Consider the following 239,543-nt stretch of genomic DNA (forward strand, 5'->3'; position numbering starts at 1 on the left):
TGTGTATATTGATGTACCAGTCATTTATCATACAGGTGTCTAGAGCAAAACACATGAAAACCAAGGATTTTATTAGCATTTAATTTTTTTTTTTGTTATTAGATACGTTCTCATAATAGTCTTAACAACAAACTAGGGATTGTATAGGGAAGATGTTAATAATGTCTATATACCAATAACCAAATAAGACAATACAGGGTTGTCCTGATGGTTAATACAGAAGCAAAATATAAACTTCATAGGAGTCTTTGAATCAATTGCTTTTGTTTGGCGATGTGGAGGGGGGAGGTTGAATACTGCGTAATTTCCTTTCTGCAAAATATTTATTTAAATTGGCAAAATGGGCTTTAAAGGTGCAATTTCTGCTTTAAAGGTAGATTGTACATTATTTGGACCTAGAGCGTATACTGATTGTACACTAGTTGTACCTGGTTGTACGCTATTAGTGTGTTTCAAAGTGATTTCACGGTACTTTTTTTCCAGCCTACCATTATATAGGTATTCATTGTCTTGCATTTAAAACATTTGCATTTAAAACAGCCTTTGTTTAGTTATAATACTAAAAAATTTGGAATCGTGACTCTATGAAGTAGGAAATTTGTGATCTCACAGCTTAAATCCAAAGCTTTAAGAAGACTCTTTAGTACAGTTTATCACACTTCACCAGCATAATGACCTACAGAAAGCTAGATGAATTCAGTTTCATCTCTAGTAGAATATATTCTTGACACTTCTACAGATATTGATGCATTTGATCTGGAAGCAGCTGAAATTACTCTGTTGTTTTGACTGGTCTTGTTTACGAGAGGCCTACAAAATTAACAAAACATAAATAGTAAAAGCGATTTAAGCTGACTTTCAGTGGTATGTTGACGGAAACCCAAATTTTGGCAATAGTGCTGTTGAACCATATGTGGCTATATTGTTTCCCAGTCTGTGGAGGAGCTCACAGAGATGGGAGATGCATCATACTCTGCAGGGCACGTACACTCTTCGGTGTATCCTTTAGAGCTGCAGTGGTGCCTTCTGCTTCCTGTCACTTAACCTCAGAGGTCTGACTGAATTTCATTCTTTGGCTCAAGTAAGGCTGCATTTAAACTGACAAGAAAGGGGATGGTCCATGGGGTGGAACGTGTTTATTGCACTCCAGATCAGGGCTGTCTTCTGCAAGGAGTCTGTGGTTTTTGGTATCCAACCAAAAGGCAAGTAAGGAACACGAGCATTTGAAAGATTGATTCCATATTGAGAAAATAAATGGATTTCATATTGAAAATCAATTATTTTCCTTACAGCTGGGGGAGCAAGAAGTGGAATAAGCATTACAACAGGTACTGTGAACGCTCACCTAAGGGCTTCTGAAGGCCTAGCATCCCTGACTGGCTGTGTCAGACTTAGCAAGAAATTTATGTATAATAAGGAGCTTCAGCAATATATGATTTCCCTGTAGGAGTCAAAGGAAATACTTCGGGAATCCGTATAACTTAGTTGTGTGTTTCATTAAAATGCTGTGAAATTCAGCACTCTGCTAAGTGCTTTTGTGCCTTATTTTGCATAGCTTGAGCTAATAGAAAGCTTGAGTTAGTCAAGGTGTGGAAATACAGAGTGTATTTCAAGGAAAAGAGGAAAGGAATTTTGTAGGCAGTTGTGATTTGTTGTATTCTATCAGAAAATGCAGAAATGCCATACCTCAAGAATGTCACTTGTTTTTTCTGTTACATATCCTGCCTTTGGAAGAAGAGTGGTTCAGTTTATAACAAACCTTTCTTTTAGAGCTTCAATCCATTGTCTTTCACTGCTTTTATGAAGGAACTTGGTCACCTGCCTACTCATCAGAAGGAACCAAGAGATCATAGAAGAATCAAGAGGTCTTTTTGCCATCGAAGGGTACCTAAAGCGAACATTTTCCCTGGTTTACTCTGCACTTCACCTTTCAGGATAAAGTAGCATTAAAGCAAGAAAATTCCTTTGAAAAAGCAGTAATTATTCACATGTAATTTTTTTCAAAATTAGGAGGCTGGTAATTTTGATGGATTATATGGTTTTTACCATATTCTTCCATAGTGAACTTGCTGACCAAAAAAACATTAAAATTGATAACATCTCAGAACTTTCCATATCAAAAGTACTAATTTTGTCAGTGTTTTTAATGCTTTTTTCTTGTAGCTTTTTAGAATGTGGATTTCCTTTTAGATTTTAAAACTTCCTTTTTGCAAATACCTTTTCATGTACATTTTTTTTTCTCTTGTGGAAAAGAATTTTGCATATTAATTTAAGTGGGTTTGCATCTCAACTGTCACAGCTCAACACTGCCCTGATCTGAATTAATCCAAATTGAGTACTGTCTAAAATTGAAAGTAGATGTAATTTGGATTACAAAGTAGGATTTGGGGTTTAAAATTTTCATGAAGATGGCATAGATTTTTGTCCTAACATACACCTATTTTCTTTCACATATACATTGCAATTTTTAGAGTTCTGTATAAATACTTCTTGTATTAGCACTTGCTTAACTGTTAGACTGTATCTGTTCTAGTATTTTGGCTTGATGCTGCAATATTGCATTGATCAGGGTGATCAGATAATTTGCAAACTACTCATTCGTTCACTCTGGTCCCAGCCTCTCAATTCATGAGGAATTGTTATTGGTTATTTCATGTTCAGGTTTTTGTTGGCTTAATATGATTAAAGAGCTGTAAATTGGAGGTCTTATATAAATCTTAGTATTTCTAAATAGTGGAGAAATTATGGTATATCACAATGACTCATTTTTAAGATTCAAAATTTATATCTAACATTAACTACTAAAAACATATGGATTTATTTTGTTTTTACTTAGGGGAGAGAGATGTACAACTCTTGTGGACGTGTGCCACAAGTCTCTTTGTAAAGCTTTATTTCAGCAAAGTTTGGTGCTGATTCAGAAATCTATAATGTTTAGTCTCATTGCAGAATGAATCCTTCCCAAAGGAGCACTCCTTACTTTCTTTGACATGTTTCCTCCTTGGGTCTTCCTGTTGGCTTCTGCTACCAGATGAGTCCCTGGGACTGCAGGTGTGCTCCAGTGTGGCCAGCACAGCTGGGAGTGGCAAAGGACCTTTGCACCTCATGCCCCATCTTGCCAGGGACAAGCCTGGTACTGTCCCAGTCTCCCATCCCATCTACTGTAAAGCTCTGCCAGTGAGCCCTGCTACTTCCTGAGCAAAGACTCTCCTCCCTCACTGAGAAGGATGAATCCCATCTGATGCCAGCAGGCTGGTTCTGCATAGGCCATTGCATTGTCAAAACCCCAAAATTTCGGCAGTGACACCAGGCATTAAGCCATATATTAATACACTCAGCCCATCTGTTTATTCCAGTGTTGTTGTCCTTGAACTGGAAGTATAGAGGAAAATGTAACTTGTGTCCCAGATTCCCCACAGCGATGCAAGCAAAGAGCACCTTCTTCCAAACACCAAAACCCATTTATCAGTGTGAGTTTTTAAACAACAACACTGGCCTAAACTCACACTGGTAAATATATTGAACTTTTAATACACTTTAATCCCCATAAACAGCTCTTCAGGAAACAACAGAAAAGGAGCTCATTTTCTGCAGCGACTTAGATACTTTCATAATTACAAAAGACTTTCCACAAATACATTACTGTAGATTTTTCTTCTTTTTCTGCAGGAGCCTAGAACTGTGATTAGTTCATTACCCCATAAAAGAGTTCAGTATCTCAAAAGTCTTGCTACAAAATTTTCTTGTATGAATCCAGAAGTTAATAAGCGCCCGCCATTAATGGACTGTATCAAAGACACAAAGTTGTATCCAGGAGGAGGTAAGGGAAAAAGAATTCCTTAATTTCTCAATTATTTACAATTAATGCATTCTTTGTGACTTGTAATTGCCCATGGGTTTAAAGCGATTGAAGGAAAAGGGGCTAATTTTTGTATAATTCTAAACAGCTGCTTGAGAAAGGTATGTTCTTATTACTGTGTCTGTATCTGAAATTATATGTTCTGCCTTTGCATAAATTGCTACAGAAATGAGATCAAGACATCCAACACATTTGTAAGTGATTTGAAATGTGTTTGAAATAGTAAGCCTAAGCAGGTTGATGTCAAGAGCCCAAAAATGGGAAAGATCTGCCTCTAATACAGAATATTTGAACTCTGAGATTAAGTGTGCTTTGGGACGAGTGTGCATTACCATGCTGTGATACACTGCACTTGCTGGCAATAAGCTACTCGTAAGCAGAGAGCTCTGCTCCGGCATCCAAATGAGCTGCAAGAATACAATTTTGTTTGTGTAACTGCAGCTCTTCTAGGGACTTTCGCCACACCTGGTATGAGGCACAAAGCTAAAAGATAATACTTTTTTACTTGTTCAGAAGTCTGCCCAGAAACAAGGGCATAGTGCTGACGTGAGAAGGTTCTGTGCAGAAATGATAATTGCTCAATTATTCGTCAGAGATGTATATGAGGAGAACAAACACCAACCTTGGCTTCACTTTGTGAGAAGCTTGTCGTATTCTAGTTCTCTTCAGCTGACTTCAGCTCACAGGTATGTACCCAGCTACAGGCAGAAACTCCAAGGTACATTTACCAGCATGCAAAGTCCTAGAGAATCTTGGCAACAAAGGAGATAAATTGTATAAAGAACAAGAACAACCTGAGGGGACAACCACTGGTATCCCTACTGCTTTGTAAATCATGGAGATTTACATGACAGGTGAGGCAGGGAATTTGAGGCTGAATCTGTAAGCCAGAGCACTCAGTGCTGATTAAATGACCCTTCTGTCCCCAGCATGCTGCACTATCCAAAACTACATCTTGTGGCTGAAGGAGCTGCTCCTCCAAAGATGCCAAACAAAAGGAAGCTTCTGTTCCCTGGCCACACGCCCACTCTGGGCTGATGAAAAGCTTTGCGCTCACATAGAAGGATAAAGATTCAACTCCTTGTTCAGTAAGTGTAAAATCAGTGTGGAATCTGAATGTGTTACCTAAAATCTGAATATAAAATAAATCTAGAACCAAAGGCATGGTTTGATGGACCAAGATAGAAATTTTGGATCTAAAACCAGCCTGATTTTACACTAAACTAATACAGACACTTTTTTTCTCTGACTGTGCATAGAAAGATGATACCAGTTAATAGCAACATCAGAGTAACTACAAAATTGAATATCCTGGATTTATTGAACAGTAACTACCCAATTTTGGAATTTCACAATACTTAATTTATGTAGACTGCTAACATGCCAGTTTTAATCTGGTGACATTTTATTATTATGCATAGTAATGGAAAAATGTAAACTCTGCAAACATTCGGACAGTGCTAAAACTCATCTTCCTAACACAGCCAAACCAATAGCAGCTTCTGCAAATGAAACATCGTGTTTAAAACTTTATTAACAATAAATTAATCTGTGGCATCATCAATCAACAAAACACTAAAGTGAGCAGATTGTCTATGTAATACTCAGAAAGGCAACATTATCACTATCTTCACAAAAACTGGAGAAATGCCAATGAACTTATATACATACACCATTTGCAACCATATGAACACTAAGCAGAAGAAATATATTTCCAAGTTTCTCCAATTTTTCTGTTAAGTAAGGCAATAATAAAAAGCACAGCATCATAATTAACTACAACTCTAGGTACTGTGCCCTGACATAATGCAGTGCCCAAAGGAATGTGCAAAATAAACACCTGGATTTGCGCTTTGATTTTTTGTTGTGTAAAATTAAAAACAAACAACACAAAGTCACAACTCTTCTTGATTCCATTGTCTGGAAAAACAAAAGCAAATCTGGGAGAAACCAGATTGACAAAGATGTTCTCTGTCAGCCTGTAGTACCATTTGGAATATCTTGAGCATCTGCTAAATGTAGTTTTTGGCTGAAGTAAATCATTAAGGAGTAACACTTTCATGTACACATCCATGACATAAACAAGACAGCAGTGTTACATGAAACTCTGCTTACTCTGGGGTATGCACTAGTCCAGACAAACTCTGTTCTGGTGAACAGAGTTCCCCACCAGTAGATTAATATTTCTCAATGAGACTTGAGCATTACATACCTCCAGCATTAGCTTGTGGATCAAGTGCAATGGCAGATTATTATTATCACTATTACATATTATTATCACATTCCACTCATCCTCTTTATGAAGTCTGCTTTAAACAGCTTTCTTCAGCTATGAAGGGAATGTAGATACCAGTGCAGGATCTTAAGCCCCAAAACCTAGAGCTTCACCTCCTCAATGCATTCAACGCATGTAACAACAGAAATAACCAGAGTGCAGAGTAAACTGCGTGCTACACTCCTCCACTGTCATCCTGGCTTAGGAAAAGCACAGTGTAAAAGACAAGCTGAGACATTCAGCTTTATCTTCTCTAAGAGCACACATTTGTTCAGTTACCTAAGCTCTGCTGAAGTATCCGACCCTGGAAATAAAAAATTAGGTCAGTTCACTCTCCACGGTCAGTGATAAATGACCACATATAGTTCTAGAAAAAAGCCCAAAATAGAATTCACTTATCAGTGGGACAGATGTCTCTGAATACTGTTGAAGAAATATTACTATGGAAGTTTGTTCCAGAATGTCTCAATAATATGCATGAAGCAAGACCCTGCTGCTGATAGGCTTTGCCACTGACAGCACATTGTGGTACACAAGTGGTACATGGTAGCTAAATAAATCATTGGGTAAAAAAATAACCTGTAATTAGATGTGTTAAGATACAGTCACTTATGTATTAGAAGAACCTAAAAAATCAATGCTATATTGTAGCACTAATTTAAAAGCACAGCATCACAATTAATTACAACTCTAGGTACTGAGCCCTGACATAATGCAGTGCTCAGAGGAACATACAAAATAAAACACCTGGATTTGCGCTTTGGTTCCTTGTTGTACAAAATTAAAAAACAACACAAAGGCATTACTGAAGCAATTTGACTCTTGTAAAGACATCAGTTACTAGGGAAACACACTGCAATTTGACTACAGTTAGTAATTATAATGCAAAATAAACATTTTAGGAAAAGGATACATAGATGAATTTAGTTCTTCTAGCTGCAATATAAATGTAGAAATTATGAGAAATGGAACTTCTGTTAGTCAAAGAAATACAACAATTATGCTGGTATGCTGAAATAAATACATTAAAACAATGAGGGAAACTAACAGTTTGGGCTGAAATGTATGATTTATTACAAAAATCAAATCAAACCTACACTGAATTCCATATGATGAGCTAAGTTCCAGATTAAGTTTAAATCTGTTGATCTCAAGAAATTTAAAGAAATTTTAACAGTTCTGGTTTTTATGGAAATGCACGAGACAAAGTGTAGAATATTCAGATCTATATTCCTTGTTATGTGTCACCTTCCCCCGATGTAGGAGGATGGACTGCAGGGAAAGTGGTCCTAGTTCCCTAGTACATTGGGCTGTCCCTAAGCAGGCTGACATGCTCCCCTCCCCAAAGCAACCTGCAGCTGTAACAAATGAAAACAACTCCTGTGCTTTCTCAAAACCAAGAGGAGGGCAGGGCGCATCTTAGGCCATTAAAGAGCTACATCCTCTTCAACTGTAAATCACTCTGCACGCAGGAGCGGTGTTTTCCTGAACTGAGCTTTGCTGTGGGCTAAGTTCCATGATTTCTGCCTTCCCAGTACTTACATCTGACAGCAGTCTATCCAGGTTGGAATCACTGGCTAGTTTTCTTTTATCTTCAGGGAGTTCTTCCATCTCCCCATAGAGCTCCAGATTAAGGCGAGCAAGTTTCTCCTGCATACTCCGCACGTGCTCCATCTGCTCAATGGAACATTCATTTCCTAAAAGGATAAGAACAAACTTTACATAAAGAAACCCAAGAGAGAAAATGAAGGTGTGAAGATGCAGCTTTTTGCATCAGAGAATTAAAACATCAAATTTACAAGTAAATTTGCTTTCTTGATGATTTCTCACTGTTTCACTGTTGAAGTTTCTGTCATCCCTTTAGATGTTGTATTGTGTTGAATTTACAATGGCTATTCCATGTCCCAAGGGTTTTTTCTATACTCTTGAATTTTTCTGATTCAGAAAGGCCCTGTTTTTTAACTGAAAATACGATCCAAATAAACCTTCTTTCCAATTCTGATTTATCTGAGGGTTGCTTATAAACAGATGGTTTATATAATACAAACTTCTCAGGTTCTTTTGTGAAATCAGTGTGGACTTATCACTAAACTTGAAAAAGTACATTTGTATTTTTCTACTTAGTACAGGGGAGAAAAGAAACCAAAAATGTTTCTTCTAAAACCTCCATCAACTGTAAAGGCTAAAAACACTAAGAAGCTAAGACAGAAGAGTAACCTGGGTAAAATGCAGGTAGCATTGAATTTCATAAAAGTCGTTACCAATAATCTTAAATGTTCATATGCAACAAAACTGGATGCTAAATACAGTTACTTCTTCCTACGCTATCATGAGTAAGTGGCTTTAAACTTGGTATCTTAAGTGAAGGTGCTTCTGTGCTGGAAGGAATAATGAAATGGCATATAAATAATCTCACAACACAGCCTTACAACAGGACTGTAATTTAAAAATGCAGTAAGATGTTTTAATTATGTTGATTTCATGCGGCAGAGTCCAGCTGACAGCTGGCAGTCTGTCCATGCAGCACACTTGTTTGCAAATGTTACCACTGTACAGCTATAAAAAACAAGTGTTGTACACTTACAGTTCATGCACTTACCAAATGCTTGAAGTTTGCCAGAGTGGAAATCATTCAAGAGACTCAGAAGTCCCCTTTCCATTTCCTGGACATCTGATACATCTGTGAGAAAAGAATGCTGGATTGGTGCTGCCTGTGCCCCTTTTGCTTCACCTCCTGGAGGTTTGGCTTTCTCTTTGATCACACTAAAAACAAACCAAAAAATTGAACAAAACAAATATTACTTCCTGCTTTCCATTTCACTGTAAATTTGAAATGTAAGGAAGTGTACATCTGAGCTTTGAAAATTAAATGGTAAATATATAGTGCATGTTTCAGTCGCTGCTTTTAAGATAAACACTGGACCACCAGCTTGTTTTAAAAATAAAGAATATTGCTATCTCAACATTTGATACTGCAAAATTATGGGTTCCAACAATCTGCTTTCCTGCTAATAGCAGGAACCATCAATGGACCACACATCTGTGATGGCCATCTCAGTAATCTACAGTGGGCTAACATTACCCAGCAGTGACACGTAGGGCATTAGCACAGAACATTAACCCAGTACAGCCATGTTCACCACTAACCCACGTGCCCAAGTGCCACACTCACGTTTTTTTAACATTTCCAAGGATGGTGATTCCACCACTTCCCCAGGCAAACATTATCTATGTAAAATCACCTAAAAAGCATCTGCAGGCCAGAGACAAACCCCCTCAAAAATCATACTGTCCTCTTGTCACAAACGTCTGTAGACTGCAAACCATGTGGAAAAAAAGCTGGTTATAAGCTATGGAAGGTGACCTTACCTCCACATAAATTTTCCTAGAGCTCTTTCTTCCACCCCACAAATAAATCTCCCAATTTTGTAAATCTCACGATCAAAACCACTCTCCCACTACTCTAATATACCAAATTAAACTAGTCCATGCCCAAACATCAAATTGCTAAAAATCTTCTGCAGCCCTTCCTGCAAGAAAATCATCGAAATTCCTGGATCCCATACACTTCTCTAGACATGGCATTTATTCAGAGTGCCCACAGAAACTACAAGGATGAAAATTCATAACCATAATCCCCATGAACACACAACCAATATGGAAACTAAACAGCTACCAGTGAGAATCAGAATGTTCCATCTCTGACCCAGAGACAGACAGACAGGCTGCATCCTAATACAGTTTAGGTAGGAGGCTGTCCTGCAGCCTTATGATTAATCTGTTCAGAACCCAATCCAGTGAAAAAATCTGAGCCTAAAAAATTTAGAATACTATGGGATATTAAAAAAAAATAAATCATGGATTTAAAAAAGAGGCTTTATTTAATTAGTGAAGATAATTTGGTTTAAAGCATAGTAAGCCCTACAAGTCATAAATTCTCTCTTTCTTATGGGAAATAATAATTCTTTGTCCAGCCCAAGAGCTTTTGTAGTCTGTAAACATCATATAGACTACATGCTGCAGAAACAATCAGCAGTCCAACAACCACCATATCCAGTCCAACTCAGAGCAGGACATCTCAATTTAGGTTCTGCTTCAATTTCAGACTTAATGGTTTGTACAACGGACAGGTCATCCATTTTTTCCACCCTGATTCTGATGTTTAATAAAATATACTATTGGTCTTTGAAAACTTGCTTCATTGGATTCTTGCAGATGAAGTGAAAATTAACTTCACTTAGTAAAAATACTCTTACTCCATTATCACAACAGCAGTTCATCCTCACATTATTATGTCAATTACCTCTTCTGCTTGGAAAGTTCAAACAATTGTATTAGCACTGCTTGGTAAGTTTAACGATTGTGCAAGAATGGCCAGAACTTAAAGCAAAAAGGCCATTTCCTTCTCTAGACAATCTTGTGGCTTGCAAGAAATTAATTTCTAGTAAATCCCAGGAGAATGCTGAGACTTGAGTAGACTGTTCAGTCAACAGAACTAGTGCAGAAGCCACCAATTTATAGCACATTAGTATTTACTTATATTTCCCTCTAAGTATTAACACATTTTTCCTGAAAAATAATGTACAGACTTTACATTGCAGAAATTCATTATTCATCAGGCCAATACTGCATCTTTCAAACAGACTCTCTGTGCTGATGCTGACAGTTCTGTATTTAATCTTCAGCTAAAACTCAGGTCAGTAAATTCTGCTGCCTCTCTCCAGCTAACATTTCATTTTAAAATTCCTCTTCATTTATTTATGCTACCATGTCTGCCACAGCCAAGAAACACATTTTCTAACATGCAGGGAAATGAATGTTCTCAAACTGAAAGAGATGTGTCATCAACAAAACACAAAGTATTCTGACGTGGTCCTTTCTGAAGAACTGATTGTCCCTGCTCAAGACACCAACTGAGAGGTTCCAAATCACAAAACACCTGGAAATTCCAGTTCTAGCTCATCCTGTTCAATTTATGTCCTTCATTTCCTGCTGTATTTGTGAGTTCTGACATTGCAGTCATTTAATATTTTATTTGTTGCTCACAGGTGTACATCTGGGGCCCTACTATCTCCCATAAGATGCCCAAATCTGACCACCCAACTCATGTCTTTCACCAGTCACATCAGGCTATGCTCTAGTTCAGCTAAACTCCTGTCAGTATGAGTCTACAGCATTGTGTAACATTTCATTAAGCTTACAAGAAGAGTGTAAAACGTGTTCCTTTGCTGTAAAATAGCCATTGTACTGCATTAAACACAAATCACGTTACTATAAAAGACACATCATCAAAACTTTTCAGAATTCTGAAACTCTTCTGTCACAGCCAGTCTAAACAACCTTTAGACTATCTTAGCATTGCCAAGTTTCTAGCTCACACTTCCTCTAGGTCTGCAAATGTCACGAGCTTACCGTTTTAACTTTGGTTTTTGCACAGCAGGCTGTGGGGCAGGGTTGGAAAAGGCTGTACTTTTACTGACTGGCACTGAGCTTTTCTTGGAGTTAGCAACCTGAGTAGAGTGACTGGAAGATGATTTGGGGCTCCTCCTCTTGATCTTCCTTTCTTCCATTTCTTCCAATTTACTACATCTAGACTAATGTCTTGTCCTTCGTGGGGAAGAAAAGAAAGTGAGAAACATCCATTAAAACTGGCATTCACGATAAAAGCAAATGGAAAGACAGCTCGTGGAAATTAAACTTGCAGTTCCTTCAGAGATGACTGGTCACTCATTTCTGAAAACAAGAGAATCCTGTTTTTAGGAGAAGCTGCCTGGCCTGCTTCATCAGCAGAAAGGGCAGGAATTAAAACCTCCATCAGCCAAGAGGTACCTCCAAATGATCTCAAGCATTGTGTCCCGTGAATTACCGCTAGGGAACACCACGACCGCTCGGGCCCACGGCAGGCAAAACATCAAGTGCTGTGGCATGGGGATGCCACATCCGTGACCCATCCATGCCAAAGAACCACCTCTGCTGTGGGAACACTCAGCCGATGCCGGGTTGGTGTTGCTGTGACACAGTTGTTGTTACTGCCGCCCCCAGTTGTTATTACTCCTACAGCTGTTGGTGTTACACACTTGTTACTGCCGCCACACGCTTGTTGTTGCTGCCACAGCTACTGACGGGCCCTGCCCGGCTCTGCACACGCAGCCTCCGCTGTGTGCGGTTACCGGGCGCTCCCTGCTCGCCGGGGAAACGCCTCCGGCACCCGTTACAGCCCGGCCGTCACCCCCGGGCGCCATCGCGGACCCGCCGCCACCTCCCGGGATGAGGAGACCCCTGCGCGCAGCACGGGCAGCCCCAGCCGTGTGCCACTGCTGTATTACCGCGGAGGGTAGTAAATATACTATATAAATATTAGTCGGGAGGCGGGCTGTGGCCCGGGAGCGGCAGGAAGAGAACGGAGCCTCCCTGCCCGACCCCCGCCCCGGACCCGCGCCCCCCGCGCCCCCCGCGCGGTGAGGCACGCAGGCCCCGCCCCCTACCTGAGGGAAGCCCCGCCCCCGGAGCGCGCGCGCGGACCCCCGCGGAAGCGGCCGGCTCGTCCCGGCGCGCGGGTCACGTGACGGCGGGGCGGCCCGGCTGCGCCGCGAGGTGCATGCTGGGAGCCCCGCCCCAAGCCACCAGCTCCCCCGCGGGCGGACTACAGCTCCCAGAAGCCCTCGCGGGGCGGGGCCGGGCCCTGTGCCGCCGTTCGATGGCCGTCACGGCCGAGGGTTTGTCCCGAAATATCTGATCCAGGTCCGCACGTGTTAAAACACGCGGGAAAAAACACCGCACTGCCGACCTGGTCCTTTTCCCAAATGGCGCCGTGCGGTAGCGCTCTGCCTTCTCCCCTGCTCACTCCAATTCCTGGCTGCAATTGCATTTTAGCCACAAGCCGCTCGATACTGGACAGGCCTCAGCTGGTTTTGCTTTTTAGGGCTTCGCTGAGCATCGGGCACCTCAAATGAACGTTTTACACTGTATGGAAAATCACAGAGTCATTAGGGTTGGAAGGGACTTCTGGAGATCATCCAGTCCCAGCCCTGTGCCGAGGCAGGGTCATCTAGAGCAGGTGACACAGGAACGCGTCCAGGTGGGGTTTGAATGTCTCCAGAGAGACTCCACGGCCTCCCTGGGCAGCCTGTGCCAATGCTCTGCCACCCTCAGTGTAAGGAGGCTGTGCCTCGTGTCGAGGTGAAACTTCTTGCCTGACTTTGTGGGGCCCTAATCAGGGACCTGACTCACTTACAGCCTTTGTTAGCTGTGTTTATTAGCAAAAGTTTACAGCCAGTTGAACTATGCTTATGCAGGCGGCAACTGAGCCCGCCGGGAAATTATCCTCGGGTGTTGCAAAGCATCGCTATCTCCAGATAGGGTCGGCAGTAGGAATTCTCTCCAAGAGGACATGCTGGAAGAACTCAGTATATTCACATGGAGCTGTATGTGCTGGGAATGCTGCCAGTGGAACAGCAAGTTCCTGACGACAAGAGGACATATTATTAAGCTGAACCAGGGCAAGTTTAGCTTAGACATTAGGAGGAATTTCTTCCCAGGAAGGGTGACTAGGCATTGGAATGGACTACTCTGGAAGGCGGTGGAGTCACCATCCCCGGATGTTGCTGAGACTGGACAGGGCACTGAGTGTCACGGTCTAGTTGGCAAGGCAGTGTTCGGTCACAGGTTGAACTCGATGATCTCAGAGCTGTTTCCCAACCCGCTTGTTTCTGTCACCCCGTAGCCCTGGAGGGGGAAGGCTGGCAGGAGAGCAGAGCGGTCGGCAGCGCGGTCCGTGCCCGGGGCTCTCGGGGCCGCGTCGGTGTGACACGGGCGGGACGGCCCCGGCAGTGCCGGTCCCCGCCCGCAGGGGGCAGCGCCTCCCCGCGCTCCGGGGCTCCGCCGGCCGCTCCTTTCCCGGCTCCCCGGCTCTCCCTGCCCAGGCGCCGCGGGTCGGAACGGGTCTCATGGACAAGGAGACATCCTCACACACATCCTCATCCCCGGGATGTGCCCGGAACGGCTATGGTCCCAGCTAAACGAGGAACCCTGCTGCCACACTGAGTGGGATGCAGCTCTCAGTGTCATTTCCGACCTCGATTTCAGGCCTGAGTCGTTGGCTTGCAGGAACTCAATTTTCAAGTCAGGCAGTGTAATTAGCAGGGTGTGCCTACCTAGCCTGAGTAATTAATGAGTTCAGCCCCACCAAGTCTATTCCTGGTGCTGTCGCTATTGCATTTCTGGTCACGTCTCTCCTCAGTTCTCGCTGCCAGTCACGGCTTTGTGGAATTGAATGGTCGGCGCACCTTTCTTACCTATGGCTGGTAGCCTGAGCTGTTTTCCCCCATGGAGTTTGTGTCCTAGAGAAATTAACTTATCGACTACCTCTACAACTTTTTCAGCTTAAATTTTTTAAACCTGCAACGAGATCTTCTTTTTCACTTGAGAAGCATGTTGCTCATTATGGTATGTTTTGTGATGAGGATTCTCATTATTCACACACCAGCTGTGAGGGCTGGTATAATCCACACCACCCACAGTGAAAACATTGACCAGAAGCTTTACTGGTGTTTGCAAGTGTACGTCTCAGTATGAAGCTGTCTCATGACTTAACAGGTATGCAGCACCTAGAATGCATCCCTACCTCTCTCTGAACTGTCCATGATACCAAGAGAATGGTTCTCCAGTCGTACCTTGATACTGAACCTTCTTATGGACCTTGAATTAGACCTGAGGGGCTATTAAATATCTGTGTCTTGTTGAGACTTGGTTAGGATGTTACAGTTGTGAGACTCAGTGTCTGCTTTGAGACCCAAAAGGGAAGATTGTCTGTCAAAGGGAGATTGCGTTTAAAGTGACTCTCAGGTGAATGACAGGGACCAAATGTCCACTGAAGGTCATCCTACAGTCAAAGTAATTCCTTGCAGCTGGACACAGTTTGGTTCTGAGGAGCTGGATCACTTCTGGTACATTAAGACCAGTGTTGTTGCAAGAGGTGTGTGATAGACCAATGATACACTGACAGCTCACTTGTGGAAATAAACAACCTAAGGGTGTTTGCATGTAAGCAACTGAGAAGAAAGAAGTTAATCTCTGTAACGCTGGAGATGCATTACACAAAAAAGTGGTACAAGACTTCAGGGACAGGTAGAGAAGCTGAAACAGTTGATTCTGTAATACAAAGGGCTTCTGATATCTGGTTTGGCATGTGTTACAGGGAAACAAGAGCTAGCAAAAGTCAGGCTGTGAGCCAGATGCAAATTCTCAGTCACAGGCCTGCCCAAATAGAATCCTCATATGCATAAATATATAGGGGGCTACAAAAAGTGGACAAATTGAAACTTACAGGCCAATTTCTGCAGCCATTTGGGAAATTTGTATGATATAAATACTGCTTCTCCATGCTAACTTTGGAAATGTTTGTGTTCATTCAGCTCATTTCTCACATGCTATATGAGCAAGTAAATGTACCTGCCTTGCAGTTGGTATATAGAGGTGTGGTTTGTTTTTCCTCGTGTGATTAAAGGTGTTTTGTTTGACAGTTTGGATGGAAGGTGACCGGGTGTCCTTTGTTTCTACCAAGGCAGTTGAAATAGAATGACTGATGGTCTGTTTTTAAATAAAGGGGAAATGCTTCCATCACTAAGCAATTTTAAAATAAAATTACTTTCATATCCATGAAGCAGTTGGATTCCACAGTTAACCCTGCTTCAGTTTAGTGTCTCAGTAGGAGGGATCAAATACTACAGAAAAGACAGTCAATTTTAGTATGCAGGTGCCATTTTGCTCCAAGTGAATTTCTTACCCCGGCACACTACATCACATTAGAATTATTATTAAGGTGCCTCTGTTATTTTTATATATGATTTAGCAGAGCCTACAAGGGCAGATAATTGGAAAGCAGCAGACTTTATGTTTTCATAGAGAAAGTAATTTTATAATGAATAATTAATTTCTTTTAAAAGCTAATAGTAAGTTAAGAGCAGAGAATCAAAGGTAGTATGGTCTTGATTTGATACTAGAAATCCTATTGCAGATAACACTACTGCCTAGAATCAAATAAAGTTTGAGGGAGAAAAAACGCATGTTTTGGACCATCTCTAGCTGAGATTTTGCATAATTTTATATTGTGATAATGATTCACGGTCCAGGAAAGGCTTTTTTCTTCCTTTAAAAGGCTGTTTTTCTGACAACTCCACCATGCATTACAGTGGTAGCATTTGTATATACTTGTTGACTGAAATGCTCCAAGAGTAACAGTGTTTTAATGGCAACAATGTTATTGTTTAAGCAGCAAATTAAAAAGTTAATTGACTCTGATTTTATTTACATGTATATCTCCTTACAAACTAGAGGCCCACCTTTGAAGATGCTTTGAAGAAGAACTTCAAAGAAGCTAAGTCTGTACTTTGTATTGAGATATGCATGCAAATAAAATCAGATTCTTCTTTCTGAAAACCCTATTCAGTTAACATGAGATGGCAAGTCGGTTCTAAAGGCTTCCAAGACAGTGATGAATGCATTGGGTTCTTTAGCTTCTGTAATTAATTTCAGATGTATTTCACAGGTTGGCACCTTGTACTTGTGGAATCCTGACATTTGCTGTAGCATCACCTTCCAAAAAAAAGCATGGTCTGGGACATATCTGTTCATAGGAAGGAAAGTCCTTATTGCTGGGTTGTGAGGAGCAGCATAACAAGGTGTGTATGTGTCTATCAGCCAGATAAATGTGCAGAACAAAGCAGCAAAGTTGAAATTATATATAACTAATATAACTAATTATCACTAGATTAATATGGAAGTAGAATTGAGTGGGTTAGACATGTGTATTCTTTACAGATTGGTGGTGGATATGTCCTCAAGAAATGTGACTAAAAATGTGTCAACATGTATACTTACATTGCATCTCTCTCTCCCCATGCTATCATTATGCTAAGTGAAGGAATATGATCATATATAAGTATTTAGACTTAAGGATTATTACTGATCAGTTTCCACATCTCTAGCATGAATACTCCAGTGCTGTTACACAAAATCAAGCAGTTTAAAGCCCCCACCAGTATTGTGTGCTTATAAAGTGTTCTGATTGCAAAAAATCAATACTTGATTATCTACCAAGACATTAAATATATGACCTGTGTAAGAGCTGAACAAATCTTTTACCTGAATGTGGATGGAGAATAAACCACCTCCTTGGGCCAGCAGTTTGGTGAATCAGGCACTGAGGACATTGTGATGAGGGAGGAAGGAGGGAGAACAGAAGGGACTTGCTGAATCCCACCCCAGGAACTAGGCCTCTAGGACCCAAATGTGCCTGTACAGACCCACCTGTCCCCCACCCCACTGCCCAGGAGTCCAGGAGCCCCATTTCAGCTCAGCCCAGGAACTTCAATTCCTGCCTAAGCTAAGCATCTCCAACTCTCTCTTCAGCTTCTGGATGGGCACCTGGAAAATTATTTTTTAAGAATGTTATTAATATATCCACTAGTTAGTCTGGATTTCACAATCCCAGTGTCATGGAAATAATACTGGTTGGAAAGCACTTCTCAAGGTCATACCATCATGGGCTAACTCAGTTTATAGGAGACATCCTGAGGGTCAAGTCAGAGTAGGTCAACTGTGTGCATAGACCAGGTTCCCAGGTTTTATCCAGCCTCTCTTGAAAAACTTCCAGGATGAAATCTGCACCAATGTTCTCTAGCACAGCCTCCTCCTCAGAGCAGGGCTACTGCCACATCAGGTCAGCTGTGTCTTTGTCTGGCCAGGCCTTGCAACCTTCAAGAACAGAGACTCTACAACCCCTGCAGACAATTTGTTCCAGTAGTGCATTGCTATCCTAGTGAAGAAATTTTTCCTTATACAATTTTTAGTTGTTTAAAAACATGCAAATATTTTGCATGTGTACAGTAGATATAGAAGCTATTGGACAGTTAAATTTACTTTCCTCTAAATATTTAAATATTTGTAATATGCATTAAGATCCCCAATGAAAAAGTACTTTAGAGCTGTACACTTAAGTTGTTTTAGCAATCCCAATACTCAAGCTGGAAAAGAAAGAAGTCTGTCATTGGCTCTCCAGCACAACCAGTATTTCAGGAACAGTCCGAAACCTAATACAATTTTTCAGACTTTGTCAGGGATGCAAAATTAAGATTATCCATAAATGCAATGGTGGTTCCCTCATGCATAATGTATTCTCCTTTAGAATTATTTCAGAATTGTTTCCATGGTTTTAGGTGCTGGCATGTTGTAAAAAGAGTAGGGTTTTCTGAAGGATAAGGATGATAGCTGATTTCCACACCACCGTCTTGCTTGGACAATGCTTGTTTTCACATTAAAATACATTATAATCAAGTAATTTGATCTACATTATAATAAAATAATTCAATTTCACTAATTTTATGGTAAAAAAACCTTTCTCACAGGACTCAAACCATTGATAGACATGAGAAAAGGCTGGGATAATATGGCACCACTCCTGCATGCATGTTCAGTAGTTGACAACAATGAACCTCATATGAGCTTTTAAAATAAATTAAAATAAACCTTCAGCAAATTCTTCCCCCTTGGGCAGCCTGCTGAATTATTTTTGCAGGTACTCACTGGGCTACTCACTGTAAATTTAACAATGTTTACAATCACTCTAAGATTAGCATCATGGTATTTACAGAATTCTATGAAAATCAGCAAAACTGAGCCCTTGTAAACCAAAATGGGGAGTAAATCCTCTAAACAAGACCAGACCAGAAAACATGTGACAAAAGGTTTGTCTTCTCTACAGCTGGGGATGTGTTAGTGCAAAGTATGGTTTCTGATGTATATTATAGAAGTAATACATGGAAAGGATTCCTGGATTTTATTTAAACTAAAATTGGTAACACCTGTTCTCAGCAGGCACCTGCTCTTTTCCCCTTTTAAATATTTAATAATGTTTATTTTTCATTTAGTACAACAAGCTAGAACATGCAGATTATATCACAACCTTTGTTTTCTGTAGCCTGTTTTTTAAACTGTTCAGTAATTTATCACAAGAGGACCATAATGGAGTAAGACCTTGCAGGGGAAAAAAAACTCCAATAGTCTTAAGGTCACAATTGAAGTAAAATAGTTGCTCAGTTGTTTTAATAGTTTGGCTAAGCACCTACAAAAATGGGCTTATTTTCTTTGCCAGTGTTTACACTTCATGTCAGTATGGAGAAACTACGATTCATATTGTCTCTATGAGATGCCACTGAACAGTATTACTAGTACAGAGTAACCCAGGCAAGCCAGGGAAGGCTGAATAAATAAAGTTTAACTTTTCAAAGCAATTTCAGCCTCACCTCCACTGTGCACAACCATAGGCTTGAGGACATAATAAACTGTACACACCTCTGGATGTCATGGGCAAGAATCCCAATTGTGTGAGACTGTACAAACTCAGGGAGCAAATAAACACAATTCCTATCACACAAACCATAAACCAGATGAATACAACACAAAAGAGGAAAAAGGAAACAATTATATAAACTCTGTGTGCATGATCCACCATGTCAGAGGTTCTGCTGGCATCAAGGGCAATGATGAATTCATAGCTTACAGGAAAGAATTTGTAGGTGATTTTTTTTGATGGATCATTTGGTTTAAGAGAAAACTGGTCAAAGTTAAGATTTTCTTTTTAAGCCACACAATACAAAGCTATCTAACTATCTCAAGTATGCTTTTTAATTTTTTTCTTCTTTTTTTTTTTCTAACAGCAAACTCCATATCCAAAATGATAAGCCTCATTTGGAAACTTCAACTCAGAAAAATCCAGTGATTTTTCCAAGTGAGATCTGTGAAGAGTATGCCTGCAACCAACTGTTGCAGCTAGGTTTCCTTTATTGAATGTGCTAAGAATATGAAGTACAGCTCTCATAGTTACAGTTATAGAAATAAACTTATATTTTAAAAATATAACTCAGATTATTATCTTAATATCAAAGTAGAACTGTAAGTTATTTGCAGTCTGCAATTTTTCCTGGTCAGATTTGTAGTTGGCATCAAGTCATTTCTCTGTGTTGTTTGGAAAATTGAATTCCCCCTCTGTAGCTTGGTGGCTTAGTACAAATACAACTGCTTCGATGTTTTAAGAGCATCGAGTGGCTATTTTTTTTCAGGCTAGAAGATATACTGCAAAGAAGTTCCACTAACTAAATGTCTGTTCTCTGAAAACAGACATTGGAAAGCATGTTTGTCATTTCAGACTCGGTTTTGTTAGGCGTATACAAATGCAGAACTAAAAACAAACACAAATCCGTTCCCTAAAGAGAATAAGTGTACGCAGAAATATCTTTACAGAAAACTGTTTCCAAGCAATGCAGGCACTGAACAGTATTCTAAAGTTTTCTTTTTAATATTATTTTGCTCCAGTAAATGTAATTAGCAAAGGAAAAGTTAAGCATCGGAAACATTTTCCTTTGCATTGGAAATATTAAAGAGGAATAGCAAATAGAATTCTCAGCTCCAAACAGGACAATTGTGACAGTGGGCACCATATTGATGTAGACTAAAAAGGGCCTTTGGAGAAAATTGTTTAAGGCTTAAATATGAGCTTTTAAAATAAATTAATGATGGAATACAGTGGGCATGTGAGCAGCACTGTTGCACTAAAGGCAATAATATATAGACTAATAGTTAATTATAGTATAGTGCAGTAGATATTTGTCAGAAGAATTCTATTTTAAGGCTTCCTTAAATTAATAGAGAATAATGGGTTTAAATGATACCTCCTTTTAAAGGTATATTAATAAGCTCCCCAACTATTTAGAACACATGGTAAAGAGTTACAGACTTGAGTGGAAAATGAGTGACTATATGACTTCAGTGTTTTGGTTGTGGATCGCAGTGATTGTGTTAGTATTTAAAACTGCAGTTGCAGCTGTCTTTAAATGCAAAGCACTGAAAAACTGACACAGAAAAGAGACAAGTAGGAATCATTGTAACACCACTTCTTTGGTTTTGCTCGAGTTTTATTTCTTTTCTCCTTTGTATGTACAGTCAGGCATTAAATATTCAAACCTCTGGAAGGAGACCACAAGAGTGAGTCCTGGAAGGAAGCTAAATACAATCAACTTTTTTTTTTTCCTTCTAAAGAAGCTATTCCTGAAATACACTGAAGTTCTTTAAACTTTCTTTCACCTTATTTCTAAGAAAAACTAAACAGAACTTCTTTAGCTGGATTTCACTGTATTTCAAAGTTGATTCCTATGCTATTGAGCAAAGCATTAATAAATTTTTTTTCTTGAACTAAAAATTTAGTTTGCTAGAAATTATTTAAACTGAGCATGTTCATAGTCCTCTAAGGAGTGTGTACTCTGCCAAATCTGAAAATACTTGGAAGAGGAAGAAGGTCTGTCTTGCATACTGTGCTACATTTTTTTTTACTGATTTATGAACAAGACACTGATGCTTAGCTTGCACAGTTTGTTGGGTCCATGCAGTGAAATAAACACAGCTGCATTTATTACAGTGATTGCACAATCACATATTTGGTACTCCCAAACTGCTGGGAATATTCAAAGAGCAGTATGTGCTAAAAATTATATTTTTCTTTACTCTCTCTGTTACTCTCAATTTATTTTATATTTAATGTAAGGCTTTTGTTTGTATAAGATATTTTAATAGTAATGATTTTGCAACTACAGTAATTTAGATCATTTGCACCAGTTGTAAAGAGTGGTACTGCCATTGCATAGTCCATAGAAAATACAAAGGTGCCACTTGTCACTTTGAGTGATCCTCAGCTCAGCTACTCCATGTAGACTTTACTACTCAGTCTAATTTCTAGATAGCCATGACACCGTCCATCTTTCAAATGATTATTTTGGAATATGAATATATTTTATTCTATTTTATTAAGAACATGCCAGTCTTTGAGACTGACTTTATATATAAACAAAAACACCGAGCTTTGCAGCACAAACACATTGTATCTCATTACAAGCAGTCACTGGGTAGATTAAATTAAGCAAAGGAAAAGAAACAAGACAGCCAGAGATCTTTAATGATCTACCACAGTGACAAAGTCTTCCCAAATGAATATTTAAGAAGAAAAACAAAAATATTTTTTTCTGGTATCTTGTAAATATTCAGAACATGGATAGTATGTTAAATATATTTAGGAAATATTTTGTCTTTTTTTTTTAATCTGAAAGTAGAGAGGGGTGTTTAGACAGTGGTGGAGTCACAGATTTCTGCACACACACCCACTGTAATTTCATCAGTGACTGTTTCATTCATGGTGGAGGTCCCAGGGACAAACCGTGCTCACTTACAAGGAAAAGAATGGGGAGATCTGTGCTTGTTGATAGAGGGTTTATCATGCTCTACATTTTTTCGGTGACCAAACTCTGCATTTTATTTATGAGGCAGAAGCTGTTGCAACTATCAAAACTCATTCATGACTGACTGGCATACCATCCATTTGTATTCATAACTGAAATGAAACAGGGTGGCATCGTTTTTAAAAAATGTTATATGTATAGTTTAAAGAAGTACTTTGCTGTAGCTGTAGTCCCTGTTGGTGGGAAGCTAATACCTAAGGAGAAATTCATTTCTGCCTTTGGTGACCAGCACAGTCTGCGTGTTTGGGATGCAATTAAGAGGCTTTTGTCCATTTGATGTATTGTTTACCCTGAGTCCTGAGGCATTCATTTGAGAAGATAATCAGCTTTGTTAAAAGAATACAATTTCGTCTTGTCTGATGGAGTGGGGTTTTTTAATTGTTTTAGATTTTTTTATTACAATATTTAGTTAGTGAATCAAAATGTAAACTGTGTAATTGCTTCAAAGGAGACCAAATAGAATAAATTAGAGAAGACATAATGTGGTCAGTGTCCTAGATAAATAAAAATTATATACAGAACGTACACAAGCTTTTGACATGATCTGTTTTCATTAAAGCTAAGGACAGCAGCAAAAGACTTGGATCAGCATTTATGAAATCTCCATATGTTTCTTCTGATTTTCAACTGATAATTCCTGGAGCCTTTGTTTTTCCAGATGAAGGTTTTCTTGCACAAATAATGACATCTGTATTCCTGTTGTACAGTTTCTTGCTGTTTTCATACCTGTAGCTATGTAACTCAGTAATAATGAATAGTTATGCATGACTTAGATTAGATGTGAGGAAGAATTTTTACATGGTGAGGGTCCTGGGGCACTGGAATGGGAGCCCAGAGAAGCTGTGGATTCCATGTCCCTTGAAGTGGTGAAAGTCAAGGTGGATGGGGCTTTGAGGAACCTAGTCTAGTGGAAAGTGTTTCCACTTTATCAATGAAAAAATATATCAGACATTTTTCTGCTACAGAGGAAGTGGGAAGCACAGAATGCACTTTGTTAGGAGACACAGAAACACCTCAACCAAATGAAGAAAATTAGTATGGCAACTCAGGGAGTACTATTATTGACCCACTGAGAGAATTTCTCAGCAACTTGGTTTCTCTTTGGGGAGATATAGGTTGGGATTTTTTCCATTTTCCAAGAATTGGAGTCTTAAAGACAGGTTGCCTCTGAATTCCACACAAATATGGTGACTGGCAGTCTCTGTTTTTCCACTCCACTCAGTTGAATACCAGGTCCAAAAACCTCTGATGATCACTTGAATTATGAAGGGCCTGTTATGCTACAGTTGTATTTTCCTCAGCTCTATGATCTCTTGCACGTATTTCTAGTCACATCTCTGTTGCCTCCACTGTTCAGCTCCACTGAGAATGATCCAACATACTGCTGTGTCTCAAAGTGCAAAGAGTACATTTTCATGGAATTTTTTCACAGAATGTCAGCTGCCTCTTTTTATGCAGCAGAGCTGCAGCCGTTCTACACTGATGACTTCAGATGCTTGCAGAGCAAGCTTCAGATCATGCATCTGTGAGCAGGAATGGAAGGAAGGAAGCAGAGAGCTCCTCTTTTAGAGGCAAAGAGCTATTAGACATCCTTAGTGCGCAGCTGAATCATATCCCTAGGCAATCACAACTACTGCTTCCTCCACGGTGTCATTGCCAGTGCAGTTAGCTTTGATTGTTCCATTGCACCATTAGTAGCATGGCTTTTATCCAAAGACAGCTCTGTATAGATAGAAAAATGGGAAAGGGTTGGAGAGGTTATAGGCTGGCTGAACACAGCGTGCTGACTCTCACACTTGTGTAGATAAGCAGAGCACTGTAGCTCAGAAAAGCTTGTGCCAGCTAAGCAGAACAATCCAAGGTCTAAGCCACATGCTGGGCAGACTTGAAGAATAAATTCCAGCTTAATATTAGGACTGAGAAAAGAGAAAAGATCACTGGCACTGGTGCAACAAACCACTAACCTTTAAGAGAGTGCTCAAGAAAACACTGTACTCATCTACCTTGAAAGTGTGAATATATCTACTCAGTTCTTTGAATAACAGGCTTGAAGGTGTTGGAATTACATTACCGCCTTTGTTTAATGTTGACAATAACGTGGTGAAGAAAATCCGAAAAAAGTTCTGCAGCATGAAAAAGAAAATGCAGCTCAGTTCCAGGCTTCAAGTAGGTGTGTGATCCAGGGATATGCCAGACATGGAAAGCTTAGGGTTCACAAAAGTTAGAAATTATTAATGTTCAGGGAAACAGGATCTTGTAAGTAACCTGTGTCAGAGAGATGCCTGTCATCATCAGAGAAGTTCTGCTTAGTTTTAAAAGAATATCCACAAGATTCCTTTTCTGGACAGAGTTCTTTTGGGCCATGCTGGGTATGAACTCAAGCACACAAAAATACCAGTTCCTGATATTCGTAAGCTGGAAGAAAAGTAAGGATTGAAAGTTCTGCCGCATAGACGGGCAAAGGTGATCTGTGACCTAATGTAGTAGTGTTGCAGTTTAGAGAAACCCAGCAAAGCAGCTATAACGTTATTAGCAGTAAATTATTTTATAATTTGACATTTATAGAATGCACAAAAAGTATGTAGTCATGAGGGACAGAAAGAATTCTGGTGCTATTTGACTTTCTTGGGAGTCATATCTACTCCCATTTGTTGCCTATCTTATGCAAGTTTCCTTGAAGAAGATTTTCTACTAAGAGAAATTAACTATGTGATGATTAAAAGAGTCCAGTGACCCAGTAAGACTGAAAGCATCCACATACTTTTGGTTAACCAAGAAAGAATAAAATATCAGAACTTTTCTTGCAGAATTGTCTCTGTGTTAAGCTTACACCAAACTTCTACAGCACAACAGCTAAAGTAAGTCAAAAATATGTAAGCTGGCTATGTGTCCTGGACATAGAGCTTGCTTTCTGCACTACAAACAAGAGCTCATTAGAGCTGCTCTGAAAGTGACCAGGAAATTTCCTCCTCCACCCCTACAAGTTACACTGTTGTTATTTCTGCATATCCATTTTGGTTGGGTTTTCCTCACCAACACAAGCAAATATCTTCAATCTGTGGGCTAAAATACAATGGATAAGCTTGGTGATCCCAGCTGACTGCATCTAAACTACCCTCTTGGCACGAAAGTACAATTTCAGGAAGAGCTGCCTCATGTTACATGGTTGGCCATGTGGCTTTTGTACTACTGCTCACCACTTGCTTCTGAGAGCCCAAAAGGATTGAAGAGGGAAGAGCAGTGTTCATTCTGCAGTGGGTAATGAGTAAGTCCCACAAGACTTTTCTTCTGTTTCTTGAAGTAGAACATTAAAGTTATTAGGTCTTTAATTTGGTAGTTTTACTTGAGGCTTAAAATGCTGAAGGATGAAAGTGACAATTCAGACAAAACGAACTTTTCAGTGAACTTGAACTTTGATTAAAAATGCAATAAATATTGCCTTGAAACATTTAGTGGAGTCTCTGCTGTCCTTTTTTCTACCTTTCTCCTTTGTCTCTCATTTTTCTGTGCTCTGTTCCTCTTCTGAGAGTATCTCCCACTCCTGACTGAGGGTATTTGGAGGTCTGAGACCCGGAACACCAGAACTTGCCAGGCCTAGCTGTGCAAGTGGAAGTGACTGCTGCCCACTGAGCTCACAGACCTCCTTCTCCAGTGGATGTGGATACATGGAAAGCAGCCTCTTGCTCCCACCAGTTAGACATCAGAATTGCCAAAAAACTGCATTGTGTGAGTACACAGGGTCGGGATGAGCTCACCCAAGGGCAAGGATGGCTCACCTGAGGGCAGTGTCCTGCTGGACAGCAGGGACAGCACCAGGTGGTCACCGTCTGGCCACTGGTGCCTGCCTTGACTCAGTGTCCCCCTGGGCCTGCAGGAGTATTTAACAGGGTCAGGAGCATCCTCCCAGCTCTGCCAGAAAAGGAAACATTTTCCAGTTTTAATCTCTGGAAACAGACAATGTGCATGGCTACCTGAGGGAGATGGGGTGTCCCTAAGAAAGTCTGTACTTCTGCTGAATGTAGAAGTCTTAAATGCTTCCTTTCCAGCATGATGAATACTTTAAATCTCCAACTCTCTAAGTATTTAAGCTTCATTTTCTTTCCTATATCCCTTCCTTTAGCACAGAAAGAAACAAACTTTGAGACCACCCTTTACTGGTTTTAGTTAACCGATCTTCACCTTTCAGACCTTTTTTTTACATTTGTTTTCTTTTCTGAGTACTCCATGTGGTAACAACCCATCTCAGAAAAACAGACCATATAAATTAATGAGAAAAAATATATTGTTCTGGAATAAACACAGAGACTGAATATTTCAAGAACATCAGTGCATTTAAAATTCAGATTTATTTCTTAACTTGGTTTAACTGGCAGTCCTAAAAACACCTTATTTTTTATGATACATTATTCCCACCAGAAATATTCAAGCTGTCACAGTAGTTTATTTTACAGTTTGCAAACAAACTAACCAGTGAAATAGGTAAAGCAGACTTCATTGGCAGTGAAATCCCATTCACTCACAGCAGCTAAGGCTCTTTACTGCATTTAAGTGTTGTCTAAAGCTTTGATTTCTGGCTGTTATTCTCCCTGTGCTCACATCTGTTCTAAGTATCTTTTCCTACTTACAGAGAAGAACATGCAAAAATATTTGCAGTATCAGGATGTGATCTGCATTTTCAGTAAAAAAATTTAGACTGGTAAATGTACCTTTTTGACAGTACCTATTTCTAAACTTAAAAATTAGTAATTTCCAGTCAAACACACAGCCTTATGACATCTACCCTGGCAGATGTGTTGTTGTGTCAGCTGACACCTGGACTGACCTCTTTGCTCACTTTGTTCCTACTTTGTGTATTTTTTATTGAAGTCCACCTCATGCGTGGTACTCCTGCAGTTTAAACAAAATGTACAAAGAATCACTCCTCTCCATTCAAATGTGCCAATGAACAGGATGCATTTTTTATCAAATGACTACCACAAACAAACACGCCTAAGAATTAATGAAGACATTATGTCCTAAAATAAAACCAGGAGAGTTCAATACTGCAAGATGACTGCTTCCCATCCTCTAATAATCAATCCTGACAGCTTCCCCATCACAAAATGATTTCTTTGGATTCCTTATGTGCTTAAGCCCCTGATTAAACACCCTTTTGCCTGTTTTCACCATGTTGTTCTCATCAGTTTCTATAAATATTGCACATGTGCACTCAGTGGTACTGTCTGTAACACAAAACCAGTGGGAGCATTCCAACTTGCAAAGTTATCCATTGGTAACCTGTTTGGACAGAGGTGTTAAGAAAGGAGGCTTTGTTTATTTTTTTAACACTAGATGGCATTGCTTCCTCCCCCCGCCCCCCCCGGCCAGGGAAAACGAAGAAAACTTGCCTTGATTTATGTAAGAGAAGAATTTGTTACTTGCAAGTTTTCCTATGACTGTCACCCTTACAAGCACTTCCTGTAAATCTTAACTCTCGAGTGTGCCACCAAGCCTTTGGTTTGTATTCGTCTCTCTGCAGCTCCCATACTTCTCCATGCACCGAGGAATTTCTGAAGCACTGCTGGTGGAATGGTTTTCTTCAGGTTTCCTTTAAGTAAGGAACGCTGAAGCTACGGATGATACATACTATGTTGCAGAATATTTTGTTACATAAACTGTCTGTCCTCAAGATGCTAATGAATATGGATACATCCCTGGACCTTTCCCTCTCCAGCTGATTCTCTTTCTTTCATGACATATATCCAGCTGCAGCAGGAGCCAGAACAAGCTATAAGGCAGGAAGGAACTATACAACCACTTTTCCCCAGGGCCCTTTCCCACAAGGAGAGAGAGATTGGGTTCCTCTCTTTATCATATAGCAGGAGCCAGAGCCAGTAGAGTATTGTCCAATTAAAATTAAATAGCAGCTGTTGACAGTTGCTTGTGGGCTAAATTGGTTCTGTGGGGAATAGCTCATTAGAGCCGTCATCTCCATGAAGAGCTGATTGTGTCCTACGCGGGCAAAGCGCGGGGGCTTCTAAGGCTGGAACCTGCCTTGGGGCCACACCAGCATTACGTGCCACGTTCGGGGCTGCTACACTCGATGTCACGGGCCAGACTTTTCTTCCCCTACTTTAGTGCCAGTCTTACTAAAAATTAACCACAGAGAACCCGCCGTTCCCAGACAGGCTGCTCTTCTTCCCCTACCTTGGAGCAGCACCTCTGGCCCGACCCACAGCACGGCAGGGGAGAGGGCTGAGGCTTGACGCGCCCCCTCTCTCGCTTGGCTCCTTTCGGCGAGCAGAGGAGGCCGGACTAGGTGGCTTCTCCCTGGGGAGTCCGGCTGGACCCAGCGCCGCGGGGCCGACCCGGGAGCAGCTACCTTGGCTGGCCGGGAAGGGTGAGGCTCCAGTTCGGGGAGCCACAGGTAGGCGGCGGCCTCCTACTTTTCCCAGGTTCGCGGAGGCTTTTTTTTTCCCCCTCTCCCTTCCCTCCTCCTCTTTTTCCAGCTCTCGCTTTCCGGGTTGAGAGTTTGGTGCGTTCAGGAAAGTGCCTGCAACGGCGCGGGGTTCCCCAGGTGGAGCTGGTCCGGGCTTTCTCTCCCCTCCTCCTCTGGCTGGCTTTCCTCCTTTGTGGCCGCATCCAGGGCGCTTCAGTCCCCCTCCCACGCTTCCTCTTTCCCTCCCTCCCCGCCTCATCCTCACTTCGGGGAGAGAAAGCCGTGCTCTTTCCTGTCTCCCGGCCGGCCCGGGCTCTCACCGCGCCCGCCGTGCGGCGGTGCTGCGCCCCGCTCCGCTCCCCCTCCTCTCTCCTCCCATCCCATCCCCTCCCTCCTCCCGGGGCCGCTCCCGCCTCCGGGGGCCACTCCCGCACATGGGCGCCGCGCGGGGCTCCCCCTGCGCCGAGGCGCGGCTCCCCCCCAGCCCCGCAGCCTAGCCTAGCCCGGCCGCCCCGATTCATTTGTTGTTGTGCTGTTCTCTCTCTCCCTCTCCCTCTCCTCTCTCTGAACTTTTGTCACGGCGGCCGCTGCGCGGATGAAGACTTTTGGCTCCGGGGACGCCTAGCTCTCCCCGCCACCCCTGCCGCTGCCGTGCCCCGCGCTGCCCCCCGTCCCCGGCCGCGATGCCGTTCCCCCTGCGGACCCTGGAGCCGCTGAAGCTGTGCAGGTTGGAGGAGGCCGGCGGGGATGGCGCGGAGCGGGGCGGCCCGGCGCCGGGGGACCACGCCGGGGCGGCGGAGGGGGGCGGCGGGCGCCGCCGAGGCACGGTGCCGCTCTTCGGGACTCTGGAGCAGGTCAGCTCGTACGCGCTGGTGTCGCTGCTGATGCAGCTCTCCGACCTCTCCCGCTGCGCCGGCGACATCTTCGGCGGGATCCTCAGCGAGGCGGACTCCTTGTGCCACCGCAACGCCCGGCTCCAGCGCCGCCTCGGCGCCCTGGAGGAGCTCCTCGCCCGCCTGGACCACCGCAAAGTCAAGATCCGTGAGTACCACCCTCGCCCGCCGCTGCCAGCTCGCCCGGGACGGCGGCGGGGCGGCTCGGGGAGCGGGAGGAGCGGCGGTAGGGCGGCCGCCCGGTGGCGGGGCTGTTGGCGTGGCGGGCTGGGCTCCAGTTTGTGATTTATTTAAAACTAGAAAGGAAGGAGGGAAACTTAAGCATCCCCGTCTCTCTTTTCCCGTGATCAGGGGCGGCGGCCGCCCCCGGTCCCGCCGCGGCTCCTCCCGGGCCCCGGCGCTGCCCGTCCCCCTCCGGGACACCCCGGGCCCGGGCTCCGTGCCGGTGACTCCGGCCCTGGATGTCGCCGTCCCGTGCGGGAGGGGCGGTGTCAGCGTGCGGGACTGGGGGCTGCGGGTGTTCCCCGGTGCTCCTGCGCGGCGGAGCCCTCGCTCGGCGGGGAGAACGCGTCCGCAGGGCGGGCAGCGGGCTGGCCGGGGGCGGCGGACCGCCAGCACCGGGAGCTGAGAGCGCTGTGATCCCGGGGGAGTTTGTTTGCGTGTTTATGCCGGGTTTGCGCTAGACTTGGGATCAGCCGAGCTTCTGACAGTTCAGCCCACATGCCTGATTAGTTCTTTTGTATGTGCATGGGAAGACCTCAGTAAACAGAAACCTGGATGTATTTTGCAGCTGGCTTTGTGTCTCTCGGTCCTCTCGAGCTTCTGTTCTTTGTGCAGAGCTGATCTCAAACTTGAAATTTCAACTTCATACAGAGCCCAGGCAGCAAGATGCAGATTTGGCCTCAGATTCCTAAGTAGTGGCAGCATGGGGAGGCTGTTCTTAGGTTTCTTTCAGAGCCTGTTAAGTGGCCCTTAGAAGTGACTACTTGTACACCTACACAGAGCTATAGGAAAAGATGCATTTTATTTTGTTTTTCCTGAACTTGGTCCAACTTTGGAGAAAAGATCCAGTAAAAATTGTATCTGGTACATGAAGTTTTGTTTATGCGGGACCAAGCTCCCACAGACAATGTGGGAGATGGCTTGCAACATCAGCTTAGCTTTCTCAATGTGCTGGAAACATTCAGGAACCCAAAGAATTGTGTTGCAACTTTTGTGGCAGCTGTATAAGGTGTAAACCGAGCCTAAGCAGAATTGCTGCTCAGAGACCACTGACAGTTTTCTTTTGAATGGAAGTAGAAAGCTTGCTTTCTATATTACGTACTTATGAGCAAAATTGATAAGGAAGGCCTTTCAGAAATAAGATTTAAAGGGTATGAACCCTGTATGGATAACTTACCTGTTTCATTCCAGAATTATTCCTTATGGTATACTTGAGTATGTGATTTCTCTGAAGGAGGACACCTTTATCATCCTTACCAAGCCTTGTGGTTTTAAAGTGTGAGGCTAAAGTTTTGTGCTAACCAGTTTTACTTTATTGATGCTTTGTGATAAATGATAAACTGAAGGACCATTTCTTCCTCACCAAGACAAGTATAACCTTTTATGCCAGTATAGTTATATTAATTTGGTGTGGCATGGTGCTGTCACACTTGAAATGCATGTGTGTTATTACTGGGGATACTTGTAGTATAGTGGTACATTAAACTGATTGCCTGATAGGATGCAGTATTTATTAATCTCTGTTTAAATAGGACTCTAATGATTATCATACACTGATGCAATGTATATAAAGGCAATGCCGAAATAAGGCTACTGCTGCACTGTGCAAACCCTGAAATTCTATGCGTCAGACTCTTAGTGATTGTATTCTTTCTTAGTCATCCTTTTGCACAAATTATATATTCATGAATTTTTGTTGTTGTTATAACTCAGTTCTTTGGCCTAAGCCTGTTATTGCTTTTAATTTGATGGTCTTTGCTCTTGTCACAATGATGTCCAAAACTGGATGCAATTCTTTTGTTTGGCTTTCTCTGTTTGGCTTTAAATTCTTTGTGAAGTGGCATCTCTGCTGTTCAGTTTTGGTACTTGAAATCTCATTGTTGCTGCTGCTATATTCACATTTCAAAGATCTCATCCATTTAAGTCTACAAGAATTAATAATTATTTGATTCTGATTTGTTGTTGTTTTTTTGGGTTTTTTTGTTGTTGTTGTTTGTTGGTTTGTGTACTTTGTTTTGTTTCTAAAGGAAGGTTATTTTATTTATCTATTCAGTCACTAGGAATTGATGTGTAGTCTGTGTAAATGTGTAGAATATTGTCATGAAGTTGCACATGAAGCCATGACAATACTTACAGTCTTTCTAGATACTGCAGTCTGGTCAAGGCGATCAGGAAGGATGCTCAGTGGCACTCAGAGTCACAAACATCTCTGTAATACAAGCTGTCAAGGCTTGTCTGCAAATTTAACCCTGTTCCTGACATTAAAGGGAAGTATATGCAAAACAAAGAGAGTGGTTTAATAGTGCTGTCTTTATTTGGGAACATCAGCAAGGGGGATTCTTCCTTTCAAATATTGAAGCCTCATGGAGTAAGCTGTTTGCTGGTGCAGGACTGTAAGAACAACAAGGATTGTATAATTGTTTTCCCATTGACTAGATTTTTACTAATCATAAACCCTTTCTTGTGAGGCAGATGTTGTAAACTGTTGCACCTTTTGTGCTGCACAAGTACACACACGGGTTCAGCATGACATTGTGTCAGATGACTTAAGTAATTTGCTCTTGCATTCAGGCTGAGGGGATAGGACATTGTACACCTGCTTTTCAAACCACAGGTAATTTCTACTTGAATAAATGGCTTTTGTTCTCTTTATGGGGCCCAGGCAATAATTTCCTCTTGCAACTGAAGGTCTCAGAACAACTTTTGAGATCCCGGTGTGATGTTGTATGGGAAAGATCAGGACAGGACTAGAAAACTTAACTTAAAATCTGTGTTACAGCTGATTTTTGGGAAGTAGCTGCAGACTGGCAGCTGGTAGAAGATATGCTGTGTGTCTGTGGTGTTTGGAAAAGTACATACTCTGAAATTGTGTTTTTTTGATTTTTATTTCTGCACTATCATGATTTTTGCAATATCATAATTTTGTTTCAAAGTAAAGTTTACATGCAGTACCCTTCAGATAACAGGGGTCCATCAGTGTTTGTTCTTCGCTGAGCATGGGCAGGGGTGTGAGGGAGGGAAAGCAGGCAGAACAAAGCTCTTTGTCTCGTTAGTCACTCTCTGCAGTCATTGATTGTGCTTGCTGGTCTGTCTGTGCAGTGTCCTTGTAGGGATCCTATGTAGGATCCCTACGCTCCTAGATCTAGATATTAGACTATGAATAGGTAAAAGTGTCTCAGATGATCTCTGATATTACATACTCCCCAGTATTCTGTAGTGAATCATTAGTTCAAGAACATCCATTTGCTGCTCCACATGGGAGAGAGCTTTCCCATGTGGCAAACTGGTTATGGATGTGCTGTAGTGCAGTAGGTGCTATGTCTTAGCAACCCTTACTAGGGGTAAACTTCCCCATCTCTGGAATTCTGCCATGCCCTTCAGCTGGGAGACCTCCTGTCTGAGGGTTTTGTACTGGTGTGCCACACGTGTTTGGAGAGTTTAATTTCATGTCTGCTTCAAGACTTTGACGGTAGCTTTCAGATGTATGCAGTCTTGGCAATGGCTGAGTTTTCAGGGGTTCGCTAGAATGACTGTGCTTTCTCTGGTTTGGTTTAGCTCGCTTTAACTTTTTGTTTAGAGTGGTAGAGAAGTTTCTTGTTATATCCCCCAGCCGAGAAACTTGTGCTTGACTCAATTTCAATACAAGGCTATTTTTAAGGCCAATTAGTAAAATGCTTTCCTGACATGTATTTGAGCTTTGCATAATGAGCAGGGTGTTGTGCCCCAAGAAGGGACATCAAAATATGATGAGACATGGCCCTATGGGCTGATGACTGGTTTATAACTCATGGTGATGGGAGGCACTAATGGCTCAAGCTGGTTTATAAAATTTAGGTGTAGTATGCAGTACTTGTGACCTTAGTTGAGCTGCACTAGCCATGTCTAGAGAATTAATTAGATTCAGTACTTTTTTAACAGTCTTTCATCAGGATTTCATTAAGCTTATGTGTGTGTTGCTGTTTTGCATGATGTTTTGTCATATGTTTCCAGCATCCAGCTGCCATAATGTGTTTTACACCACGGGACTTGCCTAACAGCTTTTTGTTTTCTACCAGTGTGCATCTGTAGCTGTGACCTAGCATCAGGTGATGCAGTTTTTCCATCACTTTTGGCCCTTAAACATCAGGGTGGGTGAGGACAAGTTCCTCTTTGAAGTGATCAGAGCTCGTTAAAAGGCATATGATGGCTGTAGAGAAATCTTGCATGAATTACAAGGCCAGCTCTTGGGAAATGCTGTGGGGCCTTAAACAGTCATTGTTTTTGTAGGGCATGAAGAAGGACATTTTTTCCATTAATATTTGTCTTCTGCCATCTGCTGTTATTCATGCAAAAAATGTTATTGCTGTTCTTTTCTGTAAATCCCAATGGTTTGACAGACTGGAAGGCTATCCCTTCCATCTTCTCTGCTATTTATTTTAAGTTCTTTCTGAAGAGGTGATTTGAGAGAGATGCTGGGAGATTAACCTAATGACGACTTCTGGTTCAGTGTCTCCACTAGCAGGATGGGGTTTGGCCAGTTGCACCTCCCGTTTTAACAAGAACAAACTGATTCTGTGGGAGGGAGGAAATGCTACCTCCTAATTAGTGTTGCTTAAAATCCTTCAGTGTTTGATTTTAAAGGCACAGCATAATAATTTGATTTTGATGCACAATGCCTATACATATGTGTGTTTTTATTTTTTTCCCCCCCTCTGAGTTTAGGCACATTAATGCAAGAGAGCTGGGGGTGTGGGGAGTATGGCTTTCTATTTGTCTGCGTGATGGAAGGACAATCCAGTTTATACTTCATCTCCTGCTATTTTGTTTAGTAAGTATTTTCCACTCTTTGTGTGCAAGGCAGTACTGGAGCACACTTCCTGCTCTAGCTGAACAGGAAGCTTTATTCAGCTTATTCCTAGGGAAACCCCTCCTCCATCCCAAGCCACCAAAAGTGAGCATTATTTGAGACAGTATCAGCAGTAGGCAGGAGATGAAGGGGCTGGCTGGCTTTCTATAGTTTCTGGTGTAAGGACAGAGAATACCAGATATTCATCATCTTGCAGCAAGAAGAAGAAACCTTCTTTAGAAAAGGGTTTAGGGATAAAAAAAGTCAAACAACACACACCCCCACAAAAGAAGGCAAAACACACCACAACCAAAATCCCCAAACTAACCACCAAAACCACAGTGTGCTCATGAGAAAGGTTTGGTGAGAAAAGACAGGCTTTTAGGTGAAGAACTCTGTTTTAGCACTATGTGGGAACTACAGTTCATCCATGATTACAGATGCTTGAGGTGACTGCACTGTGATACTTCTCTCTGTTGCTGTGCAATACGAAGATTCAACAGCAAAGTTCAACCATGTTAAACAGTTAATTCCTAAGTTCCCCCTGGGAAAGAAAATAAGAATTTTTCTCTTTAACCCTGTTGTAATTATTCAGTTTGCTGCTCAGAAGCAATATAACTCTTGTTTTATTTAGCTAGTGCAAGACTAATTATCTGTGGAAATTCAACCTGATCCAAAGGAGATTTCGTTTGAAATAAGCAGGAAGAAAGTCTGAGTTAGAAAAAGATTTCCCATGGGGATGGTGGGCCAAGTCGTTGTCCTGCTGAGTGGCAAAGCTCCAGCTGAATTCAGTTTGATGAGGGTTTGGCTTGCTGTTCTGAAAACGGTTGACACTCTTTGGCTGAAATGTAGAGCTGCTTTGTACATTGCTCGGAACCTATTATACACCACCTACGAACATTTATTTCCGTAGAACTTATGACTGGCTTGATCCTTCAGGAAAACAGTTTTTTAGAGAGGTAGTTAATGAATTAAACATACTTGTATTTAGTTGTTTTCAATTAGGATCTATTTTGAAGGTTGCTAGATATTTTAGGATGCACTGAAATGTCCTCAGAAGTTTCTCTTCCTATTAGTATTGGCACAGTCTCATAGTGGTTGAGCGCAAGCTAGTAATCTAGGTCTTGCTGGCTTCACTCTAAACTAAGATGAGTCTCCTGCAGAAGAATAATTTTTTGGATGAGCCTATTAACAAACATAAAACAGCATGGTGGAAAGCCACTGAAATTCTTAAACCCTCTGTCCTGGAATTTAAAGCAGCCTCTAATCAACAGAAAGTGGGATCAGGCTTTCAAGGGGGGTTGGGAGCAGCTTATCCCACACATGTTTAGTGTGTCCTGCATCTTCCACTGAAGTGTTTGGTGCTGGCTGCCCTCAGCCATGCGGTACTTAATTTATTGTTGCCCAGGCCAGATTCTCTGTGGTAATTCCTGGCCTTTTCCTGTGTTTCTGGGTGAAGGAGCAACAATTTCCCTTTCCACATCTTCCTTTTTTTTGCCTGCATGCTCAAATAAATGATAAAATAAATGATGGCATGTTCTTTGCTTCCTGTTATCCAGAGCACTTGTGCAGCAGAAACAGAAAGGGGGATTGGGAAATAGAAGGAATTAAAAGACACACATTGAAAGCTTGGCAATTATGCAAAGCCCCAGTTTCTTTTGTAGTCCTAAACTAGCTATCAGCAGGCGAGATCAAAGCTGTCCACCCTAACAGTTAACAAGATCAATTAAACATGCTAATTAAATGTTGTTCTTGGCTGTAGGTTGGATAGGAAACCTGCTGGTTGGATGGCAGTCTCCAGAAAGCCTGGATGTCATGCCACTTAAGAGACTAGAAAAAAATAGTTTGCTACCTGTGGGTTTAGCACAGATTAATGTGGGTGGACTTTGCAAGATGTTTGTACTCATATCCTACCATATTTTAGTTGGGCAGGGCTGCTTCTGGCTTCAGGCTGTCATGGGTTTTTTCTCTTTGTCATTTGTAAATTACGGTGGTTTAAATTAAGTTGTTTTTATTTATTTATTTATTGGCCTCTTGTCCTTTAATCAGCTTTGTGCATATGAGATTTCATTGCCCTTAGAGAACTAGGAGTAGTTAGAATATAAATGTTTAAGGTCCAATGAATGTGATTGAGCTTAGGGCACTATGCAGTCTGGAGGCAGGGTAGTTACTCCTGCAGAGAACCAAGTAATTGCTTTGCTATCACTCTTCTCAGTAGTTACCCTGCTGAAGCCACTAGACTACACAGTTTTTAGGTTAAGACCTGATTAATTTTTTTTATTTACTTCCTCTTATTTTCTCCATTTTCTTTAGTAGTTTAGACTCCTCACTCACCTCAGGTGTGCTCTGAGCTGCCTCTCCCTGTTCTGAGGTGTGACAGTTTCAGTGTCTGCTCTGCACCTCACCACCCATGCCACTTGTTAAAACTCAGCATTTTGCCTTCCTCAAATACAACACCCTCTGGAAGCCTGATGGTTTGTTGGATTAGTGGGGAAGGAGGTGAGGAGACAGGAGGCAGAAGACAGGGAAGGGTAAAATTTGATTTAGCTTCTGGCTTTCTCCTCTCACCCCTCTATTTCATAACCCCTTGGTGTTAGCCCCAGTGTAAGGCCTTCCTGTCTGGGGTTGTGGCACAGTGGATAGCACCATAACAACTGAGTATGCCCCTTTCTTCATTTTTGTTGTTTCCTTTCAAACGTGTCCATTGCTTTGCTATAGGAGTACAAAGCAAGTGCAAAACCATTTACACTGTTACAGTGATGGAAGTGAGAATATCAAGGTATTACTTGAAATAAAAAAACCCTCAAAGGAGCTGACTTTAGTGTGTGTCTGTGGCTGAGTTCTTATAACTTTCAAACTTAGAGGACATTTTCACCTTCCAGTAAGTTTAATTTCCCTGATGTGAGCAGTGGCTCTTAATTTGAAATTTGACATCTTGATAACAATTAGATCTGTTAAGTTAGTTGATTGGACATTCCTTTGACTGTAATCAGGCTGTAGCCCAGCTAACCAAATTTTGATTAATCTAAGATTGTAATTTTTTAAATTAATTTAGCTCCTCCTTTTCAGAGATTAGGACTAAAACAGCTGCCTCCTGAAGTATATTGGAACTGTGGATGCTGTCTGAAGAACTGAGCCACTTCTTGAAAAAAAATGTGTTTTTTCTACTAGCACTAAATGCAAATGTTAATGATAATGGAAAAATGATAGTGATTTCAAGCATATTGAGTAATAATGACAATCGTGGGATTTTTTTCTTCCTGATTGAGCAACTAATTGGAAAATGAAAACAAGACACTTCTACAGTATGTTTTAAATGGTAATGTGTCGTACTTGAATGCTCTTCTTCTTGGTCCTCCCAAATTTATTTTTTTTTTAGTGTCAAAATTCTGGATCCAGAAGAGCTCTTTAAACTTTTAAGTGGTGGGATAAATATTGCCAGTCACTGGCTTATATACATTCTTTGTGTCTGGCTGTTACATTTGTAAAGTTTCTCAAAATCTTGGGTTTGAGTAAGAAAACAAGCCCAGTCTTTCTCCTTGCAAATGGGTATCTGTCTTTTGTTTTCTACTTTAGCAAGTTTTAACTTTTGGCAGCAGACAGGGTTTGCTTACAGGAAGCTCAGCAGGACCCATGAGTGCTTTGTGGGTTATCTCTAGTGGCACCTTTTGTTCCTGCTGTATGGAAGGGAAGAGCTCCCAAGCAAGTGGCTTTCCCTTCCTGTTCAGGATCTAGTTCATGGTGAGAAACTGCATCTGCCTGGAGCGACTGAGAAAGCAAGTGATGTTTGGCTAAGGCAGTATCACTAAAAGTTAAAAAGAAAATATCAAAATGTTGTTAGCCACATTGCCCTTAGAGGTGCTCACGACATTTTGAAGTAGAAAAAAGAACCCAAGTACCAGGAAATAAGAACACGTTCTTACAAAACTTTTCATTAACTGTGATAATTGATCTTCAATTTAGAAGAAAGATAGCTTGATTGGTAACACAGCAAAATCCATCACCCATTATTCTGGACAAGATGCAAATAAAATCCTTCCTATTCAAATTTTGATTTATTTTTCCTCTCTCCAATATATGTCTAAGACGCTGAAAAATATTCCTTTGTAGAAGTCCAAGAACCCAAGAATTTCTAAAAATGACCACTCTGTAAGATTGAATAATTGCATTATTGTTCATATGCACGTGAACATGTGATGTTCATGTGTACATGAACAATAATGCACATAAGTACATGGTTATAGCCTCCTTTACACTATTTTGATTTGCAGTGTTGGAAACATGGAGGCCTTCTTATGTGAACTCTAAGATTTTTAAATATGAGAAAGAAATAAATTTGTTCTAGATTTGTTATGAGGAAGAAGGAATGAAAATACAGTAATGTTCATAAATATGTATTGGTGTGTTGGTTTAGATACCAGTTGTCTAAAAAGTTGTTCGTTGAGCTAGTTCCTTGTTCTATTAAATAAATTGTTCTATTAAAATAAAGATAGGTAGTCACTATGTGGTTCCTCCTGCTAACTTTATTTTAATAATGTGCATGTGATAGAAGATCAAGTATTTTAAGGTATAAATATACTTACCATAAGCTCATTCTGCATGGCTGAATGCATGCCGTAGGGAATGGCTATGGTTGGAAACAGAAGGATGATAACGGGGTTAGAACTGAAAGGTTTTGTACCGGTTGCATTCGCGACCTCGTTGGAAGCCCAGATATGGGAAACTGGTATGGCAACTGATCTCGGTGGGGCCAACACCCTTCCTGCTATCTCTGGCTGCTGCCCTCGCAGCGGGGAGCATGTGCAGTCCTGTTGGGCAGGCTGGGGCAGCCTGAGTCCCGCAGGGAGCAGTCCCATGGAGGGGGGGCCCTGACCCCGCTGGGCTGCGGCTGGGCTCGGCCCCGCTTGTGCAACGCGAGCCAAAGTGGCTCTGCCTCTGCACTTCTGAAATCCCGGGTGGCGTCGCACGGGGTTTGCCTCGTCCTGGGGAGGCAGGCGTCATCATAACAAGGGTGGTTTCAATGTAAATACGTTATTGCAACTGATTTTAAAATTGCTGTTGCAGTTATAATTATACAATAATTATGAAATACGTAGAATTGCAATCTACAATCGTGATCTTTACCTTCAGGAAAGAGAGGGAAGTTGGAGAAAACGAGGTAAGTGTGAGTCAGTTCTCTTGCCTTACCTTGTCTTGATGGTCAGTGGAAGGCTGCCCTTCTCCAAATCTGTGTGGAGAGGAGGGAGGCTGTGCTTGCTTATCCTGAAGGAAGGTTAAACTGCAGCGTTGGCCTGTTGGCAATAGCAAATTTCCTTAAAACATTAGGAAGCACTTAGACGGCACAGCCACAATGCAGATTTAAGTGCGAGTTAGAAGGCTCTTTGCCCTGAGAGAGTCTAGTCATAACACATACGAGTGAATCCAGAAGATGGTAATTTAGTTAAGTGTGGCTTAAAAAGATCTGTTTTGAAGAACCCAAAGTTTCATAACAGTTACAGGCTTTTTTGAGGTCTAGAGGAAGAGCAGGTAATTAGAAATCCACAGAGTGTTTGCCTGAGGTGAAGAATACCACAAAAACAGAGCTCTTGGTGCTTTTTAGTTTGTCATGTTACAAAAGCCTCTGTTTGTCCATATCTGTTATAGAGACATTGTGTCTACTGGATGGTAATGAAGACTAAAACCATCTGCAGTGCTTATTATCTTGCCTGCTCCCACTCATTGCTGAGTTTGGCTTGAATTCTGTAATTTGTGATGTCCCCTCTGAAGAGTGTGGTATGTAACATGGGAGGGGAGTGCTCTTCAAGGCATGTTGTTTTGACCCTGTTGCTCAAACTGAGCATGTTTTCCTCTCCCACCCCTTTTCCCAATACATAAAATACAGTAGCTTTTTCTTTACATTTTTTCACTGTTAATAACCTTGCTGACAAATTGTGAAACTTGCTGCAGTCTGGAAATAGCTGCAGCTTGTAAAAGGTAGGATGAAGAGTGGGTAATTTAGCATTGTACACAGAGATAATGTGCTGCAGGTTAACGCATCAAATATTTAAATTATTTAAATGCATTGTGTAGTGCAACTGGTAGAAAAATGAATTGGGTCATGAAAGACAAAAGCTTGTCTTCATTTGAGCTCCTGTCAGCTTGGCATGTTTGTGCTCCACTGGTTTTAACACTAGTTATGTCTGTGCACATATGGTATTTTTGATTTACATTATTATTAGTGGCTTATAAAAATACACATTAAGTTAATCCCAAAGACAAATGAAAGCATGGGTACATCTCTAGTGGAACTTTGAATTTATTAGGGAGAACCCCAGAATATCTCAGCTTTTAACAGAAACAGCCAATTGGAAAAATGACTGACTGACAAGAGGCAGATAGCACCAAATAGCAAGTGTGGGTGCGAACTCAGTGTGTAAACACTGAAGTGAGCGGAGTCTTACTCGTTGTCAGCCTGAAAGTTCTGCATGGTCATGGTTAGCACAAGAGCACAGCCTCCACTCACAGGGTGTTATAAAAGATACTTTACCTGTGTACCACGTGTACCTTTTTCCCCCTGCCTTGGTGGATGTTGAAACTAGGACAGTGAGTTTGAATAGAATGAACCTTTTCAAGAAAAAGTTATTGAGGCTGCTTGAGTAGTCACCAAAGGTCCTGTCTTGAGAGCATTGCAGCAGAATGGGTAAACCTATAGTGTTCCCATGGGCCCACATGTTGAGCTTATCCAGATCCCTCTGGATGGTATCCTGTCCCTTGGGTGTGTCAACCACACCACTCAGCTTGGTATCATCTGCAAAGTTTCTGAGGGTGCGCTTGATCCCCTTATCTGTGTCACTGATGGCATTAAACAGAGCAGGTCCCAGTATGGACCCCTGAGGGGCCCTGCTTGTCACAGATCTCCATCTGCACATTGGGTTATTGGTCACCAGCTCCTGGCTGTGACCACTTAAGGCAAGCCCCTACTCAGGATAGCCTGAGTGGGAGCCAGGTGCTGAGGGCTGTATGCATTTGGGTTTTGAATCTCTCCAAGGATGCAGCAATCACAACCCTCATAGTAAAACTGTTTTCCCATGTGCTTAAATGGAGTTTTGTGTGTTACAGCTTGTTCTCATTGCCTCTTGTCAAAGCATTATAACCATGAGCAGGAATACACTCTCCTTACTGGAAGGCTGGCCAGGACAGGTACTAATGGGACCCAAGATGAACAGCTTGACCAGGAGAGCTGGGTTACTCTGTGGCCTTTGGTAAATGTCTGCCCTGGTTTTGGGGCCAGGACAGGGTAATTTTTAGATGGGAGGGTGTGTGGCCAGGACCCAGATGTTATTCTGTACCACCTCAGGCCATTGCTGCAGGCAGGGGAGAAAGAGACTTGCTCTTTCTCTCTCTCTCCCCTGGGGAGAAGGGTTTCTCCCAGTTAAAAAAAGATGGTAAGGGAAGCTGTCTGGTATTTGCTTATTGTCATGGGCTTTCTGTGTAAATAGTTTCTTTGTCATATACATTTTGTTATTAATATTGCTGCTGTTCTTTTTCCTATCTCATTGCTGTTTCCAGTAAACTGTTCTTATCTCCACCTGTGTCTCCAGTTGGAGTGAGGGGGGGGTGCGAGCAGTGGTGTGGTTTTAGCAGGAGTACTAAATTGGAAAATACCATTCCTAGACTGTGACTGTGTCTTAGCACATTTGTTTGAAAAAGGATGGGCAAGAGAAGGTGCTAGTTAATCAAGTTATAGAGCTGGGAGCCAAAAATCACATTCTAAAAATTAAAAATAATATTTTTTATTTTTACTTATTATTATTTACTTGAGGACTTCTGACCTTGCAGTGCTTCTTGGGAAGAGCTTTAATACTCTCCATAAATATACCTATTGTTTCTGTTGAAAGGCAAGGTAATGAACTTGATCTCAGAAAGATGGAAACTGTCTCCAGTGGAAAAAGTGGAAACTGTTTCCAGTGTCTCACCTTACAGATCCTGTTGGCAGTAATCTCTTGGGGAGTGAAAAGCATTCTCTGTTTGCAGGAGGAGTCCTGAACAACCCTTCCGCATGCTTAAGAATTTCAGCAGCGGCTTCTCTTTGAAATTCTGACAAAGATCCTTGGCTGGGTTTTTGGAAACTGTCTAGGATCTAGGTTACATTACTACAGTACCCTATTTTTTTGCTTGTTGATGGGAGCTTTATTAATGAGGATGGAAAACATACCATATAGTTCTGTTCCTCATCTTGCTTGGGGCAAGCAAGTGAACTCTGATGAGAATTACAGGAAACACCTTTTTGATCATCCACAGCAGCAGTTGATCAAATAAAGCAATTCCTCAGTACCCTGAGTTGCTGCTAATTAAACACATTTTCCTATCCTTCCCCTAAGTAAGCAACCCTTTACGTTGACTTTAATTGCCGGGACTTTGTGTGATGGTGCTTTAGAAGAAAGCTGTGATTTAAGGGCCAAATCAAAGCTATCGGGGAGAAATAGTTTTGTTTTAAAATGTTTTTGCTAGACTGCAGAATTATCATAACTTATAACTTACATGCATGGATGGCAAACTATCATTATACTTTTTTTTCCCAATGCAAGTTCATAAACTCTGGTTAAAATTGTCCAAATACTCATGGAGGAAGCCAAACTGGCATTCAATACAGCTATATTTAAAGCTCTTGGCAGGACTTTTCCCATATGAAAGATGTTATATGTAAGCTCTTGGAATAAAACTCCCAAGAAGTTTTGTGATGACAATTCTAAAGACTGCCAGATCATCTAAAATTAAGAGATTTTAAATACTGGATCAGAGTTCTGTGTCAGATTTTTCTTTTTTTACACTGTCTTTCTGTTGTCCATGTAAATTGATTTTTGTTACAGCACCTCTGGGAAATATCCACTGGATAAGCTTGTAATCTCAGGTATTTGGCACCTCTGTTGCTTTCTGCCATGGAATTCTGCAGAAAAGGGGTTCACTGAAAAGTCTGCTCTTTAGTATTTGTGTGTAATGAATGATTATTTTTTTTTCTCCCCATATTGTGCTTCTAAGGAGAATAGTTATAGCCTGTGGAATACATCCTGTTTTCTTGGCTGCAATGAAACCCTTGCTTCTTATTGGTAATACCTACTATTTTTCTTCTTTGTGAAGGCTGCCAACATCTGACCCAGGACTTCTTAAAGACAAAGGCTAATAGAGATGTGTTCCTTTTGTTTTGTACCAGAGAGGAAAAGGTTGGTGTTTTTTCAACCAGTTAGTTTTCCCCTGTGGTGCTTTCAATCAAACCTTGTGTGTCTCTCTCTCAAAGCAAAAAAACAAACACTCAAAACTAAGAAATCTAATCCCAATAGGCAATAAAGAAAAAAACAACAGAAAAGCCCCTACCAGGTGAAATTGATTTTGCCCGAAGTGTAAGAAAGCCAAAAAAGTAAGGGCCTTTTATCCTAAATGCACATATTCTAATTTTGTTTTTCTAATCTGTATCAGTAGTGCTGCAGATTAACTCCCAGTAATTTTTGATTTGTTTGTAATCCTCAATACACATTTTTATATAAATAGATCATGTAGCTGAAACTTTTTTTGCCTGTTTCTTGTTTGCATTTAAGGTCAAGAGAACACATGGGGTGAAAGTCTGGGTTGACTTACGATTTGCATTTTCCAACATCGGTTTTGACCTTGAGTTGCTAAGTATGAACTTGGAACAAAAGAGCTTTATAGAAGTGGTTGATGGATGGGTTGTAATATTGAAGCTTCCCTCCCCCATGCTCACATCCTCAGAGCTCAGTCCATCCTTACACTGAAGCGCTGCCTTCATAGGCAAGAGTCTACTGCTTCAGGAGATAAAAATGCTGAGGCTGGCACTTGGGGAGTCTGTTTGTAGTAGTGAAGATGTAGGAGAGAGAGAGAAATCAAAAGTGTGTAGGTAAGTTTCGGGGTTTTTTCCTATTTTTTCCTTTCAGTGGGAAGATGTCCCCCAGTGTTTCCTACTGAAGTAATGTTTTAGATAAGCATCTTGCCTGTCTATTGCATAGGAAATTCTCTTGTATTCCTTTTGTCTTCTCTCTGCAAACAGCTTGCTTTGTGTGGATTGTGGTACATTTTTCAAAAACTACTTTTTTATTTAAAAAATTTAAATTTTTTATTTAAAAAAATAAAACCCTTTTTGAGCCCTATCCCTCTCCAGTGTTCCATTTATTTCAGTACTTCTAGCTATCACAAGTTTGCTTTTTGTCAAATTTGCGGAGCAGCATCTTCACTGAAATGCTGTAAAAACAGGGAGAGGTTGTTTTGGAAGCAGAGGGAATTAGCAGCAGTGGAAGTAGCAACCTGAGTGGGGATACACACACACACACACACACATATATATGTACACATACATACAGGGACACTGGAGACCATATTTTGCAATACTGAGATCTGAAAACAGGGTTCCCCCTAACTAGGGATTGCCCTTGTGTTTTTAATCAAGCTTCATTAATATTCAGTACTGAGTGTGGGGTAAGGGAAGGACTCCTGCAGAGCTGTAGCCCTGCTGTGTTGGGCTGGCACTGTGGCTCCCAGCTGGGCTTCTGCCAGCAGCCTGCGGGGTCCTGAGATCAGAAAATGGGGGAATGTGGCTACCTGTGCTATCATAAACTAGCCTATGTTGGAAGGAACCTTTAAAGCTCATCTAGCTGCCTCCTTTGTGCTTAACTAATCTGTTTTGCCATGAATGTAAAAGGTAAGTTGGTTACAAGAACAGATGGCACAAATGGAAAGGGACAGACTGAAATGAAACAAAATTAGCAGGAGGCAGGCATCAGTCCTGTTGAACTAAGGAAGTTCTGTCTTCTGCAGTCATCTTGAAGTTAGACTCTTGTGTGTTGGCTTAGTGTTGCCAGTGGGGAGTTGGTTTGTTTCCGAAAGAAAAATAAACATAGAAAGGGAGAGGTGTGTCACTTATTTTGCTAGAGGGGACTTCTGGGAAAAAACAAAATTAATGTGAAAAATCAACAGATGTTAAAATGCTATGGATGAAATCCTATGGGTCCTACAGATGCTGAGAGTGCCTATAGTTGCCAGCATCCTTATGAGACCTCTAATCATTACGGCAGTCTTGTACTGTAACCTTGCAAGATCTCCTTTGGGATGATTGAGGCTTGCTTCAAGATCAGAGATTTTCCTTTGCAAGTCTTGTAGAGACAGATCTTGATTTTGGAAAGTGGAAGTACTGAATTTGTGGGTGCAGAATAATGGGCTGATGCACAAAGAAGTGAAAAACCTCTGTCTGGAAATACCACGGCCATCCTTAAATGGAAGAGCAACATCCCTTCCTTGGAGGCTGATGCTTCAAAGTGAACCACAAGGTAGATAGGGCCGTTGTGATGTGGCCATAGCTGTAGCTGAAGATGTTCTCACTCACAATTTTCAAAAGGACTTTGAGGATGGCAGAATTCCTGTTTTACAGTTAAACAAAGAAAACTCAAAGGTCATCTGCCACGTCCATACAAACTAATATACAAACTAATATCAGAGCCTGCATCTCAACACTGGTGAAACAGGAGATCCCAATGGATTAAGCTGCCTTCCAGTTCATAGGTTGCACAAGATCTGGCTGGAATTGGCTTGCCTTCTGTTGAACTGTACTTTGATCTGTTGGGCTTTGATGCATAGGGCACTGGTGGCCAAATCTACCCACCAGATCTGAGGAGGAAGGGAGTAGGAGTGCCTGGTATTTTGCAGACTTGGGATTATTGTGATGATTAAGATAACTTCAGTGGATAAAGGAAAATAATTACATTATTTCATGTAACATTCCATAGACCTTTAAATACAAGGCATTGATTTTTATTCCAACATTGTATGAAATTAGTGTTTCTATTATTTTGGTGCTGTGGGAAATCACCATAAAAGTACCTTCTCTAGTGATCAATATTGCAGTGGCCCAAAGATGTCTTGGATTTCCTGTTCATCTGCATGGCAGTGTGCATGCCCAGAGACATGCTTGCTCCTTCAAATCCAGTTTGCCTTCTTGTTACTCTGCTGGTTAATGCCTGGGATGGAATATTTCCTTCTGCTTTAACAGTCCTGAAAAGCCTTCCTCAAAATTCCCTGCTTTGATTAATTATACCAACCCCTTGAAAACAAATTGAAGAATGAATTTTCCACATAAATTGGTAAAGGATGGGAATGTACCTACTAAAATTACTTTGTGAGGTACATCTGAGGATTTCTGTGGAAAGGCTTAAATGCTTTTGACTTCGGTTAAGTAAATTTCACTGAAGATGTGTATGTGATATCCCTAGTGATTAATTGCTCTCAAATACTTATCCCAGCTGAGTTATGTAATATGAATCTCAGAAGGATTCCAAATAAAAAGTCTGTGAATGGTAGATGTAAATGTCTGCAGTGGCTTTTGAAATTTTAGATGTGAGAAGTGCTAATGGGAAAAATATTTTACATAGCTTCTGAGATAGGGTCTAGAATTTTTTAGGGCCTTGTGTTTAACTCCCACTGACCTAAAATTTTGAGGCTTTGCTATAAATTATTCCTTATGCTTCTGCCAGAACAATAGTTGAGTGTCTTCAAAGAAATTAGATTAAGGCTGGAAAGTGAAAAATACCAAATGGAAAGGTATGTACTTAATTCCAACTGCTGCCTGTGAAAATCTGCTATAATACACTTCAGATGGTATGATAGGGTTCCATTTCTGAGTACCTCAATAAGGATGTTTTTTTTGGCAGCAGGATGATTAACAATTTTTCTTTGCTACATGAAGTCCTAAATTTTTCAGAGTGGTTTTTGCTGGCAACTCAAAAATGGGAAATGGACAAACACTGAATATGTAGAACTTTTAAGTATATATACATACATATAAAATTGAATTTTATGGTTCACAATACCTGTATTAATACTTGAAGATCATGAGTTTTCTTTGCCAGGGTATAGCCTTTCTGAGGAGGTTGGAGGCAGGACAGGGATACCTCTTGTGCTGGAGTGCTAAGATCAGCATTGTCATGGGAGTCCTGCACCTGTTGCATGCAGGGGAATGGGGAAAACAAAGTTTCTCTAGTTAGGTGTAAGGGAAATATCATGCAACATCTGTTGTGGTAAAGGAAAGCATACTTGAACACATGAAAGTGTGAGATCTCCAATCCAGATAGGCAAACAGCCTGTGCTTATCTTGCCTGCGTTGTTCGCACTCACTGCTGCCTCAAAACCTGGTTTCAGCAATGAGGCTGCCGACCTGCCTGCCTTTTCACCTGTGATGTGCACTACCACAGGGGTACCACTGCCCCTGATGCTGGGCTTTGTCTAGCAGCCCTCAGTCAACTTTTTGAGTGGGATCACGCCAACTGTGCTTTCAGACCTGTGCACATGGCAGTGGTGGCTTTTAGGTCTTAATTTCCTGTGCCCGTCTGTGGCAGGAGACATTTGAACCCATCCATGCTGTGTCAGTGACAGATCACAGTGGTAGTTTACAGCACCTCCCTCGCTCTCCCCACAAGAAGTGGCTGTCCAGCCTTATCCAGAAGGCTATTGGTGCTACCACTCTCACTTTGGTTACAGATGGGTTTTTTTCTTGGCTGCTGGGAAGATCTTGGTGTTGGAGCAAACATAAATAAAATTAGCCCTCATCTGTTTGTGTTGAGACTACTAACGTGACCAGTGTTTAGCACAGCTGATTGATTTCCTGGTGTTTGGTTTTCCTTAGAGGGCCATAGCACAGACCTTGAGATAACTGGGTGATGTAGCAATGGGACTTGAATAGTTATTAAAAACTAAGAGAGTTTTTGCTAATGTAAGAATGTAATGCAGCATTTCTGTGTCTTTGGTGCAGTTTCTGTAGGGATGCCCACATCTGCAGCCCAGCATGTAGGGCAGCACTGATGTTTCTGTTGTAGGAGGAGATTGATGTTTTCAAATGGTTCAGCTGGTGACCAGTAGCTTCCTGCTGTAGTATTTTGCTTGGTCCACAGCCGGTCCATACCCAAACCTGATGATCAGATATGCAGGGGAGTACTGAGAAGCAAGGAGGAAAGCACCATCATTGAAGAGATGAAGCAGCAGCTGGAGCTCCATCAGCTTCCAGCTTTTTAAGTCAGGACATTAAACCAGGTTTGGATTTCAAGAAAGCAAATGCTACACAGAACTGGAGTATATGAAACTCTGAAAATCACACTTTTTTTTTTTAATGTTGAGGAAAGAGATATTAGTCCACACTTGCATTCATTTAAAAAGTCATTGACTTTGCATTCTTCTGTACTGGTATGCATATAACAACAACAAGAGATAAAAACGCAGCAATGATCCCAAGCAGGTGCTCTCATAACTCCGCAGAAGGAAGGACAAAATCACTGGCTGCACAGAGGCAGCACAGGTCATGCATGGGGCATCTTGCAACTTGTGATGAGCAAATGGGGGAATGATTTGAGCAAGCATGGGCAAATACTAACCATAAACAGGAGCCAGAGCAGCCCCTGGTTTTGGTAGTACTCAAGACAGTAACATCAAACAGGAGCCAGCTGTGGTGCTTTGCTGGCTAGCCCTCCATCACTTCATAACCACTTGGTGTTGGCAGTGCCTCTTTCCAGTTCTTCAACGCCAGTGGCAACATTTTGAAAAAGTATCTGATTCCAAAATAAATGTGCACATGCAGATTTCCTGAAAATTAGCACAAAGTGTGAATGAAAACAGATTTAGTTATTTTGCTGTAAGCTGGCATGTAGCTCAGCTCTCTACAACCACTCCCAGAGGATATAATAAATACTGAAATGTTTAAATATAAGGCTTCATATTTTCTTTAGTAAATGGTTTTGAGTAAATTGTCCTGAACTATTTTTAACTCTGTAGAGCAGTTAATCGTATAAGTATGTTTTTTCAGGATTTTTGGCCAGCCTGTGAGTTGGTATTTTATTGTTTATAGGAAAACAAAATAATTACTATCTGAATCAATATAAAACAGGGCTTTTTTAGTTAAATACCATTAGGTAGTAATTTATTGTCTTTGGTATCAGAGGTATACTGGTGATGGCTTTTGGGTTTCTTTTCTTTTTAGAGTTGTTTTGGGGTTTGTTGGGGTTTTTTTTGTTTTTTTTGTTTAAAGCTTTCCTCACAGTCATTAAAATAAAACATGCTGCACTCTCTCCCAAGCCCTGCCTTCCCCAAAAGAAAACATTGTAAACCATTATTTTTTTCTCAAAAGTTATTCAGAATTTACAGGTTGAGTTTAACAACCTTCACATGCTATCTGTGAGCATGTGTGGCCTGATTGCCTATATGGAGTCATTAATGTAACTGCCAGGTGAAATTTGTTCTGGGTAATATAATTCCCCAAAGTAATGCTTTTTGTTTCTGAAATACTGAATGTCTCATCAGCAGGGGCTCGACAATAGTAATATTTTCAACTGTATTGATGTTACTCTAATTTACACTTGTGGGATGACTCTTTATTCGTAATCTTTTGAGGCACTTGATCTTACTCTTGGAGGAATTAAAGTTCAGCTGAGTAATTATGAGGACTGACCAAGCTTGTCCTTATTTTATGTCTTGTTTGCTTGTTTTTATGGTTGTAGTTGTAAGTATTTGGCAACCAAACCCTGAAGCAGAAATACCAAACAAGCCCAAATTGATGTATCTGTAAGGTTAGCTATGCGGCAATGGAAACTGTGACAGCTATCTGGTAAGTCAGATCACAGAATATTCTGAGCTGGAAGGGACCCCCAGGGATCGTCAAGCTCTTAGTATCTGAGCTGCAGCTCTTAAGTGGATGGCTCATATAGGGACTGAACCTACAACCTTGGCATTATCAGCACCATGCTCTGACCAACTGAGTTAATCGAGTAGCAACTACACTGGGTTAGAGTTATTTGAAGCCATACATTGCATTCATTCATTCATTCATATGTTTCAGTTCCTCCACATTCATCAAGTAGTTCTGTTCATTTGTTTACATTTTGAAGATCAGCAGGGCTCCAGGAGTTATTTCCTTAGAAGCTTTATTTGCAACAGGAAAAGCACAGGTTTTTATGAATAGATAGCAAAGAATCTGTGCAATATACCTTTCTCACTGGTCAGCACAGATGTCTACTACTGATTTTTTTCATCAGCTTTACTATATGCAGTGAATATTCTTAAAATTTTGGCAAAGCTAGTGTTGTAAGTATTTTCAGTTATTAAATTCTGGAGACAGAACCTAGAACAAACCAGGACCACTCAGATTCATTATCTCTGTACCTCCAGGTCCCACTCAATATGTGCTGCTTTGTACCATGTCACAGTGGAGAATGGAGACAGGGTTTGGATTGCTCATCTCTGTCCTTCACTTAGGGCACAGGGAGTGTACAGCTCATCTGATTTTAACTAGAAACGACTGCTGAACTTTCATCTGCTAATTGCCCTTTCATTGAGATCTGCACTGCTGTAGCATCTGTTAGTCATTATATCTTGTTTAAAAAGAAGCCAGTAAAAAAAAAAATATATAGGAGGGATAAAAACAACGAGGTATCAGTTTAGAGCACAGAATTGATAACAAATGTTCTATTTTTGGTTTCTTTGCTGCCACAGAAGCCTTGTACCTTCATACAAATAATATAAGTGCCTTTCATCACCTGTTAAATGAAGTCTGTGCCTGCTGCTTGCAGGTGCTTTGATTATTTTTAGTTTATGCATGTATCAGTAGAAAGCTTTGAAAATTTTTGGTTTTGCTTTTTCTTTCCTTGGCCTGTGATGTCGTATTTTTGCTGTGTTATTTTACAGCCATGGTTGTTACCAACCGTATCAGCTCTTCCCTAGATGGGTTTTTTCACTTGTCTCTACTGTGCAGGGTGATGGGAAGCCCAGAGAGGCTCCAGTGCTGTGGCAGCAGCATTACCAGGCTGTGGGAGATAGCACCAGCTGGGAGTTGTCACTACACCGTGACAGCAGCGGCTGCTGAGCTGCCTGCAAGGTTCTGAAAAGCTCGTAAGATTGAGTTGGGATTTTTAGAACAGTAACAAGGAGGATTTGTGTAGCGACTGTAAGAGGGATTTATATTCTAGTTCTTACTGTTTTGGCCTAAAGTATGAGGGGTATGGTTGCTGCCTGTTCTTGTAGAGAATGCTTATTTCACACCATAATTCATGAACATGTCTTCCCTGAGATGATGCTCTGCATAAAGCTACAGTGCACTTCAGTCTGTGCTGATTTTTGCTTCAGACTGGCTTGTGTGTCTTTTCAGTAAGTTTTATTTGTTGGAACATCTACACAACCTGCCCAGCCATACCTAAGACCAGAAGAGCTTGGCGCAGGGCATGTGTGTGAGGTAGTGGTAATAAAGCACCAATGAAATGTTTCAGACCACTTTCAGATGCATTATGACCCCAATAATATGTAGAACTGTAATGCCCCCTTTGATGGTGGTAGCAAGCTGTTGGCTGGGCTTAGCCCACCACACCTGATCTTCATAGCTGCAGGTTGTTGCTACCCTTTGTCCTCTCCTCCTGCTCCTGCTGCAGGCTCCTTGGGCTCCTTGGGCCAGATCCAGTGAAGGTGCAGTGCTAATTTAGCCTACTAATCCAAGGGCAAGCTTTCTGGCAGAAGGGACAGCAGTTTTATTATATTAGGAGCAACGTCCATACTGGAGGAGTCATTGTTCATTCATTTCATCAGTGCCCACCTTAACAGCTTCTGTCCTCTCCCCAGTGCTAGGTCAGCACCAGAGTGATCACAGAAATAAGCCAAGCTGAGATAACTGTGAAGATGTGAAAGAACCTAGTAGGAGCTCTTTATCTGGTCTTTTCTTTCTATACAACAATACATGAGTAAGCATTTTCTTGGGAGGTTGCTGGGCCCAGGAGCCTGGGCTCGCTGTCCAAAAACGCTTTGCAAGGTAACCCTGAATACCTAAACTCAGTTGATATTCCTCTCCTTGGTTTGTTAGCTTGGGGGTTGTTTTTTTATTTACATCTTTAAGGACAATGATGGGTACTTTTCATTAAGTGATTTCCTCTGATTGAAGGCAGTCAGAGTGCACAAGCTTCAGTTGCTGGGCAGGTATGAAATAGGAGCCCTTTCTATACCTCCTGCTGAACTGAAGGTCATGGGACCAGAAAGGAAAAAATTGGAAAAGAAGCCTCTAAGGCCTTATAGTCTGAAAGTTAGGGCTGTTGGCTGGTTTGGGTTGATGTGGGTTTTGGTCTGCACTCTGGAAGTTTTTTCTGCTTTAGTCCAGTTTGTTTGGTTGGGTTTTTTTTCTTATTCATGTATCTCATTAATAATAAGGTAACTATTAATAATTGAAAGTTCTGTGTATCCAGATCTGTGTTCTTGATTCCATGTAATTTAGTAATCTAATTGCTTTACCTAGATGACCAAGTATTTTTGGCATGTCAAAATGAAAAACTTTGCTTCCTGAATTTCTCTTGCATACCTCCCTGCTCTCTCTTGTCTTTGTCTGTAGGGACTGGAATTTTCACTTAGCTGAAATTCCTGTTTCTCTTGCACATCTCGAGTATTCATTAGTTTCCTCTATTGAAATTGACGCCAGACCAGTGTTGCTTGATCTACTGCTGCAATTAAATGCAAATTAAACCAGTTTTGCTCAATGTTAGTCTGCATTACAACTCACTAATTAAAAATGCCTAAGTCTTGAAAAACCTGAGTCACTGAACTTCCCAGCCTGGTACAACTGTCTGTGACTTGGGTTGCAGTGGCACAAGTTAATTGGTTTGGAGTTCAGGGCACAGCAGATGCCTCTCAGATACTAAGTAAGTGGAAGACAGGGTATTACCCTCTCCTGTTTCCAGCTGCTTTAATAGGAATTGAAAAAATTGGGGGTTTTTAAATATGGTTATTCACAACTGGTGGGTTTAATTTAACCAGAAGCTAGTGCTAGGGACCAAACAGGCAGGTCTGTGCTCGTCATGCTTTTGATTTGTTCTGTTTTTCTGGAAATTCAGGGCTTTTAGTTTGCCCCCATAATCCTCCTTTTCTGGGAGCCAGGGTGGGAGGAGTGCTCCTTCTCAGAGTTCAACCCTGTCTGCCTCATTCAGTGGTGTCTCATCTCCTTTTGCATTAAAATAAAGTTTCCTCTTCCTGCTTGTTTCCTCCACCCCTCCCTTGCACATCTTTACCCTGTTTTCATTTGTTCTGTACATTTTCCTTTGGTGTTGATGCCTCCCAAAAACCTGTCCTGTTGGGACAAATTAGTGTTATAACAAGCATGCCCTTTAATATTATCTCTCTTTATGTAGGGTGCGCATGGGGCCTGATTTTGAAATTGCCCTTGGGATGGAGAGATTATTACTCAGCACACTTTCCCCTGACTGTGTTTGGAGGCATGGCTATGTAGAGAATTTAGCTGGGAACACACTATGGATAACTAGTAGACATGCTGGTAGGGGTAGGCATATTGGTGGGTAGCTCTTTACTGCCCTCTGTGAATTACTGCTTAAGCTTTTCATTGGAGTTGGTTTTAAAACTGGTTCCACCTCCTATGCATGCATTCATTTCTTAGGCTAGTCTTAATCAGCTCGGGAAACTGTCTGACAATTGGGAAGCTGGTGATGCTCCACAGGCTGTGTATCTGGGATGTTTTGGGTTGTGGTCACTTTTTGGAACTTTGTCTCCTCAAAAGAAGATCACCTGCCTCAAAGTCATCCTCAAACAAATCAAAACACTGAAGTTTTTATTTAATTTTTAGTGTCACTAATAGAAAACTGTTTATTCAAAGGAAATGTTTAAAATTTACATGGTTCTTTTCCCTATCCCTAATGCCTTGTCATTCCTAACATTTATCCTGAGTACTCAGATTGTAGATTTCTCAGCAGTGTCATTTGATTTCTTTGAGTTTAGCATGGTGTGGACTTCTGGTTTTGATACCAGTGTTGTCAAAGGGTGTTAGATCTCTTTCCATCTATTGAGCAAGCGTGCATTTACTATGCTTGTCCAGTCTGTCATTGCAGTCCCACTACCAGGAATGAGTTGATCCAATCCTGCCCCCACAAAACAGGCTAGCTGTTGTGTTGCAGTGATTTGACCACTGGTGATCTGTACTGGATGTGAACCAGTGCTCCAGTACTGACCAGCTCGAGGCTCAGATTTCTCGTGTCCCTTGGCTCCTGGGAAATGCGTTTGTGACTGCTGCATGGAAGGAGGGCTGTTAGGGGTTTCACAGTGGTGGTAATATATAGTCTTTACTCTGTAAGTATTTAGCCATGTGAGTGTAGAACCAAAAATGCAGAGAGCTCTGGTTTTGGGACTCAGATTTTTCTTACATCTTGCCTTTTGTTGCTGCAGTTTTAATCCCTCTCTGTGGCTTTTTCTGAATACAACAAATAAGCAGCAGAGCAGCATGCCATTGAAAGCTATTTTACGTTTGCATATATAAACTTGTCCAGTTGACTGAGCACTGGAATAGACTCACAAGGCTTGGTCTCCTAATTCCTGCTCTATGATTAATCGCTAACATAAACAGGGATAAACTCTTCCCATGCCCTTATATTTACTAGGAAGTCTAATTTAAGTGAACTAATAGGAAGCACTGAACAATCCAGTGAAGAGTGCATTTCTTCGGTTCTTCCTGTTGAAATCAAGGTCTCTCTCCATTTCCTGTTTTAGTCCTGTTACCATTAATAACCTCTCCTAAGCTGGTGCTGCAACTCACATTCCTCTGCTGTGGCTGAAGGCAAAGTTGGGATGAGGAGGAGGTTGGTACATCCTCCACTGGGGCAGTTTCCTGTCCAGCACTTCCCTTTGCCTTTCCAAGAGCAAGAATTAAAATCATGGCAAGCAAGGCAGTGGGGAAAGATGGGGGCCACATTTTTATTCAGGAGTGCTGGATTCAGCTGAATTTGGGGGCATCAGCTGCTTCACTTGCTGTTCCCTATTTCATCATGCCCCGAACTTGAGTTTTAAGTGTGGTACTGCAGAAGAAGCAGTAATAGAAATAGAAATAAAGAAATAGTAAGGCAAAAGGCCACATGTTACCTAAACACTTGTAGGCAGCACTCTCCTGTGATGTTTCACCATGCAGGCAGGGAGGCTTGGCAGGAGGGTGTGATGGAGCAGGGGGAAGTTTGAAGGGAAGGAGGCCTCAAGTGACACAGAGATACGATACCCCCAGCACTGGGGGTGCAGGAAGGGGAAATGATAAGAGATCTGGTTTAAGTAGCAAGAGTAAGAGAAGGAAAAGGAGAATATTCTTGTTTATTTCTTAACAGCTAGGACATCTGCCATGAGATGGCCTTTGTGGAGAGACAGAAACCAAACCTTGGAGCCTGGTTAAGACTGTGTGGGTGCAGCAGCTACTGTGCTTGTAAGCATGGGAACTAGTGTCTGTATTCCTCTGTGCAAAACCTGATACTTACAGCAAATACTGCAGAGATTCCTGGTTTAGGCTTGGAATGTGGAATTTTAGAAAAAGCAGATGTTCTTTTGTGCATGGGTATGTCCTTCCTGCTACCAGAGCATTTCTCTGCTGCCCTTCTCGTTCCTTGTCATGCCTGAGGTTGGTTAAGATCTTGCAGAAGAAAATAAAACCAGTGTATAATTCATTTGTGATGAAATGATTGATTCCTGACCCTTCTGAAGGACTGTTTAACTTCCAAGGATTGAAATATAATTATATTTATTTTAGCATGCCGAACCTTGCTCATTACCCTTTCCCAAAAACAATTGCTGTATGCTTTGAGAGGAATAGCCATGCATTTTTATTTTTAAGATTTGCATATTCATACTGAAATATAGGTTCCATCTTTTCCATGAAATAATGAATGGAATTAGGGGATTTTTTTTTTTTTTTTTTAAAAAGGGCAATCCCTGCATTCTCCAGCACCGTGTCTGTGGAAGTATCCTCTGGCTTGTTTTTGCTCAAGGGTTTGATTTTCTCCACTTTCTCTACTTTTAGCTGCTATGTGAAATATATGCTAACTTCATAAAATCATAATAGGCCATCTCAGGGGAGGTCAAATATAGAAATTATATTTAACTGAGTCCACTTAAAAGCTAACAGAAATAGAACTCAGCCACAAATAATATAATGCTGCAGGAGTAATAATACACTATATTCTGGTTATATTTTTATTTTTTGTATTCTTCCCTGTGTATCGTCCCTGGTAGTTTGGTTTTGGGCATTGATCCTGTATAGCTCCAGATGGAGCAAGTTCAGAGGAACAGTGGTTTTTACTACGAGATTTTGATGGGGCATGCTTAAGAGAGCTCAAGGATTCCTCTTCTCTAGGTCTAAAGCTCTGGTTGGGCAAAACCGATTTGAGGTAGTTCTTGCCAAGGAAATCCAAAAAGAGTCAGTTTTAATTTCTAGAATTCAGTTTCATTAACTTCAGTCATTGGAAACTTTTCCAATGAAAAGGAAGCTCTGGACTGGGTAGTTTTGCTATCATTGGGCCAACACCAGATGTATTAAGAAAATTAAGCAAACTCATGGATAAAGATCTAACAATTAAAATTAGTTATTGTCATCATGTCTACAAGTATCTCGGGTATGCGATCATGTGAACACTGTATGGCACAGAGGGGCGTGTCTGACCACAGGATTATTAAGGGCAGGAGATTCGGGTTTGGATAATACTGAAAGTGAGTGACTGAGGGAAGCACAGAATCCAATGCAACGAGTCCTGGTTTTGTATTTTATTCATAGATCCACTGGCATTTTACCACAGATCTCTAGCCCTGGTGTCTGTTGTGAAAGGAGCTTTGCATAATGTATGATTCCTTTTGAAATGGACTTGAAATACTCCTTTGGGGTGATGTTCTCTGTCTTGGGGGATGGACTGTAAAGAATTACAAGCACCAGCTGAAGAGCTGCAGAGTATTTGGTTTCAGGGTCTTTCTGCCTGTACAGAAAATAATGTTTCTGTACAGCAACAGTATAAGCAGGGAGAGTTGGAGGAGAGCTGTTGTGCCTACAGCAGTGGGGCAGGTTGACTGCCGAGAAGCTGCTGAGTGACAGCAAGGGCTTCCCTGGTTATTGTCAAGCTGTACCTATTTATTTATTTACCTTATTGTTTTGCTCCCATCCTGACAGTAATGAATTTTGGTAATTCACAGCAGGGAAAATTGACTGGTAAAAGAATTGGGTTCTGTGCATTATGGGGTTTGAACCCATGACATTGGGTTTAACAAGAGTTTGCTCATTGTAAATATGCTTGTGTGCTCCTTCTGTTGGGAGCAGAAAGTGAAATTGTAGCTCTGCCAGGCAGGGGAGAAGGAGGGAGAGGCAGAACTCCAGGAAATGGTAAGTTCTTGCCTGAATGTAGATGCTGTTCTCTGCTGTGAACTTTTGTACCTGTAGTACTCTTGGATCCAGCTTTACCACGGGGAGCAATTAGCTGCTGGTCAAGAAGCATGTTCATGAGAGCCAGGAGGAGATTTCTGGGGGAAGAGCTGCAAAGGCAATGGAAACAAATACACATTAGAAACAGATTAGATTCCTGAATCTTAGCAAATTGAAAAATAACAGGATAACTCAGGCTTTAGAAAACCTACTGGAAATAAGCCAGAACTTTTTGCAAACTGGAATGACCTTAGCCTTTCTTAAGTTGCTTCTCAGTGTGAGACTACAGTTAAAACAGGGATTAAAAATGAGCAGAGTTCATACTTGTACCTTGCAGATCCGTGGACACTTTCCATGCTTGGTGGGAAAACAACCCAAGTGCAGTGTTGAGAAGATTTGTTCAGTGTTGAGAAGACCTCAGAACAAATCCAGCATGTATGAGACAAAGAATCAGAATAATAATCTTAAATTTAGAGTTGTGGTGGTAAGCAGCATGGTCATGGCATGAGAAGTACTTGGGTTTTTTCAAATATAATTGAAGCTTTTATTTGTGGCACAGCAGTTTTTGAAATGCTGGCATTACCAACGATTGACAGTACAAGTCAGTCAGATTTATAGTGTGGATTGGAAAACGTTGAACACAACAGACAGTAACTGTATTTTTTTGAAAAGTGTCTCTAAATTCATCCCCTTGGAGAAAATCTGTATCTCTTTCAATTCACATTTCAGGTTTACTGACTGAAAATCTCTGTGGCTTGACTGGTTACGAATGTTTTCATGCAAGCACATTAGCTTTTAAGTTGGTACATAAGCTGCTTTTTTTTTAAAGAAAGTGAATAAGCTTGTAAAATAGTGTGTTGGAAACAAAAAAAGTCTTTTTTTTTCATATAGACAGATCTGATTCATCAGAGAGCATCAAGATAATTGTCACGATTTTCATTTTAAAAGGAAACCAAGAAATCTTGGCACAAGTGTAAAACTTTCTGTTGCTATACTGGCCTGTTGCCTGGAGCTAAATATTTGCCTCATGAATTTTCCTTTCCCTATCAGGAACAGGAAGCAATGTTACAGATGAAATGCATTAAGGTTTGTAAGTGATACCTGTTATTCAAAAAAGGAAAGATGCTTGCATGTTATATGATTTATCAACAAGATAAACCAGTTTTTATTCCGGCTGAAATGTGGATGTTCACTTAATTTTTGGGAGTACTTCTAAGGTGGAGATTTGTACTCACTTGCTGCAAGTCTCTTTCTAATAAACACATATTACAGTCAGGTTTAGTTAAACAATTCCAAATGCTGTTAATATGACTAGGCACATTTCCCTCTATTTTTCCCTTAATATTTCTTTTCTTTTAATAAGCTCAGCCACCAGCGATTCAGGCTCTTGCCATTACTTCCCAGCCTTTTGTGTTTCATGCTTTTTTGGTAACTCTTCATCTTCCCTTTGGTCCCTGAAGAGGGGCAGCCATGGTTGGCAGCAAGTGGCTGCATTTTCTCTCCTGTGTCACTGCTTCTGTGCCAGGCTGTTACCTGGAGTAAGAGGAAAGAGAAACCAACCCTGTCAAGAGACTGCAAAACCTCAGAGGCCGTGAAAATACGGAAAAGGTGTTTTAAGGTTCTCTTCCTTTCAGGGGCTTCTGGAAATGCTCCTAATTGTTGGGAAGACCTCACTCTGGAGCAGGAAAACCCAGCATCCCTGTCAGCATACCTGCTGACATCCCAGGTCAGGTACCGCCAAGATCTTGGGTGCATTGTTTGTTTTATCAAATACAATAAACATGACAATTGGTTCACCTTTTCCTACTGCTTGGGACAAGGTAGAGGGTGAGCAGTTGATTCATGCCCAATTCTTGGTCATAAGGGAATTCAAAGCCACCACTCTACATTAATGTAGCTGATAATATGGTGAAAGGGCTCCCTGAGACTACAGTAGCAAAGTTTTCCTCCAACTTGGGTTGTTTTGAGACAATAAAGGTAACAGTGCTAACTTTGATTGTCATGAAAGACTGATGAAGGCCTTTTGGCTGTAACTCTGTATCCTACAAAATCTACTCTGTTTGTGGAAGATATTGGTGACATTTAACTGTCAATTAAAACATTCAATAATTACTGAATAATTAATTCAATTTGTGTCTTTATTGAATCTGGAAGGGCCTCGCTTTGTGCTATATTTTTCTGCTCTTTAAATAACAGTTGCCATCTTTATGGTATTAAAGGATAAAATTTAAATGGTGAAATAAACTAGCCAAAATGCAGAGCTTCAATTTTTATTTGCTACTTTCTGTTTCTGAAGTTAGGCAAGCTGGTTTTTCCCCAGTGTTTTTCCAGGGATATCGTATTATCTGATGTTTAATCATTTCCGTCTCATTGCATATTGTAGAGTAAGATTTCTGATCTCCAGCACAGACTTGCATATTTTATTCTCTTTATAGGTAATTCTCAAAAGTTTTCCTTTAATTTTGTCTTTTTTTATGCAGCCATTAAAGGGCTTCCTTCTTAGCTAAGCATACCTCACATTAAATATTCACTGTGTATATTATTACTACACATTTAAAGTTTGTGAGTTAAGCTAGTTTGAATGAGAGTTTGGCACACAGTGGAGTTTTTCCATCTATTCTGGAAAAGCTTTGCATGATAATAAGCCTTGCAGTTAGCTGAAGTACTCTTGTTTCCTAGTGGAATCTGCTTTCTCTAGACTCTCAAGGAAATTGGGTGAGAGCTGTGGTAGCTGTGGTTTGTATCTACCTGTGCATTAACATCTACCCTTGCAGGAAGCAGCCAGAAGAGCTCTAGAAAATATCTGTGCTGTCTTTGATGTTTACATTTTTCATTTTATAGCCTTTCAAGAATTTCAGATACGCATGAAAACTCCAGTCCTAGACAGGACCCATCTACTGGCCTTGCAGTCTATTGATTTTGCTGGGCAGGCATTTGTCTTTGTAAAATGTATCAAGTTATATACCTCCAGTTCCTGATGCATACTCAGAAACAATTTCTTACATTGAGAGTTTTCTTTTTAACTTCAGTTTTATTACATATAAAAGCATTGAGGTATAAAATTATTTTTTTTGTCAATCAATTATAGTTGTTTCTGTTAAAAAATTGTATATGTGTACAATGTCACTGATTTGGATAAATCTTGAGTGTGTAAGAACAGCCCTTCATTTGGATGACTTATAAAAAATTACAGAAAGAGAAATTAGAGCCAAACTGACACAGCTCAACCCCTCAAAAACCCTACCAATTGCCAGAATTGGAGCAACCTGCATTAGCGGCTTCAAATGGGAGCTGAAAAAGAGGAGGAAGAGAGGGCAGGGTATTTAGACAAGAGAAAGATGATGAATAACTAAAAACACTGAAGGAAAGGTCAGGAAGTTTGGGGCTCAGCCTGGACAAAGCTCAAGGTGTGTGGCATTGGGATTGTGCCCTGACTCACTGGTTTTGAGCAGTCAGCAAAGGAAGTGTCCCTTTCTAAACCCTCATGCACACAGGGACACTGGGGGTTGCTATGAAAACTTTCAACCTCTCATTGCAAATTCTCTCTGGCTACAGCAAATTATCACACAAAGAGATTTTTGTCTGGCTGTTCTAATTCAAATGGGCAATATTGAGTCTTCTGTCACAAAAAAGTGATATTGAGCAAACCATCTGCATGGGTGTTTTGCCTGGTACAATTGCTGGAATATAGCTGTTTCACTCTACCATGCTTTCATTTGGAGTCGATTTAAAACTACTGTTTTTATTTGTGCCTTTCAAACTGTGTAAACTTTGACTCCTGTTTTGTTTCTAAAGATATTTACTAATGAGGAGCTGATGTAATTTGTTTTGGAGGACAGGCTCTTTCATACACAGAGTTGTATGAATTGAGATGCAATCTCTGATAAACGTGGATAAAATTAATGGGCTTTTATGAGTGGCCAAGACAATATTTATTGTTTGCAAGTTGTGTTAACTCGTAGCAATCCCTTGACAAACCGGGGGAATGGCCTGTTGTGATTTGCAGCTGCCTGTGCCGCAGAATGCGCTTACTAGAGCTTTCCACCCACTATTCAGCTTGCTGTTGCCTGCTTGTTTTCTGTTTTAAAAAGTGTTTTCATTGTCAAACTGCATCCAAACTATTCAGTGGAAGCAGCCCATTTGCTGGTGCTCCGAGACGCTTCGTTTTGTCCCTGCTGACACCTGATGATGGACACAGAATATTCTGAGCCAAATGGTAAATATGAGTCTTCTACTTATGTCACTTTTTTCAGAGATATTGATTTTATTTGGGTTCAGCACATGTTTTATGACTCTGATTTTATGTAGATGAGGTCACAGTGCTGTCCAGAGCTCTGGATACCAGCAAAATCCCATGGATGTAAAAATACAGAAAAGAGACAAACTGCATAGGGGAAAAAAAAAAATCTTGTTTGCAGAATAGTGGTGTGATAACAAAGGAAGATTTTGGCTTTTGTTGTCTTTGAAGACATAAAAATCCTATATAAATGTGTAGGGTAATAACAACATCTGACAGTGTAAAAGGGTGTCCTGTGAAATCTGACTTTATAGGCACCACAAAGCTAAATAGCATAAACGGAGGTGGAACTACCAAAAAAAGGGCATTTGGAATGCCTGCCTTAGTGAAATAGGAAAAAAATATAGGAAAGCCTGAAATTATGGGTACAAACTGAGTGCTGAGTTTTGGGAGAAGGTTGCACAACAGTCTGCAGATAGGGATGAAAAAGATGTATAAAAGTCTGTGTGCTGTATCATGCATTCTTTGCACTTCTAATTTATTAAAGGTTTTTCTGCTCAGTTAGTGACATATCAAATACTGAAATAAGAGTGCTCCAAAGGAACTTTTCTGATTTGTTCCTAGAATCCCTGTTTGTGTTTTAGGAATTAATGCAGTTCTTAGGGAACAATTCCATGGACATGCACATTTCGTTTTCTTGCACCACCTAAAGGGAACTGTTCATGTGGTGAACCACATGCATAAGCCTTTGCAGAATTAAATCTTTAAAAAAAATGTTCTCAAAAAGATTTTTATGCATTTAAATGTTTTTAAGATAAATAGGTAGCAGGTGTTTTTGTGTTTTATCTTAGATATGTGTCTGCATAATTTCTAAGGTGGAAAACCCCAACATTTCTTTCTTTTTGTTTCTCTGTCTTTCATATGCTCTTTCTCTCTTTTTATTTTTTAACTCAACAAACCAAAAATTACTTGCTTCTAAAAATCTAGAGGTACTACAATGTTATCATACTTCAAAAAAAGGAAAAGTTTTCATTTTGATGTTGGAGAACTTTCGTTCCTCATCCTACTGTGCAAGTGTTTATATTTTATGTTTTTAAGGAAATTAATTTCAAATGGTTTCTGATTAGTGGCTTGGCCCTGCTTCATTGTCATGCTGATTTTCATATGGTTCTCTTAAAAATAAAATATCAGCAAGGCAGACATGGTAATAAGGGAGAATCAGCAGTCCTGGATATTTCTGGACACCACCTTAATGTGGGAAAAGCCTGTGAGGGAAGAGATGGTTCTGGGCACCAGGTCCTGAGCTGGGTGTCCCAGACAGAGAGTGAGGGAATGTGAGGTGAGGAGGGATGCAGCAGTTGGAACAGCATGGAGAGGGCACAATAAGAATGCAGTGTCTTTTCCTCCCGGATCAGGGAAATTGAACGTGTGACTTATGGCATCCCATAGTGGGATAGAACAAAGAGAGAGTAACTGCGAGCAGAGATGCAAAATGTCAGAAGAAAAGTGAGGTGCTGAGGGAAAATGCTGTGCTGTGGCTCTGGATTCAGCCAGCAGTGCTGTGAGGCTGACAGCTGTGCCAGCCTAGCACTCCCGTGCTGCAATAAACAGAGCATTGGAGTTGTGTCGGGGTACCCAGCAAGATGGTCTGTGCTGGCCAAATCACTGCTGATCCAGGTGGGACTGTCGGCACTGGGACCTGACCTTTAAATCATTACCCCTTGTATTGGAGAGGTGCCTGGTTTCCCTGCAGAATGTCACTAATCCAGGTTATTCCCTACTGGTGCTGGAATGTTCACATCTCTGAGATATGTTACTGCTGCTGTTCCAGCATTCATTGCTTTCATTTGTCAACTGGAAATACATGAATGCCCAGAACACAGAAGTGCACTGTAAATAGCTGGAGGTGTATAAAGGATTGGAGGGAAAAGCACAAATAAAGTAATTTCCACAGCACATTTAATTTTTTGTTTGCTTACATGTAGGAGACGTAGTCAGATTAATAAAACTTCAGTTACTAAAGAGTTACTAAGAGTTTCTTCATGGCTACGCAGTCAGTAACTCTAAATTTACCATCTTTCTGCTGGCCAGGTGAATTTAATACTTGTTTAAACTGATGAAATTGGGCTGCTGCTTTGTCACAAGGAAAAATGTGTTTTGTTAATTCTCCTAGGAAACAGTAAATTGGAGGGTCATAGTTTATTATTAAGGTATTCTCTTCGATATTTTGCTCCTTTTCCCTGGGCACCACTGGATGGTGAGCAGCCTTGTGCTGTGGCATGTGTCCAGTGCAGCAGCTCGTTGATTAAGCCCATCATCCTGTGTTGGTATCTCTCCTCCTCTTAGGTTTTATAAAAACTGCTATTTTATTATTATCTGGTGAAGAATTGTGTGTGCTACATTCCATCCTGTCCGTTTGCTTCTTTGTGTCAGTTTTTTAATCTTGCCAGGATAAATGAGGCTTTGGGAAATCACAATGAAGAGTTTAGTATAAGGGAAGGCTTCAATGTCGACTTGCTTTCATTTATGTCCTGTGATATGTAAATCCACTCTGGTTTGGTCTGCCATATTTTAAGTCATAGGTGCTGGTTGCATCCTTGTCTCAGTGGTGTGAAGAGCAGGACTGCAGCCTTAGCACTGAGGAGGCAACCAGGGCAGAAATGAAAACTACTCCTTGTTTTCACATTAGTCCTCCACCTAATTCTTTTTTTTTTTTTTCCTGATAGTACTGTACCTGTTTTTTAGCTGGCAGAAATCTGTCAGCCTGGCACTTTGATCCTAAACTCAGAAATACATTGTGATTGGATCGTGATGCTGCTCTTTCCATCTGCTGAAGCTTGCAGTAGCTGCTCAGGAGGAATACAATGCCCTGCTAACTCTGCTGTGTCAGTGTTGGCTTCGTCATGACACCAGAAACATCTTTTGTTCACTGCTAGTTTACAAAGCTTGTCCTGATTGTTTTTAAATTGATGCTACCCACTGAGAGAAGTTATAGGTGTGTCGTTTATTTTGGAAAAGCATGAATGCACAAATGTGCCTCTGCTTATTTTGTGTCTGCTAAAGTCTTAAAATTTTTGAGGAAAAAGAACACCATTATTTGGTGTTAGTAGATTTCATAGTAAGAGGGGTTTTTTTTTCTGTTTTATTATCTTTTTTTGAACTGAAGACCATAAGTTTGTATACTGCCCAGGGGTGCTGAATTCCCAGGCAACAGATGATAGAGGAACTGAAGTCACTGAGAAATTATATTTAAATATGCTGCTCATATGGTTGTAGAGCTCAAAAGTAAACTGCAGTCAAGTTGTTTATGTAATTGTTTGTAGACATTTTAATTCAATAGTTAAACAATTTTTAAATGTCTTTGTCTCTTGCCTCCAAAAACATGTAGACAAAGGGAGAGCACTGTAAACTAAAAATATTACAAGGTCAAACTGAACTACAAAGTTGTATTTAGAGTTTTTATCAATTGTGTTCTTTCCATCTGTTTGTGTTTGGGATAGGACGGGCCAGAGATGAAATGACTTCTCTATTTCAGATAATTTGGCTGTCAGTAATTCAGAAGCAGCGTCCCTTGAGGGCCTTGTGCCTTCTGTGTGCCATGCAGAGATACTCCTGACCCTCTCTGTGATTTGTGAAACAAATGTGCTGACCTGTTGGCCAAAATGAATGAAGTTCTGTTTTCTGTTAACTGGCAAATTACTGCTGTGGTTTTATTTCTTCAAAAGGGTTAAAAAACTTGTGGGAGGCCCACATGAAATTGGCTTTTTTGTTGTCTGAACTTGATTTTGTTACTGTTGCAGTGTCACTGTTTTGCAAACTCTTGATCTCCTAGGCTAGACAGGATCTGCATTTCTAATACAAAAATTCAGGCTTTTTACAGGTCAAAATGGAACAAAAATAGGCAAGTTTCTCCAGAGTTATTAACCTGGCGCCTTCTTATGAGCACTAATTTTACTCAGAATTGACATGTCAATTGCAGCAATTTTCCTTAAAACATGAAACACTGAAATATCCACAAATTTTAAGGGTTATTAAAAAAATGTATCTCTAGTAACACTCGAGAATTAAATTCTGGTAGCTTTAATATAAAATTTGCCTTTATAGAGTAGATGTTTGCCAAATAGAAAATACATGTTCAAAATACAAAGACTGTTCAGGACACAGGATCATAATGTTAGTGGGTGAAATAGGGTATTTTGTTACAGTAGCGTGCATTAAAAATATTTTAAGAATTACATTTGCTGAATTATTTTTTTTTATACTTCACTGTATGGAAAAAAAAGAAAAAATCCAAGCGTGCTAATACCTTGTCAGTATTTTCTTTTCCACTGTCTCCAACTAAATTGAAGCCCAGCTCCAATAATGGTTTTCTTTCCCAACATATCCTCTTTATTCCTAGTCTGTGAGTGTATAATTTGAGAAACACACCTATTCCCTGGGCAAGAACTAACAAAGTATGACTTGTTGTACTAGATGAGTTCTTTGACCAAAATAAAATGCTCCCAAATTAGAGCTGGGGTTGGGTTGATGAAAACAATAAATTGAAAATTGAGAACTTGCCGATATCCATGTTTCCGCATACCAAATTTACTATTTGTCAGGTGTGTCATCATGTGTGTTGCCATCATTCACCAATATAAATGCTAGTTTGGAGTAAATCTTGAATATAAGTACCAATGAACATAGGAAAATTGTGGTGATGTTTTTGGGAAATGCTCAATTTTGGTGTGATGTCTTACATGTGGTAGGAGTTCTGGAAGACCATCACTGAGATGGACATCCTTTGGTGCTCACAGTCCATACAGACAGGTTGGCTTGGGAAGAACAATGGAAGTTGCCTTCATGGTAACAAATAATTTGGAAGTTGGTTTTGGCAATAGAGTTTTATTTATAACTGGTTGTTGCGTATAATTGTGGTTCTCACAGCTCTTGTGTAGTTAGATGTTTCCTTCACATTTTTCCTACTAGGGTAATTTTCACTGTGTGTCTTTAGTGCTGAAATAAAACATTAATGTTAATCCATAACATTATTTGAATGTTGCACAAACTGATATTATATGAGAAGATTTAAAGCGCGAATTAACTGGAATAAAAGCAATTTTAGTAGGACATGTCATGTTGAAAGCAGAGCAGTGGGATACCTGTAGTAGAACATACTTTAGAAGTTAAGGTTACAATTTTAGCAGGTTATTCTTCAAGTCTAAAGGTGGTCTTTTGGTTGGACGCTTCCTTATGCTGAGCTGTGGGATACAGCAGCATGGAGCAGTTGGCTGTAGCCTGTGCAGCCAGGACCTGGTTTGATGAGTACATTCATATTCCGCTCATTCTTGGGCCTGTTGGAGCCATTTCCCAGTGGGGTTGTCTGGCTCTTGTGATGGGAAATGACATGGAATCTGAAAACTGTTTCAGGGTGAGACTACAACTGGCAAGCAATTCCACTTGCTCCTATGTAGAAATCTACGCATTTTACCTGGGCATATACCAAGGTAAACAGACTCTGGTTCCTGGGAGGAAAACTACATTTGTTCCCAAGCTGCTCCGTGTGCAAACCGGGAACCTTTGCCTTGGGATAGGGTGTGTGGGTGGAGATAGTAGCACTTTACTTATCCGACTTTCACCAACTGCTACAAATCTGTCAGAGACCCAATGTGAGTTTTGGTGTCTGAGGAAGGAACTACCACAGAGTTTTGAGAGTTCCTGCCTTGAGCTCTCAGCTGCAGGTTAGTGCCCTGATAGCAAGATTTTTCCAAAGCTTATCTATCAAGTGCTGCTTTATCATGAAACTTCTTTAAAAGTACCCTCAATCTACTTTGAGGTTTCACTGTGATAGAGATGTAAATAAGGCAGAACATTTTTGTGCTCATTTTATAAATTCAGAAATAGTTTACTTCTCTGTAACCTGCTCCAATCTTTGCACAAATTCTTAACCACAATTTATTATACTAAATGTCAAGAGAGTGAAAATTCAGACCAGATATCATGTGACTCTTGGAAATTTTCCCTCTCCACAGGGTATCTGATTTCCTTAAAAGCATTAAAAACTGTCCATACTGCTATATTTCTATTTCATGATTAGCATGTGCCTAAACTTTTGCAGTTTTGACTGCTTTACTACCCAGTGCAGGTACTTAATGTTTTTGCACACTTGGATTTCACAGAACGGGTTGGGCTGGGAGTGACCTTTAAGGGCACCATCTAGTTGCGACTCTCCTGCCATGGGCAAGGACACCTCGTACTAGACCAGATTGCTCAGAGCCCCATCCAGCCTGGCCTTGAACACCTCCAGGGATGGGACATCCACAGCTTACCTGCACAACCTGTTCCAGTGCCTCACCACCCTCACAGTAAAGAATTTCTTCCTAATACCTGGAATCTAAACCTGCCTTCTTTCAGTTTAAAGCCATTTACTCCTTGTCCTATCACTGCACACTCTTGTAAAAAAATCCCTCTCCATTTCCATCAAGATGAATAGCCAGAAAGTTTTTGGTAATGTTAGAGAGACAAGTGTTTTAAAAAGATGAGCTTTGGCTAGATAACCACGTTTTCTGCTTCCCTGTCTGCTGTGCTTTTGCCTTACATTCCCTTTTGTCTGTGCTTTTTCCGTGCAGCCCCTGCTGTGGAGCTGGCAGGCCAGGGAAGAGGGAAGCAGCCAACCATAGCTCTTTGCACAGCAGTGCTCTTGCCACCACTGCTCTTCGGCAGGAAGCAGTAGGCATGTCAGTCTTCACAATTATTTGCTTTTATTCCAAAGTTCTTCCAGACTTTTCTGCCTTCTGAGGCACAAGAGGTTTGGCTCACCTTGTCAGTATTGTGTATTAACTCCACTTGTCAGTGCAGGGATTGCCTCATTGTCCTTGCCAGGTCTGATGCTTAGTCATTGAATGTCTTTCCCTGACTTGCTTGTTGTTTCATATTTCTTTCATGTCATGTAGCATGCATGAGCTTTTGCTGAATGATATATGCAGAATTATTCATCATTTTAATACATAAAGGCTTGATGCATACCTGAGTCTAATGAGTAAGGAAATAGTTGTTTAAGTTGCAGAATTTAATTTATATTTTGTAGCTCAAAATAAACAGTACAAATCCACAGGCTTCTTTCCAATTAATCATGCTTATAACACTACTGTGAAGCTGTCTTCTTTTCTCTGTTTCTATTCCTTCTGTCTATCAGCCTCACCATTTGTTTATCCCTATTTGTTTTACTTTCTCTCAAGGCTTAAAATGACTTTGAGAAGAGGTCTTTTATTGAGTGTACAGCTTGGGCAGGAGTCTATGTAGGCAGTGGGAGTTTTCCATGGGAGTGACACAGGTGAGAGACAGCAGTTCTGGCACCAACATTAAAGTAAAGAGGTAGGGCCAGTTTTAGGATGAGCATAAGCTCCAAATTATGATCTGGGTGCAAAATTGGAGTAGCTTGTTTCTCTGTTCTGCTCAAGTCTGTAGCTTCATACCAAGATTTTACAGAGCAATGCTTAGTCAGACCTGCACAGCTCATGGAATTTTATGCAATAATCTCTCTACCAGGATCAGTAATGCGTGTCTGAGCTGATCATCTCTCTTCAAAATATTTTTGACAACTAAAAATAAATAAATTATAAAAAAAAAAAAAAATTAGTCCTAAAGAGAAATATTCTGCAGGTGTATTTTGAAGTCTGTTCCTTTTCCCTAAGACGTTGTACTCTGCAATATATGTGAGAAATACAAGTTTAGGTTCTTTTCAGTAGAGAAAAAATAACTACAAAATACTTGAACATGAGTAATATTTTTTTTAGTAAGTCTGGGATGTCCTGGCATTTCCTTTTATAATCCCATGTGTATGGAAATGTTGAATTTGCAATTTATTTGCATCATTTCAAGAGACAGCACCAGAAGGACTTACAGAGGCCACATAATTAGCCAAAACTTAATGCAGAAAGAAAACTGAGTGGTTTTAGCTCTAAAGCTGGAAATAGTGGCTTTATCAATATCTATCTGTCATACAGCTCTTGACCAAACTTCAGGAGTTTGCATCCTCACAATAGGGAATTCTCTAGTGCTAATACTTGTTACCAAATAGGCAGGACTTCCTTAGAGGTGGCACTTTGTTAGCCCATGGTGTCTAAGAAGCAGGAGAAAAATAACCTTTTTGTTACATTCCTTTTCTTTTCCAACTGCTACAGTCAGTTAGTTTTGTTAGATGTTCATCAAATGCTTCTTTCTAGGAAAGCACAGTAACTGCTCTGAACACGGTATGTGCCGTACGCTCTGAGAAGATTTCATGAGCACCCGCAATGTATTTTTGTGCTGGTGTGATTCCAGGGAGCCAAAGGTTCTCTCACTGTTGTCAGAGCTGAAAAAAAATGCAGTATTAGACACTTAAAATCTTCTTTTGGGGAATTTTAACAAAATATTCAAATAAGAAGAAAACAGCTGTTAAACAGAAGTAAATGTAAATCTGGGGAAGGTAGCTGGGGAGAATTGATAAAATATATTTTGTGCTTGTTATATGTTTTGTGCTTATGTTTGACTACTTGCACCAGTTTTCACATAAATAAACATCATTAGGATGTGCTTCCAAATCTTGATGATTTTTTTTCAGCTGTGTACCATGGTATAGGGCCAGAGATCTGAAGAGCTACAAATTGAATCTTTGCAACTTAATTTCTCAGTGAGCTGAAAGCTTCTGTGTGTTAGTACTAGCTTTGGCTAAGACACTTCTTGGAATTGCTCATAGGTTAAACTTTCAGGTATGTATATATTAATTTTACAAATTAGTGACTTATAAGAGTAGGTGGAATATGGATTACATGGATGCTGGGATTATGCATGGAACATGGGTTACATGGATCTGGGAATCTCTGTTAATAAAAGGCATAAAATACCTTTTCTTGTGTAAGTAATTGTGAGGCTTGCTGGGAAAGAGTAAGGGGAAAAATGAGCCCTGTTACCTTTTTCAGACTTTTTTTTTTCAATGTATGAGTTTTCTACATGGTTATTTTATTCCCCACAATTTATCTGTGCAAGAATTAATCAAACCAATGATTCTTGTGACTTCTCTCCTCTGCATTGTTGCACGTGTGATTTTTACTGCACATAAGGCTTCTTTTACATTCTGCAAAAGCCTGCCAGGATTTTCTGCTCTGTTTCAAAGCAAGAGTTCACATCTAAGTGTTTTCTCACTCTAGTGGTAGAAAAGGTCTGTTGGAGTGTGCTGTGATAACCCTGCAGAGAGATAAAATTCACGGGAACAGGAATCAAGCATTTGAAAAGGTGGAAAGGTATTTTTATTTTAGTAAAAGTGATGAGCATTTTGTTTTCCTTGGGTATGAACGCTGTTTGCCTTGCAAATGAGAATTCAGCTTCTCAAATCAAAGATCATTTAAGCAGTTGTGAATGTATGAAGGAAACAAAACTTAGAGACTGCAAAAGTAACGCAAATGAGCGAGGAACTGTATCTTTTTAAAAGCTGAAGTAAATTGAGTTGAGAGGATTTGAAATTGATATGTAACAAGAGAAACAGGCATTAACAGCACTCAGAACCTTGCTTGTAATGCAAGTGTTTTAGCAACTGCATTTTCCCCTTGGATTCAGGGCTCTGTTTGAATGCCAGTGTTACACACACTACAACACAAGAGTTTTGGGGTTTGCCAGTAAAGCTGTTCTATGTGCATTTTCTTGCCCGTGCCTGTTCAGGAGCACAGGTGACAAGCCTTGGACAGTTGCCTCTCTTGGGATGCCATGTCACAGTTTGTCCTTTTGTAACCTAAGACTGGGGCCACAGCCTGGACGTGCAATCCCTTCAGCAGGTGGGTATGTTTTACACTCTGTAGGGGACTCCCGCAGTCTAGTGACAGCCGGCAGTGACAGTGACAGGGAGCCAGCATCTTTGGAGCACGGTGTTATTTATTCATCCCCTGAAAACATCTCTTGGATGCACAACGCAGTAGTGTGCGAGATTTGGAGCTTTGTCTCCAAAAAGGTGTACGTGGATAGGGTTTACTTGCTCATTTATAAATTTCTCTAAGCCTAGATGAGTCTGTCCCTGGCAGGAAGAGCTGGCTTTAGCTGTGTTTGCACGAGATGAATTCACATCCCCTGTCTCAACGCCGTGCACACATGCACACCGGTTGTTCTGGCACAGCCACACAGATCTCATGTGACCCAGAACAGGGGCTGGATCTGGCTTAAAAATAAAAAAAAACCCGACGTGTTTTGTGGTTTTTGTTTAGCGCGGGGAAGCCAGATCTGATTCTCAGCGTGGCTGTGTAAACAGGCGTGCTGGCGTCGCTGTAGGGCGCAGGCAGCAGTATTTCAGTCAGCCACTACCATGGGAGGCTCTTGCAGATGAAATCATATCGTGAGCTTGCAGCACGTCTGTGTGGGGGTCAGCCTGTGCTCTTCTCACTGGCACAGTCATGCTGATTTTTGGTTTTCTTCCCCTGCTTCATTCCAGCCCTTTCTCTTTTCTTGAAGTATGAAATAGCCTTTGATTCAGTTGTAAGCTTTGGGAAAATTAACACATTCAAATATGGATGGATTTATGCAGGCAGTCTCCCCAGTTAATGGTGTTGGCACTGTCAGTTCCTTTTGAAGCTGTGTCTTTGAGACATTTACCTGCTTGCTTACTTTCCTTTTTTTTTCCTGCTTCGAAGCTTGGCAACCCCTTTATAGCTCACTTTCTTCTTCAGCAAGGAGGCAGAGTTAAAAGTTGAAGAGCACATCTGACAACACTGATCAAAAATAAGCATTTTTTCTACTTCTTCCCTTTTCTACTTCTACCTCCCCTCAAGTTAATCTTTAAAACTTCCAGTGCAGTAGTTGACCAAAATAGTTGAATTTAAATATTTTGGGAGACACTTCCATCTCTTCCTGACTTCCATTTTCTCCTGTGGGCTGATTATACTGGCTCGTTATCTGTGTTCGCTCCTGGGGCTGGTTGCAGATACATCTCTAATGTGAGAAGATGGCAGAAGCTGCCACTGTTATTACTGGGTTTTGAATATGTTGTAGTCTGGTATTTTCCTGCTTCTAGAGCTCTTTGAAGAGCCTGAGAACCAGTTGTGTGTGCTTTTTGAAGTTCTTCCTCTTGAGTGAGGCAGGAATCCCAACTGGCTGTTCCTGCTGGTATGTGAACCAAAGAGCTTTTCCTTAGGACTGCATCCTGAAAAATAGATGTGGTGACATAATCCTTTTCCTTCATTCCTTCTCCTCCTCACAGCTCACTGAGGAGAAGCACATAGATGCATGCCTGAAGCCATGTAGAGATACCTGCAGCATTACTAGGGTTGGCACGCAAAAGAAATTGCAGATTGTCTGTGTTTGTGTTTGCTTAGGAGGCCTTAGAATTAGATGGCAGTCTGATTGTTATTGTATTCAGGTTTCAACACTTGAAACAGGGAAATTTTATGAAATCGTAGATAGTAATTTGAACGAAACAAACTAAAATCAAGAGGAAAGGAGGTGACTGAAGGGCCTTTAGCATGCCCTTATTAAGACTGTAACCAAAATACATGTAGAATTTAGAATTAAAGACCAGGTCTGCTTTTACACTTCTCATCTGAATATTACAGTTTCAGCGGGGATGGATTACTTTGACTCGTCAGTCAATAGAGGAAAGAAATGAGAGGTGGAAAAATATCTGATTCACCAGTTAGTACACATCCAAAATTGTCACGTTAGGCTTTTGGCTAATTTTGTATATACATGAATGCAATTTCCCCTGTGCTTACTGCATGGAACTCAAGCATTTCAGGAGACCTGGCAAAAGGGATAGGAAGCATGCTGTGTGCGGGGAGCTGCTGCCACCCCTTGCCTGCACCGTGGCTGATGCCTGCGCTGGTTCATCCTCGTCCTTCTGGTTACTGCAGCTGAGTGGGGGGCTCTGGAACAAGCTCCAGCGTGGGAGAACCACGTGTGGGCATGGCCTGCTGGGCTGCTCAGCTTTGATGAATTGGCTTTCGAGGCACTTCAAAAGCATGTGTGTGTTCGTGATAGGTAAAGTGGGTGTCATTGATGTAGTTGGTTTGAATGTTTTAATGGAGAGATATAGTCTGTAACTTTTTCAGTGGAGCAATGTGCAGTGCTCTACTCTCATCTCCATCCCTTCTTCCTTCTATGATTTCTTTTTGTTACTTTTCAGAAACTCAGGTATTTGGCCCCCTAGATGTTTTGAGACTGCTACTGCTGTGATACATCAGGAACACAACTGCTGTGGATATTCACTTATCTAGGCCACTGTTCTACAGTTGCAACAAATTGTACATAGCTTGTTAGGAACAGAGCAAAGACTTTCCCTTCTACATTGCCAGCCCTTAAGTGCAGTCAGGTTCATCTCCACACCTGAATCTGCACAGCTTAAGAAAGTCTGTTTTTATAAATATAAATAGAGAACATAAAAATGATGCAGGAAAGAATCCACATTTAGTCAGTCTGACGCAGTTTCCCCACGATGTGTCATTGTCTTGCAGTCCCTGCATTACCAGTAAGATTGCTTTTCAGGATGCTCTCCACAGCACAGTTCTGCAGTGATCAGTGGTCCCAGCTGTGACACCCTGTAACAGAGACACCTCACAGCCACTTCGTCTGGTCTGATTGAATTAAGATTCTTTGGGCAGGGACTATGATCAGGATTAGTCTGTGGGCAATGTGGAATATAGTTTGAAGAGCAAAGCAGAGAGCCCAACTCAAAAACCAAGAGATAGCTCTTGGAGTGAAATTACTGTCTAGGTTGATACTGCTGGCATTGAATATTCAATGTTTCGAAGGAGAGATACCAGTTGGATGGGTGTGTATTTTGTGTGTTGTGGTATGCCAAGCTGATATGCAGATCTGATTTGCTACTTGATGTTTGTCTCATGATGGGAGGTGGAGTTTGAAAACAAGTCATTTAGTCCTCAGTTTCTTCCTCAGTTATTTTCCTTTATTGTCCTTCTGCATTTTATTATACCTGCATAAGAGTATGTTCCTCTAATAGAATAGAAGATGGTGACATGTATATATACATATATATATAAAACTGAAGTCCCTATGCAATTACCAGTGTAATGAAAACAAGTGATTCAGTAACTTCCTTTCAAAGCTGTAAACAAACGAAGAAATGAAGGATCTGCTGGAGGTGATCATTTTCCATGAGGAGATTTGATGGTCTTGTGCACACACGCAGAACTGCGAAGCTCCCAAGCACTGCTTCAGGCCCTGGCAGCGACTGCTCTGGTGGTGAGCGAGTTGCATCACTTCTCCCCGGCTTCCGTGTTAAATAGTTTCCTCTATTAACTGGCCGAATGGTTTGTTTCCTCTAGAGCACTTCATCTCCATCTAGAGCTGCCAAACCTGACATACAGTGGATCCTGTCTTATTCTTTGCCGAGTCTCGCTGAAGCCAGTGGGTGTGCTTGTTAGGCTGTAATTAGACTTTGTTATGAGTAAGCAGCATCAGGCTATAAACTCAATATCCTTCTGAGATGAGTGCTGCTTAAATAATAAGCAGCCTTCTGTTGTGTCTATCCAGTCTAGTTTAAGTCCAGTAAGCTTTCAAAATGAAACACTATATTGTATGGCTCTAATAATGTCCTGTAAATAGCAGCTATTTCATACTGCATTTAAAGCTGCCTCACATTTGATGAAAATATGCTGATGTGACCCTTACTTACTAATACACACTTTCTAATTCAAATATCTTTCTTTTGCAAATGCATTCTTCCTGGACTCTCTTGGCCTCAGCACTAATACTCATCTTCAAACTACTGTTCCTTCTAAAGCAATTATTGCTTACATGCTGTGCTGTACTTGCTGTAACAAGCATTTTCATATGGGATATAAAATAAAATAGAGCTAGATATTTCAAACTTTGCATTAGCTAGAACTGCTTAAGGAATCCTGGTTTGTTTCTTCTTCAGTTCTGTGCTCCTTTTGCTTCTCATGTTTTACCCACAAAAGCTGCAGAGTCCGAACGCCTTTGGAATAATATGACAGGATTAGGAGGTGGGTGACGGTATTCAGTGACACTTGGGATGGATGAACTCACAGAGAACACGATGCTGCTGGTAGAAATGCAGCTTGCATTTTTTTAAATTTAGCAAGTGAGCTACAGAAATTCCAATTGTCAACGCATGACCCTTGAACTCTCAGTGCTGTGTAGAGCCACGGGAGAGGCATGATGGGGAGAGCACATGTGAAGCTGCCTATATTGCCAAAAAATCATGTAATTGTGGTGGTTTCAAATGTGGTGGCTGTCCTTCCCTTGCCACCTGCAGTCCCTTCATCTGGCACATCCTTTTCTCTCATGGCCATGTGGCTTCACACCGTGGGTTGGCTGTGCCATTGCAGCTTGGTAAGCTGTGCAGCTCTCCTGTGAGCTGGTGTAAGCTGCATGGAAAAGGAAAAAAGGGAAAGGATCAGGCTTTTTTCATCAGTGTCACATCCCTGCTGGGTACAGCTAGCAGGGAAAGGGAGGGAGGGATGAAGTGGTGAGGAATGGCAATTGTTCAGCCCAAGTGCTGCTCTCACTCTGAGCGGCAAGGCCGTGGTGTCAGAGCACATCACACAGCTGATTTACTGCCGGCTCAGACATTCCCTTGCAGAGCTTCAGATGCTTTTGCTGCTTTTAACAAAGTGAATGCAATTGATTTAATGTCTGTTCATCATGTAGCTGGGACTGCACAGGGCCATGTGAGGTGGGTGACCTCAATAACAGGTGGGTGACCTCTGCTAACAGGTTATGAGACAGAAATTGCTTGCCATCTGCGGTCCCTGAGGAGCCACCATGCCACCTCCTCCTGGGATGGGCTCTTCCTGGCCTGGGTGGACTTCTTTAGGGATGAAAACAGGAAGAAGTATGTGAGGGCAGGTCTTGGTGAAATGGTTACCAAGAAGGGGGAATAAAGCATAAGGAAGGTCGGGACTCCCCCTGAGGCATTCAGGCTGTGCTTGTGGTGTATCAGACCCATCAAAGCTCTTCAGCACTGGGGGAGGCTTATGGCAGACTCCAGGACAGGCAGGGGAGGTGGATTTTGTGTGGATTTTGACTTTTCCCTCAAGCTATTTCTAAACAGAACAAGAGGAACAAAACCTTTCTCCCCAAATGTTTCTTCATAAAAGGTGTAAAAACAACCACAAACCCCTTTGTGTTATGCAGATAATTCAGAGGGCACCTTAAACACCAAATTCAGTTGTTTGAAGTTGTTTTTTGTTGAAGTTTATGTGTGCCTCTAAAATTTTTCAGTGATTAGATGTTTGTTTAACAAAAGAGCTTGTTTTCTTTGAGCTAAACTAAATACCCAAGATTTGAAAGGACTTCTTAGGCAAAAGAGCCCCCTTCTCATCCCAAGGACTAATTACTGAGGCTTTCTGTGTTCTCAGGAGTCTCATCCTCTTAGAATACATATTGCATTTTCAGAGCACATTTCCTTGCTCAGAGTTTCTCTTGTTGGGATTAGCTATTGTAGAGCTGTCACCTACTCTGCAGGGTTGCTCCTGCTTGGCTGCACGGGGGAGAAAAGGGGGAAATTACTGCAGCTCACAAAGATGCTTTGCCCTAATTATGATTCTTACATTGAGGAGCAATGGTCCACCCCAGTGCTGACCATGGGAAAGCACACATTTGCCAAGTGTGCACTCCTGGAGATCCAGGACAAGCAATGACCTCTATTCAGGTATAAAGAAAATTTCTAATTCAGCTACTCCAGGTGTGAGTTTGATCAGCTTGTTTCTCTTTTTTTGTGGGTTTTTTTGTTTGGTTGGTTTTTTTCTCTTGAAAGTATGTATGCTTTTTAAGGGAGGCAGATGTTATTCCTTACAGCAGAAAAGGACTTAAGTTTCTTTTTATTTGGTTAAGTAAAAATAGGATGTCAGTACATGTCCAGGCTACTTTTGGGGCAGTCAGAATGGCACCCACTACATGGCCTTGATTACCCTAAGGGAACAGAAAGACTCTGGTTTTTAATTTTCGTAATTTAAACACAGTAAAATGTTGTCAAAAAAGGTCCATCAAGATCCTGTAAGTTTGATGAGGCCCTTTTCTTCTGTTATTTTTCCTTGCTAAGCTGCTTGGTCTTCCAGTGGCCTCTAGACTTTTGCATGCTGTGAAGTAACGAAGCAGAACATTAAATCTTTTAAATCCAAAGAGTGCCAGCCATCTACTGAGCATTTCACAGTGCTGTTGTCAGTGAAGAATGCTTGTGTGTATTCTCTACATTGTAATCCCCTGAGTGTGAAATTAGATCTGGTACCAGTTTCTTTTTCTCTTCTTTAATTCTTTTTCATATCAAATATTAAATGTACTGTAATCTCCCTATCTGTTTCTGGGTATAAAAAGTTAAGGATTAGCCTTTTGGTAAGTAGGCTTCCACCTTCTTTTTTTTTTAGTAGCACAGCTTAATAGTACAATTTAAACGGAATAAAAGATTGTGTGAAGAATTATAGGCTTCTTTCCCCCCCCTTTATTTTTATGTGTGGGCTCCTTTTGAATGTTTATTAGTGTCAGTCCTATGCATCTCTTTTTGGATTTTAAAGATCTGCTTTAGTAGAATATGGCCTTTTTGTGATCAAAGTTGGGCTTAAATGAGTGCTTTCAAAACATTATTCTGCTAAACATAATGATAGCATTGTAGTAACTTCAAGTTTTAGTAGTATAGTACTAATAGTGTCTTAAATAGTTCTTATCCTTTACTCTGTTTCTGTTGATCACAAGTGTTACCTCACAAGTATTTTTCTTTTCTTTTTTCCCCTCAGTTTAATCAAGTCAGTACATTTTTTTATATCTGTGTCTTCAGCTGTGAAATGAGACTAATGCTTACCTGGCACATCATGGAGTAATGTGAAACTAGCTAGTGTCTGAGATTGAGAGGGGCCAGGGAGTAGGGAAAGTGTATGAGAGATACATAGGATATTTAGTAGCTGGCACGGATGTACAGTTATCTGCAAGGATGAAAATATGCAGGCAACTGAAAAGACACAAATGAGATTGAATTGGATTAGTTTGAACAAAGAAATCCAGTGGTAAAATGGCTTTAAGAGCTGAAATTGCACTGTGCTCACCAGCATGATGAAATCTTTTTTTGTGATATGGGAAGCCCCCTGTGTCGTGAAGAATGGAGAAAGTTCAGATTCTTTTTTGGAAAATTGAGCTACTTAGGAGATGTTCCTCCAAGAAGACAGCAGGTAGTGCTTTTTGTAAATGTGGTTTGAGTTTGCAAATCTCTTGTGAGTTAATCTGGAAAGAGTACGGATAGCCAAAGGGAAGCAAGTAGGGCTATTTCTGGATGCAGGCACTAGTTGGGGAAATAAATAATTTTATTTCTATGTAAACCAGATTTCTAGTCCCTCCTTACTGCAAGTAAATTTAAATAGGGGATGTTATATTTTGCATTTAGTTGACCAAAGAGAAGAAAGGACTTGCTTTCATGCTTGTAAAAGAACAAGTTGTCCTTGCTGTTGAGAATACTGTTCCTCTTCATCTGAAAATGAAGCTAGTTTAAAAAAAATTGTCTAACTATGCACACTGCACAAGGTCTGCTGCTGTAGAGAAACATGCGTATTCTTTGCTTTAAGTGAACAAATTAATTCATTGATTTATCTTCAGTCAGGACTGTAATGTGGTGAAATTGTGAGGGATTTTATTGTAATGAATCCTGGAATGACAGGATTTTTTGCCCTACATAGAACACTCAGATAAAACTCTGGAAAACTTAAACTTCCTTATACTGATAAGCTCACAGGAGGTGCAGATTAAGACTACCAAAGAATCAAGATTATTTTTTCTTTAAAGCTGATTTGCAAAAATATTTTCATGCCTTTTAAAATGATAAGTAAGAGCATTGAGTATTCACGGATAGCCTTTTTTGAAACCAATCTAAGCTGCTTTTGTGCTTGAAGTCTTCTGTAATTTTGTTCTGTGATTGTGGGTAAGTCAGAAGCAGTGTTTGTTGAAGTTGCATACTTTGCCTTCCTGTGGCCTTACACATTTTTTGTGAAAAGTATGAATACTTGAAATGTTGGAATTTCCTTTAAGCATCAGCACTCTAGGCTTTCACTTCCATTTTCTTTAATCAGGGTGAGTATGTCTGAAAAACTGTGCTGACATGGCATCTATTGTCCACATGACAAATGTTTATATTGTGCTGCAAAATCAAGGAAAGCTCATGCAAAAATTTCATTGATTGAGATTTGTCATACCTGTGTGTGTGGTTTCAGGATGCTGCTGCATCCCTTGTTTCCTAGAGAACCCTCTGATATAATAATCATGGCATTTTTCTCCTGTGTGAAACTTGCTGCTGTTAGCTATGCTTTTCTGGCTTCTAGAGGTGTTTAATGAAGCCTTCTCTTTGAAACCCCGTGAGAAGTATAGCCAGATCAGAGCGGAGCAGACCCTCCTGTTTACCACTTTGCTTGCAGGGAGAGTAATTCAGCTGCTGTGCTGTGCTTCCCTGCTGCCTGGTGTGGCTCACAGCAGTTCATTTGCCTGTGATCTTTCCTGTGAGAGCTCTTGTACTCACATTGCTCAGTGTAGCTCCTGCTCACACTTAATAAAGGCAGGTCCTTTGGATGCTGTTGGCACAATTCTGTATGCAGAGGCCTTTGGCTGCAATGATTTGGTCACAGTTAAAGCATAATGAAGTCATGCATGTTTGCTCATTTTCTGCCCAAAAGGCTTGGTGAGAACAAAGGTGTATGCCTTTGTGTTAGGCATATCTCATACCCAGGATATAACTTTTGTTTTAAAATTGAGCAAGGAAGTGTGGTGGAACCCATCTTTCATGAGCTTTATGATGATGTGTTTGTTTCAGTGGGACATTATCTATATAGAGAAAAATTCATTATTCAAAAAAACCGCAGGTCAGCCAAGTGCAAAATCTCTGTATGTCTGCCATGGTTTATAATCTAAGCAATATAATTTTAAGAACTTGTTCTAAAAGACTTCAAAAAGCTTTCCTTCCTCCATTTTGAGGTATTTAATTATTTTTTACAGTGAATACAGCAATAAGGTTGTTGACTGGATGAATCTTCCAAATCTCGTTACAATACTATTTTAATTGGAAAATGAAGGAAAAGCTGTTATAACCAGGGGCAAAAGCAAATATGAAAGAAGTGAGAATCCTCAGAGGGGCTCCATCCCTTGCTGGAGTGGCCTTTGGTATGCGCTTTAGGAACACATTTAAATTATTCATACAAGAAATTTCAATGTAAGCAATAAAGTGCTTTTTCAATAATGTTCTTCTGAAGAACAAGAGCTTCTCAAAACCTGGTAAGTTTTTGAGACCAAGTTTTGAAGATTTTTAAAAGAAGTATTACTCTTAGATAGATGTAGTCTTGTAGCTAATAATATTGAGAACTCAGTGGTGCCTTCCAGTGATCACAACTGCTTTATAAACACTTAGTCTAGTCTTGCTTCTGTTGAAAATAATGAGAGTTTTGCCACAGGCTTCAGTGGAAGCAGGCTATGTCTCTTTAATTATTTGAGCTTTGCTTCACTGAAGTTTGGTAGTAATTGTGAAGTTAAAGGACAGGCATGGAGTCAGAGAGCAGAGAAAAATCCTGGCCCCATGGAAATGTGCTGCCTTCCATTGTGGGTTTCCTCACAGAGCTTTTCAATAACCTGTTCATCTGAGATAACTGCTGTTGTGTAGTTTTCTTTGTTTGTAAAGTGGAGGAAATATAAATCATAAGGTGGTCGTGGGGCTTCATGTATTAATAATCTCTCATGGAGTGTTGTCTTGGTTGAAGCATGATGTGGGTGTGTAGGCAGATTATTGAGTCTATTGTAAATAATAAAGCTGTCTCCTCCCTATGTACTAATTCTCTAGTGGAAACACAGCAGAAAGAAATCTCATTTATTAAACAAAGGCGTATTTATACAGGTACCAATTAATTCTTTTAAGGTATCTGTAGCTGGATGGTGATTTCAGACAAGGGCGTCTCCTCCTTGATGATCTTAATGCTGTTTTTCTTTTGTATCTTTTTCCACCTACTGCAGGAAATTAAAGAATCGTGGCCCTGCCTTCATGGCATGTTCACATAGTAGTGCATGCTGTGTTTCCTGGTGGAAAATGCCACACTGTCACACGCAGACGATGAGGGGTGGTGCCGGCTGTGCTGCTGCATCAGGTCTCTCCTGTTGAAGAAGATCAACAAAGATGCTGAGGCACAGCCGTGGTTATCCCACCAGGGGTGTGCTGCTGGGAATCTGAGGCTTGGAAGTGGCTGTGTACCCTCCCCTTTGCTCAGCACCTGGCCTGGGAGCTCTGCTGAGCTTCAGTGCCAGTCGTGGGAGTTTGAGTGAGCCTGCAAATGTTGGGCTTCAGTCAGGACTTCCCTCAACCTGTGGTGAGACGCCGCTCCACCCCATGTCTCACCACAGCCTTTCTCTGTGGCTTTGAAGAGGGCAATTTGGAGGAAGTCCTGATTGATTTTTGCTTTACAGAGATGGGATTTAGTATGTAAGTTATGAGACCCATTGGAATCATCAGCCAGTCCTTGCATCCCTTTGATGACTTGCTGTGGCAGCATTGTGGAGCAGTGCTGCGGTGAGACCTGTATATGCTACAGTCCCAAAAGACATGAAAAGTATTTCCAACAGCTCTTTACTTTAATGTACAGCCTATGAGCAAAGGCAAAGTTAAATTATAAGTATGGGTGATGCAAAGGTTTGTGGCAAAGCTGAGTTATATCTAAAAGACAGTAGGAATTCCTGCAAGATGATTTAATATAAGCTGTAGGTCAGCAGCAGTGTAAGAAAGCCTATGTGTGAACTGAATGGTGTCTCCTCTACTACTGCAGTCCCACTCTCCATTCTTTGCTGAGCCATTTCAGTAAGCAGACAGAAACAAAACCCATGGGATGACACAACAGAAAGAAAAAAGAAAAAGATTATTTTCTGTTGGGTAATGGGCTCAGGAGTAGAGGGCTGGGATGCCGGCAGACAGCAATTAGATTGGCTTAAGCTGCACGAAACTGGGGCCTCGGGGCTTCCTTCTGCTTCATCTCTGGCTATGACAGGCTGGTCTCTGCTGCTCTGCAGCGAGGGTCGCAGCAGGAGCTGCTGGGGCTGGGGGTCAGCGCAGCTCCCAGACTGCTGCAGCTGGAGCCACGTCTCTGCAGTCGGTCAGCCTTCAGTATTCTTCTCTTGGTGAGCTTCAGAGGGGAATGAAGAAAGCTTGGGGCCTGTTTTGAGCAAAAGCTTGGTCCCTGTGCCTGTTGTGCCCTCCTTGCGCTGGCGCACGTGTGTTTGTGACCACACGGAGAGTCAGACGGCGGTGGAGAGGATGGCAACTTGCCCAGAGAAGGTTTGATTTGCTTTGCTTGACTTTGCCAGGTTACTCCTCGGCTGGATCAGCTGCTGGGGCCGGGTGTGTGCGTGGGAGCCGTGTCCTTCTCCCGGCGCAGGGAGGGCTGTGGGTGGGCAGCGGTGCCACCAGAGTCCGGCCACAGCTTCGGTGTGTCCTGTGTTGCTCGAATAGCCCGGGAGTTTGCTTGGGCTTCCCTAGAGAAGGCCATTTGTTATGAAAACTTCAACATAATAACGTTGCTTGACTAATTCCTTCCACATTGAACCATGTGATGTGCCACAGAGAGCTGTGTGATTCCATTTTCCCCCAAGAATGCTGAATTTCAGTAACCCCTGCTAACAGTACATCTCTATTCTAGTAGCCTGGATGCAAGCATTTATTGAAATTGTAAAGATATGCTCATTTCCAGTAAAATTTTCAGCTTTGCACTTTAATTAGAATACTTAAATATTTTAAGGTACTTTGAACTGATCTTGATGGAACACAGCTTTATTTTGTTAGAGCTCAGTGTCACTCATAAAATGTAAGTTGCTTTAGAAAAGCAAATATCTCCTGTTATTTTTAAAGCAAATATCTTCATTTAGTTGTAGACAAATGGTAGATTTATTATTTTTAAATATATGTATGAAGCAGAAAAAAGGGAAGTAACACGCAAGTATGTAGAGTTGCTCTGTAGGTGCTTACTACAAATGCATTTATGCCTTAGACATAGTGCAATGCCCTCCTTTTACAAGTGCACTTGTTATTATCTCTTCATGTTGACATAGATGAGTCAAATTAGAGTTCAGTGGTAACTATATTCATTGGAAAAAATTGAAGAATATTAGTCTTAATATTTCCCCTTATAATTATGGGAAATACATGATCTTCTTTGTGGTACTGGTTGGCTACCCATACATCTAATAATTGTAATTGTTACTTAGAAATAAAACAGAAACATGGGGTTTTCTGATGCTACATAAATTTCTTTGGAGCCTGGTAACGACTGCAATGAACATGCATTTTCGAAGAAGATTAAGTAAACAAACAGAAAAATAGAAAGGTCAGTTGGCAGGCTGACAACTTGCTAGAGTTTCTGCTGACTCCTCTGAGTTTCCACTGTGATCGCCTTCCTTTGAAAACAGGACGAACGGGTTCAAATTTATCTGGCTGTGCTGTCTAAATTGGCCGCTTTTCACTGTCACAGTAAATGAATTTTGATTAAAGAGATGCTTTGAGCGGAGGTGGTGACAGATTTATGCTGTGCAAAGCTTTACCTGGTGACCTGAGTGTCTAGGCCTGGCATTATTCTATATTTAGAAGGGGACAATTGACTACAGCAGGAGCAATTGAAGGTTTTTATTAAAACTGCAGCATTTATAATTATGCAGCTAAAGGCCACATTTTGGTTTATGGATGAAAATTTTACAATTTATTTTTGTGCATATAAAAGGTCAGAGTCCAAGTGTACAGATTCTAACCTAAGTATTTGTCATTTTGAGTGCACAATACATTTTAAACCAAGCATAAATAACAGCAGAGGATGCTGCTGAGTAAACCTAAATCACTGAACTGCTTTAACAAAGTAAATAATAAAAATGGCAAAGACCCTCAACTCCTCACTTTTTAAGCAACATGAGTGAACTGCACCTTTACCTGGAAGATGTCAAATTCAGATTTACAATACAATCAAATGAGTGTTGGTGTTCTCATACTGCCTCACTCCAGATGGGGGAGATTTATAAATTGAAGTATAGCTAGGAACGCCTTTTAAAATGGGATTTAATATTTCACATGTTCCAGAAGCAACATATCTTTTTGTATGACCTTTTTGTTAGCTGCTTTGTATTTGGGACTTCAACTATTGGGTAGATTTAAATAGTCTGCAATATTTAAAATGAATGAAAAGTGTATATGTATAAAGAGATATAAGCAGATGTCTGATTTGGAGTAATATCCTGCAGAGAGAAGATGCTGACTGAATGCACTCCATTCTTGTACCTGAATTTCTTTTTGTGTGTGTGTGTGCTTGTATGTATTTTATGGAACATCAAAAGCCTTTAATGAAGTCATCTGTCTATTGATAGCTTTCATATAAATTTAAAATGTTAAAGAACTTACCATCAATTATAAGAATGGTAAGGTGACCATTATTTTCTTTTTCTTTTGACCAGTATTTTCTTTTTCAGTGTCAGTTAAAGCAGTTTAATTTATATTAGTAAAATTGTTCAATTTAAAGTTCCTTATCTGTTGCTAGTCAGTGTTTCAATTGATGTTTTTGCTTGGTATGAATCTGAGTTTTGGGGTTTACTTTAGGGTCTCAGAATGAAATACTTCTCTCAGTTCTCCAGCCAGGAGGTTTTCAGGCACTACTAGACTGTGGATTTTAGCTGGCTTAGGTCACCTTAATGCAAAGATTATTTTAAAGCAGGAAATTGACACGTTTGGGAATTTTAAAAATTTCTGTTCCTTTCAGGACTAGTACAACACTCATGAAAGTTTGGATGAATGTGTGGGTAGAGAGAATTGTTGTGCAATTTGTCCAGGTACCGTATGCATTTGCTGCCTTGGTAACACTGATATCAAAGCAGGTAAGGGCCAGAAGAGATGACTGGGATGGAAAGAAGGCAGTGTGCCTGCAGTGACTTTGGCTGGAGAGGCAGCCAAGTGGACCATCCCGTGGGGAGGCTGGCCTCCACAGCTCTAGGAGAGGTGCTTGCTTCCCATTCAGAGTCCACAAGCAGATCCTGTGTTTCTATTACAGTCTGTCCAGATTTAAAATCCCTGGAGTTCCTCAAGCCCATTATTTGGTAACAAGACAGACTATTTTTACATGAGAGTGTCAGACCAATATTATACAGTCCAAGAGTATTACAAGAAAGTGTTGGTATGTGTAAAAAAAACCAAAACCCCAAAACATATGATCGAGTTTATATTAATGTCTTTATGTGAAAAGTTGTTTTTGAAAAAGCATTCATATTGCATCAAATCCAGGTTTAAATAATGAAGTCCAAGATTCTCCAGTTACTGATGAGTTTTGTACATGGTGCTATTGTAATTTTTGGAAGAGACACAGGAGTGACTTCATTTGAATCAAGGGGTATGGCTTTTTTCCACCATCTCCTGGAACTGGTCTGAGAGAAACACATGTACTCTATCCTGCCACAGAATTACTGAGGGTCCACATTTACAAAGCCCTCATTAAAATGTGCTAGTCCTTCTCAAATCAGTAAAAACAAGAAATGAATTGCCAAGTTTATAAAACTGTATGCTCTGCTCAACAACACTGTCTTTCTCTTTAGCATGGTATATTTAAAAAAAAAGCAGCCAGTCTGGTTGACAGTTTCTAGGAATATTCCAGGCCCTAGTACCAGAAATCTATTCATTTTATTTGCATTAGCTTCCCCCAAAGGGGAAGAAACATGCAGCACAGGGCTGTGTTAGCCTAGCCATGCTTTCTAGTGCTTCTGCAGGTTGCAGCAGTAATTCTCCTGCTTATGGTCTCTGTAGAAAATGTGTTGATAACATGAGTGATGATCTCCAGGAGAAGTAACAGATGACAGGGAACAGTGGTGGGAGAACGAAAGGAATGGCTGGTTCCAAGAAACAATTGGCAGGTGGTAAAATGGACACTTGTTTGGAAGAACTTCTGAACCAGGAGGTCTGGTGCAAGTGAAATTTCTGAGGGGGACAGGCTGAAGGACGAAGGCTGATGGACAGAGTGCAGTTGGCTTGGGAAAGTAATGATGGGTTTGGCCTCCAATATTTTCTCTTGCATATGTTTTTCCCTCCTTGCTGCATCAAGTAGGCTCAAGACATGTCAGCCTCGGGGACAATAGATGTCTGAGAATTTCAGCCTTGCTTACAGTGGCTCTCTGCTGGAGAGCGGATTTTATTTCCACGAGAAACTTGATTTTAGCATCGTGTTTGTGTTGCTTTGCATGGACATGAGCACTTCTGCTGGAGGCCAGCTGTGTTTGGGGAGCAGGCTGCTGGATGCACTGGTGGCACAAGGGAAATGCTGACAAAATCTGTATCGCTTCAGGTTCATTTATAGGCAAGGGCTAGTTGGCAGCTGTGGCGGGTAAATTAAACTGTGCAGCATCTTCCTTGGCTTGTGACAGGGAGCCCGTGGATCATGGGGCACTGCAAGTGTCTTTCACTGTAAATGTTCCCTGAGTGCTGGCAAAGCAACATTGGGCTGCTTCTGAGAGACAGAGGTAGGGCCATATTGCTGAGAAATTTAACAAATGGAATATAATAAAAACCAGGCTGGAATGACATCATTCTTTTCTGTTTCACAAGCATGCGCTGCATGTGTGGACAGTGCACAGATGTTTTGCTTTGAGGACTTGCTGTGTAGGTTTACGGGCTTGGAATGTCAATAACTAAAGAGGTTGGTTTTATTTTGAACTGCATTAAATTCTGTGGAAGCATGTATTGAACTTTAAGTTACATGCCTGCAATTTTGAAGATGTTTTAGTCATAAAAATGGAATACTTTACTACTTAGTGTTTTAAGGGTATTTTTTAATTTTTATTACTCTTCCTTTTCCATTTTTCAGTTGCTAATTGTTTCCAGACATTTTTTCACTATGATGAAGACCTCTGTCAATGTTTTTCTTTTATTTAATTTCTTTCCTTCTTTTTTTCCTTTATTTAAAGTGCAGAGTGTAGGGGAGGTGTTTTGATTCCATCCTCTTGTTAAAAAGTCAGAGCTTTGAACTCACAGTGTTTCTTGCCATCAGGATTTCCTGCCACTGGTATCTGGAAAAAAAAAAATCTCTGGAGAATTTTCTAATGGTGTGTCTTACTTTATGCTTGCATTTCAGCCTAGACTCTATTGTGTCTAAGAGCAGGATTGATATAGGCTGCCTGAAACTGCTGATTGCTGAGGAACAGCTTTGCTAGATGAACATAATACATTCCATAGGTTTCTCCCTTTTATGGTCTCTGTTACAATTATTTTTTTCTAGCTTCAGTATATTTTAGTGAAGTATTCTGCTTTTAAATAGACATTCAACATATGTGTGTCTGCTTCAACAAAGCGCCAGCAAGCTATACATCAGATCAAAAAATAATTTTTCAGTTTGACTTTATAACCCTACTAAATGGAGATTATTTTTCCTTGTATGTCTTTTCTCTTGTTTGCCAAAGTTCCTGTTCCTTAATATTACCCCCAGGTTTCCTGAGAACTTCCCAGTTCCCAAGACCAGGACCCTATTTTGGTCTTTTGTGTTGATGATTCAGAAATGCCATAAGTGGAGAAGAGGAAATTAAGCAGTAGCATAGACACAGTGGATATGGTAGCAGACTGCTTCAGCTGTGGACCATCAGGTTAACAGTAGAGCATAGCTGGTGTTTCTTTAGCCGTGATTTGTGTTTCAGAGCACTCAAAGGGATCAATAAAATGGAAGAAGTTTTCATTTTATGTCATATGAAGGCTGTGCTGAGTTCTCAAAAACCCCTTATCAATAACAAAACAAACAAACAAAAAACCCTACCCAAAACAGAAAAAAAAACCCTAAAAAAAAAAATCACAAAACAAAACCAACCTATCTTCAAATGCCCCACACTTGTAATGAAGCTTTAGGTCAGTAGCCTTACAAAGGTGAAGAAAATACTTCTCTCTTCTGTCCCCCAATTGTGTTGTCTTTCCTGTAGGCAGGGGATCATCTTCATCCTTCTGTTGGAAACATCAGCTCTCGTTCTGCTGATTATCTTTTTCTCTTTAAAATCTTTATTAGCAAGCTCCTATGTTGTCCAGCACTCTCGTTATTGTCTTCCTTTGCATGGCATAAGCATGTGATTTTTTTGGTAAATGTTCTAAACTATTGTTGAGTTCTAATTCCAAAGCATTTTTTTGCTTTAAAGGAATTGTGATTTGTTTTGAGTAACTGACTCTTCTGCACTACTTATCTCTTGCCAGCTGTCTGTTAATTTGATCACAACAGAAAAGTTATCTGGGCTATATCTCTTGTTTTCAAGGCAAACGTTTTAGCCAATTAATGGCTTAGTTTATTAAATGTCAATTAAAATCTTTTCAGTATACCATGATTTACATAGTCAGTCATTAATGCTGCATCTTTTTCATCCCTCAATATATTGGCTTAATTTTCTCTAAGAAAGGACAACAGAAAATGTCAGTGTATAGCAAACAAAGCTCACTTGACTAAATTTGTAGGCATATTTAATCTTTAGATACGAAGTGTTAAATGTTGAATTTAGTCCCTTCTTAGTTTTTCTGAGAACAAAGTAGCTTTTTTTGGAAGCTGATCCATGAACTCAATAGTAACCTCTCAGAAGAAAAGTAGGAATAAGAAATAAGAAATTTTTTAATAGAACCTTATAGTTTAATCTTTCATATCATGCAATATAAAAATTGGTAAGCTCATTTATTGGTGAATTGGCTTGAGTAGGTGCCAGTGATAAAATTTTTAGTCTTGTGTTTTTGTCCTAAATTCATTGCTGATGCAAGATAAATGAAATGGGAGAGGCAGAAATCAGGTGAAGTGCAAATCTTGTGACAATAATTGATAGCTAGGTGGAGGCATCCATCCAGAGCTGCCTGCTTGCCTTTATACACACCCAGTTTAGTGTGACTAAGAAAGAGATATTACACAGAGCAGCTAAAGAAAGGGAGGAAGGTGGACTTGCTAGTGACAGTCCCACTATGGTCATCTCAGATGTTGCTTACTTTGTACTTAAAAAAAACAACTGTGGAATTACTCTTTTCAAAATGAGAACTTTTTAAAGTTTCGGGGTTTTTTTTTTAAGTCTGAATAAAATCTGAGTGTACTCAATGATCAAACATTTTAAAAATTGAGATCAGATTTTCAGTAAACTCTCTGAGGAAAATAAGCATTGTAGGATAAGATTTTAAGTTTCATTAATTATTGAGCGAAATAATTTTAACCACTTGTGCTAATTTTTGGCTGTGCTTTTTGGGAAGAGTGTGTCTTATTGGTTTGTACTGGCTAAAGCCTTTACAGCCATATGGAAAGATTTCTTACTTTCATATAGCTGCTGCTTCAATTCTTGCTTCTCCTCTAACCCTTGGGATCTTGCAGTGTTTTTGTTAGTGGCCTTGTTCTCACTGCTTGGAGATGAGTTAACTTCTTAACAAACTACTTTCACTACTAAAGGTGTGCATCCAACTATCCAATAAGGAAAAGCCTGTATTTTTTTCTTGCTTCCACCCTGATGGGGCATTACCTTGACAGGAGTTAAAATTATTGTGTGCAAGCATTCAGCACCCTCCCCAGAAAAGCATCCCTTATCCTGCTCTAGCTGCATTCCTGCAGTCTAACTCTTTCCATTGCCGAGAATCTGGCTAAGATTTGCCCACCTGTAGAAGTGGGTTTAAACAAAGCACTCATGGACAAAAAATCATGAAATATGGAAAACAAAAAACGTCTTTAATACCTCTTTAATACTTCTTGGGATTTGAACTTTTACGATGTTTATGTTGTGTGAATTTCTGCATCCCTCAAATTAAATTTAGAAATTTTCACTTTCCTTTGAAGATAAAAGACATGACTCTTGCCCAGATACATGACTCCCTAAAACTGGGATGGGGGAAGAAGCAGCACAAATATGACTCACCCTGAATTTTGCAGAAGTTGGCAGTGCTGTGAAAGGCGTTGAGGGAATAGTGCACGTGGATGCTGCTGCCCCCCACACCCTGCATGCAGAGTGGCTCTGTGGTTGCTCTGTGCTATCTTGCCTTCCTTGGCTCAGTTTCTCACTTGCACTATCCTGGGAAGCTGCGTAAAGAGAGGGAGTGATATTGGAGAGAATGTTGGATGAAGCTAAAGATACTTTCTCATGTGTCAGTTTGTGGTTCTGACTAACAGTGTCCATGACTGGAGAAGAAAGCAGTCATTAGGGAGAAGCTGTGGGATGAGAAGGGAAGGTAGGAGGAGGCCAGCCTCTCTGGGCAGACCCAGTTTTACAGGCAGAACCTGTAGGACAGCTGCAGATGAACCTTCGGTGAAGACATGCAAAGGCAACAGCCCTCTCTAAGCTTAAAACTAGCAGGTAGTGCTTAAAGGATGAGTGTCTGCCCAGTGACCCTGCTGCTGAAGGCAGGGAGGGTATTTTAGGATGCATCTTGAGCTATTTTTCAGAGAAGGTGCATGTGCATGTTCTGTGCTCTGGCTGAGAAGTGAGCTAGTGTGCACGTACCTCAGCTGCAAGGCAGAGACATCTCTTTTCCATCAAGGCTGGAATACCAGGGATGCCTGTGCTACCCTCACTCACATGACTGACTTCCCTTGGTTTTTTCACTCTGTGCTTATTGCTCTAGCACAAAAATGTATTTCTTGTATCTGTATTTCTGCCCTGTCTTGTATTGGCTTTCTGCAGTACAGTCTGAAGATAAATGTTTCCATGAAAAATCAAAAGTGTTGAAAGCCAAGTAGCAGGCAACAGCATTGTCAAGGAGGCCTGGAGTTAAAAAAATTGTAAGGGAAACAAGTTTCTCTGGAATTAAGGTGGAAATACACTTCCACTTCATTTCAATGGGCTAACAAATTGTAATGTTTATAGTTGGCTGACAATATAGAAATAAGTCATGAACCAAAAGAAAAGTTTGCTTCAGAAGACAGTTCTTAAATTATTTACCTTGGCTTCATCCTTCCCTGAACTGGGGAGAACATAATAATGTTTCCCTCTCTTGATCTCTGTCTTGGCTGGTTGTTGAGATGCTTTTGGGTATAATTCTTAGTATAGGAGAGAACGTCCAACATTAGCAAAACTGATTGCCAAACCTAAAAAAAAGAAAGTCTGCATTCTGGACATCCTGGATGCCATATTCCTTTTCTGCCATCTCAATTAATTTTCCACACATTTTTATGAAGTGTTTTGAGTCTATTCTGGTGATATAATTCACATGAATGTTTTGAGTGCTCTCTTTGCTCAACCTTGACCTCTCCCCTATGGAGATTTTTTTATTTTTTCCTGTGTTGAAAACTGCCAGAGACTTCAGGCATCATTTTCCCACGCACAGTGGAAATAAAGCACTTTAAAAAAAAAAAAAACACACCCAAGAAACACCACTCCAAACAGATTTTCCCCCAGGAGAAGAGTTCTGTTTGGAAATTGTAGTGATTGTTTGGTTTGGTTTTTTGCTTTACTTTGAAGTACAAGCTGAATAGACATCCAGGGAAGTACTGTGCTCTGACCTTCTTTTCCTTATCAATACCTGAATTAGCTCACCAGAGAACTGGAGAGTTTGCAGAACCTCTGGACAGTTGTAGCCTTGGGGGTACAGCAGCTTAACCTGCCGCACCCTGCTCCAGGAGTTCCTGTCCTTTCAGTGCTCATGTCCACCCTTCTCCTTCAGCTGACAGTGTCCTCGGCTGTGCTGACACAGCTGCTCTGGGGCCCTGAGTTGGCTCGCTGCAGTGATTTAGATGAAATCCCAGCATTTCTGGGAGGCCAGGGTTGCAGTGTCCCAGTGCGCGGGGCAGTGCCTGAAGCAGCGGGGTTTGCGCAGGATAAGCCCAGCTGAGGTGCACCCAGAGGGCTGGGAAGGACAGGAGCTTGATATCCTGGTTTCACTTGAGAGCAAGAGAAAAGGTCCTTCCTCATGCCCTCACCTCAGGGCAGATCCCATGGACTACCCAGGAGGATGGGCTGCAAGCTCTCTCCTGGTGAATGTTGTAAGGGGTATTTTTTTTGAGATGTGACCTCTAGAGCACCCAGAATTTGGGAGCCATAAAGGAGCTGCATTGTCATTTAGTTTCTTTATAATGTGCCTAAAAAGTGGCACATTTTTTTTTCCCCCCTTTAAGACAAATCACATAGGATACTAAGTTGGGAATCAAACTGGATTTTAAGATGTCTTTTAAACATTGCTGAAGGATGTTGGCAGGTACCAAATATTTTAGCCAGTATGTGATATTATTTATTTATTGATTCCCCTCCTGAGTGATGATAGAGCTGTCTATCTGCAGCATTTTGCTGGCCCTAATGTAAGCAGAATAACTCAGGATCTTGTAACCAGAGAAGCCCTTGATAAATTAAGGTCGGTTGGGTGCAGTGCTGTAACAACAGCCTGTAGAAACAGCCTCAGACCAAGGCATCTTTTGTTAACCAGAGGAATATTAACTACACTGGGAGTTCCTGAAAGTGGGTGGTTTCTACTGCCAAGCTCAGCAACACTTTGTCATAATGAAAAAACAATACTGTCTGCAAGTAGGGATTGAAAGCGTCTCCTCACATCTGTTTGTCTAAGCCTGGGAAAAGGTGCCATTGGATGAGAGTAGCAAATCCTGCTGTGACTGTGCTTGTGCTTGAAGGGAAAGCCTTAAATGCCAGCAAATGGCCAAGCATCTTTCATGAAGCTAGTTTTAATTTATTTTTAGACTTGATTAATAGTTACTGCAATATTTGCCTTGCACATTTTTTAATGGAATGCTTAAAAAAGGACTTGTTTAATATGTGATCCCTTCTGTGTAATTGTGCTCTCATACAATGCCTTTGGTGAGAATGAACTAGCAGAGTTTTACTCAGAATTGTTTGGAAGATACCAGTGTGGAAAGCAGAGATGACTCACAGTGCCTTGGAGGAAGAAGAGCTAGCAGTTAACCACAGAGCATGGCATTATCTCTATGCCAAAGCTGGCTGAGAGAGCCAGCATATTTTCCACTTCACTATGTCGGGGGGAAAAAAGTACTCCAGAGAAATATTGGCTCTCTAAGCAATCTTGATAATCTCATCAACTCGATGAGTTTAGAACAGGTGTAACATGGGAGGCATGTGAATCAAAAGAAGGTGGTAGTTCCCATCTAGGAACCATTGTTATTTTTATTTGATGAATAAATACATATGAAGCATTCTCATTTCTGGTGGATTCCACTGGGTGAATAAACTTGGTTGCACAACAAGAATGTGATGGATAGAGCACATGATTAGATAATAAGAATTTCTGCATAAATTTATTTTGTATCTAATCCCATGGGCCTGTATTTTTATTTCTTTAGGAATATCTACATGGCATCTCTTTCTACTGCAGGCAATTTGCCAGATGCCTGTAAATAAGGAATGTCTACTGCAAGTGAAATCATAAGTATCTCTTAGTTCTCAATGTAATTTGTTTGCCATTTGCATTTAGTGATGTAGTATTCTTGTTAGGGAAGGTGGCTTGACTTTACAGGCAGAATTACATGGAAAACACAGCAGTTAAATCTTTGTTTTGATTTCATTACAATAAAAATCAATTTTTTACAGTATAGAGCTGAATATTTTCTTTTGGGGGAGGCATTTCATTTAAATTAATTTGACATATTCTGTTATGTCTATAGGCCTTTATACAGAAAATACAGTAAGAAAGAAGTTGGGTTCCATTTTGCATCCTTCTTTTTCTCACCAATCACCTTCTGAAAGATGTAAAGACATGTTATTGCTGTGGTGCTGTGCTGCCCTGGGACCTCGGCATGTTCTCCTGCACACCTCATGCTCCACTTATTTTTGTGTAAGTGTGGAAGCTTGGGTATCCAGCTCTAGCCATTTCCTTGTTCCTGCCAAGGAGAAGGTAAAAGACCTCATGAAATACTGGATTTACCATGTGGGCTGCCAGTTGTGCCAAAAGAAGAAAAAACAATGGTGTAGATTGGAGCAACATTTTGGCATTGGCATTAGGAGAAGTCAAGCTGAAGGATACATCAGGATCGATACTTGGTTCCCAAGCATCTGAAAAGGAAGGTGTTGAAGAACCTGGGTGACCAGTACCTTAGAGCTGCTTTCAGGCTGGCAGAGTAATCCAAGTAGATTGTCTTGTGGGCAGGCAAAAGCTCTTGGTGAAGACTAAACCTGTAATTTAGTCCCCTGGTTAATAGTGAAATGGCTGGATGACTTAATTTAACAATGACTATCAAGGTGTGAATCTTTTTTGCCCTGATGAAACCACCTAGAATAGTGATTGCTGGTTGGCATTGGCTGTGAGAAGGCAGTGAGTTTACTTTCTAAACTCTCCTGCTTGGGAGAAGTGGGTTTGGGGTGTTACTATTGTGGGAGACATTCACTGGGCTCTCAACAGATTAGTATCTGATGAACAAACATTTTTTACACCTGTAATTTCACTAGTATGTGACTTCTCTTTCACTTTCTACCCCTCCACCCCATATTTCAGTGAGTGCCAGAAGATGAGCTTTCTTCAGATACATAAACAAGATGATGTGGTGCAAATTACAGAAGATTGCAAAGCCTTGATTTAGTTTCTCTGTGCTGTGATTTAAGAATTGATAGCCTTGAGTTTTTAACTGTGACTAAGCAACTGTTTTGTTGAGGCTTATTATTTCACATGCCAGTGGTTGAGAGGTAGCATCAGATTATTCCTGCTGCTAGTGTGAATGTCCTTATTTATCCTATCTTCTACTGAGGATAACTTGGACTTTAATTTTACCTCCTAATCTCACCTTATTTTTGCAACTGATGAATGTGAACACTTCCTGTATCTCAAATGTTTTATTTAGGGGGGACCACAGGCTCTGCAGGATTGACCCTGCATATTATTCTTTTGTATTCTCAAGGTTTTTTTCACCTAGAAATTTTCTACTGGTAGGGAAAAATATTAAAGCACTTCAGATTGGGAAAAAAAAAATCAAGGTTGATTTCAGATCTGTATGTAGCAGAAGGAAAAATTGCAGGGAGGGAGAAAATTTTTCTTGTTGGTCACGGTCTCCTGCTGAATATGTGGATGTGTACATATGGAATGAGCACATGCACAGGCACTCCATACAGAGAGAGCACACACATAGGCCATATGTTCATTATTTTAGAAGTTTTGTTTTCTCTTGCATTTTCATCAAGCTTTTAACAGAGCTATTTTAATTGGGATTAAATATAACTATGTAGGACAGTAACTAAGACACAAATTCAGTGTTTTCCTCCTCACCCTCTGTGTGTCAGCAACATTCCTTGTGCTCATCCTCCGCCTAGAAATGAGTTTCTTTTAACCTAGGGCCTGTTGTCAGGAAGAGAGGTGATTGCAGCATTCTTCCAGGCGTGGTGGGGCTGAGTTTCATTTACAAATTTCGTCCAGAGTTGCAACACACTCCTCTGTACTTACCATGTGCCTTACTTGTACTTACCATTAGCTGGCATGTAAACATAGCAGTAAACTGGAAAACCACTGCTGCAGTCCTATACCTGTGCACATACGTGCAAATGCAAACCCTGTGTCTGTCTGCTGAAGTTCTGTATTTATGAATGGTTTACAAAAACAGCACATGCTTAGACTGGTTCCTAGGAGAGACTTACATACATACAGTTTCAGTAAGGTAAATAATTTTGCTAGTTTGGCTGTGAGATAATTTTGAAATGTGTTTCAAAAATATAGGACTTAGGACAAAAAGATGTGCACAAACAGCATTTATATCTATAGGAAGAAATAGTTTTCTGTGGTTTATATATCAAACAGTGAGACCTGTTTATAACACTCACATGAACTGTGTTTTCAGTGTTTGAATGGTCAAGTCTGCCCAAGTGTCTCACAAGGTTCCAAAGTTCCTTTTTAGCATTTTCTTACTGCAAATACCTAGTAAGGTTTATTAAATTGCATATTTTGTAATTCAAGAAGTATGTAAATACAAACAGGGAAAAAGTAAAGAAGATGAAAAATAAGGATTTCTGAGATGCTGATGGTTCTTCCCTGCTTTTTCTTTAGCTACTGTCTCCTTTCTTGTTCTTTGTGGTTCTCTTATCTACAAAAACATTTAGATTAGTGCGCTAATTAGTTTATGTTAACCAGCAGAGGGCTTCCACCTCAAAGCAAACAGCCTTATCCCTTCTGCAGTTTCCCTGATATCCTCTTAATCAGAGAAGTGGGAAATAGACATTTATTTAATTGTCTTAGGGTACTTCCCTGCTGGCAGAACGGTCTTCAATTACATGTTAACTAATTTTTTTATATGGTTTGTTTTTAACTGGCTTTCAGTTATTTCCAGTACAGCCATCAGCATTTCCACGGGAAACTTGGATAATGCAGTAGAAGTTTCTTGTGCTTCACCAAAGCCTCCTGTTTCTAAATTTCTAATGTAACTGGTGTGTTGCAAAGTTTTTGTGCAGTCAGGTATTAAAAGTGTTTTAAGCCCCTTCTTAGTATGAACACAGCATATGCTGAGTTAAGTAGTAGGAGAGACTAAACTGTCCTTACAATTTAGATTAAAGCAGTGCAAGTTGAGTTTATAAACTCATGTTCATGGTAGTGTTCTGGAACAAGGAGTACCTGTGGATACAGGATACTACAAAAGCACACAGCTTTTCTGGGAGGTTGGAGTCGCCCTGTGGGACACAGGGTGGTTTCATTGGGAGCATCCTTCGTGCTGGCGGCTTGGAGCAGGTGGAGTGAGGCTCAGTGCGGTGAGGCAGAGGAGTGCCGGGGTGCTGATTGCTGCTGGAGCACCTCTCCAGTTTCACCCCCAGACTTGTGAGTGACTTCCCGTGGTCATGAGAACTGATGTCGATTACTTCTGGTTATTCAGCGAACAGATGAGTGCCTGGGGGGAAAAGAAACACAGTCTTTAATTCAGACACTTCCTAAATAAAATAAAACTTCCTCTGTCCACAAAAATCCCATACTTATATAGTTAATCTTCCCAGTCTATCAGCACTTGGGAAGTGCTGGCTAATACTTGTGAACAGGGTACCTCCCTGGCCAAGCTTCAGCTTTGGAGAGAAGGTGACCCTATGGTAAAGGGACTTTAAAAAACATTTTGTGTTATGAAAGTAAGAGCCCCACAGCCTAGGAGGATGTGTGTAGGAATCGAGGTGGTGACTACAGTTAGAGAGAGCTTTTAGCAGAGCTGTCTTAATTAGTGAAGTGTCATGCCCAAGTGAAAAACCACTAAAATTGTTAATTACGTCTCAAGCCTAGATAATAACAGCTTACTACAGGCAAACAAAGTGCTGAAAGATCAGTCCCTCCCGTGGGTCCCCAAAGGTGTGTCGCTGCTGTGGTCCCTCGGGCGGTGGGGGTGCAGATCGCGGCTGGATCCCGGCTGGATCCCGGCTGGATCCCGGCTGCATCCCGGCTGGACCCCGGCTGGATCCCGGCTGGATCCCGGCTGGACCCCGGCTGCATCCCGGCTGCATCCCGACTGGACCCCGGCTGGATCCCGGCTGGACCCCGGCTGGATCCCGGCTGCATCCCGGCTGGACCCCGGCTGGACCCCGGCTGGACCCCGGCTGGATCCCGGCTGGATCCCGGCTGGACCCCGGCTGCATCCCGGCTGGATCCCGGCTGGACTCCGGCTGGATCCCGGCTGGACTCCGGCTGGATCCCGGCTGCATCCCGGCTGGATCCCGGCTGGACTCCGGCTGGATCCCGGCTGGACTCCGGCTGGACTCCGGCTGGATCCCGGCTGGATCCCGGCTGGATCCCGGCTGGACTCCGGCTGGATCCCGGCTGGACTCCGGCTGGATCCCGGCTGGATCCCGGCTGCCCCCTGCCGGCACGCTCTGCCCACCTCCCCCTGGGCTGTGCTGCTGCTCAGGAAGGCTGCCCGTGAAAGTACCCCAGTGTTTGCACATCGCCCCAAGTCACCAAAGCCGCGATACTCGTCCCCTTGCGTTGTACGACAACATCAAACCTCACGAAGGAAAAAACCTCTCGTCCGTGTGCAGGCAAGGCTGAAACTTAAGGCAGTTCAAGCCCTTTCCTCCTGCATCCCTCGGAATATCGTAGAATCATTTAAGTTGGAAAGGACCTCCAAGATCATTGAGTTCAGCTGTTAGCCCAGCACTGCCACATCCACCACTGAACCATGTCCCCAGGTGTCACACGCATGGCTCTTTTAAATGCCTTAAGGGTATCCATCACACTCTGACCTAGCAAAGCTCAGAACTTCAAACTGCTCCTGCCATCAATAATTGCCCTACTCCTGGCACACCTGCAAGCACATTTTCTATGAAATGTGGGGTTTGCATCAGTTCTGGAATTACGCTGATGAAGAAAGCCAAAAGCTTGTGTGTGTTTCTATGCACAGTTAACTTGCCTGCTCTTTTGGCACCAACATATTTTAGAGAAAAACAGTTGTTTTTTTTTTTTTTTCTGGGCAATTTTGGCGTTGGTTCTGCCCCTCTTACAAATATCTTTTTGGCTAACAACCAGCTTGTACTGTTCATGCTCCTTGCTCGATTTCTCTCTCTCAGTAAGAGCCATCATTATCCCTACATACAGCTGCTGTTGGGAGGACTAGCTCCAGGTTAGCCTAGCACTTTATAGAAACTCTACCCCTGTTTTTACAGAATTTCCCTATCAAAGCAAGTGCAGCTGTTGAGTCAGAGAAAACACTGACCTGATGCAGTGAATGCTTCTGAGACACAGAAGCTGAAAGGAGGAAGAGAGACTGTGGCAGGTGCATCATACAGACCTGTCCAAAAACTGGTTCATCCTCTGCAGCATAAAATAGTTGTCTGCAGATATTTTTTTTTTCCTTCTGGACCTAATGAAGTTGGAAATACGGATGAGCTGTCCTACAGTATGTACAGGATGTACAGTCCTGCAGTATAAAACTCCTTCCTCCTTCAGCTTTGGTGTGATGTATTTTTAAATTGAAAAAAAACCAACCAAACAAAAAACAAAACCAAAAAGGGTAAAAAGAGAAAGGAAGTTTTTCTTTGTAATTCGGGCATTCAAAGGCTCTGTAAGGGTTGTGATAGAAACAATTAATAGGCATTGCTTTTGTGTGAAACAGGGCCTACTTAAGTAGGTCGAAAGGCTGGTAGCCAAGAGACCTACTTTCTTTTCTTAGCTTTGCTGCTTACCCTTTCTGTGATCTTGGGCAAGTAACTTCATTTTTGTTCCTTTATTTCTTTACTAGTTTTTCTCCTTGCAGGTCCATTCACACTGGGAGGGAAAGAGTTTCTCACTTATGTGCCCTGCACATAAAAAGGGACACAACCTTAACTGGAAGTTTGAGGCCCTCTTATGCCAAGATGCTCTCCGTGGCTGCTTTGCTGTAAATAACCTTGCAGGAATATGAATTACTTTGTGGGTTTGCTATGTGAGCATTTCATAGGGTACCTGTAAAAGAACAGGCACAGTGTAAATAAAGACCTCCAATGGAGATCAGGTTGACAAGGTTTCAAAAGTGGCCAAAATTCCCACACATCTGCCTGGAGATGATGAGTACACTGGAGAGGTGACCATATGTAGCTGATCTCGTGGTGTTGGGGCAGTTTCTGGGATGGAGGCGTTCTCATGGCTGCTGGAGCACCCCTCTCCTTTAGTTGGCTGCAGCAAGAGCTTTGTAAGGACGGGATGAGACTGCAGGGAAAGTGTTTTTCCATGGGCTTTTGCCAGTGCTTAATCCAAATGGCTTTATGACTGGCTGGTGATGAGTTGTTACCACCTGAAGCAAAACACCCAGGAAGCCTGAGAGAGACAGTGTCCTCTCAGCTGTTGGAGCATGAGCTATCCCAGCAATTGTGTAATTGAAATTGTGAATCATCCGTGTGACTGTCTGGTTGAGTCATGAGAAATGGTAGACTAGGAAATGTAGGAATTAAATTCACATGCGGATTGTGCCAAAAGCCAAAAATGGAGCACATCTGTGACATTCTGGGGCTTTTGTCTTTCTGATTTGTTGATTGACACTGACCCAAAACCTTTTCTGTTAAACTTTTTTTTGCTGTTTTTTCTGGCCTTAGGAGAACATAGTGGCTGTGAACCATGTATGAGTGCTTAACAACTTTTAGAGAATTCTTTAGACAACCAGGTTGTGATGCATGGTAAAAATCCTGATGCCACGTGAGACTATGCTTATTTGGTCTCATTCAACTCTAAAAATAAATAAATAAAAACCAGCAGGGGAAGGAACCAGTTTAGCTTTCTACTTCATGCTCTGTGTTTCTTCTTCTCTGACTCCTTCATGTTTTTTACTGAGATAGATTTGTATTAAAAAAATGTAGCAGAAATAATGCCTTAATCTTTACATACATATTTTGGAAAATATGAAGCCTATATACTTGTATGATGTCTTCATAAGGGAGAAATTAGTCAGGTTGGAAAACTAGCTCAGTTTATTAGAAGTGTACTTTGTTTCTTTTATATGGCTTTGTAGAGTGTTTTACATTATTAAATCTAAGCCTCTACAGTGTTTCAGATGCTAAAATTTCCAACTCCGTGGCCTTGTATTTGGCTGGTGATTAAAGAGTGTCTTAACCTGCAACAGTTACTCAACATGTATTGTTTTTCAAATGGTAACTGCTGTTTTCTCTTGATCTTGGGAAATTTACTTTTGATCCACATGTATACTGATGTATGCTGATATTAAGCTTGTCCCGTAGAAATAAGAAGCATTCTGTGGTAGTGACAATGTTGAAGTGTATAACAATGGATCTTTTCCTGCAATGAGATCGAATGATACCAAACTCTGAGCAAAGCATTGCACGACTCTGTTTACAGCAACAATGGAAATGTTATGGTCAGTCAAGTGTTTTGCCCTTGCATCACCAGGTTGTGACTCAGCACCATGTTAAAAAGGCAGAGGTACAGACAGGTCAGGAAAATTCCTGAAATTAAATTGCTGCGTAGACTCTGGGCAGGCCTCTGGGATTTACCCTGGCATTTTGGGTTAACCTGAAATGTTTTCCTTCTTGTTGGTTCCTCTGATCTTCTGTTTCTAAGTAGTACAGTGGAGAGGAGATGGCTGTGATTCTGCAGTTCCTACCAGGTTTTTTATACATCTGGCTCTGTATAATTTAGCCAGTAATAGCTGTGGTAGTTTACAGTTCCCTGTACTTTCCACTCCAATTCCAAATGTTTCCTATTTGTCAAAAGAACTAAATTGACTTTAAGAATGGTCTTTGATTTTTTATCTTAAATCCTGCCTATTTGTACATGAGCTGCTCCAAAATGGATATTTCAGTGCTTGGGTCTCTAGGAGTATCTCACTCCACATTCTCAAGTCTTCTTGTAAGCAAAAGGAAGGAAAACAGAAAACCTCCCAACCCTACACAGGTCTCATCAGGGACTGGGAGTGGTGTCTGTTAACAAAGACAAAAACCCCCAAACTAGAAGGACTTGATGACAGAGTGAGAAGAGAGTGCTAGCAGTGTGTTAGCTCCCACTCCCACTCACTTAGCACACACTCAGCGTGCACCCCTGCATCCCCCTCCCTCCACAGCCCCACCGCAGCACCACTGGCTTTGGGAAGTGCTGGAAGACCTGTGTATGTACACATGCATTGCCTCGTTGGAGTGAGGTCCATTTAAATGCAGCCTATTAAATAATTTACAGAAGACAGTTGGCCAACCCATTGTGCTGTGTTAGCGGGAGCCAAAGGTCACTTTGGTGTGCCTGGTTGATTCATAGGGTAATCTGATACAGTACTTAGCTTTTCGACTCCCAGTCAGTGGGTTAAACCTTATCCCCTTATTATGAGTCAGAGATCCGTAAGTTTCAGAAAAAGCCAGAGCCTTTGTTTTTAATGGTTTTGAAGAGGCTGTGCAGCAGAATCCAGAGAGCTGCGGTAGCATCTGCCAAGGGCTTGGGGCGTGTTCTGCAATGGGGTAAATCTGACTGGCAGCTTGGGAGCCGGAACACTGCACCCTTGTTTTCTTAGGATCCTTGTCCTTTTGATAACATCATCTGCAGCCGTTAGGATGTTAAGACATTAATGTTTGTTCTTCAGAAAAGGGGTATGTTTTTGTATTTTCCTTCCCCCCACCCTGGATTCCTCGCTACCACCACCTCCTTGAGGATTCACTGAGCTTTTCTTACTGGCTGTGTCCCACATTCAAGGCTATTTTTTTGCTGCAAGATAGAAACTTGTGGGTGTTTTTTGGTCAGTTTTTATCTTGGAGACCGATTCCAGCAAAACCCATGGGTATTGGGGTGCCTTGGTAGAACCAGCCCCTGTCTGCTTTAAAATGCTCCCTTTGCCTCTCCATCTTGCAGTTTTATTCCCTTCAAGGAGCAGCATTGGTATTGGCATGCAGGGCAAGCACTGCAGCGTTCAGTAGCGCCTGACTTTTTAAAACTTTCACACTGTGGAGTGCTTTTCCTAGCTGCTGGTTTAAAGAGAAAGCAGCAGAATGTAACAGCTGGGAGCGAAACCTGTTTTATGAGCTGTAGTGACCCCAGAGAGAGCCTGATCGCTAAATATCTGCTCAGATTTTGTTTATGTTGGTGCACTTTTATTTAGTTTCTTTTCACACGTACCACCAGTTATGGGGGCACAGATATTTTCAGCACACTGTTCGGGATGAACAGTTTGGTGTGGAATAGCTCCAGGATTTTATTTTCCCCCTCTCCAAGTCCGCAGAGGTGCACAAGTGCTTTCCTATTTCTGCACGCAGAGTTCAGAAGTTTGTGCTGCCATGAGCTGGCTGAGGAAAGGAGGAGTTTTGCTTTTAGGAGAGCGAGCCTATCATATTTCACTCTAATCCTAAGCGATAGCCACGCAGTCGGTTTTATTGTTAGAAGAGCCTTCCTGGAGCTCCTTCACCAGGCTTTTCTCTAAGGGAGAGCAGAGAAGCCAGAATGAGGCGGCAGAAGTGTAGCAGTCGCTTTATTGTCCCCCATGAGCTGTGCCATGCCAGGGAGTGATCTCTGCCTGCTCTTCCCTCCTCGTGGGCTGTTTTGGATGAGCCAGAAGAGAGGACTGAATTGCCTGCACGCTCCTGGGCAGCGATGCCAGGGAGAAGAGTGGAGCTACAGTTTTTGCTGTTGAGTGGAGAATGGGGAAAACACATGTCTCAGTGCTATCCTCTGCTCAGCCCTTACATGCTCCGCTGAGCTGCTGCAAGGTGCCACTTTCTGCTGCTTTTCTCCCCTTTGTTTTCTTTGGCAGCTCCCTAAGTGCTGTATCAAAACAGCTTCAGGGGAGCTGCGCTGGCACAGCCACCTATCTCCACACTGGTGCTGGTTTAAAGGCAGCCAGAAGAAACCTGAAGTGGGATTGAGTTTGTTCAGCCTCCCACGAAAACCGCTGAGAAAGGGGACAGGAACAATTTCAGAGAGGTCTCTTTGGAACCGACGCCAGTGGCTGGCTTGAAAGAAAATGAAAAAGGAGTGTGTTTCGAGATCTTTCAAACTCAAACAAAACCCAGGCTCCCTCTCGCGTGCTGTCAGCTGGATAAATTTCTCGTCCTTGTCAAGGCAGACAAAGAGATTGTTTCGCAGCGATGGGGAGCTCTCCTCCATGTGCGTGCAGCAGGTAGAGGAGGATGACGAGAACTGGACCTACCGGAGCCAGCAGAGAAAAGGTGATTTACTTTCTCTTTAACCCTTGCGATTGCTGCTGGAGTGTCAGCCCTGCTCCGTGCTGCTCTGTCCAGCTGCTCGGGTCCCACCGGGGGCCAGGAGCCGCAGGTGGGGGGGAGGAGGAGGAGGAGGAGGAGGAGGAGGAGGAGGAGGAGGAGGAGGAAGGCAGCACAAAAGCCGAGGTGCAGCACTGCCTTGTCAAGTTTTCTGGGGGGATTAAAACTGTGAGAGCTTGTAGTAATTAACAGGGAAAAAACCCTCTAATTTCCCATCTTGGGTACTGATTGTGTGGGATATAGGTAAGTTGTGTTTATGCTTCTTGTAGCCAGTAGTCATTGGTGCCAGAGTCTTCGGGCAGGTGCTGCAAGAATCTCTCTGCAAAATGTGGAGCCAAAAGCCATTTAAGACTCCACTTCTAAATGACTGGGTGGCTTTTCTTGGATGACTGCCTCATGGTCCTGCTGGGAAAAATTTAAGTGTATTTTGTTTTATGAGGGCAGACTGAGAAGAGGTCCCAGATGGAAAATAAAAGAGATGATGAGAAAGTGATGGGAATTGCTCCACAGAGAGAAGGGACATCTAGGATATGAGATAAGCAGCTCTGACTGAGCCCTTGAAATGTTCTGACCTGGAGTATATTTTACATGAGATTTCTTAAAAGTGCTTTTGTTTTACGTGTCCTGTTTGTGAAAGAAATTTGTCAGGTTACTAAATAAGCAATTACGTCGTATTTGCCATAAATCAGAACAAGTTTCAGAAGTTTGCTCATGTGAGTTGGCGAGCTGCAGTTACAGGAGCTGGCTGGCGGGCAGTGGGATGTGTGTGCAGACATGGTCGAAAATACCCAGTAAAATGAGTGATTTGGTTGTAATTTCTCTAGTGCTGCCAGAGCAGTAGAAGAGTAGAGCAGTTTGTTAATAGAAAGTGCAAAGTTGACTCAGTTGTGCTGTAAGGTCACCTTTAAAAGAGCAGGCAGGCTCTCCAAGGGCATTTGATCTTCAAAGGGCCTTTTATTTCTTTTCATTTCTGGGAGCAGTTAATAGCTATTTGACCACAATTTCACTTCCGTGTCAGAACAGATTGTGGTTTTAGTAAATGGTTTGTATGCAGGAACACTAACACAGGATGTATATGCTTGTGCTTTTTGCTCCCTGCACGCTAGGACACAACTTTAACCTGTGCTCTGAAGATTGTTTTTTAACCTACTTCACTGCTGAAAAACTTCTAAAAGGGAGTTTGCGTTTGCAATCAGGAATTTTTACTTTTGACTGCTGGTATATTGATATTGTACAGCGATGCCAGATTAGCTTCTAATGCCTGTGGGATGGGGATCTTGCACAGATCAGAACAACCATGGAGCCCTGCTGCTGGATTCTATGTAACTTCCATAAAGTTTCTCGTGCTGGCTTCCTTAGCCTGTGCACACGCCGCAGGGCAGAGATGGGAAAGGAAGCTTTACTGATGGATTAATGGCATATTAATTTTTCTGAGTTATTTACATAAAGAACCCATTGTACAGGCTGGAGGGGGAGGGCAGAATTCCTCCTGTAATTGGGCAGCAAGCTATGAAAGCCTCCCTGCCTGCCTATAGAGGAGATGACAATATGTCATTTTTGAAGGGAAGGTGTGGGGAGGTGTAGATTATGCAGGGTTTATTTCCTCTTTGCAGGGAACAATTTGATTCAACTTGTAAATTCTGCCTGGGTCATAAATCTTACTGTGCGTTTCTATCTGACCAGGATCCTCTGCCAGACTGACAGGTATTGCCAGGGCTGAAGGGAGTGTGGGGTTATGTATTTGGGCAGGAGAAACTTGTCACAGCTGCAAGTCTTTTACCCTGGGCTGCAAGTCACGCTTGCACGGTGTTGGAAGACTTTGAGAATCCATACCTGGCAGAGTGGTCGTCTTAGGTTTGTGCTCAAAGGCAAAATGTGTGTGATAAATGGCCACTTGTGTTCTCAAATTAATTTGCTCCACTGGTCTGTTGCATTACTGCTTGCCAGCCTTTGTAAAACTGAGGGCTCAAAACAGTATTGTCTTTGGTGCACAAATTAATCACATCACTAAATCAACACAAACTAGAAAGAAGTGAGAAGCACAACAGAGGTAGCAAGTGTTATATATAGAAAAACAGACTATTTTAAGCTAGATAAAATTTTAATAGTTTTTCAGCTATCAGAATAGTTTTCCCTCCAGTTCTTGCTCAGGTAAATTGGTAAAAAAGGTAAGTCTGACAAATCACAGGCTATCCTTCTCCAAATTGTACGTGTAAAGGCAGGAGCGTTAATAACAGGAGGTGGAAATGCAGGAATTGTTCTTTCTGAGCTGTTTCTCTTCCTGTCTTTTTAAACCTCTTCTTTAGCCGCTCGATTGCTCCTCCGGGCTCAGATTGCATTCCCACGAGGCTGCTGGGTGACAGGCACAAGGCAGCATGTGTTGCGTGGTATTTCACCGGCAAAGTGGCTAATCTGCCTTGGCTGCAAACAGGAGCTTGCACACAGTAGCGAGCACAGAGATCGCTTGGATTCGTCAGTTTGAAATGGGCAAGAAGAACAAAAGTAAACAGTAACAGCGAACCTGGGGCACACCTCAATGTCCTGTGTGGCTGATCCCTGCCTATGTGGAAGTCAGGGGCTGCTGCTTCTTTCTTCTTGTTAAAATGTACATAGTAGTGTTTTGGAGCTGGTAGCACAAATCAGACTTCACATTTGATAAAGCTCTTAGTAGAAGAGATGGTAAAAATTGACAGCAAAATAAAGGTTTGTTTTTTGAAACATTTCTTGCTCATCCCTCTTCCTCCATAGTCAGCTGGAGGCCCGTTGAAATGAGGGCATACTGTAACTCTTGTGTTTCTTCTTCTTTAAACAACTTTTTAGTTCAGATGTTTTGCTTTCTGGAGTAGCATGTATTTTCAGATTGAAGCTCAGAGCATTTTGTTTTCCTTTAAAAACCACTTCATTGGAAAAAAGACTGAGAGGAGTATTCTTTGAAATGAAAGTGCTTGGGTGTGTTGCAAAGGGTTTCTGCCAGGTGGAAGAATGGGACAGTGCTTCGTGTGTGCCTGTGCTGTTTATCACAAGTACAACATAGCAAGTAACTGTGAATAGAGATAACACAGGAGTTAGTTCATGGCACAGGTTTCACCATATTTACTTTAATTTTTTTCAAAGGAAATTAGTCACATGGCAGCATCAGAACATCATAACCGAGTTTTTCTGGCCAGGTGCTGGAGAAGCACAACTAGCAGACAGGTCTGGCCACAGATGACAATGCATCAGAAGAAGTTCTTAGACAATGAGGTTTTCCAAGCTCTCCCCTAGCTCCTGTCCCTGTTTATTGCTCTGATGTTTTACCCACTCCCTCCATTTCACTTGGTTGCTTTCCAATCTTTCTGCATCATAAAAGTTAAAAGTCTTTGCTGCTTTTTACTGCAGGTTATATTACCTGGAAAATTTATTTAGAGCCATTAGAGAAACCTTGTTTCTCAGGTAACTCCTGAGTTTTAATGACAAATCAAACCCAGTTCACAAGGTGGCAGCCACTGGCCTTCTGCTGTTTGCTGGCCAAGTCTCAGTCTTTAATACCAAAGCATGTGAAATGTCCAGGTTTTTTTCCTTGCAAAACCAGTCTAAATGTGAGAATTTGTTTTAATGTTAAAAGAAATTTAAATTCGTAACTCCTTGTGGGCTGAGCCTTTTGCGTCCTTGCAGTGTGTCTGATGGAAGCAATCCTAACATCCTGATGACAACTCTGACCAAAGCTGTCAGTTAACTTCCTAATGACTTATTATGGTCTGAGAACATCACACTTGCCAAGGGGTCAGATTTCCATAAACTGAAGAATTGTCACAGTAGCAGTATCGGTGCATCCTTATTGTGTCAGTAAAAATTATGCCCTTTAGTTATGCCTATGCTACCTGTGGTTGGTTAAATATGCATCATGTAAGTTTAATACTATCAGATGAATTTTTCTTCATGTTCCAGAGGCAGAAGACCTCAAGACCTTTTGGTTTTTGGAGCTTGTATTTTCACTGTTTTCTGTAGAAACTCAGGGTAGAGATAGGCAGCTCTGATCTCACCTAACTTTAGCATCACCCCAGTTCAAATAATTTTTAAATTCTAGGTTTTTAAGTTGTGAATATAGTTTACAACAGGGTTTCAGGAACAGACAAGTAATCACATTCTTTTAGTAATGATATGTAAGAGTACCAATAACTATTAAGTTATTATATTGCTTATGGAAATAAGCAAGATTACCAAATCCAGACTTCCTGTTGCTATTCCCGTATAAAATAATTTTATTGGTCTTTTTTTCCTGTATGTTTTTGCACAAGATCTTGTTTTCAAAGGGGGAAAAAAGCCATGTCAATTCCTACATAGATAAAGGCCCATAAACCCAAAGGGAGCTGTTAGCATTTGTAGAAGCCGTAACATGTGATGGATTGTACTATTTGGGCGTGTGTGTCTGTGAAAAGGATTCTTGAAGCTTTGGGCAAGTCCATAAATAATCATTTATGATTTATGGAAACCTCAAAAAGCATTTGTGTAAGAGACTGGAATAAATCCAAAACAAGTATTATAAACTTTATATACCTTTTTGTGAAATACTTTTTGTTTGTTTGTTTGTGTCGTGTTTTTTTTTGTTTTTATTTTGTATGTTTTCTAGGGGGATTTTTTTGGGTTCCTTAAAAATAAATTAATGTTTATTTAGTAAGTATAAGCATATATATGCAGATCTGAATGTTTGGAAGGAAAAAAATAATGAGAGATTTGATACAAAAGCCAATTTTCTGTCTTCTACCTTTTGCATATTACAGGTTCTGTGTGCAAAGGTAAAATTGGATATAATTCTATGCATTTGTAACAATTGGTCAAGTTTATATCAGATTTTTGTTGTTGGACTGTTGGATGTTGTGCTTTTATGGAAGCACAGCTGGGAGCAGAGGTACTACTTCAATTCCTGATGTATGTATTATTTGTCTTAGCATATTTTTATCATGGCATAGCAGAGGGTTCTGTAAAACTTCTGTGATATACAGTGGCAAACAAAAGTTTGCACGCTGGTAAAATAGCAGGGGACAGTCACAAGTCCTGCATTTAACTATTATTTAAGTACCAATTTTTGTGTGCTTGTACATAAAGACAAATATAATCAAAACTTTGATGTCTTTCCTATGTCTTCTGGCAAATATTGTCACAGATGGGAATCTGAAAATGGGTTTGCTAAGCAAAAATTTGTAACCTACAGAAACAAGTTGAAATAAGAAATGTTGGTATCACAGAATATCTGTGTTTGTATCACAGAACCATTTGTTTAAATCCGCATCTCTACTTCTGCTTTACAAAAAAACATAGATCCAGATATCATGGTTATTTGTTCTATGAAAACCTTGCAAAATTCCAATTCTTTGCTATTTTGAAAGTGCAAACACCTTTTATTTAAAGAACAATAATTTTTTTATCTGATCAAAAGTGCTCCAGGTAAAAACAGAAATTTAAAAAAAAATTCTATAATTTTAAAAACTTGCTGCAGTCCATCCTTTTTTCCTGCCTGCTATCCCAGCATGTCTGTGCCTCTCCAGGAAATAGTGACTGGAGAACATCAGTCTGTGCAAAAGGACATTTCCCAGTAGATTTTTTTTTTATGAAGAGTTGTGGCTGGTTTCACTGCCTACTCCAAGAGCCATGACTAATGTAAGTTAACTGTGCTGAAGAGTCTTAATCTCTCAGGGGATTGTGGAATGTTTTTTTGTTAGGATGGAGGAGCTGAAGGGAAGAACAGGCTTGTGTGGTGTTGCTGAATTGGTGAGTTAGAGCCGCTGTCTCAGAAGTGTGCATTTCTTAGGGAGAGGGGAAGTTAACCCCTGGTGTTTGAGAACTCCTGGGGCAGATTCCAGTTCCTCCTGGGCAGCTCTGTGCTGCTGTCAGGTGAGACCCTGACTGTCCTTGTCTTCAGCTGGACACCTTGAATTTCAGGTGCAGAGTAGCTCCAGCCAGAGTTCTCTTGGCTGGTTGCACTGTAGAAGACCATAGTGGTGAGAAACACAAACAAATTGAGGAGCACCTGACTTAACCCTGTGCTTCCAAAGCTACAGGGACACTGCAACCCAATTTGTCTCGCAGTTTCTGTGCTATTTGGATTAGGAGGGTTGCTGGTGCAGCACTGTCCTGCTTGCTTCTTTGCAGCCACGAAGAAACACATGAGGTGCTGTGCTTTTCCTTCTGAGAGTGTATTGCTTTGAAAGGTTTCCAGTTTTACTTCATGATATATAAACTTCTCTGTACTTTAATATGCTTTATACACTTTTTCTTGTTCCCAGGGTACCCTCTAATGTCCAGCTTATCCTTAGGCTGAAAACTTGGGGCAAATGTTTCCCCCTCACTAGGGGTCAAAACTGATGCCTCCTGACCTTTGTATTTTACTCTTAAGTAGCTATATTTTATACAGCAGACTAGATGCTTTCCAGTGATTGGATGCACTGTTTGAGCTGAAACAACGTGCTCTATGTGCTTTCCCGTGCACTGCTCATTGAGTAATGGAGTACATGAAAAATTCTATTTCTATGCAGTTGTTAGCCTACTGTTTCATGAATTGTTCTCTAAAACTGAGGGGACCTTTGTCTCCAGCATGGTCATAGCTCACCATTCTGGCAGAACATTCCAAATATAACAACTTCTTGTTTTTCCTCCAATCTGTTACAAATGAAAGTGAAGCTGAAGGTTAAGAATGTGGTTAAATAACTAAACTTGATGAATTCTGAAAGAGCGTATTTAGCTTCTATTATAATATTTAAATCAAATATAATATCCAATTAAATAGGGTGGATTTGGCAGTTTGTGATTTAAACAGTGAAATTTTCTTCTTGCCTTTTAGCTGCAGAATGTCAATAAAAATAAAATATTAAACTCTAGGTTTACCATCCACCTCGTTTGTTGGAGATTGGTTTGGGTGTTCATTTGGTTTTGCTTGTATTTGTCTATTAATATAATTTATGTACCAGCCTCTCCCATTTGTTAGTGAAAACCTCTGTGTTGTTCTTTTCTTTTCTTTTCTTTTCTTTTCTTTTCTTTTCTTTTCTTTTCTTTTCTTTTCTTTTCTTTTCTTTTCTTTTCTTTTCTTTTCTTCTCTTTTCTCTTTTCTTTTCTTTTCTTTTCTTTTCTTTTCTTTTCTTTTCTTTTCTTTTCTTTTCTTTTCTTTTCTTTTCTTTTCTTTTCTTTTCTTTTCTTTTCTTTTCTTTTCTTTTCTTTTCTTTTCTTTTCTTTTCTTTTCTTTTCTTTTCTTTTCTTTTCTTTTCTTTTCTTCCTGGAAAATTGAAGTGTAAATGCTGTTACAACTTCTTGTTCCAAAGCCTGAGCTGAAGTGGGTAAAATGTAAGGCTTAGGTGCTTTTAATACTTAAGCAAGTTGTATTTTCAGCATGTGAGCATGCATGTGACACTTAAGAGAATGGCACATTTTCCATCCCAAGGAAAGGTAATTAATAAGTACACCCTCTGCTCCTTGTAGAGCTTCCCTTACATATGGCATGGCAGCTTCTGCCTGGCATTTTATCTCCCTGAAGCAGATGGGTTCCCTGGACATTGAGTTGTGGTGAACTTGTAGTGTTTGGAAAGCAGTTATGGGCTGTGAATTAGGTGCTTTGCAACTGGTGCATCACGTACTCATTCAAAAATAAGAGATCTGAGAGGTTTTCATATAAAGCTGCTTAGAAGTTGTCAGATCAAACACCTAAGCAGAGGGAGTAGTGACAAGGCTGCATTTTGCTTGAGAGTAGCACGTGGTGGGGATGTTAAATAGAAGTTATCCCTGGTCACACTTTGTCCAAGCTAACACAGGTCCACAGTAACAGTGCACCAGTGAATATTGTGGATATTGGAGGGGATGGGGGAGGTTTCTGCCCACACCTCACTTCTTCCTTGACCCGGGGGCCATGTCCATGAATCATGGTACAAGAAGCTGTGCTTGCCAGTTAGCAGGTCAGGTTTGATAGGAGCTGTTCTTGGAGCAAGGCACAGCTTCACCTCCTGGCTGATTTGGAGGGGCACCTGCCCTCCATCCACTCTGGGCCTTGGTTCGTGCATCATGTCCCCATCAGTCACCTCCCATCAGACCTGCTCTTATTACCTGCTGCCTCTCTTTCCTTTTGCTTGTTTGCATGTCTGAATTTAATTTTTTTTCTTCCCCATGGCTTTGTTTTGCATATGCAGGTGGTTGCTCCCTAATGCAGTGGGGATGCTCACGGTTTATGTATTAGGCTTAATGCTCTGAATCACACTCTTGCAGGCACCTTGCTAATGCCTACATTAATTAAAGAGGAACCTTTGGAAGAAACAGGCTCTTAATTTTGATTCTGTCACTCATGTCTAATTTAAATGTCTGAAATAGGGACAGAAGCTAATGAATAGTGGAGGCTGTTGCCTTTTAGAAACTGAAATTTGTTTGTACTTGCTTGTCATTTCCATAGAGTCTTTTGTATCTTTTTTTCCCTTGTAATCCAGACTGCCAAAGAGGTGATGAGTAAGGGTGACTGATTACAGCCTACTGTATGCTTACATGGAAACTTTAATCCAGGGGTTACTAACTCAATTTTATTAACCTTGAGTCGTACATGTAATCCCATATATGGTAAATACAGCGTCTTCATTTCAGAATGGAATGAGGTATTGTGACATGCAGTTCCAGAATCAGGTATTAAATTCTGTGCTTGACTTGTAACCAGCTTGACCTGGTTTTGCAAAGGGAGAAGGTGCCCTGCACTCAGCACCACAACTCCTTTCCCAGTGGGGTGCTGGCTGGCTCTGCCAGTGGAGCTGTCAGTAGCAAGGGGGCTGCAGCTCTTCCATGGTCTCTGTCAGATTGTCATTCAGCTGGGACTGTGAGGACTGCAAATCTATTAAATTAATCAAGTCAAATATGGAATAACCCATTTTGTTCTGGCTGCTCTGTGCTGACACTTCTCACATGCCAGGATCTCAGTGAAGAGGCAGTTGTGTTTCTGCCCCAGGGACAATGACAAAAAACACCTCAGGGCTCAGGTTCGTAGCAAGGAAGGAATCAGAGCAGGTGGTAATGCAGAAACAGTTCCCATTGCACTACTCGTGTGAAGCTGCAACAGCCTACAAATGGCTCTGTCACTCTGCTCTAGCATGGGTACCGATAAGAATGCTGGCTCGATTTGCTGCCCAAGGACAGCTGATGCTCGAGTGCCAATTCTTGTAATTCTCTGTCAAGGACTTGAGTGTATTTTGGCCCATTACTTAAAATCAGAAGAGAACTGCTTAAAGTGCTGCTGGTTTTTCCTCAGTTTTTCAGCGAACTATTTCTTGCTAGGTAAGCATTGTGACGGTGTGAGTGAAGACAGCTCCCCAGGTAGTATGGATGGTGTCTACACACTGGTACACCTTAGGGTGGAAAAGAAAACTGATTTTTCTCTTTGCTGCTTTGTGTTGGTCTGGCATTTGTTTTAGCCTTGAAGAGTTTTTTGTTTTGGTTTTTTTTTTGTTTATTTGTTTTTTAATAAAAGACCATTGCTCTGTTTGGTTACAACATGCCGTAATTGTGTGTATTTCGGGAAACAACCTGTTCTTTTCTTTTCTCCTTATCCTTGTAGGATGGTGCAGCTGTCTTTGAATTCTAGGATGATAGCGGGGGAATGTGTTCTTCATGCTGCCTGTGGTTTTGGTATTCCTGATTACCCAAAGGTGGCCTCAGAGCAATCCCCGGTGGCTTCTTGTTACCAGGGTTAGTGAAACACTGACACATCAATCTGAGGGAACAAGCTCTTGCCAACCTGTGGCAATTTTCTGAAGCAATGCAGGTAACTGGGTAAATGAAAGTGCCCACGAGGGGCATTTTTGTTTTGTTTTAATAGTAAACATTATCAATAAAGCCCTGTTGCATTCATTAATCAAAGCTAATTTGGCACACACTTGCAAAACAATGATTTTTTTTTTTTTTTTTTTTTATTGAGCAGAAGGTCTTTTAGCAGGAGATTGAAATTACTGGATTGCCTGTTGTTTTCCCAGGCGTTTTCTTCAGAATTTCTTCTCTAGCCTCTCTTTAAATTTAGGACCGTCAGCCACTGTTTCCGTGTAATTAGTGTTCTTCTGGTCATGTGTTAAGGCTCTGTACACTCTGGTCCTGCCCGTACAACCAGGAATGCCCTCTTTGTTCAAATTCTGTGGCAAAGAAATTCCTGAATGAATTTGGAGAAGTTGGTTACAGATTCCTTTCTTGACCTACAGCAGCTTTTTAAAAGATTTTGCCCTTTCTGTGCCCTTTGTCTGAAGAGTAAGGCAAACAAAAGATAAGGCGAACTAATTAATGACTTCATTGTGTTTGTTTTCTTCCTCACTTAAGGCAGAAGGCAGGCCATTCCTAAAACCATTTATTTTATTAATTTTGAGGCCAAGCACTTTGTGTCTGCACCTGCAAACACTGTTGGGTTTATTACAGAGGAACGTTTTTGTTTGTAATAATCAGAAACCACAACAGGATTTCAGAAATCCTGTCTGCAGTATCTAATTGAAAACTCCACCAGTGTAGCTGTAGCTAGGGTAGGAATAAAAATAAAGGTTTTTCATTGAAAATTATCTTTTGATGAAAAAAAGACACATAGATAAAGGATTTTACTTTGGCTCCCAAGTTTACAAAGGATCAATGGGGAACAGTGTCCCTCCTTCAAGTAAAAGGTCATTGTTTTAGATATAATTCTCTAGGAAAACAATTTCAAATAGTGTCAGAGGTTTTATTGGAAGAAAGTTGTTCTAAATTATGGGTATATATTTTTTCTCCCAAATGTTTATATTGGTTCTGTTCATTCCTGCTCCTTTTAAAGGTATGAAAAACTCCCATGTTTTCTTCTACGTTTGACAATTTGGAAAATTCTGTTTCTCATGCCAGTCTTGAAGGGTGCAACAAGGCCCTGTAGCTGCAAATCTGGAGCGTGAGAGTAGCTCTATACTAGTTGTTTCACTGATAATTTTAAAAAGATCCATTCATCACAAGTCACCTGCCTGCATGACTGTTTGCAGGACAGGATACATCTTTTTGGCTCCTGCTATGGTGAATTGAGTTACCTTGAGTTACGGCTTTAAATGACATACTTTCTGCCTAACATTTGAGTAAGTTACTTGTTTCATTTTGTTTGCTGTGACTTTCCCCAAATGATTTTCTTAATCTTAAATAATTTTTGAAATATTTCTTTCCTTCCTCACTGTATGAGGAAACTCCACCCTCAGTCCTCAAGTAGAATAGGTAATATAATATGTGCTATCAACTGCAAGAGATAATAGCAAAATATTTTTCTCTTGCTTTGGAGTTATAAGAGTATATGGTTTTACTTTTTAAAATAATGGTTAATTTATTTTTTTCCAGTGCTTGGTTTCCGAGTCGGTGCTGACTCTTTAAAGATATGCTGGGGCTGACCTAACCTCTCTTTATCTCCTGTCTCTTATCACCAGTGGGAGCACAGGGCCTGGTAGGTTCTGGGTCTGGCTTTCCTTAGTGCTTGAGCTGCCTGCAGACTAGATAGTGTCCCTTGTGTCAACCTTCAAATTGAAAATTATATTTTTACTCCAGCTGTTTACTTTGGATAGCTTTTCAGGGCAGTTTTTTTGTTTATTTGTTTGGTTTTTTGTTTGTTTGTTTGTTTTGTTTTGTTCTGTTGCTTTTGGTTTTGTGCTACGTACAGCTTGAAAGACAAACATGTAAGAATTCAAGCTTTAGAAAAATTATAGTTGGCACCCATTCAGGGTATCAGAAATGGACATCTCCAAGGATTGCTTTTTTCTGAAAGGAAACAGGGCTTAATTAGGTGTCCCAACAGCCCTGCTAGCTGGCAGTCAAATTGGGATGCACCTTGATGTGCAGCAACACGTGAAGCAGGACAGAAAGAGCCTAAACCCTCATCAGTTTTTTCTGTGAGTTGGGCAGATCTGAGCTAGATTTTCTTTCATGCTCATTTTAATGGTACAATCTTTAGTATCCAAAAAGTGGTGCAAGAATGTACATATTTTTCTTGAATTTATTTCCCTTCCATCCCATTGCATTTTCAGATTAGGGCAGCTAAGAGAAATGGCACTAGCAACGTTACGTTTCAACAAGGGAAAAACGACACTGAAGTTTTTCTTCTAGTGGTGCTCAGAGAGCTGATAGACATTTTACTGAGTAGAGGGTAAGGGAGAGGATGAAAAATGTGATTTGGTATTTCAAAATTCATGACTTCATGTGGTCAAAACATTTCTATGTAAAAAATGATGACCTTTTAAACATGGATATATATGCACAGTTCTCCATGTCAGTTGTGGTCTGCACTATGGACCCAGTCTATTTAGCACCCATTTGGTGGGAGCAGTGCCCCCCTGAGAGGTGGCAATGGCAGATGGCATTGTGGCAGCTGGGAGAGGTGTTTCTCCTGTCATGGGATAGATGTGGTGAGATATGTTCTTTCACATTTATAGCTGTCTTTTGGTATCCAGCACAACATGTAATGCTTTGCAGAGACAGCATACTTTGTAATATGGCTGTTGGAAAATATTTCCATGTTATTTCCACAGAGTTCACCCAGGTATGGTAGGGAAATTTGTTTCTCTAGAGTCACAGACTGCAAAATAAGATGCAAGGGTGTAGGAGAACTGTTTCCCAGTGCAGAATTTGATTTCATACTGCAAATGGCCAGACAAAAGGAGAGCTGGGGCAAAGAGCTGCCAGCTGCCTAGATGGCAAGATCCTCTACCTTTGAGGCAGTCAGGGCAATATCAGGCCTCCTTGTTTTTGCTGCTGTAAAGCTGCACATGTGTTCTTGGATCACTCATAAGAGTCCTGACACACTAAAAATATAAGATAGATGCTGAACTGCTTTAGGCCTGTCTGGGGATTGATAATTCTGCTCTCTTCCAAAAGATGTGAATTTTTATTTCACTTATTTTTTGTTTTAAGCATTCCCTTTTACTGAATGGACATTAGGAAAGTTGGGGTCCCTTTCATACTTCTTTGCTCTGCTCCTGGTGAGGATGGGAGGGGAAGCTGGTGAACAGGACAGAGTATATCCCCTGGGGAAGATACGCTTCTCCAAGGGCCCAAGCCTTCCCAGAGGAGTGTGTGCCGCTGGTGTTATGGCCCAGAGCAAATCAGACTTTTCAGCAATTGTCTCTAAGTTGTGTCTAATTTTTCAGACACTATTATTGTTCCATGGTTGGCTTCCTCTTCCTTGTTTTCTCAATTGCCTATGTGCAGAACAGACTGCTGGGTTTTGGTTTTTTTTTTCATTTTTGTTACTTGTTTGTTTGTTTGGTTTGGGGTTTTTGTCTTTTTTTGTTTGTGGGTTTTTTTTTGGGGGGTGGGGTTGGGGGGATATTTTCTGCTTATGTTTGTGATTCCCCTAGAATCTTTTATGTCCTTTTGTAGTCCACAGTGGAGTGCTGGCAGCTGCTCTCAGTCCCTGGTGATTATCACTGATGCGCTTCTTACTTCCTCTTCCAGGTAATTAATGAGTAGATTTAACAAGATTGGACCTTAAAATCCTCTAGTATCCAAGTAACCTTCCTACAGCTGCAGTATGTTTTTGTTTATTTTGCCTCCATAAACTGCTTATTCCCAGAGCCCTCTGAAAAGTTACAGTAGGGAAGAACACATGCACTCCTGTAGTAGCAAAAAATGGAATTAAGGGGAAAGGGTCCCTTTGCTTCTCAGAGCATGAGGAAATCTTGACATTAGTCTGTACCCCTTCTAGCAGGATTTGAAAGAGGAAAGGCAGGCTAAGCTATATAAATGTTCTTTCTTGATTTCGAGTTATTCCAATGTAATGTCTCCACTTTTCTGCCACCACAGCCTGCTCATAGTCCACTCTAAAGTGAAGTAACTTTTCTTACATGAGGATAGATACTTAATGTTATTCTTTAATATTGAAGCCCAGCTTTGAATGGTACTCAACATCTCACGAACACTGCTTCACCTGGGGTCTGAATTTCTCTTTTCAAGGTATTTGGGCCAGGGTTTTTTTCTGGAGCTCCACTTAAAGATAACATGTGTTTGCATGTGTACTTTATTTTCATTTGGCGTTACATGGAGGATCTTAGGACTTGTGTTTTCAGAGACAGTTGCAATTCTTGTTTGTTCAGCAAGATAGGCTACCCTGACCCTTACTTTCTTGCCTTGTTCTTGTATTTCTTTGCTGTACAAGGACAAGCCCTATAAAAGTCAACACAGCTTCATCTAGACCCAAATACCATGGCTAAGCACAGTGCTGGTGGCAGCTCTTTGTGACCCCTATAAAATAAAATGCTTACAAGGTTGTGTCCTTCTATTACTGAAGGTTTCCTCTGCAGAAACAGGGAATAATATAAGAAATCTTTTTAACCACAACATCTTTGGTGCTGAGCAGAGGAATCATAGAATGGCTTGGGCTGGGAGGGACCTTAGAGACCATGTAGTCCCAACCCCCCTGCTCTGGCCAGGACTATCTTCCAGTAGACCGTGGGCTGCTCAAAACCCATCCAGCCTTGCCTTTGAACACTTCCAGAGATGGGGCATCCATCCACCAGCACACAGGCATACACAGTATTACAAAAATAAACATTTTTTCTAGCTTGACTGTTCAGATACACTAAGAAGATTTTGGGTTATGAATGCACCCTGTATTTATAGAAGAAGTGGAAAACGGCTCAAAGCACTTTCTGGAGAGAGACCAGACGCGGGGGGGGCGGATCACAAAGAGCACAGTCAGTGATTTGTAAGGAACAGGCGAGCTGGATTACAGTGCCTTCCTTCCCTAGCGCTGACCCCTGTCTGCCCACAGGCTGCAGGAGGGCAGTGACAAACGCTGACAGATGCGGCCTGACCCTCCCCGGGAGCTGCGGCCCGTCCCGTGAGTGGCCGCGCCGCTTCGCCCGCGTTGCCCCGCGGGCCGGGCGGGCGGTGCGGGTGGAGGGAGGGAGCGAGGCCGGGCCCCGCCTCGCCGCTGCCCGCCGGGCCGCAGGATGTTCTGCCTGAAAGGTGAGGGTGCTGCGCGGGCGGGGAGCGGCCCCGGCGTGCCCAGCGGTGCCGCCCGGCCCGGGGCACAGCGCGGGGATTTGTGGCTGCTTTTGTTGCAGCCGTGCGGCCGCGGTGCTGCGGGAAGGTGCCGGGCAGCCCGGCAGACAAAAGGCTGGCGCGGTGTGAGGGCAGGGAGCCGCCGCAAGGCTTCGCGTGTGGGGCGTCGATCCTGGTGGCACGGCACCAGGGGCGGATTTGCCTTCGTTTGGTTTTCCCCCCGTACGGGTGAGGTGTCATGGAGCACCCGGAGAAGAGCAGAGGAGGTAGCTGGTAGTGCTGTGTTATTGCAGGTGCTTGGTAGAAACTCTCCTGCTCTGCTGGGTGACGCTTCCTCTCATTCAGAGATGGTGCAGACCGTCTGAACAGCAGGAGTTTTTACGTCCAATGAGATAGTCTTATTTTATCTTTTTGATTTCACTTCTTAAGCACGTGGTTCTCAAACTAAAAGACCGGGAAAAGCTTACTGGTTTTGTTTCACGCCCATATTTCTGTTTTTATTAAAAACTGATATTACTGCTACTTTTCTTACTGAAGTAAGGTGAAAACTGACACCGGAAAGCTGTTGTAAAGGAAAGGTTTTAGGAGTTTTTATAAAAAAACCAGTTTCCTTGGGAAAGAATAACAATTACATTAATTACTTAAGTGCTTATCAGTGCTTGCTCAGGGTGTTTTCCTAAGCTAGTTTGGGACATGGTTTAGTGGTGGACTTGGCAGTGCTGAGTTAATAGTTGGATTCCATGATCTGAGAGGTCTTTTCCAAACTAAATGGTTCTATGATTCTATAAACCACTGACTACTTCTGTTCTACTAATAGCTTCTATTTATGCAAAGTTCTCACTAAGGAATCTTGATACAACCATAACCAAATTTAAAAAGACAACAAAAATAGTTCCTTTCCTGTAAATTTCGGAGTAGTGATCCAGTATTTGTGGAGAAAACCTTTAACAACTGCACAACACAATTTGCTCTGTGGTGGTTTACCTTGAATGAAGTAGTTATTGTGTACAAAAAACCTGCACGGTTTAAAATTTTCAACCCCAACAAGAGGTTTTCAATTCACAACAATTCAGCAGATCACTGGAATTACAAAACAATAAAAGATGAAACTTTGCTGCTTTAATGTTACAGGACAGAAATTGTTTAAATGGAGAGTATAATAGGTAAAAGGTTTTCAAGCCTGTTGAGATATCTAAAAAGACTGAGACTTCTGTAATTTAGATCACCTGGCTGAAAATGAGCCAAGGAGTGAAGTTTTTGTTTTGATCACTTTGACAAGTGATTGTCCTATGTGCAGCAAATGAGCTTATATGGAAGCAAAATATTTTTGCCTTGCGTAATTCAATCAAATTGCACTAGCTTTCTTCTTTTAAATCCTAAATTGAATGCATAGGAAAAGACTTTTCAACATTTTCAGGTTTTATTTGTGACGAAGTTGCTGGTTCCAAGATACCAAAGCCCATCGAAGGGCTTCTCTTAAAAGCACTGAAGGTACTGGGTAGTTGTGCTGCATAGCAGTCTGTTCTGGTGTGTGTTGATTCTTGCCTCTTTGCGTGCACTCTCTCACTGTGCTTTGCTCTATTTTGATAGCTTGGAGTAGGCTTCTCCTTAAACTTGAGGAGCAGCAGCTACTCCGTATTACATTATTATGCACTGAAAATTGTGATCCTGAAATAATCAGCTGGAGTGTTACTACTGATAACCTCAGCATGCTAAGGAAAAGTGTTGTGACGCACCCATCCTTTTTACTGGCTCGATGGTAGCCTGTGTAGGCAGAAGCTCTCTTAAACAGCCGGACACATCTGCCATTCAGGTGCTGCAACCTAGTTTGGCCTCTGAGGGCTCAGGGAGAAGCAGTGTGGTTGTTCAGGTGCTGCCCTGGCTGCCAGCTCCCGGCGTTCGCTCAGTCTGATTTGTCAAGCACACTCAATCTGATAAATAAATCCCAGCTCTGCTGGGATAAATCTCAGCGTAGTCTCTGGGAGTGGGTGTGTGCGGGATAGGTGATGAAATCCCCCACTGTAAAATTCGGCCTCCATGAGCTCTAGAGGTCTGCTGCCTCTTAATTATTTCCTTTTTGCAGGAGAAAATAGGTGTTCAGAGCTGGGTGTCTCTGCCCACGCATGGCAGATCTCGTGCTTGCTCACAGGCTGACCCAGGCTGGCCCTCACACAGCACCAGTCTGTGGGCAGCGCTCAGCCCTTCAGCACAGCCTTTAGGTGCCCCTGTCCCCTGAAACATATCTTGGAGTTTGAGCAAAGTTGGGCACCTGCAGCAGAGGCAATCTGGGTGCTGGGTGTTGATCTTTGGGACTGAAAGAGTACAGATGGAATATTTAAATAAATTTCCCTGGTAAAGAATTAATTCCTAGAAACATCATGAGCTGTTCATTGGCACGTGGTGAAAAATGAGCTCGCATTTCTGTGATACTTGGCCTGGACTTTCCTTCATAACTTTTATAAAAGGAGAAAGAATAGTGCCAAGAAATGCTGTAAAGTGGGCATGTGTGCTTACTGTTTTGCCTGCACTTGGGCAGTATTTTCTGTCCTTGCTTGTCTTACAGCTGTGCATTTGAGAGGGAAGTCTTTTATACTAATAATAGCAAGAAGTTATAATAGAAGCTATCCACGAAAAATCCCAGGCATGTGCTGCTTGCTCTCTGGAGAAGAGTTCCATGCTAGAAATGCAGATTTTAATTTTTTTTTTTTGTAAAAGATCACAGGGCTCCTCACCAGTTGTCTCATGTGTTGTGAGTATGTAAGGACATTCCTTGGATTCCTTTCTGGGCAATTTTCTCGTGAAATATCCAATGTTTAAAATAAGAAACAGATTTTCTCTGTCTTTAAATAAATGTGTTTTCCAAGTTGAACTAGACAAGAAAGAATTTGTACTAGTTGCTTTCTTTTTTCTTTCTGTTTAAAGTTTTACTTTTTTGTGTGTATAACATCAGGCCAAAATGAGGAAGATGACTTAAAATAATCTAAATGAAGGAATCTGTCAATGTGAAGATTCCTGACAGAATTAAATTAGTTTAGTTTAAGCCTAGATTGATCTTACGGCATTTCTTCCTCTGTATTCATTTCAATTTTTTTATTTCTGTTTCAGTTATGCATAACCACAATGGGATCCATTCTTTTTGTAGTTGTTTTTTTATATCATACGTGATATTTTATTAGGGTAATAAAATGATTTATTAGAGTAACTTAGAGGGCACTTAGTATCTGCAGTTGTTTTATGGATAAAGGCAGTTTGAACTAACACAGAATAAGTACAGACTGACATTTAAGCATGACTATAAGTTAAAAAACCCCTACTTCTCAGTTCTCAGTTACACCTGTGTGAACCTCAGACATGCCACGATGGCTCTGTCAGCACCACTACCAAAAGCTCACCACTATCAAGACACGTTGTGTTCTCATGCTGTGGGGGGAAAAAATCAGTTTCTACTTAGCTGCCAGCGAGATTTTATGGTCTAAGACTGCATAAAGTTTGAAGGTTTTGTTCATTAAATGACAGCTTTATTAATTCACACTGAAGGAAGGAGAGGAATGGAGATGGCGAAGGATATATCCATGGCTGAGTGTGGATAACAGCAGCTGGTACTGGACCAGCCTTTTTCTATCAAGCAGCAGTGGACAGGAATGGCTTCTAACTGTTCCTGGAAGTATGGAATGGAATTGAACATAACAAAAGGAAGATTATAGGTCTGGATAATAATATTCTTGCTGAAGTGATGAAGTACATGCTCAGAAATACTGAATGTATACTTCTGCTTTTAAGTATCTTTCAAGTCCTTCACCTATGACTACAGTCCTATTGTCTAATGTAGTTGAACACTGCCAAAACACTATTTCTGCTTGGATTAATTTATAATCTAAATGCATTGGAAGAGGGCAATGTATATAAAAACAAAGTGAATTTTCAAAGGTAGTGGAACACCTTGGAGCTGCAGCTGTGCCTGTGGTGCCTACCCTTCTTGTTTCTTGGTTCTGTTGGTAGCAGAGATGGAAACCCCAGGGAGTATTTGTGCCATGCTGATCCGCTGGGGGAGAGTGAAGTAACCCAGCTCTTGCTTCTGCAGTTCAGAGGTTGCCTGCAAATATGTTTAGTCACCACATTGTGGAAGCTTGTTGTTCCACTCCTTGGAGCTATTTCATTTGACTGCTTCTGAGGAGACCACCAAAGGGCACGGGTACAGAACCTGCAGAATGAATGCCTATTGTTTGCCGTGGTTTTGCTTTGCTTTTTTTGGTCATAGAACAGGGTGTGGGTGCCTATTTTTTCCGGTAAATTTTTAAGAAGGTCAGTGGCAGTGGGTGAAGCAGGGTGCAATTTTCAGGCATTACATAAAAATCTCTTCCAGCAGGTACACCAGCCTTTCCCAGGGCACTTGGGCTCCTACCCTTAAGTGGTATGGTGACAACGCAAGCCAGATAGATTTCAGCTCTGAAACCAGTTAGTATTAAACTCTCCATCAGTAAATCTTTAGGTAATGATTGGAAATGTGGACATCAGGGCAGATTGCTGTATGTGCCTAGCCCTCAGCACTTGACTTCAGCTTGTGCTTTTCAAGCACTGCACAGTATAAACACACACAGACAAAAATACTTGATGTTTGTAGTCCATTTGTTGACTCAGGTGGTATTCTTTAAGACTGTGAAAATTGACTACTGTCACAACTGTATAATTAAGACACAGCTTTTCCTTCACACACTCTGTCTTTCTGCTCCACATCTGGGTCTTTATTCCAGGCTGCAACAGGAGATATTTGCACAATTCACACAGCACTGCAGTCCTGAGGAGGACCTGTTGGTAAATGAATCATAGGCAGAAAGATCATCTGCTGTTTCACTTGGCCTGCTACTGTTTGCTTTTAAGCAATATCTGTTAACCCCCTCCATTGTCTGGAGGGCTGCAGTACAATGAAGTTGGCCATTGCTGTGCAAAGCAGTAGTAGAGGGCAGTGAATTTATGTCAAATTGCAAGAAGCCAGCGCTTAAAATTAAGCAGTAAAATGCATGCAGGCTAGAGAACATTAAACTAGATGTAAAAGTAGCAGGCACAGCTGACTGGATTCATAAGCACTGAAAGAATTCCATGTTGAAGTGGTCTTTAAGACAGCATACACATACTCGAAATCTATTAATATCTTCATGAATTTTTCAATGCTTTAAGCATAGTAATGATTGCACGTTGTGTAAGTATTGTGTTACCAGATTTGTATTCTCTATGCTTGTCATTCTTCTACATTGGCTTTCTCCCCTAGCCCCATCCCCCAACACCTTTTTGCAGAAGGCTGCTGTTACTTCCAGGGAAATGCCATAAACCTTTGTCAGATGGGAGACCTGTGAAAGCATTTTGCCTGGTATTAAGAAATGGAAATTTTGTTAATTCTTTTGTTCAGAGTCCTGTCACAGCTGTGATCTTGCCCGTGGTTAATGGCTGGCAAAACAGTCTATAATTACCTCAGGCATCTTTTTCTAGTACTACCCCAGTCATCCAGAGCGTCCCATTTTTTTCTAGCTATATTTAAAAAAAAATCAGAAAATGTTTATGGCATTTGAAGTTCTTGTATAACTTACCTTGACTTTTAGACTTTAAAATATTTTAAACTTAATTCCTGGTCATTTGGAGAGGGATTATAAAAGCATGGCTTATTTAGTCTAGCTGGTAGCTTGGGAGGTAAATACCACAAAGAGGGAGGAAACCTGCTGAAGTCCAAGGAGAGTATTGGCACAAGATAAATGGTTGTGACTGTGTTCTGAATTAATTGAAGTCAGACATTAAAAGGTTCCAAACCATCTGAGAAGGGAAGTTGTGAAACAGACATCCAAACAGGATAATGTGGACAAAGAATGTTTTTAAGATAGTTCTTGATAATGTTGTGGAGTGTTAAGTCAGAGTTTCTGGAGCTGGTAAGGGAAGTTTGTGACAGAGGGCTACATGGAAACTTGGGGACAGGATTGCATTTGCACTTTGCATATAATGTAGTTGTCCCATGTTTAAGTGCTTCTGTTGGTCCTCCTGTGAGGACCAGGAAGAATTATCCCTTTAAATATGTAATTGCATCTTCTGAAGTTTCTCTTTGCTCTTCTTCACTGCAGGGTGTGCTGCAGGTTTTTGTGGCATCAAACCATCTCACAGATTTGCCCTGGTCACCCCATTCTTTCCTTTAGACTCAGCAACAGGTACTGCTGAAGCAGAAATTTCCCCAAAAGCTCAGCCTGGTCTGGATTGCTGGACTTTTCCCGTTCCTTTTCTAGTGCCAGGTATGCTGCACTCTCCTTAGAAGTTTTATCTTACAGATCTCCTACTTTCAAAGTCTTTGCTGACTCCTTTCAGTTTCCTCTTGCTCTTTTCCTGTGATGCACTGTTTTTACGTACCTAGTGAGGTACTGCTGTGCCCCACTTCAGGCTGCTTATTTTGAAGTCTATCTTGGCCTGTGAAACCTTTAAATCCAGAGACGTGTTGAAAATCTGCTCTTTGCAGCATAGCATCCTGGCCCCTTTCTTGTTTTGACTTTTAATCCATCTCCACTTCAGTTGAAAGCCATCAATAGTGCTGAAACAGAAATACAAGCCAGGAATTTCAGCAACATCCCATAGTTAAGGATTAATATCTGTGGTGCTCAAGCAGAGGCATCTCCAGCATTGGCAGATGCTGCTTTTCAGGAGAATAATGTGCTTTCTGGCTGCATCTCTGCACCTCAGCCATGAGGTCTTGGATTATTTTGTGTGACTTTTAGCCTAAAGAGAATTGCTGCATGTTTAACATGCTTATGTGAGATAAAGAATCGTGAGGTTTAAGTAATGAGGAAAACCCAGCTTTTTCCTACCTACATTATTAAGGCCAACAAGTTGCCAGCTCTTGCCTGAAGGCTCAATTTGCAGGGAAGCTTGTGTTAAAATAGGAGAAAATCTTTCCAGCACCTGAATGCACAAGTGGACGCTTCTTCAGTCATTCAGGTTTTGTTGTCCTGGTTTCATACCTCAGATGAATCCAAGATCACAAGGAGGTTTTTGTAATTGCGAGCAACCAGGAGCCATCATTTCTGTAGCAGCTTCTGGAGAGATGCCCTTCCTCATGCAAACCATGCTGGAAAATAGAAGTTGGGAAAAAGGGTTAGTGCTGACTTCTCTCCTTCCAGGCAGAGTGCTGGAGTAAATGTGGCTGACAAATTAGGAGAAGAAAATAGATTAGAAGAATTAATGCAAAGCAATTAGAAGAAGATGCAAAGCTGTGTTTCCTGCCTAATGGATATTTGGAAGACAGTTTTTGATTCTTTTCAAAGCATTTTTTTCCTCAGTCTTCAGTGTGTCCATGTGTATTGTCATAAGTCAGTTTGTGGTCTGGGGCAGTATTACTGGTTAGGGCAGTGGTCCAGGAGATTGCTGTGGTGAGAGATGTCCCACTCTGTCAGGTCACACAGCTTGTAGCTCCTCTTTGAAGATCTTGAAGGGTTTTTCATGTTGTTTTCCAGTGCAGAGGTTGCTCTTATTGCTTCTAGTCTTAAAGGTTTGTTTTCAAGTCAGTTAAAAACTTTCCTGCTAAATTTTTTAAATCTGTTCTCACATTATCATGCTAAGTTGTGTGGCTTTACTCTCATTTTAAAAAAAAAAGTCTAATGTATAATACATATAAAGGCTGAGTGACGTTTTTAAGAACAAAAGGCTTTATAATCTGTTCAACTTAAAATTTATCTTGATTCAGTGGCCTGTAGTCTGTCAAAATATGGAATTTTAGGAATACATAATTCTGAAATTACCTGAAGCATAGACTTGAAGAATTATGTAAATTTTTCATGTCTTAGTTTGTGGCTTTGATATGTGTCTTGTTGTAACCAAGGCGTATTGCATTGCAGAGCTGTTGCAGAGAAGATCCTTCTTTATCAGAAAGTTGGCATGTAGGGAGGATAATCGAAAAGGAGACTTATTTTCAAGAATATTCCTTGGAAATTCAGGATTAATTTTTGTTTGTTTGTTTTTGGGTTTTTTTTGCTAGTGAACAGACTGAAAATGAAATCCATAGTGGTTCTATTAATTTGTAGACTTGTGTTACAGATGGCTGCTCTTTCCAGCTCATTTTCTGAAGCTCAACCATTTGACTTTTATTTTAACAGAGCATCATCTCCAGATACAAGAAAGAATGGTCTGGTGGGCTGCATAGTAATAACATCTTCATTCAGTCACTTTGTTGGAAAATCAGTTGTAAGAACAGTTGACTGTTGGCTTGATAACTTCATATTCCACATGAAAAAGCAGTCCAGCAAGTTTGTGTTAAGAGACACAGAAATGACAAGCCAATGAATTTTCTGTAAAAAAACATCAAGACTCTGTGTAAATGATAGTGAAAAGTTCACACATTGTAAGGATATATTACTGACTGGAATTTGACAAGAATGCTCTTCCTAGGGTGTGACCTGGTTTTGGATCGAAATACTGCTAAATTGTACTGCTCCTCATTAGCTTAATCTTTTCTTTGGCAAGGGGTGCGTATTTTTGTCATTATTCTTTCTAATGGAATTTGATGCATTCCTCTAGCCTGATCTGTAAACCCAAGAGTTTACTTACTCTTTTTAGAAAGCCTTTATGTGACCTGTTGGAAAGTAGGTGGGCTGTATTTAGTCATAGTTCATAAGAAGCTAGTGCTTACTGGTTTATCTTGCATGGATACAATTTTTAAGTAAATGTGACTCCTCAGATTAAATATTTGCTACTGAACCATTCCATGTTAGTGGGATTATATTTGATAGAAAGTTTTGTTTTAGTTCTTTTAATGTAATTACTACTTTTGCTGAGTTAAGACCATTATTTAGGCTGCTGACAGAAGCATGTGCAAAGGTTATTTTTTTTTCATTGGTTGTGCTTTTAAAAATAATAGAACTATTTTATCTTGAGTATATGCAATGGTTATGAGAAGCCATGTCTACATTGGCAAGTTACCATGATAGGAGAGGGACTTGTAGCATGGAATAGGTGTGACATCCTTGTGCCTGCAATGCAAACTGGTGGCAAGGGATGTGGAAGAGCATCTCTGGGTAGAACCAACATGTGTCTGGAATGTGCACCAATAGGCAGGAAAACTCCTTCAGGCTGAAAATTGAAAAACATGACTGTTTAATTTCTACCTTTCAGGCAATTAGGTTTGCCATTCTTGCTCCTTCACTGATGTTTTAATATTGTTGCATTCTATTGTAGTGTGCCTAATACATTAGCTGCTGCTCTGTTGTCTTAAAAACAGTGAATGAATGCTCTGCCCAGCAGAGCTGAATGATGCTCTTCAGTGTTAAATGTTGTGCCTTAGAGAATGGAAAATCCTGTCCTTGTGGGGCTCAGTATTACCTACCAGTTTCTATTTTAAATGGATGAGCAAAAGATCAGCTCATCTTTTGACATCATGAGATTTTTTTTGCTATATACTGAAGCACCACTCTATTCATAAAACTGCGTTTTGCTTTTTGTCCTTGCCTAGATTCATAGAACCATTTAGGTTGGGAAGGACTGCTAAAATAATTCAGTCCAATATTAACCCAGCACTGCCAAGTGCCAAGTCCATCACTGAATCATGTCCCCAGATGCCACAGGTCTTTTAAATATTTTCAGTGATAAGGACTCAACCACTTTCCTGGATAGCATGTTCCAAAGTTTCACAACCCTTTCAGTGAAGAAATTTTTCTTAACATCCAACCTAAACCTCCCCTGGTACAACTTGAAGGCATTTCCTCTTGTTCTGTCACTTGTTGCCTGGGAAAAAAGGCCAACCCCCACCTGTCTACACCATGCTTTCAGAGAGCTCTAGAGACAAGTTCTCCCCTGAGCCTCCTTTTCTCCAGGCTAAACACTTCCAGTTCCCTCAGCTACTCCTCATGACTTGTGCTCCAGACCCTTCACCAGCTTTGTTGTCTTTCTCTGGACACACTCGGGCACCTCAATGACTTTATTGCCCTCTTCAGGAGCCTTCCTGCCTTCCAGCAGATCAACACTCCCACACAACTTGAAACTCACTGAGGGTGCTCTTGATCCCCTGGATCACTGATAAAGATATCAATGGCCCCAGCACTGATCCCTGGGGGAGCACCACTAGCAGCCAGCTGCCTGCTGGATGTAACTCCATTCATCACCAGTCTTTTGAGCCCAGCCATCCAGCCAGGTTCCTACCCAGCCAGCTCTTCACCCAGACAAGTAATGGCCTGCCCCTTTCTCCAGGAGAATGCTGTGGGGAATTCTCAAAGGCTTTAGTAAAAAGTCCAAGCAGACAACATCCACAGCCTTTCCCTTATCTTACACAGAGCTTAAAAGCAGTTCTTTATGGGGTACTTACTGAAACACTGACCATGTAAAACCAAAATGTTTTAGAAGTGCTCACTAAAAATAATGAATTATCTTTATACAGATTTGCATTTGTTTTACCATTTTTGTTGTTTTAATCTTGAAAGTCTTCCTGATTCTCTGTGTTACACCTGGCCAAAGCAGACCTTCCTGGGAACATGCGTGTCCAGGAGATGGCACTGCGTTTTTGACAACAGTGATGGTGTACATGAACAGAAGGCATCCTCAGCCCATTCCCTCCAGAAGGAGGGTGAGGAGTCTGCAGCCTTCTGACTGATAGCTGCTTTCTAACTGGCTTTCATCAAGTAGTGTAGCTTGCTTTGGGTTTTGATCTGAAAACCCCACTGTGTGTGAACGCTTCCAGTGAGCTGTGTGGGTGGCAGAGGGGTCACTGGTGCTCTGTATCAGGAAGGTGCTTCCCTCTTTAGGCTTTTAAATCAATTAAAAGGAATTGTGCGAGATAATGGGAGTGGGGAGATGACTTCTTTCTCTTCCTGTTACCATGGCAATAAGTTTAATGAGCAGACCTGAACTGGGTAATCCTACCCAACCCTGTCTGCACTGCCGTTTAATATGAACTGTAAAATAAGCTGGTGAATGTGACTCCTTTGCTCAGAGTGTGTGGGTGACCAGCGTTGCTGACACTGCCATCCATTGTGGCTCCAGTCTGGAAACCGCCTTCTCCCCTGGCTTTTGGCAGAATCATCTTTTGCTCTGTGTTTTCAGAAGGATCAGAGATGTGTGGGACTCAACTACTAGAGCAAGGCAGCAAGAATAACTTGTTTCAACTATGAGCCCTAGTATCTAATTGCTTCTGTTTCACTAACAGCCCTGTCTTCTGCCCCAGACATGTGTCACCCCCTTCCCAAAGGTGGTCTAGTTCACAGAATGCACCAATCAAAGTACTTTATCTTTCTTTTTGTATGGCAGCAGAACTAAACCAGAAAGGCATAGGAAGGCTTTTCTGAGTTACCTGCTGCTTATATGGCTGGTTCTAATTTCTTTCTCGTTTAAATATTGCAAAGTAGTGATTAAGAGTTAATATCAACATACAATATTGCTTGTTGCTCTTAAGAAGGTTTTCTAATTGAAAGTAGAGATAAGTAATTTGAACACATAACTGTATTTTAAAATATTTTAGGACTGCAAATAATGAAATACTAAGAATGTTTCTCTTGTTTAGTGTATTATGTGCTGTATATCAAAATACTAAATGAATTAAAAATAATTCAGAGGGCTATTACATAACAGCAAAGGAAAAAGTAAATTAAGATATGAAAGAGGGGATAATGGGTATGTTCAGAATTGGTGCAGCAGAGGAAGTACAGGCACACAGATTCCTAATGATCCTTGTACTAATGATTGTGTTTGGTTTTATTGTTGTTTTTTGTTATGTTTTACAGGTACTTGCTATACAATGGTTTGCAGATTCGGTGTCGTAGAGGGCTGAGGTTGCCTAGGGATGACACCTTGAATCTGGCTATGTGGGTAACAGGAATTAAGCTAGCCAAATGCCCCATCATTCAGGGATTTGCCTCCAGTACAGAGGGTATGCAGTTGTTAGTGACACTTGCTGTAGCTTTTTACAAAGCATATTTGCTTATTAGGACTGCTTTTAGCTTCCATGCCAGTCAAGCTCTTTAAGCTGCACATGACTTACTACTTATATCCTTGACCTAAAAAAGACCTAAAAGCTTGTAGGTGCTGCGTGATCACAAGAATATGATAAAAATACATCCATGAAAGTAGTAGGGGACAGAGCTAATGGTGGAGAATGTGCATATGGCCAAATGGAGAGCTTTTTGGAACATCACAAAGCTTTGTGTACATCTCTGCCTCCCTGGGTCCCTTTCATCCTCCTTGCACCCTGACACCTGTTGGTATTGTACAAGGTCCTCAGATGCTGGGCTTACTTTAAACACTGTAATGCTGATACCTCCTGCTCACTTCCTGTTTGAGAGATTCATATTCAATTAAAAAGCAGATTTACAGTACCTCAAGGTGGGGTTTTTTTCATCTCTGTTTTGAAATTCTTTAGCTTTTGTCTGCTGTATTTATGTTTAAGGAATATGAGTTAAGACTCCTCACACGCTACGTGTACAGGAAAGAGGAAAGTACATGCACAGGGCAGGAGAGCAGGACATTCCATGTCCAATCTGGCCATTTCCAGTTCTAAAGGATGCTGGGGTGCTCCACCATGACAGACATATCCTGATTCTTGCTGTGTCTTGAGCTGTCCATCTGTAAAAGGAAGATAATTCTTTCTGAGAGTGTTTTTTGAGGCTTAGTTAATGCTGTGTGGTCCAATGAAACATGTTTAATTTATTTTTTCCCCTGTTTCTTTTAAAAATAACTATTTAAATACAATTTGAAAGCTCCAGCTGCTCCAAGCCAAGAACACATCAATTCATCCCTGCTAAAAATAGAATCCATGTCTAATTAGGGCAAAGTTTATCCCTGTGGATTTCTATGAGCTGTCTTTAATTTCTAGTTTGGCTGCTGGTAATTACTTCATTTGATGGTTTTGTTGTGCAAGGTGTCCATAAAAGTGCTGTTACTTCACGACACGGTGCATATTACTTTCTATCCAGAGTATCTACAAATAGTGCATAAAGACTGATGATATAATTCCTTATGTAGCATATTTATAAAGATTATCTTAATGCCAGAGTAGGGCTCACATGATAGTTCTTTGTGATTCCATATCCCCTGAGTTCCCAATAGATGTATCCTATATATTTTTAAAACTCCTATGTGTAATATTCATCAATATCATTGCTGTTCTCAGAGCTCAGGACCAGATATGCTTGTCTAATAAAAGGGATAATGTTTTCTTTGGTTGTTTTTTCTTTATAATTTTGTTTCTTGTAATCCCTGAGTTAGTCAGACTTGTGAGTCTGTCAAACTCTAAATGATTTTTTTTGTCAAACCAAACATTTACAATATAATCCAATATTGATTGCATTTTCTGTAATTATTCACTAATGTAATCATGCAAGCTCTCTCTAATAGAGCCCGAGTATAAGGAGTTGGTTTACTGCCCTGGTTTGAAAAGACAGGTGTCTGCTAAGGAAGGCAGGAGCCTCCCTTGAAATGGAAAAATATAAAACTACCCCTCCAAATTATTATAATCTTGAAATCAAGGGGTGCTTAGGCAAAGATATGGGAATAGGAATAACAGTTCTTTACTAGGAAAATTAAAATAAAAATGCAGTAGTACAAAACCCACTGACAGAGTCAGAATACAACCTGACACCCTGTTGGTCAGGGTGTTGGTAGCAGTCAGGTTAAATGGTGGCTGCAGTCCTCCTGCAGTGACAGACGTGGTCCTGTTGAAGCAATGATCCTGTGGGAGGCTGTAGTTTTCCTCTGAAGGTCCAGTGGTGGTGTAGATGTTTCCAGTCTTCCTCTGGGAATCCAGTGGAGAAAGGCTGCCTGTGGTGTTCCCAATCTCAGACTATATCCAGGTAGGAATGCTTGGCTCCTCCCCTTGGGTGGAGCATCTCACCCTGGGATGAGGGAATTTTATCAGTCATGCAGTGAGACTCAATGGCCCATGAACAGAAGAGATCCCCCTGGAGGAGGACGGGTAGTGGAGGAGATAAAGAACACTGCCCCACCTGGTTTTAACAGATTTAACAGGTAATAGGATACATACTTTTGGTTACATCTCACATTGCAGCCCAAGACGTTTAGCAAAAATGTGCTGATAAAGATTAGTAAGCATGTGTAACAGCCTGCTCAGAGCATTCATAGTAGCATTACTAATAGTTCAATTATTAAAAGGCATGAAAAAGAATAATGAAGGAAATAAAATGTTAAATTTGGGAAATCTTACATAAATGATGGCTCAAGGCTGAGAAAAATGAACAGCCTCACTTTTGTGTATTTGAAAAAATAAAGCTGTGCTACAGCTGCAGTAGAATAAGTAAAGATTAATCAAAAGTTTTGTGATGAAATTTTGACTTTATCAAACTTAGAGAGGCTCTTGCTCCATATAGACATAGCATAAAGAAATTAGGGGGTTTTTATAGGATTTGTGGGGGGAGATGAAGAGGCATTGTACACAGTGTCTTTCTCACATGATAATGGTACATCTTGGCAGCTCTTTATGGTTTTACATTTGCTAATAGCTGAGACCATAACCATCAACAAATAATTTATCATTTATGCTACCAAGGTCTTTCAGGCTTCAGGGAAGAAAAGATTTATTCTTCAAGTAAAAAAAACTTGTGGGGACATTAATGCCTACCATATGGTAAATATACTTGTTCAACTGGATTTCAGCCATGATCCCATTATTGTGCATCAGCATTACTTCGTGAGCATGCATTGGACACATGGATAATTGAGTATGTCTGTACTCTAGAGAAGTGCATGGTAAATGTCATTGGGACTCCAGGGCAATATGTTATCCTTTGCCATCTTGATAAGTGTTTGGGAGCATGGGAGTCTGCTGAACACTGACTTGGTTGCCCCTGTCTTCTTGCTCTGGTGTTTGTATTGCATGTTACCTAATAATGGCTTGGTGTGTGGATCAACACTGAACTTTTATGTCAGATAACATGATTGTGTAGAGTTAGAAAGACTGCATGCAAACATCGGCCAGTACCCTTTAGAAAATGTAATTTGATACTTGATTTGTTAAAATGATAAAAATAAACGACAAAAGCACCCATACCTGAAATCCATTTGTATTCTTATGTAACAAAAGATACTGTTCCTGTCTGCAGGAAAAATAAATGCAAGTTTCAATATACGCTTTTATCAAAAGCCTGGTAGTGCTCTGAAGTTTTGTGCATCACATTTGTGACAGCGACTCTTCTCAGGACCCTGATAATTACAGGGAATTGAAAGGGTGAGACAGCAGGCATGGTGGCTAGACAAGTTGGTTGCAGAGGTACTGTCCCATTAGGGAGGCAGTAACAGGGCCTCCTTATGAGCTGGTTCACTGACAGCACTCTTGGGGTTTCATTTCACCCAGGAGGACTGTCTAGACATTCATTTATTCTGGCAGACACAAGAGTATCAGCATGGTTGATGAGTGAATTGAGCTCTGCTAATGTTAATCACAGTTTGTCTTTCTCATAGTCTGATGAGTAAATGTACTTGGCTTTGTAAATTTGTATTTGCCTCAAAGGCCTGTTTGCCAGCGTTCAGTGTTTGCCAGTGAGTTTCTGTTATCTATATGGACAAGCCAGCAACAGCTATTACCCTTGTTGTTGGTACATTTCCCCCTCTCCATCCTTTTTTTTGCAGATAATTAAAATTGTTGTCAAAAAACCATAAAATTGCAGGCAGGGCTTGTTTCATCCCTATTTGTTAAAAGATACCTGGCACGGTTTGTTACAAGACCTGTTTTCATCTGTTTGCAAGTTTGCTGAGAATCAGTCACGTGAGATGTGTATGAAAGGCTTTATACTAAAAATTATTTGCTCAGGCTGCCGTGCAAAGTAACAGGATGTTAAACGAAAAAACCCAAACAAACAACCTCCCCCCACCGAACTAGCCAGTTTTTCGTAAACTTTCTACACTTGGGCAGTGCTGTTGAGTCAGTGTTGCAGGCAGTTTATGCTGGATGGTGCTGTGTGTGTTGTGTGTCTGGAGGCTGATGCCACGCTGGTGCAGTGCCTGTGGGCAGCTGGTGTGTACGCCCTGCTCCCAGGCTGCGGCTGCCAGCGCAGGCAGCAGCAGGAGATGTGTGTGTGTGTGTGTCAGGGGGAAGGAGGAGATGTGCATCTGTGTTGTGGTGGTGTTCAACAGTGGGCTTGGTTTGTTTTCTCTTCCTGACCAAAAGTTTGTTGTAGCTCTCAACCAAACAAAACACAAAGCCTTTTTTACTATGTGTAAATGCTTACATTTTGCTGTTGTGTTCCTATATATAGAGCAGCTACTTTCATGAATGGTATGGGCTGCAACCAAAGCATTTATAAAGAACAGTTAAGGAAGCAGACTAAGAATTGTTCTTTGTTGTACTTTACTCAGGGTTTTGATATCTTCCCCTTTTTAAAAACAAATATTCTCTTATATAGTCGTTCAAACAACATAAAACTTTAAAAATTGCTGAATACAGCAGTTCATGTAGAGTGCTCTCTTCAGGTGACATTTTCCTTGGTGTCCCAATCTGACTGTGCTGTTACAGGAAAGGCACTCTTCCTGAATCCCAGAGAAGAACAGTATGGGAGATTGGAGTTGACACTGTTAGCAGCATGGAAACTTGCTTAGTAGTGCAGTATTTGGGAGAGATGCCATGGACTAGTGACTTGAGGATAAGGCTAAAGAACTGAGAATACCTCGACTGTAATCCTGGTTTTTCCACCGTGTGGGCAGGTTACTAAATCCCTTTGAGACTATGTATTCATCTTTAAATAAGAATAATAGCTACCCTCTAGAGGCATTGTGAGGGTGTATGTATTTATGGAGTACTGCAGGCAAGCCAATAACTGCTTATGCTTTGTGTTCAGCATCAATCCAGTTGTAGTGTAACCTGGAAGATACCGTCTTCTTTTGGTATCAATCATTATGGTTCTAACTTTGAAAGGGAGCTTCTTTAATAAAATCCAAATACTGAAATCACGACTGCTATTTTTTCTTTAGTCTGTATATTTTTTCCTGCTTTTGCATTCTAGAAGAAGGTATATGTTTTTGTTCTTGGCAGGTTCCTGCCCAGTTACGGTTCTGTAGCTGCCAGTGTCACGGCAATTATAGTAACTTAGCTTTAAGTAAGCTTCTTGGATATGGCCATCTGTGTGTGGCTGTCATACCTGTTGTTCAGAGAGTGGTGAATAATCGGGGATAAGGCTTAAGAGAAGCCACAGGCTGGAGAGGAAGCAGAAAGGGAGTAGGCCGAGGTCTGTGGCAGGTGACTGGGTTTCCCAGCTCTCTGCAGCCTCTCTTTTCCTGCATGGGGCTGTGAGCTGCGGGCGGGAGGAGGGCAGGAACAGAGCAGCCAGTGGCTACAGGGGGCTGCTTAACCAGGTGCTTGATTTTTTTTTGTTGTTGTTGTTGCTGTTTTCCTTCTTTTTCAAGGACTTACAGAATCCTATTCCAAACAGTTTTCAGAGTATCCAAATAGCTTAGCTTAGCTAAATGCGAAGGAGGAGAAAAATATTTTTCTCCACAGCCTTTTGAATGCGTCCACTCAAGGGTTATAAGCAGGCCACTCCCTTCTGCTCGGAACTAGCCATTGGGGACAGCAGGGACATCCTTGAGAGCAGCATCCCACAATGATCGCCTATGTGCACTGCCTGCCCGCCGACCCGATGGTCGGGTGCCTCGGCAGGAGCAAGTGGCAGCCCAGCTGCAACGATGAGGAGGAGGAGGAACTCATCCCGCTGTATTCCAGCAAAATGGGCAACGCTCACACCAGGCTGCCTGGGCGCCTCAAGAAAAAGTTTCTGAGCAAAGATGACGACTCCTTTTGGCCAAGTAAGATCAGTTGCTGTTCCTTAGCTATTTTGGTCATTTAGTGTCGTGTTGTCATTATTGAGAAAATAAATAAAGCAAACATAAACATATATATACATAAGGAAAATACTCTTATTTCTGTTTTCGAGGATGAAGGCATTGGGAACAGTTTTCTTACAAAAATAATGTATTTCCCCTTCAGGACAATGTATGTAAATATTGTATCTGATGGGGCTGCTAAGTTGATACGGGATGGCACTGTTTTGTACATGTGATATGTCTTATGTTTGAGAGGTCTTGAGCACTGCTTTCAGTCCAATAATGCTCCTTTTCAGCAAAATGATTGTTTTAGATGAGTGGAGCTGTTGATGTAGCACTCTAATTGAAAGCCATAGGAACAATCAGTGGATAAAAAGGCCAGGAAAAATAAGAAAAAGGTCTAACAGACTCAAAAGGTGCTTAATGCAGTTGATGAGTGCTTATTTAAAAAAACAGTCAGCTTTTGAATAACCTTTGGTCTGGGGTTATTTTCCCTCTGAATGTGAGAAGAAAGAATTCCTGAATTGTGATGACTCTCATTTTTTAATCTGAATAGTTTCAAGTTTCACTGGCAAATACAGATGGGAAATAAAGAGAGAAGAGGACAGACAATGGTAATGTTCAGCTGTTTTGTTTTTAGCCTTAATGGCTGCCTTCCTTTCTTTTCTGGCCACCTAAGCAAAGGCACCCAGCTGTTTGTGGAATGGTTGCTCAGAGAAGTCTATTTAAGGGTGATGGGGGAGAAATTTCAGAAGACAAAGAAAGCTTTTCCTGCAAAAGCCAGCTGGCTGGCTATCTTGTGCCAGGTCTCTCAGAAAAAAAAAAAAAAAAAAAAAAAAGGTATATGAGTGTATTTACAACTGTATTGATTTTTCTTTTCCTCATTAGTCTCACACTGACTGACAGTGGCTCAGATACTCCGGAACTGAAAAATCCCCATCTTGCCACATGATGCTAACACTGATTAGCAAAAACACCTGTATTTTGTTTTATGAATGACCATATTCTCCATTCATTACTAAGCAAGCTTCATTTGATATTCCCTCCTGCAGGAGGAGAGTGATTTACTACATGGTTGTTTCAGGCCTTTTTCAAGAGGAAGTAATTTTTTAATACTGCACGGAAAGAAAAATCTACATATTCTGCTGAATTTCTGTATTTATGAGCACAAGGTTAATTCTGGTTCATTCAGAGGGAAAATGAAAATTCTTCCTTTATGTAAAACTATATAGTCACTGTCAGACCTAGGGAAGCCCTGAGCTAGTAAGCAGCTTCCAGGGATGCTCTTAGGGAGGAAGATATGGCCCTTCTTGCCCCAGAGAGCCTGGGGGGTGTGTATGACTATTTTTGGATTTGTCTCTTGTGCTGGATGACAGGTTAGTTCATTCCTACAAAGTTGTGACACTGATTTTCAGGAATCCCTGCTCCCTCACTGCAGCCTGCCTCCTTTTTCTCTTTGTGCTGTCCGTAGGGAAAACATCCCCTTCTCTCTGAACCGCACCTGAATTGAAATTATTAAACTTTTCAGAAGATAACTGAAAATTGTGTGTATGTGTGTCATTTAGTTGATTTATAGTACAACACCTATATAAGCAATCAAACTCTTTGACTTGTGATCTAACAAAGCTATTTGATGTAATTTTTGGTCCTTAGCAATGAACTTTAGCATGTTTCAGACCAAGTTTATTGCTGTATTCCTTACGTTGTGTTTCGGTGATATCTGGTGTGACCCCATACATTTAATTTGTTCTTTCTGAATTCCAAATCATTTGAGTTCAAATGAAATTTCACCAAAACAGAGAATGACAAAAATCAGTCATCCTGGTTTCTGGCTTGACTTTTCCCAGGAGAACCTCTAGTGCTTCAGTGGTGGTATCCCACCACAGTACAAGTGTGTACATGTGGGACATAAGCTCTGCCTCACTGGCTCTTTTCTTACTCGTTCCCAGACCATAGAAACAAAAGAATGGCAGAGTAATTAAGCCATCAGTTAAAAGTGTTATGGGTGGGATAGGTACTGCTTCTCTTTGATATAGGGAGACTCTGTCACTTTAAACTCTGTTAATGTTTATTTTAAGGAACAAAAGTGTTTAAGAGTGGAAGTGCTTTCTGGGACTAGGTCAAATGATAGCTGCAGAGCACAGCAGGGGATTATTGGCTGGGCTTTATCTCTGTTGATAAAGGCCTCCCTTCGGGGTCCTTATCCAGCATCATGAGAACTGCACTTGGAGAGGTTTCACAGTGCTGATACTCTCCATAGAAAATGCTCCCAGTAGTGTTAGGGTTGTTTGAAAACATAATACAGTCAAATTATTTAAACTTCCTCGTGGGCTGGGGGAACATCCTCACTTACGGGATATCAGTAGTTTGCAGCAGTAGTCCTTGTGCTCCTGCTAACAAAAAATCAATAATCAAAATACTTGTGTGATGTAGTAGCCATAATAATCTGGTTACCATTTTAGGGTTTGCTAAGCTGTAGCAATTATTCTGATAAAACTGTTAAATTAATCATACTGTGAAGTGAAAGTTCTTCCATTACCAGCTCAGCCTTGTTCCAGCATCTGTGATGCTGTTCTTCTGCTGCCAGATTGAGTGCAAATAGACAACGTAGGATTGAAATTAGCCAGAGTGCAGCAGTACATCCTTTAACAGCCTGTATGCCTGCCAGAAAAGCAGTATTACAGTGGTGTTGGGGCTGTCACCATCACATATTCATTCACAATTACTGTGACAATTACTGTTTGGAGACAAACTCCAGTGGAACTGGTTTTCCTGCAGCAAAATTAAGCTGAGATACTCCGCTGACCAGGTTTGGCAGAAATGTCAGGGGCTTGGTTTAGTTTGGTTTAAATGCCTACTGAATGGAAACACGAGGCAGTGAGATGCTGCTGGCAGTGCCTGCTGCTGTGGGAGGCTGTCAACTCCTCCTGGTTAGAGCATCACCTGCCTCCTGTAGTTCCCATTGCCACTTGATATTTTATCAAATTTGCGAAGTTTAAAGGTGTGGTACGCTCTTGCTGGCTTTTTGTGATGATAAAGTTTTGATCAGGATTTTGAGAGTTTTTTCTTTCTTTTACAGATGCAGGAGCAAGCCAGTGGCAATATCAGATTACATTTAATGTTTGTTAAACAGTAGCATCAGTTATTGGGATTTTTTCTCAGTGTTTTGTTGCCTGTTAGCTCATGAAAGAATGCTTTCTTGTTCTTTATTCATATCTGTAAAACTGAGACCTGTCTGTGTGATTTGTGTTTTGTGAAAATCCTAACATTTGAAATAATAACTAAATCTATTTATAAATTAATAGGATGTTGTGAACCAAGTTGGCTATTTTATTATCCACTGTTTGCTATGGCTTTTTTCCAGGTTTCTCTTCCAATAACGATGAGATTTAAATTTCCCAATATAAGGATCTTATACTAAAAAAAAGATGCCAGAATCTTTGCAAACTGGGGGGATTCATTCTTTGCTTTCTCTTTTAGCAAAGTGTGAAACAAAGGCTGAATTGCTTGCCATCTCTGCAAATTCTGGGCTGTACAGGGCACTGAGCAAGCCTTTGTGGCCTTTCATGCCCTAAGTGACACAAGGACTCAGTCTATGTGGTGAATGGCTGGGACAGCTACTTACAGAGCCTCTTGCAAATGGCTGGCCACCCTCATTCCCAGTTTTATCTGCTGTGTCCAGCTCATACCATAACAGCTGACATACTGGATTGCACCAGATAAAGCCAGGAGCTGTTGTTTTGAAAGGAAAAAGTAAATTTGGTATAATTTTTATTGCATGTCCAAAATATGAGGGAATTCTCTTCTCTCTCCCCCCTTTTCTCTATGTGTTTTTAATGTTTTGTCTTATGGCTGAGCTTTTTTGGAGGTTTTGTTCATTTGGCTGAAACAAGCTATGGTAATGTTGCAAAGCAGGGGAACTTCTCCATTTGGACAAAATTACTTTGGGTCTTGGATAAGTAACAGGTCTTCTGGTGCATGTATTGCATTTCTTACTCACTGTGCTAGACATTCTCTGCATGTTCCATAGGAAATAAGCCTCCCTGCCTTGTCCTTTTCTGGATGGTCCATGGAGGTCCGGCTCTCGGTCTCCTATGCCTTTTCATGCAGGAGTGATGTGGATGAAGGGAGGGATGTAGAAGAGCTTGGAATATGATGGGTCAAAAGATGTTAATGTTGGGTTGTTGTAAAATACTTAAGTGAATCACTAATATGAATATGAAGGTCTTCCTGGGATTCCTTGCTGAAAGAAAACACTTGGCTGGACTGACTGCTCACTGTTAGGTGTGAGTATCCTGAGCTTGCTGTTGCAAGGAGGTGCTGGTGGTGGACATTTCATTCTTCTCTGCCTGTGAGCAGAGAAGAAGCCGTGTGTAGTACTCAGGAGCACAAGGAAGAGGTGGTGAGGTTTTGGAATGGAGCTTATTAACACCACTCAAGTGCATCTGGAGGAGTGTAAAAAATAGTTCAGAGACATCTTTTGTGTAGTGTTCTTTGTGACTGGGGCAAGGGAGCATCTGCTGTAGTTAAGGAGGTAGAACAACATAAGTGCAAATCAACATGTGAAACAAGTAAGATTGGAAAGGCTGTGGCTGAGGATAGTGCTTAATGGTACACTGAGTAGGTTCTTCGGTGCTTAATTTGATGAAAGCTGCTGGGGTTTATGGATGCTGGGTACAGTATGTTTGCAGGTCTTAATGCAAGCTGCTTGTGAAGCCAAGAAATGGTTTTGAGATATAAGAAAATCAGATCAGATTATAGAGGAAACATGGTAAGGAGAATGTGAAACTCCACAGAAAGGACACCCTTTAAAGGAAATGGTTATTAAGTCTGATAGATTTAATCAGATTTTTAGCCCTCTATTGTTTCCCTGCCCTAATCCAAGGACCCATCATTGACAAATGCCTGTGTTGCTTGATTTTCAGGATTTTCAGACCTTTGATTGGACACAGTTGTAGATCAGCTCTGTTTTTTTTAACCCATCCAGAGCCATGTGCTCCATCCTATGGACTGTGATACTCAAAAGGTGCTCATTCTCTGAAATATATCACTTCTCTCTTCCGCTCTCAGTTGCTTGTGCAAACATCTTGGGGATAAACCTAACTTGCACTTTGCTGGCATTGGAGCTGGTAGCACATAAATCTAGCATTGTAGTGTTAATAAAAAAAAGACACGTTTAAAATAATCCTGAATGCCAATAGGCTTGGTGACATTTAAGCATGAGCGATGCTGTCAGTCCATCCGCAAACAAAAGCGGTACGTCTTAATTTGTCTAATTGCTCTCTACCATGCAGGCCAGCTGCTGCTGTGAACAAAAGCAGTTGATCACACCATTTTATTAATTGCATATTAATTGCCACATTCATGTTAACCATATGGGAGACAGTGGAGTAGAGTGGAGGCTACTTAGTGATGGAAAAGAGAAAATGAACTGGCAGAGTGGTGTCTGCAGAGGACAAATCTTAGAATGATAGGGTGCCTGGAGCTTGTTGATGCGATCTGATTTTTACAATAAATCTGGGTTTTTTCACCCATCTAAATTACTGTATTTAAAAGTGAGAGGGACTTGAGTAGAAGGGATTGTGTCTTGCATGGTGACTGCACATTTGTGAAAATACTACCGTGCAAGTTGGTATTGAATTTGTTTGGTAATTTGCAGAAGGCAGCCGTGCTGGCACGTGGTTGTCTTTCTTTGTCTGCCTGCTGTGCCAATGGATGCACCTGCGCTGCCCGGAATCACTTCTCATAGGAGCAAGGCTGGAAGATCCAAAAGGAGTACAAAACTTGCTGGGTTTTATATTTTATGCAGTTTTGCTCCAAATATATAGTCTTTTTAGATAATAGTAGTAAGTTTTGAATAGAACTGGATTTCTTAGAGTGAAAAATAAAAACCTTGACATAGGTGGATTAACTGGTATAAAACAACCTACAGCAAAAAGCAAACTGCACTGGCCTGGCCCAGTGTGTTTATCTGGCATTAGATTACCTGGTAGGATATTTAATGATACTTACTTTATCTTCCTGAAAGTGCAACTTGAGAAAAATACCTGCAACTTCTTTTTTTTTCTCTTACTTTTTTGCTGTGTGGAAGCAGCAGCCACTCTGAGCAGATGCACAGCAGTTCTGTTTGGCAGCAGGTGCAGGCTGGAATAGACATGAAGTGATTTCTATCCTGTCACCCCCAGACTGACATTATCACGGTCTGTAGAGCATCTCCTTCAGCAGGCCTGTGGGGTGTCTGTCTCCTGGCTCTGAGCAGCACTGTCCTGCAGGTGGGTATGTGCAGTGGTGACAAATTATGTGATACGTGCAAAGAAAGCTTACTGGACTGAGGCCTAAAAAACTCCTCAAGGTCTACCTTGAGTTTATTTTCTCTGCCTTCCCCTTCATTTCTCTTTAGAAAGGAGAGCTAAGACCCATGCTACCGTTTGTAAGCCTAAGGGGCAGCAGGTAGGAGGAAGGCCCAAGGGCAGCTCTTTGCTTTCTTAGAAAAGAAAGGTCAAATAGAAATATGTCTACTATGAAAGGAAGTGCAGGACTGGACCTGGAACCTACAGTGATTTAGCGAACTCAGTCTCTTGTCAGTCAATTAAATATTTCTGTTTGGCTTTTCTAACATTAGTATTTCAATGTTAAAGGCTTAGTCCCACCAACAGATGACATTTTGTTTGTATTTCCTTGTATCTCTCAAAAGAGCTGGGATTGAGAGAGATTGGCTAGTTAAAAAGAAAGGGAGAGGTTCAGAGCCTTTGTTTTAATTAACATATTGTTCAAAAAAAACTCCCTAAAAAGCATTTTTCAAACTATGCTGGAGGGTACAGAAGGAGACACAAAGAGTTGTACTGTTAAGAAATTACTAATAAGTAGTTGAGAGGTAGATAGGATGTGATCTATTCTAAGAACATGCAGTGCAAGTCAAACAGTAATGATGACGTTCTTAAGCCTAAGCAGAAATTGGGGCAGACGGGTTGTTGTAGGTTTTTTTTAATAAGGAAAATGCTTTAGGTGGCTCATCCCAATTATGTCTCAATTGGTGCTGTAATACATGGCAGTGTGGAGTCTGGATTATAGAGATAAAGCATGATTGGAAAGGCACAGCTTGAATTTTGGATTGCAAGCAGTGCCTGCCATTACAGCAGTTACAGAAGCAGCGCCTGACGTGAGCTGACCAGTTTTGACGGAGTCATTGGAAGAGAATAAATGTGAAACCCCACAATGCCATTTCTCCAGTCTCAGCATAAGGGTACTTAATCAGCCTCCTCGTGTCTTCTCTACTCAGGCAGGCAGGCTGGGGCCTGACAATTACTAATTTAAAGGCTGAATTCCCCAATGCGCTGCTTGTGGCTGTTAGGCTGCAGCTGCTGGCATTTGCTTGGAAACTATCTCAGTGTACTGGGGACTGACTACCAGTGAGGCCTCATCCCACCAGCTGAGCATGAACTGGTGTCGCTGGAGAAGATACAAAAAACTTGAAAATGCTGTGGTTGAAAGACAAATTACCTGTCTGGTAATTTTCCATAGCAATGCTCAGCTAGCCACTCTGTGTGGGATGAGTGGCCATGTGCTGCTCATCCCAAAGGTCTCATCGCCTGATGTCTGATTTGAGCCGTGATGACTATGGGGTAACTTTTCCTCCTCTGCTTTAGTGCTGTTATTTGTTCATTGTCCTTTATGTGGTTTGACAAGGAATTTAAGAACAGTGACGCTTCCCACACAAGGGTTGCAAAGCACATTTGTCATTGCCCAAAGGCATCAACAGAAGTTTATAAAATCATTTCTGTGTCATTTTGTGATGTGTTCCAGGAAGGGCTAATTAAACTCAGCTGGGTAGCATCTCCAAAGCAGGTTTGGCACACCTTGTAACCTCATAGTTGTTCTCAGTGTCTTTTAACCAATGTGGCCTCGTTCTGTTTGTCAGACACAATGCTATGGCTAGACCAGGAAGAGTGGGCTGCTGTCTGGGGGGAGCAAGCAGGTCCCCAGGCAGATGCTGGTGGCAATGTTAGGGTAAATAATTAATGACATTGAAGGAAAAGACAATCCTTTATGTCCAGTAGCTGAAGGTGAGCACAGTTTTTTTCCTGGGTGTGATGCTAAACTGTTCCTGATAGGTTTAATTAATCCAAAGAGAAGAAAGATGATTTCCCTGATTTAAAAAGGAGTATTTTTTCATGCACATTGCATACCAATTTTGGGAAAATACTGCTGTGGTCTTATTGACTGATTTTCCTGAAGGTTTATTTTGATACATCATTTAAAGGTTTATCATTGATCATGATCTCCTACCTCCTTTATGTTTAAATGGAATCTTATGCTCCAGGGGTCAGCCCTGCCCTAGAGCTGGTGTAAAATTTCACACCTGATTCTTCCAAACTTCTAATACCTTGCTTTTTCTCTTCTGACTAACAATGAAAAATGCTCTCCTGTTTCAATTCTGTAATAGCACATATGTCAGTAATTAACAGTCTTCTGAACCAATCTGTACCCCAGGGTTGAATTTGGAATGTTTTGCACAGTGTTAAAATGCAGCTGCTGGGATACACAGTAGTTTTATCAATTACCTTGGGGTGGCAGGGTTGTTTGCTTAGTAGTAGTTAACTGCTGATATTTCTTTGCCTTATTCTTACTGTTGTCTTAACAGCTACTAGAAAGTTTCAGGAATGAAACTTAGCTTATTTTCTGTATGGGAAAACCCATAGTATTTCTACACAGAAATTTATTTTTAGGGTCTGCTGATTGTCTCTGTATTTATTTGTGTATTGTCTCCAGTTATGTGTTGGAAATCTGATTTGTAGTGTACCTCCTGTTAGTGGGATAATGCATTCAGAAGCTCTTCCGAAAATAAATCTGTAGTTTTAATTTAAGTGGTGCTGATCTGAATTGTGGATGCGTGCTTGCATTTCAGTTGTCTTCAAGGGAGAGTTCACCACCGGGAGCAAGTTACCCTGAAGATACGATGTCAGGTTACTCAGCCCATGGTCTGTTCAGAGCTGAAGTGGCAGTGATGGTGCTATAGCTGTCCACTTTCAGATACAAATAGTGAAAGTACTCAGAGAAATAATTTTAAAACTAGCCTCAGCTGTCTCAAGTTTTAGATTTGCACTTCTTCAGCTTCTACTTCAGCTCTTCCAACAAATGCAAAGTTTCTTGCAGTTGATATTTGGTGCTTAGTGGGGAAACCAAAGATACCAATAGAGACATTTTAGCAATTAAGAATGGTATCTTTAATTTTAAATAGTGTATGTTAAACCCCTTGCTGTGTTCCAACTTTTCTGTTTCGTCTGTTTTATGAAGCACACAAGGATTAACACAGGAAGGAATAACTAGTTTTTCTAGAAAACAAACAAGAAAAAATGTGGGTATCTGCAGTGGGAATCCTGAAGGAAAAGTAAGTCCTTTTCTGTTTGTCAGGAAATGGAGGCAGAAATTGAAGACTGAAAGCGGGAGGGGAAGGAATCTGCATTTTTTAATATTTTGTGGATTACATTTTGATGAAGAAGAGTGTGATTCCTTTTGTTTGCCTATTGTCCACACATACTTATTTTTAGAAACATTACCACAATACTAAAATACACAAGAGACAATATGCTCAGTGGTGCTTTCTGAAGATGCTTGGTGGCAAGGCACCTTTATTACTTTATTACTTTATTATTCAAAGTGTTAGGTGCATTTTACTAGCTACCCTAAGAAACACCACTATTATTTACTAGTTAGTGCTCATCCACCATGGCATGCTGTAAGGTTTGGGCCTCTACATTGTGAATGATTAGTAACAAATCTCTGAAACCTTTAATCAAACCAGTGCTAATAAAACTGTAGGTTGGTATTTGTATTGTAAATTTTGAAAGTTCAACCGGTTAACAGTATTAGTCCTTTAATTTGGTTTTATTGAGGACTTCCAGTAAGAAGATGCTGACCATACAAATATAATCTTAAAAACAGTTTTCAAAATCTGTTGGTATTTTATCATGGCTGAGATCCATATGCCCAAGGCCAGCCAAAGACATTTTCTGGGGATTCTGCGGTGCAGGTGTTGGTGCAGTTATTCCCCTACAAGCTGCTGAATCCTGCAGTAACACAATTACTAGGTCAGTGTTACAGGAATTCAATGCCTTACTTTAGTTTGGAGACTTTCATTTCAGGGCAGATTGTGTCTTTCATTGGAACACACCCAGGGTTTTAGATTTTGTCAAAAATCTTAGGGCTTTAGCAGCAATAGCAAATGTCCATTTATTGTTTGTGAGCCATTGCTTTTACTCATCATTTTAGTATTGTGATGTGCAGACAACATTTTTCAGGTAAAGTTTTTGAAAGTTTCTAATGACGAACACTTCAAGTTACTGTGGAAGACAGTAAATGGGTGCTGGATGCTTGATTTTTGGAATGAGCAGTTGTATGATTCTATCACGTTAGTATTGTCCAAGGAGCTTAACTTTTTTCTTTTATAGGTTGTAAAAATTCTTAGGGAACTCGAGAATGTACTTAACTAATTAAAAGAGTGTGCCTCCAAGCTTAAATGAGACCCACCCAGAATTTATTGAGAGTCAGCAGAAAGACAAAAAGAATTTGTAACTCCTTATACCAGGATAATCTGTTATATAAATAACAGTATGCCAAAAAGCAGTATTGGGCAGGGGGGCCAAGACAGGCTACAAAAAATTCTTTCTGTGACCTTTAAATAAGTGAAATGAGTAGGGAGCATGTCCCCTTCAGGACATCCATAAGGAGAATGCAGACTGAGATTAGTGGAAAATGTCTGTTGGGTATTAGTGTGGATGCCCAAGAGCACAGCTGCCAAAGATGGAATTACAGGGAGATTGTTTGGGACATAAGTTCAGAAATGGAATTTCTGCAGTCTGGTTTTGTTGGTTTTGCTCGTTGTCCTACAGGATGATTCTAATGAGCAGACTTGCAAACTTGTCTGCCTGGTATTTTTTCCATCACTAATTCAGAAGAGAAAGATTTTCTCTGTTGTGCATTATTAGGGCAAGTAAGAGTCAAGATTTTGTAGACTAATTTACGTGCCCCAGCCAGTTTTGATCAGTTCTTTAGGATAAGCCATAGCACAGGAGCATTCAGGTGGATTTGGAATTTAAATTGAGAATATTTCCTAGTGACATCCTAACAGGGTATTATTATTCCTTAGGGAATGAGAAAAGTTCTCTGGGAGCTGAAGTTGCCTTAACTGGGGTTCAGAAATGGCCAAAGGAAAAAGGATTGTGCCCTGCAATTTAAAATAAAATTGCACATTCACAGAACGTTTTCTGTTCTCTTGACTGCCATTACTGTGTGGGGAGATGCTCTAACCAAAAGAAACTGCTGCTTTGTCTGCCGGCAGCCCTGCCCAAATGCTGCCTTTTCTCTCTGCCGATGTGTTTGCATGATAGAGGATCCTGTGGAAAGATGTTTTGAATTGTTAAAGGAATGAATTAGCTTTATTGTGCTGTGACCTAAATAGGATCATCAGATCAATCAGTCTGCTGCTTTTCTGTCCTCTCTGGCTTAGGTTGTGTTGCTTCTCCTTCTCATCTTGCTCCCTCTTCTCCCTGCCCCCGCCGGGCAGCCCCTTTCCCAGAGCCTACAGGCATAATCCTTTATGTTCTTGGATAAAAAGGAGGGCACAGCCGGGTACCCTCTTTTCAAGCAATACCTGCCCCGTAATAGCCTGCACAGGCCCGGGCTCAGCCCTGACCCCCCTGCACCGGGGCACGGGTCCTTCCTGTGTGTTGTTGCGGTGCCTTTAGGATAAAATACTTTTTCTTCTTTGTTCCCTTCTCCCCTGTGCATTCTGCTCCTCCTCTTCCTCCCGATCCCAGGTTTAATGAATTGTAATATCTCAGTAGCCGGGGCAGTATCGCGCTTCACCGAGGCTGAGGTTGCCTTGAAAGAGGCCATTGTGAGCGAGGGGAGCTGGAGACGAGGGCAGCTGAATGCGGTGCCGCCTGGGACGGCCTTTGTGGAGGGAGCACTTTTGTTCTCCTGAAAGATGCCGGGAGAGGGCCAGCCGGGATGGGATCTCAGGGAGGGAGAATCCCATTCTGACCATAAATTATTGACTCCTGTGCTCTGCAAGGAGTCTGTTTAGGCACCAGCAAGTGGTTAACAGCGTGGGTGAAAGTGGCCAGAACACGCCCAAAGCTTGGGCGTGAGTTTGGAAGATACTTGAGGCTTTTGGCCTTTCTGATGTTTCTTCATGACAGAAGCCTCACCTAGAAGTAAAAGTGTGCCTTTCAAAGTTGGGTGGTCTTGGTCTGAGGGAGCCTTGTGACCTGCAGGAAGGGGTTTAATAGCCCTGCTCAGTTTCAGGCTTGCCCTGCAGATGCCTGGGGAGGGGGTGCATGGGCATCACTTCCATAGCTGCACCCCTCTGGACACCACAGCTGCTCAGAGGGGGTGGCTGGGGGTGGCAGAGGAGCAATCCCGAGCATGTCCTACACAGACACATTCCTACAGACATGCTGGAAACAACTGCCCTTCAACAGCTTCTTCCCTGCCAGCTGCTGTAGGGTGGCACAGTGGAAACTTATTTAGAGCAACCGAGTGATGTCTGTAAAAGCAAAGGCATCGATTTAATTGTTTTGAGGACATCTGCTTGTGAGCATTTCCACTTTCCCTTTTGTGCACTGAACAGACACTCACTGCAAGAGCTCTCACAATGCAGTTAGTTCCTAGCTCAGTTGGATGGTTTTACTTTTTCCTTTCCTCTCAAAATATCATAAATGCTACACAGTTGTTTAATGGAGGATTTTTCCACTGTCCAGGTAAAGTTGCTAAGGCGTGCCACTTGAAGTTTAGGTTTTAAGAGGATGGTACATTTTAGTAGTTTGATGCATCATTACCTTAATGAACTTCATATATCGTGTGTTTGGCTTACCTCTCCTTCTTGAAAATAAAATGGTAAAATTTGTTTTCATTTGTGGGAGGAAGCTGGAAAGAATTGCTTTAGCTATTCATTCATCTGTTTTGTTTGTTTGTTTTTTTAAACTTAAATACTTCCTAAATTTTGTACTGCATATATGCACGAGCTTGTTATTAGGAAGAAAACGCAGATTCTCATTGATTCCAGTATCCCTGTGGACAGCTGCCCCTTGGGGCTGCTGCTGGGCAGCTGCTCTGTGTGGTTACGAGCAACCCAGGAACTTCACTTTTCAACATTTGCCTTTTCGTAAAGCTTCAGCTTTTTCAGTGGATTTTGTGCATTGGTGCTAAGGTTCAGAGCACTGCCTTGTGAATGGGGGCTAGACACAAGAGCCCGACTCCCCCAGGGGCTGGCTGGAAATATTTCCGTGGAAGCTGAATATTTCCCGATTGTTTCACAGGCGCCGGTGTTTTATGGTGCTGTGAATGTGGAGGGGTGGCTGTCCCAGATGGCTGTCGTGGAGCAGGTCAGCTGGAAAGCCCCTCTAAAGAGGGGATAGAGCAGGGAGGGGAGTGAAGGAATGGCTACAGCGTTTCAGGCATGCCATGTGCAAGCAGTATATAAAGCTTCTTCTCTTCTCCATGTATGTGGCCTCTGCTAGAAAATTAACATCAGTTTAACCACTCAGGGATTAAAACTATTATAGTTGAACTAAAAAAAGGGTTTTGCTAATGAGTTCATTACACAGTTGTGATTTTGAGGATGCTGTTTGACACTGCAGCTTAAGCTTCTTAGTTTCTTTGCTCCAGTCCCTGAGTTTTTTAGGAAGAAGATGCTTCTGAGCCAAACTTTGTTACCAATCCCATCCAGTATGAAGTGAAAATTAGCATTTACTGAACATTTTCTCCATGTTTTCTGTATTCCTTGTGATATTCCTGATTCCTCTGTATTTCTGTGGTCCTTGTGGCACCGAGTGTGATCCCTGCTTCTAAGGATGTAGTAATTCAGGTGGTGGGTTAATATTAACTTGTCTAAGGTGGAGTAGCAAGTGTGTCACAGAGCAAGGTCTCCCCAGTCTGCTACTTGCCTCTGAGTCATTTGCACGTAGAGAACTGATATCACAGTGTGCACACACCTACTGTTCATGCTGGGTTTATCTAGCTTTAACAAGCTTTTAAATTCTATCAAGTTAATTTTAGGTGGGTTTTTTTGTTCTTGTTGTTTAGTGGGGATTTTTGTGAGTTTGCTGGATTGGCAGTGTTTGAGGCTGAAGTCCTTTATCTGTTTGTGTAGTGGCTACAATATAAATTTTCTCAAACTGCCACATCTTTTCTTACTCTTCTCAGTGTAGGGAGGCTAAATGCAGAGGAGTGCAGGCATTTCATGCTTTAGATTCTCAGAGAATTGCTGTTAGATGGCAGTCTCTTGAGACAGGAAAAGTGTTTACAAAAAGGTGCGTTGAGACAACGTGATGAATTTTATGAAAGTCAGTAGGTTTGTCTCAGGTGGGGAAGAGGTTTTGTTTGTTGTTGGGCTAGTGCAGACTCTCAGAGGTGCAGATAGGAATAGCCAGACGATGTTTCCTTTGGGGTAGTTCCTCATGATAGCCATTTTTTGATGTCTGACCTCTTTAACAGTGTGACCTGAGGGTAGGTGGAAGCAAGGTCGGGACGGGGAGGGGGATGAAAGGCAGACATCAATTTAGGTATTGTTTGTTTCTGGGTTTGAATGTCTGCCTCCGTGCTGAGATCAGGAGTAGAGGACAGTGGTCAAGTGCTTGTGCTCAGGCAGGAGAAATGCTGCAGGGTGGGTTGAGCATCCACTAACGAAAAGCAGGCTGCACTTGGCACACATTGTAGCCCTCGGTGAAATGAAAAGAATTCCGAGCCGCCCAAAGTACCCAGGATCATGTTGATTCACAGTGGCTTGACTGTGAAAAGGTAACAAAGTCTTACATCCCAGGGCTTGCAAAAACTCTTTTGAGGCTCCATGAAGATCTTTGGAAGAGACTGTCTCACTTTCAGCAGCCCTGACCTCCATCGTTTTATAGCTTGAAACTTTCTCCTTTCCCTGTGCTCCCCTTCCTACATGCCAAGGAAGAGGCACTTCCTACATCCTAAAAAAGATTGACACCACTCTAGAAAAGGAGTCACCATCTCCTTGGTTTGCTTTCGGATGGCAATGTAGCTGGCGTTAGAAATGGAGTCACTCTAAACTCACTTCCAGTGCGTGTCCCGCAAGCATGCATTTTATGGTTTGTGGATGTATAGGTAATGGTAAATGTCTGACACGAGTATTACTGTGTATTTAATTCAAAACCAGCACAAAACAATCAGAGTTCAATGCCAGGGTCATTTTTTGTTTAAGGTACTTACACAAAAGTGTAAGTGCATTGATTTTGCATTGGTGGAAATCATTGCAAAAAGCAGAGGTGCCTTCCTTGCCATTGCTGCCATGGCACCATGGTCTTCTGTCCCTTTGGCAGAGCTGAACCAGTCAAAATGCCTCTTGGACCAGCAGCTGCCGGAGAGACCTGCTGCTCATGGTAGTTTAGATGTCAAGCCCATGTTGCAATTGCAAAATCTCTGGATTTGGAAAATACTGATAAAATGTTGATGATACTGTGTTCAGACAATGATGAACGTATTTAATTTACAGCCTGCTCTATGCAGTGCAAACACAGTGCAGTGCAAACAGTCTCAACTGTTTGGTGAAACTTAGAGGTTCCTGTGGAGCATCTGCTTTTTACATACTGTGCTCCAGAAGCTGGATCCTGCTGCAGATTTGGGGTCAGCCTGAGCCCCCCGCTGCTGGCATTTTTCTTTTTCCTGAGGAAAAAAATCCTTTTCATTGTTAACCCGAGGGGGTTTCCTGAGCTTTCTTTGTGAGGGAGGGCTTGCTTCTTGAGCCTGAACATTGTGCGAAGGGCATGCCCTGCTGAGTGCATTCATTTGGTGCTTAGAATTTTCTCTTTAACTTCTGCAAAATTGCAGTTCATTCCTAGGATGGATGGCTGTGGACCTCTGTAGAGATACTTTTTTTTTTTTTTTAAAGACACGAGGATATAATGCGCATCTCAAAAAACTGGGCTATTTCATCTCCGTGCATAGGTTTCGTTTGATGAATAACAGAATCTCTATTAGCCAGAAATAACTCGATTTTGTTTCCATGTATCTGGTCTGAGATGACGCTAATAGGAATAAATTAGGAGTGTAACTGAATAAAATTCAATATGTAAAATTAGTGTGCTGATGTCTCAGGCAATGGCACTGACTTACGGGGGGAGCAGTGGGACTGGAAGGGGAGGCAAAGCAGAGCCGAGACTGCGTATTGCAGCCAGCTAAGGCGCAGCTCTGGATCCTTAATAAAGTGGGAGCAAGAGGGTGGAAATAAAAAAAAAACAAACTAAAGTGGGGTGATGGGGGAAGGATGGGGGCGGTGGGAAGCAGAGCATCCTGATTAGCACGAAAATGCAACACTCATTTGCAACTGGAAGGAGGCCGGGGCTGCCCGGCCCCCCCGGCGGTGGCGGCGGCCCCGGGGAGGTGCGGCGGGAGGGGCGGGGGCAGGGAAGGTGCCGGGATCTCCTGCTGCTCCGCCGGCACAGCCTGCTGGAGACATGGGAAGGAGAGCAGGCACCTGCTTACTCGGGACTCTCTGGAGCAGCCAAACTTGGAGAGCGGAGGAAAGGAGGAGGACAAGAGCGGAGTGACTGCTGTGGACAGCAAGAAAGCCTTTTTCGTCCTGCGCAAACGAGAATAACAGCTGGGGCTCTTTTTTCTCCTGTTTGACTTGTTGGAAGTGGCTGTTTTCAACCCGCAGGGTTACATGCGAGAAGGAGAAAGTCAGGCTAAAGAATTGTAAATTATTTCGTCTATCAGAAAGATCTAGACATATTTAAAGTGATTTCAGGGTATAAAAAAAGCAGAGGGGAGAAACGTGGAGAAATTTGGTGTGCAGTTTGAACAGGTTCAGTCTGTCAGTCACCTCTCTGCAGCTCCTCCTTTCTATGGGATTTCAGCTCCAGGATAGCAGTTCAGCGCCTTGAAAATGGTGGTTTTCATCAACACAAAGCTTAAATCTCTCATGAAACTTTTCAAGAGAAAGAGTAAGTATAGCTTTGTGTGCTAACTGTCCTTACAGGAGGCAGCCCAGTTCTAAAGGAAAGTGCAGGTGCCTTCGGCTTCACTTTTGCTTCCTGCAGCCTCTTTTTAAACTTACCTCATTCTTTCAGTCGTTTCATCATTGTGGAGTGTGTGGAGGCGGACTTGTGAAGGTCTTCAGGACCTCTGCTTTGGGACACTGTGGCTTTGGTGGAAGTGCTTTGTCACGATGATTTTGAAGGAGCCAAAGTTCTTGGTGTGAAATGGGCAGCTCGGTGACAAGGCAGGGTGTGCCGGTGTGTCGTGGTGTCCCGATGGTTTATCAGACATCTGTCTCTGCTTATGCAGCTATGGGCTTGTGTCGCTGAGGTATCTACATAAAGTTTGTTCTGAGTCAGGGTTTGTTTTTAAAGATGTTCTGGTTTCAGAGTGGCTTTTAAAATCGTGTTGATCTTCTTTAAGTCACGATGGACAGACAGATCACGCTAGAGAGAGTAGCTGGCAAATGTGCATACACCACTTCTCTTGACTAGTTTTGATGACCATTATTGCTCTGACGAGCAGTGAACCTTAATTTTAGTATGGCAGGGCTGCAGGCAGACAGTGGGCTTGGCGGCAGGTGTTTCCCTCCTCTTTTTCCTCCAGCCTTACCCCACTCCCCATCCGCCGGTTCAGCCAGGGAATGGCGTGGGTGCCTTTCATTGACTTTTAAGTGTCACCTTTTCTGTTAAATAGAGGGGGTTGATGCTGTAACCAGGTAGGTGATGTCTTCTCCGTTTTTTGTGATTTAGCTTTGACTGCTGGTTAGCAAGAGCGGGAAGAGTGGGCACAGGCTCAGTCTGCCTTGTTGCAACCAGTATGTCTTGGCAGAAGGGGTGGGATGCAGGACCAAGACACAGATATGAGGATTCTAAAAGCCTTTTTCGAGATCTGAAACTTACTAAAATACGTGAGGGGAGGCAGATAAGAACCTCTTCCTCTACTTCAGGTCCTTTCAGGAGAGAACAGCATTCAGCATTAGGCTGTAGCTGTGTTTTGAATTGAGAGGCATAACTTATTTTCCGTACGATTACCAATTGTTTCCATCTGAAATGATCCCAGCAGATGCACAGTAGTGTTAAGGAAAGGGTAATTATTCAGATGACAGGAGGCTGTTGCGTTGTTTTTGCTTCTCAGTTTTTACATTCTCCTCTGCTACTGCAAGGGCATCAGACAAAGCACAAAGTGATGCCACAGGCAGTGCAGAGGCAAAGGGTAGATGCGGAGCTGACAGCAAGGCTGGGGGCAGTGGAGCAATGGAGCAGGGCAGGTGCTTGGAAGGCAGCACATCTGTAGTGGCTTTTTCTGCTTTGGAGAGCTAAAAAGCAAGGATGTGCAGCATGCTGGCTGAAGGCCAAAGGGTGCCTGGGGGATCATAAAATATGACCCCCAACTGTCCTTTTTCTGTTTACAGCAGGGTAGAGGGATAAGGCTGTTCAACTGTAGAAGTTTTTATCGATGATAAACTTGAAACAAAAGGCAGTGGCTGTCTCTTGGGAAGCATGAATGATAAACAAATCTTGGCAATATGTGCTGTGGCTGTTTCATTGCTAGAGTGTCTGTAGGGAACTTTGAACTTGAACAAGGTCTGTGTTTTATTTTCACTTTTGTATTGACGGCAAAGAGGTGGCCAGAGATAGCCCTCTTGTGCTCTGAGCAGTAATTGTCCATGGAGTTGCTTTGGTTTATATCTGCTTTCTACTCATGACAAAGGAAAGCAGCAAATTTATTTGCTTCATTGGAATCTTATTTCTGGTGTGAGGAAGCAGGAGGTCAGACAAGGTTGTTTCCTGATACAAATGAACCTGTTGTCATCTCTCATGAAGGCTGTCATATTCCCAGGGGCACCTTTGAGCTAAGCTACTCTGCACTGCACAGCACCTGCCATGACCAGGGAATGGAAAACTGATTCCTTTGTGAAGAGTGGGAGCTGGGCGGGGGGGGACGACAGAGTTTCAAGTTTGGAGTAAATAAAACAGCAAGTAAATGGGAAAGATCAAAAGGTGTTTCCTACAGAACACAATTTTAGAGTAGAAATGAAAGGGTGGGTTTTTTAACTGTCATGGAAGTGAGGTTCCAACTAGTATTTTGATGGGTCTACAGTGGCAAACAATGCTTCTTTCATTTTTAGATGATATGTGGCAAACTTGCACGTGGGATTTTGTGATAGAGCCATCTGCAATAACATCTAATTTTCTTATTATTGTGTCTCTCTGCAGCTGTTTCCAACCTAGATGAAGAGAGTAGATGGACTGTGCACTACACTGCTCCATGGCACCAGCAGGAAAATGTCTTCCTACCGTCCTCAAGACCACCTTGTGTGGAGGACCTGCACAGACAAGCCAAGCTGAACCTCAAGTCAGTGCTGAGAGGTAAGATGCTGCTACTGACACAACATGTCCTAAAACCACAGTACTTCTTGCCAGTCTTTACAGACATATCCAAATTACAGGCTTTGGAAGAAGTTTACTTGTTTTTCTGTACCACATGTAGAACATTAGTGGGATTTTCTCATTCAGATGAAGGGACAGGAGAAAATGACTTTGCTATGGAGAGATGAGTAAACGTGTTACGTGACAGAGCACTCTAAAATAGAAAAATGTCTCTTGGCCATTTCTGTTTAGTTTTTGGAGTATTTCCAAAATGGTACCTCAAATTTCAGTAAGTCCTCAATTAGTCCATTTGTGGAGTAAAAAACGCATCAGAGATGTTTCATTTGGTGATTTCCTCTGTTGTTGTACAGTGTGTCATTTCCAGGGTTGTGGCTGCTTGTTAGAAGCTGGAAAAGGTGCTGAGGGCAGAAAAGAGAAATGGGGAACAGGGCACTCACAAGGACTCTTCCAGTAATAAAAGTGCTTTCTTGCAGAAGTGTTCAGCATATTTTTAATGTCCAGTTTTTACCCATAGTACCTCCACTGGGTCTGTACCTGTGCAGTCTGTCATGGGAAGCATTGTGTTGTGTCAGTGCAGCCATGAGAACAAAGACATGCAGCCAGCAAGGAGGCCTGCAGAATGTCTGTCTCTGGGCCAGACATAAAGTTTAAAACAACAGTATAATGTTCATGTTCTGGACACAGTTAACCTAGATTTTTCTTTACACTGTCTGTTTAACAAAGGGGGGCTACCTTGCAAAGAGCCAACTTGGTCAAGTTCCTTTTAGTTTCAGCAGGAACTGCAGGTCCTTGATACCTTGCAAAGTTGACCTGATTTAAAATAATATTGTGGTTTTTATTTGATTAATATGACATTTCTGCTTTTTAGACTTGAAGAAAGCTTGATTTTGTATGTCTGAATAGAGAAATGTTTGCTATATTTTAGTACTCTTGCCATTTCACCAGTTAATTGATTTTCACTCTCTCTTTCTAGGCGCTTTTTGTTATCATTTAATAGGGAAGTCTTGACAGCCTGCATGGCTCAGCAGATAGCCTGTGTGCCCTCTATACTTAGTACGGGATTAATATATTTGTGTAGTTCCTTAGCCTTGAAACATTTATTGTTCTCTTGCAGGCACACTTACCAGTCCTTCACAAAATAAAAGTATTTGCCTGCTTTAGAGTGAAAAGAATACTGATTGGTGTTAACTTTTTGTGAACATTAACCATTCATTCTAATATTTTTTCCTGTTCTCTGTTTTGGACTGTTATAAAAAAGAACCTGCACAGGCCGAAATGCACTGATTTTCTTGAGTTTTATCAGAAATGTATCTACTGTGGTTTCATATTCTATTTACACAAATTTATATCTAATATATTTGTGTGAAACCAACTACTGTATGCTGCTTCTCCTTCTTACACACATGAAGTTGTTTTGGTCTGGTGGGATTTTTCTCTGGAGGTGCAGCTCATTATAAATAAGAAGCTATTCATTACTACTACAATTTGGTAGTTCGCCATTTTTGTTCACCTGGCTTGTGTACATGATGTAGGACTGCTTGGTAATGAAGCGACTTTCAGTTTCATGCTTTCAGGGTAGTAACTGAGAGGAGAAACTTCACCAGATGTCATACTCTGCTGACTTAGTGAACACAACTCTTATTTATTTATTTACTTCTCTGTTTAACCTCAGGCTCTTTCCTTGAGCCACTTTTTTTTTTTTCCCCCCCCTAAGTGCAGTTTTAAACTAACTCCTTGCTGTTGCCTGGAACTGTCCTGAGAAGCTACAGCAGGAGTAGTAGTAAGAGAGGCACTGACTAAAGTTTTATTAATTTTACTGTGCTGCTGCTTCAACCAGCAGTATTAAATCAGGAAGGTGCTGGTGCTTCTGATCATACTTGGAGACTTGAGTTAAAAGTTCTGTATCCAGAGCAGAGTTTTGTTCAGTGTCAGAGCACTGCTGGAATTGTGCCATAATTTTGACAGCTGCTGAACTGCTTTTCCACCTGTTTCTTTCAAGAAGACAAAGTTTTCCAAAGCTTCTTAATAGGTAGAAAGGAATTATGTGACCATAACACAGAAGAGCTTGAAGTAGTCTTATGAGAAACAATACTGAGCTAGCATGGAGACTTCAGTTCTACATGTCTTGGCCTCATGATAAAGCTTGCAGTTTGCCATCTTTTGGCGTTTCAGATTCTTTGGTTGAGGTAAACCATGGAGCAGTAGGACAACTGTATGTCACCCAACATGCTGTATTGGTGGTGGGGAAAGAATAACACTTTAAGACAAAATGTGCTGTATTCTGTGCAGAAAGTGCGGTGAATCACTTTTTTCTCCAAAAAATGGTGACAACAAAGGGAAACTGAAAGGAAGTACAGCTAAAGTAAATATAATATTTGCTTTTTTGCTAAGTCAGAAATGAAGCAGTAGACATGTGCAGCAGTGGAGGAATATGAGGGCAAAGGTACTTTAATGCTCACAGTTAATTTTTGGGGGTATGAAATAATTTAAGGTATTTAAGAATAGGTCAGACAAGCACTACTCAAAAATAATTTGTGTATATTTACACATGTCTTTAGAGGAGGTTGGGAAGGAAGAAAGAACCTCTGGTGGTCCCCTTGAACCTGATAATGAGGTCTTGAGGACTAAGTTAGCAGCTATTGATCACACCAGCAAAAGACATGTTTGAAAATTTTCCAGTCCTGTTTTTGTTCACGTTATGAGAGCTGATGTTGTTGGTACATAGCAGCTATAGTAGCTTGATTGAAGACTTAATTTTTTCTACACACCTGGTTCCCCTGTGAATGGAAAAGGAAGTATAAAACTTAGGTAACAAATAGTAATTCACATGTAGACCACATTTAAACCATCTGTCGAAGTATCAAATGTATAAAATCTTTCAAAATAATTCAAGCAAAGTATTTCTATCAAGGTATTTTCACCCATCTAGTAGTAACCAGATGGACTCCTGGCTAGCTTTTAAGAGAGTCAGTGCAAGGGAAACTGTTTGTTCTGGTATGATTTTAACAGTAAATTCTTTACAGTGTGGGTCTAATAAAAAAAAAAAAAAAAAAAATCCAGTGACATAAATAAGCTGTCTGTTATTTAGAATAAACTTTTAAGTACCACTTAAGCAGAAGCTACTATTGCTATTAAATTGGTTTAAGAATAAAAAGTTAGAGATATTAAAAATAAATACTATCTAACAGGTCTTGAGAGAAGCAACTACACCATATGCTGATCTCTGCATACTTTTTCAGGAAGCAGTGTTGTGCTTGGAGGAGGAAGAGATCTTCTTCATTAATTTTTGTGCAGTTGATTATTTTACTTTGTATATTATATACTGGTATGTCCCTTGCTTATCAGCACTATGGAAATAAATGCCGTATGTGATAGTAGATGTTGCATAGGGAGATATTTTAGGTTTTTACCTATGAACTAGGCTTTTATCCTTTTGAAAGTAAGGGGAAGTGCTGTGCTTTCCCTTTATGAAGCTACTTTCAAGTATAAGTGGTGAGATCTTGCATTCAAATATGTTCATAACTGGGGTAAAGCTGTTTATCCTTTAGGCATGCAGGTGCTTTGCTGCCCTCTGAAGTTTTTGAAAGGAGTATTGTCCAGTAATAAGAATTAGAAAATTAAGCACCTGGAACCTGGAAAGTTTGTGATGCATTGTCTGTCCTTCTTGAGAGCAGAAGTTGCTTTATGTAACCTCTATTAAAATTTAAAGTTGTTATTGACTCAAACCAGTGGCTTGATAGATTAAACCCAGGGTGTGTTACTTCATTTTAAATGAAAGGTCTCAGTGGCTTAATATAATGACTAGAGAAGAAGAATAACTTCAGCTGCACTTCACAGTCATAGTACTGTTGCAATTTGATTTAAATGTTTAGAAAATGATGCAGTTCTTGTGTTGTGGTGATAGATAGAGTATTTCTTCTTAGTGTTTTGTTTGCATTGGATAAAGGAGACCCTGGTTTTCTCTGGGGAAGGAGCTGGGACCTCAAAGTGTCTGCTGAAGCAAATGGAATGATACATGCCATGCAAAATGCATGTTTTCTTATCCTCAGGGCCAAGCTGCTCTGGCTGGCCTTTCCTGAAAGCCTGTCCTATATGGCCTCTTCCTAATGCTTTCATGGTAACTTCATGAAAGCTGTTTGTCAAAATACAGATATTCAGATAAAAACAACACAGTATTAACCACTGAGGAGTCTTAATGTGACTCGTGTCACTGTTGTGTCCTAGGAAGTCATGCAAACAGGATATGAAGATGACAGATGGGAAGGAAGAGCTGAGGCTCTGCATGGGGCCAGGATCCTCAAATCAATCCTGTTCCCTTGCTGTGTCCCCTGCTTCAAGGCTGAAGCACTACTACTTGGCTAGTCTCTTGTTGCTAATGTCTACTGAGTGTCTGGACTAGCACTGAAAGTGTGGTCTGGGCAGTGGCAGAGCTTTGAATTTGACGTTGTTCAGAGTGACATTGTTTCTTAAGGCAGGCCCTTGTCCTGGTTCCACATACAGCAGAGTTTTCTACGGTGTTCTTGGTCCGTAAAGCCAGGAGGTTCAGTGGGTGTTCAACTAGAGCCAAGAGGGTAGCAGTGTAAGACGGCTCCCATCCCTGACACAGTGCACTGACAGATCTGGCTCATTGCATGGCCCTGTTTGAAGAACCAGTATCTCAGAAAGTCTCTGAAGTACAGTGGTCTTCAGCTGGAAGCACTGATAAAACAGCTGTCGTACATGGCAGTGACACAAATATTTGGCAGTAAAAGTAAACTGAGACTAATCCTCATTTTGTGAAGTGTGTTATACTCTAAAATTGACAAGCATTAAGGCATGAGGCATGAAGATGGGGAGGAGACACAGCACTGTTTTAAGAGTTGCTTTGCTTAACTGCTTGGAGTGTATTGTAAGTGTGCCCCTTTACCTTCTGAGCAGGTTTGCAACATTAACAGTGAGTTACAAGTGGAGATCCAATGTCCTAAAAGGAAGGCCTAAAGTTTAATCTGGACTGCATTGGCCTCAGATAATCTTGAAAACTATGATGAAGTGAAGGAAGAAGAAAAAGAATTCTTACCATGTTCCTCAACTTTCATTTCTACTTTATTGGAGCTAGTGTAAATTCTCCCTCAAATGTGGATCTATGTCAGTTGCAGTGATGGAAACCAAAGCAGGGTATGTATAGTTGGAATTTCCAAGGGGCACTTGTCTTCCAGTTCCTGCAATTAGCAATGTAGAGCACTTTTGATTAAAAAAAAAAAAAGTTGGGGAGTACAATCTCCACTGCTGTGTGTTGTCATTTTTTCATGAGTTAGGAGATGACAGGCCTAAAGGGCAGGGATGGAATAACTATTAAAGGTCAAACACAGCCAGATTGAAATGATACTAGGCTGTTAGGAGATATCCAGCTCCTTAAGAGTGTTGTGGACGGTCTCTGTACTGTTAAAGTTGCAGATGAGAGGCGATGTCTTGTCACACACGGCTGGTCACTGCCGAGACTGGTTGTCCTTTCCAGCAGATAACAAAGTGTTGGATATGTACTGAGGAAGGTGCTGCTGTAAATACTGGGAACAGTCCGCAGGCTGGCTTTCATACCCCTTTTCAGTCTATAACTGCTGAAACTTCCTGCACAACTGCCTGTACTTTGTGCCCTCCCCCCAGGGTAATTGTGTTGATTCAAGCTACGTACGTAATATAGGGCTCGTTGTTCCAATGTCTGCAATGATTCATTTATTATCTCATCTTCAGAAGAGCTGGATTTGGCTGACTCTAGCTTCTGTTTAGCTTTGTTGGCCAAATTCAAGGAATGTATTTAAGCAGCAGTGATTGAAACACTTGATTTGTTTTCCAGAAGACATCTGGTTAGCATTGTCAAATAAAACAGGATTTAAGTAGTTAGTCATAAAGCCTCTATTATGTCTTGCTACAAGACCCTCCAGACAGGTATGTGTTTAGCCTTTGTTTTCTCAGTGCATCTGCCAGATCACTGTTCAGATGAGCAATATTAGGGTCAGACCTACTAGTCGATAATCCTGCTGAGAAGATTATAGACTTAAAATAATCTTATGTTTCATTAAAGAGCTGCAAAATAGGGGGGAGCCACTTCATATTGTCAATAGCTCTGGTTTAGGTTCGGAGAGATGTCAAGATGTCAACTCCCTACCAACTGGAAACCTTAATGAAGTAAAAGGCCATTAAAGGCTAGGAGTAGACCATATGTTTCTGAAAGGCCTTGGAGCTATAAAATCAAAAAATAGAAATCAACTTCTTTTTCATTATTTTTGATTCAATTGTCAAGTTACTATCAGAGCTTCTGCTCATGTATCCTGCTTTTTTTCCTGTTACTGAATTAATTCACTGTACATCTGTTGATGGTTTTGGCCAAATTCCATACTCCAACTGCCCTTTCTAATAAGGAATTTCAAAAAGCAAATACTCCAATGAAACAAAACAGAATTTGACCAAGAGGCTATACTGCATATGTTTGAAAGCTGGTCTTGTGCTGCAAAATTGAGCTACTTGGAAGCATCTAGGTTGCCTATTTTTAAGTTTAGTTTATATAGTGCAGTGCTGAGAGTAAAAACCTAAAGAGTGGTTATATGTAGATTGATTGCATGATACACATGAACAGTGAAAGGGTTTAAAGAAAAAAATTGTTTCAAAATAATACTGGGTTTTTTTCTTAAACTAGATGAACGTGTTTTTTTAGGAGGCTATACCTGAAGGATTATTGAACCCATTTCAGATCCATGCCTTTAGTAGAAAGAATAAATTGAAACTGTTAACTGTCTGTAGCGTTGTTAGTGCTAGGTAAAGCAACTTCTATCACAAGGAATATTGACTTTCATTTGATTTCCTTTCTGCTTTTCCTTCTCTTTCCTCTCTTAGATTTAGGATGTTATGTGCTTGTTGGCAGCATTTGAGATAGCTTTACATTTAAAATGTCCTAGGAGAAAAAACAATGAAAAATCCCTTCTAGTTTTACATTAACTGTTTTCAGTTGTCTAAGGAACATCAAATATCCATAAAAATGCTAAAGAAAAAGCATGGAGTGTTATTTTAATGCAGGCATCAAAGATAGAAAAGGAAGCAAATACACTGTTATACTTAAGACATCTTGTCACCACTAAATGCAATCGTATAAGGCACTTCCAGAAATTTAAATTAACTTGAGACAAACGGTGATAATTATTTTGAGCACTCCCTGGTGACAGCTTGTTAACAAATATAATTTGTCATGGCTGTTGCATTTTGGTGCCATTTGAAAGGTTTTCTGTAACCTAAATTGTGCAGGTCACCTGGGGAATTAAAGGTTGGTATTAAATATATTTGTTTTTTAAAAGGTCCAAGAAAAGAAGAGAATGATCAATGTGTTTGCATTTACTTGACTCTCTTAATGGTATTTTGACATTTAAGATTTCCTTTTAATTTGGATCCTTCTTAAACACTTGCATCTGATTTAGACCCTTGAAAAAAAATCTGTGCAATTGCTTTCCTTTAATGTTGCACTTCTCTGCCCAATCCTTGTACTTCTGTAAGTGTGTGCACAGCTGAGCCCTGAAGCTGCTTGGAAGGGTTGGCTTCCCAGCCTGACTGGCCTCCAGTTACCATGGCAGGACATGCTTCCCAACATTTGTGTGGGGGGGAAAATAGACCTAACATAAATACATTTGTTCACTTTCAGTAAGACTTCTTTGAAGTGCCCATGCAACATACTTCTCTGACACAGTCCAGCAGCCCTGTGTTAGGATTACCTTCATCCCCTTGGGGAGCCCAAGACATCTTTGTTTCTGGGAAACTCTGGACAGCTTCTGTCCTTAAAAGCTACCCGTGCAGCTGGGCATGTCTACTTATTCATGAGAGAAAATATGCAAAATAGTCTTTAAAAAAGTCTAACAGACCTTTCAAGTACTTACTCATCAAGTAAGACATCTTTGAAGCAAACAACTAAATTTTGCTGGTGTTTTTTTTTTTGTTTGTTTTGCCACTTGCCACTTTAAATGGTGCTTGTGGAAATACGCTGGTGCCTGTGTTCACTGTCTCTAGGCTTGTCTTGGGATTTTCTGCATGTACTGATAAAAGATATAGAAATATCAGTTTAAAACTGCATTTTGGGGCAAGGGATGGGAATAATAAGGAAGTTGGCTGGATTGACAAAGGCTGGTACTAGCCAAAGCACCAGCTTTCTCAAGCAAGATTGAGCAGTTTAGCAGAAGTTTTTTCAGCTGGGTGGCAACAGTACTCCATCTGTTGAAATCCCTGACCCGTTTAACTGGGAGTCTGAACAAAATGGTGCACTGAGTATAGCACAGCTGAAGTTCATGAACTTGCTTTGCAGTCAGCATTGGTTACAGTTCAGTTGTTACACAAGTGCATCATTGCTGTGGCTTTACAACATATTTTAAAGCTTTGATATAGAAGCAGTCTCTGTGATAGTCAAGTTCTGCAGATGATATGGGGATTTATACATTTAAAGAAAATGGGACATGATCCAAGCTGAGTGAATTTTTGGGAGGAATGTAAAGTGGTAGAGGCAAGCTGTCTGCTGCGTATTTAGATCCAGGGACAAAAATAGGTGCTGTGTTGGAGTTAAACTGAGCTGCTTTTTTTGAAGTCATGTTTAACTTGAGATATTTGTGAGAAACAAGATTGCCTTTGTACAGCTGATCTTTTATATAGTCTGTCTCATCTACACACAGAGAACTGTGCATTCTTAACCCCAGTTTACAAATGAGGGAACCATAAAAGGGCACAGAGTGAAAGGTAGTAATTTCAGTTAGATTTACTTAGCAAAGAAACCTTTGAACTGGGGTGTCTGTTTTAATTATGGTCCCAGGCATAATCATTCTCAACAAGCTCTTTATCTTGAAAAGTTACCTCCCTGAAATTCCCCGGTTAACTGCATAGTCAAGTGTTACATTGGTTTTATCCACAGTGCTGTGAGCAAGCAGAGAGGCAGCCATGCCCTTTTAAGAGGTCCTGGTTCGGTGCTCAGGGTGTGTTTTGGTATTTAGTACCAGACCATATGACAGTCCCAAACAAAGCACAGCTCTGGTTGTTACAGGTGACAACCCTTTGCCTAGCATTCCGAGTACACCATTAGGAAGCTGGAGATTTAGCCTGTGCTCGCCTCATCTTAAATGATGAAAAAACCTTAAATTTGTATCTAAATGAAAAATATTTTAACTTGCAAAAGCAAGTCATCTGTAGAAGCAAAGATATTGATATCCCTGTTAGGTTCTCTTGCCCCTTGTGGGAATGGCCTGCAGCACTGGACCCAGCACCAGCCATTGTGTGATGATGATGAGAGTTAAGGCATCTCAAGTTCTTCTTACTTGGATTTATCCTGAGACACCTTTCTGTGTGTTCATATGCTGCAAACAGTGTGTACATATCTGCTTGGACTCTGCATTTAGGAGGCACATATGTGAAATTTAGATGATGCCCTGTCTGTCTGCAGGATACAAATCCTTGACTGGATCTAACCCAAAGTGATTTGCTTGGATGCGGCAATGCAGGCTCAGAAATCCAGGTCTTCGACACCCACGCCTGTCTGTCACTTGCCCACAAGATCTTAGTTGTCTCAACTCAACTGGAGTAACAAATTCAAGGTCTCTTATCAAGTAAATTAAAATTATCTACAGTTACATTTCTTTTAAAACCAAAGGCAGTGATACTTCGATTATGAAAGTGCAGTGTCACCTATAAAGTAAGAGGTAATATAAATGTTTTGTGTTTATAAGACAAAGGTATACTGTGCTATAGTCTGTCTAGTTCTAGGTGAAATTTTGAAAAGCTACTTGTAAGACAGTGTTTGTAGTTGTGACTTAGGGAGGAACATGGTTTGGGGATATTTACAGAAGTTAACTCCAGTGTTTGAAGACTGAAAAAAAAAAAGGTTTCTGACCCTGGAGAGTAGAGTGGTTTTCCAGTGATATGTGCAGTGAATGGATAAATGTGTTTTAATATACTAGTCAGCAGATTTATTTCCGTACTTGACAGTTTAGCTGACTTGAGCAGTTAATAGCCTCTCTGTAGTGAAAAGAAGAAAAAAATAAGAAAAATAGAAAAATGCAAGTTACAGCATGAAAGGCTCTGCCAAGAAGTCTCCCAGACTTCAGCTGAGATAGTTTTTCAAGCATGCAGATGAAGCTGTCAGCTTGTCACATGTCCCTTCTTGCTAATAAGGAGACAGCAAGAGGTGGTATAAAAGTAAGTGGTGTATGTGTTGGTCTTTCCCCTTTCTACCTCTGTACTTAGGAATATTTGTTTCATCAGCTCTGGGCAGCTCTGCCAGGCAGGCAGTGATCTGCTCCTGGTCCAGCTTATGTTTTCTCTTTGGATTTTAGCAATTAGTCTTGAGTTCCAGGTCCTGTTCTTGCATACAGGGCAAATTTAGATGTTTCCAGGATAAAATTTTCCTGTCTTTTCATTGCTTGACCCATGCAATGGGATGGGTAGTTATTCCAAGCTAATTGGAGCTATTTTGATGTCTGAATAACTTTGATGCCAAGTTTCTAAGTTTATACTAGTCAATATTGTGGTAGTTTAATTCTTTAACCAGTGTCTTTGCTTGCTACTAATAAATATTTGGAAATGTGGATTTTAATTTTTTAATGTTAGGCTCTTCAGTATTTGATTGGGAGAGTGCTTGTGTGTGTGTACATGTGGATGTAGACAGCTACAGAGCTTAAAGCCTGATCCTGCTACAGTCATGTGAGCAGTGTTTGCTTACAGGAGTAATCTCAGTAATCTCATTAGGGCTAATTTAGTGAGTGATGGGTGCACTTTCAGGCCTGAGATGTGAAGGACTGGTCCAGGGTGGTGGCATAAAGCTGTGGTGTCTCTGTGCTCTTGCTGGGGCTTTGCCTGAGGCTCAGATGGGCTCTAGCCCTGGAAACTAGCACCAGGAGGCTTTCTCCTTGCAGAGAAGACGAAGCTTGTTAAAAATAACACTCTCGCCCAGTTAATTTACAATAAGAAAAAAACAAAGGACAACTTCTGAAATATAACTGAATCCATGTCCCTCTGACCAGTTCTGATTCTGACGGAGTAATGCATTTTCCTTCATATAAACTTCAAGATACTGCAACAAGTTCTATGGTAGGAAGCTCAGCAGGTACAAAATATTACCAAAGTCGGTTAAAGGAGAGGAAAAGAGCCAGTGCCTCTGGTCCCCTCCCAGGAAACCCAGCCTTCCATCTGTCGTGGCACGGTGCAGCGTGTAGGTCTGACAAGGTAAATGTTAATCCTGCTTTAGCATGGTAATACCATGCCAGACGAATTATTGAGGTATCAGTGCTGTGCCTTCTGTTCACTCCTGTGATTTGCGGCACAAATTATCATGTGAGAATATGGTTTCAGTTGCTGGAAAATCAGTAAATTGTTTCTGGGTTTGAGACTTGTTACTGTGTGTTATTGACTCAGGTACATATGGGTTCCTTGTATGAAATAGAGAGATCTGTACTGAGAGGCCTCAGAGGTATTTTCATATACTTGCCCTGAGAATCTGTCACAAAGGCTGTAAGTTTTTATATGGAGAGGTTGAGTTACTCACAACAGTGCTGAATTCAGCACCTGTGGCTCAAAACTGGTGCAGAATTGCACATGGCTGATTGAACTTTTGCTCTCAGTTTGCTGCTGCAGGTACCTGCCTGTTCCTCAGCTTATTTAGCAGGAGGGAAGGGAGCAGAGATGGGTGATGCCCAGGACATGTCCCCAGCACACTTCTGTTTGATGCCAAGATTAAGCAAAGGCTGTAATACTGCAATCCTGAGTGAATAAACAAGTGTCTGGGTGTACAGCAGAGACTTGGGCACAATTGTATTGGACACTGACAGCTTTAACACATTTGGTTTGGTCGTGTTTCCCAAAGCCTGTTCTAATAACTGTGGAAATGATGAGGGGGCCCTTAAAAGGGCTTTGACTGCATTTCCCACGCACTTCCTTCACGCTTAACTAAAACCACCCTGTGAACAGCAAAACACAAGGAAAAATTTCAGGAAAAATTCTTCAGGAAAGGTTTCACTTGTACAACGTAAGTGGAAAATCAATTATAATAGATTCTAACAACAGTCATTTTTAAGCAGTGCTTCTAATACAGAGGAAGTTCTGAAATTGAATGTATCACTAATATAGAAGGAAAACAAGAACTAATCTGTGGTTTCACCTAGCCAGAAAAGCACTTGGAGGGCAGCAGAAGGTGACAGGCAATGTCCCTGTGCACTGAGCCCCTGAAGCAATCAGGAGATGAAGGGGAGGTAGCTTCAGACTTTTGAGTTGTGGCACTACCCAGTGCAGCCACCAGTTGCAATTGCCAAGGCAGTAACACTTGCCTGATTTTCCTGGAATTAATGTTTGTGTGAGCAAAATTGGTTCATCTGGGACATAATCATATTGTTGCACATTTCAGATCGGATTCATGTGAAAATTATGACTTGGAGCTTGTCTGCAGCATGTGCTGCAGATTTGGACTGGCAAGCGTATCCTGAGGAGCGGGTGTTTGTGTCCTGCCTGATGCAGTGTCCTGGGGTTTGACCTGGAGGTTCTTTGGCAGAAGTGCAGAAACGCCATGCACAGTTCTGTATGTTGTGTAATGTGGGCAATGGCAGCCAAGAGTGTCCCTGATTCAGCTGGCCCTAATGTCTTGTCATTCTTTAAAATGAAGTTTTTTAATAACTGGAGCTGGATGGATCCTTCTGTTTCTTTGTCAGCTTCACTACAGACATCTCTGAAATAACATGCATAAGATTCATAAGAACTTTTTCACTTAGTGTACAGTGCTCTTCTCTGTTGGGGTTGTGTCTTGGGGTGACAGTTGTCTGACTAGGACAATGTAATGTTCCTCTGGGAAGAAGGGAGTCTTTCCAAGAGTAGGTATCTGGAGTATTTCCTAGAGTATCTCTTGTTTCTTCATCAGTTATTTTTTTACAAAAATAAAACCTCTATATCTGAAAAATATAAACCTGATTGCTTACAGAAGGCCATGTGCACGTCTAATAAGAGTAAGGAGATGGAGGGAAGGAGCCTTCAGCTAGAACAGTTTTTAAACAGTGGTTGCCACCCTTGGTTTGGCAGTGACAGTACCTTCAGTCAGGTGCAATGTGTGACCTTGTTGTGCTTGTAGGCTGTTGCAACATGAAGTAAAAGATACATGCCTAAAGCCTCTACTGAGGTTTGTTGGCCTTGGATGCCATCCACAGTGTGTTTCCTCCTGTGCTGCAATATGTACAGTTACGGTACATACATAGAAAATCTGTTCTTGGGGACAAACCACCTTTTTCTTGGTTTCACCTAGCAGTTTTTGGCAATTTTGGCTTCAGCAGCAGCATTGCTGCAGTAACCAGAATTCTGAAGTTACATGGATTTTGTGTTTTGGACAGTGGGAGGTTGTGAGCTTGATAAGCTGACAGGTTGTTACTGGCAGTCTGCTTGAACTTGTGATGGACTTGAGACCTTCAGCGTAGATTTCTGTAAGTTTTTGGAGCTTTTCTGGGCTTCATGAGGTGCACTATTCATCATCTTCACTTTCTTGGTTAGGAAAACAAATAAGGTCAAACAATTAATATCAGAGCGTTCATCTATCATGCTCCAGAAGAGCCTGTCACCTCTGGAAGAGTCCTGTGACAGCTCTGACTCCATAGGAGGCCCACACTGGAGCAGGCTTCTGGCCCTGGGAATCCATGGATAAACCTAGAACAGAATTGCAGGCAGGACTTCAGATCCTGTGGGGAATGCACACTGAAGCAGACTGTTCCTGAAGGATTGCACCCATGGGAGAACCACTGCTGGAGCAGTTTGTGAAGAATTGTAGCCCATGGGAAGGGCTCACATTGGAGAGTTTTTAGAGGACTGTGTCCCATAGAAGGAACTCCACACTGAGGCAGGGGAATGACCTCCCTGAGTAGGAGGTAGCAGCAGGAACAACATGATGAACTGACCATAACCCCCATTTCCCATCTCCCTGCACTGCTGAGTGGGGAGGAGGTAGAGAACTGGGAATAAAGTTAAGCCTGGGAATGAGGGGAGGAGTGGGTAGAGTGTGTTTTTTAGGATTTGCTTTACTTCTCATTATCATGCTCTTATTTTGATTGGTAATAAATTCAACTAAGTCCCCTGAATCACTGTTTTGCCTGTGGTTTTAACTGGTGCGTGATCTTTCCCTGTCCTTTTCTCAGTTCATGAGCCTTTTGTTATATTTTCTCTCTCTTACAAAGTTCTTTTCAGAGGAAGAGAGTGATAAGAGAAGCTTTGGTGGGCATCTGGCATTTAGCCCGGGTCAAACCACCACACAGTTTTTTTTTGGGACATGCAATGATGTCTGATGTCGAAGAGTTGCAGAAGTGGCCAGCAAAAACCCTAAGACTTAGTCCAAAAATGGGAGGAAAAATAACTGCATTGTTATGCACCCCTTAGGTTGTACTCATGTTTGTTTGCAGTGATTAATGATTCCTCTGAAGGTAGAAGTTGCAGTGTCTAAGCTGACAACTTAGCATGTTAACCCATGCTACAAGTTGATGCAAGTCTTTGAGCTGTCTTGTTCTGCCACAGTCCGCTTACCCTGTTCATTTGTAGGTCAAACGAACACACAACCCATCAGGTTGCTCACATCTGCAAGTGTTATGTGCTGGATCTGTCTGGATCACGGTACCAAATTTGGAACCGTGGTGGAGGAATTTGCTTTGCTGTGGTTGCTGACAGTCATTTTTTACCCCCCTCCTGAAGTAGGGCAACAGTTTGCCAGATGTGCACAATGTCAGCATGCTCACACATGTGGAACGGGTAAACACAGTTACCAGCCCCTCTGTTCCTGAGATACAGCCATTGATTTGGATCTCAAAACCCACACTGCCACTGTTGGTCCTTGAATTGAGAGAGAAGGAAAGGTTCCTGCCATACTGCCCTTTTGACACCGTAGGGATACATAGGCAAGGACCTATGTCTGGTGCTGATGGAAATGGCCGGTTGTCAGAGTGTAGGCTTGCCTCCTCAGTGTTCGTGTGCAGATACAGGGGAGTCCTTACTGATTAAATCCTCACAGATCTGTGGTTGCTGTAGGTTAGTTAACCTGTCAGCACGAGTCCTCTAGACCTCAGTGTCAGAAGCATCTGAGCATAACAGAGGACATGTATGCTGGAGATGCGCATTGTAACACCACCTAATCGTTTGCCAGGCAAAAGCCTCTCTGAAACCTTGCTCTTGGTATTGCATCTTTTCTTTTTTAAGGAGTATTCAGAAGATCAAGATAGGCAGACATGATATAATCGCAGAAAGGCCTTCTTCAGCAAGTGATGATAAAAGTACTTTGTGTTGTGATAATGCCTGTGTATTGTGCAGGAATTTCAGTTCCTTAAATGGAAATACACCAGATACTTAATTTTCTTCTTGCTTTTATCATCTTTCAACAGATTCAGATATCTGTCTTTGGAAATGTAAAGCTAACTGGTCTGATGAGTTTGGTTGCCGCATCTTGAACATTTAATTTATCCTTATGCTCTGGCGTCTGTTATTCTTTAGCACAATCACACTGAATATCAATTAGGAGGCAGGAAGACGATTGTGGAAAACTTGGTGAGGGGGATTGCCATGCTGACTGGAATTTTGGCTATTGTGAGTGGGGATACATATCTGCTCTGAGTTCTTTCTGAACTTCAGAAACTCTGTAGTATTAAACTTCATTGTGTTGTGCAGCAACACAGGACTTTGAGATAGATCCCTGTGATTTGCATTCCTCTTTCCAAAATCACAGTAAATGGTCTCTTCCACGGACAGGAAGACAAGACAAGTGGTCACTGCCAAAGTTATTTAGCAGATGGTGCTTGAGTAGTGAGCAACATCATCATTTCAAGTGTAAGGCATATAATAGATGTCTACCGGCCTGGCAAATGAGACCCCTGGAGTTACTTGCATGCATCCGTCTCCCATCCTGCAAGATGCTGCCATCTGTCAAGACACCGAGCCAGGCCTCACTTAAATAAATAAAGAAATCGATTTCCCCCTTCTTTCCAAAGCACTTGCCATCGCCTGGGTTAATACGCTATGTGTGGGCTTACGTATGTCACACATGTGAGGGAGGAGGAAATATAGATACAAATATGAGGAACGCTCCTGTGGGTTCTGTCACTTGGGACAGACAATGTTAATGCACGGTAAAACATTTTCAGAAAAACATTCAGTACTTAAATGCCATTGAACACCAAGCATAAACAGTAATGGCTCTTGCCATGATTTAACCTCCTGTTTCTCTTTCTTTCGGCAGAGTGTGACAAGCTGCGGCGGGATGGCTACCGGAGCTCACAGTATTACTCTCAGGGCCCCACCTTCTCATCCTCCAGTGCGATCTGTGGAAGTTACCAGGATGATTATGAAGAAATTGAACAAAAGGTAATGGTGGGAGACAAAGCATCAGAAAAAATACTTGCCTAGTGCAGTTTAATTGCCTGCAAATAAGTACACTTTTAAATTTTAAGTTAAATATACTGTTCACATAAGGCAGGATTTTTAGAGGATCACAAAGATGTTTATTTCTTTGAATTGCAGTGACAGTAGTTCAACTGACTTTCATGGTCTTTTAAAACTCTAAATTTTATCCATGCAGTGATAGAAAATTCCGACTGGCGTGTTCAGAGTGTGAAAGCAGGAAGGGGTTTGGAAATGTTCTGGAGGGAAGACCCCAGCCAGGGGTAGCTGCTAAGTGTTTACATTTAAGTAGCAGAAAGCTATTCAGGCAGCCATCAGCATACTTGAATTGTAACTTAGATAGATGCACACTTTGAATTGCTAATACAGGCAGTTACTCAGGTAGGGGCTTTGTCCTAATGCATCACAGCCTATTTATAAAGGCATCCAGAAAATGAAGATTGTCCACTAAGTTGGGTTTATTGCCTTTCCTTTTTTTAGTTTACTTCATGCTTTTCGTGCTTATATCCCCACATCTCAACTCACAGTGTGCTTACCTTAGAATCTAGAAATAAATAAAGAGAAGGAACAGCTGTTCCTTCCTGCAAGTTTTAAGGAAGGTATGAAGCCATATTGCTTTATACATCAATTTATATAGATTTCAATTACAGAACTAGCAAGCTGTTTTATTGTTCTGAAGAAGAAAAAGTCTGTTCTCCTCTCTTTATCCTGTTGGGTCTGTGGGCTCTGAAGGAAAAGCTGACTGTTGTAGTGGTCTGGGATGTTTCTGCGGGGGTGGATGGCAAGATCCACTGGAGCGTGCCTGTCTAAAGCTGAAATGCCAGAGCTCCTGGCATTTTCAAGATGGATATTCTAGAATACTTTGCCAAACCAGCTCTTGCTTCAAAAGTGGGTGTCCTTGATTGTAACACAATTTAATTTACTTGCATTGTTAGTAAACCATATGTCCTTCTGTAGTATGGACCAAATAACTCTTACCAGCAAAATGTGCAGAACCTGAGAATGCACTTTAAAGGGCACAGTGTTTTCAGTTTTATCCTCCATGGGTTTAGTCACATAATAAAAGGTGTTGTGGAATATGTAGAGTCTCTCCTCCAGGTGGTGATTGCATTTTATCTGTATATTGGCAGGGAATGTCAGAGCATCTTGTTTAGCTGTGTGTGGTATGTACTGGCAGTGAGCCGAGAATGTAAAGCACATTCATACTGTGGAATGCATTATAATGGTAATTTGCAAAACCTTGCTGAAATCAATGGAATTATGATTTCCATTGGGGAGAGTATTAACACCTTGTTTGTTGCTCTTAATGTACTGCACATAAATGCGTACATGTATGTCATCAACTTGTCCTGGCCAGTGCTGTGCAGCATATAACCATCTGCACATGTAAAACTAACATAACATTTAAAAAGTATAAATACACTATTCTTTAAACAATTTGCATGAAAGTATATAAGCGTGGGTGAGGATTCTTGGAGACTAAGAGCTGTCATCCTTTCTTGGTTAAGGGTTTTTTGAGTGTTAACATAATGTGTTACTAACAATTTCTGTGCATTCTGGAGAAAATTAATGCAACTAAGTATGCTTTAAATATAGGATATCACTTCCATTTTAAATTGGAATCGGTTCCTTTAAATATTATCGCTGAAAAGAAGATTCAGAGCTGTGGAGAAAGATAGCTGCCAAACTCACAGTCTTGGCTGTTACTGATTATCTCAGAACCTTAGCTTTAACCCTGCCACTCTTACTTCCAGCTCACAAAGACATACATTTCTTGTAAACTGTAGCATGAGTCTCCATTCATATTGCATAACTTTCTTTTGTGGAATTTTTTGATCAGAATCTCTGTTTAATTGGCACCTTCTCTTTTTTAATTTTTTTATTTAATGTTGTAAATGCTTAATCTTTCTTTAAATGAATGTTTATCACAACAGATTTCTGATCTTGAGTTATTGTCCTACTGGTAAAGAGCCAAGTAATTCTAGTAAGTCCTATGCCTTGAGGGAGTCATATTTCAGCTGTCAGGAGAGTTCTTTGGTAACAGCATGGAACTGGGGTCAAAACTTCTGTGATTCAAAATGTGAACTCCTAACCACTAGATGAAAGCCTTATAGCTTTGTTGTCTATTCAAAAGAAAAAAGCCAACATTTAAATTCTGTGCATGCAGTATTTATTTAATAATTGAAATTTGAGAACAGCAAAATAATGATGGGCGGATGAATACCTACTTACTGTTCATAAACTACTTAGTTGATATAATTGCCAACTTGCAGCAAAAAAGAGTGGGTGATATCACAAAGAAAACCAGCTTTTCCTGTTATATTTAATCTGCTTCTAAAAATGAAAACCATAGCCAGATATTTTGCTTGTCTGTCTACAGTGGAGAGAATATGAAACCATGGCTAGGTGTCGATCCACAAGCATTTTCAGGTTTTGTGGAGGTGGGTGTCTGTCAGCAGAGGGTAATAGTCACACTACCAAGCATCTTGGTTCAGTGTGTGTCTTAGAAAATATCTAAGATAAGCAGAACATGTGCTGTTCCAAAGGAAAACCACTAAGGAGAAACAGGCCCAGCTCAAAAATGAATAAACAAAATCAGAAAACATAGAAAGCTGGAGTCTCTGAGTGGAAGTTGATGTAAAATTAAATGTTTGGATCTGCCCTTGTCTTTTAATGTTGATTCTTACAAGTTAGATTAATGGAGCACTGGCCAAGCTTCAGTGTAATACTGATCCTAATTGAGTTTGTTGGTGATGAAATTGGTTTACCTGGATTTTACATCTCAGTACTGTGACCAGTCTTCTCCTTTCTTGTATCTACTACATGCTGCTGTTGGTGACACAACTTGGGAGCTGCTCCTGTCCTTCAGTATCACTCTGTTTTACCAGTGTAAAAGACGTTTTGAAATGTCACATTCAAACTCCAGTTCTCCTTATATTCTGAAATGTATGCATGTATATATTAACTGTACTTGTCTTTTGTGTGGTTTTTTTTCTTACTTCTTTTTCTTTACCTTTTTACCACTCATTCTCTTTCTTTTTGTCTCACTCAACAGTCTAGTCTGTTAGACTGCATCTCTCAGTCTTGCATTAGCGCCTGCTGTAACTTGGTTCCCTGGAACAACAAGGTACTTTGCCCACAAGTGGGACCATCCAGCTGCCCTATCTGCAGCTTGATGTTACCAGTAGCATTTAGCATATATGTAATCTTACTCTGCTCTTTGCCTTCAGTCATTACCTGGTACTTTTTTCTGCTTAGGAAAAAAAAAAAGCAATTAAAAAAGAAGAGTCCCATGCCAGGTTTGTTTCTTTTATGTTCCTCTGTACTCCTTTTTGTCTGCAGTACGTTATCCTGTATTTATGTGGTTCACAAAACTTTTTATTCCTTTTTTTGTCTATTAACATTTGCGTCCTTTGAAACCACTCCCCCAATGGACACTGTGTTTTATTTAATTGGTTGCTTTATTGTTTTTTAATTAACCAGGGAAAAACTCTACTACTTTGGAGGAATGTGTGTTTCTTGAATGATAAATGTGAACTACAGAGAATACCTACTCACAAGCATGCTGTATTGCATATATTATTTCTTTATTCTATTTATGAAAATGTTTGTGTATGCAAAACTCATGTTTTTTTACCTAAGTCATGTCATTTGGCTTATGAACTTTGCTTTGATAGTTATGCATTGGGTGAGAAAAAACACTTACTTCCCTTATTTGGAGGGATTGGGACGGGAGGAGAGTGTATTTTTGCCAGTGGTCATCTGAACTGTTAGTTATCTCTCCAATACCTTCATGCAATTGTTTAGTGTCTTAAGTGAAAACAAGTGCACTAAGTATTGATTTGAGGAGGTTGAATGCAAAACTTTACTTGGTGTTAAGAGGAGATAAAGTCGGGCACTTCAGTTTTGGAGGTGGGAATGCCTGAAAAGTCCTGAGGCGTGAGGTCTGGCAGAGCTGAAGGTACCTCTGTGTGGTGGTGTCCTCAGGTGGCCTCCCTGCCCCTCTGCTGCCGTTGCATGGCACTGCTTTTGTAAGCAGCACATGTATTTTATACCATTTATAGGGGTTTGGGTTTTTTGAATACTGTGCCATTTACTGAGTTGAAACAGCAGCTCATATTATATGAAATGCCAAAGCATAAGGAAGCGAATACAGAAAATCTTTGAACAAAGAAAAATGGTAGTACTTCACTCATCTCATACTCAGGTTGGGCTGCTGCTGTGGGAGCTGTGGATGCTGAAAGCTTACACGGGTTTAGAAAGCAACTGGGTACATTCTTGAAGGGCGAGGACTCCATCCAATGCTGAGAGAATATTCAGGAAAAAGTATCTCCTCTATGCATCCTCAGATTTAAATTTTACCTTGATACAATTCATTGGCCTTTATCTTAAGGCAGATACTAGATAGGCTTCTAGAGTTCCAAACAGTACACATCTTCCTGTGTTTTTTGTTACAACAAAGTAGAAGAAGAAGAAAAAAATATTTCTGTGGGGCTTGTTAAGGTGATAATTTGCTTGATAGTAATTTCACTACAAACTGTTCTTTCCTTACTGAGACACAATGAAGGTTATGAAGTGAAGAATTTAGTAGGATAGCAGTGCTGGCTAGTGCAACTGGAGATCTGTGTGTAGAAGTAATAAAATGGAATATTCTGTGAACACTGTGGAAACTAGACTGGTGACCTTGGTCTAGAGGACACCAAATAGAGTCTAATGACTAATTAATCTAAAGTGTAAATTAATGTAAATTTATAATCTGGCAGCATTCCACGAGATAGTGTGAAACCTCATGGATTGAATTAGGCATTGAAGTGCCATTCTCAGTTGGCTAGGTTTGGGTCTTGGGTTTCTTTCCCCTGTTATTGATTGTCTTGATCCCTTAGTGTTAAGAAAATGATTCTTGAAGCCATCAGACTTAGTAAAACACTGGAGGTAGAAATAGGATGTTGGCAAATATAATAGACAGTTGAACTTGTATGGTTGCTGTTTGCAACACAGATTTTTTTTTTTTCTCTATTTTGTTTTTCTGATAAATTATGATTTTAAAAGTGATTTTAGTAGACAGTAGGGTAAATGACGTGACTGTACAATTTGTATGGATTAAGTTTTCCTCTTGTAGGTTCCATCTTTTTTTAAATACTGTAGTATAAACCCTGGTTATATAAAAAGGATTTAGAATAAACAGATTATTTAGGCAGAGAGTGCTGCAAGATACATAGCATATACTCATTTGTCATCTGGGACCTCTCAAATAGCATGAAAGTGCTGAGATAGTGAAACTGTTTTGTTGTATCTCAGCAGCTGAATTGGCTGGGGGACAATATGTCAGGGAGGCGTCAGAGAGGCTCCAGCTTACTGAGCCATATAGCTTGCCTATAGGATATTTATAGGCCATTTTTCTCCTGCATTCATATTTGAACTCCCATTTGAAGGTTCATGGTTTTTCCCCCTAGTGCATGCTTGTGGAAACACTGCAAGGTCCAAGGCTGCCGCTTTCACATCCCACCTTTATCCCTTACCATGCCCATGAAAAAGAACAAATTCCAACAAAATTTCTTGTGGAGATGAGTGCAACAGCCCATTCCAGAGATTTGGGCATTTAAGATTAGCAGTAAAGTTATTATGACTCAGAGATGCTTTAAAAAGGGGACAAGTACTTCTGTTATGAACATAGAGTTTATGATCAGCTGTGCCTTATTCTACTTCTGGTGTAACAGACCTGACTGGAGAAGACATTCCTGTCACACAGCAGCAATTCAGTGCTTCTTCCAGCCAGCTTCTGTGCTTAAATCTGGAAATGTTTCCTAAAAATATGTAAATCTCATTTTCATCCTAATTACATAGGTGAATAATTTCTGTCTGAAGAAGGCTGAAAGATGAGTTGCTGCATTCCTCTATGCATGATACAGCTGTGTACAGCTTTGCCATGCCTATACCATTATCACTGAGAGTACCTGGGAAGAAAGGATATAAATAGACACATAAGTCATGTTTCTTCAGGATCAATGGAAAATGTACCTACAGTTGAAGTGCAAACACTTACTGCTGCACCCAAAACCACCTCCAGCTCTTCTACTGAATTATTTTATAGAATTATGTATGTGTCCTGTACCGGGAGGTTGTTCTCACTGACACTGCTTTGAACTCAACTGCACCATTGGGTTTTCAGTTGCTTCTCATTGGTTATATGCTCATATAACCTGACTCATTTCTGTCTTACTCCATCTGTCCCCAGTTTTCTCAGCTTCTAATTCTACAAAATTTCTGATTGCTGTTCCACATTCTTTGAATAATTAGGATTCCCTTGTAGCAGATGCTTCACTTCTTCAGTTTTTCTCTTCGTATACTATAAAAACAACCTGTTCTTCTTGGCTTGGGTAATTTCTTTCAAAAGGAAGGATGGTTTTGTAACCAGTATCTCTGCCACCTGACTTACTGGAGTAGCCTTTAGAGACTGCTGTATGACAGCTGAGACCTGGCACTGCCGTGCAGTCTGAAGGTGACACATACTGATGCTGTATCAAGCAAGCAGTGTATTTGAAGGTCACCAGTGCTCATCCTCACCCCAAACAAACTGCAAAACTATGCTTAAGGTGTCTCCCTTGGTCTCCCTGATTCAGGTGGAGAAAGCCTCGTTGTAGAGCAGGGAAAACAATATTTCTTTGCCTCAACCCTTGCTTACTCTTTCAAGTGAAAATACACATGCCCACTGTGACAGGTGGGCTATCACCCCCCTGCCATATTCCTTACAAACCCTTTCTCTCTCTCAATCACTTTTTAAACCTAACTGGAGGGAAGCATTACCTGAAGGCAGCTTTCCCTTCTTCAGTGGCATTCCTGTCCCAGATTGCTTAAGTTAATGAAGGTGTTTATGAATTTGGGTAATTTGAGGTGGGAAAATCCTTGTGTTTGTAAGTGTATATATATGTGCCCACACTGTGTGTGTATATAAACAGTGTATGGACGCACTCTCAAAAAACGATAAGCACTCACATCATATTATTACTTGGTTTTAGAGCCTTTTAGAAACAGCAGAGGCCTAAAAAAATACTGGTGTCCTCCAAGAAGGTTGTATTGAGAGAACTGCCGGGCCTTTTACTGGGTTGAGCCCTTATTTACAGAGGAGCATCTATCCCTTCCAAAGCCTCTCTAGGAAAGATATTCAAGGCTGTCAGAAATTGGTTATTTCCTTGAAGAAAAGCTCCCGTGTTTTGGAGTGTGGTTCCAAACCACAGAATGACATTACTAATAGTTTCATTGCCTGAAATATTTTTTTAGTATTGCTTGAAGCAGTTTTACTTTTCTTTTACTTTTTGCCTGGACGTTGCTTTTATTTTTATTTTCTATTTAATCAAATGTTGGACTCTGTCCTAAAGGACAAGAGTCAAAGCATAACAGAATAAATAAATGGTTATTTATTTATAAACAGTGGGAGCTCCTCATAGTAACAGGAAGAAAAAATCAGAAATGATAAACAGCGGTTGCAGCACAGTGTTTGGGCATGTCTTTTGTATGGCATTCAGCTTCAAGAGGAAACAGATAATTTAGAATGAACACCCACAGTAATAGAAAATCCATCTGTTATAAATAGCTGTGATGTTTCCTTCCATGCCTGTGTGCAGCAATGAGGGGGGAAGAGGCAGTGGTCCAGTACTGACAACCCTGTTCTGAGTAGTAGTGGACTTTCCAAAGGAAGAGACTAATAAAAAAAAGAGGGGGTAGTTCTGGTCTGGTGGTAGGGAGGAAGGTCCCAAAGCAAACTCCTCAGAAGCAGAGGAGTCAGCAGGTTGCAGAGAATCTCTGCTATTGCTGCAAATACTATGCAACTCCTCTTCCATGTTTTCCTCTTCTTTTTGTCTGAGGGCAGAAGGAGACTGTGGTTGGTTTTCCTCCAGGTCTTCCTTCCTCTCCTGCTTCTGGGATTCCCTGCAGTGCCTTGCTGGCAAAAGTAGGGAGGAGGAAAGGCTGCTTCTCTCAGGTTTCCTTGGGTTTGTGACCACCTGCTAGAAGTCCCAGTGTTGGACAAGTACTGTCCTGTCAGTAAAAAGCTGTTCTGTGGCTTTCTCTGCCATTACTGGCATGCAATGAAATCTGTAATGAAAACAGATTTGCTCCCCAAAAGGAAATGGGTTTTTTGGCTTATAACTTCGGTGGAGGGATTTGCACAAGCTGTTTCAACCTCTGTTTCTCGTGCAGAAAGATTTTTGTTTTATTGTTTTTGTTTTGTTCTTTTGAATAAAACACTTCATGGAATTGAGTGCCACTCAAAGTGCCACTTTGAGAAGAACTGACTTTTAAAATTGGCACTCTGTGGCTACTAATAATATTAAAGTGCTTTACCCCCAAAAAATGAGTAACCCCTTGGACTGTGGCATGAGTTTCTCCAAGACCAAAGCAAAGTTACTTGGTTTCCTCACTGACCAATGGCTGATGATTCTGTAGAGTGTGCTGGTCGGTTCTTTTACTGAACTCTACTAAAATCTGTCTTTTGATGACAGGATTCTTGCTGGGATCTTACACATTTGTACAGCCTAGTGCTGCTGGAGCAAAGCATTGCTCAAATCTCATCTTCTCTAATAGGGCATGGGGAGGTGAGAGGAGAAGGGGAAGGCAAACCTTGGTGCAGTGAGAAAAGGTTAATCACTGCAGGAGCTATGTCAGAATTGTAAGGTGTAATTAGTTACTGTGCTTTGCTATGCACAACACCACTGTTTTCTCCTTCATTGGTTCATTTTCTCCTTCATTGTTATCTCCTTCTATATATTTTAGACTAATCAAATGTCTTGGAAAAAATACAAACTAGATGTTTCGTTGTGAGTGTTTTGGTGTATTTTTAAAACTGCTCTTTGTTTAGGTCAAAGTGTGATATTTATGGGGTGTGTCTTGCTCCACAAGCAATCAGTGCTGACTACAGCAGCAATACCTTAGTAATAACATAGTCATACCTATTTTTTTTAATAATAAACTCACATTGTTGTTTGTATTTCTGTTTGTAGTGTCCTGTCTCTCCCCCTGAAGAAGAAAAGCTTATTACCATCAAAAGGCCTAAAAGTCCAGCTACAAATGACTTATCAGATATCAACACCCAAACCAACTGGACTAAGTCTCTCCCACTGCCAACGCCAGAAGAGAAAATGCGACAACAGGCGCAAGCCGTCCAAACAGATGTGGTTCCTATTAATGTGACTGGTAGGCTTTTAATTTCAGTAATTGTATTACAGTGATGAGGGAGGGCAGAGATGAAAGGGGATCTGTACAGTTGTCTAGTATTTGGACACTCACATATTCAATGCATGAATTTTTAATTACTTACCACACCTTTCTATGAAAATAGTTTTGCATTTAGTAGTCTAAATCTGAACTTAATTAGAAAACACAAAAATCTCTTAAAATTATCATTAATGGAGATATTTAAAATATGTGGGCTTGAAACAGCTATAGATACTCATGAAGTGCAAGAAGAGGGGCTGATAAATAGCAGTGTTGCTGCAGATTGCACTGAGTATATGTAATTGAAAATCATGATTTATCCAATGATCATGATATTTCAATATTTTCTTCTAGGAACTTTTTTTAAGGAAGGTTGTCAGGACTTTGTGTTCCAAAGACTAATTGTTACAAAAATAAAGAAAAAAAGCTCTAGGGTATAATTTTTATTAGCAACAAAAGCTTTAGGTGTCAAGGAGAGCAGGGTTAGAACAGCAAAAGTTAATGAGGCTATACCTTTGAGCAATACTCTAAGTAAGACTCTCCCCTTACATAATCATAGTCCACATCTTATTGTTATGATCTGTATATTAACTCTTCATTTTGAAAATGCACTTTGATTTTACAGTTGCAGAACTCTCACTCTGTGGAAGTTAAATTATGTTAAAGCCTAATGCTGAATAGATACTTTGTTGTGCATAAAATAGAATTTCTGTCAAAGATGGAATTGCCACACCAATTTAATAACCCCCTTTTTTTGCACAGTACCAAGATTTTCTCTTATTAGTTAATTCAAGTAATTGACTGCTTGCCTGCCAAAGCCAGGATAATATTCAATATCCAATTTATTTCAAATGCCATATGGCGTGCTCTGACTCTATGCTTACTCTGACAATCAATAGCTTGCAATGTTTGGTTTTGTTTTGAAAGTAAATTAGGTTTTATTTCCCTGCATGATTACCAGTGCTTTTTTCACCTGTATTTTCATAAACTAGTATTTTAACTAGTATTATTTAATTGTGTTTTAATGTTCTAGTAGTATAGGAGCAGGACAGCTGTAACAAACATCAGCAAGCTCTGATAAATCATCAAGAAATTATTCCTTAAATAGCAGAAAATACTTGAAGTAAACAGATGAAGACAACATGAAATCATGAACACCCCACCTCTGGAAAACTAATAGAAGGAGAATACATGCAGTGCTGAAATGTTACTAGGCCAGTTGGCATTATCTAGGTACAGAATTTAGGGTACAGATGCAGAAGGCCAAGTTATGGGAACAATGGATAATCTGACATAATCAATAAATCTGAGTAGGGCTTAGATACTGTGACAGCAGGAACACAGTGTACTCAAAGAAACAGAAATTTGTTATTTAATTTAATGACCCTGTGTACTGCAAAATATATTGGAGAAGTAAATAGATGGGAAGAAAAATGAGGTAAAGGGATCAAATAACTTATAGAATTAATTCAACATCATGTGGAATGTTATCTTGTTTGGATAAATTATGCTTGTGATTTCAACCTGCATAATTTGATTGGTGTAGCAAAGTTTCAGTCAGGACTTAGAAAACTCAGCAATTCTCAACTTTTGTGATTGAAATGATGCACATGCATTTTATATCTCACTTTTCTGGAGTGTGTGGTTGAGCACTTACTCCCTTATAAGCATGGTAATTGGAAGAGGTAGAAAGGGAGGGCATTAAAGGAAGACTGCTGTTGCACCATGTGATCTGGTCTCCAGGATCCACCATTCCCTTTCCCCCAAAATGATTGTATTGCTACTGTGAAACCAGGCAAGCATGTGAAACACACACAACATACAGAAAAAGCTTCTGTCCTTGTTCCTCTTAAAAAAGTCACAATCTGCTCCCCTCCTCTGCTCTCCCACACACTGAGTAATTTTATGTTGTGAAGTTCCTTATGCTACTGCACGAGGCAGAAAAAAAAACTGACAAGAAATCCGGTGCCGTTTGTTCAGCATAACATGGAACAAACCATTGAGGATTTTTGTTTTGGTTTGGCTTTTTCTTCACACACTCTTTTTCTTACTCTCCCAGAGGAGAGGTCAAAAAACTTCCATTTTATTACTCCTGGCATGAAATAAAAGGTTAACCTCTGAAGAGGCTGCTGGCAATTGATAACGTTTTCAGCAGTGCATTAGTGGTGATTCTGCTACAAAGGCCTCTCACGTGGCTATGCAATAAATGCTCCATGAGTTCAGCTTTCAGGGCTCTTTGGTGAACAGATTGCAACTAATACAGTAGTTATAAAAATCTGTTGGATAGCCTGAAGGTGCAGGGGCATTGCATTAGGCTGACAAGCTGCTGACTAGACATCCAGATTTGGAAGCAGTTTGGGTTGCAGAGTGCCTGGGCTGAGCTTTATTCTAGAAGGGGTTGGACTGAATTTTTCAGTGGTGGCCAGTCTTTGCATTTACATATCCTATGGGTTAAAAGATATATATCATGGTGTCTGTCCTCATGGGTTTTCCGGAACTAACTTTCTTTCCAGATGGAGGAGTCTGTTAATGGTGGAGGTGATCAGTACCAGGCTGGATCCTGCAAAATATTTAAGCTTTTGCTTGAGTCCGGCTTGACTGACTTCAGTGAGATTTAAGCACATACTTAGAGATTTTCCATGAATCCAAGGAAACTGAGTAAAGTATATAAGGAATATCTAGATGATTTATTACAAACCTGTAAGAGAAGGAGAAAAGTATTCTTAAATCGGTAAAATATACTTACCATTGACCTAGCTACTTTCTAAAACAAAAAAAGATGACAGTGAAAAAGAAAAAAAAAAAAAAGACGGAGACGTGATTTTGCTTGTTGGATTTCACTGAAGCTGCCATTTTGAAATTCTACCAATTTTCATAGTGGCCTTTGTGTATCAAAAGCCATTAAAGATGGGTTGGTCGAGTGAGCTTTTAGATAGCTCATTTGGAACAAGCTACTGTGGCTCAGTTGAGACAGTAATATTTCCCCATGGCCATCCTGTTTGTGCTGTCTGAGGCTTCATGTAAAAGACTCTCTACTTGTTTGCACCCTCTCCTTACCACTTACATTTTATTCCAGGGCTTTATTCAAAGCTTCATTACAATTTTCTTGCAGCTCACCATCTGAGGCATGATTGTTGGCCTTTGAGTGGATGAAGATACGTTCAGAGATGCAAAATTTTCTCCTTCAAATCCATTGGATTTGTATAATATGGCTAGAATTATTTTTATCATCCTGCAAGGCAGGATAAGCTAATGTCCTGACTTTTGCCCCAAGTGGGTCCTAACATCCTAATAGTGGTGCTGCCTGAGACAGTGCGTAGTCTGTCTCGATATTTCAGGACTTCTACGAAGCCAGAGGGATCCACAGCTCTTAATTTTATAGTTCCTATGGGCTTCCCCTCCTCCCTTACTCTGACTTCAGTCAGTCCAAAAGTTGGATGAAACTGGCATTTTGTAACTGCAAGAATTCCACTCAGCAGAAGTGCGGCCCGTGGTCAAGGCTCCGGTCAAACAGAGTCAGAGTCTTTATATTTACAACATGGTGAATGAAAATGCTATATTTTTTCCTTGCATTTTCACAAGTCCACATGCTATACTTTAATATATGACTGTGTCTTTAACTGTACAGAGGTAATGAGGTGTTCTACGCTACTCGCACGACACGCATCGTACTGATGTGCAGTCAGCCAGGGGAAATTTTTATGATGTATTAGTTACCATGCATTAATCACTTTTTAGAGGTAAATAATTTGGCCATCAATTTTCAAAAGAAGTGTACAATGGAAAAGAGCATGTACAATGTATATCAAGGTTTTTCTGCCTTGAAGTTTTAAATGGGTCATCTACAGGACATTGAGCAGTGCTTTAAAATGCTTAATCTTCTAAAAAAGTAACTTACATGTGAGCTACAGGTGGTAGCTGTTATATTTTTAGAAGAGACAGAGAATTAGCTCATGATCTACAGAGCAGTCTTTATCTTACTACTAGTGAAATGGCGAAATTATAAACCTCTAAACAGAAGTGAATTCCTAAAGAAAAGCTGCTTTATGATAGTGGTGCTTCTGGGTCCCATTGTGATACAGCACATGGTCATCATAAGGCTTTGTCTGGCAAAGTGCACTTACACATTTTTTTAAACTCTTGCCATTGTATATTTTTTTAATCATCTGTAAAGTTTCAATTTTAAGCAGCTTTCGCTCTGAAATATTTATGAGTCCACGAGATCAGTTTGATCTCTGCATGCTCCGTAGTTCTTATTTGTATTCGTGTTAAAAGATCAACACCAGAAATATGGTACACTTGACAGGTTCAGAGCATCTTGGAATGAAAAAGAACGACCTCATGCGAGTTAATGATGGAGCTGTGCAAAGGCATCATAATAGCTGTTGCCAATAGCAATGTCTGTTCCTGCATAAACCACTGTGATCTTTCATTTTCATGAGCAGATTTGCTTTTTCTGCAGCTCATTACTTAAAAATAAATTAACAGAACCACAGAAAAACCTATGAAGGGCCAAATTAAAGCAAGGATTCTCTTTGCTTTTGGAAATAGAGCTGCTCTCACCAAATATGAACTGGGCTCAGGAAGTCAGAATTCCTTTTAAAACATGCAGTACTGTGTAATGGATGTTTGTGTCTAAAGCCTTACTGTGACTGCGTGCTGTATCTTCCTTCAGTGTAAACCTTCATTGTAGGACCAAGCTAACACCATTTATTAATGTCTTTTTTTCCATTTCTACAACAAAACTAGTGGAAGAAAGTGCATGATGTCAGTGTGCTTGGAAGTAATGTTGCTTTGCTTGTTCTACCATGTATTAGGGGAGAATTTCGACCGCCAAGCCAGCATTCGGCGGTCTCTAATTTACACAGACACGGTGGTAAGACGGCCGAAGAAAGTCAAAAGGAGAAAGACTATTACAGGAATCCCTGACAACATACAAAAGGAGCTAGGTATGGCTCATCAGAACTGTATTCCATCCACTGTTCATTGTCACTGCTTATCATTACTGGACTAATAACATTACCAGTGCTCATGAAACCAAATACAGTCTGATAGCCTATTTCAGTTCCAAATACATGTGTGCCTCCTTGCCACCTCTTGCATTGGGAAAGTGGGACCTTTAATCTGTTGACTTCCATCTGTTAGAGGGAACAGGGTGTTTGGAAAATGGTGTACTGGTACAATGCAAATCTGCAGGGATGTATGGTTTCTGGACTGCAATGCTTTCCTTCAGATTTGGTCATCTTCTCCAGGATGTTCACCAAAGCAAAACTGAAGTGGACAGATTTATTGGCTTGTGAGTAATTACTTGTGGACTAAATCAATTCATGGATGCCTTCCTGAATCTGCTGAGGATTGCATCATGAGTGAAAAACCTATTTGCCAGTTCAGTTTTGGCAATCCCTTAAGCACCACTGTTATCTGATTGGCAGTAACTTACCTGGTTGTATTAGCTATTCCATGTATTCTAAAGGAAAGTTAACCTTTTGCTTAGAATATATAGAATAGCTAATACACCCAGTTAAGTTTGGTTTATTAAGAAGGACTGTCAGAGGTAGTGTAAATGTGACCTATTCAGTCACATTTACACTACCTCAGGCAATCGTCCTTCAAACTTTGTAGTACCTGTCAGTTCAAAGCAGATGAAGCAATCTGATTTTTGGCAGATGTTTCAGGCACTTTTTGCAGAATTCTTTCATTCAAATTGTGTTATTTTAATTTTTTTTAAAAAAAAATCTAGTTTTTCCCAGATTATAACTTCACAGATAAAGGTATGCCCCCCCAATTTTTTTTCTCAGTAGAGGAAGAATATTTTTTTAAATAGTCTGGCAGAACTTAATTTTGGTGCTTTACATGTGAAATCATCTTACATATTGATGATTTCAGTACATTTTACTACCTTGCATGTTGCATCTATTTCTTTTTTAATTATGTTTTAAGTTCTTGGTTATTCTTCTGGATTTTTCAGAAACAGAAGCAAAAATATGTTGCTTGTCAGGATGGGTTTGAAATGAGCTAGAGGGTCAGGCTTAGAGAAAGCCAAGAAACAGACAATTATGTGCAGAGAAGTTTGTGAGTGGAACTGTGCTCCTTCAGCATCTGTAATGAAGCACTGCTATGCCATGGGAATCCTCTGCCTCAAAGCATTTACAGAATGTAAAGGTTACATTTGTGACCACTTCAAAAAGATGTTTCATGCCTGAAAACATCAACTATAGTTTTATTTGGTGGAGTAAAATGAGTGCAGTTGGCATCTATCCTGAAAAGAATTCTTCAATTAATACCTTAAAAGCTGTTTATGACTTTAGCCAATCTGTTCACCAAGGTTGACAAGTTTCTACCTTGAGTTTCATCTTTCATCTCTGTTGAGCTGAGCACGTTTCATGTTGCACTGCTTGAAGGTTTTCCTTGGCTTCTATTTTAAGTTGTGGACTGGCAGTATCCCACTGCAGGAGCTCTCTTGGGATGGTCCCTGGCCCACAACCTGCAGGCACATAGGGCTTCAGCCATCTGCCCAATGGCAGAAGTTGTCTGAAGAGCTCCACGTTGCTTCCATGGTGGTTTTATCTCTTCCAGGGAGCAAGTTGTGTGCCAGGAGAACTCTGTGACAGCAGTATCCATCCTCTTAGCATATTGGTTTCCATCATGAGATACAAGGTGCACTTGAAAAGAGAGATAATGTCTTCAACTTATACCTGGGGAAACCAGACACGCTGCAGCAAAGTGACTTAGCCAGTCAGCCACCAGGCTGCTGGCAAGGCTGGGAATAACTGCAAGTCTCCCCATCCCTGTCCGGTGCTCTTTCTGTCTTTTCTCCCCTGTCACTCCCCAAATATTTCTGTAGCAGTCCATTCCCTATTTCTCTTACACTGTCCCAAAACAAGCAATGAGTTGCTTTAAAACATTCCACAGTTCATTTGATCGGAACAAGTATCCAGACTAAACTCCAAATCAAGCAATTGCATTATGCCTATTGACATTCTCCCTGTGGTTTCAGCTGAATAAATGTCTTTGTTTCTCCCCTAAAGCATTGCTGTGAATGGCTATAATATTTACACAGAGATTAAAATCCCTTGGTACACCAGAGTTGCTGCGTGCAGGCTAAATAACCAACATATACAGCAGATTCTTGAAACCTCTTGTTTATCCTTCAGAAGGAAGCAGAAATTTGAGAGAACCTCAAAGCTTCAACCAGGCTTGGACTATTTTCATTTCTTGTGAGGGAGCCTGGAGGAACTTTTGTCAGGCCAAGCTGCTGGGGTTCTCCCCTGGCTGCTTTGGATCCTTTGGAACAGAAGAGACCAAGCAGAAGAGAAAGTCTGCACTGGCTGCTGGCCTGAGCTCAGCGGATGTGGTACCCTTATAGAACTTAGCCAGACATACTGAAAGGAAACATTAACTGCAGTCATGTGCTCAAAGTATCTTTAAACATTCCTGCTTTTTAGCATGGAAATGCTGTTGTGTTTTCACAGGTGTCTTCCAGCAATGAACCAGTCTGTCTGTGTAGACTGGAAAATTCTGCATAAAAAATTCTGCATAAATAAAATGCAGCATGATAGATGGTATTCTGAGACACAGTAAGAATGTGAGGTGTCTACCAGTTTAGAGATGCAGTTACTTTTTTAAGTTGTTTTTTAACTGCAGCACCCTCTCAGTACTATTTAGCAGAGTGACACCAAAGTAAACAGGAGAAAGCAAAGCATTCTTCTCTCTGCCAAACAAAGCAATGAAAAAAATAAGTTCTGCATACTTCTGAATTGCTTTCCTTGTCTTACAGAGCATATATATTACATACATATTTAATGGGAGTCAGTGTTGGGTCAAAACTGCAGAAAGAGCAAGAAACTTTGAAATGTTTTTCATCAAGTACTCTTGGTTTCTCTGCTCTGTGTTGCCATTATGCATTGTCTCTAGATGTCTTCTTCAGATGGTATGCAAACCTGTATTCCCCCCTCAGACAAGAAGATCATTTCCAAATCATCATTAGGGTAATAAGTTCGGTAGAGATAAGCACCTCTGGAAGAACCTGTCACTGGCCTTGCTCATTTCTTGGCTCTTGGTTATTATCAGCTTCCTTCACACATTCCAACTTTCCAGATGAAGTAAGGGCAGCAAAATGCTTTCCACCTTTCCATGGTCCCTTCTTTGTGTCAGTGCTCTAGGGTCTGGCTCAGACTAACTTTCTTTTTGTGGAGGTTCCAAGTTGTCTGGTTGTGAGCTCTGCAGAGCTGTGCACCAGTGCAGTCCTAGACACCAGCAGGCAGCTTCTGGTGTCCCAGACTCCCTCCCTGTCTTGCAGGAGGAGCAGGTCTCAGACCTGACTATCAGTTCCACCAGTTCCTTTTAAACACACCCTGCCAAAACTGGGGAGAGGAAAACAGCTTCAGCTTTTCCACCTTTTGATTCCTTCTTCTTTTGACAGGCATTTTGATGTTTTTTTTTAATTCCAACAGAATGTTTCTGTCCTCTTGACAGAAGTCAAGAGGTTCTGTCTTCTATTTTTATGCTTTGTGTGTACTCCCTCCCTTTGGATTATTTAAATCCTTTTTTTCCATCTTACAGATGCAATTCATAGTCTTTTTGACTTTGTGATTTTTTTTGCCCCGTGTACTTTTTTTCCTCTTCCTGACCTAAGGTTTCAAAGGGTCTGAATGACCTCATACAGTTCTTTCAGCTTATTTTCCTACCTCACTTTTTCAGTAGGTCACTGTCACCTGTAGGATCTTGTGTAAGTCATTAGGGATGGGAATGACTGACACCTCAGCTGTCAGTCCTTCATTTGCTTTCTTGCTGTGCAGCTCAGACCCCTGGCAGTACCAGTTGTTGTCTCAGGTATAGTGTGGGGCTGTTGATGCTCTCCACTGACACGCCCGAGAGGAAGCAATTCCATCTCAGCAACATGGGGTCCTGATCTCTGGAAACTCAACTCTTCAAGTAAAAATGCCTCTCAATTGATACTCTTCTCCTATTAGTTCCTTCCAGGGCTCGCAATCACTCAAGTTACAAGGTCCTTGTGGACCTTGCATTTACAATGGATAAGAAGAGTCCCAGATACATACCGGTCCTACAGAAATCCCACAGCTATTCCAGCAAAGTAATTTTGCACCTGCTTCTCTTTGCAACTTTAGCAGTCTTTGGAGAGAACATTTCTGTTTCAGTGCCTTTTGACCAGTACTGGGTTTATAGCTGTAGTTTTTCACCATTGTACGTTTCCAGCACTGTCCATCTGCAGATCAGGTGTTAGAAAGCAGGTGTAATCTGCTTTTTGATACTGGGTGGATGAAAAACACAGAAGCCAAGAATATAAACTTCACCAGAGGCTGTTAGGTTAGAGAAATGAACAGAATCTAGAATCAAGAAAACCTGAATTCCCTATATTTACATCAGAATTCTCCCTCTCAGGGTGGCAGTGATATGTGCAAGTATTCAGGATATTTTGTAGCTGGTGGTACTGAAAAGTTTCACAGCATTCACTGCAATATTTTTCTGCCCCTCTGAGAGATTGCAGATGCTTCATGGAGCAGTGAAAATTCCTTAAATTTGCCACAAGCCTAATGTACTTGTCTGTTTCTTGTAGAGTGTCTGTTAAAATCACCTAGTTTGTAGGTGCTGGGGTAAAACAGATTAAGAATCTCTGGTATTTTTTTGTAGCAGTAAATTGTGGTGCCTGCACAGTGACTTGGCCAGTTTACCAGGTTTGCAGGAGGATTGCTAGGTGGGGCATGAGGAGGCAGTGAGAGCGACACACCTTAGGAATGTGCCTGTGGCATTAGAGACAAGTGCTTACATTAGAAACGGTTAGTCAGAAGGTAAGAGAGACTATTGCTTTGTTCTCATTGAAACAAGCATGTACTTTGTGCCACCACACACATGCCCTTTATCTTTTCAAGCCCTCAGTTTTCCATGTACATTTCAGTGCAGAGGACCTTTCATGTGATTCTCTGCCATGAGCTGCTTGGTGCCACCACATCAGCTGGAGTCACAGCTGGGCTGCTAGTAGCTAGTACCTGACCCCAGGGATTATATACAGACACACTTTCTTCCCCATCAAATCTGCCAAATTGAGACATTCTCAATCCCTGTCCTCTCTAATGAGCAGCACCAGTGACTACCAGAGTCCACAGAGTGGGTGTTCTTCGCTCGCTGCTGGAGCCTGCACTAAACATGTGCGTTAGTGAAGAGCATTTGCACTAGGAGAGATTTTCAGTACAGTAGGGTAATAAAGAAGAAAAGAGCATAGGTACAGGTCTCCTGTGGTAGACATAGCACTGACTGCAGTGCTGCTGGACACAGGATCATACAAAAGGCAGATAGGACAATTGTTACTTTCAGACACATTTATCATGCACCCAGTTTGCAGCTACTTCAGACTTCATAATGTTCAGCGTCTGTAAACTGATGTCTGGTTCTGCAACATTTTTTGCTGCTGTCTGCTCACACTTTGTCCCTGCAACTAGATGGACTTATGGATGGCATTCTTTAAAAGATCTGATTCTGTTGAAGTATTTTGGTGTTGTAGATAGATATCTTCTATCTTCTGACTGCTATTTATTTAAGAAGGAGTTGTCTGACAAACGTAGTATTATTATCAGTGTTGTAGTCAGAGGTTTGAGCTGTTCTTTAGAATGGGATTGTCTCCTACCTACAGTACCAAATGTAGGTTGGGTTAAAGTTAAGGGGGTTTGAAAATCCTTTATTTTCCAGTATTACTCTGGAAGTCAGGGTTATACAGTGCATTTGTAAATAGCAAATAAAATACTCCTCACTACCTTCCTCTGAATTTCACCAAAATCATGAACTCCTCAGCATATTACCAGTATACCTGAGTCTTAAATGTTCCTCTGGTTGGCGTTTTGAACCATTTTCCCTACAGATTTCTGTTGTCCCTCTTCAGAAAACAGAACTATAAAAAGAGTAAATCCTCACAGCTTTGCATGAGATTGTGCATACATGTAAAACCAAAACCAAAGCTGGAAGAGTTTCAGAATATACTGCATTTCTAAAAAAAAAAAAAAAAAAAAAATTAAAAAAATTAAAAAAAATTAAAACCTTGAAGTTATATTCCTGTAATAGTAGCACCAGTGCAAAATTCCTTCCCTGACCATATCCCATAGACTGATTGAAGGATGTAGCCCTGTAGGTAATGTTTCTGAAGCTGGGTTGTCTTGCCCTCCATAATCCTGTGTTTATTTGGGCTCCGAATCATTCTGTCTAGAAGAGGCCTCGCATCAGTGCAAAGACTTGCCCTGATGGGGTTCCCTGCGGAGTATTGAGGTTGTGAAGATTTACTGCTGTTGAGTCAATTTATGCAGTTTCCCAGAGCATATTATGCTGGACCTGACATCTATTCTGGTAACAAACGCAGGGTAAGCACTGGTTCTCAGCAGCATCCTGCAGCTGGTTGTTGATGCTGCCCTCTTGTTAGTGTGCTGCTTTGGCACTGCTCTGGCTGGGGCAGCCAGCAGTGCCCAGGCTCTGTTGGGATATGTGTGCCAAGAATGGGCAGGAGCTGCTGCACCAGGCATTTTGGTATAGCCATCACTGACCTCCTTTACTCAGTGGCCTCTTACTCAATGCCATTAATTTTCTTTTTCAGACATCACTGTGCATTTACCATGAACAGTATGTCCCAATAAATGCATTCAAACACTCCTTGTTTTGGAAGGAGAAGGTGAGGTTAGATAGTCCAGCATTGGTCCACTTTGCCATTTACCTTCTCTAGCAATAACATTTTCAACAGACATAAAACACCCATCTGCATTATGCTCCTTGTGAAGGACAGTGCATTTAACTTCTCTGTGAATACAGTAGAGACATGCCACATACTGAAATGAAGTGCTCTCAGCCACAGGTCAGTGTGTGACAGTATTAGGTATTTGCTGTAGTGCTGACAGCTTCATTTTCCATCAGCACCATCCTTTTGTCTCGTCTACATGTATGTGCACACATGTTTCACAGTGGCAGAAGAAGAAAAGTACCCCATGTCTTTGGTTATTTACATATCTCGGAATACAGATTTTTGTTACCAGATACTTTAAATTGATCTACAGTTAAAATCGATGATGTCATGGTTCCAGAAGCATTTGTTATGTCTACTTCAATGTTTTTCTCTGCCTTAACCAAAGGGGTGCACTGATTCTATAGAAAAAATACACCTGGAAAGAAAGATTATTTTTCTTACGGCACAGTTGTTAATAACAGTATACGGAATATGCAAATCCCTCTCTTGGCTGGCTGCAGTAGTCCATCTGTTCTGACAGTATCTTGTATTAGATTATCCAAGACATTTGCCAGCCTCTGAGTGTCTAGCTTTGCAGCAAACCTCTACCAGAAGCATAAAGAGGCTGCATTTTTATGAGAGCAAGAGAATTTACACAATGCAAGCTAACTAGGCTTCAAGCTGCTGAAAGACTACTTACATGCCTGAGGAAAAGAAGTAAACAATCGTTTTTGTGTGTGCTGCTTTAACTGTAGCCTTTTCAGAGCCCTCTTTTCCTTACCCTAAATGCCTCTTTTGCCTGCCAAGAATCAGGATGATTAAATGTCCTTTAAGTGGTGTTTAAAGCTGCATGATAAGAATACCTATCCTCCCAATGCAGTTTCATATAGTAAATATGAAAGGAGAGGATTCCTTTCAGGCATGCTACTTCATTGCTTCTGAGACTCGCTAAGGCAGAGACTTGAAATAACCAGGTTCCCCCCACAGTGACACGTGTAGCATCCTTTTACCAGCATCTCCAGAAGCACGCCTGCCTCTCTTTTGCTATTTATACAGCAGTCCAACTGAATTCAAAAGCAACAGCCTTACACAGACTAATTTTAAAACAGCCCTCTGGTTTGTGATTTTAAAAGGCGGTTACCAATAAAATTTTAAATGTAAAAGAGCCCTAGAATCCTTTCTATTGACCCAGTGATAACTATATTTTGAACTGAAATTGATTTTCCATTGTCTTCAAAGTTGGGGGTGGGGGAAGTTATGCCAATATGTGATTATTCCTTCTTTTTAAAAAATGTGGTTATTTTTTTTGTTTCCTGATGGTGCTGAGGATGAAACTACCATCAATACCAGCTGTTTCTTTTCCCCAGTTGTTACAGTTTGTCCTTCATGATAAATAGAAAGTAATTGTATGGAGAAATGTTATCTAACGGTTTCCTTTGCAGTGTTGGATAATGCTTATATGAATGCTGTTATAGCATGTGTATTATCTGGGGTAAAACAATGCATGTTTCCATGTGTTAGTGTTCTTTTAGACAAACCACAGGACTTGGAGAGCTATGTGTGTCTCCTGAAATATTTTTTTCCTGAAATGTAATGCTGTAAAAAGCAGATCCTTTTATTCATATTAGTCTCCAGATTTCCTTCCCCTTTTCTTTATTGCACGAGGCATTAGCATGGGAACACACTTCACGTTTCTCAGGCTTTTGTCTGTTCCTGCTGCGTTGCCTACTGGAAGTCAAACAGTACTACTTGGTATCTGACACAACTGATTACTATGGAAATTATTACCATGTCATAAACAGAGGATTTCATGTGTCGAATGTGTGGCAGGAGCACAGACGATTCTGTAAGCAGAAGGTTCCTGGTAATAAGGAAAAAGGGAAGAGAAATGCAGAAAACAGACGATGCCTCTGCAAAATCCATTGTTGCAGATTTTTCTTCATAAGGCATAACCTGCAGGAGCATGGGGATCGAGCAGTTTGCTGGGTTGCTGGTTTTTTTAAATGAGTGAGAAGATAAATGTGAATTTGCTCTTCAAGAAATAATTGTTTTATTTTGACTCCAGCAGTTGGTACTGGCCAAAGTGATTTCCGAGGGCATTCGATGTATGTCCCAGATCACTGTTCCACGCTAGGGAGACTAGACAGCTATCGCTCTGCCATGCAGCGCTCTGAAACCAAGGACACCAGCTGCCAGACGGAGGAAGTTAAAGTTGTGCCCCCTTCAATGAGAAGAATACGAGCACAGAAAGGACAAGGCATTGCAGCCCAGATGTCTCAGTTCTCCAGCTCATCTGGAAACATGTCAGTGATGAGTGATTCTGCTGCAGTTATATTTGCTTCTCGCCAAAATAACGACATAGGTTTTCACAGCTTGCCTCGGGTTGGTGCGAGAGTGTCTCTGCAGTCCCTAGATCAGACACAGAGCATGATGTCAAGGCAGACAGAAGACATTGCTGGCACTTTACCCCACCAGATAAGTAAATTGCAAGTGGATGATAGTGTTGTGCATCTGAGGAATAATCCCACGGTGGGGACTCTGTCGAGGCCAAAGTCCCAAGAGGTGAGAGGCTGTGATAGTGAGAAGTCCTCAAGCCCAGCATGTGTGGTCTCTCCTCATGCCACTTACTCGACGAGCATCATACCCAATGCAACACTGTCATCCTCCTCGGAAGTTATCCTTATTCATGCTGCCCAGAGTGTTGGATCATTGGACAGTAAAATTTCCAGTTCCACTGCCTTTCCAAATCAAAGAGACAATCCTGCTGCCAGCAGTGCAATAAGTGGGAAGGAGGATCACCATTCTTCGAGTGGTAACTGGAGTGAGAGTAGCTCCACACGCCACTCACAGACTTCAGATACCATCCCATCTAACACTGTCATGATGCTTTCCCTTGGTGACTCTGCTGTCTCTCTAAGCACTCCTGGGAATGCAGAGGCTGGGTCTCAGAGCACGAGCTACAGCTGTAGGAACACCGCTGCTTTAGCAAGCCCTTCCCAGGACAGCGATGGCCGGAGTGAATCCAGCTATTCTGGGGAGCGAGCACAGGCAGCAGTGAGCAGCACGGAGCATTGGTTGTACAAGTCTTCGGAAAACAGCGAGACTCCTTCACGCAAGGTGGTTTGTACCACACCAGGCTGTGCCACGCCCAGTAGCAACCTGAGCAGCAGCAGCCTGGAGAGGACGTCAGTCAGGGACGATTCTACTTCCCTCTATTCTGTGGACCATGATGGCTATTATGGCTCCGTGCATATGGACTCTGGACTGAAGTCAGACATGCCATGCAACACTACTAATGGTTTTGAGAACCTCAGAGACAGCGTGATAAATGTCTTTGAAGGAAAGGAGAAGAAACATCTGGATGACCACTCAGGCCAAGGTGACAAATCCCTTGCAAGAAACATCTCACTGAAAAAGGCAAAGAAGCCACCTTTGCCACCATCCAGAACAGACTCACTCAGAAGGATGCCTAAGAAAAAAGCCCAATCCAATGGACAGGTACTTGATGAAACCCTCATTGCCACCCTCCAGCATTCTCTGCAGCTGAATCTCAAGTGCAAAAATGGCAGCTCCCCTTCCCAGAGCCCCTGCAGCGATTATGAAGATCCCTGGGTGTTGCGCTCCCGCAGCCAAAGTTCGGTGAGTGCGAGCAGCAGCATGATGTCCACCACGGCTCCAAACCTGTACTCCATCTGCACGGTCACTCCCTCCCAGAGTGAAACAAGTAGCATAAAGTCAGAGTATGCTGACCAGTGGGGTTACTTCAGTGACTATGCTGCAGTGGCAGATGACCAGATGAAATCTCCAGTGACCCATTCTGCCAGTACATCATCTGCTCTCAGCGATTACAGCATCAGCCACTTCAGTGATGGCTCAAGGGCTTCTGTGCCACAAGTGCCCAGTGGACTGGCCAAACCAAAGAGTGCTTCTCCAGAGAAATCCCACCGAGTCACTTCGCCATCGAGTGGGTACTCCAGCCAGTCCAATACACCCACTGCACTTACTCCAGTGCCTGTACTTGTAAAGTCTGCATCATCAGGAAATGGGAAGTCCAAGCTGAAGCCTAAAGTGCCTGAAAGGAAGTCCTCGCTTCTGTCTTCAGTCTCCATGTCTTCATCATCCACTTCGCTTTCTTCAAATACATCTACTGAAGGGAGTGTGAGCGTGAAGAAATTGGACCCTGCTGTGAGCCCTCCTGTGGATTCTGGTGCTCCTCTTCCAACACCTCCACATTGCCCTGAACTTTCTCCTCCTCCTCCTCCTCCTCCAGCAGAAGTCATGGATTTGTCACCGTTGTCTGCCTCTCCCACATTCCCCCCTCCTCCGCCAGAAGCCAGTGTAAACTCTACCTTTGCTCAGACTGTGCCATGGTTTCCACAAGAAGCCTCCATCAGTTCATTCTTCTCCCCTGTTGCTCCTCCTCCTTCTTGCCCCTTAGCTGTCCCGCCACCAGCACCGCCACTTGATCCCAAAATAACAAAAGGTGCAACCATATTCCCACAGTATTCTTTCAAGAAACGCAACCAGGAGGATTCTTGCTACAGTCCAGTGAAACAGCCACTCAACAAGCAAGATTCATCAAGACCTGTGATGCCATTAGTAACCACCAAAGCACTGCAGATGGTGCAGTTGAGGTCCGTGAAAAAATCAACAGAAGGTGAACCATCAACTGAATCTGTTTCTGAAACCACCTCTCAGGAAAAAGGTACTGCAAATACATTGTCACAGTCTTTGCTAAAGCCATCTCTCTCACTAAAACTCAGTACCAGCTTAGGCGATGAGGAAATGAAAATCCAAGGCACTTCATTTAAAAATGCAGTTCAAACACTGTCTCGGGGTTCTCCTCTCATCCTCCCTGATAACGCATCTGTACTTGACAGTGACAAAAAGCCGATGAGTGCAGTAGGTCTAAAGAAATCTTCTGAAGCTGATGCTCTGGGGTCAGCCACTGATGACACACCTGAGTCCTCAGTGCAGAGTGAAGACCTCCCTTTAGGCATGTCACTTCAGGGGTCACCAGCATCTCCTGACAAGACTCAGGTTGTATTGCCAAGCAAGAAACCACCTCCTATTTCAAAGAAACCCAAACTGTTCCTTCTGGTACCACCTCCACAGTTAGACCTTACAGTGGAGAAAGCAGCTGAAGCGAGTGATACTGCCAGAAGCCCGACTAAGAGAGACGCTGTGCTTGCACACTCTGAGGAGGCGAGAAATTGTCTTACAGATGGACTCGGTTCTAGCGAGATGGACTCTGGCAGCCTGGTTCCTGAGGGAGGAGCTGCTGGATTCACCTTCTCTGAGACAGTGGGAGCGAATGCCTTTGTGGTACAGCCTGCTGCATCACCAGTTCAAGAAGAACCCAGGCAGGAGGAGCAGTCTGCTTTTGATGAAGGAAGCAGTTCAGGCAGCAGCCAAGACAGTGGCAGTAACACTGACGGGCACCTATCTCAAGAGAACGAAAGTGGTGAGTCTCTTTTCTCTGACTAATTCAGATGCAGCAGTAGCTATTTTGAAGAAGGTGGGGAGTGAGAATAGCCATCCTAGCATTGAGGTGGCATTCTGTAGAGGGCAGAATCTCTTGTGATTGTTACAAGTAAAACAAAAAAAGAAAGTTGCAGGGATCTAGTTAGTACTTCATGACATTTAATACAATTCCTTTCTGACTTATTACTGTTGCAGACACAGAAAGAAAATGATGCTTTATTTAACCATGCTAGTATTAAAGCATGCTGTGAAAACAGTTAATTTGTTAATATTGGTTTTGTGTTTTAGTGGAAAGCTTACAAATTTTCTTTTGTTACTGTTCTCCCGCCTGTTACGTGTGAGCAAGCACAGGCATTTATTTCATGCACTGCAGTTCCCTAAGCAAGCATTGATCTGAAATGACAATGACAGTGCTGCACTCAGTCCGTCAGATGCTTCTCCTTGGAGGCAGCAAGGGCTGGCTTCAGGACTGTGTGCCCGTGGGGTTTGCACAACACACTGACCGTGTTGTTTGTTCTCTTTGCATAGTGGAGGTGTTTGAATCAGACACAGCCAATAGTTCATTCCTGCCAAGCAGTAGTTATGGGGAAGACACGGACGGAGTGGCAACACCAGCAAGACCAAGGACTACTGAGGATCTTTTTGCAGCCATCCACAGGTACTGCAGAAACTGCCCTTCCTTTAACTCTTAGGTCTGGTAGGTCTCTCAGAAATAAATTCAACATTTTAACATAGAACACCCAATTACAACAGTCATGGCTTTAACAGCAAGCACGTATTTATCAACTTTCTACTGAGGCTGTGTGTGAAAAAGATGAGGAAAAGAACTTGCATTTTATTGTTTTATAAATGTATTTAATCCAGTCTGAACTAAAATCAACTAGATTAAATGGACATAGATTGTATTATAAATACCTTGCCCTTTGAAATAGCAAGTTGCATCTAGTATTTATTGTACTGTTCTCAATCTGCCATATTAACTCTGCTGTTGCTTTTTCTGTGTATCTTTTTGTTTTCATTCTCGTTCTTCTCCATCTCTTTTTACTCTCTTCGCTGCTTATATGGTGCAGTTTGGGACAGAGGCTCAACGCTAATGCTTCATGGCAAGCGTGGCTGAAACTGGCAAGTAACGCAACATGTCAGTCATATGGCAAAACATATGGCAAACGCTGGATTATAGTTTGCCGTAATCCAGCCTGAGGTCGGGTGTTTTGTGTCAAACTGGTTCATGAATGAAATGTGCAATACTGGCTCTATTATTAATGACATTATTCATTTCCCTTGAAAACAAAACCATCCCAAATGGCAGCTAGATTTACATGCTGTTCGCATTAGGTGCTCAGAGAGAAGGAAGCCCCAGGACAGGAGCGCCCGAAGGCAGCGCTCCCCTGGAGCAGCGCTCCCCTGGAGCAGCGCTCCCCTGGAGCAGCGCTCCCCTGGAGCAGCGCTCCCCTGGAGCAGCGCTCCCCTGGAGCAGCGCTCCCCTGGAGCAGCGCTCCCCTGGAGCAGCGCTCCCCTGGAGCAGCGCTCCCTTGGAGCAGCGCTCCCTTGGAGCAGCGCTCCCTTGGAGCAGCGCTCCCTTGGAGCAGCGCTCCCTTGGAGCAGCGCTCCCTTGGAGCAGCGCTCCCTTGGAGCAGCGCTCCCTTGGAGCAGCGCTCCCTTGGAGCAGCGCTCCCTTGGAGCAGCGCTCCCTTGGAGCAGCGCTCCTGGACCGCGGCCGGAGCCGCCCCGAGCCGGGCGTGGCGCCAGCGCCATCGCGTGGCTGCACCGCGCACTGCAAACCTCCCTGCCAGCCAGGGGGGAATTACCCAGGTGTTCGGTCAGTGTGCACATCTGTGCATCGGGAATGAGCGACGGGAGCTGCCAGGCTGCAGATGCAAATGATATTTTTTTTTTTTTTTTTTTTTTCATTTTTGAAACAAGTCCTTTCCAGACATTGCAAAAATCACATGTCTATGATACTGACTTTCTGTTTTTTTACTGATTATCCCTTAGGACGTGGCCTGTATGAGCCATTCTGAAAATGCTCTGTTGCATTCATGTTGCTTGGCTCTCTCTCTCAAATTTGTGTCAAATTTGGCTTTAGAATGAGACAACCAGTAGCCATTCTCCTTTATGTATGGAGACAGAGAGTGGATTTCTGTGTATGTGCACATACCTTTAATTCATGAGTTTGTGGGGAAATGGACAATGGAGCTGGATGTGACATACTTAGAACTGCCTGATAAATTTTTTTATTAAGACCTTGCTTTTTCTGGCTTTGGACTTGAACCACTTTCTTCCTTGGTTGCTAATTAATAGAAAGGGTTTAGGTTTTCCCCCGCTATTTCTAAGAGATATTATTTCAGTAATTGGCACTCTTGAATAGATGCTTTAGAGCAAGACAAGAAATTTAGTGGTATGTGCATTAAGAACAGGAAGAACAGTCTGAAGTTTTAAGTCACAGTTTTGTTCGAACATATACCCTATCTGTGTCTGAAATACCACCAAAACCAAATTATCTTCCATAATTCATACATACTGAGAAAAGCTGGCTTGGGGCTGACAACAAACTGACTGCTCTGCACTGCATTCTCAGTCTTAACCAAATCACTCCAAGCTAGGATAACAAAGTCTTTCCCTGCAGATCTTTTCAACTGAATTTTTTTATTTTTTTTTCCATTTAATTTGGGGTTTGGTAGCAGTACAATCCCAGCCCTGCAGTGTTTAAAGATACCCATAGACAGCCAAAACCCTAATGAAGGAAAATCTTTTCTGTGTGACAAATGCACACACGTGTTCACATACAGACTTGCAGAGCATCCAAGCACCAAAACCATCTGTTGCCTACAGCACTAACGCACAGTTAAATCTAGATGAGGTTCCTACATTGGCTGCTCCTGAAGTCATCATTATATCTCCTCACTGTCTTCTGTGTCCATTCATCCTCAGGCTGAATGGACATTGGCATTACATTCTTACTCCAGAAAGACAGGTGGAGGCAGCAGCAGCTGCTGAAAATACCAGCTGGTACAGCTGCCTGTGGGGGTATCACAAGTGAGCTGTGCATAAACTTTGCCACTTAGGAGAGTTAGGATTGCTCCAAAGTCTTGGCACAGCCTGTAGCAATGTCTGTTGCTGCCACCTACTCAGCTGATGGATCCTGCTTCTTTGTTTTCAGTGGTTTTTTAATTATTAATAGGCTGTGATGCATGAACACATTTGAGCTTGCCTTGGCAAAATCTCAAAGCTTTTAAGAAAGTAAAGCTAAAGATCACATTAAGTAGAAATCTGTTTTACAAGGGGAATGGTCTGGGTTGAACACATGCTTGATAAAAATTAATATAGAGTTTTGTAGCATGATAATTTTATCTCTTTAAGAAGTCTATTGACTTGTGTTAAACTTCTGCCAAAATACCATATTTAAAATTAGGCTTTATATAATCTTTTTAAATTAATTCTTGCTCAGTCAGCAAAGAAATGAAGCAGCTGTGCTACAGATACCAGGCATGTACATTTCTCTGAGATTTCTAGTAATGTGAAAATGAGGCAGTAAAAGTCCAGTTTCCACATATTCCCAGTTCCATGGTTATCTCTTAATTTTATTTTTTTTGTGTTGTCCCTGCACTTCACATTTAAATAGACAAACACTCCGCTCTTTCATTTGGAAAGATAACTTTCTTGTCTGGAAGTTGGTCTCTCCTTCATTTAGTTGAAAGTTGCAATGACAGAGCACCAACATAACTGAATTTTGTCTGTGCATTTTGAGAGGAGCTGGAAAAGTTTTTTTCTCTATTTATTTAATATTTGGATTAGGGAGGGGTTTTTTTTTTAATCATTTGATTTGAGAATTGTTACATGTGGCTCCCTTTTCTCCGTCCTCAGCAGCAGCGCATTGCTGTGTCATTTTTTCTGAAGGAAAGTGTACTAAACTACACCTTTAATTCTCCAGAGTGTCAAATGAAATTGTAAAATGCAACAAAACAACCCATATACTCTTGATGACACATTTTGAATCAAGTCCTCAAATTAACAGAGAAAACAGCAAGAAGTATAAATCTTTATAGCACATTAGTCTGAGCACTTGAATGCTGGCTCCATAAAACCAGATTCACTAAATCTGCTAAAGTGTTCTGAACATCAGTATTGCCAGTTTTAGTAGTTTCATTGTTCCAGATTTGCAGAAAAAGAGTAATAAACTTACCTTATACCTCCAATACCCGCATTGGTGCCTGTACAGTTCTGGTGGTGTTCTTACTCATGCTTTAGATTTAGATCACTTCTCCCTTTTCCCTGTCTCTGCTTTAGCTTAATTCATTGTCATCCCTCTAAACTGAGTTTAATTAGAGGAGATAAAAAGTTTCATTTTTGTGTCATCCTCTTTCTGTGTGTGTATGTGTGTTTCAAACTCAGATCCAAAAGGAAAGTCCTTGGCCGTAAAGATTCTGAAGACGACCGTACCCGCAACCATTCTCCGTCACCCCCCGTAACTCCCACTGGTGCTTCCCCAAATTTAGCTACCCTCAAACAAGCCGGGTCTATTCAGAGAAGCGTTCGCAAGAGCAGCACCAGCAATGACAACTTCAAAGCCCTGCTGCTGAAGAAAGGGAGTCGCTGTGACACCAGTTCCCGTATGTCCGCAGCAGAGATGTTGAAGAACACGGACCCGCGGTTCCACCGGACAAAGACAGACGCCTCCCCCGACCTTTCTGACAGCCCTGCCAGCTGCTCGCCCAGCAAGAGCAAACGGGCCCAGGAAGAGTGGGCCAAGAGCGAGGGCCTGATGCCAAGGAGCATGTCCTTCTCTGGCACGAGGTACGGCCGGTCACGGACACCCCCGTCTGCTGCCAGCAGCAAGTACAACGTCCGCAACCGCATCCAGAGCAGCCCCATGACTGTCATTAGTGAAGGAGATGGGGAAGTGGTGGAGCAGTCCGAGGGCAGGGTTCAGAGGACTTTGGAAGAGCAGCAAGAGGGGCAGCTTGATATGTTTAACAGTGATGAAATGGACATGAATGACTTTCCATATGCTGAGGAGGCAGGCTGCAAGGAGACCTTGGATCCAGCCCATGCAGACTTAATGACTCAACCAGGTGCTTCAAGGAAGTACCTAAACTCTTCAGCTGAAGAAAGTTAAAAGGCAGTGTGACAAAAGGCTTCGGATATTAGTCTAGAAAATCACAGGGACTAGATTCCAGAAGAAGGCCCAGACCAGGACAAGGTTACTTTGCTGAGCATTTATTCCACGAACTGCATGTGTATGTTTAAATGCTAAAGCAATGGTGGTTCTGCATGGTTGGGTTGGGGTGGGGAGCACTTGCTTTGAATGAGTGGTCTGTGGCATAAAGAAAGTTAACAGCTGAATTTTTTGTGTAAAGCCTTAGAAGTCCTCTTGTGGGTTGGGGTGGGGAAGTTTTCTCAGAGTCTGTAGGGGTGTGAAGTTTTTCTTTTTCTTGAGACTGCAATTGTGCAAGCAAAATTTAGGAATAAGCCTGAAATGGGAAGGCTCCTGTGGTACAAGCTGGACATTTGGTTCAAAAACATTGTAGTGATGCAGCGTAGTGCATTCATTAAGCGGAGGGAGGCACAGTGAGGCACATTCACCTCTGAGAGAGGGTAGCAGGGTTGGTGCTGGGGTTACATGGCTCCTTGGTGGAGTATGGCCCAGCGTTTGATGAGGCGTGTCCTGCTCGAGCAGTGAGCTCACCACGTTATGGGTTGGTCCAGGGTACTGTACTTTTAATTCTTTTTCCTGAGGGAAAATGAACTGTGTAGTTATTGTGGAAAAGGGAGCTGATTTTATAACACACTACTAGCTGCTGTGCAGCCGCACACGTTCACTTGGTGAAACGCATGTTTCCAGGTGAATTGCTTCCTTGGCTGGAGTATTCCCTTAGAGAATTAGGACAGCTGGATGTGTGCAGAGGGTGCAAGCAGACATCAGGAAAGTGGGAGATGAATGAAGAAGCGTACTGCCAGAATTTGGAAGGGTTACTGATGTGGTTTAGGAATGGTATTTCCCAATTTAGTGTTCTCACCAAACCACTCCAAACCATGTACTGCTCACTCACTCCCCTCTTGCTCTTACCCCTACGGGTGGCTGGAGGGGAGAATTGGAGGCACAAAAGGTGAAGGTTGGGGGCTATAAAAGAATCTACTGGAAACAGCAGTGAAGTGAAAAATGGACAGTAGCAGCAACAACGCTTAGAAAAAGGTGAATGGCTCACAGGTGACTGCTCACCACACAGAGCCTGGTAATGTGTGACCTGCTGCCCCACGTCCTTGTCCCCAGCACTGTTGTGAGGTGGTGTAGAATAACCTCTGTGTCCTGGCCACGGCTCCTCCTGGCTACTGCAAAAAATGAACCCTGTCCTGGCCGGAACCAGGGCAGTTGTGTTTCTGAATTAGAAAGAGAAATTTGACTTGCACTACTGCACTACTTGCAAAGCTGTAGGTGGAGCCCGTCTTTCAAAACTGAAATTTGGGAGTTGTGTATTGCCAGAAATCTGTCTTTCATTTGTCAAAATGGGGAGACTATTACTTTTCATCACTTGAAAAACAGATACTTGCTAACTTTTGGTTACCAAAGAATAAGTTACAGTTACTTTCCTTTTTGATTTGCCTGCAGTATTGCTCTTCTTTTTTAACCTTAATAATTTAGTGAGGTTCGTTTTTATTGTATATTTTACAGATAATAAGAACATTTAACGGTTTTCCAATTGTAAAGAAGACCATTAATTAAAACTGAAATATTGGCTGAAGTTTTTGGTTCTTGGTAGGAATTAAGCTTTTAATTTTTAATAAGAATTTTGCATCATTTGATGGCATGCGCAGTTTTTGTATTGTTTGTACATATTGAAAGTTGTTAAAATATCTTTTGATCTCCTTACCGTAGAATTTTTACATTTTTAGATTGCTTTTAAGAAGAAAAAGCACTCTTTGTAGATTATTTATTTTAGAGAAATATGCTTGTAATCTCTTTCTTCAATCCTTTACTTGTTAGTTATGTAAATTTCAGGGGCCTTCGTTTAACTCTTCCCTTCACAGGAGGGGAATAGTGCTGAAAATGCTGTGACTTTGCTTCAATAAAGAAAAAGCCTGCCAGTTGCCATATTGTCTTTTGAGTCGATTAAAATCTCCTTCAAAAGATATGTCCTGCAGCGTATGGCAACCCACTGAATGCCATAATCCATGCATCCAGCTACTAATTTCCAGTTTTCATTGCAAAATTTACTAATTCACTTTAGAGGCAATTAAAGTGTACTCACACATCCATCCCATTTTGGTATCTCAATTCTGAGACTAAAAAAATTTAAATAATCCTAAGATTTTTTTCCAGTGCCATGTGAGTGTTTCTACTACTTCTCTCCTACTTGCAACCTGTCCCAGAAAACTAAAATTTTTTGGAGAACCAGATTATAAGCAGAGTGAGTGAGAAGTAAAATGGACAAATTGAATGCAGCTGCACTCACTGGAACCAGGGTGGGATTAACTGATGCGCAGCAAACTTTCAACCTTTTTTACATGCTAACTGTATTGAAAGAGCCATTGGATTTTTAAATGAAAATAAAACCTAATTGGATCAAGTAGTTTGTTTCAGATATTAATACTGATCTGAACTGCATCCTGTTACAAAGAGATAGCAGTGGCAGAATGTTTTGCACTAAACATCTTGTGAATGTTGCTTTGGTCTGTCTCCCATGGCTGATCACATGAAGCATGAAAGGACCAAGTCTTTTCCACAGCAGGTGCTGTCCTTTGAAAGCCATGCTAAATGCTATGCCACCATCCTGACAGGATAATGTGTAATAAATAATACTCAGGTTTGGTTTATTTTTTATGGATGAGAAAATCATCTAAGTGAAAAATGGATGCACTGGGCAAAATTGTAACTGGTGCCTGCAGCTTCTGCAGCCATTTGCATCCTTTTGCATCAAGTGACTAGGAGGGAGAATAGCCAGCTTGTTTCCTGGTGATGGCCAGCTGATGCTGTGCCAGTTGTTTTTATGGGCTACGTGTGGAACTTGTGAGAAAAGCCTGACTTAAATGCACACCATCTTGTCAGTGCAGGAAGATGAGATTAAACTTAATGTAGCCCAGGCTGAATTTCCTCTCTGGCCACAGGTAGCCTTGATGCTCCTCTAAAACCCACATCTGCTGAACTTGGGCTGAAGCTCAGGCTTTGGCTAACATGCAGAAGGCAGTGTTCATGCAGCCCTACTGATGTTGCAACATGACATTTTACACAGTACATGGTGTAGTGAAATACCTTAAGTATGCTGAAATATGTTTAATGGTGCTTTTTTTTACCATTTACTTTGGTAGCTGATATAACTTTCTTACAGAGGTGCCACCATGTCATCTCCCCACAGGCAGAACTGGTTAATTATTTTGTCACGCTTACAACTTCAAAGTCGCTTTCTTTGACAGTTAAGGTTCCTCCAGAGGGAGGTTTTGCACTTGAGATTTTATTGGTCTACAGCTGTAGATTAAATTTAGCAAACCTTTGCTAAAGACATCAGAGCAGAAGGAGAGGAAGACACATATGTAAACTTGGCTGTGCTGAAGAAAAAAAGCAGACGTCATCCTGATGCTTCATGCATCATACTGTCCCAGGGCTTGTTTGGAGTTTACAGCTGGTCTACAGTTTGCCTCTAAAACAAGAATATTGAAGGTAGATGTGAGATTAATTTCTGGTTTCTGCTTTACTGGGAATGGTTTTCAGCTTCAGTCTTTTTCTAAATTCTGCCCTGTGTTAACTCATTTCACGTTTCATTGCTTTATGTTCAAAGTTCTGCTATCAGATGTAGGCAGCCCCAATAACCCTGTGAATCAGCCCTCCAGTTATTCTGTCAGTACATTCACAAGGCTCTGGGGCATTTACAAGTCTTCACTACTGTTTGTGGAAAGGAGAACTTATTACCTTAATTGAAATGATGGAGGTTATGCAAGGAGCAATAGCTTGGTGAGAGGAGGTTTGGAAGGCTACTGGAGATCAGTTAAAATAATTGGGAAAGAAGTGGATTTGATGAATACAGGATTTTGAGAAGACAGGACTGGGACGCTGGTTCCTGCATAAGGCTCAGCCTTGAAAGAAGGCACTGCAGAAAAGGTGAAGCAAGGAGATTACTGAGAAGTACAGTGAATGCACAGGTTAAGGTATGGGGTGGGCAGGCTAGTGCAGATTCTAGATGATAAAGAAGTTTCAGCAAGTACAGAAGAGAGAAAAAGGTAAAGGAACAATGGAACAGCCACAGCAAGGAGGAAGAAAAATTTTAGCCCATGTGTTTCATCCTAATTCAAAGGGTATAGAAGGCCAAAGTCAGTCAAACGTGGGGGAAAAAAATCCAAAACTCCTAACAATTTAGAAGAGGAAAATGAGCAAAATTGTGTGAGCTTAGAGAAGCCATTGTAGGCTGAAGTGAATGCTGCTCTAGGAGACCTCAGGCAACACTGGGTAGGTGGCTTGAACACCTAAGTCTGGAAAGAATAAAGGGAATTGATTGATTGATTGATTGATTGATTGATTGACTGAGAAGATCAAAGCTCAGATTGATCTTGTCTAATTTCTGCCAACAACTCTGCATCCAGTGGTTCCAATGGACTGGGTAGAGGTCTCCAGACACTTGGATTGGGATAACTTGTTAAACCTTCAGTCATTTCCTGAAGCAAAGAGAGGCGACTCATGCATGCAGCACAGGGATGAATATGTTAATACTACTGCAAGCAAATAGACCTTGTTTGATGTTCTTTGGATACCACAAAGTTCTGGAAAAGTCATTTATAGCAGCAGTCACTGTTCAAACAAAGCCATTGCCACAGTACATTTGAGTGATTCAAAATGATGCATTGTTTGCTTTTATAGGAGAGAACTAAAAGGATGGACTTCCATGGTAAAACAAAGTCTTACATAATTTTAAATGGCAATAAGGAATCATTTTATCTGTTTTATTTAAAATAATAAATATATAAATAAAAATATTTAAAACTTCTGTACTCATGGAAGAGAACACAATGGCTTTATAATTGGTAGCGTTCTGAGTTCCCCCCTTTTACTTAATTTTCTGAATAACTTTCAGAAGTGATTTCTTGCGTGGTTAACACTAGAGAAGTCTTCTGGCAAAATTGATAACTTTCTTAGTTCTAAAGGGGTGTTACCAACTTAAATCAGAGTGCAGCATTAAAGTCTTGTAAATACTTAGTGCTAGATTGTGACTGTGGCTATACATGGCTCTGTGTGTGAATTAATAAACATTTGACAGAGAAAAATGTAGAAATGTTTGATAAAGATGTGCTGTGTCATGTATTATCCTGAAAAACTGGGTAAAAGCCTTGATAGTGCCTCCCCAGCAGAATGCTGGGTACATTTTATGTGGCAAATTTACCTCTTTGCAGTTGGGTGCTTTCACATAATGTGCAGCCAACCTTTTAAGGGCCAATCAATGCTTCTCCCAACAATGCTAATGGAAAGTGTCATTGATTTTTAGTAGGAATTTCTCTGTTAATAGTGAATCCAAATGTATGTGTATAAGCATGGGGGGAGGGACATAGAGAAGAAAGTCCAATCCCAATGTACCTGAATTGCTTCTGTCTGTAGTACACTGGTCTGTTTGTGCACCAACCTTCAGTATAAAACCAGAATCATTAGCTACTGAAGGGAAAAAAAAAAGAAAAAAAAAGGAATCTCTCAGGACTCCGAAGTTAGTAGAAGTTTCTGCATTTTCACTACCACTGGAAAAAAAAAAAACATTAAAAAATCTAATCAAATTAAAATTTTAATCTGTGTTTAGATGGTAAAAACTAATTTGTGAGGGAAAAATATGTAAGTTATGAAAACAAAAACCCAAAACAAAACAAAAACCTCCAAAAATCCCCAAAATTCCAAAACACCACAAGATTAAATCCTGCAAACAAGAAATACAAGAAACAAAATGAACTATCTGCTATCTGAAGAGGAATGTTGTTCATGTGCATCTGGGTAGTACACTAATGTCTTCTTTAAAAGTTAAATATGTGTTGTTGCTTCTTCCAGAAGAAATTACAGGCTATTTCTAACAGTCTTTTCACACTGGGTTGCAGAAAATGGACACAAATTCCTGCCTATGGGAGTTAACTTTGGGAAAAGCCCCTGATTTCTAGGTCAGTTTGAAACATGTGAAAGAGCTTTACAGTGATACAAGAATTCAGTGCCCAGTGCAGCATCACCAGTTGAGAAGCTGCCTCAGTAGAAGATGGGTCCATCCTTTTTGCCTTAATCAGGGTATCGTAGTGTGCTGCCTGGAAATGGTGATTTTGTAAATTGCTGTGCCAGCTGGGAGCTGCAGTGTAGTTCAAAGGGTTTAAAAAGCAAAGCCCAAGTTTAAGTAGTCAGTACAGCAGACACAGACCAGGGAATGATAGTGATTTTAATGTGTTTACTTTTTTATAGAGTCCTGATACAAAACAAAAGTACATTTCAGACAGGAGATCCTAGGGCAAATGGGTGCACAGGGACCATGTGGCTGCGAGCAGAGGTCATGCAGTTACACAGAAGTCCAAGTTTGGGTCTAAAGTAGCTTAAGTCCATTTGCAAGCCATGGATAAACAGTATTAAACCAAATTTGGTGATCCCAAATGAAGTTGGCATATTCCCATACATAACACACTTGGATCTTTTAGGGCAAAGATCAAACAAATTCCACAGGAAGGTCTCTTGTGATACACAGGGCAAGAAGTGTACCTCAATGTAATATTCAAGAGTCAGTCCTTTATTTTTTCCAACACAGAACATTAAGCCTGATTTCTCCATTTACTGATGTATTTTCTTGCAAAATTTGTCAGAATTTGAGATTGTGGCATGTGGAAACGTGGAAAGTAGTTGATAGGTTATTTCTGAGTTTAAAAAACCACAAGCAGTACTCTGGTTTTAGACTGTTAAGCACAACCCAAGGCAAGTGATCTGTGTAACATAAAAGCTTTTTTTGAAGTGCAGCTTTGAAGTCTAGGACTGACTACAACAAATCAGTCACCAAATCCATGGGATTTGAGTTACTTGGATGTTGGATTTTGGGAACAAAGAACCTAAAAAATTACTTTCTGGGACACAAACTTGCTCTTTCAAATGATTACCAGTATCTGGAAAATTGTGACCTCTTTGAACTGAAGGTCCATGTTAGAAATGATCTAAAATACTTGCTGAGAAAAAAGGGAAGAAAGTGTCTTGATAATAAACTGAAATGCCTTTCTCAAGTCATTCTGGTTGTTACTCTTCTTTGTTGGACTTTTCCTTCTTGGGATAAATCAGGTCTCATGTTATCTATTCTTGTAGAGTGCCTTAGCAGTACTCTTCCAACAGGTATTTCTCATGCTGCTTGAAACATCTTGCTAGCATCAAGAGTCTTTCTTTGTCATACTGGTATGTCTTTTGGAAGGCCTGCCAAGAATAATAAATATGAAGGGAATTTAAGCTTGATTCTCTTTTATGCCCTAGTCTGTAGACTATGGACTTCCCAAAGTTCGCCTATCTGGGAAAATGCCATCAGGAGCAGCAGCTCCTGCTTCTTTGCCAGTCTGTGTGTGTACCTGACAGCACTGGGGCCTCCAGCCTTGTTGGCTCTTCAGCTGGTACAGACAGATGAAACCTTTTTGCTAAACTGTGGATCCAAAGGGTTTCCTGCTCTCACCTTTTCTAATGTGACCTGCCAAACCTTTGACATGCCTCTTGGCATGCCTGCATCCCTTAATTCCAGCCCCAGATGCCACCTCTTCATTCTGCTCCAGCAGGGCTCCAGAGACTGACGCTGACCTGCAGGCTCTCGTTCGTGTCCCATTTCACACCCAGCTCCCACAAAAGAAGCTCACCTCTGTGTCCTCAGCTGCTCCAGCTCCTCCTCGCAGCCATGAAAGGCCTGCAGACAGCTACGGCCCCACTCCAGCAGTAACAGGACAGGCAGGCTCTCCTGGTGTCCCTTTGTGGTCAGGAAGGTGTCTCTGCCCTCAGCACCCAACATCGAGCTGTGGTTTGTGCCCATGGTGCAAGACTGTTGCCTAGAGTCCATTTTACAGGGCTCTCCTCACCTGCAAACTTTTAGGTTTCCTAAATGCCTGTGAAGAGAGGTGGCCTTTAGGACAGAAGACAGCAAATATTAAACAACTTTTCAATGAGCAGACTGGCAAGATAAATTGGTAAGATAACTGGCTGCAATTGATTTGCATAACATCTTGATTTGCAATTTTTAAGAGCCTGATGTCCTGAGAGACTCCACCACAAAAGTAGAATTCCATCAAATAGGGCCTAATTGGGAACTCTGGATATTAATCTTAAGTTTTTACCTGGTAGTCTTCAATTCTGCTTTTTAGCAGTCTGTGACTCTAAGAAGATAGTGGAATGTGGAATTCAGTTTGTTTCCTTCACATTTGCAAACTGTTCAAGTTTTTCCCTCCCCTCCCTGGCTCCTGCTGGCACAGTGTTTTTATTGTGATATGAACAACCAAGGTGGGATAATAGCAAAAGACTGGTGAGGAGGATTATAAACACGCTGAAGTGACTTGCAGCTGGGGTGTAGAAAAACACATACATCATACTAATTGTTGTTTAGCCTTGTGTGTTTGACAAGTAGAACATCTGTGTTTAGATAACATAAGCCTGTGAGAGACTTAGAGGCACCCTATCACACATGCTTGAGATTCCTGCTCTGCTTCAGGAAAGATCAAAGCACAGTGGTAAAATACCTGTGTGAATCCCTGATAAACAGGCAAGGACAGTGGGTTTGATGATCCTTCAGCAAGGACCGAGCTCTGTGGTGCCTGTGTGCCATTTGTGTGCCCCTGCCTGGGTGCTGCTTTGGGGGATCCCCTGGTGGGTGAGGAAAGGGAAATAAGCGTTGTTTTTGTGTTTTTGTAGTTGTTCCTGTGTCCTGCCTGTGCTGACTCACACAACCAAGCAGGGAAAATATGTGATTATAAAAAGTAATACATAATCTGATGAGACACAATCTACATAAATTGCAGCCTTGGTCAGATTTTAAAAAAAGAAAAATGAGAGGGTTTTGTGTGAGAATTACCCCAGTGAATGCGTATTGTAGGAGGGTAATGACTATTGCTGTACTACAGACTAATTCAGACCAAGTTTTGTCTCTAGGCAGCACAGGATTTAGTCAGTGAAAATGAAAAATTAGTTCCCTAATGCAGGAAAGTAAAGTAAACTTTATCCAAGTTTATTATTCTGGAGATTCCCTTTGGATTATAGGGACACAAACGATTTGACAGGACCACACAAATTAATCCACACCTGGCAGACCCACACGTTTCTCCTCTTTCTTCAGCAAAGATAACCAATTCCAAGAGATTAATCTCATTATTCTGGTGTTTGAATGGCATTAAAAGAAGGCTGCAAAGGTGGATGCAGATTGGATGTGTACCAGGCTTACTGGGGCACCATCAGTATTGCAATCCTTCAGAAGATGAGGTGAGTAAAAACAGCTCAATGGCACACAGAAACTCAGGAAGATTGGCTAAAGAGCATGGAGTTCAAGGAAGCATCTGTCGCGGTGGCTTGTTCAAAGTCTGCATTTGCTCCTTTAATTCTGCAAATCTAATATAACTTCATTGTTCCGCTGTAGTTCTGAGGGCAACAATGTATAAACACCAGCTTTTCTGTGCCTTTTCACCTTGTTGGATTCTCTGCTGCATCACAGAGGGCCCACTACAACATTTTCACCATGTTTATGGAGCCTTTCTTCTATGTGGGTTTTCTCAGTGTCTTGCAAGAGATGAATACTACAGTCCTTCCCATAGTGAGGTCACTGTTGTAGTCACTTTCACTGAAATTCGAGTTTCCATGAAACTGAAAGAAACTTTGCACTTTTGAAATTATCTGGTTTCATACAGATTTCCCAGAGAGACCATGGCAGGGTGGAAATGGCAGTAAGAGAACAGCCTCAGATCCCATGCAGCATAATCACATTACATTAGACTAGTGTTCTGAGGAAACCTTGCTACCCAGCACACCCTTTTTCCTCAGCTGCATGGTGGGCTCCTTGTGGCCTAAGGAAATACATCTGAAGGGTCCATACTAATCCTGAACACTGTTTTGCAGCAAGCCTGGTAGGAATGGCAGCAGCTCTCTGTGGGCTGTGCACTTTGTAGACCTGACAGAACAAATATTCCTATCCCTGAGAGGTCTTTATTCAACTCTGTTTGTCTCCTCCTCATTGAGAACTGGGAAGTGTTGAGTTTATTCACAGATGGGCACAAGACAAGACCACAGCTCCCTGTGAGAGGATTGGGAAGACTAGACCAGGTTGTAGCAGCCAAGTCAAAGTCTGGAGCAGCACTAGCACCTAATTGAAACTAGCCAGACTAACCAAGAAAGTTAAATTTTGGTTGCATAATGATTGCTTAAGGTTTACTTTAAGTCCTGAGAACCCCTTGAGTGCTCTGCAGAAAACAAACCACAGGTAAAATCTGATTACAAATTAAAGTTAGTTTGTGAGGGAGCTTGGAAAAGCAGGATGAAGGAGGCAGTTGCAGTTGAAGACATCTGTAATTGCTGCATCTTGTTTTCTCATGGCTCATCAACACTGTTTGCTACAGGTACTTTTAAATACTTTGAATTTGTTGAGTTATAAGATTTATTGATGTTCTGTTGACTGTGACCTAGAACAGAAGTAATTCCCTCTGCTGGAAGCATCCTTGCCTTCATAATACCATATCAGGAAAAATTTGTTGTTCAGGGAGCTGTATCAAAGCTGAAGAAAGCCTGTGTACAAAATAGAAAACACCTATTTAAATCCTCTCAGAATTGTTGTAATCAAGTATGTAGGCTAATTGTTCAAAATGTTGCCTTAAACAGGATAGAAATTGTCCTATCATTTTTTATTCTTTGATTCAAGTTGCATTTAATCTGAAATTATAACTTTCCAAGTGGTGTGAACAGTGGAACCAGAGGACACAAAACTTCCAGGCCGCTTCAAGAGGAAGAAATTGGAAAGTAGGAAGAGCTGTGTAAAACACTTCTGGTAAACAGGGTGTGGCTTTAAAGCCTTTGCTTTTTATTCTTGTCCTTAAGCTGACTGCAGTAGGGACTGTGACTACCCATTAGCTTCTGTGCCCTTGACTGAACCAGCAGCCAGATTAAGGGTGCCCTGACTGGCAGATGTATGGAGGCTGTGGGTTAAAACCAGGCAGCAGTAGATGTTATGTTTGCCTCTCTCTGCAAGGCTCTGAAGTCAGAACTGTGAATCTCCTTCTGGTTTGCTGCAGTTTTGTGTTTACTGAATTAAGGTAACCTGTGCTGATCGATCCTTGTGGCTGTGCAGCAGCCTTCATAATTCAGCAGGTACTTGGTGACCCTTTCTAGGAAACAGGTGGGATGTCCAGGCTCATCCCTTGGTGTTGGAAAAAGCACTTCTGATCCTCCTATGTATACTTTACTCACTTTTTTCCATCCATAAGGCCTTGTTCCTGCTCAGGCTGTTACCTGGTCAGGGTATCTGCCAGTCACAGACACCCCTTGAGGAAGGTGTGCAGGTAGGGGACACAGGAGCAAGCAGTGATGGGGCCTGGAGGCCATCTGTCCCCTCTGTGCAGAGTGCCTAGGGAAGGAAACTGAGACAAAAATAAGTGCTGGTCTACTCTGAACAGAGTATCTGGTATTAAATATTTACAATTGTGCTGGTTTGTCAGACTCTTAATGGTTCGATACAGAGCTGCTGAACTGTCAGCAACATCTGGGGTCTCTGATGAAGTTGCCACTTGGTCCAGCACTACTGTGTTCTACCCCTGGTGCTCCTGGATGGCTTTGGCAGTTTCCTCTCATTTACAGAAACTTGGAGGATGCAGGAAAACCCCTCCTGACAGCCTCCCTTGGAAGCCCGGGTGCCATTCAGGGCAGTAGATCTGGTACCAGCCCAAGGAGCCAGTCATTATTTAGCCACTGGCAGCTGTTTGCTGCTTTGGGCAGGCACGAGCAGAGGGGCAGCTTTGCTGTGTAGCTGTCACAGTCTGGGAGCGAGGCTGTTGGGAGCTAATGATTAGGGCTAAGAATAATAAGAATTTTGTCAAAATTTATGGTTCAAAACATGGAAAAGGACCAGCTGGAGTAGTCAGTGTTGGGTACTATTGTGGTAACTTATGAGAAGTATTAAATATAGGCATTCAACTTTTAAAAGGGCTGGTAGAGCACTGGGGACAAGGGACCGGGTGAACAGGAGTTGCTGGAAACTCTCTAAGGCCCATCAGCAGTGAAATCCAACCTCCCTCAGAGTAGCTGTTGGATGTGGTGGTGTCCAGTTTCACCAAACAAGCTGAGTCCTGGAAAAATTGGGAATTTAATCTTGCTGTCTGTTAAACATGATGGCAAGCTAATGGAAAGAAGGCCTTGCCAAGCTCCCCTCTTCTGGTAGCTGGGAGTGGTGCCCAGCATAACTTGGGTCAGGGAAGCAGGTTGTCATTATCATGAAAATTTATTTTCAGCTCTTTAAAAATCAGTATAATTTCTCTAAATGCAAGCCATTCTGGAAATATTCTTTGTCTTTTAACAAAAGTGGAAAATGGTATTCATTAGAAGTTAATGCGTGTAGTGTAAATATTTCCTGGCACTCAGTCCCAGCTGAAACAGAAAATCTGTTAATAAATAAAACTGGACAAACCAAAGTCATAAATGCCTCCAAGAATTGTGTGGTTAGTTGGTAGTTGGAGTGGGCATTTGGAAGGAGTCCAGATAACTGTGAAAATATATAGGGAGGTGATAATTTTTTGAAGTGATGTTAGCAAAAGAGAGAGAACTGTTCATGTGGAGCTCTCAGATATGGCATCTGGGCATGCTTCATGCTTAGAGTTTAACTTGCCTGCCATCCCTACCATATCTACCTTATATCTACAATATACAGTATCTACAATATTTACCTTATTTAAAATAAAGTAGTTTTTTCCTTGTGCTCTAGTTTATGTTAGGTCATGTTTTTAGATACAGAAAGTAGAATTTACTTTGTGTCTGTTTTATAGAGTCTGCTATAAAAACTGGCACCCAGGTCTAGATGTTCCCAGTGTATTAACTTGCTGCTTTTGTAATACAAATGTGCTCCAGTTATTATTTTATTTTGTTTCTGGTAGAGATGTTACTGGGCAGGTTGAGCCCACTCAGCCTTTCCTTCTTAGGGGTGGGAGTGGCAGGGCTGGGGCTGCTGGAGAGGTGCCAGAAGCACAGGAGAGGTGCAGGAACTCATGGTGGAGCGTGGCACCACTGTGCCCATTGCTGCCAGCGCCTCAGGTGTCACCGGTCACACCTCAGGGACACCATGCTCCTCTCCCATGTAGCACCGTGCTTTTTCTCCAGGTGAAGATTTCTGGTAATGCTGTGGAAAAGAACCACTGTGAAAACCTCAGTATTGTGCTAGACAGGACTGTACTTACATGGCTTCTTCTGTCTCTGAACTAATGTCCTCTGTTTGCTTTGATCTTCCTGATGCAGCCAAACACTGAAGAGTTGTGCTAATGGATCTGCTTTTTTTTATCTTTCATTGCATGACTGCAGCATTTTTTAGTTCCTGATGACCGCAGTGTTTTGCTGCTAGAAACCACTAGAAATCAGTCTCTTTTATAGAAATATTTAGGTTCTGCACCATTAACAGAAGTGAAAAAGGAGTGAATATTAGTTGAAGATAGGGGTTTATAAACAAGCTAATTCGCATCAAGTTTACTTTTTTTCCCTAAAACATAGGTGTACAGGATTTCTGAAGAACCTTAGGCCACACTAACATCTGAGAGTGTTGTCAACTGTGAGTTTTCCTAACTGGAAGAAAAAGAGAGAGAGAAAAAGTGCCACAGAACTGAAACACATAGTTTTTAATTGTGCCGTTTAAATAACTTGGTCTGTCATTGGTACACAAGCAGGGAAATGTGTTTGTAGAAATATGTTTGAATTTGTCTGGCTTACCTGTGGTGGAAACTGACTTTGTGCAAAACATTTTATAATCACAAGCAGATATTCTAGATTACTATTCTATTAGTAGAACATAACACAAGACACTTAGTTTTGCTCTCTACAGCTGTGGGTCAGTCTGTGGAGGTAGTTTTCCTTTCTGTGCTGTCTTTTATGTCATTGTCAGAAAATTAAAATTAAGCCAAAGGAGAGAGAAATGAAAAATAGGAAGTCAGGGAGGAGAAAGCAATTTTGTGAGAGGCTTATTTCTGGGTAGGCATTTCTCTTACCTTTTTTCATCCTGATTTGTGATCTTTTTCACGTTCCTTTCACTTTAGGATGCTTGATGGTGTAGGGCAGGAAGAGTATGGCTTTGCTTCCTATCCCTGGTGCTTGGAAGGCCACTAAAGGAATTCAGTTCATTATTATTCAAAGAACTAAAAAAAACCCATGCATTCAGTTCTCTCAGTTTGAACCTGGGAAAAACAAAACAAGAAGCCAAAACACTATAAAATAAAAGATAGACAGACCTATGAAAGTGCTTGACATGACTGGAGAGAATTGCCTGTCCATGATCTCTTGAAGTATTTATTTTTGTCATGGATGGAAATGTCTGAAAAGTTCTAAGGTAAGCATTCAAGAAGAAAAATAACAAGAATAAGCATTCAAGAATAAAATAATACTGACATTGCAGGGACAAATGAATATAGAAAGGGCTGAGTAAGATAACATGATATTAATGGCACAACTTGTTTGAAAGGATGTTCATAGTGAAGTAGGGGTTGGCCTCTTCTCCAAAGTAAAAAGTGACAAGAAGAGAGGGAAAATTGTACCAGGGAAGGTTTAAATTGGATATTACGGAAGATTTCTTCACTAAAAGTTATCAAGCATTGAAACAGGCTCTTCAGGAAAGTGGTGGTGTCACCATTCCTGAAAGTGTTCAAAAAATATGTAGATGTGTCACTTACGTGGTTTAGCAGTGAACATGACAATGCTGGCTAAAAGTTGGACTTGATGATCTTAGAGGCCTTTTCCAACCTCAATGATTCTATGGTTTGTTTCTATAAAATTCTGAGTACTAGTTTTTATTGCAGCTTCTTCCTTAAACTGAATTCCTGACAGTAAGCTCTCATAGGCATGATATTCCTGTGAATAATCAGAAGTAAAACTACTGATGGAACCAAACTCACAGACAAGTTTGTGAGTGTTTGAGTGTTTGACAAGTGGAGACAATTCACCTCAAGAAACATGAAAGACATTGGTGTTTTTTTTACCTTTTTAATGAAAAGCTTGTGAAAGTGCAAACATACATTTACACTGCTGTCAGCCTAGTCATGTATCCAAGAGTCTTCAATGAGGTTTTGCTGTCTTCATCGAGGCCCATGTGTCTGCAGCACTGATTTATTAGCTGTGCCCAGCCTTGCTAACCATGCCACTGAGAATGGCAGATTGTCTTTCTTACAGAGGACACCCTCCTTAGGCTTCACACTCACATGCCTTTCCTGTTCTGCAAAAGAACTCATTATCCAAGTGATGAATAGAACTGCTTTGTAATGAAAGTCACAACATGACATGATTATTTACTAACAGACTGAAATTAAGGAATTTCATTATTAAAAATTCATAGCTGTTTCACTTATGACAATTTTTGAGAGAGGAGTCAGTGAATAATTTATTTGCCATAAGCATTCAGCTCATCCTTATCTGATGCTTATCTCTGCAATGCTTGTTCTTGAAAATTTGTAAAAAAAACCCCAACAAAAACAACAACAAAAACCCCTGCACCCAAATAAAATTACTCTCCTAACCAGAATAAAACTGCCTGCTCACTTTCTCCTATTGGTGAAACTTACATTTATAAGAGTTTTCACTACTGGAGCATATATAGTTCATGCCAGTGGAGCTTGTACTAGCAAAAGTAGCTGTGTGTCTGTATTTGGAGGCTTTGCTGCCATAAGAACCCAAGTAAATTCCTTAAAGCATGGATTAAACAAAGAGTTTTATTTTGAGAACAGTTCTTCCTTAACTGCCATAGTATTATTGAACTATCATAAAGATATACTGTCAGGATTTGTTTGTTCTTTTTTTTTCCAAGGTGTTTACCACTTCAGTTGGGTTTCTAAATTTCTAGTCAAGATACTTGTTACAGGTAGGGATTTCTCTGAAGTGAAATATATGCACTGAAATGCTTGTTCTGCCTTTCCTAGACAAGGGTTACTTCATAAGGCCAAGCAATGACTATTCTGTTTTTAAAAGCACATTTTGTCATTGGCGAGTACAAACCAATGAGTCACGAGTTAAAATTCAGCAAAGATCAGGTGCCAGATGTTTGATCCCTGCAGAAGCATGCATCAATTTTATCCAAGATGTTAGTTTCTGAGATCCCACGGTGGTTGCAAAGAGCTGTGTCATCTTTTCCTCCTTTGGCTGAAATGAGACAGGCAGGATATTCTAGTAATATGAAACTACTGCGGCATTATTGGAGATGTGTGCTGAATACTTTCAGTGGATATCTAGAAGAACGATTATGTATAAATTACCTGTGTTGTTTTCCACTAAATGTCTTTTGATCAAGAATCTGCTGTGTGTGCAAGATATGTATTAGTCTTGGTCTGCAGAACAATGGACCCATGTCAGTGAGGGACTTTGGCAGCTCTCACAGGGCAGACAAGCACAGAGATTGCCCTCTAAACCTGTGAAGCTCCCTCCATGACAGGAGCTGTATTGCTGTATAGTTTCCTACTAAATATAAACAAGGGGTAGTGTATATGTCATCAATCTCATCATGGTTCCTTAGTATTTTCATAATAGAAAAATGAATTACAATTATTCTTCATGTCAATGTGAGTTCATAATTTGTATGTGTACTAGCAGATATAAGAATTAAACAAAAGAAAAGAACCTTGTGGCTTTAAAATACAATGCCAATGTTATAGTGATTTCTGGATGCACATGAAATCTCATAATATGAAATTTTCCAAGAAACAGCCATCTGATTTCATGCAATTTGGAAACAAGCAACAAAACTTACTTTGATGTAACTTTAGGGCATGGGAACAGGGAAGGACAGAGAAAGGACATCTAATCCGTTCTCTGCTCCAACGAGGAGCCTTCATCATTCTGGACAGATGTTTGTCTACCTTCTCAGTGTGTCCAGAGACGGTGCTGCCTCTGCTTCACTGCACTTTCAGACTACACCTCACTTTTAGAGTTTTCTTTTCTGATTTAATCTTGCCTCAGTTTAAAATCACTAGTATCTGTTTGGATTGGTGCAGGCATGATGGGTCTCTATTTTACTTAGTTTGCAGTTACCTTTTATGTAATTAAAAGCTTAATGTCTTTCCTCAGTCTTTTTGTTTATGGTCCCACTTCCATCATATTTATTTTAGATGGGGTGCTCTAAACCTTCACCTTTCAGACTACTGCAGCTAAAACAATGAAAGATCTTCCCATTGCACTTATGGTTGCTCCTGTTTCCAGGCATGAGTTCCTTTCAGATGATGAGCTCTCTGCTTTGATGCACAAGGTGTTTGCCCAGAGGACCCATAGCTGCTCTGCAGCCAGTAGCACTAACATCAGTAACACAGTGGCTGCTGAGATGTGTGTCACCACAACCTGACAGGATCAAAGGCAGCTTCTAGGCAATGGAGATTTAATTTCAGTATGTTTGCATGAGAAATGTTGTCTTTTTTTTTTTTTTTTTTTTTTTGGGTGGGATTTCTCTCTGGGGAGGAGATTTAAGAGTAGCGATGCCAGTTATGTTGAAACCTATTAGGGACAATTAACATACAAGACTAGACAAATCTGTGTTGGAATGAGATAAGGGATACCAATTTCAGATTACTGGAGTTGCAGTTTACTAGAAAGAAGAATTTAAGTCATGGAAGTGTTTCTGTTAATATGGATTTGAGCAAGTGTCTGTTTTAGATTGTCTTTAGCAGTGCTAACAATCAGAAGCTATTTGTCTAAAGCAGACCTTGAGAGTTGTCCAATAAACAGTGCTTGAAACACAATCACTATATTCTTGCAGAGGATAGCAATTCTCAACTAGCTTTAGAAGTATATCAGTCTTGGTCACAAGAAATACCAGCCAAAATTTTTCTTAACTGTAACTAAGGTAACAGGAGAGCAGTTTTGAATGATGAGCCCAGAGGCTGAGTATCAAGCTCTACCCAAGTTAAGGGTAAACAAGAGATCATGCTGAGGAACAGTGTAACTCATTTCAGAACACAGCAGTCTCTTAAGATCTCTTAAGGCAAAATATATTCAACTTGTTATGACAATGTCTGAGTTTGCAAGCATATCAGTGCAATTCTCCTGAATATACAGCATATATTAGTGGAATATACAAACAAAAGAGGCAGAAGTGATTTATATTTGAACCTCAAGCCTTTGCACCTTTCCAATTAGGTATGTTTGGAGCTCTTGTATTTTTCCAGCTTTCCTTGGAAACAACTGCATGTACCAAATATTAAGGAAGTAAAGAAAATGCGAGGAGGTACTTTCAAACACATCAGCAAATACTGGGAACTGTTCCCAGATATGGTCTGAAAAGAGAAATGGTTGATTGAATTTGGAGTTTTCCAAAACATCTGCTGCTTCAGTTTGATGACCCATATGGAACATTAGAAAAAGAGTGATCTCAAATTCGTAGTTCAAGAAAATGACCCTTTTTTCTAAATAAAAAAGGTATATTTTTTCCTTGTTGTAAGAGAAATGTATGAGAGGGAACATCAGTTTTGATATGGACTATTTGGTTACCCTGAATGTGTCACTGTTGACATAAGATGGAATTCAACCACCTTGCAGGTCCGAAGTGGCCCTTCTGCCGTACAGTGAGGATTTTTTCTTCTATTATTGTGTTGTTGTTTTTGTTGGGTTTTTTTAAGGAATGTGCCAAGTTTGTAAAGCAGGACTGGCTGCTATTGACACCTCCTGACAGTTGTTGAAATCACCAAGTACAAGCCTTTGGGTTTGTAAGTTACACCAAGACTGCACAAGCTGTTACGACAGTTTCTTCCTTGCAGGTGTCACCTATTCCACGACACTGCATTTGTCTGTGGCTTGCCAACACAACTTTTGAGGCTGTCATGAGCTGTAGTAGCCACATTCTGTAACAAGAGCATGTCTTAACTTAGTGAAAATGCAATCCTGTAAGAAAGAATTGAAGATAACATACATCATTTTCTGAAAGCATATGCATATGCAAACCTTCTGAACCACTGCCACCAACACACTTGAATTAGCCTCACCCTGCCCTAGGGATGAAGGGGAAGGGATTATAATGCAGTTTTGAAATACAGACCAGGGGTTTTTTGGTGCACTTGATTTTATTAATTTTTCCCCAACTCCTTTACACACTGCACCAAGTAAGTCACATGGTTTATTATTTTAGACTTGGAAAAGAAGTCAACCGAGTAGTCTGGAATGCTGGGACCTCACAAGACCTTGGCAAGCAGCTTGCAGCAGCAGAGTGAGTGTGCTCTTGTATGGAGTCTTCCTCACCCAGAATAATCAGGTCTTCTCTGGTTGTCCTTATTGTTCAACTGTGAGAAAAGACAGCCTTTATTCACAGTGCACATTTGAACCTTTGGGGACAGTTACTGGAAATTTTGTAGAGGTTATATATTTATTTGCTTTCCTGAGAGCTGTTGTGATCATTCCAGAGCACTGCAGAATGACGTGATGTAAACACACACAGACTGAGTGACTCATCTTGTCAAAAACTCATTTAAATACAAATGCATAAAATAGAAAAAACCCAAAGTGGAATATGTATGTGCTAAAAGCCCTTTTTATGATTGCTGAATCTATAGCATTATTGACATTTTGTTGTAGCTGAGGGATTACAGAGGAAGAGCTTCCCAGCTTTCCTTAAATTTAATCCTCGCATGACATGTTTGTTAACTAGAATCCCCGTGTTCGGATTGGATTTGGTGCTACACCGTGTGTACACTTGCCACAAATGGAAGGTAGAAAATCCTAGGATGAGGTGAAGACACGCATTCCCTGTTACTTCAAGTTTCTTCCTTCATAAATTCATTGGTTTTGTGCCTCATTTGGAATCTTTTCACAAATTTTAAAGGCCATAGCAGTTCTACCTTTGTGCTGCATGCTTCGGCTAAGGTGCTTCCGTAGGAAGTTTATTTGGTGCTGCTGGTCTGCAGCGTGCTCTCTTCGTAAGGAGGCACTGGGTCTGGAGAGAGCTCAATGTGAGCCTCTTCCATGGAAGTCTTCATGGTGGCCTCCTCATAGGATGGAGGCAAACACACAGAGAGGAATGTGGCATCAGGGAGCAGCGTCGAGTAGTGGAAGCTCTGCTCAGTGCTCCAGGGCAGGGCAGAAAGGAAGTTGGACACATCGTGCTCAGGCAGGGCCTCGGGAAGGTCGATGCTGAAGATCTGCCCCTGCTGAGAGGGGTGCTGGCAACGGCGGTACAGGAAGAGCAGCAGGAATGCCAGGAAGAGCATCATGGTGGCAGGCAGTATGATACACAGAAATGGTTCTATGTCGTCTTTGGTTGAACTTGTCTGTTGTCTGCTCTGTAACCAAAACAAATAGGAAGGGAGTTGGATTCCTGGAGATCTCTCAATCAGAGAGCAAAACCACATTCCCCATCGCCACCTTATGGCATAGCAGTTGCTTTTCCGAATTCCTTTCTCTGCACTAGTATTCAAGCAGTGTTTTGCAGACTCGTGAGCTCTATTCACTGGCCAGTTAGAGCAAATCACAACCAAAGACATAAAAACCCAGAGAAGCTGCAAAGAGTATTGGGTTCTTAGAAAACCCTGTCTCCAATGGGGGAAAAACTCCAACAGCCTGGAAGTATATGCAATTTTGTATGGCATTTTATTACATTATATTTGTATTACATTTTATTATCTCGGATTATAGCAGGACCAGTCAACTTTGCAGGGGATTGGTCAAGCTTTTAACATTTGGGAGAACATTGAACTGCAGATAAATAAGGCTGGTGTTCTACCACCTAGTGTTGTTTCTTTGTGTTTGGAAAACTGTTTAAAGAACAAATATTACGACAGCTAGCCCTTTCTAACAGCGCCCATTGCCTACAATACCTGCTCTTTGGGTTGCTCTAACCTCACAGGCCAGTTCCAAATAAAACATGGTGTTTTTATTGGACAGGACAGCTTGGACTGGACCTCTTGAGATTGTTCTGCCAGTGATATAAGATTCATTTTCCCCTGTTTAGAACTACGGAAAAAGAACTTCTGGTATAAGAGAAATAACAGTTGTGACTGCTGTGTCAGCTTTGTTTTCTGCAAAATGTAGCACAAAAGACCTCTGTCCCACAGCTTTTGAATTGTGATGTAGTGTTAACTGGATTCATAGGCTATGGGAAAAATCAACAAAGCCATTTGTGTTCTTGTGCTGTATTAGCTTTAATTTTAAATTTTAGTATATCTTGTTTCCAGTTTGACTCCACCTCCTAATAATTGGGTCCCATTCAGGGTCTAGACTAGGGCAGAAGGAAAACCCAAACCCTATAATTCTGTTTATCAGGTCATTCCCTTTGTAAGCTCTTGATGAGGTGGCTTTTTCACATTTGCATGGGGAGACTAAACAGGTCATGGATCAGATTTCCTTTATTTTGAGTGAAGGTGCCCATTTAGGCCAGGAGAACTGGAGTGATTCTCTCCTCAAAGGGCTTGGAAGCAGGGATGCAAACTGGCTGTTTACAGCAATGGGTTTGTGAAAAGGACACTAACTCCAGTGTCTCCTTCTTAGACTACAAAAACTTTCAGTTCTTCCAGGAATCTCAGTCTTTCTTCTAGCTACAAAATCACACTGTAATCTACATTCAACTGATTATCTACCAGGCATTTGTCACCTCTTTGCTTTGTTGTCATATTATGAAATTATTATTATGTGGTCATGCCTAAGAAAAATGAAGTAAATAGGCATTGACTCCTAACAAATAATGTAGGGGAGATTATTGCTTTTCTATTTTTTTCCCTAAGGTATTGTAGATCTGAATCTAAATGCATTAAAGTAATTTTAAAATACACTGGAACCTTTGCAGATTAGCTATTAATCTATTTTCCCCCAATGGACTTTTATTTAAAAAAATGCATATTAAAGAACTATTTTTTATTTATTGATAATTTTTATTAAATAATTTCTGGCTGTACAAGCTGTTGTCTTACCTCACCATTCAATGAGTGACAGGAAACGGCAGAATTGGAACAAATTGTTCCAGCTGTTCTTCCAATGCAGACATTAAATAATTTCTTAAAAATGAGGGGATTTTTTTTTTAAGTTTGTTAATGCTTTTTTAGTGTGTCTTATGAGGTGCATAAAACATTTCAAGAGAAAATGAGAAAAAAGCATTCATTATGTTAGTGCACTATGTATGTGGAGACTCACTGATGCATTACTCACCAATATGTTACCGATAGTCTTACAGTAAATATTGAGAAGAGCTGAGCTTACAATGGACAGTGCTATTCATCAGCAGTGAAAAGCTTGTTTTTGAAATCCAAATCTAAGTTTTGGGTTTAATGTGTAGGGAACAGGCTTTCATCCAGTTTAAGGGTTGGTCTTAGGATCTGTGAGTTGCACGGTGTTCTGGTGGTTTGTGAGGACAGACAGTGAGATTGCCAGTGTTTCCTACAAGAGATTAGTAAAAAGTATATAAAGCCCCAATTGTCATTTAAACTCAGTGCAACTTCCCTATAAATTTCACTGAAACTATATTTGTGTGTCTAATAATGGCCAAGGACAGTGTATCCTTCATGTGCTGGTGGAAGCATAGACAAGAGTCAGGGCTGTAAGACATGGCCTTGTACAAATCCTGGACTTCAGAAGGGAAGGAAAGGTTAAGCTTGATGGAAGGAATTAACAAATGGTCATGGGTCTCACGGAAATATGCTTTGCTCCAAAGCCTTGATTGGAACCCAGAGGTCTTGGGCCTTGCAGTGAGGTACCCATTAAGAGAAATCTGCAAAATACATTATTGTTGGAGGGAACAACAGTTTGCATCAAATGGATAAAATGGATGGGGTGCAACTATTTGTAGTAAGAGCTAGCTCAGATGGCCACAGTCTGTGAAGCTGCTACAAAGAGACACCTTGGGTCACTGTCCTGAAAACTCTTTTTGTTTGAAGGCCCTCCAAGAGTAAGCTATAGCACTGCCTCTAAAGATGCAAAATCAAGTTCTCAAGCCTGAATAAATGCCAGCATTTTTGAAATTTGTGAAATCCTTAATTTGCTCTGCAACACATATAATTTGTAATTACATTATTGTGCACAAAGTGTCTCCTCAGGGTTGTGATAGATTGCTTAGGGAAGGAGATGAACACCACAGTACTGCAGGGTACCCTGTTGCAGGGTGTGTAGAGTATGCAGTGACTGAGTCAGAAGACTGGGAAGACGGAGGACTGCCTGCTTGTGTGGTAAAGCAGATGTTCTCCTGGGGAGCTGTACTCCTGTCTGTGCTACCAAATGCTCTGGGGAAGGGGCAAGACAGATCAGTGGAGGTTTTTCTTGTTAGTTATGCCTCATTTTGAGTGCCTGGGTTGAGATCCTTAGGTATGGTTTGCAGAAACTCTGTATCTGTATTGCTGTCTCTGACAGTGAAAAGGCAGTGCCCTGAACCTGCAAGCACTTTATTGCACTGTGGGATCTGCACAAAAATTGCATAGGTTATTACAAAGCAGCCCATATTCTCTTGTACTCCCTCAAGTGGCCAGGTGGTTGGACTAGATTTTCATTGCAGGCCCTTTCCAACTGAACTACTCCTATTTTATCCTATTCTATTTCAAGATAACCACAATAACCGGTGCCTGGTGACTGCCTATTCAGTAATGTGTGCAAAAGAAGACTTAATAAATTTGTTTGGTTTGTTCTTTTGTTTTACGACTACTGAATAGTTGTGAAAGAACACTAAGTGTGCTTTGCTGTGAACTGCAAATTAGTGGCATGTGAAGCAGATATCATTAAGAATTACGCAATATTATAGAATTAAAATATATGCTGAGTTAGAGGGGACTCATCAGGATCATTGAGCCCTGCTCCTGGCCCTGTGCAGGACACCCCAAGAATCACACCATCTACCTTCAAGCATTGTCCAAATGATTTTTGAATTCTATCAGGCTGGTGCTGTGACCACTACCCTGGGGAGCCTGTTCCAGTGCCCAACCACCCTCTGAGTGGAAATTTTTTCCTCATATCTAACCTAAACCTCCCCTGATTCAGCTTCATGCTTCTTCTCCATGCTAACAAGTGACAATAAAGACTGGTTTTATTCAGTCTGTGTTTCAGAGTGCTCATAGCTGTTTAAACACAGCTAATGTTAACACTTTCCTGTCTGGGTGAAGTAATTTGTAGGCAGCTTAGTGTAGTACTTGAGCTGAAATAGTTTTTCATAAGTTAATACTGCCCCACAGATGCCCTGAACCTGAACAGGGAGTTATATATCCATTTTGATTCTGCCTCCTGCCAAACATTACATAGACTGATTTTACTTTGAGATGTAGTTCCAAAAGCTGATGGGCTTCTTGCATGTATATCCATATAAATGTGTCAAATGTATTAGGAGACAATTGATCAATATTAGTCCCTCTTTTTCTATTGCGGTTTTATGCCCATTTCTGCAATGACTGCCTAAAGGGCTACTGAAGAATGCTGCAAAGATCTTGACATAAACTCTTGGAAAATGTAATAGGCGTTTTAGAAATTACACTAAAAACAGGAATAATTTTAATACAATGAATCAAGGGTCACTTAAAAAAAAAATCTGAAATTCTAAACTAGAACTGGTTCTAAACTGACCTAAAACTAGCTTCTGCAACTGAAGCTCTAAAACTAGAAAAGTAACCACTTTGTACAGGTATCAGGAGTAGCTGGCAGAACTGGAAACCAACATTTTCTAGAAATCAAACTGAATCTCCATTAATTGAAAGTAATACAACTGCAGAACATATTTAAGATAAAATCATCTACCATTTTACATCTGAAAGTTTCCACACCAGGCATATGAAGTGACTGATGGAATTATTAATTGACTGGTTTTTGTTTTGATGCTGCTTCATTGGAGATCAGTGTGCTTTGATTGTGTCATCACAAGCATCTATTGTCAGGCTTATAAGTCACAAAAATAAGAATCTGTCTTCCATCATGAGATAAGTTACAGACACATAAATATGGGAAAACATCCTTTTTAAAAACTATCCTTCATAGGGTAGTTTGGACATTGTTTATTCTCCTCCCTTTGTTTATGTGTTTGGAGGGACTGAAGCAGAGGGTCACTTTCCCCCAGCCACTGAGCACATACTGGCAGTAGTAAAGCCTTTCATTACTAATCTGTCTGCCTCTGTTCTCTTAACATGCTGAGCATGTACAGTTGCCAGCTTACAGATTATGTGACCCATATCAGTTAAGATGAGCTTTTACTCGTGCCTGTTGGTAAAGGAATGAAATGCAGACTGTGGCTGAGTTGTGTGGTGGATCCACGATGAGTAATGGAAAGGGCTTGGAGCTGAAGTATGTGTCTGGACAAACCAGGGGTAGTACCTGCCATGGGAGAGAATCACCCCATAGGCAAAACATAAGGTTAAGGAAAGCTTTTGTGTAAGGATAGAAAAATGAAAGTTTATTTTGCTTACTGAAATTCCCATCAAAGTGATTGGGTTGTGCTAGGATTTATTATGTTGTTAATGATTTGCTAGTGTACTTAGAACTCCATTAAAATTATTTGTGTTACTATAGCCCACATTTATACTAATATCTTTTGAAGCTGAATCAGGAAACCGATACTTCTGAAATAATTTAGGTGGATTTGGGACAAAGTCTGCTTTGAAGTCATTAGGGTTTGGTCCCCCCATAAGTTCTTTTCCAAGCTCTATCCTGCTTCTTGAACCTTATTCATTGTTGCTTGTAAAAAGCAAAACCATGTAACTCTGGCAAATAGAAAAATATTTTTATGTGGTTTTATATCCATTAGTAATGACACGTAATTTAGAAGTGAGCCTGGATTTTCACAGAATTTTCAAATACTTGTTGGAATGTGACTCTAGTGATGCTGTTTGTTTCTTACTGTCAGATAAAAGCAACCTCGAGGTGTGAAGACATTGCCATTGCTAACTCTGGCAATGCTCCCGGTGAGGCAGACCTTGTTAAAATTGTGGCAACATTCAAATACTACTTTTTGTCCTGTTTTGACACCAACGCACACTCTTACCCCCATTTATTTTGCAACAGTGTATATATATATGTACTGTTATATACTCAGCTGATATATACATACTGTTATATACTCAGTTACGTATATATATATATATTTGTATCAGCTGAGTAGTGTGGCCAGTTCATTTGCTAGCGCAACATGCTTCGGACATTTGCTGAGGATGTACGAGCACTTTAAATATTATTTTTGATCAGAGAAACCCTTTTGCTGTTTCCCAGACAAAGGCAGAAAGCAGGCTGTGTTTTCATCTCTGGGGGCTCCCTCCCTCCCCCCACTCGGCTGCATGTGATCCTCTCTCGCAGAAGTAATCAGCGCACAGCTTAGGGAACAAGAGTTCATTGCTGCCTGCTACTGACTCGCAACATCTGCAGAAAGGCTTCACGGGACCAGCTCCAAAGCATAAACACGCCTTTAACAGAAAGGAAATCGAGGGTGCCTTACGATTAAAAGAAGTAATTAAACTTCCTTACCTGCCACCCCACCAAAATTTTTCTGTCTAATGTTTTTCTCTTCCACAAATGTGTTTAAAAAGACTTAACAGCAATAAAGAAATGCTCTGACTCTATGCAATTGAGCAGTAGTGCTTTGATACGCCCCAATACCCAGGGGTTTGCTCTGCACTCTACACTGAGGCATTACACAGACATACACACACATGCAACGTCAAAGGACATGCCACAGACATCAGCAGAGGGGTACAGACCTGAAGCTCTGTTTCCAGAAGTGGCCCACCTGGTTCGCTGTTTAGCCAGTCGTAGTTTCCCCTGTCAGCATGTCCAAAATTTTTCAAGCTGCTGCCCAAGAGCCACCTCATGCTTTCATTAACCTGGTCTTCTGTCTTCGTGCCTCCACCTTGCTTCGCTGCTTGCAACTGCGTCTCCGCCTCCCAGCCTTGACCCAGCCGGGCTGCTCGCAGCTAATGATCCCTCTTAAATGATATCCCCTTCACAGCAGAAAAGAAAAAAAAAGAAGTTAGACACCCCCTCGTCGTCAGGAAGCCAAGGAAATAGATCTCAGAGCCTCTCTCCACTTCCAACTCAATCTCTCTGGATTTGCTTCGGTGGCCTACATTACCAGCAAAGCTGGCATCAGGTATCTGGGAGCTGGGGCTGATAGCACTCTGATTGGAGCACTCCCTGCATTAGGATTATTAAAAGGGGAATTTGCATGTGAATCTGAGCCCACATGGTCATGACTCCGTGTGGATAAATAACGCTCTAAATTTAGTTATCTAATAAACACTATTTCCAACAAAATAAAAGAAATAAAACCCATGCTTCTATGTTGAGAGTGAAAGGGTAACTGTGGTCCTCCCCTCAGTTACACAGCACAAGGTGGAAGGAACCACAATCCAGGCAGGTTTTTGTTCCCTGTTGCTGAAACATGCAGAAAAGAGAGTGGTTTCTGAGTAGAGAGGCAAGGACACAAGGCTAAATGCTGTACTGAATTATTTAGCAGTGTTAGGATGTAGATGTTAATGATAAATCCAGAAAGAGAGCTCTGCCAGGAAAGCTTTGGTCACTGTGGGAGTGCATGCTTGCTTCTGGTATAAGAATGAGTTGTCAGTTCAGTTAAATCAGGTTAACAGCTTCCTAGGATACATTTAACAAAATGGCAATTGTTTCCAGTGAGAAGACTCTGTTTATCCACAGAAAGCAACACAAACTTATTCCACTGATGTGTGGTAACTTCTGAAGGGAGGACTCTTTAACCCGAGTTCAACCTTGATTCAACTTGCAACTTGTGCTGAAAAGCTGGAGGTGTCTTCTGCTGCCTTGCTGTGAGCAGAGGGAAAGGCTATTGCTGAATGTCCCTTTCAGCTGTGCACCTGTGCAACTGTGGTGCACTTTTTATGATTTCTCAAGGCTTATCTGTCCAAGCAAAAGTTGTGTCTAGGACTGATGATAGAAACTTGGGGTTAGAATCTTCACCTCTTATTTCTTGCTTGGACTTTTTTTCATCAACTCTTCTTTTAGTGTTTTTATTTTAGGCTCCCAGAAACTGCAGGGCTGGTTGGCAGTGGCAGGCTCTGCTCCTGCAGCTCCAGCAGTGGGGTCAGCAGTGCCAGCACTCGTTTCTAATGAGAGGACCCTGGAAGAACCTGCTCCAAAACTGGCTGTGATCCCTGTGTCTGCAGCTTGCAGGAAGGACTCACCCTGCAGGTGAACCATGGCTGTGAGAAAGAGAGGTGGAAGTTTGATAAAGCTATCCTGTTTTGTTACTGAATTTGCCAGGCGAGCAGTGGACAGGGAACAACAATATCTCATGAAGGGCTGGTCTTGCTGCTGAAGCAGCCACATCATTTGTTGGAAACTGAACTCTTGCTTCTGCTGAGGCAGCCCTGTGTGAAGCCAGAAATCTCACCTCAGCAAAGCCTTTGCATGCTTTTGAGAAGACTCCTCCTTTCCTCAATGCCTCACTCGTTGGAAAGCACCTTCAGAGGTGGTGAGTGTGTCCAACCACCAGGCCTAGGGCACTTACACTATGACTTATAATGTCCACTGAGAAGCCAGGTCCTAAACATGGATTAACAGGCCACAGGTCAAAATAGTAAAATATTTCTCCTGATATCTCAACACCTTTTATAAAAGCAAAAATAATGACTGTCTTTTCCAAACTAGTTTTAAGAAAATAAATTCCTTAAGGAGCCTTGAGACTGTGTAGCTTAGATCTATAATCTCACATGCAAGCAGGAAACATTCATATACCATCTTAATTAGGGTCTTAGTGCAGCCCCTAAGATTATTAATGCTATTTTTAAAAGCTTGCTATAAATTTGCCTTGGGACTGTGCATGAATAATGAGGAGACGTAAAAAAATATGTCTCCTTACAGTATAAACACCTGTTTGGCATCCTTAGATTCTAGTTGATGAATTTTAGCCAAGAAAAATAAGGTGTGCACTTTTAGAGACTCACTGACCTGATTTGTCAAGTGCTGCTTTGAGTACTTGACCTCTGGAAAATGTGTAAGAATGATTTAACTTTGTGGAGCTGAGGCCAAATGGGAATTCGGGGAAATGCAGTGCCTTTTGTCAGGCAGGCAATTAGAATATAAAGTAATGATTGTCCCTCTGGCTTTTTATATCATCAGTGGACCCAGCAGCAAGATTAGTGAGTGTGATTGGGATATCCTCTTTCTGCTGCCAGGGGTCAGATGCCCATTTGCTGCACTGCCTTTGTAGAGCAGATCTGCTCTAGTGCAGAACTGAAACAGAGCCATTCAGGACTGGGTCTGTGATGGCAAATCTGTTGCAGATTTCTGCCAGCCCTGTGGGGCTCACAGATGTTTATTTTTCTTTCTCACATGGAGTTCATAAATACCATCGTAGCTTGGGTGAAAGCTGGGTCAAAGAGGCTCATCCCTAATTCCAGGCCCTTGGCCAGATGTCAGGCTTGCCACTTTGAAGTGTGGGCTGGGTTTGGAGATCATCAGATCTTGACATGGACAAAATGTCCTATTCTCCTCCTCCACTGGCTTTGTTCTTCGAAACGGTTTGATGTAGAAGTTGCCTGGTCAAACGAGCCAGAGAAAATAGCTGACATGGAATGGTACTACTGGCTTTGATTAAAGTTTGGTGAAGGTTTGTGAAACAATGCCAACATGATGTTTTTAACTGAGGCAGTGTTGCTATTATCACTTCCAATGTCCTAACAGGGAAGCAGGGAGAGACTTTCTGAGGAAGCCACTGCAGAAAATAGGCGCCTCCACTGTCCTCAGCTGGAAGCTCAAGCTGTCTGTTATAAATTATTCATCTCTCTGATTTGCTGAGATATTCGAGGCTTGCAGTGTAATTCTAGGCTAAATTGACACTAACATTGGCAGGGAATGCAATATCCACAGTGCCTTAGACAACCTTTCAAGTTTCTTGGTACCTTCTTCCCCCAGTTTCTTTTGCTGCTGGCCGCAGGTGGTGGCGAAACTTCCCTGATTGAATGACTGTGGTGCTGTGAAAGATGGTAGGAGGGTTAATCTGAATAATGCAGAACTAGAATTGTAGTGGGTGAGGTGTTCCTATCAGTCCTGTGTTGGCAGGTGTAGATTCACTGGGAGTCCTTCAGGTGGGAGTGGTGTTGGCTTCTGCCCATTCCCTCTCACTTGGATAATTAAGGAATTCTGTTTTGTACTTTTTTGATAAACTTTAATTATATTGAGACTTTACTTTTTCTTTTTTGTTAATTATCAATGCTTTTTTTTTTTTTTCCCCTAAAACAAAACACCTTCTGAAGAGCATTCTCCTCTCCGCACCAAAGGAAACCCATTATTACTTCAAAGGGTAGACACTTCAAAGTTTGCATAGCTCTGCCATAGTTCTGGAGAGCAGTGTTTGAGGACATGGTGGATGTACTCAAAGCCTGTAGAAACAGAGGCAGGGAGACCCTGCCACAAAATGTGTGCACAGTGTTGCTGTCCCTCGGAGTAGGGAGCAGCAGGAGGTACTGGTGAATTATTGATCCCAGGTCCCCATGCTGCAGATGCTTAGCTTAATGCAACAAGCTTAGTGAGAAATTAAGCATTTTGCTATTTTATAAGGATGATATTCTAAAAATAAACTATTTTTGGTGTCATGGCTGTGGCTGGGTCGAGCTCCACACTCTCTCTTTTGTACGCTTTTATTATTAATATTGTTCCTTTTCCTGTCTCATTGCTGTTTGTAGTAAATAGTTCTTATCTCAACCCATAATCTTTGCCTTTTGTGTCTCCAATTCTCCTCTCAAATCCTCTGAGAGGGAAGAAGGGGTGGGTGAGCAAGAGGTGTGTAGTTTGGAGTTTCAATGGGAAACATTAAACTGGGGAGCATTTATTCCTAAACCATGACACCAATATAGGGAAATAAACTTCTAAGAAGAAATGTGAATATGTCGTTAACCTTCAGGTGAGCTTTTAAAAGTAAACTTTAATGATTTACTTCATTGTTTATTGTATTTGATGTTGCTTACTCTGATGTTTGACCTTGTGTAGTGCTGGGCAGGCCTTAGATATGGAAGTCTCAACATATCTGCAGTCTTGTGTTCAATTTTTTGTTCAAACTGATTCAATTTTCTCCTAGAATATTGTGAATCCCTGAATGAAATCTCTTGAGACGGTATCCAAGTACAGCAGTCTCTGTGTCACTACTTGTTGCTAACACAGTAGATTTTATACAAAAGAATGATCATATATGCATATATATAGATATATATCCTGATTTGGTTGGTATCATCTGCTGCCAAAAATCTATTATCTCTAGATTCCAAAGGAATTATTCTTTCCAACATTGTTGCTGAGAACCAGTGTCAGGAGAGCACTGTTGGAGAAGCAATAGCTCTTCTAGCTTCTAAAACTAGCTCAGTTCTCCATCAGAGTGGAAAAAGTACAAATTAACTTATAAGAACTTTGTCATCCCTTTAAAGCCAAGTGCTGTACAGCAGAACTGTAGTTATGAACATACCCTCTTACAGGTAATTGTCTCTGATTATAGACTTAGAGAGGCTCTGATATCATTACATCATTAACAATGAATCTGTAACTCTTCATTTGCCATTATTAAAATGCTTGAAACATTTGAAAAATCAGTATACACTTGTTCACTGTTGTTGGCCTTTTGCCTTCTGGACAGGAGGGAAATTGTCTGTGGACTTCTGAATCCATGTGAACTGTATTATTTAACAGAACATCAACTGAGAGGCTCTGAGTAATTTTGTACTGTTTTGCTTGAAATAAAACATGTTTTGTGTACAGTTCCAATTCAGACTTCACATCCTGAAGTTTAATCTCTGGATTTGAATCTAAATATTTCAAACTTCAAACTTATGGAGAAGATGTGCAGCCTTCTGCAACCTGTAGAATAAAGTTTGTTACAGAAATGAAATATATTAAAAAAATCTTGTGTATAAAAAAGGCCCCAAATCTGAAGACATGACAACAACTTTATTTTCTCAATTGCACTTGTTAATGGTTCAACTGACCAGCAAAATTGCAGTGAAGCTAGGCTTAGCCTGGCAGCAGGGAGTGGCATGGCAAACCCATCATGAAAGGCATGTGTTGTCTGAGGGATGTGTGAATGTTTAGAGGGGAATAATTACACATTAGAAATAGCTGGACAGTTGAGCTGCTGAGAACCACTACTCAGCATGGGCAGCTTTATAACAGGCCAGGTTTTTAGTTAGGAAATGCAAACTTCAGCCCAAGAATGATGTGCTGATGTTAAGATGTATAGAGGTATTTGTGCCTTTCTGCAATAAGCTGATGTTGAGGTGAGGGATTGTATGAGAAGGGTCAAAACAATAGCAAAATGTAAGAAGATCCTGTTCTGGGGCTTGGTGTGGTTGAATGGATGACATATGTGTAGTCCTTAATTCGGGAGCCTATATTGTCATTTGAGAGAGTATTGAGAAAATATCCACTGCAGTGACCCAATTCTGGATAGGGAATGGGAAGAGGGTGTCTGTCCCATGGGGCATTCCAGTTCAGCCTGCATGGGCCGCATTGATGCTGCTGTGCAAAATGTTGTTCCTGTGTCAAACTTCAGGGTCACTCAGAGCTGTACAGAGGAGAAAACCTGAGGCCAGGCTGATTAAACATGGATTTTCTCTTTGAGGAAAAAGAAGATTTTTCTTGGGGCAGTGGTGGACAAAGGGAATCAGTTGTGAAAAGAACATCTGAGGCAGTTATTTCATTCTGCTACAAGACAGGGATCCTCTCACCCCTTTTCCAGGCCTATCCTCCTCACACTCTCAGTGTCAAGTGACTTGGAGTGTTAACAGCAGGAGGAACCAGGTGGCAATGGGGCCTGTAGGGATGAGCATTTGAAATGTGCCCAGGCTGTAGTGGCAGCTCTAGGCCTGACTGGTTAGAGGCATTTACATTCTGATGTTGTCCTTCAGGGTTTAGGGGTTTTTTTAAACTTTATTTTACTCCAACCATTACTTTTTGCTATGTGCAGGGTGTAGCCTTCTTGAGAGGGATGCTTGTCCAGCCAGACTGGCTTGGTTTGATGGCTCAGGCTCTAAAAGAGACACTCAAAATGATGTAGTTTGGCACTTGTGCCCTGTCCCAGCCTTCTCTTTCTCGTCCTGTTTTTCTCCCGCAGTCACTGCAGATCTGTGATGTTGTCTAGAACAACACAGCATACCCTATATACCCCACAATCCCTACACACCCTCAATAGTGGTCATACTTCTTGCCCCACTCTCAGCACAGCTCTACCTAAAAAATTGAAAATGTGTGGGAAAAGCTAGATTAAAATATTTCCCTTCTTTCCTTTTTTTTAACCTTCACGCCTGGCTTTGCAAACTAATAATTTTATTCTCTTGGGTTTGGGGCTGGTCACAAGAGCCTGCATTGAGATACTCAATTATTTAGTGTCCTTTTAAAAGAAAAGGTAATGTATGCAAGAGAGATGTAAGATCTGCTCTGGTGACCATCTCCACAGCTGGGATTTTATAAGAACATTTTTGCCAGGGCCCTTGTGCTTGTGGTGCCACCATTGCAACTCTACCCAGAAACTGATTCCTCTGTTTTCTCAAGGGATGATGAATTGTTTTTGCAAGTAGGCAAACCAACCAAGAGCCTTGTCACCTTCCTCTCCTCGCATGAGTTACTGCAATACCTTTTCAAAACCATTTTTCACTTTCTCATTATGTTTGAAATTATTGTTTCTCAAGCTTGAAGATTTGACTTTTTTGACCTCCTAGAAAAAATTACTTATAGGGATAGATTTCAGTATAGCATCTTATCCAGTTTTATTTTGATCTCTTCCCCTCCCTGTAATCTCTGGCACAAAGAACCTGATTTGAAAGTCTACAAAGTGGTCTGCTGGGAATATAGTGTAACATTAAAAAACAGTAAATAATTTATAAATGCTATACAGAAAAGTATCCCACATTATTTTAAGTAATTTTGTTTGATTGTGGTATGGAATGAGAATGATAAGAGATCAAAAGTGGTCTCACTAACCACAGCAAACAAAAATACTTAGGTTAGGCATATTTTCTCAGAGCTGGCAAATCAGAAGTATTGTCTCTTCTTTATGGATATAGATCTTGCAGCGATTACAGTGTAGAAAAAGGTACAAATTTCTTGTGAAAACAACAATCAACCAAATTTATTACTATGGATCAGATTCATTACTATCAGGAGTCAGAAAATTGCACATGCAGCCTGGCTATTATGTTGGGTTTTCATTTTTCTCCTCCCCCCCCCCCCTTTTTTTTTTTTTTTTCTTCAGTATAAGAGTAGGAGCTAGCTGACCTGTTCTTACATTGAAATTGTTCTGATTTATTTTGTATTCTGTAGAGTTTTGAAATCTGGATACTGACTGCAGTATCCTAGGACCCTGTGTCAGGCATTTGGATAAAGACTTCAATTTGTGTTTGTTTACAGTGATATTAGATGTTAAGAGGTTTATCCTGATGCTAGCTTCATTGCCAAAAGCTCCAAAATCAGAAATCACCCTGCATTTCACATAGCCCTGGGGACAGAATCCCGGCCTCATTCTACTTCTTTCAACTTCTGCTATAGGTTTGCTCAGTGAATTAAAAGGTTTCCTCATCTGGCAAACAGGATCAGGAAGTACCTGTCCAGGAGAGAGCAAGCTTCCAGCAAGCTTTACTGAAAATATTGTCCCATTTTCACCTGAGTGCTTGAGGGTATGGATGTGACAGTGGTCTACGGAGCCCTACTGTGCATTAACTGTTACATCCAAAGTGTGTTTCCCTTTTG

At 41.2% G+C, this 239,543-nt stretch overlaps 3 protein-coding genes across 10 annotated transcripts; 1 reads left to right on the top strand and 2 right to left on the bottom strand.

The window, feature by feature from the left end:
• Nucleotides 1-5,362: 5,362 nt before the first annotated feature.
• CCDC28A (coiled-coil domain containing 28A) lies at nucleotides 5,363-12,749 on the bottom strand. 3 transcript variants are annotated; one of them, XM_058834076.1, is made up of 6 exons: nucleotides 12,212-12,412; nucleotides 11,547-11,741; nucleotides 8,734-8,897; nucleotides 7,677-7,831; nucleotides 7,048-7,070; nucleotides 5,363-5,888 (listed from the first exon to the last, which is right to left on the bottom strand). In XM_058834076.1, the coding sequence occupies exons 2-6, from the start codon at nucleotides 11,702-11,704 to the stop codon at nucleotides 5,834-5,836; spliced, it is 555 nt and encodes a 184-aa protein (XP_058690059.1). In that variant the 5' UTR covers nucleotides 11,705-11,741; nucleotides 12,212-12,412; the 3' UTR covers nucleotides 5,363-5,833. The 3 variants fall into 3 exon arrangements, with proteins under 3 accessions (XP_058690059.1, XP_058690057.1, XP_058690058.1); XM_058834074.1 differs by lacking the exons at nucleotides 5,363-5,888; nucleotides 7,048-7,070 and having other exon boundaries at nucleotides 7,152-7,831; nucleotides 12,212-12,435; XM_058834075.1 differs by lacking the exons at nucleotides 5,363-5,888; nucleotides 7,048-7,070; nucleotides 12,212-12,412 and adding an exon at nucleotides 12,620-12,749 and having other exon boundaries at nucleotides 7,156-7,831.
• Nucleotides 12,750-29,489: 16,740 nt separating this feature from the next.
• NHSL1 (NHS like 1) lies at nucleotides 29,490-207,324 on the top strand. Of its 4 annotated transcripts, none has more exons than XM_058836377.1 (8): nucleotides 29,490-29,936; nucleotides 156,772-156,924; nucleotides 173,183-173,307; nucleotides 182,340-182,532; nucleotides 187,371-187,502; nucleotides 196,338-199,736; nucleotides 200,285-200,414; nucleotides 204,149-207,324. In XM_058836377.1, exons 1-8 carry the CDS (start codon nucleotides 29,579-29,581, stop codon nucleotides 204,870-204,872), a joined length of 5,214 nt encoding a protein of 1,737 aa, XP_058692360.1. In that variant the 5' UTR covers nucleotides 29,490-29,578; the 3' UTR covers nucleotides 204,873-207,324. The 4 variants fall into 4 exon arrangements, with proteins under 4 accessions (XP_058692360.1, XP_058692361.1, XP_058692362.1 ...); XM_058836379.1 differs by lacking the exon at nucleotides 29,490-29,936 and adding an exon at nucleotides 104,019-104,749; XM_058836378.1 differs by lacking the exon at nucleotides 187,371-187,502 and having other exon boundaries at nucleotides 29,491-29,936; nucleotides 196,341-199,736.
• Nucleotides 207,325-223,502: 16,178 nt separating this feature from the next.
• On the bottom strand, nucleotides 223,503-232,263 carry SMIM28 (small integral membrane protein 28). Of its 3 annotated transcripts, none has more exons than XM_058835614.1 (3): nucleotides 231,545-232,220; nucleotides 224,738-225,178; nucleotides 223,503-224,182 (listed from the first exon to the last, which is right to left on the bottom strand). In XM_058835614.1, the coding sequence occupies exons 1-2, from the start codon at nucleotides 231,653-231,655 to the stop codon at nucleotides 224,780-224,782; spliced, it is 510 nt and encodes a 169-aa protein (XP_058691597.1). In that variant the 5' UTR covers nucleotides 231,656-232,220; the 3' UTR covers nucleotides 223,503-224,182; nucleotides 224,738-224,779. The 3 variants fall into 3 exon arrangements, with proteins under 3 accessions (XP_058691597.1, XP_058691595.1, XP_058691596.1); XM_058835612.1 differs by having other exon boundaries at nucleotides 223,504-225,178; nucleotides 231,545-231,784; nucleotides 232,166-232,263; XM_058835613.1 differs by having other exon boundaries at nucleotides 223,504-225,178; nucleotides 231,545-231,784; nucleotides 232,113-232,207.
• Nucleotides 232,264-239,543: the final 7,280 nt, after the last annotated feature.

This window comes from Poecile atricapillus, chromosome 3 (genome assembly GCF_030490865.1).
Source record: "Poecile atricapillus isolate bPoeAtr1 chromosome 3, bPoeAtr1.hap1, whole genome shotgun sequence".
In the NCBI taxonomy this organism is placed as follows: domain Eukaryota; kingdom Metazoa; phylum Chordata; class Aves; order Passeriformes; family Paridae; genus Poecile; species Poecile atricapillus.

Bases quoted from the DNA above. Each gene is read 5' to 3' on its own strand.
- CCDC28A (XM_058834074.1), bottom strand. From the start codon at position 11,704: ATGGAAGAAAGGAAGATCAAGAGGAGGAGCCCCAAATCATCTTCCAGT. The intron at 8,898-11,546 runs GTAAGCTCGTGA...GTTTGTTTTTAG, and splicing joins CAAAAACCAAAGTTAAAACG to TGTGATCAAAGAGAAAGCCA. The intron at 7,832-8,733 runs GTAAGTGCATGA...TTATCCTTTTAG, and splicing joins TGGCAAACTTCAAGCATTTG to GAAATGAATGTTCCATTGAG.
- SMIM28 (XM_058835614.1), bottom strand. From the start codon at position 231,655: ATGAGGTGGCTCTTGGGCAGCAGCTTGAAAAATTTTGGACATGCTGAC. The intron at 225,179-231,544 runs GTCTGTACCCCT...TTTTGGTTACAG, and splicing joins TTCTGGAAACAGAGCTTCAG to AGCAGACAACAGACAAGTTC.
- NHSL1 (XM_058836377.1), top strand. From the start codon at position 29,579: ATGCCGTTCCCCCTGCGGACCCTGGAGCCGCTGAAGCTGTGCAGGTTG. The intron at 156,925-173,182 runs GTAAGATGCTGC...TTCTTTCGGCAG, and splicing joins CCTCAAGTCAGTGCTGAGAG to AGTGTGACAAGCTGCGGCGG. The intron at 187,503-196,337 runs GTATGGCTCATC...TTTTGACTCCAG, and splicing joins CAACATACAAAAGGAGCTAG to CAGTTGGTACTGGCCAAAGT.